The sequence below is a fragment of the Tenrec ecaudatus genome, chromosome 4, assembly GCF_050624435.1.
Source record: "Tenrec ecaudatus isolate mTenEca1 chromosome 4, mTenEca1.hap1, whole genome shotgun sequence".
In the NCBI taxonomy this organism is placed as follows: Eukaryota; Metazoa; Chordata; class Mammalia; order Afrosoricida; family Tenrecidae; genus Tenrec; species Tenrec ecaudatus.
Window position 1 is genome coordinate 121118458 of NC_134533.1, and position 288358 is coordinate 121406815.

At 48.9% G+C, this 288358-nt stretch overlaps 1 protein-coding gene across 2 annotated transcripts; it reads left to right on the forward strand.

Moving 5' to 3' along the window:
* Positions 1–11027: 11027 nt before the first annotated feature.
* On the forward strand, positions 11028–226263 carry SORL1 (sortilin related receptor 1). Of its 2 annotated transcripts, none has more exons than XM_075546728.1 (48): positions 11028–11339; positions 34288–34404; positions 46122–46247; positions 57612–57773; positions 59241–59308; positions 69971–70151; positions 87172–87273; positions 88235–88404; positions 92682–92874; positions 95856–95973; positions 96668–96741; positions 101427–101515; positions 114325–114503; positions 115954–116140; positions 119516–119644; positions 121487–121572; positions 126710–126882; positions 127846–127977; positions 130506–130597; positions 132115–132361; positions 133364–133502; positions 137158–137331; positions 139812–139925; positions 145690–145812; positions 153650–153769; positions 165225–165350; positions 170341–170448; positions 172233–172376; positions 173025–173156; positions 174180–174314; positions 175823–175978; positions 182311–182460; positions 194366–194497; positions 195388–195514; positions 195665–195834; positions 197704–197816; positions 198555–198659; positions 200025–200097; positions 201675–201757; positions 202903–202999; positions 204836–205020; positions 209061–209180; positions 211494–211658; positions 212970–213144; positions 214153–214259; positions 217095–217287; positions 220087–220299; positions 222186–226263. In XM_075546728.1, the coding sequence occupies exons 1-48, from the start codon at positions 11052–11054 to the stop codon at positions 222251–222253; spliced, it is 6660 nt and encodes a 2219-aa protein (XP_075402843.1). In that variant the 5' UTR covers positions 11028–11051; the 3' UTR covers positions 222254–226263. The 2 variants fall into 2 exon arrangements, with proteins under 2 accessions (XP_075402843.1, XP_075402844.1); XM_075546729.1 differs by having other exon boundaries at positions 69971–70145.
* The last annotated feature ends 62095 nt before the right edge of the window (positions 226264–288358 follow it).

The following is a 288358-nucleotide window of genomic DNA, read 5'->3' on the forward strand; positions in this document are numbered from 1 at the left end:
TCTCTGCCACTGCTTCTCACTGACCTGCAGTGTCTCCTGTGTCTCCTGGGCCGGAGAGGATCTTGAAACAGGGATCCCAAGTCCAAAGGAGGCTCTCTGCTCTCGTCTTGTCTTCTTCGTGGAGTAAGGTAACCCCCGTCCACCTGTGAGTTGGTTCACTTTTAGCCGGACCAATTCTTCATTAGAGTTCAAGAACTATACAAGTTTGAGAAGACGACACGTTGGAACTAAGGTGAGCCTGACTAAGCCATTACGTTCAATCACCTCATCTGTATGCAACACTTGGACAAAGAATGAAGAAGAGTGAATGCATTTTAATTATGGTGTGGAATATCAACTATTCCATGGATTTCCGCAAGAATGAACAACTCTCTCTTGGAGTAAGTACGGCCAGAATGTTCCCTAGCAGTGAGGATGGCAGGACTTTGTCTCATACTTTGGACAGGATATCAAGTACCTGGAGATGGACCTCATGCTTGGTAGAGGGTCAGTGCAAAGAAGATCTTCAAAGGGATAGAGTGACAAAGTGACTTCCACAAGGGGCTTAGTGGGAGGTCAGTGCAGGGTTGGGCAGTGTCTCATTCTATCATGCCTGGGGTTGCCATGAGTCCTCTTCCACTAGACTACACCCAACAAGAACAGGAAGACCCATAGGAGGGTGTCACGAACCTTATTTGCATTAGCAAGCTAGCCATTCATTTGAGTGGGCTATAAGAGCTTCATTTGCATAGCCCCACCCAGACATTTGGTGGGAATTACAAGCCCATGGCAAGAAAAGCCACGTTAAAATGATCCATTGCATCACAATGGCTGTACCTAAGGGGGAAACTGTGGCCTGTTGATAACTGAAAGGTTGACAGTTCAACCCCTGGGCTCCCTGCTCCCCAGCACACCAGCATCTCCATGAAGAGAGCCCCTTTCATGACCTCATGATTTTATGTTAGTAATTTGCAGTGATGTAATTTTTAAAATTAATTAAATGCATGCAAAATCAGGTGTTGCCATGACAAGGACAGGAGCCATCCCCCACCATGAGGGATACGGGGTCAGAAAAGGTTAAAGCCCTAGAGACCCCAGAGCCTGACCAGTTGTCTACAGTGGAGACTTACCTGGTGCCTCCTCACCTGGAGGGGAGGCTCTATCCCACCCTACGCCTTTTACAGAGATGCCATCAAGGACATCTCTGAGTGATTGGGACCCACCAGCTGGGAGACGTGAGAAGACAGTCTGGCCTTGGATCTGATTGTAGCGCAGGAAGGAGGAGTGTGTATCCTGTTAGGTGGGGGCCGTGCTGTGCTTTCATCCCCAACAGCGCCCCATGGAGCCATCACGAAGGTGCGGCAAAGGTAACTGCCCTCTCCCACAAGTTGACTGAAGACTCAGGTATCGATAACCCCCTGACAGTTTAGCTAGAACAATGGTTCGGAAAACGGAAAGGCCTTCCTGTCCTTACTGACATCTCATGTTGTAGGGCAGGAGTGCTTGTCCTAATAGGATGCTGCCTGATCCCACGAGTTTGAGGCTTCCTAGACTGGCTGTCAGCACCACCGTACGTGAGCAGACAGCCCAGACCCTGATGACCTTCAAGATCAGCCAGCTTATCAGCCCCTGCAGCTGGAGAGTTGAGGTCAGTGGGGACCCACAGGCCTTCCTGGGGGACAGTCAGGACAGAGCGCCACTGTGCTTGGGACGTCCAGCTCGAAGCAGCCATAAGAAATGACCTTGAGACCAGATATAAGGCATCATGCAAAAAAAAAAAAGATATAAGTGTGTGTATGTATGTGTATTTATGTGTATATGTATATATGTATGTGTATATATATATTATATTAAATGAAGGGGGAAGTGCAGAGTGGAGACCCAAGGCCCAAGTGTCGGCCAATGGAGATCCCCTCATAGAGGGGCTTAGGAGAGGAGATGGGTTAATTAGGGTGTGAGGTAGTATCGATGAAGAACACAGCTTTCCCCCAGATCCTGGATGCTTCCTCCCCCCAACTACCATGATCCGAATTCTACCTTGCAGGGCTGGATAGGACAGAGGCTGTACACTGGTACATATGAGGGCTGGAGGTACAGGGAATCCAGGGTGGATGATACCTTCAGGACCAAGGGTGTGAGGGACGATGCTGGGAGAGTGGAGGGTGAGTGGGTTGGAAAGGGGGAAATGATTACAAGGAGCCACATGTGACCTCTTCCCTGGGAGAGGGACAGCAGAGAAGGGGGGAAGGGAGACCCCGAATAGGACAAGATATGACAAAATAACGATGTATAAATTACCAAGGGCATATGAGGGAGGGGAGAAAGGGGAGGGAGGGGGGGAAAAAAAAGAGGACCTGATGCAAGGGGCTTAAATGGAGAGCAAATGCCTTGAGAATGATTGGGGCAGGGAATGTATGGATGTGCTTTATACAATTGATGTATGTATATGTATGGATTGTGGTAAGAGTTGTTGGAGTCCCTAATAAAATGTAAAAGAAGAAAAAAAAAAAAGAAATGACCTTGAGTCCGCTAATGACTTAGAGCAGTGATGGTCAGGTGGCCTTCCCTGTCCTCGCCATTCCCACTCAGAGACTCTAGTACTAGAAACGGGGAGGAGGCTGTGAGCCTGGTCCCCAGACCTTGCCAAGTTGGGTCTCAGCCAATCAGGGACAACAGCCGTGTTTTGTTTTAAACCCAGCCCTAAGCCCATGACCCTGACAGACATATAAAAGAGCCTGCCAGCTCTAGGACACATTTCACTACTTCAGTCCTTCAGAAGTGCAGCCCCTGTGGGAGCCTGTCCCCAGTGCATCCTGACTTTACTGCTCAATGAACTTGCTGTGCTGCCTCCTCCTGCCTGTCCATTCTGCACTGCACTGTCGCCACGCCAACCACTCCTTGCGAGAGCCATTGCTGCCAGGATCTGCCAAGAAAAGGGGTCACCGTAACATCCATGACGGATGTTTAAAAACCTATGTGGTACATTTATGTACCAGTGGACTCCGAAGGTGGGATAGGTGGAATGTGGCAGGAAAAAAAAGTTGTGTCCTGTCATTTTTTTTTATGGAGTTAAGTTTTAAAGACTGGGGCAGCAAAAGCACAAGTACCTGTTTGTACGCGTGGTCATGGAGGATGTCAAGACCACTCACATATATGGCATTTCACCTCGAAATAACGTAATCACTCTCGCATGATCTAATGTCCAATAACACAAAGAAAAGAGTAACTAGACTAACCAGCCGTCTGTCCCTGTAGCCCAGAGACAAAGGCTTTATTTACGAAAGCTCACCTGTGAGCGCAGCATGCTCCCCGCAGCAATATGGCGCCCGGGCGCTTCCTTCCGTTTCACAAAGCTATGCAAGTCCCTGCCCTGCCTCCAGCATAGACCGTAAGTGGCACAAGAGCAGATCAACAAACTCCAGGTGAGGTAAAGGTAAGATGTATCAGCGGTCACAGAAGGATTAACAGCTCAGGGTCAGTAATCCCCCAAAGGAGGTTGTGGCCGGAGCACTGGCTTCACAGCCAGGCTGACTCACCGGTGCTGACAGGACCCTCGGCCATCTTTCCAGCATCCTCCGGCGTGGACAGTAGGATGCCAATGTTAAGTCTCTCAAGAGCGAGAATTTGAAATCAGTCTTCCTTCCAGAACTGACTGCCGGAGGAGTGAGTTTTGAGGGTGGAGGCAAGACCGTCTTCCCCTCAGCTGTTCACGTAGAGTCAGCAGAAGCGAATTAATCGCAAACAATGCAAGACAAGGGGGAGGAGTCCAGAGACAGAATTGCCATGTCGTGACCCTTAAGGGGACTGCAATTTTAAAAAGAAGGCAAATACCAAAAGAGTTTATCACAACGGGTCGGGGGGACTTCACGACTTGAAGAGAGACATAAACAAAGCATTCCTGGGCATCCAATGTGGTCCTCGGTGAAGAAGTGGCCGCCTCGATTGTGAGAAAACAAGAGACGTGGCAGGGAGGATTGATCCGTCCATCTTGACTGTGCAGGAGCCGGGAAAGAGGGACGTGGGGAGCACAGGTCCCGGCTAGAGCGTACCAAGGAGAGCCCTTGCCATGGTGTCAGTGCTGACTCTTGGAGACACTGTGTGTGTCAGAGCAAGGCTGTGCTCCTTCTGCTTTTCAGTGGGTGATTTCTCAAAAGCAGACCGCCAGGTCTTTCTTCCGATGCAACTCTAGGCGGAACTGCACCGCCAGCCTGCTTCCTGTGCCCCCTTAGCCCCACGCAAGGTCTGGGAGGGTGATGGACCAAAACTAGCTTGAGAAATGATTGTGCTTATGAAAGCCCAGAGAGTACGCGGAGGACTGCTGACATTTACATTTGATTCCAATTTAAATGGCCTTGCGGCCAAGGCTTGCTTTGGCGGTGCTCCTAGCACCCGATGCTTGAAGCCAGGCTATCGGCCATTGTGTAGGCATACCTCATTCTAGTGCTCTATTGGACTTCACAGATAATTAGACAGATGGAAGGCTCGTGGTGACCCTGCACCCGGCAAGGTTGTTGCGACTATTTTCCCAACAGTACGGGTGTGCTCACTTTGGGTCTTGGTGTCACGTGTTAGTCATTCTCACCATATTCCAAACTTCTTTTTGTATGTTATTTTGCACTCAGTGAACTGTTGTATAGTGTAAACAGACTTTTATAGGCACTGGGAAACAAAACAATTCATGTGACTCATTTTATTGAGACATTTGCTTTATTGCCCTGGGTGGTCGGGAACAGAGCCTGCACTATCTCTGAGGCAGGCGTGCACTGGAAAGGGCTGAAGCAGAGGTTCTCAACCTTCCAAATGCGGCACCCCTTTCATACAGTTCTTCATGTTGTGCTGACCCCCAACCATGAAATTATTTTCATTGCTCCTTCATCACTGTCATTTTGCTATGAATCAGGCAACCTCTGTGAAAGGGTCGTTGAACCCCCAAACGGGTTGCGAGCCACAGGTTGAGAACCGCTGGTCTAAAGGGAGAATCGATAAGGCTTCTACAGTTACGTATTCCAGGGTTCTGACTCAAGTTCTTCCCTTGGATGCTGTCTACCCTCCTCCTACTTATCCCGACCTCAGGAGGGAGAGCCCTACTCTATTGCCATCGATCTCACTAACCCTCACTTCCATGAAGTCGAGGCTGCCTCACTGTGACCTTCTAGGACAGGGTAGAACTGCCCCTGTGAGTTTCCAAGGCTGACAGTCTCTACGGGAGTAGACAGCTTCATCTCTCTGGTGGTTTCAGACTGTTCACCTTGTGGGTAACAGCCCAACACGTAACCCACTGTGCCACAGGGCTCCTTACATTCAGGGAGCCGGAGACTACTTCCCTGGGGGGCTTCGTTCTCGTGTCTACACAACTATAAGATAGTTTCAAGGGGTTTTCATTTCACACACTTTGTGGGAGAAGTTTAAATAGCTTCTTGTTTCCGAAGTTCAAGAAGTTGCGTTTCCAAGCAATCACAGGCGAGACTTCTGGTGCCCACCTGGTGGGACAATACTTCGAGGCCAGTCTTTGTAACCAGCGCGCCTTCACGGCTTGAGCCGCGTTTGAGTTAATGCCCTCATTACAACCTGTCTTCTGGAAAAGCACAGGCAACAGGATTTGACTTGGGACCTTCGTACGGTATCAGAATGCCCTGTTGGGCCCAATCGGGCCCCAAAGAGAGTCAGGTGAATGCAAGATCGCATTCGGGCAAGAAGTCGGGGGTGCGGTGGGGTGGGGCAGTATTGGTTCTAGAAGGTTGCGAAATGGTTGGGGACTTGGACAATTTCCTCTTCTCCTTTTGGCTCTGTCTCTCCCTATTCTGCTGAAGATTTGGACACGACTTCCCAAAGGCGGTGTCGGATGTGCAGCAGATGAAATCAGAGAACCTAGGCTGGAATCTGTCAGCCTTTAATCACTGGCTGCAGTTTGGCAGGTCGAGCCATCTGCCTCTCTGAGCCTTGATCCTCAGAATCTGAGGGTGGCGAGGATGCCGGCTTGGGCCGACTTCACAGGGCCGCTGTGAAATGAGAGCAGTTCATGTGGCACCTTGCTGGGCAAATGTAAGTCACTGTCACACCCAGAGCCACTTCCAATGTATTCAGGAGTGAGGATATACGTTATCTTCTCTAGGTTCTGGGTGAATTTGTATTAAAAACCTCATCAACTGCCATGGATTCTGCTTCTAGTAAAGGCATTTGCGACAACAGGGCGCTTATTTGGGGGCAGAAGGGGAGGGTACTTCCATTTTTCCTTCACTTAGGAGCCCTGGGGCTGTAGTGGTCGGGCCTTGGTTGCGGTCCACATGGTTGGCAGTTTGAGACCCTCAGCAGCTCCAGGGTCAGGTTCATTTTCCCCCATTGTCTCTATCAGGAAGCCCTACTGGGGTTGTGGGCTCAGAATCGAGTCAGCGGTTCAAACGCCTGTAAACCTTTCAAGTCTCAGGGGGATGGCTGTGAGTCAGCATGGACGCGATGGCAGTGAGTTTGGTGCAGTTGTGGTTATTGAAGTCAGTGGTAGTTTTTTGGTTCAAATTATGTAGAAGAGAGAATAAAGGTCATCAGTCCAGGTGCTTGGAGATGGGACGGTGGGATGGGGGAAGGGGTGTTCTTTCCGGTTTTAAGGACTAAGGGCCTTAAAGGGATATGGCTTAGGGAGCCAGCTTTGAGAGAAGGAAGTGATGGGGCAGATGGTGGTTAAGAAAAGATCTCCTCCAGGGTGGACGATGCCTTCAGGAATGGGGGTGTGAGGGGCGATGCTGGGAGAGTGTAGGGTGAGTGGGTTGGAAAGGGGGAACTGATTGCAAGGATCCACATGTGACCTCCTCCCTGGGAGGTGGACGGCAGAGAAGGGGGGGGAAGGGAGACTCTGGGTAGGGCAAGATATGACAGAATGACAATCTATGGATTGTCGAGGGATTGTGGGGGAGGGGGGAGTGGGGAGGGAGGGGGAAAAAAAAAGAGGACCTGATGCAGAGGGCTTAAGTGGAAAGCAAATGCATTGAGAGTGATTAGGGCAAAGAATGTATGGATGCGCTTTATACAATTGATGTATGTATATGTATGGACTATGATAAGAGTTGTATGAACCCCTAATAAAATGTTTAAAAAAAAAAAGAAAAGATCTCCCAACTAGTTCCCAACCCTCACCCCCAGGGCAAGAGGTGGAGTTGCCACCCCTCCCTGTTATATAATTATATAAGCACTGCTGAGCACCTTCCAGGTTCTGCGATCATGCTGGGCGTGGACTCTGCAGCCACAATCCAGGCAGATCTGGAAGATAGAGTTAAATAAATAATGGTACAAGCCAGCAAGTGTCAAAGTCTATGGGCACATAGACTTCGGGTCAGGAGGGTATAACCTGAAACCCGAGGCATGATTAGAAGCTGGCCAGGCCATGGCCAGGGAGAAGAGAGAGTAGACAGATTGCAGCAAGTGGGATCAGAGAAAAGTCAAGTTAGGTTTGGGGAGTCCCCCTACTTCTCCTCTTCATGGCAATCCTTGTTGCTCTTTTAATTCTGATTCTAACTGATTAAATATAAGGGACACCATGGCTCTTCCCTAGCTTCTGTTGGATTAGGATGGGCAGCAGGTCAGAGGAGGGCACTTTAGAGTCCAGTCTGGTCCGAGGGTCAAGGCTTTTATATCCAGCTGTGTGTCTATAAATGAGTCCTGGCATAGTGGTTATGTGTTGGGTTGAGTTCAAAACCACCAGCTGAAATGATGATGGCAACATATGTACAAATGTGCTTGATATAATCGATGTATTGATTGTTATAAGAACTGTAACCCCCCCAATAAAATGATTTATTCAAAACAAAAACAAAACCAACAGCTGTTCAGAAAGAGAGAGAGAGAGAGAGAGAGAGAGAGAGAGAGAGAGAGAGAGAGAGAGAGAGAGAGACTTGGAAACTTACAGGGGGCAGTTCCACCCTGTCCTATAGGGGAATTATGAGTTGGCATTGACTTGATGGTGGTGAGGTATTTCCCCTGTCCCCCCCCCCACCCCAAGTGTCTCTATCAGGGAGTCCTGCTGGTGTCATGGGCTAAGAATTGAGCTGTTAACCAAAAGGTCAACAGTTCAAACTCACTAGTCGCTCTGCGGGAGCAAGATGAAGCTGTGTGTTTCTGTACAGTTATCTTGAAGACCCAAAAGGGAAGTTCTACTCTGTCCTGCAGGCTCCCTAGGATTGGACTAGGTTTAACGACAGTGAGTTTGGTTGGAGTATATGTCTCCCAGGGAGCCCTGATGGCACAGTGGGTTACTTGTTGGGCTACTAACTAAAAGGCCAGAGTCTGTTCCCATAAAGATTTACAGTCTTAGAAACCTACAGAGCTGGAGGTTTTGTGTGTCGATCTACTCCATCCTACGGGGTTGCTAGGAGTCTGAATTGACTCCATGACAGGTGTTTTTTTTTTCTCAAGTTAAGGGGTTGAGGGGCATCTGCATCTGTCTGGAAAGTACCATGCATGTTGACCTCATCATGATGGTGGCCAGCCTCAAGAGCAAGGCATGTAAGTTGAAGTGAAGGGGACTGGGGTAGACCCCCTGCTTACACCCCCCACCGCAGCTTTAGTGCTATTGTAGAGGGTGGATAAGGGTCGACTTGTTTACAACTCAGAATGGGCTTGGAAAGGGGAAGCGGCACCCACACAGTTCAGTGACAATCACGGTCCTGCTGACCTTGCCTGTGGCTGTGCTTTGGTGACTTCTGGCCCCCAATCTCATGCTCTGGTGGGGCTTCCAAGACAGTGGGATGTGACTGCTGTTAGCAGCTCGCTCTGTCTTTCACAGATGAAGAACCCCAAACCCAGAGAAGCAAGGCAACTAGGCAAAAATCACACCGCAATGGGCTGAGATCCTCATTCCACAGATGAGAAAACGGAAGCTCAGAGAGATCACTTGGCCAGTTCACCTTGCTAGAAGGTAAAGCTTCCGGGTCAAAATTCAGGGTGTTTTCCAGTATGCCCGATGGTTATGAAGCACACACAAACTTGGGTTTATTGCTTATCTGGGCATGGGTGGAGTATAGATAGCAATTATCAGAAGGGATTTCCAGGGGCTCCCAAGAATTAACCATATCTGAGCATTCTTGCCGGTTCTCCAACATCCAAGTTGCAAATAGAAATTAAGTAGCTAACTCCTTCCAACTAAGCCGTCCATGCAAAGTGCCCTCAAACCTTATCTCCGGCTCCTAACTTAAGGCAGAACAGTGAAAGTTCTCTGTAAGTCTGTGCTGAAAACAACAAATGAGTGAGGTCTGTGGGTTAAAGTCAGCAGCTGTTATACTGGAGAAAGATGTGGCAATCTGTCCCCGTAAAGATTACAACCTTAACAATTCTATGGGGCACTGTCCTGTGAGAAAAAGAATCCAGTCAAAGGCAAGAGTTCCAGTGTGTTCTGACTCCACCCCATTCCCTCCGGGGATGAACTGGGGTGGCCGTATCCTCCTGCTGCTGGTCCATGGAGCCCTCTGGATGACGCACTCACTCACTGTTCTGCATGGGAGATGGTCCAGTGACTCTCCTAGCAAGTGGGCCTTCTGAGAACTTGATGGTTCTGCGGTTATGTAACTAGAGACGGATGGACAGGTGTGCTTTGACTGGCAGAAGAAAAGCAGGGGTGAGGAGAGGACAGGCATTTTTCAGGGTAGGGGTGGGGGTGGGGAGCATGCTAAGTTAGGGAACGTAGGTGTGCTGGCCAGGGGAAGTTGGCTCTGTGAACTACAAGATGCCAGAAGGACCAGGTTTAGGAATCAAGGACTGTGGTTAGTTGGCTGAGGGGCACTTTCTGGGAAACTGGAAAAAGCCCTCCATCCTAAACCATGGTGTTTGAGGCAACTGTGGCAGCAGTGTCTGCTGCGGCTGTCTCTCTCTCTCCTCTTTTCAGTCCTATCAACAAACAGGTGCCGCGTCCCAAGCACAGAAACAAACATAAAACAAAAGAGGGAGGCCTGCAGCTTGACAGGCCTTAGCTGTCCCCGAAAACCTGCCCAAAGGATTTTTGCGGAGTATTCCTCAGCAGTTTCCAGGACTGACGTTTTATCTCCTTTTGGCTCAAACATAGCCTGGATGTTCCGGTTGAATTTAGGACTGATTGAAAGTGTGTCTCTGCCCCCATGGCCCTCCCCAGCTTTGTAGCAAGCCTCCCTCCCCACCTCCCCCGCTGGGTGGAGAACTGACAGCAGTTTGGCCATCTGATCAATAGTCCCGTTTTCTGACCAAGGTGCAGTGGCTCCGTTGGGAGGGTCACAGGCGCGCCAGCGTGCTGAGAGGGAGTTTGGGAAGCAAGGAGGAATTGTGCAGTCCCTCCTGACATCCCGACCCCGCTCTGGCTGCTTCTGTGCAGTGCGTGTTTACTGTGCGTGGGTAGGTAGGGCAGTTTGGGTAGGTCCAGGGTAGTTTTTCGCTGTGCCTCTTTCCGTAAGTTTGGGTGCCCAGGGTAAATGAAACGACACGAGGTTGCCCATGGGGCGGGGGCATCTATCTGGATTCTTACTGGCCCATTGTGCGCGCGGAGGTGAAGTTCTTTCCTCCTTGGGCTCCTGCTTCTCCCTTGGAGGTGGAGTTGGGGCGGCCAGGGGGCAGGGGGAAGGTGGCGGGGTGGCGGGACAGGGGGCTGTGCAGTCGGAAGGATCGACTTGCCACGGTGGCGGACGACCCCTCGACCTGACCCTGCAGGTCGAGGAGGCACCCCCCGCTCCACCCCCCGGGAGAAAGCGCGAGCCCACCCCGACTCCTCGTTCCCGCCGCGGGGCGGGCGCACTGCGCCCCGGGGAAGGGCGCGCGCGCCGCGGCCGCTCTCTGCCTTGACTTCCCCATCCCCGCGGGGGCGGGGCCGCGCGCGCGGAAAGTGCGCGAAGGGGACGCGGCGGCGAGCCTCACACGTGACGGCGCGCGCCGGGCTCCGGGCTGCGGGCTGCGGGGCCGAGCGGCGGCGGCGGGCGCGGCGAGCAGCCGGGGGCAGCGCGGCGGCCTCGAGCCCCGGGAGCGGCGGGCGCGGCGCGCGCGGCCGGGGCCCAGCCCGCGGGCCGGCCTCGCGCTGCACATTCTCTCCTGGCGGCGGCGCCACCTGCAGCCGCGCTCGCCGGAACATGGCGACGGGGAGCAGCAGGAGGGAGCCGCGACTCCCCTTCCTATTCGCCCTGGTCGCGCTGCTGCCCTGCGGGGCTCTCTGCGCAGCGTGGCCGCCCAGAGCGCTCGGCGGCCGCCCGGCCTCGGCCCAGGAGCGGGGCTTCCTCGTGGTGCGGGGCGAGCCGCGCGAGCTGCGGCGCGGGGCGCGCGGGGATGCCGGCGGCGGGCTGAGCCCGGCGGAGGAGCCGCAGCTCCGGAAGAGACGGAGCGCAGCCCAGCAGCCGGAGCTCCTCAAGGTGTACGGCCAGGTGAGCGGCTTGGCCACGCGCCTCCCCTCTCAGCCCGCGCTTCCTCTGCCCCGCATCCATCCTCGGCGGGCGCCTCCCAGGTGCGTGCGGGCACCGCCGGGGACTTCCCGGCTTGCATTTGTTTCTTCCACCCTCCGCCGCCGGGGCACGGCCGTCAGCCCGTGAGTTACCCTGCTCTTACCTTCCTGGCGCTGGTGGCCAACGATGCCAGGTAACTCGGAGCGCAGTGCCTGCAGGCTCCCCCAGGGTGTGCGCAGACCCGCGGAGTCCCCCGACAGGTACCGGAGAGTCGGCTTAGGGGTCGACCTGGAAGAAAGCAGCTCCCTGTAGTGTGGCTTCCGCTGGCAGTGGGGAGCACCCTGCAGTTGCAGCACAATTACGGAGGACAGCAAGAGGAGGGGGATCCCTGTTCACCGGTTCCAGCCACACCAAGTGGACTAGATCTAAAGGCGTATCCACTCTCCTGGCACACAGTAAAAGCAGGAGTGTGTGTGTGTGTGTGTGTGTGTGCGCGCGCGCGCGCGCTCGCGCGCGCCTGTATCTCTCCCCCTTCCCCTCCAAGATTAGGACTTTATTCTGGACGGACGCATCCCCCATAGCACTTGGAAATCTGATGGAGAAGACAGCGAGAATTTGAGGGGCACGGGTACTTATTAACAGGTTTATTTTCATCCAGGCCATGGGTTTCTTAACTCCCAAGGAACATAAATTTCACCTTTATGGCCAGACTTAGTGCTAGGTATTGCAAACGGATTTTTATCTGTGAGCATCCGGCTTAGCAAAATTAATGTGGCTCTTTTATTGGCCCTGGGCTTGGCGTTGACTTGTGATGTAGGAAGAAAAACTAGTGGAGGAGGTAAATAAACATGCCCTTTGCTAGCTTCAAGAGAATTCCCTTTAAAGCCAAACTGGATGGCAGGACCGAGTTCTGTCTGCTTCTTCTCGGTTTTCCCGTAGGCATTTCTTCAGGAAATTTAGAGAGCCACATGTTAAAACCCGAAGCCAGGAAGGACCTTATAAGCCACCTGGTCCGCTTGTGTCATTTTGTTCATATAGAAACCAGTGCTTGCAAAGGAGACGTGATTGTCGCCGTGGTGACTGGCAGGGCTGCCTGCCTCTCAGTATTTGCCTGCAGTCTCTGACCTTTGGGGGATCAGAGAGTCACCCTGTTTCTCTACAGAGTCTAAAATATTTAAGGAAATGTGTCTGGTTCAAAGCCTGGGAGGGGGGAGGCAGTGGGTGAGAGCATTTGTCTGCATCCGCCATCAGCCCCAGGTGCACACGGCAAGAGTGTGCATGTTGGCAGGGGCTGCAGGTCTCTCTGGGGCCAGGGCCTTGTTCCCTTTTCCCCCAGATCCTCCTGTGGCCTCTCTAAAACTTCTTTTTTTTTAAATTGCTAAGAAAACAGCTGGGTCCCGGATCTCTGCAGAGACATCCTGATGCTGTCTTTCCAGTGAGCCCAGCACTGCTGGGGCCTGGACTCAACCTTCTGGGGACTAGGGATGCCAGGAGGGAGAAAGATGAGGATTTCTACTTTCCTAAAGTCTTCTAAGCCTGGGAACTCCCTGGGGCAGTTCTACTCCGTGCTGTAGGGTCGCTATGAGTCGGCATCTAACTCCATGGCAGTGAGGGTTTTTTTGAGTGTCTGTAGGTGGGAGACAGTCCTCCTGGGGCTTATCTCACACTGTTGAAGGAAAAGGAAGTTACTTCCTGGCCGCAGAAGTATGCACCAGCTGCTGTTTCTTCTGCGACTTTGCTTTATGACGGCTTTTGGGGTTTGGGGGTTAGTTAGATATGAGCTCTGCTCTCCGGGAAGAACTTTAAGAACGGGGCCTTTTCAGGTTCCACGGCCGGCTAGCTTGAGTTCGGTCCAGGGGTAGAAGATGGAGAGCTAGCAGTGGAGCTCTTCATAAGGGATTCTACCCAAGGCTGATGCTATGGGGCTGCGTTTTTCTTTTCTGTGGCTGCCCCAGTGGCCAGTGGGCTACGCATTGAGCTTCTAACCACAAGGTCAGCAGTTTGAATCCACCCGCTGCTTCAAGAAAACAAGAGTGGGGTGTCTACTTCCATAAAGATGGACAATTTATAGATCTGTCCTCAGTTCTGCTCTGCCCCATGAGTCAGGATGGACTCAATGGCAGTGAGTATTTTTTGAGTGAGCCTTCCTGAGCTTTTGTTCTGTGCTGCCCAGAGACTAATAAAAAGGGTGCTTGACTTGGCTACCTCGGGTTTGCTTAGACGTGCTTGTCCTGGCTCTGCCGTCCCACACTCGGTAACTACAGGAATCCTTGCCTTGAAGGGGCTCAGGGCGCCCCTCTTGGCTCTCCCATGAACTCACTAGATGGAATGACTGCTAGCAGGGGTGTCTGTTTGCCTGTGTTGTCCCTGGGCAACCTGCTTTGTACGCAGTCTCTGCTGGTTATACATAGCACCCCTTTGCTCACAAGACCATCCCGATGCAGGCTGGAAAGTAGGAGGACTTTCTACTTGCCGCCCTCAGCCAAGCTCTTCTCCACATCCTCTCTCCCCTTTCTCTCTGAAATCTAAACGATATTTCTTAAATCTATTGTAGCTCTACAATGAGTTTAGGGTGCAGATGGGGGGTACGAATAAGCTTTCATCTGTACTTTCAGAAAATTTAAAGAGTTTTTAGGAGGAGGCTAAGAGGCATGTAAATGTCTTGTTACCTAGACCAATACACCAGGCTCACCTCTGCTGACCTCAAGGTCAGCAGTTGGAAACCATCAGTCACTCCCTCCAGGGGAAAAAGACTATGCTTTTTGCTTGAGTTTTTATGATAGAGGAGGATCCCTGGTAGCATAGTTCAGTTACATGTTGGGCTGCTAACAGGAAGGTGGGCAGTTCAAACCCACTAGTTTCACACAGGGAGAAAGATGAGGCTTTCCTATCCCATAACGATTTAAAAGTCCTGGAAGCATAAAGGAGGTAGTTCTAGTCTGCCCGATAGGGCTGCCTGAAGTCAGAATCAACTTTTGGGCATGCTAGTGGAGGGCTTGGGGAGCTGGAGTGATGAGGCAGCCTCCATACTTTCCAGCACCTTGCCTTACACAGGTCAAGTGAGGTCAGGAGGCTGCCTGAGCAGCTAATGTGCTGGTGGGAAGCTGACGTGTCTGATCAGGGAAGCCCTAGAAATGACTTGCCGGCCAGGGCGGGTAGAAAGGAAGACTTTTCTAGGGACATCGCTGCGTCTGAGATAAGGTGCCCTGTCTTGTGTTGGTTCCTTTTCCTGTTTGTTAACTTAAAGAGTAAAATGCTATCCAAGGGTTCATAAAATTTTCATTGGTTGATTAAGCCAAAACAAAAAGTTTTATTGTGAATTAGGCAGGGGTTTATGTTTCTAACAATCAACTTTGTATTCAACAACTTAAAGTACTCGTCAAACCTCCCAGTTGCTTGCCCTGCTTACCACCTCTCTTCTCCTTTGCAGGGTGAGCATCAGTCTACCCTCTAGCTCAGGGGAAAGATGGGCTTTCTACTCCCACAAAAAGTTAAAGTCTTGAAAACCCACAGGGACAGTTCTACCCTGTGTGATAGGGTCGCTGAGTCGGCATTGACTTGGTGGCAGTGGGTTTATCTAGTTACTTTCTAGCTTGTTGCTTTACATCCCATTCCCAACCATCAGCTTTTGCTTTTTTGATATGAAAAAAACCTTTGTCTCGCTCTTCCCCATTCTAACCGTGATCTCATACAATGTTTGACTCCTGTGCAGTTGTGACCAACATCACTCAGCATATTGTCCAAGCTCATCCACGCCGTAAGGTGCTTCACAGCTTCATCGTTACTTAGTGATGCCCAGTATTCTGCCGTGTGTCTGGACCCAAGTTTATCCGTTCCTCCACTGGTGGCCGTGTAGGCCAGTTCCATCGTCTTGCTCTTAGGAACAGTACAGCTGTGATCATGTGTGCATGTATGTCTGTTGGGGCTTTGGCTCTTCTTTTACAGAATTTTATGTCAACCCAAAGACATAGAAAAGTGTAGGGGTGGTGTCCAAGCTGTCAATCAGATCACAGCCTGATGGCGCTTCCTTGTGGGCTTGGCCTTTTCATGAAGAGGGCTGGGAGAACGTCCTCCCCTGCCTTGACTTTCCTGCTTGCTGGACACCGAGAGCTGCCGGAGCCCTGTGCAGTTTCCACTGACCTGACATCCATGTGACTCTGCACTGACCGGCCGGCGATCTTCCTGTGACCTGCAGCACTGTGTGAGGTTGCTTGAGCCTGAAGCGGGACTTAGGAACTCGAGTTGGACTGGGCTGGCATCCTTTCTTGATAGCTAATGACTCCTTGACTTATAGCTCCTTCTTACACTTATAATGAGCATCGCTGTATTTGTTTTTCCAGTCAGTCCGGCCTAACACAGAGTGTATACCAAGCAGAGGGATTGCTGGGTCACACGGAATTTCTAGTCGCAGTTCGAGGCAGCGCCATATTGCTTTCTCCAGCGGTTGCGCATTTTTACAGTACCCAGTGGCTGAGTTTTACACGTGGGTCACTAGAAAGTCCTCCTTCACCTGGCAGCTCCCCTGAAACTAGTTCGGTGTCATAGCGACGCACGCCTCCGCTGATAGCTGGAGGGACAGGAAGCGTTTTGGCAAGGAACGGAGCCCAGCTCTTCCACATGCCTGCTGAGGATTCTGCCACCGAACAGCCAGTGCCCTCGCATGACATCAACTAGATTTGGTTACTTTGACCACATTGATCCTCAGATTCTCTAATGTGCGGGAGACTGATTTTTTTTGGGGGGGCAGGTTAATTTAAAGGCATGTTTGTAATTATAACTAATTAGGGTAATGAAAATAACTGGGCTTGAATATTAAGACTTTCGGCCCAAGTTCAAAGTGGTGAAATTGATTGTCTTCTCAAAAAGTCCGCAAAACGGGGATTGCATTGCATACTACATGGTGGATGGGATTTCTTCCTGATTTCATATCAGGCTACACCTCTGGGCATTGCATTTACACTTGCTTTTTCCTTTATTTAAAATGGTCTTCCCATGCTTTTGGCCTTGCCTGGAAAACCTGTTCCATTTCTCAAAACCCAGAGCCAAAGTTGTCTTGGAATGCCCAGACTTGGTGGGGAAGGGTCCTGTGGAGCCTGGTCGCAGCCCTCACTGCCCGGTGGTATAGTTACTTCTGCGACCTCCTCACCTCACGATTTGCTCCTTGAGGGCATGCATCTAGCTGCTCCTCTGTGGTCCCCTGGTGCGTGGTAGGCCCTTAATGAGCATCCGTGGCCTGACTGCACACCTGCAAGCTGAGAGGCCTGCAGGGTAGGGAGGAGACTGGAGTTATATCAAAGGTATTTATAACAAGACCCATGGTGAACCCACAACTAGGCAGTGAAAATTAATTGGCTTGGTGGTGAGGATGCAAATGGATTGTTAGTGGGTGGTAATTTTGTGTTCTCCTGGAAGTTAGAAGAACTTCTATTGTACAGAATCTTCCCTTTTGGGATGAACACACTGACTTGTGCTAACGTATTGTTTTTGGAGAAAGCCTTTGCAATGAAGAACAAAGCCTAGCGGATTTGCAGGCTTGTTTCCCTCCTAACAGCCTCTCTCTTCACAATTCCTGCATTTTGGAGGCCAGGGAGTTCAGTTTCTCCAGTTGAGCCTGAGAATGAAAATGCCATAGCACAAGGCGCTGAAACAAAGGCGCTCCTTTGGGGTAGACTACTGGTGAGCTTGAGATATCTCTTTCGTAGATTCGTGCACGATGCACTTGCTTGGGAAAGAATTAAGTGACTGATTCTGTAGTTAGGACGTTTGGTCGGTGTCATTCCACAAGACGAGAAGAGAAGGCAAAGCATTGGCTGTGTCAGGGGCTGCGTACGTGGAGAGTGGCTGGGACTGTTGACTTGGCTTCAGAAGGGAACTGACCTTGAACAACTCTTCCTGGTCCCACCTGGCCGCCTCTTGTTGGGCACAGTTCCATGCATCGTTACTGACCGCCCTTTAGTTCATTAGTAGCTTGCTTGCTCCGTTGGGTGGAGACTGGAGGTTTGCAGAGGTGGAAGTAATGAGAGGAAAGGAGACAGAGGACCAAGGAAATGGAGAATTAAGAGGGTGAAGTAAAAGCGAGGGTCGAACGGCCCCTGTGGGTTTCTGAGACTGTTACTCTTTATGGGAGTAGAAAGCTTTGTCTCTCCCGTGGAGCAGTTGGTGATTTTGAACTGTTGACCTCAGGTTTAGCAGCCCAACACATTCCCCACTGTGCCAGGAGGACTGTGAATCATCATATATAAAGTGACTGTTACTCTTTCCTAAGGCCAGGTGAAAGATTATGCATTCTCATTTTTATTTCGAGTGCTACCGAGGGCCAGGAGAGCACCCTTCCAGCTTGGAAGGGTGCTGCAGCCTAGTTATCTGAAGAGCTAGCGCTCTTGATATCAGCATGTAGGGCGGGTGAGTCTCGGGTTGACTTGTATTCTTTTCCAGAATGCCTCTCTTCATAGGCTGTGAAGTGAAATTAGTACTATGCTCAATACGTTGCTTTGACACCCACTGTCCAGGAGACGCACCGAGAACAACTCACATCCCAAAGCAAAGGTGCACGTGTGGGGCATCTTTTCGCGTCAGCTTGCGGCCTCTCCCTCTTCAGCGACGACGCCCATCCTTGTGTTGTCGTTGTTCAGTCCTGGGACAGAGAGAGATGAAGCCAACCGTTGCGCGCCCCATGTAAGGAGGGGATTGCGTCCTAACAAGCTGGAGAGGGCGTAGTCCCCAAGTAATGCATTCACCTCTGCTGTGCCTTTTTTAAGTGTCATTTTACCTTCCGAAATAACTTTGGCTTAGGCCAATATTAAAATGAGGTGGCATTCTTTGAGCGGAAGCCAGGGGATGTAGGAGGCGGCTAGCATTAATGTGCTTGGGGAAAGCCTGCTTGGGGCTGAGAAATTTTAACAGAATAATCCACTTACAGATAATTGAGAGCTGATTACCTGGAAACGGATGAGGGGGCTTCAAAAAGTCAAGAGGACGAATAGAATGGAAAGATAATGGAATGTTTCCACCACCCTTTTGAAGCCCTGCTTGTTACACTTCCCTCCACTGCGTGCTAGTGAGTTGTGCTGGGAAGTCAAGGAGAGACCATTTCGACTTGGGTGCTTGGGGATCCTGGGTGGTGCCAATGGTTAATGCATCAGTATCTAAAGGGGAGGTTGGAGGTTTGAGCCCACTGAGAGGTCGCTTGGAAGAAAGGCCTGGTGATCTTCAGCGAATCAGCCACTGAAAACGTACGGAGCTCAGTTCAGTTGGGACACACGAGGCTTTTCCAGAGTGGGAACTGACTTAACGGCACCTCGCAGAAGAAAGTGTCTCGAGAAGGGGTTTGACTGCAGGAGTGTGAACAAGGGTCCCTGTGGGTCCCGAGGGGTGCCGGCATTCACTGGCAGATGCAGACCCAGTCTAGCCACGTAGACACGGAAATCCATTCCCCTCAGTTTAGAATGAGCCGCAGTTAATTTCGACCTAATGTATTGCCTTATTGACCTGTAAACCTTGGGCCTTCGAAGAAGTGGCAGGGGCCACCTTCTCGTACCGAAGTGGCTGATGGTGCAGAGACTAGCGCAGGCGCAGGAACCCATGAGTGGGTGCTGGTCAAGCCGGCAGGGCCGGGTCCTGGGCTTCTTCCTCAGTTCGGATGAGATTGAACCGCTCCAGAGCATCAGAGGCTTACGGCCCTTGTGAGGCGTGCTCTGTGCATTTGGGGGTAGCTGTCATAAAAATGAGACTTCGTGACCTTCAATGGCCACATATACGGTGGCCGCATACACGGAGAGCAGAACAGTTCCGGTCTTCTTAAGGTTCTGAGCCATCCGCCTCGGATCACCAGTCTCTGTTTTGAGACCTACCTGCCTTTCAGCTGTCAGGTGAGTGCTCGAGGCATCAGAAAATCCTGTTATTCAGAGGGAAGTTGTTGAGTTTGAATGGTGTATTAGTCTGGGTAGTTTGAAGAAACAAATCCACAGAAACTCATGTATAAGAGACAGTTTTATATAAAGGTTAAGTGCACAACAAGAAAACATCCCAACCCAGTCCTGTCCAAGCCCACAAGTCCAACATTAACCCATATGTCTGACACCAGTCCACAAAGTCCTCCTCCATCTCACAAAACACACGCAATGAATCCGACTGCAGGAGGAAAGCCAAAATCAGTGAACATGTGAGCTTCTCAGGGCTGGCAGGGGTCTCCACACGGCTGCTCCAGCACCCAGGGCTGCATCCAGGTAGGTCCATGTGGCTTCTCCTTGGGGATGTCTTGCAGGAAGTGAACTTTGCTAGTTGAAGCAGGGAGCTGGCTAAGGCAGCTGCACTGTGGTCCAACCATCAGAAAGCAAGAGACCTGAGAACTAGAAAGGCGAGGCTCACCGAGCCATGTATCCCTCCGCCCTTCAATTAACCCCACATGTGTTTATCAGCCAGGTTGGCACAATAAACTCTAACTATCTCACATGGTAACACCCATGCCCGCATTACTGCTATCTCCACGTGCTGGAAATTGTATCTTCCTGGCCCCATGGGTTCTCTAACTCCAAGCTGGGCAATAGAATGCTCTGTGATGGTGGAAGGACTGTCCCTCCTGTATTGGAGCCACTTTGTGGCCATTCCGCACAGACAGTGTTTTCTTTGATTTAAGATAATGAATTTACATTCAAGTGTCACATTCAAGTCTTCACAGGCAGTCGGTGGGCGGCCTCCTTTACCCAGTGGTGTCAGATCTCTTCCTCACCAGGGGAGAAGCTGTGGTCCGGGGCTTGTTTGTTTTCATCACAGGAGAGGAGACAAGTTGAGCAAGAGCGGTGGGTGGTCCGGGAAAGCTGGGATCTGGTGGTTACTGACAGCTGGAGGCAGCAGCCTTGCTTTGCTAGATAACACTTCCTGGGGAAACAGGAGTTGAGTGCGCATTTTCAGGAACATCTGAGGTGCTGAAGGCTGCCAGGCCCTCGGTGCGCTCCCTCCCTTCCGACGGCCCGTGCACCAACGGCACGCTTGTGTCTGGGCTCTGCGGAGGTGGCGCACCAGTCCCTGGCCTTCTGTTTGGCAGCGAGAGCTGTGAACAGTGCTCGCACTGTGGGTCCATGCCCCCTGCCCTCTGCTTCCTGTGCCCTTGTTGACTTACCTGTCGGAGATGGGTCTGTCTTTCGCCCTTCCTGCCCTTCAGGCCAACCTGGAGACAACAGCACCGGCACACGGTGTTCATCGCCTAGCTGCCATCCTGAGCCAGCCGGCCTGCTCTTTAACTTAGCATGCCATTGATGTTGCTGCCGCTGCAGGCTTTTGGCTTGGAAAATGGGGACCCTTCACAATGATTTATCTCCAGTTCCCTGAACTAGATTAAAACCACAGCGATGGATTCTCAGAAAGGCAGCCTGATGTGATTATATCCCAAACGTGAGTGGCAGACAAGGACAATGAAAGATGCATGCCTATCAAATGCGTCTTATGCTACGCATGGGCCATTGTGCTGTTTACTTTCTTCTTCTTCTTTTTTTAAATTAACAAGGAAACTGATAATTGCGTCTGGTACTTAGAAAAGAGGCGGGTCGGTTGAGTAGAAATCCTCATCCCGCAAATGACTGCGGATTGAAAGAGGACTGCTCGGTGAAGCCAGCGTGGGTTTTGACCAGTGAGAAGGCCCTGCACTGGGATGTAAGATCCTTGTGTGTGTTGAGTGGAGTGAGCCGAGATCCTAGTGAGTGGAGAGAAAGTGTCATGGTGACGATTTTTGCTCCCAGAAAACTCTGTGGCCAGAAGGGGTGGCCCTTGGTGGAGGAGATGGTTAACACTCTCAACTACTGGCCCAAAGTTGAGGTTCAAGTCTACACAGAGGTGCCTCAGAAGAAAGGCTTGACCCCCTCTATAGAGACAACAACTGAATTAACGGTGCCGTGAGCGCAGGGCCAGGGCGGTTGGGGGGAAATGAGGAGCTTATAATGATGAATACGAGATAGAAAAAAAAAGTTCTGAAAATGGTTTCTGGTGATGATTGTACAATTCTTCTTGATGTGATTGAGCCATTGAATTATATGCCAATAAAAACGGTTAGGGGGGTGGTGGGGAGAAAGAAAGGCTTGGCCATCTAACTTCCAAAACCTAGAATTGAAAAACCTGTTGTGTACAGTTCTACTTTGATGTCCACGGGGTGGGGGGGGAGTGGGGGGCCTCCAGGATTTGGAATGGACTCTGTGGCCATGAGGTAGTGGCGGGGTGCCCTGCTGATCTGGCTGAACTTGTCCCGCCTGGCTTAAAAGCAGTCTCAGGAGAAAGGCTAGCTCAGAGACAGCCTCCAGGGATTGAGACATCCAGTGGGAGCTACCTTCTTAGAGATAAGAAGTTTTGTCTGACATAGTAAAGAATCCTGTTTGTGTATTATCTCCAGGGAGGCATGGGAGACTGGTCCTGGGGTGTGCCTGGGGGCTCCTGGGGGGAAAGGGTGGTCTTGGTCCAGTGGAGGAACATGCTGATGTGCGGGGGTAGGGTGGGGTGGGGTGGGGTGGGGACAGAGTGGAGGTGGGCAGAGTGGCCTGTGAAATGGGGAAGGGTGGGAGGAGGCATGGATACTTTGAATGTGTGCTCAATTATTTGAGTACCATGAGACTGTACTGATGACTCACCTCGTCTGCATATGTTTTGTTCCCTGAAATTTTCTCTGCATAGTAAAATAAAAAAGGGGAAAGAAACCAGTAAATTGCCATTGTTGTTTGATGAATTTGGCAAGGTGGGTGCTGCTTGTGTGGTGATGTTTAGGACTACCACACACACACACAGTCTGGACCAAGATCTTGAATGTTTAGAGGAGAAAAGTCAGAATGATGTGCAAGGTTGAGTAGAGGCAAAGAGCAAAGTAGGGAGTCGGGTTAGCAGAGAGTGCTGCGCTGGTGGTGGGCCTTCTGCCTGCTCCCCATCGCTTGGAAGGTCTCCTGTCCCTGAGCTGTGGGGTCTGATGGGCCCTACCCACTGCGCTAGCCTTGTTCACAGCTTCTCTCGCAGTGTGGTACAGGAGCCACGGATCACACTCGGAAGACTTTGGTTTCCGGGATCTAGTGTTGCCACACTGTTCCTTTGGGGGTGAAGAAAGAGCTAGCAAACTGGATCCTGGGGACTCAGAGTTGTTTCCCTCAGGTCCGTGTGTTCGGCTGTGGAGGGAGGTCTCCCACAGGCTCGTTCATTTTCCAGCTATGCCATTCCTCAGAGTTCCAACCCAGATGAGGTGTTTACATGGAACCATCTGGCGAAGCTGGCTTGTTTTGGCAAAGAGCCATCTGGTAATATTGGAAGATCATGCTTTAGGATTTTCATGCATATGAAATAGGTGTATGTACAACAATCTTATTTGACTTATACCACAGTTCTATAAGATTGGTTGCTCTCATCTTCTACAGGAGTATAAAACCTTGTGGCTCAGAAAACTGAAGTGACTGACTCCGGGCTGTGGGGATGATGGTGAATACCTGTGGTCAGCCCTTGAGTCTTGGTGGGGAGTGAAACATTGTCCAATCCATGCTTGCTACTCTCGTGATGAGTTTGAGATAGACCTGCTGCGACTGAGTTTTACTGGCTGATTTTTTGGAAACAGATCTCCAGGCCTTTCTTCCTAATCCATCTCTGATGGGTGGTGGCGGCACACGAGGCGCAGCGGTTGGAAGATGAGCGTGGAAGATGAGCCCGCCCCTGCTGAGCTCAGCCATTTTCCAATTCCAACCCCACCCTTCTGACTTCTCCCACATTCTTCTTCCATACTTGCCTCTCATCAAGTAAGAGTGTTCGTCGTGCTTTGAGACAGGGCCCCACCTCCTTTTAGCTGCAACGAACTATTCTTCTTCCCCGTGACCCCACTGCACAGAAATACACCCTAGAGAGTGCATATAATTCTACCCTTTCACTGGCTCTTAACATTCTGGTCCCCAGGGTGGCCTTTAGCTTTCTCATGTGACAGGCTCCTTCCCCGTCCTGGCCTGGCTCCACTCTCTCCCCTGGCTCTGTGCCTCTTTTCTGTGCCCAGCTCCCCACCTCTGTCTTATGGCTCCTTTCTCCACATCCCGCTGCTGGCCTAGATAGGTCTTGTCTTCAGTGAGACTGCGCTCTCTCCCATAGGAGCGTGTGTCCTGTCACACAGCCTTACTAACCGGCGGGGTCCCTTGTCTCTTCTGCTAATGTATGAGCCGAGGTCTTAGGGCCTAGGTCAGCCTGCTGTGTCCCTCACACCTGGCATAGCGCCTGCAATAGAATCCCCAAAACAAACACGGACAAACTCACTCCCATCAGGCTGATGCCGACTCATAGCAGCCCTGCAGGACAGGGTTGAACCGCGCCTGGGAGTTTCCCAGACCGTCATTTGCTATGTGAGTAGAAAGCCCCATCTTTCCCCTGCAGTGTAGTAAGTGCTCAGTGTTTATTCACTGGGCCAGGAGAGTCAGGGAAAGTGGGTGGTTCAGGACTGGGCTGAAGAGCTCTTAGAAATAGCTTAAGGCCTCATTTCTTACCTGTTGTTAGGCGCTATTGAGGTAGTGCTGACTCACCTGGAGCACCGCCTGCCTACCCGTCCTGCTTCAGCCTCACAATTGCTATGTTTGAGCCGTTGTTGTTACCCCCCCCACCCCCCCAGTGCATTTCCTTGAAGGGTCTACCTCTTCGTTGCTTCGGGACTTTCCCCACTCTCCACGCCCCTTTCCCCTGATATTTTTGCAATACAGCCCAGCGCTGTCAGACACACCTCAGACTCCTTACGTGTTAGGATTTGAATTCTTGGTTACTAGGTGTTCAGAAACCTTGTACTGTTGCTAGATTTTCCCACAACCCCCCTATTCAGTTATGGTTTGGAGTCACAACCCACAATTTTTAAGGAGCTTCCATCCACTGTACGAACCGCAATGGGCTTCAGAGACTGGTCCGTCCTGATTACATGTCCACGCTGGGAGACGTAGCCTGCATCCTCGAGTCCAGAGCCCATTCTGCTTCTAAGGAGCATTTCCGCGGCAGATTTACTTGGCCTTCTGTCAGTCTGTGGTAAACTTAATATTCTTTTTTTTTTTTTTTAACATTTTATTAGGGGCTCATACAACTCATCACAATCCACACATATACATAAATCAATTGTATAAAGCACATCCGTACATTCTTTGCCCTAATCACTCTCAAAGCATTTGCTCTCCACTTAAGCCCTCTGCATCAGGTCCTCTTTTCTTTACTAACACATTCGTTCTCATGTATCAGTGATTTTCTTCTTCATTGTTCCTCCCTTGTGTGAACATGAGGTGACTAGAAAATACATGATTTGGGTCAGGTGCACCCTTGGCCTTAAATTAGCATCTTTTTTTTTTTTTTTACCCTTTAAAGAGGTCTTGTGTAACGTGTGTGCCCTTGCAGTACGCCCTGTGCTTTCTTGACTGCTGCCTCTCTGGGTGTGGATTGTGGACCCACGTCAAATGATGTCCTTGCCAACACCAGTCTTTTCTTTATGTATCATGGTGCTGCTTCTTGTTTCAGTCGTGAGGATTTTTGTTTTCTTATGTCAAAGAACAATTCATATTGAAGGCTGTAGTCTTTGATCTTCATGAGAAAGTGCTTCCAGCCCTTTCATATCAGCAAGCTAAGTTACATCATCTGCATGCTGAAGGTTGATAATGAGCCTTCTTCCAGTCTTGTTGCCACGTTCTTCTTCGAATGGTCCAGTTTCTCAGGTCATTTGCCCAGCGTGCGGATTGAATGAGTACGGTGAGAGGATAGAACTCTGATTCACACTTGAGGGGGTTAGATAGTTTTATGACAATGCTAGACATCCTGGTAAGGGGTGCAGTCAGCCGTGCCGTCTCCTTGGGGGCAGGGCCTTCTTATCAGGAGGACCCTGGGAATTGTGCTCTCTCTCTCTCTCTCTCTCTCTCACTGACTGATTGCTGCTGGAGCCCTGCAGTGTTTCTACTGACCTTGGATCCACACAACTCTGCGCTCACTGCACCATGATTTTCCTGCATTCTGCATCATGTCTTGTAGCTAAGGGACTTATGGACTTAGTTTGGACTAGGCTGGGATACATTCTTGATATATAATTACTTCTTTATATAAAGCTCTTTCTTATACATATATGAGTGTCACTAGATTTCTTTCTTTTTAAAAAACATCATTTTATTGGGGGCCTGTATGACTCTTATCCCAGTCTATACACACCACGGGATTTATTTCTGTAGTCAACCCTGCTGAATGCAACACCTGCCCTGGTTTTAACCCACACGGACAGAATGCCATTATCCTGTTTGAACAACTGCTTCTCGGGCATGCACGAATTTCCCATGAGCACAGTGAAATGTTCGGAAACGGCCATTCTCACCATGTTCTCTATCACGCTGTGATCCGCACAGGTGAATGTATTTGAATAGTCAATAAAACACAGGTGAACATCTTTTGGGTAGTCTTTGCTTTCAGCCACGATCTATCTCTTATCGGCAGTGATATCCTTCATTCTACAGCCTTTTCTCACCTTCCCCACCGAATTAGCAGATTAACCCACTGCCCCATGCCGTCACGTCTAGAGACCCTATAGGACAGCGAAGAACTGCTCCATAGGGATTCCAGGATGGTAAATGTTTTGGGGAGCAGACAGCCTCCTCTTTCTTCCATGGAGTGACTGATGTGAACCACATGGAATTTGAATCACAGACCATGTAAATAGCAGCCTAATACTTATCGCCCCCCCCCCCCCCCACTCCACCAGGGCTTCGTGTGGTAGTTACATAATCTGTTGTCAATTTGAGAGGACTAAGAGTGAAGGGGTGGAGTCTAGCCTGTCGATCAGGTTATAGCCTATGCAGCCTCTGTGTGAGCATGGCTTTCTCCTGAGGATTCTGGGAACTCCTGTATTTCCTTCCTGGAGGCTGGAGACACTCTCACTTCCTGCGACGAGACACATGGAACTAAGCTTCTAGTGCCCTGAGCTGGAGGAGCCATGTGGAGCCCCTGCCAGTGCTGACATGCTTTCACCATCACTGGGTCCATAAGCCTTCCCACCCACTGGCCTGTGATCGTCTTTCATTCGGTGTCATTGCACGTGTTTCGTGAGTCAGAAGAGGACTTTCTAGATTGGTCTCAGACATATGGGCTAATATTGGACTTATGGACTTGATCTGGACTATACTGGGATGCTTTATGAGTGTTTATGAATGTCTCTAGTCTACCTGGAATAACACAGGCAGTTATTTTCAGAACGAAGAGTTTTCACAGGTTCCTTTGAAGACTGCAAAGTGTGTGGACAAAAGGCAAAGTGTGTGGACAAAAGGCAAAGTGTGTGGACAAGGAACCGGCACAGCAGTTCTTTCCGTCAAAGGTCAATCAAAAAAGAATCTAAGTCTCTGTGAATTGAAATTGTAAACCCAAACCAAAAAAAAAAGCCAAATTCATCGCCATCATGTGGATTTCCACTCACAGTGGCCCTATTGGACAGGGTAGAACTGCCCCTGTGGGTTTTCAAGACTATAACTGTTTACAGAAATAGAAAGCCTCTTCTTTCTCCCAAAGAGTGGCTAGTGGATTTGAACTGCAGACTTTGCAGATCACAGGCCAATGTGTAACTACTATTCCACCAGGACTCCCTATTGTAATTCCATCCAGGGAGGATGGAATTCTCACACATGTGGTAAAGAGACAGGAAAAATGCATAACAGGGAGCTGTTGGTTTCAGTGAAGGAGAATGTAGTTAAATGCTAAGGATTTAGTCCAAGGTCATTATTGGAATTGATGTTTCACCTTAGAGAAGTATGTTCACCATCCCTTTAGTTCCCTGCCTGCACGGTGGGCAGCCTGCACTTCTCTGCATGGTGGTCCCAAGGCTCTGTGGGGAAGCAACCTGCACAAATGCCTGTTTTCGAGGCATGACCTGAGAGGACATGAGCAGGGGCCCGCACCCTGATTTTGCCTCTCCTCCTGAGGTGCTGAGTCCAGGGAGGATATGCGGTTCCTACATCCAGTGAGAACACAAAAGGGGCCCTGGGATGATTTGCATACCTAACCTTTGGGTCTGGCAAAAAGATAGTGTGAGAAAACCTTGTGATTCTTGGACCTTAAGAGCCTGTCTTGGTTTCCTTGGGCCCATCGTGCGGTTCGGAGATTGAGCCCTTAGCCTTTGCCTCCGTCCTCACGACTGAGGGCAGGCATGCTCAATCCTTCACTGTAGAATCTAAAAAATGCTTCTTTGCATTTCACCGTGAGTGAACCAGAAAGGAAACAGCCGGCCGTATTTGTCTTCCTTGAGCTGATTCTGGCAAGAAGCTGTGTGGGAGTAGTGAGCACTACCAGCTGTGGGTGTCTAGGACATCCTGATCTTTAGATACGACCAATTTGAAAAGATAACAGCAGGAAAAATGGAGACCATGTGTGACCCGTTCCATAAGATCTCGTGCCCCCCTCATGAGCCTCGATGTCTGTATAGATGTTGGTGGTTTTATTGTAAATTCGTGTTCAGTTCTGACTTGCAGTACAGATTCCCCTGAGTCTGTACCATAAAGTCCACAGCAAGCCAGTTGCCCTTGAGTGGACTCGTGTGTGTGTGTGTGTGTGTGTGTGTGTGTGTTTGAACTCCTAGAGAGTTTTGAAAGTCTGACCTTTTGCAAGTAGAACACCAGGCCTTGTTTGCAAGGGGCCTGTGGGTGTATTTGAACTGTCAACTTTGAGGTAAGTAGCTATGCAGTTAAAACCATTGTGCCATCCAGGACCCACCCTATGCGCTGTAATAGGCAAGAAACGCGTCAAGACCCTCAAATGGTGCTTGGCAGAGCAGGCCTCACTGTCTACTTAGCGATTAGCAGAGGTCTAGCCCCTCTCCTATTTATGAGCATAAGAACACAGGGCTGGGAGGCTGGGAAGTGGACAGTTCTTCCCTGCCCTCTGAATAATCAGGGGCAGATCATTCAGCCTCTTTTGGCCACCAGTGCCTATGGAGACTCAGAGATAGAATCAGGGTAACTTGGACCTGTTTCAGAGCAACCAAGGGGTGTGGGCAGGTGTAGGTGGTGGCGGTCATTGTGAACGGCGTCCACGCTGTGCTGGGCCAGGAGGCTTGCACTGATGGGGATGCTTTGCAGATGTTGTCCACAGTGCTGGACGGATTGCTCTGGCCAGAGGCCCAGTCCTCAGCCTTCCTCCCCTGTGAGTCATCCTTGCTGCATAGTTCGATTGCATGAAGGTTCTAGATGAGATGCAAGAAGCAGTTCCTCAGAGTGGGGCTGAATCAGCACTGGAGAAACGCACTGTTCTTTATATAGCTCTCCCCACCTTAGTTTATTGAGGAACATAATTTATTAAATTTAATTTATTGAAGAACATAATATTCCCACTTTAAAGTGTACAATTCAGTGGCATTGAGTATATTCACAGTTGCAAACCCACCACCTCTCTATAGACTTCCATCACTTCAAAATCAACCCGTGGACCCTTAAGCAGCCACTCCCCCGTCACTTCTCCCTGCAGCCCCGGATGCCCACAGCCTATCTCCCTTCCACAAACGTAATAATTCTTTCATACAAAGCATAGTCCACGTGGCTGTGCGTGCCTGGCTTCTCTCCATCCCCACGTGTGTGCGGTGCATCCGCTTCCTAGCAGCATCAGGAGGTTCTTGGAGCTTCCCTAGCAACTCAAGGTACCTGAGGCATCGGGGGGGGGGGGCAGTGGGGGGATCCCCCCTCCTGCCACCGAGGAGGACTGGATTCGCTTCCCACCTCGTGTGGAGCCGCGCTTGTCTGTCCCTGGGACTTGCAGGTAGCTATGATGTGGAACAGGTTTCAGTGACTTCAGGACTAAGATGGACTAGGAAGGAAGGCCTGTCCATCTGCTGCTGAGCAATCATTCCGTCCCCACGAACATCCTCAGCTGATGTCGGGCTGGTGCAGGAACAGGGCGCGTTCAGTTCTGCTGTGTGTCGTGTGGCCCAGAGCCAGGGGACCTATGAGAGGTAATAACAAAACAGCAGACAACACTTCTTCCTAAAACAGGAAGAGTGAGTCTCTTCTAGCCGCGTTTGGTCTCACTCACGCCTTAGCAGGTGGACACGGTTCTCACGCCTTAGCAGGAGGGCCCTCGGTGGACAAGGTTCAGCATTTTCCAGAGAAGCTCCATTCAAGACACCTGGAGGGTGTTTTAGAAATACCGATTCCTGGACTCCCGGCAGCAGGATTGGGAGTCAGTAGGTCTGAGGTGGATGCTCCCAGGTGATTCTGATGGGAAACAGACTTGGGAGCCCCTCTGCCAGGTGACCTTTGCGAGGCCCTTCTACCGCCCAGGATCATGTGACCATGAGCCTCGAAGAGGCTGCAGTCCCCCAAAGGTGCTGTTGCCTGCTGGCGTGTGTGGGCTCGGAGACCTTGTGGCATAGGCCCTTTCTCTTGCTTGCTTTTTGAGGGGAGGCCCGAGGCCCCTCCCTGCCCTTTTATTGCTGCAGTTAATCTTGTCCTCCTTTATCCAGCTCAGCTACTGCGACTTCCTATGAGCAAAGGACAGCGGAGGGAGGACTGTTCCCGCCCCAGGGCTGTCCTTATAGCTGGCTGCACATCAAGGTTAAATTACTGGAAAAGCCACCCCCCCCTCCCTCTTCTGGGTTTGTGTCCTGTCACCCTCTGCATGGCTCTTGGTGGAGCTGTCAGTGGACAGGAGTGGCCAGGGAGCCTGGCTGCAGCAGCCGCAGCCCCTAGAGGGCTGGGGGCCAGCAAAGGCTCAGGGGAGAAGGCCAGAGGGAAACCCCTGGGGCTGGGGGAGGAGACAAACATCTCACTGGAAACTGCTGTGAGCCAGGCAGAGGCATGACCCCCTGGGACCTGCAGGCTGCTCCTGATTGGGGGCTGCCTTGAGCTCGGGTCCCTGGAGACTTAGCTGGCAACTGCATCTTTGAGGACTCTTCCTTCTTGCCCTGGCGGTGGTGGCGGTGCGGTCCAGGGGCCGGTGATCGATGGCTAGAGAGAGCCCCTTTCTCTGTGGTCACCAGCCGGCCGGCCTGCCGGCCTGCTTGCTGACCTGCGTCCCCTGGGTGCAGGGACTCCTGTGGCTGGCTTTAGGCTTGTGCTTTGTGGAGGATGGGCACCCGGGCTACTTTGGGGATCCATGGTGACCCACCAGGTGGCTCACTGGGGACCTGGTGACTAGGATGCGCTGAGTGGGAATCTGCCCCCCGCCCGAAAAGCTGGGCTGCTTGTGGTGGGGGTACCTGGGGACCATTTTACAAATAATTTCTTCCAGGGATTTTCACCCCCCTCGCGCGCCCCCCCCGCCCAGTGGGCGGTCCTTTCAGAGTCTGCGGCTGGAAGAAGGACAGCTAATAAAAAATATCATTTAAAAGGATTTAACCAAGCTGGCCTTGCAGGGCTTTCTTTGTTTAACCTACAGAAGGCTCTCTGGCGTTTTGATGCTTGTCGTGTGTGTGTGTGTGTGTGTGTGTGTGTGTGTGTGTGTGTGTGTTCTTGTAAGTCTCTTCTGTCAGTAGAAAGACGCCAGAGAGCTGCGTTCAGGCCTCTCTTTCACTGTGATCGCTGCGAGCTTGGAAGGGGTTCCGAGGCTGCCTGATGGCTGGGTACCTGCCAGACGGGCCAGTTTTGACCGGCAGTCTTTGAGGATCTCCAAGGCGAATGTTGGCACATTGTCCACCCCAGACTCCGGTGAAGTTGGGCAGTTCTTCTAGCTTCCCAATTTTTAATTTTAGTGATACTTTCCCAGCCCTCTCTTCCTCTCTGGCTCCAAGCGGGGTGGTCTCTGGGTGGCACACGAGATTGACTGTGGGTAGCACTCTGGGCTGCTAAGTTGCAGAGTGGGCAGTTCAAACCCACCAGCTGCTCCCAGGGAGGGAGGCAGCCTGTCTGCTCCCGTAAAGATTGACAGCCTCAGAGACTCTAAACAGGGTCTCTGAGGTGGACTGGACTTGCTGACAGTGGGGCTAGGCTTTTTATGATTAACCCAAAGCTTGGAAGTGTGAGTCCACCCAGGAGTGCTACACAGAAGAAAGGCCTGGCAATCCCCTTTCTTCAAGATGACCCCCGTGGAGCGCTTCCACCTGGAAACACAGGAGTCCCCAAGAGACGGAATCAACCCCAAGGGGATGGGGTTGCTTTTGTTTTCTTAGGCTCTGAGGGTGAAGATGTTGTGGGACAGGAAGGCTTGTGCCTCAGCTCCCAGGACATCACTCCTGGTGGGCTTCTGATGGAATGTGTTTGCAGATTCTCCCCAGGAGGCCTTGGCTGGCAGGGGGAGGAGCGGGGAAGGCTGGCTGAGGGCTCCAGAGGCTTCCTTAGCTGCTTCCACCCTGTAACTCGCTGAGCTATTAAATCATTACCACGCTTGCTTGGCCTTATCTATCTGGGGACCAGGAGGGACGTTTTGAAACAATGTATTTCCCCGAAAACTATCAAGGGTCTTTTTGGTTAAAGAGATCTTATTTTCAAATCCTGTGTTTTCCACAAAGATTTCGGTGTCCTGGATCAAATTAGATGCAGGTGCTTGAGACTCAGAGCACAACAGTTTAAGGATTAGCTCCTTTGTCATTCTGGCTGCCAAGGGCTTGGGGGCAGCCGTTTCCCTTCTCCCTGAGTCATCTGGAGTGGGTGGGAAAGTTAGGGTGGGTGGGAGGAGGAATGGGAAGGAGGGGCAGATTTTCTACTGCCCAATCATGATGAGACAGACAGACAGTAAGCGAGCAGGTGAGCCTAGGCTTGCACTTGTATCTGTGCAAGAGGTGAGAGTGGACGTGGACATGGGCCGTGGGGCTGGATTGTGCCAGGGCTAATGGAGCCTCCGCAGCTCGATCATCTTCCTGTACCAGGGTCGCGGTGGCCTGAGGAGGCCGATGGAATCGTCTTCACTCAGACCTTGCTCTGCCAGAGAAAGTGCTCACCCTTGACTCTGGAGGGGGCTGGCTCTGAGTGTGTCACCAGCTTTTCTGAGATTTCAAAAGGTTGGTCAGCACTTCGAGATCCTCACAGGGAGCAGGAAACGTTATGGTCTTGCTAGTCGTGCAGGGGGCATTTCCTGAAGCATCATTTATTTGACATGAAGAACTCTCTCCCGTGGTAGGATTATTTATATCTGTCTTCCATGTTAGGTGTTGACATATCCCTTTGAAAAAGTGGCCATGATTGTTGAGGGTGATTATCAGTTAATAAGGGACCTGCAGGTGTTTGGAAGTAGATCTCTGAGTGTTTTTCCTGCCGTGCCTCTGGGTGGACTCAAACCTGCAACCCTTCGGTCAGAGTCCTGTACGTTAACTGTGTGTGCCACCCAGCTCTCACCGTCACTGAGTCCACGCTGACTCATACCAAACCCCTGTGGGCTTCCGAGTCTGACTGTTAACGGGGATAGAAAGCCCAGCCCTGCTGGTGCTTTCCCACTCTGACCACGCAGACGGAACCCAATGCGTAACCACCACCAACCAGGACGCCTCATGCAGAGGATTGGTATGGGTCAGAGATGACTCGATGGTGCTAAACCACCACAACCACCTCAACAGAATGCAAGCAGCCCTGCTGGCGCGGTGTGAATTGCTCATCCAAGTGCAGGTCGGTGGGCAAACTCAGCAGCCAACTGCAGCGGTCTGCTCGCATAAAGATGCAAAGATTGGCTTGCTTACAGCTTTGAGAGCATTCTGGTGCAACTCTACTCCGCTCTACTGGGTTGCTATGAGTTGGCACCAACTAAAGGGCCATGGATTTAGATTGAGCTATTTAATAGATGAATCCCAGAAGCTCCGTGGCTGAACCCGATAGAAGTAGATCTCCCAGCCTCGCCTCGCGAAGTGTTTTTGGTTAGCGGAGGACCTTTTTCCATCTTGAGGCTCGGTTCTCTCTGGGCCTGTGGACCAGGAAAGAAAACAGGACGGCGTGTGGGATCTGACGGGGGCCAGGACTGGTATTGGCACGATACCAGGATCGATTGCCATGAACTGCAAGGCCCAAGATCAGTCCTCCGTGCAAGGCAGCCTGGGGAGTGGATCCGGTGGGTGGTCCCGGAGCAGAGGAGGCAGGTTTGCAGAAGCAGCTAGTCGAGCTCAGGCAGGGTGAGTGGTCCTTGACAGTGTCCATACCATGACAGCGTAGATGTCAACCAACCCTCTGCTGGCCTTCCTCATGTCTTGGAAACATTTTTTTAAGTCAGATTTGGATTTTTCTGACCTGTGAAATCTAAGAGTCTGGGAAGTAACTGTTAGCAGCAACCGTTAAAAGGGACTTTCTGTTGAGCCCTGCAGAGGGCTTCCTCACTAGAGACATTTCAGAAACAAGACAGCACAGCGCTTCCTCTTGTTCATTAGGGACCAAGGGTGATCGGCATTTGGGACCCAGGAAAGCATCCAATTAGAATAGCTTTGAAGTGCACGTGGTTTTTGAATGAGGGTGACGCTTCATTAAAACCTTAAATGTGTGTGTCACACACATGAAACAAGCATGAGGGTGCTCAGAGATGGCGGGCTTGCAGCAGGCAGAAATAAGCAAATGAATGACTAAACTTCACTGCCATCGATTTGATGCCGACTCACAGTGAGCCTAGGGGACCAGGTAGAACTGCCGCTGGGGGCGTCCGAGACTGTAACTCTTAAAGGGAGTAGAGAGCTTCATCTCTCTATTGAAGCAACTGTTGGCTTCCAACTGCTGACATTGTGATTAGCAGCCCAACGCATTACCGCTATGCCACCAGGGCTTAGCAAACTAAGCAGGCCAGGCAAAGAAGATTTTTGGTGATCCAATCATATCTAGAAGTGTGGAGAACTAGTATTTCTCCCTAGGAAAGTTAAGTCTGGTAGGCTCTTGTTGGCTGGGGGAGAGGGCAGAAGGGCTAGGCCATCCAGGGCCCGCCCTTCAGATCTGAAAGTCTGAGCCATTTCCGAGTGCGAGAGGTGAATGGGTCATGATCCCCTGGAGGCTTTGTGGCCCACACTCACGGTTCTGCATTCCCGTGTTGGTTTGCTCTCTTGCAGGTTAGTCTGAATGATTCCCACAATCAGATGGTGGTGCACTGGGCCGGAGAGAAGAGCAACGTCATCGTGGCCTTAGCTCGGGACAGCCTGGCATTGGCGAGACCCCAGAGCAGTGACGTAAGTAATGCATGGCCCTGGCCATTAACTCGCCCTTTTCTGATCTGCCGGGATGGATGATCACGCCAGAGGCCACAGCGGGTTCATGGAGAGCGGCCGGATGAATTACATGATAGGAGTGCATTGAGAGAAGAATACAGCCCTTGTTTGCTGAGCACAGGGGGCGCTCTCAGGGTTGCGGGCAGATCTGTGCCGGGTGAGATTGATTACGCCTGTGACGTGATAGGGAAGGACCTGGATCATTGTATTTGCTCAGCCAAATGCCAGAAGTGCATTCCTGGACAGAGCAGTGCCAGATGGAATTTAATAGGTTTTCTCATGCGACGATTTCTCCTAACCGGTGCCAGGTGAGTGAGTTGTGGAATCTTTACTTTGTCGTAGTCTTGATTTCTCTACTTGGGTTAAAAAAAAAATCTTCTCAGCCCTATAATCCCTTCCCAGGGGGGATGGACAACAGACAAAGGGGTAAAGGGAGACTTTGGACAGTGTAAGACATGAAAAAAATAATTTATAAATTATCAAGGGTTCATGAGGGAAAGAGGGAGGGGCAGGGAGGGGGCAAATGAGCTGACACGAAGGGCTCAAGTAGAAAGAAAATGCTTTGAAAATGATGATGGCAACAAATGTACAAATGTGCTCGACACAATGGCTGGCTGGCTGGATTGTGATAAGAGTTGTACGAGCCCCCAATACAATGATTTAAAAAAATTTTTTTTAATTACATGTGTCAGGCCGAGGATGACAAACTCTAAAGGCCGGTGAGAAGCCAGGCAAGGCTGTGGAAGGGATGGCAGCCGCCTTGAAGTTACTAACATGCTTTACTTCATGAAGAGAAATGGTCCTTCCTTTGCTTTTTGTCATGTGTGTGGGTCTCCTGGGCCATGCGGCATTTTCTTACTTTTGATCGTGATGCAGGCTCAAGAACTGCTTCACCTCTATCTTAATTTGAAGGTGGTGATTGCCGCCTGGTCTCCGTGTCCGGGAGCTGCAGGAAGCAGGAGGCGGCCACTGTGGAGGACACATGCCCAGCGGTTCCTAGCTCACCTTGCCCTGCAGCAACAAGAGCCCAGGGCTGTCTTGATTGGCTGATCTCTCCAGAGAATTCCACGTGTCTGGATGTTTCTAGGGAACGCTGCTGAGCCCGGAAAGTTGGCCGCCAGTGTATGGTTTTTAATGACACTGTGGGGCCTAAGGAAAACATATGAGCTGGCCCTTGGGCCCCAAGTCTGTGACCTGGCTCCTGACCTTCTCCATGTGGGGAAGAGGATGGGGTCTGGAGTGGCAAGACGGAGGGTGGGAAAGCACGCTGTCTTCCATCTTGGACCTGTGCATTCGGCCAGAGGAGCCCGCCTGAGGACTTGGCTGGCCCATTTGCACACCAGCCTTCGGCATGTGCTTGCAGCTCTCCAGCGCAGCTCTGCTCTCTGTGAGGCCAACTCTGTGTAGCTGCTTGGATGTGTGTGGGCTACGTGAGGGATGCCATCCGGTTTGGCAGATAGCTGTGGCCACAGACCTCACCCCTGAGCTCCTGTGTGCTCTGTCCAGGCCTCCCTAGATACCACCTGCCTTACTTATTAGTGGGGACTTGCTGGGGTAAGTCCAAAAGGGCTCCCAGGCGGAATCCCAACCCAGAGCGATTACAAATGTGGCTGTCGTCAGTGGATAGCTGGAGACAGGTTCTCTCAGTAATGCACTTATTTAGTTTTGGTAGGTTATTTTCATAAAGCTGGTCCGATGCAAATAATGACTTCGGAGAGATCGACTGGGCCAGGTAAATTCCAGGCCGGGGGCGGGGGGGCTCTCAGAAGGCTGTCCTGTTTCTTGCTATTCCATAGATGTTCTCAAAGGACACAGGGCAACCATAGGAGCTTATTGTGGAGATATTTTAAGAAGGAGGCCAGGAAAGTTGTTGTCTCTGTCTATCACAACAATCCACTCACTCATTCTAAGTGGGTACCAAGGGCTGTTCCGTGATAATTTCACCAGGAAACTTCCCCGTCCATCCTCCAGCCCTGACTTTGCCCCTGTACACGTCTAGACTTCAAAACTCAAAGAACATTGGGGAGGAACATGATTCGATCCCCTGGAGAATACGAGGACTTCTGTTGTGACGTGGGTGTAATTCAAAGAGTGAAAAATCCTCTGGGGAAAGTTGGAGAGACGGAAACCGCCTTCAGAGGTGTATAGACCTAGATAGAGGATATGCCAAGAAATAATAGCTCCCAGTTTTGAGTTTTTGCCGAATAAAGCTCTCTGTGATTTTACAGCAAACCGTTTTGACCTGCCCTGTTGAGAAGTTCTGCCTTAGGACTTTTACACATTTAAAAAATTCTTTGCCCAGGTCATATTGTTCTCTGGGAACAGTGATCAAAGACCCTAATGATTATGCTTTAGGTTTGCTTGAGAAACGGGAGCCGAGAGCTACCACTGGACCTGTATGAAGCCACACTGCATGTCGATGGGAGAGTTGACTTAGGATCCAGTCCTTTACCTTCTCTTGGTCTTCTCACCTAGCACAAAGTGTAGACTCTGGATCAATAGCAAGGGTATTTTCTGGGAGCTGCTTAGAAACGCAGACTCTCAGGTCCTGCCTCAGACTTTGGGAATCAGAATCTGCATCTTAACTAGTGTCACGCTGGCTAATTTGTACCCACAGTTAGGGTTGTGTAAAGTTTATATGCATCCTAAAGCCTGCAGAACCCTGGTTGCACTAAAGTGCTTACAACAGTGCCAGATACTGTCTGTCTGAGTGTTTTAGCTCCTTTCTTCGTCCTCTTTGTTATTTTGATTCCGAGGCAAAAATGACTACTGTGCTTGGCTGCTCACTACAAGGTTAGTGGTTCAGATCTCTCCAGAGGTAGTGTTTTGGAAGAATGGTCTGCTGATAACACCTTTTGAAAACCCTGTTTTCAAATCTGATGTATGTTAGTTGTCCACTAAGTTACAACAGATAAATCTCTGTATCTTGATCTGTGTCTGTCTTGACTATCTGTCTGTTGCATTAGAGCTTCAATTCTGAGCACCCCACTTTGCAAAGGGTTATGGGTAACAGTGTAGGGTCCCCAAATAGATGAAGCCTCCACCAAATTATTTCTGATCAGTAACCAATGGTGTAGAGAATCTTGCCCTTAGGTAGAGTCCCTGGAGGATTAGGTTACCTCCCTCCTTCTCAGCCAGCTGCCGGTGGAACAGTCTCTCTCTTAGGGGCTTGACAGGCTGTGTCCTTGGCGGAGGTCACTGTACTGGGGGGTCACCTAGTCATGAGTCATGCCCTGTCAGACTCACCCTGACTGCTTTGGTGTGAAGGCCCTGACCAATCTTATTAGCCCTTTTATATAACAATGCACATGTCCCAGTCGTGGCCCATTCCTGCTTCTGTAGTTGCCCTGTGACTGGGATGCATTGTGAGCGTTCCCTTTATTCCATGTCCTCTTTATCTAATTTTCAGTCGCCATTTTGACCACATGCTCACGACTGCCCTAAAACTCCGTGTCTGTCTCTCTATCTATTGATAATCTATCTGCTAGGGGTACCCCCCAAACAACTGGAATTGCACTGGGCAGAGGGGAGCTTTCGTAGTATGTGCTTTTCCTGCTAGGCGAGCATTGAGCCACTTGCTGTGAGTTAGTGCACCAAGTGGCGTCACCTGGGAAGGATCTCTCTGGTCACAGTGAATTTTTTCATAAAAGTAGTTTTCCTCAAGCTTCTTTTATTTTTTCTTTTGTGAAAGCTGATTTAAGAGAACAGCATGTGGCTGTGAAATTTTGTTTTCCTACTAAGGGCAAAAATGCCGCAGAAACTGTTGTGATGTTGAACACAGCTCACAAGGACAGCGCTATGGGAAAAACTCAAGTGTAGGAGTGGTTTTCTTGTTTCAAAAGAAGTGAAATGTTGATTGATGACAAACCTCCTTCTGACGTCTGTCAACTTCCCGAACGGATGAAAATATCAACTCTGTAGTGCATTTGTAGATCTTTCTACAAGGTCAGACTGTTAATCAAGCTTTCTATTGAGAAATTCTGAAAATTGCATGCTACAGACCAGAGTTGCGGCAGACGGGGTTCTGGTGTAGCCATCTCAGCACACTGGTTTATGGCAAAATATAGCCTGCCTCTCCTGCCCCACACACCTTACTCACCTGACCTCACTCTGTGCGACTTCTTTTTGTTTCCGTGAATGAAGAGCACTATGAAAGGACAGTGATTTGACAATATACACGAGGTAAAGAAAAAAACACGGAGATGCTGTCAGCCATCCGATCAGATGAGTTTGAAAAATGTTTCCAAAAATGGAATCACAGGTTTGACAAATGTATTAAGTGTAATGGGGAGTACTTTGAAGGTGATAAGGTTGTTTTGTAAACAATTTAAATACAGAGGTTTTTTTGGGGGGAAGGGTACCCCCTGGTGTGTCTGTCTATCATCTATCTATCTATCTATCTATCTATCTATCTATCTATCTATCTATCTATCAATCTATCATCTATCAATCATCATCTATCTATCCCTTGTATCTATCTACCTACCTACCTACAATGGAAAGAATTTAAACTTATCTACTTTGGAGGCCTATGTCTATAGGTACGTATTATATAGTTGTCAAGTTTTGGCTGTTCAGTAGCTACATTTCCCTCCAGTTTGTTGTTCTTTAGAGAGTAATATCATTTGAGGTCTGAGAGGACTAGTTGGTACAGAAGATCTGTGTCTGGAAGTGGCAGACACGATGCCTGTAGAAGTACGCGCCGAGTGAGTCCTCAGCTTTCCTGGAAATCCTAGTGGAGTGACTGTGAGTCAGCAGCAAAGTGGGCCATGAGAAAAACACATCGTGGGAACATGATGGATACAGGGGAGTCCACTGGAAGGTTTGCAAAAGTTAAAGTCAGCAGAGGCCAATGCTGTTCTGTACACAGTGCTGCAGGAGTGGGAGTCTAGAGTAGCTTCTTGGATAGACCGACAGGCTGCGCGGGTGTGGGAGAGAGAGTGGGGCTACACCCGCAAATATAGATTGGCTTCAAGGAGGATTTTTGTGCATATGTATTTACCTTTTTGCAAATATATTCATGAATGTTATGGAGCTTACAGGAGAGTTATGAAAACTCTTAACTGTAACTAAACACATTGAGGGATTAAGCCAATGGCATTGGGGGGTCTCAGAGGACCCCAAAGGCCAGTTGGCACAGTGTCCTTTACAGAGACAGTGGTCCACATCCTAGTTTGGTGAGCCATGACCTGGTCTTGAAAGCTCATGAGCAGCCATCTAAGATGCAACTATTGGTCTCGCCCCCTCTGGAGAAACAGAAGAGTGACGAGAGTCAGAAGACACATGGAAACAGCCCCGTGGGCTAATGCACCACACACACATCAGTCTCCTCAACCCCGAGACCAGATGGTACCTCATTCCCACTGCCCACTGCTCTGTACAGGGGCACTTTGGGAGGCCCTGGATAAAGTGCAAGAGTAAGGTGGACCCGAACTCAACACTGTAAAAGAAACCAGGCTTATTGGTTGGCTAGAGACTGGTGGCACCCTCATGACTGTGGCCATGGCCTTCAGGTCTGGAGCTGAATTTGACTCTGTGTTCGAATCATCAGCCACTTCAGAAGGGCAGCCTAACCCAATGAGGCAGCATGGAGAGCCAGGCAAGGAGGAGACACGGGGAGGAAGTGGACTCAGAATGTGTGTGACCTACGGTCTGCCCTGCAAACCTTCCCCTCATTCACAATAAAAGGTTTTGAAAAAGAAACGCGCATGTGTACTGGCAGGGCCAGTGGAGATGCAGTAGGAAAACCATGAGGCTGCCGGCCTGTTTGGCAGGTTTGAACACTGCGAGACCTGTCCTGCCTCCGCAGTGAAGGAAAGTGGCTCACCATGTGCCAGGCTTCTCCATGGCCCTTGCCTTGTGGCGGCTACGGTCTGATTGCATAGAAATCCGAATTAGGAGGGTGGCATAAAGTTATGTTCCTGTTCGGTACCATCGAGTCGGTTCCAATCCATAGCGACCTTGGGCACAACAGAACGAAGCACTGCCTGGCTTTGTGTCATCCCCACCTGTCCTTGCTAGAACGCACTGTTGCAGCCTGTGTCCTCATCTCCTTGGGGGCCTTCCCCTCTCCCGCGGCCCCTCTGCTATGTTGGAGTAGTTCAACTTGGAGAAGGGCAGGGAAGTTGGTGAGCAAGCTTCGATCGCCCTAGAACAGAATGAATCCTTACGTGCTGTTGTCATCTGCTTCCATCGGTCACCTGACCCAAGACGGCCCCATGCACCCAGGAATGAAATGCCTGGGCCTGCACCCACGTGCCCGTGGGCCCAGGGATGAGACTGCTGCGGTCCACTGAGGTTTCTTTGGCTGACTTTTGCACGTGGGCACCAGTACTTTCTTCCTAGGCTATCTTCATGGAGAAGCTGATCAAGCCTGTTGAGCACCAGGCACCGCCAGCCTCTCTTGACTGGTACACTAGCCCCACTGATAGACAGGTGGGTGGCAGGTGCCCAAGTCTACTGGCCGGGAATGAAACCTGAGAAAGCCCATCTACTTCCTCTTAACTTCCATTCAACAGCAGACACAAAGCCATGGGTTTGATTGACAGATTAGAATTCAGGAAGAGCTTTTCGGTAGTGAGTGTTTTTCTTCCCAGGGTGGGATGGCAGACCTAGGCTTGGGAATGAATCTCTGAAAGCCTCTGTTCTTTACTAAGCACCAAGGCGCTTACCATCCCGCTTCCTTCCAGTGCCAGGCCTGTACTCGCTGGGCACAAGTCTCCTCTGTCACAAACAATGAGACTCGAGTGTTTACAGAGAACGCTTTCCTGGCAGGTAACCTCTGAAGAGTGGGCAGGCCGCAGGTCTTGGAATGGGAAAAGTGACACTGGGCTGGCATCAACTTCTCTGAGCCCGGTTTCTTTCTCTCTTAAGTGGAAATAATTATTCACTCAGCCGCTCATGTATGCACTGATTTCACACACCTGGACTTGACTCAGAGAGCCCCGGTGGTGTAGTGGTGGCATGTTGGGCTGCAGCCGCTCTCTGGGGGCTACTCCCAGAAGGGGGGACAGTCTGGGAACCCCACAGGGGCAGCTCTACTCTACCTTAGAGGATTGCTATGAGTCAGGATCCACTTGATAGAAGTGTTTTGTTTTTAACTTGTTGACTTTTGGAATGGCATCTTTATTATAGAGTACCTACTGTGTTCCAGGCAAACCCTGGGAGACAAAGACGCGACTGACTCACTCCTCAAAGTTCAGAGAAAGAACGCGCACAGGAATAAGCTTAGCCATTCTGAAGCCAGACTTTAAGTCTGATTTGTACATGAGTTAGAACAGATGCATACTTTTCTTACTTCGTGACAGTTATCCGTCTTCTATGTCTCTGTATGTCAAAGGAGTCCTCGTGGCATAGTGGTTACATGTTGGGCTGCTAGCTACAAAGATGGCGGTTCAAAGCCACCAGCTGCTCCCCAGGAGAAAGGTGGGGTATCTACTCTCGGTGGGGTATGACAGTCTCGGAAACTCCCAGGGGGCAGTTCCACCTGTTCTATATCATCTCTGTCAGTCAGCATCCATTCAGTGACAGTGAGTTCGGTGCATATAAAACACTTAAGAAAGATCACTACATACGCTAAAACGTCTTAGACATCATAATATGAAAATGAAAACCAAACCCCCCTCACTGCCAGTTGCTTAAAGTAGGCATAGTGTAGTGGGCTACGCACGGAGCTGCTGACCACGTGGTCATTGGTTCCAGCCCACTAGCCACTCTGCAGTAGAAAAACGAGGCCATCTACTCCTGTAAAGACCTTGACAGGTTGGAACGTCAGAGGCCGTTCTGTCCATCCTGCTTTGTTTGCTCCCTGTGAGTTGGAATCGACTTCATGGCAGTGAGGTTCCCCCACTTTAGTTTATGCATCAAAGGAGGTTTGTAAGAACTTTTCTTTCTTAAACATTAATTGATTAATTAATTTCGGAGAGCTTTCCTATTATGTATCCAGGTGACAGATGGTCCGAGAACCAATCTTCCAAGATGCATGTACCTCTCAGACAATGAGCAGACTGGGTACACACGCAAAGGCTTCAACTTGAAATCTCTAGGTGTGTCACCCCCAAGCTGTACCCCAGTCTCCTCCTTTGATGCGGTACCCCCTGGGTCCTTTCAGTGACAACCCGCCCCCCTGTCAGCCAGGGTCGGCCACCTTAGGTGTTTGGTCTGGCACAGAACCTCCATCTTCAATGTGATCTTCCTCAATTAAGGAAAATCACTTGCTGGACTTAAGTTGGCATTCCCTGCTTCATGTACACTTCAGTATTATGTAAATTTGCTCCCGCTTCGGAGCGATTGAACCACCCTACTTGCAAAGAAACGCTTTATCGTAGTCACCTTTGAAACCAAAGAGAAGCTTCGAGACTTTTCTTGCAGTAGCATAAGGCTAAAGGGCGGGCTACACTGATTGGGCCGCCTAACCAATCATCAGTAGCCTTCCTAGTCCAAGAAGGAAGCCACCACATCGCTCCGCGAACATTAGCGCTCGCCTGGGACAGGCCATTTCCCAGCTCCGCTCGTTAGTCTCGCGCTCTCCTTTAAAGTTGTGAGACCGGCCTTCGCCCGATGGCCTTCATCTCTGCCTCCGCTTTCTTCTCTCCACTGGATTTTCTGCTGCGAGCCGTTCTTCTCTGTATCGCTTCCCCAGCACTGTTGCCGATTGACACCCTGGAGGCATGGGGACAGGGGTGGACCAGATACCCATGCAGCGCAGTTTAGTGGCATTGGCGTCCGACTGAAAAGGCGGATGCTGCCCCCTGTCCTGGCAATGACAGACTGCTGAAGCAGTGCATCGACCGCTCACGTGTCACAATGGCGCATGTGACTCTCCTCTTTAGCTCAGATGGCTAATACCGCAGGCCTGAGGGCAGCCGTGCTTAAGTACAAACTGCCATTAAGTCAGGCATTCTTAGCTTGGGAAACTACTGTGTTGGATACTGAAAAGTTCTACCAGAGTGTACACTTCTTACTATCTTTGTCCTCTGAGAAGGTCAACTGGAGGGCACTGTGGTATCACCTAATCTGGTGTCAGTTTAAGGATTAAGAGTATAGGGGTGGAGTCTAGGCTGCCAATCTGGAGAGAGCCAATGAGACTTCTGTGTGGGCACGGACTTCTCCTGAGAATTCTGGGACATCTGGTACGTCCTCCTTGAAGGTAGAAGACACCTCTCTCTGCTACTCCCACACCTCTCTCTGCTACTCCCTGGGAGACATGGCAGCTGACAAGACCTCTGGAACTGGAGAAGCCACATAGAGACCCCTGCCAGCGCTGAGATGCTTACAACGCCACTGGATCCAAAGATTTTCTACGCACTGGCCTGTGACCTTCCTGCATTCTACATCATCGCATGTGTTTCCTGAGTCTGAAGAGGACTTTACAGATTGATGTCGGACGTAGGGACTTGATCTGGACTGGGCTGGGATGTTTTCTCAATGTTCAGTTGCTCTTGTATATAAACCTCTCCGTTATATACATATGCGTGTTTATGAATTTGTTTCTCTCGTCTACCCAGACTCACACAGGCACTATCAACATAGGGGATATTGGAGCTGGTAGAAACCCGAGTTCCCTTTCTGAGAAGCCGTGCGACTTCTAAAAGGGACTCTCTGTCCACAAGGCCCAAGGCGTGGAAGTGAAAGAGTTCGACTTCCACTTCGTAGCCATGCTGGCTGGTCTGGGCCCTCCAACCCGCGGACTCCCTGGTGTGGTTTCTGTGGCAGGCGTTCCTGAACGCTTGGCGGGTGGCTGGACTCACACACACCTCGTTGAAGCTTGTGCCCACGGTAGAGTTTCTGCCACCCTGACCTAGACGAAGGCAGAGGCTCTGTCTTAATCTTCTAACCTTGGCTTCTAATGAGCATCGATGTGTCTTGTGCCCCCCATTTCCTTTGAACGCATGTTGTGCAGTTCATCCTGACGGGGGCGTTCTCCTGCCCGCTTTGATGCCTCGCAGTCCCTTAGTGCCTCCTTTGAAACCCTTCCGGCGTCTTCTTGAGTCAACGGGAGGAATAAGCTTTCTGGTTGTCTAGTGCTTCCCACTCATTTTTGGTACTTGTCAGTTGTCATTAATACTTAGCCCGCTTTTCTTCACTATAAACCATTGGAGAAAATAACTAATAAATTCCTATTCTTAGATTCATCCATAGGCTTCTTAAAATTTTAAAACATTGAGTATATTACACAGGGATTAAAGTCTAGGCACGAAATACCTGCAAAATTCCATTCTGCCATCCATTACCTGCGCGCAGTAGCTTTTGGGAATTGCTGGATTTGGTGGCAGGGCAGCCTGGCCAGAAATGGAGGCTGCTGGGGACTTTCTGTTACTCTGGGTAAGTGCCTGCTCCCCTCAGCATCGGTGATCTTACTTGCCCAGGCTTTGCAGTGATGGGATTTGGATTGAGTTTTAAGGATTGCGTGGGGTTTTTGGGAGTTACCTGGCCTGCTTCAATTGGCGAGCTTGGTACAGTGCCTGCCACATAGATTGCATTTGAGGGGCGGCAGTTCTTGTGCTTGTCACGGTGACCACGGGAGAGCCGCAGCACCAGCCGGGTGGGCTGCTGTACAGAACACGTCACGTATCTTCTGTTGGTCTGTGTGTGGAGTCTGTCCTAAAGCCTCTGGACACACCAGCGCCTCTGCGGAAGGGATTTGGATACCGCTATACGTAATCTCAAGGAGTTCCGACCATGCTGTGGTGTAAGCATTGGGCTGCTAGCCACAGGGTGGTAGCGGTTCAAGCCCAGCAGGCGCTCTGCAGGAGAAAGATGAGGCTGCCTCCTCTCTCGGGAACTATGAGGAGCAATTCTGCTGGGTCTTGTGGGGCCACTTTGAGTTGTAATTGACTCAGTGGCTGTGGGCTTGGTTCTGTTTGCTTTCTTACTCTTTCTTTTTCTTCCCTGGGTCACTTGGTTGAGACCCATGGAGGTGTCATCTATCCCTACCCCCTGCAATGAGGGGGGCTGTGTGCTTGGAGAACAGAAGTCCCCAGCAAAGGGATGAAGAAGTAGATAACTTTTGGGGGGCATTTCAACAGAGAGCAAAACATACTCTCCATTCCTCTCCCTGCAGCCAAGCACATTCTCTCTATCTCTAGATGTCATTTGTGAAACTCTTTACCCTGCCATAGCAAGAAGGTCACCCTGCCATTGCTTCCATCCACTGCCCCCTGCTCCAGGGATTGGCCTGCACTTGGGAGAGAAGCAAAGTATTCCAGGCAGCTGTGGCTGCAGCCCTTTCATGCTTTTTGCTCCCCATTCTGCATGAGGGCAGGCATAGCAATGTCCTGCCTCTCCCTTGGTGGGTTATCTGGAATCTTGGAACATCAAGGACTCCATGGAACTCAAAGGCCCCTGGGTGGTGCAAACGGTCCATGCTCAAGAGCTGATCTAAAGGGTGGCAGTTCAAACCCATCAGCAGCACTGCAGAAGAAAGTCCTGGTGATTGTCAAGATTACAGTTAAGAAAACATGATGGAACTATTCTAAAGTGAGACACATAGGATTGCTATGTCTCAGAGCCAACTTTAAGTCAACTGTGTGTGAGTGTGTATGTTTTAATGGGGAACCATGTTTGAGGATCCAGGGTTTTGGCAGGGGGGGGGTGGCATTTGGCAGTAGAAGCAGAATGAGCGTTTCTGCCTGATTTCTCATACTCCCCCCACCCCCACCCTGTCTTCTGTATTCCAGGTGTACGTGTCTTATGACTACGGAAAATCATTCAAGAAAATCTCGAGGAAGTTAAACTTTGGTGTGGGAAATAGCAGTGGATCTGTGATCACCCAGTTCTACCACAGCCCCTCAGACAACAAGCGGGTAAGGAAGCAGCTTCGGGACTCTCGGGGGTGGGGTGGGGGGGCTGACTTTGGGAGGCTTTCTGCACTGAGTCTCTGTGTGAACGCTGGTGGGGGCGGCTGTGGCTCATCTGGGCCTTGGGACAACTTTCCGTTCTTGCGGGGGCTCAGCATCAGTGGCAGGCCAAGTAATGGCCAGGCGGGGTTTCCAGCACCCAGAGTGGGAGGTGAAGCCCCAGTGTCCAGCCCCTAATCCAGGACAGGTCTCCCAGGGCAGCCACTGACCTCTTGGTCTAATTGCCATTGGTGTGTCTTTGTGCATGAGCGTGTGTTTGTATGTACATGGGTGTGAGCATGAGTGTGTTGTATGTGTACTTAAGTGTGTTTGTATGTGTATGAGTGAGTTGTGTATGTATATCTCTGTGTGTATATGTTTGTATGTCTGAATAAGTGTATTTTGTGTCTGTATGGAAGTATGAGTGAGTATATGTGTTTATGTATGTGCATATGAGTTTATGTGTATATATGTGAATATGAGTGCGTGTGTGTGTTTGTGTATATGCATGAGTGTTTCTGTGGTATATATATGTCAGTACAAATGTGTGCTTGACGTGAGTATGTGTGTGTGCATGTGAATGTCTGTATGCATACACATGAGTGTGTGGTGTATATGTGTGAGTATGATTGTATCCTGCGTCTCTCTGAGTATACATGTGTGCTGTGTGTGTACACAAGAGTATGGACGTGTCTGTGTATGTGAGTCTGGTGTATTTATATGTATGAGTGTGTGCTTTTTTATATGAGTATGTGTGTGAATGAATGAATGTATTTGTGTATGTACAGGTATGGATGCTTGGACGTATGAGTGTGTATGATGTATGACTGTGTGTCTGTGTCTGTATGCTTGTGGGTGTTTAATGTGTCTGTGTATGTGACTATGAGTGTGTCTGGTGTTTGTGTGTGTGTACTTGTACATGTATGCACTCCTCCTCATCCCCATGTCTCTGAACCTGCTCTGGACTAGGAAAGCAACCCCAACAGCAGGTCCCACCGTGCCTCCTGCTTTGCCTTCCCAGCTGGCTGAGCAGGGGCCTGGTTTCTGCAGCGGAAGCTGGCAGTCTGGGTTTCGGGGGAAGCCTTGGTGAAATTGCCCTCAGTCCCAGGGGCCGGGGGGAGGGAGGGCAGGATTCTACACCCTGCACAGGTTTTCCTGCTAGGTAGGCAGGTCAGACCATTCTTCGCGGGCGGTTCTTTGAGTGCTTTCTTCCCTGCTCATGTACTGCCTAGCTTGTCTCCCGAGTTACACGACATCTTAAGGATGCTGACAAACTCCTCGCTGAGGTTAGGTCTCTGCTGCGCATCCCGGAGGAACTGGCTAGAGGGCAAGCTCTGCTGGGCCTGCTGGCCTGGTCCTGGTGCCTCTGGGCTGTTATGCAGGCTGGATTCAGCACATTTAATGAGCGCAATAGCTCGGACACTGGCCAATCAAAGCAGGGATCGTGGGGCCCTTCTGCCCGGCTGGGCCTTAACCCTTTAGTTGCTAGATCAGGAGGAGGCCCTGGGGAAGAGTTCAGACTGTTGGAGCTGTAGGAAGAGGGCACCGATGGGTTTCAGGCCAGGAGTTATTTACCAGCTGGGTTTTAAACGGGAACATCGTGACTTCGTCCACCCATCAAGTACCCTCCCTGTCTAGTGATCGCAAAGTGGAGCAATCATATAGGGGCAAGTTCACCTCTCCAATTCAACTCAGCCCCCACCCACCACCTGCACCAGCTAAAAAGCAAGGATGTGATATTGGAACATTTGCCCGCAGAGACAGCTGTACTGGTGCTCGCTGAGTGCCACCCCTCCACTGCCCTGCTGGGGCTCCCTCGGTCACGTAGCCCCTGCTGCCTGGTGTGTTGTTGCCTCTTCTGGGGATGGACTTTGCTACAGTGTCCAGCTTGCTGGCTGTGCGGCCTCGCCTATAGGTGGCACTGTAAACCTCGCCTGTCAGGAATCAAGTGCCCCATGGGCACTCCCTCAGCCATCGGATTGTTGTTACTATTGGCCGAGACTGTGTTGGTAGCTTGGACGCTGGGTCTTGGAATGACTCTGAGGACCCTCTGGAGTCTTATCTTTTAAAGATCTAACCCCCCATTTCCACCGCTACCTCACCCGCTCCAGCACATGCCCTTCCTGCCAGAGTGCGCAGAGAGTCTACCCAGATTCTGTCTCTCTTCCTGCTTTGGGTGGGGTGTGGCCATCACCCCTCCTGATAGCTGAGATAGAGTGAGAAGTTAGCAGGAAAGATGGCTGGGGACCTGCAGCAAGAGGTTTTGTGCAGGATGTGGATCACGGGCCTGTAGAGCAGCCGGCCTGGAGGGGTCGTGAACGTTGGGGCAGGAAGTAGAACTCGGGGCTGATTGTAGGAGGGGTGATGTAGGTGCTGCCAGGCGAGATGAGAGTAGACGGTGCGCAGTCTCCCCTGCAGAGTGATCCCCAGGAGATGGAGTTGGTGCGATGGAGAGTGAGGGCCATGAAGGGGCTGCTGCCCGGAGAACAGGCTGAGTGAGTTCAGGAAGGCAGCCTTCGCTGCGGTTTCTCAGAGACAGCTGGGGCACCTCTCCAGATTCTCAGGAAGGAAGTGATGACTCGTATCGTGCTGATTGCTCGCGTTACACTTGCCTTGGTCCCCTGGAAGGCATCTGACCCCCCTAGACTTGCCACTTCCTGAGAAGTACCACACAGGTGGGTGGGGTGGGGTGCCAGGCCAGGCAGAGCGCCTGTGGAGGAGGCTGGGTGGGCTGGAGCGCAGGCTGTACAGTGATTGGGTTACGTGCTGCAGTGGTTCTGAAAGGCTGGGGTGTCATGAAAACCCGAGTGAGTGTGTGTGCCTGGGGAGGGAAGGAGCTTCTTAGACAGACAGTTTGGGCCTGGCAGCTAGACTGGAGATGGGACGGAGTGGCGTTTGGGTCTACTTTAGTACTCACCAGTGACCCTCCTTCTCATCCCCTGTGTGCTGGTTCCCAGGACCCATATGCAGCTCTGGCCACTTGAAGGACAACCCCCCCCCCACAGCCCCCCGGCATCAGTCAGGGTCTAAATATGTTGGAGAAAGTCACCCAGGCACCGAATATGCACTGAGGCGTCCCAGCCTCAGCTGAAGCTAGCTGATCTAACTTTCCTGGTGGAAGTTGGTCTTCCGTAAAGCTATTAAGCAAATAAAAAACTTCTCCTTTGTCTCTTTGTTTCCATGTCCTGGAGGTAAATTCCTTCATTTCCATCCCTGCCCTTGCCCCTCTCACGGTGCTCTTGCCAGACCAAGAAAATACAGACTTTTGCTAACAGAGATACATTCTGTAGCTTGATCTCTCTCTGCAGAGGTACTTGTGTTTCTAGAGGAAGCAAAGCTTTAGGCAGAGGCTGAAGCTCTTTGGGAACATCACGTGATTGCTGCCGGGATAGGAGAAGCCAGGGTCCGGGAGCACTCTCCTGGACGCACATGGTTTATGTCCCTAGTTGCGCAAATGGTTAACGTGCTTGGTGGTTCGAGTCCACAAGAGGTATCGCAGAATAAAGACCTGGAGTCCTGTTTGCGAAAAATCAGCGATTGAGACCCGATGGAGCTTTCTTCAGCTCTGCCACATGTCCGAGTCCGTCAGCTCTATGACAGCTGTTTTGTGGTTTTAGGAATCGCCCAGGAGGCGGGCTCTGTGGTCGTCTTGAGTACGTTTGACAGCCAGGTGGTGGTGGGAACATAACCGCAGAGCGGGACCTCCGTGCCTCCCTTCGCTGTGCATATGGGCCTCCGTGGCGTGGAGCACCACGGAGTGATGGGTACCACCCCCAGATAGCTAGTTCCTCGAGACTCAGACAACGTTAGGCCAAGGGTTTGTGGAGTGATGAAGATGGTGTAAGTTAAGCATATATATGTTAATATACTGAGGGCTGGGTGGGGCGGGGGGTAGGGTGGGGAAGGGAGGGAGTGAAGGGGAGCTGATATAAAGTCGTTCAAGAAGAAAAGAAAATGCATTAATGATGAGGGGAGTAACTGTATCATGATACTTGATCCAATGGAACTGTGGTTTGTAATAATAGCTGTAGGAGCGCCCAATAGACTATTTTTTAAAAAATTTGAAAAAGAGTGGGAATGAAGACTTGAGGAGGGACTCGCTGGCTTCATGATGGAGTTTGTGTGCGCGTGGGAGACCAGGGTATGCGTTCCTGACAACGCACCCCCACACGCCCACCACTGGGCTGCCTGCAGGGCTAGCATGTGGCCTGGTGCTGAAGACAGACAGACTAGGAAGAAACACCAGGCCGTCTACTTCGGGAAATTAGCCTCTCTAACCCTTAGGAATCGCACTACAATATTATGTGATACAGTGCTTGCTGATGAGCCCTGAGGTTGGCAGGCCCTCCGCGCCTCAGGGAATAGACTCGCACATCCTGAAGAGCTGGGCCACTCTTTGTTCTCTTGTACAGAAGTCACCGTGACCTAGAGCCTGCAGACAGTAGCTAGCAGCACAGTGTCTGCTGGCAGTGTGCACGAGGGACTGGGAAAGAAAGATGAGCGGGGAGTCTGGTATAAAGGGTACCCTTGTGACGATATAGGTCTGACATCGCTCAGTCGCTCAACCAACACCTGTTGTCACCTTCTACGTATTTCCCACCCTACCAAGTCCCCCGAACACAGGAAAATTAAGAACCAGTGCCTGTCCCCAAGCTACTGACAGCTACATCTATTAGGGCCATGTGCCATGCTGGGAGCCCTAGGGATAAACAGGAAGGTGGGATTTTGAAACTCTTTGGAAAAGAAAATGTAACAGGGAGATTGAAAGCGGGAATGAAAAAAAGGAACTGGATGGGGATTTAAACCAACCCTGGCCGGGAGCAGCTGAACCGAGAGAAAGTGTGGCATGGCCAGAAAGGAGGAAGGGGGAGGGAGAGCTGGGTTTGGGTCGGAAGGGGTCGACGACTGCAGTTTTGGACACGGTGGAACATGTCGGCGCATCAGAGTGGAGAGGCTAGAAGGTGAAGCGGGTAATGGAAGCAGATCCACCGTGAGAAGCCTGGGATGGGCTGCAGGTGGGAGGTCCTGAGTTCTTGTTCCTCAAGGCAGGAGTCAGAGCTGTGTGCGTGGAGAAGCTAACAATAGAGCCAAGGCCGGAAGCCCAACTGCTGCGTCCACTGCAGGGCACCTGAGAGATGGAGACAAAGATCCAGCCAGGGGGACGCAAGACCGAGATGGTCAGAGACGGGTGGATAGAGGCTCCTGTCAGAAGGAAAAGGACGTGAGAATTATGGGGATTTAAGGAGGCGATTAACTGAGGAGATTGAAATTCAGGAGAAATGTAGCTTCTTCATTTGGAGAAGAGAAGCAATAGTTGATAAGCTGTTAAAAAAACAAGCTTCTGGAGCAGGCCTTCAAACTGGTTCATTGTGGTTGATGTGGTGAAACTGGGCCTGAATTTGTAAAACGTGGGAGTCCTGGAATAACCGGAATTGGTGGTGGGGGTGTGTGGAATGGGAGACGTGGAACCAGCATGTGAGCTCTTTCATGATTCTGATGCAGGACATTGGATTATTACCAGGACAGTGGAGCGCCACACTCATTCCACGTGTCGTGTCTGACTCTGTCGATGAAGAAACTTGGTTGCTATGCAACATGCAAATTGCCCTTCTCTTCCTTAATAGGTGAACTAAGTTTCTGGCAAGGTGTTGACCTCTGATTTTGATTGTTCTGGTTATAGAACAGTTCCAGTATGCCCACATTTTACAAATTTGGGTTTGTTCCAGTTTCCTTTCATTGGCCATGAGTGAACTGGGAAGAACTGGGTTGAAGCCCTACTCTTCGACCAGTTCAGACCCCCCAAAAACTCACCACCATCACGTTGATTACAACTCATTACAACCCTATGACATGTAGTAGCGATGTGCTGGACAATTAACTAGTGTGTTTCATTTTCATCATTTGTAAGCGAGAGGGTAACATTTGTACCTCAAACATTGCTTTGCTAAAAGCAAACCATTGCTCTCGAGTCCATTGAGGCTCCTAGTGCCCCCACATGGGGGTTCTGAAACTGGCAGTCTTCTGGGAGCACATACCCTCATCTTTTTCTTTGGAGCTGGCAGCTGGTGGGCTTGCACCACTGACCTTGTGGTTAGCAGCCCAGTGAGTAACACACAGCACTGTGAGGACTAAATTAGGCGAGACAGGCAACCTGCTTACTCAGGGCTTGCCTCCTAGAATGGGATCTCGCACATTTTCAGTTATTGTCATGAGCAATGCTAGGTCCTGGGACTGGGTGTGAGATTTTTTTTTGCTTCTCATATGTGAGACTGGAGGAAGCTATGGAAGAGATTTCTGGAGAAGTCTTTCCAAAATGAGAACCCTCTGTCAATATTGACGCTGGATTGAGGGCACAAAGAAGGGACTGTACTCCAGTACAAGCTGACCCGAATACAGCCGAGGCACCTAATTTTACTATAAAAGCGACATAAAAATGTGCTGAAAACTCAGTTTATACTCGAGTATATACGGTAAGTTATTTCTAAGCCAGCCTTTTCATGCCGCAACTTGCGGTGAGACGCTTTGGGGTCATAGTTGTTTTTCTTATCATTGCATTTGCTGGTAGCAGCATTTGGCTTTCCATATGTTGACATTGACCCTTCCTGATTGATTGCATTTGGCTCCTTCGGTTCAAAGGTCTCCATCTGGGAGAGGCCGCTGCGGAAACACCAGAGGCAAAGAACACGCATATCCGCTCCTGGGGAGGTTAGAGCCTGAATTTGAGAGGAAAGAGGGAGCACAGGCTAAAAAGACTTAAGCACATAGTAAGGGGGTACCCCACAAAAAAGGGAATTTTTTTCAAAGCTACATATTTAAGTTTTTTCCCCCCAAACAATCTTATCACCTTCAAAGTACTCTCCTACACTTATACATTTGTCAAATCTGCGATTCCAGTCTTGGAAGCATTTTTCAAACCCATCTGTTTGGATGGCTGCCAGCACCTCCCTTGTTTTTCCCTCCACTCCTCAGTTGTCACGTTACTGTCCTTTCATCTCCCTCTGCATTCGGGGAAATAAAAAGAAGTTTCACAGAGCGAGGTCAGGTGCGTAAGGCACATGGGGCAACAGAGGCAGGCTATTTTTGCCCCAAGCTGGTGCACTGAGATGGCTGCATGAGCAGGAGCCTTGTCGTGGGGGCAAAACCAGTCCCCCGTCTGCCACAGATCAGACCTTTTTTTTTTATCTTTTTTTTTTATTTTAACAATTTATTGGGGCTCATACAATTCTTTTCACAGTTCATACATATACATACATCAATTGTATAAAGCACATCTGTACAGTCTTTGCCCTAATCATTTTTTCCTCTTTTCTTCTTTTACATTTTATTAGGGACTCATACAACTCTTACCACAATCCATACATATACATACATCAATTGTATAAAGCACATCCATACATTCCCTGCCCCAATCATTCTCAAGGCATTTGCTCTCCACTTAAGCCCCTTGCATCAGGTCCTCTTTTTTTTTCCCCCTCCCTCCCCATTCCCCCCTCCCTCATATGCCCTTGGTAATTTATACATCGTTATTTTGTCATATCTTGCCCTATCCGGAGTCTCCCTTCCCGCCTTTTCTGCTGTCCCTCTCCCAGGGAAGAGGTCACATGTGGATCCTTGTAATCAGTTCCCGCTTTCCAACCCACTCACCCTCCACTCTCCCAGCATCGTCCCTCACACCCTTGGTCCTGAAGGTATCATCCACCCTGGATTCCCTGTACCTCCAACCCTCATATGCACCAGTGTACAGCCTCTGTCCTATCCAGCCCTGCAAGGTAGAATTCGGATCATGGTAGTTGGGGGGAAGAAGTATCCAGGATCTGGGGGAAAGCTGTGTTCTTCATCGATACTACCTCACACCCTAATTAACCCATCTCCTCTGCTAAACCCCTCTATGAGGGGATCTCCATTGGTCGACACTTGGGCCTTGGGTCTCCACTCTGCTTCCACCTTCATTTAATATGATATATATATATACATATATACACATACATATATAAATATACACATATATACACATACATACACACACTTATAACTTTTTTTTTGCATGATGCCTTATACCTGGTCCCTTGGGCACCTCGTGATCGCACTGGCCGATGTGCTTCTTCCATGTGGGCTTATTTGCTTCTGAGCTAGATGGCCGCTTGTTCACCTTCAAGCCTTTAAGACCCCAGACACTATCTCTTTTGATAGCCGGGCACCATCAGCTTTCTTCACCACATTTGCTTATGCACCCATTTGTCTTCAGCGATCCTATCATGGAGGTGTGCAGTCAATGATATGATTTTTTGTTCTTTGATGCCTGGTAACTGATCCCTTTGGGACCACTCGATCACACAGGCTGGTGTGTTCTTCCATGTGGACTTTGTTGCTTCTGAGCTAGATGGCCGCTTGTTTATCTTCAAGCCTTTAAGACCCCAGTCACTATCTCTTTTGATAGCCGGGCACCATCAGCTTTCTTCACCACATTTACTTGTTCACCCACTTTGGCTCCAGCCGTTGTGTTGGGAGAGTGAGCATCATGGAGTTCCAATTTAATAAAAGAAGGTATTCATGCATTGAGGGAGTGTTTGAGTAGAGGCCCAAGGTCCTTCCGCCACCTTAATACTTGACCTATAAATATAGACACATAGATCTATTTCCCCATCCTCCTATATATATTTGCATGTACATGTCTTTGTCTAGACCTCCATGAATGCCCTTTGACTCCTAGCTCTTTCCTCCATCTCCCTTGACTTTCCTCCTGTCCTACTACCATGCTTCATCGCCACCTGGGCTAGAGTATACCTCTTCTCTAAGCAACCTTACCCTTGATCATTTCCCACCAGGCCTGTCACTCCCCCTTCTCTACCATTTGGGGTCCCATGTTTTCCCTTGTCCCTGGGTTTGTTAACACCACTTCCTTACTCCCCCTACCCCCCCACCCCAAGTCCCCCCAGAACTGTCGGTCCCGTTGTTTTTCCTCCAGATAGTTCATCCAGCCTGTCCTATTCAGACAGACCTGTGGAGTCACTAACATGCACGAAAACTAGACAGAGGAAAACAAAGCAACAGTATACAAACAGACAACAAAACAACAAAAACAAACCACTGACAAAGAATAGAACAAAACAGTTCACAAGAGAAAAGCTTGTAGTTAGTTCAGGGATCGTTTGCTGGCCCTTAGGAGCGTTTTCCAGTCCAGTCTGTTGGGGCACCACGCCCTGGCCCCAAAGTCCACTTTCAGCATTCCCTGGGGACCTTGCCACTCCATTCCCTTGCTGTTCCGCTGCACTCCCCCAGTGATTTGGCTCGGTGTGGTGGGATCAGGTCAGGTGCAATTCCCACACTGTGTCTCCGGTGCTGTCCCCTGTATCGCCCTTAGTCACTGAGGGGCATCATGTCTCATAGTGGGGCCAGCCATGTTGTTCTCTCTGTGGACTGGCTGCTCTACTCAGGAACATCATCATCACGGCCTGGTGGGCCAGACTGTGCTCCACTCTCTCCTCCTGCCCCTTCATCTGCTCCCGTGTGCTCTGATCAAATATGTCCATCTCCCAGAGCTGCAGAGTCAATGTCGTCCTTTGGAACAAATTCTTTTCGGGGGAGGGGCAGGAATCCACTTAATTTATGGTGCTGGGGCCAGCCTCCCAGACCTCTCCACCGGTTCCCTCCTCCATGCCGGGATATTGCATTCACACCTTGCGACACTGGGTTGGAGTCTAGATCAGACCTTTTTTACCACGTACTGTTATGCAATCTTTTCAGAACCTCTAAATGGAAAGCTTGATCAACAATCTGACCTGGTGGAATGAACTCCCAATGCACTATGAATCAACATTTTTGGCTGTTAGGGAAGTTGATGGACATACAGAACGATATTTGTCATCAATTGCCATTTCATCCTTTTTGAAACAAGAAAACCACTCATACACTTGAGTTTTTCCCATAGTGGTGTCCGTGGAAGCTGTGGTTAACATAACAACAGTGTTTGCAGTATTTCCTGGAGCAGGAAACAAAATATCACAGCCACATGCTGTTCTCTTAAAGCGGCCACCATCGTGGCCACAGAGAACCTTCCCAGGCAACCCCACTGGGTGTACTGACTCAGAGTGTGTTGCTTGATGTTCCCCCATTGGGAAAAATGCATATTATGCAAACTCCGCTCAGCCCAGTGCAATTCCTTTTATTTTTTTTTGGTTACCCTCTCTTATGAAGGCAACATGTGAACAAGTGTGAAGTATTAGTTCAGGCAGAGGCTGCAAATGCCGAAAAGACTCCAAGCGGAAGACTAATCTGGCTCAGGTGGAATCAATTAGGATTCCTTTATGCTGGTTCTGCGCCTGGCCATTGGTGGGGCCTGGGCGGTGTCCCCTCATTTTCTAGGGTCTGGTTCACAGCTAGCCCCGAGCCTCCCCGGCTCTTCCTCTGAACCTCCCCTCTCTCTGGCGGAGTCGATTTCCCACCCCCAGTGAGAAGGGCACTCCCTTAGTCTGTGTGTTCTTAGGACGGCCAGTCATTTCTCATTTGGTCACATTTCCCCTGAAAGGTAGTTCATGGAGAATATAGCTTTCTCCCCCATTGGATTGCAAATGGATGGAGGGGAAGGTTCCCATCTTGGTCATCCAGTGGTGAACAGTCAACACACACACTTGTGAAATTGAGTTAACCTGAGCCTCCCCTCAGGCACCTGCGGGGTCAGTATGCAGCAGAACTTGTTCAGAGTCACTCCCCCATGCAGGAGCAAAACGAGGCGGCGCCCCTGCTCACCAGCGCCACTTCCTCCTGGACCCAGAGTGCGTGTGCCAGACACAGGGTGGCCTGGTCCCCAGAGCCGCCAGGCCACCTGGCATAAAAGCAAGAAGCTCACTGTCCAGGGAGGATGTGACTAAGGCCTTTTTGGGAACGGCACATCCCAAGCTGCTCAGAGGCTGTGGGACAGACGAGTCCCATCTGTGTACACGCTGTACTCTCGTTGTTGTCTCGGGCCAGCCCATCTGAAGAGCAGGGCTTCTTTGTCCCCGTGGCCAGTAGCGACCCTCTGATTGGAACGGAGTCACGTGCCAGGGAGTAGCATGGCCAGGTCAGTTGGCAGGAACACGCAAAGCTTCTGCGTTCTGTGGTTGAACGCGGCCAGTCTGCGGTGCTGCTCTGGCTGTTCTCTCACTTTGGGGCACAGTTTTGAGCGTGTGTCCCAGTTCCTTTTCACTGCCCGGACCTGAAGAGACACCCACTAGGGAGGCCCCATGGGCCCTTGGCCCCTGTTAGGGTCACTCTGCCCGTTGCTGTCTCTGGTTCGGGGAAGGTGCCCGGTGACTTTGGCCAAGTCCTCTAAGTCATCTGTGTTCTTAACAGTACATCTTTGTGGACGCGTACGCCCAGTACCTTTGGATCACGTTCGACTTCTGCAACACCATCCAAGGCTTTTCCATACCATTCCGAGCAGCTGACCTCCTCCTGCACAGCAAGGCCTCCAACCTTCTCCTGGGATACGACAGGTCTCACCCCAACAAGCAGGTAAGGGCTTGCTGGGACGACACGGAAGTGTGGGGCACCTCTGGTATTCTACTCAGCCTGTGGGGACTGTGTGTGCTGTGAGTGACTTTTCCTCTGTATCTCCCTCCCTCCCTTTGAGACGTAGTCTTTGTAGCTCCTCTGTCACTTACCATGGCGAGGGAAAACATGTGTCCCCTTGGCACGCCAAGCTCATTCCACGCCAGGATCAACACATAGCGGTTGGCAGGCATGTGAGTTAAACATGCTGCCCTTCGAAGGTGCAGGTGTTGGCCCTTGGGATAGACGGAGGCCCCAGCATTTAACGGGTGCAGGGGGTAGAGAAGGTTGGCAGCTGAGCCCCGGAACCTCCTGGTTACGCTCTCTTCTACCTGCCCCATCCTCCACCTTACACACATGGCTCCTGCCTGGATGTGTTTGCCATTAGTACTGACTCGACACTCTGTCTCTGTGAGTGTGTTTGTTTGTGTTCATGCCCTATAAGTGGGTGTGCGTTCTTCATGAATTTAGGCTAGAAGGAAAGGTTAGAGATGGAGAGAGAACCTGAGTAGGGTTTAGACCTGCAGCCTGGAGTTTGCCACGTCAAGGACACTGACCTGGGCCACAGCCGGGAAACCTGCAGGTCCTGTGTGGTTGGATTCAGTTTTTTCTTCTTTGCAGGTTATTTAACCAAAACATGATCTGGTGACCTTTTCCTGCTTTAGGCATAATCTAACCCGGGCTGGGTCATTTTACCAGGGTTGTTGTTCATTGTGGTGGTTCATAGGGGTGGCTGAAGGAAGGAGTTCCGAAGTGATGACAACCATAAACCTGCTAAGCTGTTCACTGAGAGGCTGGAGGGCCCCGTCTACCCAGAGGTGCCTCAGAAGAAAGGCCTGGTGATCTACTTCTGAGCAATCAGCTACTGGGAGCCTGGTGGAGCAGCCTAGAGTAGCACAGGTCTACTTGGACACACAGGGGTCACCACGTCTTAGGATTGACTTGACAGCAACTTCTTGGGGCCAGAGCATCCTCCTGAGGCTGTCTTCAGAGGTCATGGCACTCTGGCAAAGAGGAATGTGCTAATTCCATCTGGCCGTTACCTGCTCGTATTCACATGGGGCCCTTTGGCAGCCTGTTCCTCTGAACTTGGCCCTCTCCATTCCACTTTAATCGCCATGGCTCATTATGCGCCTTTAAGGACACTTTTCCCAGCCAAGGAGTGCCAAGTATAAATCTTTTGTTTTTCACTGTCACTTAAGAGCTAGTGTCCGATAATCCACAGATGAGAGACCAGTCACCTGGGAGCCTTTGCATCTGCGGAGAAGAATGCCACAGCCGAGGCATGGCCCCTCTGCCTGCCTCTGTTTGCGTGTGCAGCCACTGAGCTGGTGTGGTGCTCTTCGGGGCTGTTCATGGGCAGTGTGCCATGCCAGGCAGCTGGCGTTTGGGCGTGCCTCATGTCACTTCTCGTTGCTCTGATCTTTGCAGCTATGGAAATCAGATGATTTTGGCCAGACCTGGATCATGATTCAGGAACATGTGAAGTCATTTGCTTGGTAAGTTGCAACTGTTTCTTTTCTCCAACTCTTGTCTCCTTCTTCACGGACAGACAAACCCTCAGGCTAGGCATTTGGTGTAACAAACGTGTTTCCAGAGCTGGAAGCGGTCAAGTACAATACACTCCCTATGGGGGCTTGAGACTGACTGGCCACTGGTGAGGAGAGTGGTAGACCTTTTAGCCCAATGGGGAACCTTGAAGTTCTTGCATGAATTGAAGTTTCTGAAGACATTAAAAATATATATTACATGGGTTTTTTCTCCATATAACAGTCTTTCATTTGTTTATTCATTTAAAATATAAGTGAACATTTTAATATTTTCCCCTGGTGGTCTAGTGGTTATGTGTTGGGCTGCCAGCCTGGAGACCAGCAGTTTGAAACTACCGGGCACTCCGAGGGAGAAAGATGAAGCTTTCTACTCCTGTAAAGAGTTACTGTCTCAGAAACCCACACGGGCAGTTCTACCCTGTCCTATAGGGTCTCTGTGAGTCTGAATCAACGTGATGGCACTGACTTTGCATTTATTATAAAACATGTTGGCGCTTTAGTGCGTAAGAAGTTGTTGAATCCTGTGTGGATCTACTCGGGGAAGGAGCCCTGGCGGTGATAGACTGGGGTAAGCAGTGGGCAGTTTAAACCCACCCCCCACTGCTGAAGACGGATGAGGCCGCCTGCTCCCGTGAAGATTGATATCCTCAGAAACCCTCTGGGGCAGTTTAACCAAAACACTACCCGCTGACCTTTGCTTGCCTCAAGGAGTAAGCTAACTCTGGCCTGGGTCCGCTCACCAGTGTAGGCCGATCGTGGTGCACTGTGGTCCGAGGAAGGCTCACTGAGTCGGCATCAGTGAGAAAGCTGTGGGGAGTTGCAGGTGAGAGGAGGCAAGGGAAGGAATTCCTGTGCAGAAGTAACGTTCCAAGAAGAAGCGTGGCAGTCCCAGACAGTCCCCTGGAGGAAGTTGCCGTTGGTCAGGACGTACAACAGGTGCGGGGTTCCTGGCATCAGTCCTAGGGAAAGAGAGGCAGAGGCCGAGGAACCCAATGTCAGAGACACGGAGGTGAGATGTGGGGAGAGCAGTTGCGTGTGATTTTTAGACAGTGTTGAGTGGTTTGGAAAGCAAAGTTGGTATCAGAATCTAGAGTGCTTGGTAAGAGGAATTGGACTGAGCGTTGTAGGTTTGATAAGGGGAGTGAGATAAAATAGGGCCGGCCACCCTGGGAAGTGGAGTGGTTTCTGATCCTTCTTTGTTGCAATGATATGGAATATAATTTTGAATATATCAGTTTCTATGGCTCCAGGAAAATCATGAACCTGACTGGCCCCAAGAGAGGGACTGCTGCGTTAGTGAGGGTATCTTACTGTTCACTTGTCCCTTCCACACAGACGACTAGGAGGCATCATGAACTTGATACTTCCACACTGAATGCCTCCGCTGACCCAAACCACCTCCACCCGTCCATAATCTTCCCACTCTTGGTTAACTGAAAGCCCATTTTTCTAGTTGCTTAGGCCATCATTGATCCCACCTTTGTTTCATGCTCTATAATAGTCGACCCAGCAGGTTTGTCCCACCTTCAAAATATATCCAGCATCTACTACTCAGCTACACCTTACTCCAAGCTATCACCCTTACCCCTTAGTCCCCCAGCTGGTCTCTCTGCCTCCACTCTTGTCTTTCTACCGTCCAGTCTCAGAGCATAGCCAGGTCGATCCTGTCTTCGCAGCTCAGAACCACAGATGTACCATTGCTTCTTTGGGGGCACTTCCTATCACGGGGCCTTTCCCTGGTGTGTGCTCACCCCAGATGTACAGTTGATTCTCACGATTACTGGTGCCCAACACTGAATTAGCAAATACTGCACACTCATTATGAAGAGGCTACAAGGTGAGCTTCCTGGGAACCAATACACGCAGCTCATGTTGTGCACAGTGGGTGGCAGGTGTGAACCCAGTGGCTTGGTCGCCACCCTGCACTTGCTCATGAATGGGTGAAAGTACCCCAGAATTGATGTGTAGGTTACAGAGACATTTTGGGAAGTGAGTGAATTTGCAAATAGGGGATCTTCCAATAGTGAAGCTTTCCTGTGCTTCTGATAGAATGGCATGGGGCCGGGCAGCGTTTCAATCTGTTGTCCGGGGATTCGCTGGGTTAGAACCAGCCTCATGGCACAACTGGGTTTTGGAGTGTGTGGGGGGGGGTGGGGGGAGGGGAACACCTAGCTGGTGCTCTGTTGCTAACTCAGAAGTTGGAGTCCACCCGAGGCACCCTGAAAGAAAGCCGGAGGTGTGCTTCTGACCCGCAGCCACTGGCACCCTGTGGGCACAGTTCTCCCACAGGCACGCTTGCCATGAGGCAGAGCGGACTTGTTGCCAGTGGGCAGTCACCTTAGAATCCATGGTCACTGTGCTCCTGACCTCACTGTCAGTGGCTCGTCAGTAGCCCAGAAGCGGCTTACAAGCAAGGGCTTAGTCAGTTTTGTGCACTGACACATCTGTGTGAACGAATCACTGGGTTTGTAACTTTGGTAGCTATTGTGTGCATGTTTCTATCAAACCAACATAGCACAATGGTGCTTCTGTTCACAGCCCATTAATCTGTTAGGTCAGAAAGAGTATTTACTGCAACTCCAAATAGGGGTTTTCTTTTCTTGTTATGAATGTGCTTAAGCATCTCTTCAACGATGGCAGTTATTTCTATGGCGGAGAGCTGCCCCCTAGGACCGTCAGGCCTTTATGAAAGCAGTCTGCCACACCTGTCTCCTGCAGGTACTGCCTAGGTTCAAACCACTGAGCTTTTGGCTAGCGTGCAGGCTTTGAATGTGCCACCAAAGTTCTGTTTATCTGTTTCAAAACCATACCCACGGCCACCAAGTTAATTCTAACACATATAGCCACCCCTACACATGGCTTCTGAGATGGTAAGATTTTAGAGGAGCAGACGGCTCAGTCTCTCTCCTGAAGAGTGCCTGCTGGGGCTGGGTCTGAGTCAAGACCGTGCTGTTAGTAGCCCATCACCTAACCCACAGTGTCTGTTTAGAAAAACCCATGACCCAGGAGTTGATTCTAACCCATGGGGACTTTCCAGTGGATTTTTGAGGCTGTTGGTCTCCATGGCCATAGACAGCCTTGTCTTTTTCCCATGGAGAGGATGGTGGATTTGAACTGCTGTCTTTGAAGTTAGTAGCCCACCACTTTCCTTACCCAGCAGTGCCACCAGGGCAGTACCTGCAGGGTTCCAAAGTGAAGCGACTTTACATTTGGTTGCTTGTGCTGGCACACGTCTGTCTCAGTGCAGACAGGAAGGTGTCTTCGAGGTCAAAGACTGGCCAGTCCCACACAAGACAGTTGCATACTTGGAGGGATTTTCCCTAAGATTCCCCCTAATAGTGAGAGCATGATGTAACCTCTTACGGAATAATGACATCCGTGTGTAGGCTATTGCTTGGCAGCCTGGATGCAGCAGGAAGGAGGAAGCCGGTCCTTATGCCCTAGGCTGGCGAGTGGCGAGACAGCCCGAGAGCTGAGGTGGGACTGATGGCTGTGTTCAGAGATAGAGCGAGGACTGGAATGTCCGAACGAAGGGAGCAAAAACAGGACACGAGTGACAATGAGCAGGCAAGAGTGGGAGGCCAGGGGACTGCAAAGCGCTTGTCAGTGTAGTGGCTTTCAGCAAATCCCCCAACCAAACTCGCTGCCATCGAGTTGATTCCGACTCATAGCAGTCCTGCGGGCAATACAGAGTAGAACTGCCCCGTGGGTTGTCGAGACTACAAATCCTTATGGGAGTAGAAAGCTTCCTTTTCCTCCCATTGAACAGCTGGTGGCTTTGAACTGCTGACCTTGTAGTTAGCAGCCCAACACGGAACCCAGTCAGTCACCAGAAGTCTCGGCTGTTTGAAAGTGGTGGTCTAAATATTGGACCTTTATATGGCTTTCAGGAGTTGAAGCCTCCCACACCCACAGGGGTGGTTTTACCCTGCCCTACAGTCACCATGAATCAGAAGCAACTTGATGCCTGTGAGAGATGGCTTACAGGAATCTTGGGGTGCCGTATCGGGTTAACATGTTTGGGTGCTGACTGAAAAGTTAGAGGTTTGAATCTAGAGGCACCTTGGGGAAAAAAGAGTTGACCACCTACTTAGAAAAATCAGACCGGTGAACAAGCAACCCCAGGCAGAAATCAGCTTGATGCCAACTGGTCACCCAAAAAAAGGATTTTGAGAGGCAGTGCCTGGCTGCTCTTGGTAAGGGAGAATAGGGTTGAAACTGGGTCTCAAAACATCTGAACAAGGTTCCTTCCTTTCCACCATTTAAAAATACCGAGCAGCCTTGTGTGAATTTGCATATCCCCCGGGTTAGAGGAAGTCCTTTAATCAGTACTTCTAATTGTGGCAGCACAGAGAACATGCCACCGCCCACACGCCCCCAGCACGTCGCGGCGATGAAGCGTGCCCGTCTCCTGGCTCCCACTCGGGAACGAGGCGCCGCTTTCTCCACGGCCCGGCGGGCGCTCTCTCTTTGGGGTCCATGCCTCACCTTCTGCCCTTCATTCGCCCATCCTTCTCTGCTTGGTTTGTTTGTTGGAAAAACGGTGCGGACAGGACCTCTTACAAGGCTGCAGCTGCCCCTCCTTGTCCTCATCACTGGGAATGCCATTGCACAGTGGAACTCTGCGAAGCCAGTCCCGGGGCGAGTCTGTCCGCCCCTTCTTGGGCAGTCTGCTCTCCGCGTGCTCGTGGTGCGGCCACCTTCCCTCTTTATTTTCCCAGAGCCCCTTCCCTTGGGGCTCCTGAGGCCGTTTGACCTCGTCCCTCTTCCCTTTAGGTTTGGAGCAGCTCTAGTGTTAGGGTCCACGGGTCCAGCGCAGCTCGGAGCCCTGTGTCCCCCAAGGCTGTTACAGGCGTCCGTGCTCAGGGAGCTGGGACGCGCTGCGAACAGTGTACTACAGCGTCCCAGAAGCACGGTGGCAGCGACAAGAGACAGCTCAAGGCTCTCTCATTGCTCCCAACCAAAGCTCTCTCCTAACTCCGTCTGGGGCCAACGTCACTGGAGAGGCACGGGACTGACCGACTGACCGGTACACTGAAGGGCTCGTGGGGGGAGAAGGAGGTGGGAGGGTCTGTCCCTCCCCTGGCAGTGGAGGCTCAAGGTGACCTCGGAGGACGAGTAGCATTGACATTTAGCAGCCTTTTTTTTTTTTTAAAGCAGTTTTAAGTTTACAGGAAGCTTGTGCAGGAAATGCAGCCATCTGCCCCTGGGTGTGCACCTCTTGCGAAGAGTTGGCATTCCTGTGGCACATTTGTTAGAATTGATGAGCCAACACTGATCCATTATTTTTAACTGGAGATCTTTGTATTCAGTAGAATTATCCTTCCTGCTATGCAGTTTTAGGGGTTTTGACAAGCACTCCCTGTCTTGTGTTGGTGCCAAGTATCACATCCCTAAAAATGCCTCATGCTGCACCTCCCACCCCTTCCTGCCTCTTCCCCGCCCTGAGTGATTCCCCTGAAGGGCCAGAGGCAACCACCGCTGGTTCCTCGGCCTCGGTAGTTTCCAGATGGCAGTGTCCCTGGAATGGGACCGGTGTCTTTCCCTTGGCAGTGTGTGTTCAGTGTGCCTGCAGCGCATCGCGGGGCTGGACAGCTCCTTTCTAACCCTGGCCAGTCCTCCACTGGATGGTGCACCACGGTCCACCTGTCCCATCACCTTAGCTGCTTCCCATTTTTAGCAATAAAATGATGACTAGAATGTATGACCACTATGGAAATCGATCTGACGATATCTAAAACAGATGGAAATTGAGTTACCTTACGACCCAGCAATCCCCCTACTAGGCATATACCCAGAAGAGGCAAGAAACAAACCAGGGCTAGACATCTGTGTTCCAATGTTCGTTGCGGCACAGTTCACAATTGCAAGGAGTTGGAAGCAACTCAAATTTCCATCAACTGACGGTTGGATTATAAAACTGTGGTATATACATACAATGGAGTACTACGCATCACTAAAAAGCAGTGATGAACGTATGAGGCACATAGCAGCATGGGAAGAACTGGAGGAAATCATGCTAAGCAAAGTAAGTCAGGCACAAAAAGACAAGTACAACATGAGCCCGCTGAGGTAAGCATTAAAAAAAAATGCAAAAGGCATAGGGAAAAAGCTACTGTATACAAACATTCTTGGGGTGAGGACCGTGTAGTATGCCAGGGACCAGATCAAATCCAGGGATGCACATGGTAGACAACTTGGGAGGAGGTGGGGAAAGGAAAAAAATAAGGATGAAAATAAGGAAGAAATGGGTAGCTGGGTCATGGGGCGCTAAAACACCCAAAGGGACTGTATTGTTTATATATCCACAGGGAAAGAGGGACCAGACTTCAACCTAGTACCCCAAGATGTGAATGCAACATTCCGGTGTGGAGTAGGGAACCAGTGGAAAGGTCTGGCTGGCCCCACCAAATACTAAGTGGATACCTGTCCCTCTCCCCAGAAGAATTTATTTCAAAGAACAGCACTGAATCTGCAGCTCCAGGAGAGGGACATATATGATCGGAACACATGGGAACAGATGAAGGGGGAGGAGGAGAGAGTAGAGCACGTTCTGGCCCACCAGTCCATGAGGATGATGATACCAATTAGAGCAGCCAGTCCACAGAGAGGACCACATGGCCAGCCCCACTATGAGACATGACCTCCCTCCCTGACCAATGGCCTACGGGGGAGAGCACTGGAGACACAGTGTGGGAATTGCACTTGACTGATCCCACCACACCGAGGCAAAGCACTGGGGGAGTGCAGCAGAACAGCAAGGGAATGGAGCGGCAAGGTCCCCAGGGAATGCTGAGGGTGGACTTTGGGGCCAGGGTGTGGTGCCCCAACAGACTCGACTGGAAAACACTCCTAAAGGCCAGCAAGCGATCCTTGAACTAACTACAAGCTTTTCTTTTTTGTTGTTTTGTTCTTGTCAGTGGTTTGTTGTTGTTTTGTTATATACTGTTGCTTGGTATTGCTCTGTCTTGTTTTTGTGCATGTTATTATCTCCGCAGGTCTGTCTAAATAAGATAGGCTGGATGAACAGAGGAAAAACAACGGGACCGACAGTTCCAGGGGGAAATGGGATAGGGGAGGTGGGGGGTAAGGAAGTAGTGTTAATAAACCAAGGGAAAAGGGAACAACAAGTGATCTAAATTGGTGGTGAGGTGGGTGTGGGAGGCCTGGTAGGGCATGATCAAGGGTAATGTAATGAAGAAGTATTGCTAAAACCCAGGTGGGGACGGAGCATGATAGTGGGACAGGCGGAAAGTCAAGGGAAATAGAGGAAATAGCTGGGAGGCAAAGGGCATTTATAGAGGTCTAGACAAAGACATGTATATATGCAAATATATATATATGAGGATGGGGAAATAGATCTATGTGCCTATATATATAGGTTTAGTATTAAGGTGGCAGAAGGACATTGGGCCTCTACTCAAGTACACCCTCAATGCAAGAATACTTTCTTCTATTAAATTGGCTTTCTATGATGCTCACCCTCCCCACACAACTGCTGAAGACAAAACGGGTGAATAAGCAAATGTGGTGAAGAAAGCTGATGGTGCCCGGCTATCAAAAGATATAGCATCTGGGGTCTTAAAGGCTTGAAGGTAAACAAGCGGTCATCTAACTCAGAAGTAACAAAGCCCACATGGAAAAAGCACACCAGCCTGTGCGATCACGAGGTGTCGAAGTAATGAGGTATAAGACATCATCAGAACAAAAAAAAACTTACCATAGTGAATGAAGGGGGAAGTGCAGAGTGGAGACCCAAAACCCATTTGTCAGCCACTGGAGATCCCTTGCAGAGGGGTCTAGGGAAGGAGGTGAGTCAGTCAGGGTGCGATGTAGCACCGATGAAGAATACAGCTTTTCTCTAGTTCCTAAATGCTTCCTCCCCGCCCCCCATCCCCACTATCATGATCTGAATTCTACCTTGCAAGTCTGCATATTGCAGAGGATGTAGACTGGTGCAGATAGGAGCTGGAGGCACAGGGAATCCAGGGCGGATGATACTTTCAGGACCAGGAGTGTGAGTGGCAATACTGGGAGGGTAGAGGGAGAGTGGATTGGAAAGAGGGAACCGATCACAGGGATCTACATGTGACCTCCTCCCTGGGGGCGGACAACATAAAAGGGGGTGAAAGGAGACATCAGACAGGGCAAGATATGACAAAATAACAATTTATAAATTATCAAGGGCTCATGAGGAAGGGGGGAGCGGGGAGGGAGGGGAAAAAAAAAGAGGACCTGATGCAAAGGGCTTAAGTGGAGAGCAAATGCTTTGAGAATGATGAGGGCAATGAATGTACAGATGTGCTTTATACAATTGATGTACGTATGGATTGTGATGAGAGTTGTATGAGCCCCTAATAAAATGTTAAATAAATGATGACTAAAGGTGCGGTGGACATTTTGGTGCACAGGATGGGATGGATTTGTCCGAGTGTTATCAGAGTGCCTGCCGAAGGATCCCAGTCCATGGTACAGCGTAGAGAAATACACCCAGGGAGAAACGTGCCCTCTGAGTCAGAAGGGTGTTAGGGGAAAACAGCATCTAATATTCCCAAGTGCCCATAGGCGCAGTTGTACGGTGATAATATATAAAGAATGTAGCACAGTCGTAGAGGATAGGAAAGATAGGAGAGAGAATAAAATAAAGGAGTCAGACACATTTTATGGTAGCATGCTCACCTCAGCCCCTCTTGGTGGTCCATGTGGAAGTGGGAGAGAAGAGAGTGAGTCTTTACTATCTTGGGATATTTATAGGTATCCATAGACATGCATATTCTGTAGTTACATATGTCACAAGGTGGGTGGAATCTACAATAGGGTCCCTGAGCTCACAGGTGAGGAAACCTAACACCTGCATTGGGGGAAGGCTTGAGGGGGGCTGGGTGACACAGGGAGAAGAGCTAGCAACAGGATGCCTGCTTCTGTAGGGAGACACAATCAGCCATGTGCTCACTTGAAGGCAGCATAGCTGTTAGGGGATGATATTTAAAGCAGGATAATGTACTTGGACTTTGCCTCTAACTTACCAGAGTGGTAGCTTTCCTACTGTGGAATACCAGCTGTCCAGATCCCCTGTTATCAGTTAGGGAGCAGAGTCCTCGTCATGCTGCCCTCACTGTTAGTTTCCCACAAGGGAGAAAGAGTTCATGCAGGTATCTCTGGGACATGGAAATGCTCTTGTACGGTGACACCAGATTGCACAAATCCTGTGGCTTCCAAAACTTGAAAATCCAAATCCACTGCTATTGAGTCAATTCTGATGCCTAGCGCCCCTGTAGGACAGAGTAGACCTGCCCCCTGTGAGTAGAAAACCTCATCTTTTCCCCACCCCCACCCCCGAGGAGTAGCTCATGGCTTCAAACTGCTGACCTTGTGGTCCACAGCTCAATGCGTAAGTACTCACTGTGCCGCCAGGGCTCCTCAGCATGGACAAAGGACAGGTCCCATTGGAAAAGCTCAACCCAGAGCTGCATGATGTGGTTTTCTGCAGGGCTGTTCCGTCTTAGAGCTCTGGGTTTTCCTGAGATCCGTAGCTTGCGCCAGAAACCCGCTGGAGCCTGAAGCGCAGCCTTGCAAAGGCAGCATGGTGATTTGTTGTGAAACCCTGCACCTTGGGTTTCCTCCGTGCGTTCTTCTCGACCACCGCCAGCACCTGACGGGAACCCAGTATTCTTCCAACACCCACCGTGACACCCAGCACTTGCCCAACAGCCTTTCCTGTCCCCTTCCACCAACCTAGTGGAGCCCTGCTGGCAGACTGGGTTCTGTCTGGTTGGGCTTCTAACTACCAGGTCAGCAGTTCAAATTCACCAGCTGCCCCACTGAAGGATGAGGCTTTGTGTTCCTATAAAGATTTACAGCCTCAGGAACCCAGAAGGGCAGTTCTACTCTGTCCTATAGGATTGCTATGAATTAGTCTATGAGTGAGTTTAGTTTTTGATTTTTCCTAAGCAACTGTAAGAAAAAAACGGAAGCTGTCAGCTCAGGTAAAGATTTACAGCCTTAGAAATCCTGTCTAGGGTTACTATGAGTCATAATCATTTTAATGGCAGTGAGTTTGGTTGACTTTTTGGTATACTAAGCCAAAGGAGCCCCAGTGGTGCTGTAGGTTAGGTGTCGGGCTGCTAACCCTAAGGTTGATGGTTCAAACCCACCACTTGAAAAGGCGAGGGGTCTGCTCCCATGACAGTTTGGAGTCTTCTAAATCCTACATAGGGTCACTGTGCAGAGCCGACCCCATGACAGTGGGGGTTTGGGTTTGTGCCATAGGCTCCCAAAAGTACTTGACCCACAGCCTCCTTTTTAGGGGGGAAAAATTATTCAGCGCACCCCTGGCAATGAAAAACTTTTGTACTATAGTCCACAGTCCAGGATGAAGGGTAGGTATCTGCTTTTGCAGCCCCCTGGATTGTTCCAGCAGCCTTCACGGGGTGGTATTGCTGCTTTTGGGGAACACAGGTTTATACCAAGCTCGGGAGGCATCAAAGGGACCTGCTTAGCCCCCATCTCATTTGTAGGCCCTCCCATTGTGGCCGTACATCTGATTGAAGGTGTGCATGACAAAACTGTCGTGCCTCAAATTTGATAACACCCACTTTTGATGTCTTTCAGGGGAATCGATCCCTATGACAAGCCAAACACCATCTACATCGAAAGGCATGAACCTTCTGGTTACTCCACGGTTTTCCGCAGTACAGACTTCTTCCAGTCCCGGGAAAACCAGGAGGTGATCCTGGAGGAAGTGAGGGACTTCCAGCTTCGGGACAAGTACATGTTTGCTACAAAGGTAGTGGTGAGTTGAACCAACTACGAATACGATGCTTTTGATGGTCTTTTTGGAGTTCGGCATTCTGTGGTGAAATATGTGAGTCTCTGCTAACAGAATTTGATCGACGTGCCTGGGGGAGCTCAGGATTTTGTTGTTTCCCTTTCAATCCCATTGCCCAAATGGTTCGTTGCACATTTATGAACCTGCTCGAAGGACCTGGGAGGCTCTGTGAGGCTGGGGGAGTAGAGAACCCTACATCAACCTTTCCAAGTGAGTTGAGGCATTTGGATTTGGTTGTCCCTGATAGCCAGGAATGCTTGATAAACACATACTTTCTTTTAAATCCTAATTAAAGGAATACAGAAGGGCAAGGGGGAGATCAGGTTGTCGTGCCCCCTCCCACTTTTAATTCCGTTGTTCAATTTCCTTTGAGATTTCTTTGAGATCTGAGGGCATATGTTAATTTCCGAAGCTAATAGGATGTGTAGTCAATGGCTAGCGGGAGTTGATGCTCTCAGAAAGGCAGTAATGGAGCTGCCAGCTGTCAGTAAGTGGCCTTTGGGAAAATCTTGCCCTTCGCTTGATGACTTGGAGCCAGATGCTAAAGTGGAAGGCTTGCTCCTTTAGAACCAGGGCTGATCATGTGGTGGGGCTTGCCTTAGCTCCTCTGTGTAAAGGATAAAACCACCTGTTTAGGAGCCGATTAGGAGCCCTGGTGGCCTAGTAGTAACGAGCTGGGCTGTTAACAGCAACGTCAGCAGTTCAAAACCACCAGCTGCTCCGTGGGAGAAAGACGGGGCTCTCTACTCCCTTAAAGAGTTCCAGCCTCGGAAACAAACAGGTAGTTCTACTCTGTCCTAAGGGGTTTCTCTCAGCTGGCACTGACTTGAAGGCAGTGAGGGAGGAGCAGATTGACTCCCATTCTTTTGGGGGAGGGGAGGCAGAGGACATCACGGGCTTGCTTCTTCAGGGCAGCCGTTTCTTCCCTGACCTAGGTTTGTGACGGTGCCTGCTAACCGAGAGGCTCCTCTGCTTCTGCCGCGGTGAACCTTAGGGGTCGAAGTCATGTGATGTGTTCCTCTGGGTACTTGTGTTTATGGCCAGTAGCAGAGCAGGCAGGAGCAGGCCAGCCCTTTTTGGTTGAATTCTAGGGCAGAGAGATGACCTCTCCCACCAGGGAAAGCAAGGAATAAATGTTAAATGGAAAGAGAGGTGGAGTTGGCTAAAGGCAAGCAAGCTTCCCATTGCGTACTTGGTAAGAAGCTTTGAAAGCACAGCCTGTGGGCACCTCTCAGATCCTTTGCCTCCCTGCCTCCGTAGATGCTGGATTGTGCCCACCTGCCTTCCCTCCTGCATGCACGCCCGCGCAGAACACCCTACGAACAAAGCATGAGTGCACTGGTTACCCCAGAACCTTGTCTCTGGTTCTCCGGATTTCATGGTCTCTCGTACTGTAGTTCTCAGGCTGGGACTTACTCTCATGATTTCAGTTTCTCAATTCTAAGGCACAGTGACTGATGCTCAGGGTGGTTCTACCTCCTGCCTGAGTGGAGTCTGAGACAGTGACTGCTGGACATTTCTTTTACCCTTTGGACTGCGTGTCAGCCCCAACGATGCACGCTGTACCCTAGCAAGAGCCTGTGGTGCCTTTCATTTCCGTCCAACAGCCATGTGTATTGCCCTGACATGGCTGAATTTTGACAAATATGCTCTTTCTTGCTTTTAAACATAATTCTGGTAATTTTGTTGAGTATTTATACAGCAAAACAAAACAGTGATTCGGTAGTTTTTCATGTGCCATTTAGTGACATTAGTTGCATTCTTCAAATTGTGTTAACTCTTCTCGCTCTCTCTTTGAGTTGTTCCTCCCCTTCCGACATAAATTCCCCTGAGGTTCCTGTCAGATCGTTCACGTGATGGTCCTCAGTTTGATGTCTGTAGTTCTGAAAATAGCACAGTGCACCAGAAGGTAAATTTTCACTAAACTAAACTGGTTTTAAGAAGACTTCGGGGATTGTCTTGACTTAAGGTTTAAAGGGCACAGTCTAGGTTCCCAATCCCAGCTGATCATTGGAATCACCTGGGATGTGGTGACTCTGCAGATCCCTGGGCTCCATTTGCAACCTAATGAGTCAGGATCTCTAGGGGAGGAGCCGAGCGATCGATAAGCACACCAGATCCCCAGGCGAGTCCACTGGTAGCCAAGTTTGCAAACTTAGGGATGATAGAATGTTTCCCATTGCTACTAATCATTTGTGTTACTAAAAGAAGATTTCTAAAAATATGGATTGATAAAAAACACACCTGAAAAAAAAAAAAAAGAAACACAACTGGCAAGATATCTCTTTTCATAACCACCAACGTCAAACCCGGTAACTCACCCAATGCTTGACACAGGGCAGACGTACAATGGAGTTGATTGACTGTCATCTCTGCACATCTCATTTAAAAAGCATAGGCTGCCCCCCCCCCCCGGGTGACGAAGAACAGAAACATGGGTGAAGGGAGACAGCAGAAGATATAAGAGATGGAAATATAATAGTAATAATAATTTGTAATTTATCAAGGGTCCATGAGGGTGTGAGGGAGGGAAAAAAGAGGAGCTGATATCAAGGGCTCAAGTAGAAAGAAAATGTTTTGAAAAGGAGGATGGCAACATGGACAAATATGCTTGATACAAGGGATGTATGGGTTGTTATAAGAGCTGTAAGAATCCTAATTAAATGATTTATTAAAAAAGAAGTCTAGGTTGCTGGATTATTTTCAATGGGTGTATAACAGTATTTTCTAGACAGCTCTTTACAGAGAGTTGGCTTATTTATTTATATGTTGGTGATAGCAAAATGGTGGTTGTGTGGTCGGTCCCACCCCCTTCAGTACACAGCGGGGCCACCAGCCTCAAAGGGCAGTCAGCATTAGAGGCCTTCACAGTCAGTGGACTCGTTCAGCCACCACCTGGAAGTGCTTCCAGCATTGTTGTTTCAGGAGCACTTGCTGCCGAATCATCTCAGGGCACTTGGGACAAATGCCGACAGATGGCATCACCTCCACCCCTCAATTTTTTTCTTTAATGGGGACTGGTGGGGTACCTAAGAATCCCATGGATTTGAGAAAGTCTGGCCTGTGTGCAGGCTGTTGTTAGATGCTACGGAATCGGCTCCGACTCATAGCCGCCCACCCCCAACAGAATGAAACGCTGCCGGGCCTGTGCTCTCCTCTCAGCTGCCTGCGCGTCCACTATTGCAGCCACTGCGTCAGTCCCTCACTGCAGGGCTTCCTCTATTTGGCTGGGCTTTCACATCATAGTCACGTAGACTGTTCACGGGTGACTGCTCAAATCTGCTTTGGGAGAGAGGCTGCCCCCTGACTCTGCTGCCCTTCTCTACTAGGGCCCAGTAAGTCACAGGATCACCAAAGCTAGCCCTGCTGGCTTAGCCCTCCCAGGGAGAGTTTTAAGGTTTCCAAATATGACTTGCTATCTGAGGTCTACTGGGGTTTGGGACGTCCCAGATGGATGTTAGTGAATTCAGAACAAAGTAGGAAAGTCAAGGAACAGAATTTTACTTTTTGGGAGGGGGAGGGGAGATTGAAGTAAGAGGCTGCTGCTGCTGCGTTTTGGACCTCTGGTGATTTGGTTTGAACAGTAGCTAGACACTGTGCTTCTTGATGTTTGTTAAAGTCCCCTCATTGCAGCTGCATTCTCGCCCTTTCCTCCGGGCTCCCGCATTTCTGTTCCTCCCTCTGTCCTGCCCTTTCTCTCCTCTGACTGCGGCGCTTTCCCTGCGATTGCTGCCCGCCATGCGACTTGCATGTATGTAGGTTCTGAGGAGCGCATTTCCCTGGGTGTCATGGGTCCCCCTGCAGCCAGCCCTTTCTCCTGTTTGACACAAAGGCGATGCAGTGGGTGGGTTCAGCTGCAGGCTGGAAGAATACAGAAGGGCCATAGTCTCAGAGTCCCATCAGCTTCTGTCAGACCAGAAGGCCTGGCCTTTTTTGGTAATTATTTTGAATCTTGCTCTACATTTTTTTGTAGTGGTAATTTGCTACCATCTAGTTCTCCCCGTCTTAGAGCGGTGGAGGCTGTGGCTCTCATGGTCCTTTGGTCTAATTATTTCCTTAAGTCTTTGACCTCCTTCATTTCTTCCTACTCTGAAAGGGGAGGACCAACCGCCACATCCCATAGGGCCACTTGTACGTTTTAAGACCCCTGTCACTACACGCAAAGCAGGATGTAAAACTTTGATTTTAGTAGACTCTTCTTGCCAGTTGACCTCAATGCCCCTGAGGCTAGAGTTCAAAACTCTCAAACCCAGTAACTCAGTCCTTCAAGGTACTTCGTTTTAGCTAATAAATTTGCATAAAATTTCCCACCGTATGTACTATATTTCTAGATATATAAGAGTATGTAAAAACGTAATTGCTGTAAACCATAGAAAACTATATTAAACAGAAATATCACAATGTAGCTGGTATCTCCATATATAACTTTTCCCTGAAGACGTATATTCTTTTGGGAGCAAAACTAAGTTTGCCGGGCCAGCTCAGGGCTGTACGGTGAGTGGGGAAGTTGTCCAGTGATGTTCATGTCGGACAGCCCCTGCTACTCAAAGAACGAGCCCGTGCTGTGTTTAATCGGAAAACATCCTTAGCATTACTTTGCTGGCCTATTCCGTACCTGTGCAACGCTCAATGTTCATACATGCTCTTCCTAATAAGTTCCCGTGATCATGATTGAACTGTGTCCTCCACGAGACGCAATTGAGATTACCCCTTTGGAATCTGCAAAACGGTCGCCATAACTTCCTGTCCTGACTTCACTGCCTTGAATTTAACTGGCCCAGCAGATCCCCTTTAAAGCCTCTGTTGTATATTGGATCTTTCTTTTTTTAAAGGCTGTAGTTCACAACATTTGTGGGGAGAAAGATGGAATTATCTTGACCCTTAAAGATTTCCAGATTTGGAAACCCTGAGGAATCAGTGGCAGTGGGTGGGTTTTAATGAGACAAAGCCAAATGCACTGCGGAGAATGTGTGTCTGCATACATTTGCTAATCGCAGAGATGTTTAAAAATGTTTAGTTTGGAATCAACCTGTGAATATTTAAATTTCATTTTTATTTCTTTTATTACTCAGTAGTTTTTTTTAGCAGAATGTAGTAGTTTCCATGCCTTTGATTTCCCCCTACTTTTCTGTTCTTGACTTCTAATTTTATAGCATTGGGATCAAGAAGATGCTTTGCATCGTTTATATGCTATTAATTTATTATTGTCTGCTTTCTTGTCTTATATGTGTTCCATTTGTGGCTATTTTTCTCTCTTGGGGGACCTAGTTATAAGTCTTTGGACTCCTTTTCTGATAGATCTGTTACCATTTCTTTCTCTGGGGTTTTTTGAATCTGCATTCTGACCACTTGTTAAATCATCTTGCCTTGTTTCTTTGTTTGCTATGTGTGTTGGTCAGGGTGCACTAGAGAAACAACGCTTGGAAGATGCCTATGTGTATAAGAAAGAGCTTTGTATGTAAAGAGTAATTGTATACTAAGAAAACATCCCAGCCCAGTCCAGATCAAGACCATAAGTCCGATAGTAGCCTGTATGTTTGATACCAGTCCACAAATTCTTTAGACTCACGGAGCCATGCAGTGATGTTGAATTCAGGAAGATCACAGGCCAGTTGGTGGAAAGGCTTGTGGATGCCATGATGGTGGAAGCATCTCAGCGCTGGTGTGGGTTTCCAGGTGGCTCCTCCAGCTCTAGGGCTCTGGTTCCATCAGGGTGTCTCCATGTGGCTCATAGCAGGAAGACAAGCAGAGAGTGTGTGGGCCTGGCCTCCCGTGAGTTATTTATCTCCATCTTGCCTCCAAATGAGGTCATCAAGCTGCGACCTGATTGACAGGCTAGCCTCCACCCCTTCGTGATTGACAGGCGATTATGTAACTGTCACACTATGAATGGTGTGTTGTCCTGGAGACATTTTGGCAGTTACCCTGTGCAGAAGAGAATGCATTGCTACCAGTTGCTGTACCATCCCATGCAACAAACCTAACTCACGGCCATCGAGTCATTTCTGACACATGACAATCCTATGTGATAGGGTAGAAGGCCCCTGTGGGCTTTTGAGTCTGTAACTTTCTACGAGAGTAGAAAGCTTCACCTTTTTCCTGTGAAATAGCTGGTGGTTTCGAACTGCTGACTTTGAGGCTAGCTCTTCAATCAATGTGTAATTACTATGCCACCAGGGCTCCACCATCCCCATGCGTATTTCCAAATGGGACCATTGTGATTCATAGAGTTTTCATCAGCTGGTGTGTGGAAGTCACTTGCCAGGCCTTCTCAGTTCACCTCAGCCCGGAAGCTCCATTGAACTCTGTTCAGCATCATATGGACACACAAGTCTTCATTAACAGATGGTGACTCTGCAGGAGGTGCATTGGCTGGAAATCCCACTCAAGTCTCTTTCATGGAAGGTAGAAAAATTGACCATTGGCCATATGTTTGTTGTTGTTGAATTGATTCTAATTGACAGTGACCTTGTAGGACAGACTAGAACTGCCCCTTACAATTTCCTAGTCAATGTTTATGAGAGTAGACTTCCACATCCTTTCTTGCCCAGTGCCAGTAGTGGGTTCGAACCACTGACGACTTTGGGCTAGCAAGCATGCACTTAGCTATTGTGCTAGCAAGGTGTTGGGTTGGCTGCACTCACTATCCGCTGGTTTCCAGTCCATTCTGACTCAGTGACCCTGTAGGACTGAATAGCACTGCCCTTTGGGTTTCTGAGACTGTACATCTTTGAGGAGGCGGGCAGCCTCGACTTTCTCCCGTGAAGTGTCTGGCGGGTTTGAACTGCTGCCCTTATGGTTAGCAGCCCATGGTGCAGTACTTCTCAACCTTCCTAATGCCGCGAACCCTTTAATACAGTTCCTCATGTTGTGGTCCCCTAACCATAAAATTATTTTCGTTGCTACATCATAACTGTAATTTTGCTACTGTTATGAATCATAAGGTAAATATCTGTTATGCACGATGTATCTTCCTTGTTACAAATTGAACATAATTAAACAAATTAAAGCATAATGATTAATAAAAACAATATGCAATTATATATTGTGAAATATTTATGTATTTTCCAATGGTCTTAGGCGACCCCTGTGAAAGGGTCGTTTGGCTCCCAAAGGGGTCGCCACCCACAGGTTGGGAACCGCTGCCATAATGTAACCCACTAAGTTTCCAGAGCTCCTTGTATTGTTTATACCAAACCCAAAAATCCAAGTCCACATCCATCAGGTTAATTCTAATGTGTGCGATTGTAAATCTTTACAGGGCTCACAGCTTCATCTTTCCCCCTGAGAGTACCGGGTGGGTTTGAGTCACTGGCCTCGTGGTTAGCAGCTCAATTCCTAACCCACTATGCCACCAGCACGCCCCGCTCTCCGCTCGCTGTCAGCTGTCTCAGTGGTTGTACCCTGTCAGGCTGGGTGCTATAGTAAGATATGACGGGCAGTTCAGCTAGCTTGAAGGCTACTGCACTTCTAAGTGAAAGCCCATTTTTAAATTCACACTTCTAACCACGAATTTTACTCTTTCCCTTTTTAAACTTCTTATTTCTGATTTGAGTGCAACTTCACAGAGCAAATTGGTGTTTCATCCCACAGCTCACGCACAGGTCGGTAATTTCGTTACTGAAAATGGATTTCTGATGTTCATTATTCTAGCCAGGGGTCTCAATATTGGATCAGAGAGCAGAAAAATAAACTACCGCAACGTTCTGAGTTTTCTGATGAATTGATCACACTGAAGTGTGAATTCCTGATTAGGGTAGCAGACTCAAACTGAAACTGACGGTTTTTATTATAATGTTATTTGAATAGTTGTAAAATATAGCTAGCCTAATAAGCACCTAATGCTTATAATGTTCATGTTTCACAATAAACCCCAGATAAATCAAAATATTAAAAATAAAACTATAAGGTCAACAAAATTGACTTAATATTAATTCTTTGGGATGGCTGTATGAGGTATCGTTTTGCTACCCTAAAATCTGATCTTTTAAAATGCTCAGCTCACTGGTTTTGAGTCCATTCCCAGAGCTGTGCGGTCATCAGGAGAGCCTAATTTGAGAACGTTTTCATCCCGCTTCGAGAACTGCCTACCCATTATGAATCACTTCCTAATTCCACTTCCCTGTCCCAAATCTGCTTTCTGTCTTTATGAATGGTCCAGTCTAGAGATTTCATCCCAATAGAATCCTGCAGTACATGATCTTTCAAAGCTGGTTTCTTCAATGTCGCAGAATGCTTTAAGATCCCTCCATGTTGTATTGTTGTTGTAGCATATATCTTTACTCGTTTATTTTTAGAACTAGATAGCAGTGCATTGTATGGCTGTTCCTTACTTATCCGTTCCTTAGTTGGTGACCATTGGAGTTACTTCTCCCCCTTTGCTGTTAGAATAATAAACATTCAGAGGCAGATTTCAGTGTGGACGTTTTAATCTTTACAATGGGCTTGAGTGTCCACCCAGGAGTGGGATTGCAGGATCACCTGTGGGTCATGCACATGGCTCGAGTGGCAGTGGTGTGTCTGGAACAAGGCAGGGTTTAACATCCCTGTCAACAGCTGTGCTGCCGAGTCGTGTCCTACCACCAGACTTACTCAAACTGCGTGCTGAGCCAGTGAGCCGCGAGGCGAGCTGCATGAAGAGGAATGTGGCCTGGGGATTAGAGGAAGGCTTATTAACGATCTTGGATATGCAGATGGCACAGCCTTGACCTTGCTCGCTGAAAGTGAGGAGGACTTGAAGCATTGCTGATGGAAATCAAGGATTGCACCCTTTAGTATGGATTGCAACTCAATGTAACAAAGACTGAAATCCTTACAATGGGACCAGTAGGTAATAAGCATGGTGATACATGGAGAAAGGATTGAAATTGTCTAGGATTTTCATCTTGCTTGGATCCACAGTCAATCATGCTCATGGAAGCAGTAGGTAAGGGATCCAAAGAGGAATTGCATTACATAAATGTGCTGGACAAGACCTGTTTGGATTATTGAAAAACAAGGATGTTATTTTGAGGGTTAAGGTGAGCCTGACCCAAGTGTTGGTATTTTCAGTTGCCTCCTATGCATGTGAAAGTTAGGCAGAAGAAGAATCGATACGTTTGGATAGTGGTGCTGGAGAAGAATAGTAAAGGTACCCTGGTCTGCCAAAAGGACAAAAAAATCTTTCCTGGATGAAGTCAGGCCAGAGCGCTCCTTCGAGGCCAGGAGGGCAAGGTTAGTGTGACTTGCTTTGGATGTGTTAGCTGGACCAGTTGCTGGAGAAGGACATTATGTTTAATTAATTGGCGGGCACTGAAGGCCTTCAAGGAGACGGATGGACTCAGTGGCTGCAACAGTGGGCTCAGGCACAGGAATAACTGTGAGGAGGGAGCGGGACCAGGCGGTGTCGCCTTCTGTTGTGCATGTGCTCTCTGTCGGGCAGAACCTCGGAACTGACTGGGGGACGGACGCGACCAACTGCGTAGCAACCAGTTTTGTGTCTGACTTTCTGAGAAGCTGCTGGTTTCCACCGTGGCCGCACCGCTTTATAGTTTCACCTGCGGTGCGTGAGGGTTTTCCATGGCGTTTGTTGTTATTTATGTATTTGATTTTAACCATCTTAATGGGTGTGAAGAGGTATTTAACTGTCGCTTGATTCTGCATTTCCCCGAAGACAAATGACATTAAGCATCTTTTCATTTGCTTGTTTACCTTTGTGTATCTTTTTGGGAAAAATGTCTATTTAAATCCTTTGCCCGCTTTTTAATCGGATTGTCTTAAAATTTTTTTTATTAAATACTTTTATTGGGGCTCTTACATCTCCCATCACAATCCATCCATCCATCCATCCATCCATCCATCCATCCATCCATCCATCCATCCATCCATTGTGTTAAGCACATTTGCACATATGCTGCCATCATCATTTTCAAGCATTCTCTTACCGCTTGAGCCCTGATATCAGCTCCCCAATTCTTCCCCCTCCCTCACCCGCCCTCCCTCACAAACCCTTGATAAGTTATAGATTATTATTTTCATATCTTACATTGTCCTCCGTCGCCCTTCACCCACCTTTCCATTGTTCCCTGGGAGGGGGTTATAGGTTGATCCTTGTGATCCATTCCCTCTTTGTCCGTCCACCTTCCCCTTATACTTCTGGTATCTCTACTCTCCCTGTTGGTCCTGGGGGTTATCTACCCTAGATTCCCCGTGCTGCGGGCTCTTATCTGTGGCAGTGTGCTTGCTCTGGTTGTTTGTCGTTTTATTGTTGAGTTGTAGTTCTTTATATATTCTGGCTATTAAATCCATATCAGATTTATGGTTATCAAATATTTTCTCTCATTCTATAGTTGTCTTTTCACATTCCTGGAAATGTCCTTGCTGAGCAGTTCGTCGTCTTTATGTGTAAGTGCTTATGTTTGGACCCGTCTTTCTTTATCAGTGGGTCCATGTGTCTGTCTTTATGCAGTGTCACACCATTTTTATTAGTGTAGTTAAATAGTAGGCTTTGTCATTGGGAAGTGTGAGTCCCTATCATTCTTCTATTTCAAAAACCTTTGGTGTCTTGGGTTCCTTGCACTCCTAGCTCTGCTTCGGTATCACTTACCAGCTTTTTGCAAATAAAGGAGCAGGATCTGTGCTGAATCTGTAGCTCAGTGTGAGGAGCGGAACATTGTTACAATTACTAACTACAATGAGGAAGGAAAGGCAATACAGAATGGACACATTTGAATTGCGGGATTGACCAAGTGTATTGAGTATACTGTGGGCTGTCAGAATAACGAACAAAGCCGTTTCAGAGGAAATATAGCTTCAATGGCTCTGAGAAGCAGTGAGGGTGAGACCTGGTCTTGTTGATCACTTTGGATACATCATCAGACTAATCACTAAAACAGGACAACATGCTTGGTGAAATAGGGGGTGATTAAACTTAAAGAAATTCTTCCCTGAGATGTAGTCATGGAATTGCTGTAACAAAGGCTCAGAAACACCAATAATTGTGAATACCGCACAGGGCAAGCAGTGATCCCTTCTATTGTACTTGGGTCACCATGAGCCGGCTGCCTAAGAGGCAACTAACACCGGCAATAATACAGTCACCTAAAAAACGTTATTAAGTTTTCTATTCTATGAGCATGGGATGTATATTTACTTATTTAAGTCCTCTTCAACTTCATTCAAGCAGATTGTGTGGTTTTCTGGGTGCAAGCCTGCCACTTGTTTGTTTATTCCTGAGTATTCTTGTACATGCTGCAATAAATGGAATTGTTTTTTAAATTTAAATTTCATATTGGTCATTATTAATATGGAAATGCAGTTGATTTTTATACTTTGGTTTCCTTCTTACGGAAACCTTGAATTCCTTTGTTAGTTCTAATATTCGTGTGTGTGCGTGCAGTCCTTGGGGATTTCTCTATCCCAGTCGTGTCATCTGTAAATAGAGACAGCTGCCCATGATTCATTTTTCCTTTAATTGGCATGGCTAAATATCCCATACAGTATCAAACAGCAGGCTTTCTTGTCTCATTCTTGATCTGAGGAGAAAAGGGCTGAGTCTTTTTTACTATTATATAGGATGTTGGCAGTGAGATTTTGTAGATGGTTCTTTTTAAGTTAAAATGTTTCTTTCTATTTATAGTTTGTTGAATTTTTTCCATGGAAAGGGTCTTAGATATATCAGATGTGTTTTCAGTATCAAGTAATCGTGTAATTTCCCCATGTTCTAATACAGTGTATTCTACTGATTGGTTTTCGGATGTCAAGCCAACCTTGCATTCCTGGGATTGACCTCACTTTGTTCTGGTATTTAATTTCATTTTTATGTGGCTAGATTTGGTTTGCTGTGTTTGCTAGGGAATTTTACATCTGTACTCACGTGGCTACGGTTACATATTGTTCTGTGATCCACATGGTCGGCAGTTCGAAACCACTAGCAGCTCCACAGGAGAAAGTTGTGGCTTTCTATTCCTGTAAACAGTTATAGTCTTGGGAACTCTCAGTGGGTCACTATGAGTCAAAAGGGACTCAGTTGCAGTGAGTGAGTGAGTGAGAGAGTGAGATGGTTCTGTAATCTTCTCTGGTCCCGAGGCTGTGGTTCTCAAGGCTAAAGAAAGGCAGTGCACCTAGATATGTTAAAAGGCGGCTGTTTTTACACAGATTTAACCACACCATGCTCTAGAACAATCACAGATGGTTGCAAGTCTTGAGTTAATTTTCAGAATCTTGAAAAAGCTGATTTTGAGAATTTATGCCAGCATTCGTGTTGCTTTTATACCTGAGCAGATTTTCAAAATTCCTTCCTTTCTTGGTCATTTTGGAAGTGCTTCCCAATTAGTATTGAGTGTTGGAAGCTTTTTGTTATAGAAATTTAAAGCTATAGTATTATTATGATCTTCCCATGTGCTCTCATCCAGCTTTGATATTCAGCTCTCGGCCATACTGTCTCCCCACCTCCCCAATATTTTAAGGCAAATTACGGATGACATATCATTTTATCTATAAATATTTCAGCATAACCATCCTTCACGTGGGCACTCATGGATTTTTTCTGGGCATGGCAGTCATTCGGCACAGGTGCTTCTGTACTTATGTCCCACGACACCAGGTGCCTTGAGATGCTTCAGTTCTCCCAGTGAGGTGACCTTGCTGAAGCCCTGTGCAGCTCTCAGTGGAGAAACTCACTCACTGCCTGTCCTTGGGGCTTGCTGAGCAAGGCAGTGTCACTTACTCAGTTCCATCCTGCCCCTTTCTCCTGGAGTGCTCGTTTCTCTCCACTCCTGGTGCAATCTCAGACATGAATGTTAAGGACCACACTGCACCCGGCATTAATCAGATACTGATAATAGTTTATTTTCCACCATCAAAAATGGAAGTATAAGCTTAAGAAAAAGCTTACTATAAACTCTCAGAGTACATGTCATTGGCAAAATTTAAAGTTTTTAGATATTTCCCAGCTGTTGGTGGTGGGTGTGTCAGCCAAGGGTGTAATTTGACAATGTATATATATATTAAAAATCATATTTTGTTGTTGCTGAGAATACACAGAGCAGGACATACACAAACAAATATCTCAACAGAGGATTTCTTCTAAGAGTTAACCTTATAGGTATCAGAATATGGTTACAGAGAAGATACTAAACATATCCGAGTAGGCTAAAAGAAGCATTGCTTCTTGGAACTACCTACATACCCCTCAGGGTGAAGCAGGAAGGTGTTCCAAGGAGAGAAATTAACTTGTGGCGCAGCTGTAGAACCATGATTGGTTTGTATGGGAAAAATAGAACTGAATCTATCAATTTGGGATTGTGCTAAATTGCTGGTAAAGATTAGTAATAAAAGTGGGTTTTCAAAGAGGAAAGTTTCTTTTTCTTCCATGAAGACAGATGTCTGGAGGTAGCCTAGCTAAAGGTTAGTGTGTGCTGATAATCTGGGCCATTTTGGGATCGAGCCTCCCGTCTTTCTGGTCTACCAGCATAACTAATGGTTTTCATTTTCAAGGTTGCCTTGGCAGTGTCAGCTATTTGCCTTTGTGTCCTTGATGAGATAGGAAGATCAAGAAAAGATACAAGGGCAAAAATAGAACCCTTCCCACCACTGTAGTCTCTCTAAGTCACCATCCCAGAAATCCCACACCACACCTCTCTGTGCATCCGATCGTGAGGCGAGGTATTGGTTACTCCGAGACCACATGTAGCCATAAATATGTAGGGGATCACAGTTTTTTAAAAGGAGTCCTGGTGGCACAGTGGGTTACACGTTAGACTAATAACGGTAAGGTCAGCAGTTTGAATCTCTCAGCCCCGCTCAGAGGGGGAAAGATGAAGCTTTTTGTTCCTGTAAAGATTTACAGTCTGAAACCCACAAGGAAGTTCCACGGGTCACTGTGAGTAAAATCGACTCAAGGGCAGTGATTTATTTATAGTGTTTTACCCCATCGCCGAGGGGCAATTGTGAGAGACAGCCAGGATCGTCTTGCTGAGGAGAGGGAGCTACTGGCTGTCGGGTAGATGCGCGCAGTGCTCCTGGCTGCATGTATGCAGGTGCGTGTTATTGGCGTGGGGATCCGTGACAGGATGCACAGGGGCCTGTTGGTGAACGGGACGAGGAGGGAGGGAGTAGAATGGGAAGAGGGACTTGAGGTTAGGGAGTAAAATAGAGCATTTTACTTTCTTCTGTTTTGTACTATTCCTTTTGTAAAATGAGCATATTTTATGTCGATAATAAACAAACAAACAAACAAACAAACAAACAAGAGTCTAGTCCGACTCCTGTAACTCTGGGAGCAAAAGGCCTCATGTTCCTCCCATGGAGCATTTGGTGGTTTCAACAGACAGACCTTGTCATTAGCAGCCAGTGCGCCCGGCACCCACCACACCCCCAGGGCTCCTCCCATGGCAATAACTATTTTAAAAAGAAAGGGCTATGGGTGACCATGAAGGCCGCACTCTGTTTGCAGGGTGCCCGCATGGTTCCATCCCCCAGCAAGTCCCCTTGACCGTGGACTGGCCTTGTGCATAGCCTTGTGTGGAGGGAGAGACTGCTTGGAAAGCGGGTAATGCAGACTAGTTAGGGTGAACCCGAGCACCTTGCCTTTGTCTCCCCCTTTTACGCATTTTACATTTGTTTTAGCCTTTATTATTCTCTGCTTTCTTTTTGATCAAGGTTTTGGTCTGTTTCATTTTGTTGTTGGTGGAGGCATTTTTTCCCCTTTCTTGATATGTAATCCAGGAGAGGTAACTCTATGGAGACAGTCACTGGACTGACAGGATCTTAGGGTGACGGCAGAAGAGGCTGAGGGGAGGTAAGGCGCTAACAATGAGCACAAGGATGAAGAAGAGATCCTAAGATTGATTGTGGTGATGACAGCAAAATTCTTTTAAATGTTAAACCATTCAATTGCATGCTATATAAAATTATATGTCAATAGAATGTTAAAATTTCTTAAAAAAAAAAAAAAGAATTTGAAGGGACCAGGCAGGCTGCTTCCCTGCAGCCGCGTGCTGGTTCCGTTCCCTGGCTGTCCCTCGTGCACACTCTTGCTGCTTCAGGGCCTGTGCAAGGTGAGAGGCCGTGGGAGGGAGTGCTCTCTAACTGGGGTCCGGGCCACTGAAGCGAGGCAGTGGCAGTGCGGCTGCAGGATCCCCCCTCTTGCTCTGCATTCATGCTGTCCGCTCTGTCCCCCTGCGTAACTTCTTCTGCACCTCCGCTTGGGAAAGCCTGTTGCGCAGCCCCCGAGAGGAGGTGTTTATTCCACACCCAGTTACGGCCCCACGTGATTGTCCGTCGGTCTCCCTTTCCAGTTGTGGTTCTTTCTGCGGCGGTCCTCTAACGTGTGCTTCTGTGCAGTTGTGTTAGGCTCCTTCATGCTTTCGGTGAATCCTACGCATCACCTTGGAATTCACCTGGCGTGACACCCCACTCCCCCCGGGGGGGGGATTTCCTCAAGATTGTATGCAATGTCAGCATTCCCATGGGAACACGGACGGGCAGAAGGGACCGATGTCAGGGATGGTGTTGGAGAAGGGATGTGGACGCGCTGATGCTCATTCACATCCCAGCTCCTGTTTGGAGAGGGAGTCTCCCGTGGGAGGAAGGTGACGTCAGCTATCTCACCCTGGGGAAATGCAACATCAGAGCCTCCCGACTTGTGTGTGTGTGTGGGGGGGGGGCATTAAGACATCATGGGAAGTTGAGAGGAAAATTCTCTATCATCGAGGGACTCTACTTTCCTGATACAAAGGGAATAGACGAAGGGTTTGTTGTTGGTGATGGGACCCCCTAGGGCTTTCCCTAGAACCGTGTGTGCTGTGAATGAATGCGTGAGTACACCAGAACAAGAAAAAAATGAAAGGTGTTAGAGCCCGTCGGTGCCTCTCCACCAATAGCGTGCTATTGCTAACAGTTTGCTTGGTGGCGGGAAAATAAGGCTTGAATTGTCCTATCATTTTGTGTTGTCCAGGATTAGGGATAACTCTCAGGAATTCACCCAAGACGTGAGGTGAGCAGGAGTGAAAGTCCGTGACATGACTTCAGTAGTCTGTAACTTTTTAATTTATTTTTTGGTGTGTTTGCTGTAGGCTTTATCTTGACATCCCTTCTCCATTCCCAGGCCGCCCAAGCAGCAATCATTAGGAACTCCCAATTAGCAACGAGCCAGTCCTGAGAAACGGCTCCTTTCTTAGCTGCAACCATGATTGTAGGTTGTGAAGAACCATTGAGCGCATGCATGAGCACTTCACTGATGTCTGTATAATCGGAGCTCTCCATAAGGATTCACACGTGGATAGGTTGACTTGAACTGATGGTCTAAGCTTTATATATCGTACAACATTGTATTGACTAAGGAGGCCTTTTAGCTTTGCCACACATTAAAACCACGGGGTGGGCTTCTCCTTGTGGCCTAGTAGGGGGGTAGAAAGGAGAAGGGACCATGCTGGGTGTGTATGGGGTGCGGTGCGAGAGGCTGATCTGGCCTCAGGTCTGGTGGAGGTTGTGGGACTTCAGGCTCTTCCTGGGCAGTCTCTCTAACACCATCCTACAGCATTTCTTTCTTTGCTCACTCTGCAGCCTGCCCATCCTCCTCCCCATCCCATTATCTGTCCTGATATCAGGAGCTACCTACTATTTCCTGAAGACCAAACAGTCCTGCTGATGTGTGACTGCTAACCAAAAGGCTGGTGGTTTGAATCCAGCAAAGCTGTGGCAGTCCGCTTCTGTACACATGACAGCCTTGGGAACCCCCGGGTCAGTTCTGCCCTGCCCCATAGGCTTGCTCCCAGTCTGAGTTGACCAGATGGCCATGAGGTTGATGGGTTATTGAAGATCAGGCATCCCAGTGGTGGCCGGCATCTCAGGCTGACACTGCAGAATGGTGAACTTGAAATCCGGTTCTATGGTTTGTGTCCTTAGGAGCCTCAAAGTGGGCTGCCCTTTCCGTTTCTCTTTTCACTTGTTTGGATGGGTTGTAATCTGGCACAATGACCTTTTCTCTTTTTCTCCTTGGCAGCGTCTCTCGGGCAGCCAGCAACAGTCTTCTGTCCAGCTCTGGGTCTCCTTTGGCCGGAAGCCCATGCGAGCAGCCCAGTTTGTCACCAGGCATCCTATTAATGTGAGTGGGCTTAGCCTTGGGGAGGGGGGAGCTGTGTTGCTCCCATGCTGCGATCACAGGGAGGGCTTCCTGCGGATGCACTGCTGGGTGGGCATCTGAGGGCAGGCCCCTGAAAGCAGTCTCTGGATCGGTCTCCAGAAAGAGCTGTCATCTTTTCGTCTGTTTCCCCGCTTTGCTGGCTGGCGTGGATTGGATGGGGTGCCTTTATGCGGAGAGAGTTGGTGCTCTGGATGCAGTCTTTGGGCTCCGTGTGCCAACACGAATGGCCTGGGGAGTCAGGCCCAGCAGCTGCTCCTTAACTAAGTGCCCGTTGTGTAGCTCATGGGTGTTGAGGACCCGAAGGGGACAAGATTTGGGTCCGACATTTTCAAAATGGACAGACTGGATAGCCCGAGACCCAAAGGGAAGAGAGCTACATAAGCAACAACAGGGTGCATTGCAAGCAGCGGACACGGATGGGAAAGATCATCCTGGACCGAGGCTATTGGAGCAATGACGCAGGGAGGACGTAGCGTTTGAAGGCCTGCCGTTTGCCGGTGGTGCCAGTGGAATGTGAAGGACCTGTGAGGACCGAGGACACCCTGGTCATTGGCCGCCTTCTCAGGGTTCCACTTGCTGTGAGGGAGAAACAGCGGAAACCAAGTGCACCTTCATCTCTGTCGGACTCGGCACTGATGAAAAGTGTCTTGAATCAAAGAGGGGGACATTAACACACTCACTAGAGGTCTTAGATCATTATGGAGTTCAGTGACCCCAGTTTACCCACCTGTGGATCTGCTCAGGTTCCTAAAGAGAAGAACCCTTCAAGCCTGTTTGCCAGCCTTGGGGAGCTTCGTGGGGCTGCAGGTCCCCATTCCTCCCTGGGGCCTTAGGTGTCATCGCGTTCGCGTGCAGAGAGCGAACTCCCGGGGCCGACGGGTTTGTGTCTGACTTTCGCCTATTTTGAGTTTTGGGTCCACAGGAATATTACATCGCCGATGCTTCGGAGGACCAGGTGTTCGTGTGTGTCAGCCACAGTAACAACCGCACCAATTTATACATCTCAGAGGCTGAGGGGCTCAAGTTCTCCCTGTCCTTGGAGAACGTGCTGTATTACAGTCCAGGGGGAGCTGGCAGTGACACCTTGGTGAGGTAAGGAGATGACACCCCCCCCCCGACTTTCTGTATGTGTGCCACCAAACCAGCCTTTCCTCTCTCGGCCCACGTCTACACCACTGCACACCTCTAATTCAGTGGCTGCCAACCGCAGCTGCGCCCCCGCCGAACTCACCTGGTGAGCACTCACCTTCCTGGGTGGCACAAATGCTTTGCACCTGCCTGCTAGCCTACTGGTTGTGAGCAGCGTGGACCCACCCCACAGGACTGTGGAGGAAAGGCCTGGCAGAGTGCCTCTGTTAGGACAATGGCGGTGAAAACTGGGTGGCACATTCTACTCTGTACCCTGGGCTTGCCGGGTGTTGGCAGTGCCGTGGTGATAGTGTGTTTTGGTGGTGAGCTTTCAGAAGCCCTTGTATGTGACTCACATGTCCCAGGAATACTGTTGATAGTTTAAGGGTGAAGCCTGGGCATTGGGTTTCAGAAGCCGCCAGTGGGTTCTACGGGGCAGCAGCCAAGGCTGGGAAGTGCTGTTCTGTGTGACGTATAGTGTGCTTGGCACTCTGTTAATCGTGCTCTGGGGCTCCATTTGTTCGGCTGTCTGGCTCTGGCGTGTGAGCCAGTGTGAACGGGAACTGGGAGAGCCCCCTCTACTCTGGGTGAGCTGGTGTGTGCACCTGGGGCCCTGCTTCTAGTGGCTCCGGTGAATTGACAGCATTGCCCACTTTTCCTGGTGAGAAATTGCAAGGTGTTGGTCCTGTAGGGAGACCCCCACCCCCCACCCCCATTATTGATCCTTTGTCACTTCACCTCAGTCTCAAGGACGGGCTTCTCCAGCCACCACAGCCATCACGGGGACTGCTAGGAGGGCTGGGTGCCTTCTAAGGGTCTTTTAAGAGCCCTGACCCCATTGATTCTCAGATGCCATGTGACCTGTCAGACTGTTGTGAGGTGTGCGACTGTGAGGCGGATTACCCTCTGCCCATGGAGCGCGAGGTCTGGGCGCACCGGCTGACTGGTGTGTGTGTGTGTGTGTGCGCACACACGGGGCCCGGGGAGGTCTGGCGTTGGCATTCTTTCAGCCATCAGGTAATTCCTAATCGATGTCGCTACCTGTGCCAGATGGCACTGTAGGTAGATAGCATTGGGTAATGGGTATCCCGTCAAAAAGCCCCACCCGGCTCCTGATCCATGAAACTTCTCCTTAGAAGACTGGCTCTGACAGTAAGGAGAAAGGGCATTCTGAGGGGTTACAAGGGTTTGTTGGGAAGTTATTCTCAAGGCAGGTGCCTGAATTACGTTTGGGAGGGAGCACGCCCAGCAGAGGGACCAGCAAGCAAGGCGAATGGATGGGTCTCTAAGGGTGCGTTTCAGGAGCATTGAGGGAGGAGAAAGGTGGGCCAGAGGCAACATCCAGGAGAGCAGGCCTCCGAGGATAGAAAAGACCTCACTTTTTTCTCCTCAGAGAGATGGGGGATTTGGCCAGTAGATGGGCATCATCTGTTCTTTTTCACGATTTAAAAACCCGTGAATTGCATTATTCAGAGGGACGTACTTGCAACTGAGAGAGATGGCCTTCACCATCACTACAAGCGAGCGGCTGTGTGATTTTTAAAGAAGTTCTCCTTGGTGGCGTGTGTAAGTTAGAGAACTCCAGAGGGTAGGGGTGGAGGTCGGAAGCCCCATTGTGAAGGCCTCTCAGCAGCTCTGGCCAGAGGGTGGGCTCAGGCAGTAGGGTGAGCAATGCTGGAAGTGGTAAGAAGCCGAGTGTATTTTGAGCAGCGAGCCAGCAGGACTTGCTGGTGGGTCGAACAGCAGTGAGAGGGCATGGGAGAAGCAGGAGTCCACGCTTGGCATGTGCAGGGCTCGCCTGGTTGCCTCTGAGTCAGGTTGGGCCGGGGGAGGAGTAAATGATCAGAGTTTGGACTTAGTAAAGCGTGGCAGTCCTTTCCTCATCCGCTGTCACAGGGCACACTGTCCCTGTGGGTTTCCAAGACGACCTCTCCAAGAGAGGAGAGACCCTCATCCTTCTCCCGAGGAGCCAGCAGCGGGTGGTTTCGAAGGGCTGGCAGGTAGGGGGGGCGGGTGCAGCCCAGTGTGCAGCTCACGACACCCTCAGAGCTCCTTGGGTGGGACAGATTGGTTACCGCACTAACTGCCGACTGGAAGGCTGAGACGCATGTCCGTGGAGCACGTGGTCGCAAGTCGGAGTGGACAGCGACTCGTGGCTTCATTAGGTTGTGGAGTGAAGAGCTTTCTGAGTGGTCTCTGAAAGGGACGCACTTCCTGTTTCTCCTCCATCAGAGGAGATGCTGTCTTTGATTCCACTTTTAAAAAGCATTGAAGTCATGGACGCCTATTGCCCCAGGCTTTCACTACCTCTCGTTTTCTCTTGTCATCTTTGAAAGTCTTTCTCCTTTGTGAAGAGAGTCAGGACTGGGCGAGCAGGAGGGAGAGGGAGAGGGAGGGAGAGGCTCTTCTGGAAGCAAGGACTAGCCTCCACCGTGTAGCCATTGGCCATCTCTCGGTGAGCCTGCCGGTCTGGTTACAGATACTCAGCACATAGCCCAGTGAGGGACTGAAAATAGGCTCGCGGGGGGTCGGGGGGGGGGGAGCTAGATCCCTGCCCAACTTTTCTAATTGTTTTCCCTCAGATTTTTATCTCAGCATTGGAAACGTTCACATGTGCACGGCTAAGTGACCTTCTGTCATCTGCTTCTCCATCTCGGTGAAATGGAATAAGGGCGAATTAGCGGATTACATGGGCAGACTGATTGAAAATAGACCTCTGTGCCATTTGAAACGGGGCCGTTCTGTGAACTCCATAGGAAAGCACAGTGCCAAGGAACTAGTTCTAATTTACTTAGAGAACCGGAGAAAGCACTTATAGCGGGGGCGGCCTGGTGTTTGATGATGTGCCAAGTGGCCGTGCTGTGGAAGGCGGGCGTCTGCTGTTGGGCGGGTCGGAGGATCTGATGTGCTGACAGGAGGCCAGGCTTGTGGGAGAAGCCCAGACTGCACGGCCTGGGAAGGACTGGGATGAGGATGTGCATGTAGTGTGCCGGGGAGTCTGTTGAGCAGCCCAGGGAGTCCTGACCGAGGGGACTCTGCGCCGAAGCGAGCTCCAGCTCCAGGTAGTTGGAAGAAGACTTGCAGAGAGTGCAGACCGCAGGAGAGGTCAGGGAGGGAAGTCAAAGAGTGAGCAGAGACCTGGACGCAGCGGAGTGAAGTGTGAGAGGCCAGGCTTCTGCCTGGAAGGGCCAGAGGACTTCAGGAATCTGGCCCGTTTTGACAGTAGGGACCTTAGATCTCCCAGATGTAGGAAAGAAGTTAATAAGACTCCCGGGAATGACTGACTTCCGGATGATAGAATCCAAGTCAGTAGAGTTGAGGCAAGCAAAGAGTGGGGAGATCACAAACCTCGAGCAGATTCTTAAGAAGAAGACCTGAAAGCAATTCGAATAGTCCTAAGGAAACTTCATGCCAGGGAATTTGGTCCACACTCTGGTATTTCAGTTGGGCGTTAGCTCAGCCTCACAGCTCGGAAGCAGGCTCTGCCCCCGTCAGTGCTGCCTTGCCTCCAGGCTGTCGTTGGCGTCGTTCTGTCTGCGGCGGTGGGCCGGTTGTTCTGCTAGAGAGACTTGTCCTGGTGGAGAACAGAGACATCTCTGCTGTCCGCTTTATTGCTGAACCCGTGGACTCAGAACTCCCACAGTAAAGTGCACAGTTCCAGTGCTACAAGCCATTGTGTGTGCGCTCTGCTAACCTTTGTGCAGAGATGCCTTGGCTTTGTGGTGGGTGCAGTACTCTAGAATCACACCAGTCTCCAGAGAGAGACAGCGCCCTAGCACCCCAGGTAACGTCTTTTGTCCCTGCTTCACTGTCACCAGGGAGAATCTTGAGCCTTCCAGAGCAGTCCATGCAGTATGCAGTGTTCCTCTGGGAAGGGATGAACGAGCTTCTCTGGACGTGGTCTTCTGTCTGAAGAGTACTAGGTAGTTCAGGCTATTGGAGCCTAACGCATAGGCGTTTTCCTGTGGATTGGGTTCATTGACCAGGTTCGGCATTATCAGTGCTGGCTTAACTTTCTCTCACTGTCAAGGCTTCCAGGAAGATTTGCAATCATACTTGATAACAGTTATAGAGGTCAACTTTTGTCTATTATATTCATTATCCTAACCTCCCTGGGGTTATTAGTCAGGTAAGCATGTTGGCTCTCAAAACGTTTTTCAAACTTAAAAAAAAAATCAGTTTCAAACAATGCCAACTACTATCAATTCAGATGTATAGTTGTTTACGCTCTCTTCTTGTAGGTACTTTGCCAACGAGCCCTTTGCTGACTTCCACCGCGTGGAAGGGCTACAAGGCGTGTACATTGCCACGCTGATTAACGGCTCGATGAGCGAGGAGAACATGAGATCCGTCATCACTTTCGACAAGGGAGGAACCTGGGAGTTTCTTCAGGCTCCCACTTTCACAGGCTATGGAGAGAAAATCAACTGTGAGGTATGATGTTTGCGTTTGTTTGGGGGGTTAATATCAGGGAAACAGCTGCAGTTGGCAGTGGTCTCCCAGATGTAGAAAATGCAGGAATGGATAGTTTCCCACTTAGTGACACCATATGGGATATTTCTTTTATCTCCTTGTAGTTCCCGAACTCTGGACTAGGCACACCCTGGGGCGCTGTTGTGAAAGTGCAGGGTCAACATGGGATAGTTTAAAATTATGAGGGAAAACAACCTGTTACTCATAAGCGTTGGTCAAAAGACCAAACAGAAGCAAAGCGAAACCCACTCATAGTGACACGTAGGGTTTCTGAGCGTGTACACCTTTACAGGCAGACAGCCTCTTCTTTCCCGAAGCAGCCTGGTGGGTTTGAACCACCAGCCTTGCAGTTAGCCCAGTGCCTAACCCACAGTGCCACCAGGGCTGCTAGCATGCATCGGTTACTTTGTAAATTTCTAGCGCGAGTTAGTTCCCAGTCTTAACCTTAAATCATACTGTCTTTCTTCTGATGACATTGCACCTCTGTGAAGCTGGAGTTTCAGCGATGTGTGGAAAATTAAGCGAGATAGTCAAGGTGAAACAGGAAATGAGGGTGTGTTAGTTAGTCTAGGTAAACCAGGGAAACAAATCCACAAAAACTCATATATGTATGAGAGAGTTTTATGCAAAGGGTAAGTGCACATTCAGAAGGCATCCCAACCCAGCACTGTACAAGCCCACAAGTCCAACATTAGCCCATATGTCTGATACCAATCCACAAAGTCCTCCTCCATCTCACAAAACACACGCGGTGACGCCGACTGCAGGAGGACATCTGAATCAGTGAACGTGTAAGCATCTTACTGCTGGCAGGGGTCTCCACGCGGATGTGGCTTCTCCTCAGAGATGTCTCGCAGGAAGTGATCCTTGTCAGCTGAAGCAGGGAACTGGCTAAGGCAGCTGTACCCTGGTCTAACCATCAGAGAGCAAGAGACCCGAGAACCAGGAAGGCGAGGCTCACCGAGCCATGTATCTCTCGCCCTTCAGTTAATCCCCCGTATGTTTATCAGCTAGGTTGGCACAATAAACCTTAACTATCTCAGAGGGTGAAAGTATTTGATGCGCTGCCACTGTTCTGAGAAGTCGTGAGGTCCCAACAGGTGCACACATCCCATTTGTGGCTATTTAAGAATAAAGTAAAAACGGTACATTTTCTTTCAATTGAAATGCACATCTATATATATTTTTCTAAATGTTACTAAATTGTTGGGGCCTACATGCTTATTTTTTGATCTCTCTCTCTATGTATATATGTATATATATATATATATATATATAAATACATATGTATATATATATATATATATATATATATATATATATATATATATATAGAGAGAGAGAGAGAGAGAGAGAGAGAGAGAGAGAGAGAGAGACTAATTGTAAGAAAATAAATCAGTGTTTAGTGCCCACTTAGGATTTTGGGTAGTGAAACCCAGAATCAGGACAAACCCACCGACACTGAGTGGATCCCAATTCATAGGCACCCATCTGGCAGAGCAGGGCTGTTCTCCAGGGACTGCCCGGCTGTCAGCCTGCAGACACAGCTGCCTGAGTCATGGTGAGGAGCGGTTGGTGGGGTCCCGCTGCTGGCCCCGAGGTGAGCAGCCCAGCATGTAGCCCGGGGTGAGAGGCATGGCTGGACTAAGTCAAAGCCCCGGTTGCTGTGCGGTCAGTTCGGACTGCAGGCCCACGTGCTTTCCAGGGAGACCATGCTCTGTGTGGCCTTCAGGCCTGTCTGTCACCTTTGGAAGTAGATTGCCCAGCAGGCCTTCCTTCAGAGATACCTCTGGGTGAACCCGAACCACCAACTTTTGGTTAACAATTGATGAACGCTTAACTGTTTCACCGCTCAAGGGCTCGTTGAAGAAAAACAAAACCAAACCCACAGCCATGGTGTCCAGGCAGCTCATGGCGATCCGACAGGACAGGGCAAACCTGCTCGTGCGGGCTTCTGAGGCTGACTCTCTACTGGGGTAAGAAGACCCAGGGGTTAGACCTGTTTAACACGGCACCTTCGCAGGCAGAATAAAGTCAGAAAAGGAGAACCGTCTAGTAAGTACTTGAGACCCTCTCAACTTTTCACTTGCCAAACTGTGACGCCAAAGGATGGGCTCTTAACTAGAGAGCTGCTTCTGCGATTGAAATAAGTCTTCCATAGCGAGCCGAGCCCTGACCGTTGCCATCTGCACCATCAGCATCCTCCGTGATTCCTTGTCTAGAAGTCCGTTCATCGTCAGTCGACGGGCACTTTCTGATGAGGAGAACTGGCCCTGCGGGTGGCCAGGTGCGCAGCTCAAGCCTCCGGTGTCGGGCGCCGCCCTGTTGTGTGCGGGCAGACCTCTCCCCCGCCCGTGATTACTTGCCCCTCCGCCCGCTCAGCAGCCCGCTCGGGTACCGCCCCTGGCACCCCGCGTGCTCCCTGTGCAGACGCGTCTCCAGGGCGCCAGCCTTCCCAATGGTGGTGCGTTGCTGGTTGGATGTTGAGACTGTTTGTGTGGGAGCGTCTCAGAGAGATCTTACAACTTTGGGGGCTGGGTTTTTTGCTTCTGGCAGAATTGCTAACCACGTATTTGTACGGACTTAGAAACTAAATGCCAAGAAATCTCATTTCCCTTTCGCCCAGAGGCACTTGAGAGGCCCTTTGGGAGATAAGGGAAGAGTGAAACCTCTCCTGTTTACCTGTGTTGACATTGATTCTAATTGTTCTTTGTTGAGCCTTTCAGAAGGGCTTTTGAAAAATGACTCTGATTTTCCTCCTCTGCGGTTGACCCGGGTGCTGTTTCACAGTATCGTCTCCATCGGGGGCAGTGTGGAGACAGGCCGACCTTGAGTCGGGCTCCCCTCTCCATGTGGAGCAACAGTGTCTGCACCCGGGCCGCCGTGTTCAGAGGCCCCGGGCGCCGCCGTGGCTGTGCTGACGATGTCTCTCTGTTCTGTAGCTTTCCCAGGGCTGTTCCCTCCATTTGGCCCAGCGCCTTAGTCAGCTGCTCAACTTCCAGCTCCGGAGAATGCCCATCCTGTCCAAGGAGTCCGCCCCGGGCCTTCTCATCGCCACTGGTGAGTTAGCTCTGCTGGGTCTCCCTTCAGGAATAGGCTGTTTGGTTTTCGGTGGCCAGATGCAGAGTCACTGCCCACCTCTCCCAGGAACCTGTGTGCAGTTGTCAGACAGGATTTGTTGTGTGTGGCCGGGGTGAGCTGCTGTCCAGCACTCTACCGCCACCCCCACCTTGTGTTGACTCTATGCATATAGGACAAGATGGTGCCCCTGGTTATTGTGGACTAAACTATTATGGCCTCAGGGAAATCCACTGTTGGAAGTTTGGAACTAAATTGCCAGGCCTTTCTTCCTAGTCTGAAGGACCTGGTGAAACCTATTCAGCAGCATAGCCACGCACAAGTCTCCCTGGATGGAGTGGTGGCGGCAGCATAGGCGGGGAATCGAACCTGAGCCTGCTGCTTGGAAAGCAAGGATTCTGCCCCTGAACCACCAATAGTTATTGCATAACCAAGGCAAACCCATGCCCTTGCGTCGATTCCTATGTAAGGTATCTGAGACCGTGATTCTATCCTGGAATAGATAGCCTCATATGCCTCCCAGGGAGCATCTGGTGGATTTGAACTACGGACCTTGCAGTTAGCAGCCCGATGCCTAACCTGCAGCGCCACATGGTACTCTAAGTTTCTAGCTGGACAAGGGGGGTTATCTGACACATTCTTGCCATTGAGAGTAACCATTGTGCTTGTATTTTAGGTTCCGTGGGGAAGAACTTGGCAAGCAAGACCAATGTGTACATCTCTAGCAGTGCTGGCGCCAGGTGGCGAGAGGTCAGTGTGTCTGTCTCCACCCTCCACCCTCTCCCCAGGCCTTGATTGCATGAGCCCATGGCCTGCGACTTGCCGTTTCAGGGACTCAGGTGGCCCCTGGTGAAGAGGCCACTCTTGCCAAGCTTGCCTATAAAGTATTAAGAGTTAGAGCCACGCACAAGAGTCAGCTGCACTGGTTTGTTTCCATGCCTTATAAGGTGGACTCAGGGTGCTGGCAGAAATGTTACTTTCAGTCTCAGACTGCTATTGTTTTTTTTTAAAACCACTGTGCATTTGATGGAAAGATTCAAGATGATGAAAGGTATAAGAACACAGATAATGTGTGTGCTCACATCTTTTACCCCCAGGACCTAGCAAGGACTTGGCAGGAGGGGCTGCTAAATTAGCACTTGCTAGACCTGCCAGCAAGGGCCAGTGGCCTTGAAGTGCTAGCAGAGCCTGGCAGGGTTGTTTTGGCCTAAATGTTACTGAAGTTGCAGTCCTGCCCCTCTGTGTCAGTTACCTAGGCCATTCCAGCTTCTTATGTGCTCCAGGAAAAGACTCATTTTACCCTCAGAAAGGCTCCCCGGGCCCTGATTGCGCCAATTCCAAAGGTCCTGAAACGCTGATGTGGCCCCTGGACATTGAGGAATTCCATAACTTGTAAAAAATGGTTTAAGAACATTTTTTAAGCCAGTCTCCTGAGACGTATTGAAGTCTCCTCATTGAGGGGAGCTCTGGGGTACAAAACACAACAGCCCTTGTCACAAGGGGCTGGTGAGCCCGTGGCGGATGAGCCGCGTGTTGGGTCCGATGTGGCGTCCCCAGCAGGTGGGCTTCTCAGCGAAAGCTCTGCGCGAGGCTGTCCCAATGCTTTGCTTTTGTTTGCTCTTCGTTGTTTACAGAGATGTCCCGTATCATATTACCAGTGCCGTAGGGTTTTCCCTGCAGATTGAAACACGGTGCATGTATGTGCGTGTGCAGGCGCATGAAGCTCTGTGTATTATGATAGAGATGAAGAAAGTCGCTGAAGCCCAGAGAAAGTTAAAAGGTGCGAACCTGGTGGCCACTCCAACGCTTCTGTAAGGGGATCGCATTAAAGGATTCCGCATGGAGTGGGGGAAATGTGGAGCAAAACTCAGCACGATAAAAAGACCAAGCTTCCTGGTTGACGGAGACGGGTGGGCTCCCTAGACTGGTCCTTAGTCATCCTTGAGGCCTGGAACTGAGCTCGCTCCCGTGGCTCAGTTGTCAACCAAACAATGGGCAGGTCTCGAAGGGGAACAGCAGGGTTAGGGAGGACTGGCCACCGTGGAATAATCAACCCTTTAAGACAGAGTTCAGAAGGGTAGGGGAGGAGGGATGAAACACGAAACACCCGGGGGACGTGGGGCATGTGATGCTAATCAGTGACATGGAACAAAATGTGTGTGGATTATCGAATGGAAAACTGATCTGCTCTGTAAACCTCCGTCCAATTCACAAGAAAAGAGTCTCCCCACCCCCCACCCCAAGTACGAACAGATTGGAATTTTCATGCTTTCTCCTTCCTTGGAGCCAATGTTCCTTTAGAAATTGGGTGTCTGCGTCTCTGGATTGGCTGTGGTTTGCTGTACCTTCTGATACTGGTGTCATCTGGGAATTGGCCATCTGCAAGTGATTTCCTTCTGGGTGGAAGCAGCGTCTTGCTCCTCCTCCGATGAGGTGGGGTCCTGGGGGTGGGGTAGGGGTGCGGGGTAACTGCTAGAGCCTCCCTTGTGTGCCTCCACTGCCGCCAAGAAGCAGCCACCACACAAGGCACCTGGAGTTTGGAAGCACTTTGTCAATGTGGGGAAGGTCCTTTTTGTTCTTAGCTTGTTGACAGTTTCTAATCACAATCAGGAACTGGTTTTTGCCAAATGGCATTACAGAACTTATTAAAATGATAATATGGATTTTCTTATCCTGTTAATACAGTGTGTCACAGTACTTGATTTTTGAACATGTGGCATGTACATGTACACACACACACACACACACACACTCACTCATTGCCCTCGAGTTCATTCTGACTCATAGTGACAGAATAAAGCTACATATATACAAACTCCCTGCAATCAAGTCAATTCTGACTTAGTCATATATATATATATATATATACACACATATATATATACATACACACATATATATATATTCAGAGCTTAAAGAAAACTTTTGCTGCTGTGTATATATAGCAAAACAGTTGCCATTTCTCAATAATCTACAAATGTGCAGTTCAGTGACATTAGTTAAATAAATGGTCATCATGTTGTCCCATCATCTCTGTCCATCCTCAGATGATCCACTCACTTTCAACAGAAGCTCAGTCCCCTAAAGCATTGAATCCTCTTTTCTCCTCTTGCACCTGTCCTTGGTAACTATGAATGATTCATGGTACCTATACACTTGCCTGTTCTAGAAATTTCTTATGAGTGGGATCATATAACATTTGCCCTTTTATGACCAACTTATTTTACACAGCATAATGTTGTCAGGGTTCATCCGTCCTGTAGCATGTGTCAGGGCTTCGCTTTTTATTTATGGCTGAATAACACTTTATATTCACTGCACACCACATTTGATTTATCTAGTCACACATCTGTTTGTTGACATTTTGGGTCTTGTGACTAGGGCTGCAGGGAATGTTGATGCACACAAGCACCTTCGGTCCTGCTGTCCTTTCTTCTGGGGCTTAACCTAGCAGCGGGATTGCTGGGTCATTTGATAATTCTGCTTTAACTTTTTGGGGACCTTGCACACTGTTCTCCTCAGCAGTGCATTGTTGTTCCGAACGTCAAACCAGCCTTGAAGTACTAGCATACATTAGTTGGTCTTGATGTAGAGGGGGCGTCAGAAAGTGCACGGGGAAATGAAATGGAAAGAAAAGGGAACTTTTCGAAGCATCCTGGTATTATCCTTTTATATGTAGTTGGGGTTGAGTCCCCGATACCTGCAGGACCTTTGCATTATTCGCGAATGAGAGCTTAGTTTAGGTAATGTTTTTGTAAAGTTTTGGTATTCGGGTTAGGCTGGTGGCAGAGGACAAGTTGAGCAGGGATCTTGCCTCTGTTTTCTAACCCAGTTTGTGTGAGGTTGGTGTTATTCAGTGTAAGGCTGGTGTTGCTATCTTTTCACTAGTGAAGTAATCTGGACTTGCATTTTTTACTTGGGAATTGCTTCGGTGACAGGTAAACTTTGCTGGTTGATATAAAACTGGTCAGGAGTTCTGTCTTGTTGGTTTCAGAAACCCCAGTGTCCCTGTGGTGGTTTGGGGGAGCAGTCTACACGGGGCTGAGCCACCTCCTGACTCCCCTGGGGGGCACCTCTGAAAGAGTTCCTAATCGGCCCATTGTAGGGCAGTTCCTTGTCAGTGGAGGGCTTGTGGCCTTCCAGACAGCCCACACGGAGTTCTGCTTTGTTTTTAGCAAGGCCTCGCTGCCCCTATCCTGTTGGGTATAGACGGACCCTTCACTCAAGCTGTCTGCTTCCCACCATATAGCAAACAGCCTCAGCGGTGTTCGGCCGTGACTGGAAGGGTGTGCAGATGGACCTGACCCGAGCCCCTGGGAGGTCGATGCTGTTTGCTTCAGAGGCTCGAGCTGTACCGTGTCGGCCTTATAAGAGTGCACTCCACTCCATGCACCGTCTGTGGCGAGTCGCAGTAGGCTTGCTCAGGCACTGTTGGGGTGGGAAAGGTGTTGCCACTCTCCAAACAGAGGGGTTTGCCTTGTTGATTTGAGAGCGGATGCTTGGGCTCCCGTCTCTGTATAGGCAAGGGCTTTAGTGATCGGGAAAGCTGACGCTTGTCCTGTGGTCACTTTCCCCGGTCACCGCAGCCGGTGGCCCATGGGGCTGGGTGTGGGGAGGGCAGGAGGTGGGCAAAGCGATTTGTTGTGGATTTGTCAATTTCTTGCCCGTCTGCAGTTTCCCACAGCTGCCCTCTGCCCTCCGATTCAGAGTGCCCCAAAGCTGAGCACCCTATCCTTGCCTTGGGGGGGTCTTGTTCGTGCCACCATCTCCCCAGAATTTAAGGTGAGTTTTTTCATCTGTGCATTTGTGCCCAGTGCGGTTCTTGCCTCAGGGCACAGGGCTGTATTGAAGCCTTGATCTTTGTAGCATCGATCGTTTGGTGATTTGCACCTGGTGGTTGTCTCTTACCTTAAGGATCAGATGGATCTTTATTGTTCATGTTGAGGAACTTTGGGCTGGATCCTGGATCTGGGATGTTGTGTTGTATCGCCTCTGTCTCATGCTACAATCTTCAGAAGAATACTTGAGTCCAGACCATAAGTTTTGTCTTGCCTTCTGTGGATGGTAGTTCAAATCTCACTTCAGCTCTCTAAGCCTTTACTCAATGTTTGCGTTTGTTCCCTGCATGTGTGCTCTGGGGCTTGGCTGAGACCTGTGTGTGTTCATACATATTATTGTTAGGTCTTTCTTGTTGGAGAAATATACCTTGGTCCTTGGCTTTGCTCTAGAAAGAATTCACACCGAAGCCCGGCTTGTGATACAGGAACTTGCTCTGCCTATCCCATGAGATGTGTGGAACAGATGAACGCTCTGTGCATGCACTTAGTTCTGTGACCTGAAAGACTAAATTCCAGTGGCTGGTATTCCTGCTGTGCGCGTGCATGTGCGCAGTGTGCGGGTGTTGGCTTCCACTCACTGTCGGCTCTTCCCATTAGGCGCTCCCTGGACCTCACTACTACACCTGGGGAGATCATGGAGGCATCATCATGGCGATTGCTCAGGGCACCGAGACCAATGAACTGAAGTAAGTGTCCGATTTCCATCCTGCTTTCTGTTATTTCTTTTTGCTGTTCTTGATAATACACACAACAGAACGTGCACCAGTCCCACACATCTGCATGTACCGGTCAGCGACAGTGGTTGCATTGTTCACATTGAGTAGCAGTTCTCCCCCTTCCTTGCCTAGCATACCCTCACCACCCCTGGGGGGCTCTGTCTGCTCTGACTGCTTCGGGCACTTTGTTCCCCAGTAGATAGTTCTTAAAGAGCATGGGCTGAAAGCAGATGTTTGTTACTAGTTAAGCTAAACGACTGTTTGGTGTTAAGATCGGGGGATATTTTTGGCTTGCAGTTTTAGGAGTATCTCAGGACAGTAGTTGGGGCTTCAACTTGCCTTCATAGCGCCGAACAGTCTGCAACCCATGAGAATGTGATGTTTTGCTCTCTGGCTCAGAATTCTTCCATGGAATCTTTGATCAAAACATTCAATAATAGGAGCGGGTGGCAACCTTTGTATTTTAGCACCAAGTTCTTTCACTGCCACTGAGTCAATCCGGAGCCCTCCCTCCCTGTAGGTTTCTGAGACGGTAACTCTTTATGGGAGGAGAAGGCCTCTTCTGTCTCCCAGCACCAAACCAGTTCCCCGGAAATGGAAGTTTCGTGGTATAAGTAGATGTGCTTTCTCTAATGCTTCTCCAATTCCTGTTCCCAACATTATTAGCGTAATTGGTGATCTTAGGGAATTGCTTAAAATGTCCATATCTCTGCAGTAGAAATAGTGACCTGCCCGGCGTTTTTCAGAGGGTTGTTGTGAGCATCAAATGGGATACTTGATCTGATGGATTTGAAAAAAGTTTATTAAGCCAACCTGAATATCAGCGGAGGCACCTACTTTTAGCACAAAAACTGCACTAAAACTGTGCGGAAAAACCTCGGCTTATACACTTGCATATATGGTAATAATGATTAAAAACTTGCACTTTTTCTGTTTTGTGTGTAATACTACACAGAAGCTTACTCTTCGAGCCAACCGCACGACTGCCCTTGGTTTTTCACCTGTCTTTTGCTGTAATACATTTGGGTCGGGAGTTCTCAAAGAGGGTTAGAGCTGGAAGGGACATTTGGAGCTACCTGCTTCCTTTAACAGATGAGCATAATGAGGCCCAGTAATGCTAAGTCCTTCCACCTGGAGTGACAGCAGTCGGACTCGCAGGCAGGGCTGAAGATTAGCGTCAATCCTCTTGGCAATCATCCTGGAAAGCAAAAATGTCTAGAGTTTATAACCTCTACTTTCGTAGCCACTTTTGCCTGAGTTTACTGAATGTTTAATGCTAGGCCAGAGTACCTGGGTAGCACAAGTGGTAAAGCACTTGCATGCTAACTGAGTGGTTCAAGGTTCAAGTCCACCTCAAAGTCCCTTGGAAGAATGGCCTGGTAGTCTAGTTCTGACAGTCGGCTGTGGAAAACTCAATGGAGCAGCGTGCAGCCCTAATACAAGTGGGTTCCCTGTGAGTTGGAACCAACTGAGGACAGACTGGTCCTCACTGCGCCCACCTGCTGGATGGCTGTAGGAGGTGGAGAGGCCTTCTGTAATCCTCTTGTTTATGTAAGGAGCAAGGCCTGCCGTCCTTTGTTCCTTTTAGAAACAGGTCCTGCAGCAAGAAAGAGGTGGGTGGTTTGAAAGAGACGTTCTTAGCAGCGGTTCTGCTCCCTAGAGCTTAATTTGACGCGTGCCAGAAGCCTGGCCTCAGAGAAGCCCAGAGCTGTGCTCTGTGTCCTATCGGCTGCCATGCGGGACAGCCTCTTTCCAGCTCACTCAGCTGGGGCCCTGCTTTTGTGTAGCACTCTGGTCCAGATTCGGAGGCAGCCGATCATTGGGTCGCACAGGCACGGCAGCGTGAATTTCCACTCGGGGTCCCCTGAGTCGGGGACACACTCTGCAGCAGCTAACAACCACTGTGCATGCCAGGTACTAGGTACCTAAAAAGAAATAGGGCATCGTCTTCCGCCCTTCCCCTTCTCCTTAGGAGTGGGTCGCTGGGCCTGGAGGCTTCGGGCCCTAGTTGTGGGGGAAATCAGGGTCAATTGGCATAGTATAGTGCACGGAGACAGTGGTCTGCATCCTACTTTGGTAAGAAGTTGGTGGGCTCTTCAAAGCCTGCAGGCTGCAAAGAAGAAGGAAGAAAATCACAGACTCATGGAGAAATAATGAGTCCGGAGTCTAATGGACCAGAAGGATTGGCTGGTCCCTAGCTGCCACTGGCATCTGCTCTGAAAGGGGTCTCGTGGCGTGGGAGGAAACTGTGGGACAAAGCTCGCCATCATAACAGTGCCCGGGCTGACTGGTTGGATAGAGATCAGAGGAATACCACAGAGTATGGCCGTTAGTCACCTTTCAGGTCTGGAAATACACTTACCTCCATGGCCCAAGAGTTAGCCCAACAATACAAAACAGAACAAAAAACTTAATGCCACCACATCAATTCTGACGCTGTAGGGTTGGGTAGACCTGCCCCTATGGTTTCTGAGCTTGTGACTCTTTGTGAGAATAGAAAGCCTTGGAGCTGACTCACGGCTTAGAACTGCAGACCTTGCAGTTAGCAGCCCCATACATAACCACTACACCACGAGGGCTCCCAGGCCAACATAGGACGGGTTTGCAAGAGCAGCGTGAACACTAGGAAGGTAGAAACACCTCCGAATAACTAAGTGTCTGAAATCAATGAGGCATGTTTGCTGAGGACACATTCAGAAGGCAGTAAGGGGGTAGGAAATTGGAGGAATGGAAAGGGGAAACACGAGAGACAAGTAGAATGATGGGCGGTGCATTGCGGAGATTGCAATAAATGCCAGGAACAAGATGCCTGTGGACTCACCCAATTCCCAATAAAGAGTTACGCAGAAGGAACAAAGAAAGATCCAGACTCCAGTTGTAAGACTGACATGTAAGCAACCCTGTCATTGTGGTAAGCTCCAGGCTAAGCCACCCCTGGCCTTCCCGTCAGTTCTGGCTCTTCTCAACCCTAAGGGACATGCAGACGTGCTCCTCAGGGTTTTCCAGGCTGTAATTTTCAGGGAAGCGGACAGCCGCGGATTCTCGTGCAGAGCAGCTGGTGTGTTGGAGCCACTGACCTCCCAGTTAGCGGTCGAGGCCTTTAACCACTGTGCTGCCTGCCAGGGATTCTCTGTGGGACATTTCTATCAGCGAAATACCGATAGGGACGTGCCTGACTTCCTGGAAATGCGTTTCATTCTTTGTACTGCCTTCTGATTTTAGAAGCGCCTCTCAGTTCTTCTTGCGTAATTCCGCTGCAGGGCACTCTCCCGGTCGAGGTTGGTGTCTTCAATGCAGTCAGCAGGATTCTAGCTCTCTTACACCATCTGTCGGCTCCCGTGGGTGCAGGAAATGCAGGCTCATTGCTGCTCTGGTCGCAGCAAACCAGCCTCCTGAATGTAAACATGCTCCTGGGCACCCGAGGAGCCGCCCGATCATTGAAAAGGATGTGGGGGCTTGCGGAAGCTATCTTGCACCTCGCTTTGTGCAGGTCATTTGGAGGCGTCTGTTTGTAAGGGCCAAATAAAGCGTTTGCACATATGTATCTCAGCGCAGAGCTTCAGTTGACAAGTGCATGCGTCCCAGAGAGCAGTCTGAGCCTAGCCTAAATCTGGGTAAGCTCTTGGCTTTTACTCGGTGTGCCGCTCATAGAGAGAGGGTGTCCGCTTCTCCTGCCCCGCTGACGACCTGGCCTCGTCCCTGTCCACTTCATCAGGAAGAGCAGCAGCAAGTGATACGGCATTTACTAGTTTGTCCCAATCCTCGAACCATAAATGAAATTTCCTGCCATCCCCAGGCCTGAGTAGAGATCCCATTTTGCTATGAAACGGCCTTTCTGTCACTGACCTGAGGCTTTGTGCCCCTTCTAAGTCCAGCCTCCCCAGCCAGTGACCTCCCCCTGTCTTTTGAATCTCCTAGAGTGTCTTGGATGTGAGCTGACTGTTTTTATTAATTACATTCTCAATTCATTTAGAAAGTCTTTGTAGGCCAGTATTTCTACCTACACAGGCTTCCAGGCACTTAGTAAATATTTGATTAATCAATAAAGAGAGCACTTCTCATCTGAGATGGCTTTCTTTTGTAATAGGATTTTTAAACTGGTTTTTAGAAATGGGAGGGAGGTTGTAAAGAACATCATGGAACACAGCTGTGAGGGTGGGCGGGCTCCCGGGAGGTGCTCACGAGCCACCAGAGACTAATCACTCTCCTCCATTTCCGCGGGAGAGGAGACTGCAGTTTTTCTGTCGCTACGGCACAAACTGGCACGGAGGCATGACCTGTTAGAAGTCTGTTACATGCCATTTGTCGTGCAGTTCCTGTGAATCAGAGGCTGGGCAGGGTACACAGGACGCAAAGGCACCGATCAGAAGCCTGGTGGTCTGCAGAAGCGCTGAGCCCACTGGAGGGCGAGGCTGGTAAGGAGATGCTGACCTGGGGCTTATTTAATTTAGGGAGAAACACCTCGTGGAGCTCCATCAGGAACTCTTGTAAGAGATCTCTGGACAAGGGGAGAGTGCAGCGTGTCCGTTTTGGGGTGGGTGTTCTTTAACTTCAGTTGTGTTTTCCTAACCCTTCTGAGGTCTGAGCTGACTGCCCTTTGTTGCTACTTCTGCCTTGACTCTTCACTGGCCTGGTTTCCTTTGCCATTGTTCATTGGCATTGAGACCACTGTTTCGTTGTGTGTCCGATCTGGAAGGAATGCAGGTGAGCCTGGCCTGCATTCCTCCATTCCCTCCCCCAAGCTCTTGGATACCTGCTCCTGGCTGCATAGGAGCTGTGTCTTTGGCTTGCGTATCATCCCGACTCTTCAGGCTGCTGTCCTCTTGCACTCTGACCATCACCGAGCAGACCCCGCACAAGTTCGCTCGCTGGCTGCCTGTGAAGGACGAGATCGATTTCAGTTTGCCTCTCAACATAATGATTTTATTGGTAATTTGCAAAAAGACTTTGGACTTCCTCCAAAACATCTTTCCTTCAAGAGGAGTTCGGATTTCCCCGGGGTTCCCTCTGGGATTCCTGAACAGCCCCTGCAAACCCACACCCGGCGCAGCAGCTGTGTTTTCTGGCCCAAGTTCTGGAAACAGCCCCACGGTTCTAGAATGGAGGGGCGGCGCTGAGACATTCATTTGCTGGCTGTACTTCCTGTCAGGAGCAGACTTTATTGGTGGGCTTGCAGACAGAGCCTCCCTCCCTGCCTCAGCCCTACTCCTCCGGTGACTTTATTCCGCCCCTTGGGGGTTAGGGGGCATGTGTTCTCCGTTACTATCTGATGGTTAGAAAGTGTTGTAGAAAAAAAAAGCAGTGTTGTTTAATGATATTCAAGAAACACTTGTGAAGCCCCTCCTCTGTGGCAGGGGAGGGAAGGGCTGGGCACCCACAGCAGGAAGAGCAGCGGGAGGAGGGCTCTTGATGCTCGTGAATGGCAGTCCACTTGAAAAGACTCACAGGCACAGGTAGTTTGAAATACCTGTATGTAACCATTCCTATGAATTAACAGAAGAAGAAAAAGATGCTTACAGGGTGCTATCTGACATCCTCTCTGAACGTATGTGCACACTTCTAAACATGCAGAAGGACTATTTCTAGATGTTTCCATGAGGGCACTGTCATTTTCCTCAGTGGCTGTTGAGTTGGCTCTGACACATGGGAACCTGTACACAGCAGAATGAAACTTCTCCTGGTTCGAAGCCAGCTTCCCGATCGTTGATGTTTGCCAGTCCATTGTGGTAGCTGCTGCGTGCTTTGAGTCCCCGCCTGTGGGGTTTCGTGGACCAGCTTTCAGAAGTTCATGTACAAGCCCAGGCCTGGGCCTGTCTTACGCGTCTGTCTGGACGCTGTACTGACGCCTCTCCAGTGACCCTGCTGCAATGTGAAATTCCAGTGTCCTAGCTACCCATCAGCCACCACAGACTGGCGCACAGAACGAGGGCCAGATGGTTCTACCTTGGAGGGAGGTGAGAAGGCTTCTGAGAGGAGATGCAACTTGAGCTGTGATTTGAAGGAAGACAAGCAAGGCTGGAATTCCATTCCAGGACTGCAAGGAGTGTGGTCGCAGCCAGCAGCGCGAAAGACTGCGGAACGTGCAGCCCTTCGGTGTTAGTGGAAGGCCACTTGCAAGGTGAGGGGCACGGGCGTGGGGCCAGGCCCCGGAAGACCGTACTTACATGCCATATTACAGAAATTAAACTTTGCATTAGGCACTAGCATTCAGGGCCCATTGAGTGTTTTAAATAGGGGATTGATGTTGTGAGTGTGTTTGCATTGCAGCAAGGTGGGGAGCAGAAATCCAAGGAGCAGAAATACAGCTGGGAGCTCTGTAGGTAAGGCAAGATACTGTGCATGCGGGCGTGAAGTTGGAGACCTGAGGATGTGAGGCTTGCTTTTTGGCTAGGCTGGGCACAGTGGGGGAAGTTGAGCTTTTCCCTTAGAAAAGGAGGAGTGTGCAGAAAGGACCGGACACCAGCTGGCGGATCTTGAGAACTCACATGTCAGTGGCTGGGGGATGTCCAATAGGAGTCTGGACAGATCCCATCATCTAGTTCAACCTTCTCCTGTCTTTTCAGAGACTCTCCCATGTGCCGTTTAGGGTGCACCATCCCCTCGTTTTTTGCTGGCGCCCTTCTGGCGATGGCGGAGGGGAGCGTCTACTTCCTCGCAGCAGAGTGCTGCTCCTGTGTGTTCATCATGAATGCAGTTGTCAGGTGAAAGAGAACCAATTCTCGTCCCTCTGACTGTTCAACAGGCTAAGTTCTACTTCTGGAGGCACACAAAGCAAATCTTCATCTTTACCATGAAAGCCTTTCAGAAATTTGAGGACTACTTCTGTGTCCTCTGAATTGTTCTCTATTCCATTGTCCCCCCAAAACCAAACTCACTGCTTTGAGCGAATTCTGACTCATATGTTCGAGTAGAACTGCCCCATTGGGTTTCTGAGGCTGTAAAACTTTCCCAGAGCAGAAAGCCTCATTTTCCTCTCACTGGGTGTCTGGTGGGTTTGAACCGCCCACCTTGTGGTTAACAACCCACATGTAACCCACTGAGGTCCGAGGATTCCCTTGTTCCATGGTAAACAACCCCATTCCTTGCTCCCCTGCCCTAGGTTCCTGACTCACCACCGTGGAGGCTCTGCTTTAGATACGCCTTTCGATGTGTCAGGTCCTTAACATGAGGGATATGAATTCTCCCTGGCCTAAAGGCGTAGGGCATTGGGATCAATTGCTATAAGATTCTGTGCACTCCATTACTACTTTTAAAATGTTAACGTGGCATGGTGGGTTACAAGTTGGACTGAACCACAAGGTCAGCAGTTTGAAACCACCAGTCACTTGATAGGAAGACGATGAGGCCTTCCTTCTAGTCCCTTAAAGAATTGCAGTCTTGGAAGCCCACAGGGGTACTTCTAGCCTGCCCAGTAGGGTCTCTGTGAGTTGTAATCTACTTGATGGCGTTGAGTTTTGAGGTTGTGTTTGCATTGTTGGAAGCCACTAAATTTGTTTTTAAAAATTGATGTATCATTTAAACCCATTGCCCTCAAGTCACCTCCGACTCATAGCTTCCCTATAGGACAGAGTAGATCTGCCTCCAAAGGCGTCCCTGGGCTGCAGACCCTTACGGAAGCAGATTGCCTCATCGTTCTCCCACAGAGTGGCTGGGAGGTTCAAACTGCGGACGTTCTAGTTAATAGCCAAGTGCTGTAACCACTGAGCTACCAGGAGTGGTGACATACCATGAAACACGCGCATTTTAAACGCACCATAAATCACTTCTGAAGGATGCTGGCCCCTGTTTGCCTTTCCTGTTAATACTGTTCTGTTGGCTGGCCCCCAGCCAGATTTTATCATGATAGAGTTGTTTTGTCCATTTAAAAATTGTTCTTATGTGGAATTCTGCAGTTTTTTTTTAAATTAGGCTTTTCTGGCTCAGTATAATAATTTTTGAGGTTTATTCATGCTCTAAAACATGGATCCGAAGATTCAGCCAGTCTCATTTTCTTGGGGGTACTTGTCAAAAACCAGATGCCCCCATTCTAGATTTGAGCAGATAGTTTCTGAAACTGCATGTGGGACTTTTTAATTCTAAATTTTAGTCATTGTTTGCTTTATTTCGGGGGGCTTACTGTCTTACCTGTATGGTTAGCCCTGCATCCTTTGCCAATCTGATATCGTTAACTGCCATAAACGATGCGCATCAATGACAAATGTGCCGAGCTCTTTGGGTACCGGAGGCCTTATTTGGGGTTGAGATCAAACCATGTTACTGTCACCCCTGGGGTTTGTTTGTTTCAACAACAGTAATTCTTTCCAAACGGCTTGGCCCACAACGGTTTTCATGAACTGAAGAATGTTGGACATCAAGGAATAGCTTGACGTGGGTTAAAGCCACGTTGGTTTCCAGCCTTGACTTCTCCTTCCTTTAAGTGCTCCTGTATCAGCTGTTTTAATAATCCGATCTTGAATCAGTTTTTCCCCTTTGATATGCACTGTTTTATATGAAACTGTTTTTCCCTTTTCAAATCTTCTGGCGCTTTATCTGTGCTCCCTGCCACTTTCAGAGAGGATTGAGATGAAGCCTGTAGTCATCTGTACATCTTTTGGGTCCTTAGAGTGTACTTTGCTCCGTGCTTGTTTCCTTCACCGCGTCTGCGTTTCCTGCCGTGTCCAGTTGGAATCGCGCTTGCATTGATAAAGATAATCGCAGATCGGAAGTTTAGTCGTCCTGCCAGGTTTTCTTTTTGGGGGCATCAGTTACTTTTATCATCAACCTGCCATCTCACCAACCTACCAGTCTACCAATTCTTTTGGAAATTTTAAGCACAAGCCTGGACTCTTTTTGGATTTAGTTGCACTATTCTTAGGCATTGCTGTTGCTCTTCCTTCTTGACCTTGGGGGTTTTTGATACGACTCTCTTCGCACTGAATATGATCTTTACAAATCTGAGCTCATCAAAGGTCATGGTGTCTTGAGTTGGGTGTTTACCGTCCCTAACTCTGGTGAAGTGTTTCTATGGTTAAATTGGAGACCTCTGGTGTAGTGGGGTAAGTGCGGGCCCGCTTACTCAAAGTTGCCTGCAGTTCCAACCCACTAGCTGCTCGGCAGAGGAGGCAGTCTGCTGCTTCAAGAGTTGCAGGCTCCCCAACCCCGGGCAGCACTTGTCCCGTGTCTCCTAGTACCGCTGCCAGCTGGAATGGCTCCCTAGCACCGAGGGGGGGAGTCTGTTACCTGACACTCCCCTTCTTCTTAATTTATTTGGGCTCTGTGGTTATAGTTTGATTTTTATGTGAACATTGTGAATTCCCCTTTCCTAAACTCCAGGCCTCTATATCTCATCTCATGACAAGTAGGAATATGACAGTGACCTCCATTTTCAACTTTTCTTTACTTCTACTTCACCAATATATGTTACCTTCTCAGAGTGAGAATATAGTTCAGAATCGATGTTCGTTGACTGTGACATTTATCGTGACTTGTGACTGCTCTGTCCCCCAGATGCTGATCAAGCGTCATTTTCCATATGAGCCATCTGTTGTCAGACGCACAGCTGTGCTTGGCCTTGGCTATTGGTTGAATTCACTCATTGCTGTCACCTCGTCAGAAACGGGGTGGCTCATTTCATGAGGTTATCTTGGGTTAAATAGCAATAACTGGGCAATGTGTAAAGAGATGCATTTCCAGTATTATCACAGAGCAGATGGAGAGTTCTCTTCGTGTCTGATTAATATGCCAACGCTGCTGGGTTGTTGTGCTCTTTTGCTCCAAAAGTGGTACTAATCCTTTGTCCCATCACACTGCACCAGGAGGAGAACAAATGAGTTAACTTATTCCATCTCTGTTTCATAACACTAAACCAAAACCCCATTCACCGCCACTGAGTCCATTTCAACTCATAGAAATCCTTATAGGACAGAGTAGAACTGCCCTGGTGAGTTTCCAAGACTTTACATCCCCAAGGGCGGAGAAAGCCTCATCTTTGTCTCTAGGAGCAGCTGGTGGTTTCAAACTGTGTATGTCTCTAGGAGCAGCTGGTGGTTTCAAACTGTGTAATGGAACTTAGCCACTTGACTTCCAAAGGCTTGCTAGCCAGGTGAGATGTTCCCTTTGCTGGTTTGTAACTCACTTCTTGATTTAACCCTTAGCCTTCTTGCAGGTTGTTGATTTAAATAATGTCAATATGGGAGAAGATATTTGGAGTTTATGGCATTGTGAAGGACTTATGGTAATTATTAGAGAGAAAAACTAAAACTCAGAAGCATGCGAGGACGAAAGGAATGTAGTTTGATTATTTGGATTTGAGAGAAACTCAGAGCTGGGTGATCCTAAACCAAACCCACTGCCACTGAGTCAATTCTGATTCATAGAGCCTCTGTTTAGAGTTTCGGAGACTGTACATCTTTATGGGAGCAGACAACTTCATCGTTCTCTTTGGAGTGGCTCGTGGGTTTGAACTGCCATCCTTGTGGTTAGCACCCCGATGTCTAAAGAATATTCTACTTGATTAGTTTCTCATGCCAAGCAGCTCACCAGCTGACGGGAAGAGGAAGCACGTCCAGTCTCATCCTCCCCCAACTCCCTTTTCTCTTTCTCCTTCAGTATAAAAGATAGTTTGTGTTTATCAAAATATTGGGTGTTTTTCTTTTTTAATTGGGATCCAGTCTGCCTTGCAGAGCATGTTATTGGGGCGTAGAAAGAAATGTTGGGGTTTTATTTTTACCACTTACTAGTTTTTATTTTTAAGTTGGGAGAATAGCAATATAACCTTCCCTCAAGTCACTAGTTAACATTTTGCCAATTTTATAGTCAGCTATCTACCTATTTATGTTTCCCTGAATTGTTTAAAATGTTACAGATGTCATGCCCTGTACACATGTCTTGCCTATGAATAAGAGCCTTTCTAGACTTAACCACAATGCTATGAATGCACTTAAGACAATGAATATGAAGGCATTACTACTATTTATAAAGTACAGTTTCTCAGTTGTCCCTTACTGTTTATAACAGCTCTCTTCCCACCCCCACTCTGGGATCCAGTCAAAGTGTACACGCTGCAGTCGGCCGTCTCGCCTCTCTCCACTTGCACGCAGTTGGTGCTGGCTCATCAAGGCCCTATACAGGGCTTCCAGGGGCAGACAGCCGCATTTTCTCTGCAGAGTGGCTGGTGGGTTTGAACTGCTGACCTGTGGTTAGCAGCCCAGGGCTTATCCTACAGCCCCTCTACTCTTTTGTCTTTCTCTGTTTGTTTGTTTTTTAACTCTTGTTACGAGAGTAACTGACACATGCGAACATATATCGCTCTTTTCCAGACATTTACTTTCCATTGAGCCCTTGGGATCAGCTCCTCCTTTCCGTCCCGCCCTCCTACCCTCGTGGCTCCCTGATAGATTGTAGATTGTTATTTTCAAATCTTATAGGTTATGCTACGCCTTTGTTTGATTTTCATGGCCTTAAATTTTTTACGAACCCAGGCCACTTGTCGTGTAGAATGTTCCACATTCTGGTTTTAGCCATTTGTATTGAATATTGCACAGATACTGTATTATTATCAGTGCTTAGCTAGGAGGCCCATGATGTCGGCATGTCCCACTGTTGGGGGGATGCTAAGTTTGGCTAAGGATCTTGGCACAGTTGCATCTGCCCCTTTGTGGTAAATAGTTTGTCTGTAGGTCCATAGCTGTAGACCAGCGCCTCTCAAAGTGAGTAATACTGCTCCCCTGGGGAGCAGTACTAGAATGACCCCAAACCCAAATTCATTGCCATGGCGTCAGTGGCAACTCCCAGTGACCCAGTGGGATAGGGTAGAACTGCCCCTGTGAGTTCCCGAGACTGCTCTACTGGAGCAGAAAGCCTAGTCTTTCTCCTGTGCAGCAGCTGGTGGTCTTGAACTGCTGATCTTGTGGTTGGCAGCCCAACATGTAACCACTGTGCCACCAGCGCTCCAGAGAGGCTCCAGGAGGCTGCAAGAGTGGTGCATACCCTTTTCCCAGGATGGTGGGCTGTAGTAGAAATGTTTTAAATTTCCGGGTGGGGGGCGGGGGTGGAACTTAATACATTTGTCTGTTTTCTGAAAAGAGGACTGAAAGCCAAATACATTGGGAGCCGGTGTTTTAGATCATGTGAGAATGTTGGTCCCCAGCATCTTGGATCCAGTGTTGTAGCATCTGATGAGCGGGCTTCTATGATTTCACTAGTGCATCGTGGGCCACAGAAGGGCAGTTTCATTCTCCCTGCTCCCCACTCTTATTAGGTGACATTCCAAGGTCAGTAAAACATTTCCCTCCCCTACCGCTCTCTCTTTAACATCATTCAAGGCCCAGTTTTATTGACACACCGTTCATTAGTTCAGACCTTGAAGAGTGTGCAGTCATTACCACAATCAACTTTACAACATTTTCATCTTTCTTGTGCTCAGCATGATCAGCTTCCCATTTCTCCGCCAACGTTCCCTGCCTTAACCCCAAGACACTCTTCATCCAGTCTCTAGGGATTTACCCGTCCTAGATTTCATATCCAGGAAAACATACAAAACTAAAAAGCAAAACAGCAAAAGCAAAACCCACTAGCAAAATAAATCGGAAAAGAAAGCAGAACACAATGGCATCATCATCCTTTTTTTTATGTTTATATTTCTCCAAGTGTGCCAGTTGGATCGGCGCTCCATCGGCTGGCTCCTGTGTCCCGAGCGCTTCCTTTACTGCTCCCTGCTCCAGCCCAGGCTCAGCCATTTGCCTCAGGACCTGCGCTACCTGGGTGCTGTAACTCACGCCTCCTCTGGTTTCCCCGGGCAGGTACAGCACCAACGAAGGGGAGACCTGGAAAACGTTCCTCTTCTCCGAGAGGCCGGTGTTTGTGTACGGCCTCCTGACCGAGCCTGGGGAGAAGAGCACTGTCTTCACCATTTTTGGCTCCAACAAAGAGAATGTCCACAGCTGGCTCATCCTCCAGGTCAATGCCACCGATGCCTTGGGTAAGCTCTGGCCTCCTTGGCGTTGTGCACATAGATGTTTACAGACTTCCTGTTGTGTGTAGTCACTGGCGGTGGGATCCTGCCTGGCCAGTGGAGGCGCACTTGGGTGCGTCCTCTTACTGGGCCTCTGCTAGTCTTTGCACCTCCACTCCCTGCTGCAGTCCTCGGAACAGGTATGTGTCAATACCTGCCAGCTGAATATGTGAGTGCGCGGAGGGATGTAAGACAGGCCTCCACACCAGCATTCCAAGTTGCCCAGCTCAGTGGGCATCAGCTCTGCACGGCGAAGGCGGGGGCCTCATGATGCTGTCTGGGACCCGTCACTGTCTGCTAATTTAGAACCAGACATATAAGCAACCAGGGAGAAGTGAAACTACTCGGCCCCTACACCCATGTTCCCCTGCCTTCGCTAGCTTCTTAGCCTGGGCTCACAGGACCTGAGCTGCCTGGAAGGCCCCCTGTACCTTCCCCGAGCCCACCCAGTCAGTCTCCGCTCGGTGACATTGTCCCCATGCTTCAGGGTCCAGTGCAGATGCTGGCGATCACAGCTAGAGGATGCTTTGTCTTCGCTCTACTTGCCTCATGCAGATTTTGGAACGCTGCCCTGCCCCGGGTGATGTGTGTGGGTGTGGGTCCCATCCCCCATCAGCGGACTTTACGGTCCTTTCCTGAGGATGTTTCTAGAACACCCGCTAGACATCCTGGTAGTCTTGTGGTCAGGAAGGGTTTGGTAGGTATTTGGAGCAGAGTTGAATTGAAAGCTGCTAGTCATTGGCTCGGGAAGATTTGAACCTGACTGGAGAGAGATGCAAGGTGGACAGAAAGCAGACACAGGGGAGTAATGGGAATTCCTGTGGAAGCTGCGGAGATTTAAATGAATGTGACTTGATAGGAGCGGTCGTGCCAGAGTGCCCGCCTGTCTCTCAGCCTCCGTCGGTGAAGACACTGTGCTGTCAGCACTGAGAGGGTGAACTTCCTAATGGCCCCATAACGCCTTGCCACCTGAGGTGCTCACACTGTCCAAGGGTTGGGGGAGGCGGGGGCAGGCAGGGACAGCATTCTGGAGTGCTGCCGTCTGGCAAGGAGTCGACCTCTCCCCGCTCCCTAAGACAGATCTGCTCTGGGCGCCTGTTTTTAAAGGAAACTACTGATTCCTAAGCCGTCTCAGGCGTCTCGTCTCTGCCGGAAGTTGGCTTACTCCTCAGTCTCTCCGCTGAACCTTGCTGCTAGGTATTTGCATGAGGTCCTCTGGCTGCCCTTGCGCTGCAGGCTGCTCTCCGGGGCTTGGCGTGGCTCCAGGGCGCCCTCTAGCTAGATTAGGTCCATGCCCTCACTGGGCAGCAGCAAGAGGGACGGGGAGTGGGCACTGGGCTGAGCGGGGATGGCAGGACAGGAAGCCTCCAGAGGAAGTCTGCATCTAACCCTTCTCGCCGTGTCCCTGTTTCCTCAGGGGTCCCCTGCACGGAGAACGACTACAAGCTGTGGTCCCCCTCTGACGAGCGAGGCCACGAGTGCTTGCTGGGACACAGGACAGTTTTCAAGCGGAGGATCCCCCATGCCACGTGCTTTAATGGCGAAGACTTCGACAGGCCTGTGGTGGTGTCCAACTGCTCCTGCTCCCGGGAGGACTACGAATGGTTCGTCCTCCTGATGCTCCGGCTGCGTGGGGTCTGCACTGACTGGGGCACGGGCCCTTCCCCAGGGGAGGAGGAGGCATAGCGTTCATAAATACTTAGGACTCGTCGCTTATGAACCAGGAACTGAGGGAGACACTCTCTACGTTGGGTGCCCCACTTAGCTCTTAGATCCTTGCAGTGAGCTGGGGGTGTTGTAATCTGGGGAAGTTGCAGCTGTTTGCGCAGTGGATGCCCTTAAAACTCGTCACCAACTCCTTGATTCTGACTCACAGCCTAGGGCAGCGGTTCTCAACCTGTGGGTCGCGACCCCTTTGGGGGTCGAACAGCCCTTTCACAGGGGTCATCTGGTTCATAGTAGCAAAATTACAGTTATGAAGTAGCAGCACAATTAATTTTGTGGTTGGGGTCATCACAACACAAGGGACTGTATAGGGAGGTTGAGAACCACTGGTCTAGGGCAAGGTAGAACTGCCCTGTGGGGTTTCTAAGACTAAATCTTTTAAAATCATTTTATTAGGGGCACATACGACTCTTATGCACATTTGTACATTCATTGCCCTCATCATTCTCAAACATTTGCTCTCCACTTTAGCGCCTGGCATCAGCTCCTCATTTTTTCCCCTCCCTCCCTCATGAACTCTGGATAATTTATAAATTATTATTTTGTCATGTCTTACACTGTCTGACATCTCCTTTTACCCATTTTTCTGCTGTCCATCCCCCAGGGAGGAGGTTATATGTAGATCCTTATAATCGGTTCCCCCTTTCTACTCGACCTTCCCTCCCCCCTCCTGGTATCGCTACTCTCACCACTGGTCCTGAAGGGATCATCCACCCTGGATTCCCTGTGTTTCCAGTTCCTATCTGTACCAGTGTACATCCTCTGGTCTAGCCGGATTCGTAAGGTAGGATTGGGATCATCATAGTGGGGGCAAGGAAGCATTTAGCAACCAGGGGAAAGTTGCATGTTTCATCATTGTTACACTGCACCCTGACTGGCTCATTCCAAGACTGAATCGTTACGGAAACAGACTGCTTCATCTTTTCCCAGGGAGTGGCTGCCGATTTTGAACTGCCCCCCTTTCAACTGCCCAGTCCTTAACCACGGTGCCGCCAGGGCACCTGAGAGACTCCAGGTGTGTGAAGGCTGCCTTTCTGCAAACCAGCCCTTTGAGTAGCAAGGCTGGAGATCCCACCTGGCTCTGGTTTCCTCAGGCAGCAGTGTGTCCCATGATAACCGTTTCGGTGCCGTACCGGCAAAACCCACAGAGCTGCTTGAGGTCCCAGTGATGACCCTTCAGTGCCCCTCCTGTGTCCTGACTCCCATGTGTCTGTCCCTCCCTCCCAAGCCCGTCTGACTCCCGGAAGCCCACTGGGGCCTGTCCTTGCTATGTGCGGTGAGCCTTGTGGGTTGGGGAGCAGCGAACCACCTGTCCTCCCCTCCACAGCGCTGGGCTGCAGGCCTGGTGAGCGTGTGAGGCACAGATGGCTGGGTGGGTGTCAGGCCATCCTGCTACAGCTGCTCTATGTGAGGCAGCTGCTAGAGGAGCCAGCCGCGTGCGAGTGCTTGGCTTTGGGAAATGTTTGGTGGGGCTGGACTGTGGCAGTGAGAAGGGGAATGGTCCAAAGATGGAACGAGGAGAGAAAAGGCAAACGCAGGACATGTCCAATCGAATCCCTTAGTTCACATTCTGAAGGATACCTGCTGTTTCTGACGACCCTTTGGGGCCACACTGGCACACAGCCCGTTGCTTTGGAGTTGATTTAGACTCAGGGCAGGCCCATGCTTGTCAGGGTAGAACTGTGCCCTAAAGGGCTTTCAGTGGTTGAGTTTTTGGAAGTAGATTGCCAGGCCTTGCTTCCGAAGTACTTTTGGAAGGACTCAAACTGGTGGCCTTTTGGTTCGCGGCAGAATGCATTTACCATGTGCACTAGCATACATTCTGGCGTCCAGGGGCACTCTCTTCCATTTGCAAAGAGGTATGCAAATACGTCTTTGTAGTTCTCGGCATTGCCAGGCAGTGTCACTGGAAACACTTGACTGCAACCCCCAGGAAGCAATGAATTTCATATTGTGACCTCCCCCCCCCCCCCCGGAACATTTTCCAACAGTGTCATGCATTTTGCCACATACTGCTCTGTGGGATGGGGTGGGGAGAGAATCCGGTCAGCTGACTTGCTCAGTCCACTAGACCATTCCCTAAATCTGAAGAATCGTTTAGAAAGGTACTTGCCTAATGGAGGCAAAGCAGTACTGAGCAAATGCCCCACTTCCTGTCCCCCAAAGACTCCAAGCAGCCATTCAGTGCGAATTAACTGATTGAAATAGTGGGACCCATTTCATTCAGGAGAAAAACAGATTTCCTTTGAACAAGCCTCTAAACATTTATTTAATGAGATTATGATGGAAGATATCCAAGCTCCTTTGCCCTATGTCTGTTAATGCTTTTCATATAGTTAACATTTAAAAATCATCACCGGATTGAGTGCAGCAGAGCGAATGCAGCCTTTCCGGGGGTGGAGCGTATCTGTGAGGAAAGTCCTTGGAATGATAGGCTCCAGGGCCTGGCCCTGACCTAAAAAGCATATGGCCCGGTTACCTTGTTCTCGAGTTCTCAGTGGGACTTAGAGAGGCCTGCGTGCAGTGGCAGGTTGCCCTGAGACTAGAGTCGGGCCTCCTGCCTCCTACTTCAGGGCACTGCCTGATGAGCTGTGAGGTTTGGTGGCAACACGGGCTCCAAATCGCAGGTCTTGTGGACAAGCCAGTATGTTCCACAATGCAGACTTCCAAGGTGAATTTCTAGGGTGTGCCTCCTTCATTTTTTTAAAGTTATTTAAAAATGGTCTTTTTTAGTTCTGGTGCCATCAAGAGGGAGGTCTTGTTGAATGCCCTTAGTTCTTTAACTCCGTCACTATTTTAACAACCCTGGGGGATCAAGAGTCTTTGGACAGGAAATCAGATCTAGTAAACACTTAACATTTGTTTTCGGTCTCACGATTGATCATTTTTTGGTCTCTCTGCGGCCACCTGGGTCACTGTGATTCCGTCGTTTCTGACTCGACGGTGACCTTCCGTATACAGAGTATGGCGCTGCCCGGTCCTGGGTCTTCATGTTCCCTGGAGCCCGTTGCAGCTCTTGGGCCAGTCCACCTCACGGAGGGTCCTTCTCCCCCGCCCAGGCCTAGCTGGATCCGATTGTGGCTCTGCTAGAACATGCCCTTTGAAAATGCAGTGCAAAAAGGAATGTTCTATCGGCACATGCTAAGGACATGAAGATGCAGGCAGTGTGCAATGCTGTAAGAGAAAGCCCACGTGCTGGCGCTGGACCGGGTGAAGAACATGAGACTAACTTGACACACTGCATTGCCTTTCAGTGACTTTGGCTTCAAGATGAGCGAAGACTTGTCGTTAGAAGTGTGTGTTCCAGATCCCGAGTTTTCTGGGATGTCCTTTTCTCCTCCCGTGCCTTGTCCCGTGGGCTCTGCGTACAGGAGAACTCGAGGGTGCGTATCTCGGAAGTCCCCAAGTCTCGTGTTTTGCACGCCGTCGTCTGTTATTTTACTCTGTGTTGGTCTCTGCTTTCCTGGTGCTCTGGGAATATCTCTAAACTTGCCTTTAGCATACGTCCTCTATTACCTTGTGAACCCCATTCTACTGAGCAGGTGTAGAGGGGTACCATTGCTGTCGTTAGGTACAGTGCCATCAAGCTGGTTCCAACTCCCCACAACTCTGTGTAGGGTTCCCGAGGCTGCACATCTTCATGGGAGCAGACAGCCTCTTTCCCCTCGGAGTGTTTGTTGGCTTTGAGCTGCCAACCTTGCAGTTATCAGCCCAACACACGCACCAGGGCTCCTGCATTGTTAACAATGTCTTATCATTTATTTTTAAGTGTGTGCTATCTATTTCTGACTTTCATCTTTCCAGAGACCCTTAGTGTGAGCAAGGAGGGAGGCAGGCCAGGCAAACCACCCCTCTCAACACTGGAGTCTGCTGAGGTTACCTAGCTTGCCCAGGACCCCTCTGTACTCCAAAAGAGGTCACCGTCTGGACTTTCTTCCTCAGGATTTTCCCAGGCATCCCGGGAAGTCATAGCCAAGTTGTCCTTGTGCTGTTCACGGCCAGGCTGTTGGTTTCAGGTGACTTGGTGAAACTGCAGCTAGCTGAGACTATGGGATGCTACTGTGTGGGCCAAACCTGATTTTCATAGTTTCGAGGGTCAGTCTCAGTGTCTTATTCCTCCCTTGAATATGCCTTAGTATAGGAGCCCCGGTAGTGTAGTGGTTACACGTTGGGCTGCGATCTGTATGGTCGATAGTTCGAAACCACCAGCAGCTTCTCGGGAGAAAGACGGGGCTTTCTATGCCCATCAACAATGACTGTCTCAGAAACCACAGGGGGCACTAGGAGTCAGCGTTGACGTGGTGGCAGTGAGTGTGGATTTTTTTGGTGTGTGCCTTCTTATACTCAACGATGTACTCTTAGTTTTAAAAGGGAAAGACCTAGTTTTTATCGAGACCGGAGGCTTGTCTTCTAACTGTTGTCCTCAACCACTGTACCTGGAGGGAGAATGGGCCCTCAGTGGGCTGTGATACTGGCAGAGGCTGCTCCATTTGCATGGTCGCTGGGCCCTTTTACTCCACGCCAGCTTGTTGCGGCTTCCGGCCGACCTGGCAGCGCCTCACTGCGTAGCCGATTGCCCCTTTCCAGGCTGAGCTTAGGCCTCCCGTGGCCTTCCTGCTGGGTTTGAGTCGGTCCTTTCTCTTCCCACTCCAGATGCAGTTCAGTTGTTATGAGTCGTTCTGGAAGGCGTCACTGCTCCTGGGCAGGTTGTTGACAGCCGAGTACCGGCCACCTTTAGTACCTGCCGCTGAAGTTGTTTACTGGAGGCAAAGGGATAGTGACTGTCGAGGGCTCTTTAATGACCAGAAAGCGGGGACAGAGAGGGCTGCTCCTGTGGCCAGAGACCAGCGGCCACCCAGCTGGGCTTCCTGCTCTACATTCTGCAGTTCCCAGTTAGCGCCTTTCAAATGCCTTGAGCAACCTTTTGGAATTCCTGTGTTTGCAAACTCTCTTGCCCCTGTTGAGGAAAATTAAAATTGCACATCTGCAAAGTTCTTGGCAACTCTCAGAGTATCTTATCAAAGAGCTATGTTAAAAATTCAGTGCCCCGATTGCGTACACCTGCCCGGTCGAATGGCGCATGGGACCAAGGCAGACCTCTAGTTTGATGCAGACACGAATAGGTGGGATCTACTTCCCACGGTAGGTAGTTAGGTCCCCAGGCGGGGTCCCTTCGAAGAATGAGTGTGCTGTGATGTTTTTGACCTCCTGCCCTTGTGTGACAGTTACCGGAAGATCTCCGGGGATACTTGTAGTGGTGGCGATGTGGAAGCCCGACTGGAGGGAGAGCTGGTCCCCTGCCCACTAGCAGGTAAGAGAGGGTTTCTCTTCCCTTTGACACCTTCACATGCCACCAAAGGAGCATCATGATTGCACCCAACGCCAGGCTGGCGGCTCTTCTACCGTAATGGAACCTTACGGGCATCTCCAAAGCTTGGCATTCAACCAGGCTTTTCTACACCTGTACACCTGCATAGGGATAGAAGAGCTGGACATCAGTTCAGCCATTGTTCACTGAGAAATACTCTCGTGTTTTTCTGCTAGGCGGTGGGACTGAGGGTCGTCTCAAGGCCTGTGACTGTTGCTCAGTCTGCTTGTCAGAGTAGACTGTGAACATGCTTGTGGCTTCTTGGGAAGTAGCTGCGTGATCTCTCTGAATTTTATCATCATCAGAGCAACTGCCGTCTTTTGTGGAAATTTTACAGATTTTAATGTACTTCAGTATTGCATTGCTGACTTCCTACTTTGAACAAACCCAACGAAGCATCAGCTCTAATTTTTTTTAATCAGCTTATTATCAGCTCTTGCTTTTTTTGAAAGCAGCTTATTATCAGTTCTGATTTTCTCTGCCCTGTGAAGAAACATGTTCAGAGTAGAAGGTTAGAAAACTTAATTAAGGTCACATATCTACTCACTGAACAAGTGAAGCGTCAGCTTCTCAGTCTGAGCTTTTAGCTGGACATGATCCAAATGGCAAGTAAGTGTCATTTCCATGACTTCCGACCATCGTGTGCTTGCTAATTAAGGGGGAAAATCCTGGAAGCAGGATTGGTAGAGTGTTTGTAGTGCAGGGAGACCAGAGTCTTCATCAAACATTCAGATGGCTCTGTGGTTGGATGCCCAGTCCAGTCTGTCTTGAAGCCTTCATCAAGCAAAGAAGGCCAGCCTGGCCTTCGGCTACAGCTATGGAAACCCTGCGTGGCCCAGGTCTACCCGGCAGCACCCAAGGACCTGGAAGCAGACAAGGTCGCCAGAAGTCCAAACGCACTAGATGGCCACTGGTCTTTGTCTGTCTGGGTTAGTGTACGCTGACTCCCTGAATGCGTGGAACGAGAGGGGGCAAAACGAACACAACCACAAGAATCTGGGCGCGCAGCGAAGGGATTCGGATTTCATTCTGGGCCTACCTGAAGCATAGCGCCAACCGGAGCCTTTAGCAGTGGGGGTTGGCGTGCCACAGTGCCACAGTGGTGATGTAACACGGTGAGGTATTTCCAACAGAGCCACAAAACTCTGGCAGCTAAACAATGGTTAAGCGCGTAGCATCTTTGTTCATGTAGAGCTCCTGTGTCTGCTCTGCCCGTTCACTCCTGTTCTTGCGCCTCCGTGCAGGTGAGCGCAGAGTGGTGTGAGAAGGTGGTGTCTCCTGGAAGCCCCCGGAAGCGTGGCGGCAGGACAGAGCAGCTCTCTCGCTTACCCACCGCGTGCCAGCCTGCCCTGGTGTTTTTCATACTAAGCTCATTAGTCCTTTAATTTAATCTCCCATCATTACCGTAGTAATTAACATACCTCACTGTGGAGACGTCAAAAGAACGCAGCTTCAGCAGATTCCTACAAATGAGCGAGCAGATACTAGGAGGTAGTCCCCGCAGAAGAGCAGTTACGGACGGATGGATGGGGACCCGGGCTGTAGGGTTTCAGAGATGGCTCTTCGGGGGCTGGAGTGCATAACTTTTGTAATAGCTATTTCTGGAGAAAGCTCAGCTAGGGACAAAAGAGTTTGTTTAAGGAAGTCAAAACTGGCGGGGCTGCTATTTTCTCCTCTGATAAGAGATGGAACAGGAAATGAAGGGGAAAAAGCTCATTTGCAGCCTGGGCCGCCTCCTAAATGTTAAAAATGAAAATTAAAAAAAAGAGCATGGGACAGAAGACTGGGATGCGGCAAGAGAGAAAGCGATGGCTTAGAAGGACTAATGAGAATCATTAGCAACTTGGGATGTGCAGAGGATATGCAGGTGATGCAGCCTTGTTTGCTGAGAGTGAAGAAGACTTGGAGCGCTTGCTGATGGAGATCTCAGACTATAGGCTGCGCCTCCACATACAGAAAATACAAGTCCTCTTCCCTGGGCCAGTAAGCAGCAACATGGCTGCTTTGGGGTACAAAAGAGACACCCATTCCAAACATAGCTTAATAAGAAAACACTTAAGTCTTAAAAGAGACAAAGACACAGACACACCATCTGGGTGAGGGAGGTTAAAATAGGGTGTGTTGAGATACCAAAACAAACAACCAAACACGGCCATTGATTCAAAGCAGACTCGTAGTCGAGTGACCGTGAGTCTACAGGACAGGGTAAAACTGCTCTATAGACAGCAAGTGAGTTTTCAAGACAACACTTGCTTACAGGAGTAGAAAGCCCATGTTTCTCCTGAGGAGCACCTGGTGGTTTCAAACTGCTGACCATGCAGACCGTACCTCAATGCATAACCACCATACCACCAAGGGTCCTTGTTGAAATAAAAAGCTTTAAAAAAGAGCTTGGGTGGGCAACGGCAGCTGTCACAGAAGCCTGGTTGGTGGCAGATCAATACATCGCAGTTACAGGGGGGGCTACAGAAGCAGGAACATGACCACGAGTGGAACACGTACATTGTTAGACAAAAGAACTTACAAGATTGGTCTGGACCCTCCAACCAAGGCATTCACGGCAAGCCTGCTAGGGGACGGACTCATGTGACCCAGCACTGTGACCTCCATCAGGGAGACACCTAGGCAAGCCCCTAAGAGAAAACTGCCCCTCGCAGGGCTGGCCAGGGAAGGGTGGAGCCGAGCTTCGCTCCAAGGTACAGTGCAAGATTGTGAGGGTGAGATTACCTACAGCCTTGCTTAATGATCTGAAAGCATCCAGTGGAGGCTTAGTCTATGAATTATTGATATAATATCTCTTAGAGCTCCCAATAAAATTTTTAAAAAAAGAAAACAAGTAAACAAACAAACCAAAAAAGAGAAAGCGGAGGGTTCCCAGTTATTAAAAGATACAGCGTCTGGGGTCATAAAGGCTTATAGTTAAACAAGCAGCCATCCAGCAGGGAAGAACAAAGCCCACGTAGAAGGAGCACACCAGCCTGTGTGATCATGAGATGTTGACGGGAAGAGGTATCACGTTCAAAAACAAGCAACCAGAGGTGAAAGGCCGTGGATGTGTGGAGATCCAAAATCCATCTGTAAGACAATTGGACAGTCCCTTACAGAAGGGATCCTAAAGCCAGGGTGTGGGATAGCACCGATGAACCACATAACTATCCTCTAGTACTTTAATATTTCCTCCCCTTACTATTATGTTTTTATTTGTTTCGCCTCATTAGTCACGTTAGATTTACGTATGTACACTTGTATATTTAAGATTGTTTGGTAAATGGAAGCCAAGACAGATAACCCTTCAAAAACAGTAACAGGAGTAATGGTTCCCTGAGGCTATGGGAAGAGGGTATGGGAAGAGAGGGGTAGCAGTGGTGACTGGATCACCCCACTTGATTGAACAACAGAATTGTGTGTGAGTGGATACATTGGCTTGTGTAAGATCAGCACAAACAAACAACTATTACAGGGAAAACTATTACAGAGATGAAGCATATGGCTGTCCGACATTAGATAATTACTTGAAGATGCAGGGCCTCATTTTATACATTTTTAAAATGGCAGCATCATCTTTAGTATTTATGTCACAAGAGCCAACCAACACAATGCGGTGGTTAAAATAGACCCTTGAGTCTGCCAAGGATAGATGGCCTGGTTCAAATTGCCACTCATCGGCTGTGTGACCTGGGGTGACTTACTTAACTTTACTGTTTCACTCTTCTTACATGTGATCATTTGTGTTAGGCCAAGTTGACTGGAGAAGCAAATCCAAGAACAATTAGATATATGTAAAAGAAATTTATGTCAAGAAGTAAGCAAACAGCTCAGTCCAGATCAAGTCCTTAAGTCCAATACTAGTCCATAAGACCGATACTAATCCATAAGTCCCTCTCTAGACTCACACAACCACGTGCTGTGCTGCAGAATGCGGGAGGATCACAGGCCGGTGGGTACAAAGTTGTGTGGCTCCAGTGGTGGTGGCCACATCCAGGGCTTGCAGCAAGGAGGGTCAGCCAGCAGGAGAGTGAAGGCAGAGAGAGGGGAGGTTCCCAGGGCCCGCCTTCTGAGAAGGCCACGTCCACAGGAGGTACCATCAGGCTGTGACCTGATGGGCAGGCTAGACCCCAGCCCTACACTTTTATAGCTCAAGTTGACATGAAATTATGTAACTACCACATAGTTTCTACATCTTTTAGTTTTATGTAGATTAAACAATGCCTAGTACATTTTAAGTACATTATTTAAGCCTTTATTAAATATTTTTGGTAGTGTAGTGGTTACATGTTGGGCTGCTCACCACAAGGTCAGCAGTTTGAAACCACCAGTGTCTCTGCAGGAGAAAGATGAGGCTTTCCAATCTCATAGAGTTGTAGTCCAGAACCCCACACGAACAGTCCTGTCCTGCCCTGCGGGAACACTATGACTCGGAATCCACTGGATGGCTGTGAGAGGTTTTGACAGGATCTTTATGAGGGTCTCTGGTGGTGCAATGAGGATCTACATTGGGCTGCTAACCTCAAGGTCAGAAGTTTGAACCCACTAGCCACTCTGTGGGGGGAACATGAGGCTTTTCTGCGGCCGGAAAGATTTATAGCCTTTAAGTCAGAATCAACTTGATTGTAACACATTTTGTAAGTAATCAAGGACAAATGTGGTATTACTGTATTGAAAATCTGATAGGTCAATCTAATGGCCAGATGTCATTTGAGCAATGCTGAATCAGACAACATTATTTAGTGGTTTGGAAGACTGAGTCACAGATCTCCTGGGACTAAAGGTTCTCTAGGCAACAAGAGAGATGGCTGGGTGAGAAGCCCTGAGGTGGGTGAGGACCTGCTGACTGGCATGATTATGTTGACAAGTGTGACTGGGAAGATTTTAGGCCAAGCTCTGCAGTTTAGATGTTGGAGTATGCCTACCGGGCAAGTACAGATAAAACAAGGAAAGTGGAAACCCATACTGGCATGCACGGAAGTGTAAGTCATTTGCTCAAAAAAAAGTTATTCCGTTACACATCTCTGATCAGTCATGCGAGGACTCTGTAAGCACGCCTGGGCCCAACTTACCTTTTGTCCATCTGTCTGCACAGAGGAGACCGAGTTCATGCTGTATGCCATGCGGAAGTCCATCCACCGCTATGACTTAGCCTCAGGCGCTACCAAGGAGTTGCCTCTCACCGGCTTGCGGGCAGTCGTGGCCCTGGACTTTGACTATGAGCACAACTGCTTGTACTGGTCGGACTTGACCTTGGATATGATCCAGGTGAGTCAGCCACCTGTCTGGCCCCAGGGGCGTGCCTTCTGCTCATCCTGGTCTGCGTGTCTGGTGCTGGTAAACACCGTTCAGAATGACCTAAGGAAATGGTTAGCTAGGGGGCTGTAAACCGAGGTTTGTTTGGGGGCTCACTGAGGAAGCTTCTTCCGTTTCTGCCGCCATGTTTTTCTTTCCTCTCCATCGCTGTCCATGTAGTGAGAACAAAGAGAGACTCCAGCCTCTTGTCTTGCTTATTAGGGAGGTGTCACTTTTCCTACTGGGGTAACTAATGGTGACTATTGGTCATCCCCTATTGTACCAGCTGCGTGTTGAGCACCTTCCTTACAAGCTGGTATGGAAACGGGGCTTGACTTAACTGTTTCTTCACCTAATTGTCCTTGTCTCCTTTTTGGAACACTGACAAGTATCAAGAAGTAAGATATAAAGATCTCTGGACAGGCAGCTAGTTATCCATCTGTCCGCTCAAATTCACCAATTTTCAAGGAGAGCTAATTGACATTTATTCATTGCCCTTTAATAAAAGCCACCCAACAGGTTTTATCTAGACTCCTCTCCAAGAGCAGTTGTAGAATGCTTGAACCCGAGGGGGAAGGGCAAGGGCAGGGGTGGCGCTGACCTCTGAAGCAAAGCTGCGTCACCCCCGAGGAAACACGGTATCAGGCAGGAGCGAGAACTGAGCACAGTGACAGTTTGATTTCCATTATTTTACAAGCAACAGACTCGCGTACAGCACCATCATCCCTGGCCCCTTTACGGTGAAGTGGCACAAGCCTGCGTTCACAATGAGAAGAGTGATAGAAATGGGTCAGTCTAGCTTACCACCGGAGACCACCGTTCCCACCTGGAAATTTGCGAGTGTGCGGCAGCTCCTCCTTTGCCCATTCCGCCCGTTCGGAAAGGTCACCCTGATCCCAGTGCTTCATGACTGCGTCATGCTTTTTCTTTCTCCAGCGCCTCTGCTTGAATGGCAGTACGGGCCAAGAGGTGATCATCAATTCCGGCCTGGAGACAGTCGAAGCTTTGGCTTTTGAACCCCTCAGCCAGTTGCTGTACTGGGTGGATGCTGGCTTTCAAAAGATCGAGGTACGTACCTTCCTGTGCTGTCTGTGATGCACTAGAGAGGGGGCCACCTAGCCTTGGAGCCAGCTGTGGCAGAGGCAAGAGCCAATGTGGTCGAAGATTCTGAAAGGCTCAGGGAGGTTCCATAGAATGAGCCGGCTGAGTCTGGCGGGCAAAGGAAGAAGGGGCACCGCCAGAATGATTGCTAACAGCCACAGAGGCCCCAAATGAGAACGGAACGCCCCCATCCATCCACCAGAGATTCCACTTAGATATCGAAAAGCTGGGCCCTCGGCCAGTAGAAGCATAGAATCACAGCAATAATGATAACAATACCATCATAGAATTGATCTAGAATACTACAGTATTATAAGATACATAGTATAGTATTGTATATTAGAGATGCCATGATAATAAGAATGTAATATTGTAATACTGCTGTACTACAGTAGTGCTATTGTAATGTAATACTACTACATAATATTACAGTGTTCTCATCATCAATATTAATGATGGTTGGGACTTACTATGTACCAAACTCCGTTGCAAATCCAGTTGGGTCCGTTTAAAGCAGGGGTTCCCAACCTTCCTCAGGCCAGGGACCTTTAATACAGCTCGTCATGTTGTGGTGGCCCCCTAACCATAACATTATTTTATTGCTACTTCATCACTGTCATTTTGCTACTGTTGTGAATCAGGAGACTCCTCTGAAAGGGTCTTTGGACCCCCAGAGGGGTTGTAGCCCACAGGTTGAGAACCACTGATTGAAAGACTTACCTGCTTCACTCTTGAGAGCAACTCTGTGAGGTGGATGTCGTTTTGTTTTTCCTAGTTCACCCTGACAGAGCTGTTACGTAGTACCCACTTATCCTTTGCATCCCTCATGTTACAGCAGGGAAGTAAACGCCTCCTAAACCTATCCAAAGCGTGCTAAACACTGGCCTGCTAACCACAAGGCCAGCGGTTCAGACCTACCAGCGGTTCTAGGGGAGAAGGACTTAGTCTTACAAACCCAAAGGAGCAGTGGTGCTCTGAGCTACGTGGTTCATTATGAGTTGGAATCCACCTGATGGCATTGGGTTTTAAGCCACCAGATTACTGACCTAGGTAATTAAGGTGACTACTGCGGGCCCTCGGCCAGGCCGGGACACCTCTTTCTCGTGACCTGCCATCCAGCTACTGCAGCCCAGGTGAAGTAGAAAGCACTTAGGAGCCACGAGCCACAGACCGCCGAGAGAAGTTGCTAGATCAAAGGCCCAGTCTTGAGAGAGGGTCCTGGCCTTGGTCTGTCCTGTGCCAGCCAAATGGCATCAGACAAGTTACTTCGTCTGCCCCAGGTTCCTCGGCCTCCTCCCTCAAGTGAAGATTCCTCTGCCGTCTCATTCACTAAGTACCTTTTGAGTGCATGTCATGGGACAGATGTGCTTTCTGGGTTGGGTGACAAAGCAGGAGGCAGGCCAGAAGAGTTCCTCTTCTGTTGGAGGTAGGTTTTATGGGGAAAGCAAACCCACTGCCATCGGTCACTTTTACCTCATCGCCACCTGGCATAGGGACTATAAATCTCTACGGGGCAAACAACCTTCTCTTTCTCTCTCAAAGCGGCTGCTTGGTTTGAACGTCTGACCTTTCGGCTAGTAGCTCAATGCTTAACAGACAGCACCACTAGGGAAGCAGGGCACTAGAGGAATAAACCGGTTCTGCTGATGGTAGTGCAGTACCCACTGAGAATGTGGCAATGCGACCCTGTGATGGCGAGCAGGGACAGCAGTAGAAAGGTGAGGAGAGATTGCTGATCGTGTTCACCCCGTCGAGCTAAGTGAAGGGAAAGGTGCGGCGGCGTGCCTGGGTGTGAGCTGGTGGTCCCGTGGCTGTCAGTTCTCACGGTTCCCTGAGTGTGGCCAGCACTCTGCAGGCGCTAGGAGGATGCAGGCCGAGCTTAACTTTCTGCTTTCTCTCAGATGCGTGCATACAAGGTGCAGCTCGTGCACTGTGTGCAAAATGGTGTCTGACAAGCCAACAACACGAGACAACCCATTGGTCAGAGTGGGTCAGAAAAGTGAGGGGGAGGGCCTGGAGGAAGTCTGGAGGGAAGATAAGATTTGATTAGAGAGATCAGTGTGGGGATAGGCTGTGTGGGTTCGGTGGCGAGAGCAGACAGAGCGAGCACCAGACATGGGCAGCACGGGACCAGCCTCGCTGAGGCTGTGGGAGGTGACAGCGGAGAGATCATGGGGGCCCAGGCTCTGAACTGCACTGGCAGGCTTAGTGTGTGGAGAGCAGAGGGCCATTAGGGGCCTGTTAGCATGAAGTAACCTGGGTGGGGGTAAATAAGTCAACACGTATTAGCACTTACTTAGCGCTAATCATGCCACCAGAGTCCCCATGCCAGACCATGTGAGAATCACTGGAGCCAGAGGAGGGAAGTTCATGGCCAAGTTTCCCAGATGCATCTGGCAGGGGAGCCATGTGGGTCTCTCATGGCAGAGACCTTTGCCTCGTGGCTCTTCTAGGAGCTCAGCTCCATCGTAGTTTTTTCCCTCCCTCTCTGTCAGGTGGCGAATCCAGATGGCAACTTCCGACTCACCATCGTCAATTCCTCTGTGCTCGATCGGCCCAGGGCTCTGGTCCTTGTTCCTTCCGAGGGGTGAGTGTGGCCTTGCAAGGAAATCAACATGGGGTCACAGGCAGCATCAGCCCGTCTCAGGGAAATGGAAAGTGGTGCTCTAGAAACCCCGCTCTCTCACGATTGTGGTTGAAATAATTCAGCTAATGTTTAGAACAAAAGCCCCAAGCCACAGCTCCACCTTTTTGGTCAGCTAACCACCCCACGCTCTGTTCACTAGCCAGCATCGGAGTCGCTTCAAACAGCCAGATGTCTTGCACCTGTGGCGGGTTTCTCTCAAGGAGGTATTGGATTAAGAGTGTTTTCTGGAGACATAGTTAGTCCCTGTTAGGTAGTGTGAGGCTCACGCACAGCATTCTCGCAGTCTCCCAGTAGGTTAAGTCTTCTTTTGCTTACCAGCAGTCAGTGTGCACTTGGGCAATGCATAGATGTTTTTTAATTAGCACACTGACAGAAGGAAATACCACAAAGAGGGAGATTCTTCGTTAGCCTTTCAACCCCAGTCCTCTCTCCCAGCATTTACAATTGAGAGTCAGAGCTGTTATTTAAAGGAAATTATTATTATATAGGTAAGATGGGCACTTTATTAAAAAAACATCAAAAGAGCACTGAGTTTTATGAAATGGAAAATACTTGTTTCTTCCTTTCTCACACGTAAACAACCATCCGTACTCTGATTTCCTAAGGGTAATCAGTGTTTCTTGTGTATCATTTAGTTAAAAAAATTTTTTTTTATTGAACTCAAAAATGTGATTTTCCTTAAAACACACACACACACAAATCGAAACAATAGTATGTTTGTCATTCTACATCTTTTTTTTGCAGATTGTTGCATGCGAGCCAATGTAGATTTTTACACTTCACAGCATTCTATTGAATGTATGATAGTTTATCATTTCTACAAATAAATATTTAGGTTAATACACCCCCACACAAGAGGACTTCAAAAACTTCGTGAAAAAATTCCGTTATCTTTGTATTCCATGAACATGGAACTGTATATAGCTAAGCCTCCTATGGTTCAGTGGGTTGAGTATTGGGCTACCAACTAGAAGGTTGGCTGTTTGAACCCACTAACTACTCCAAAAGAGAAAGATGAGGCAGTCTGCGTCCATACAGATTTACAGCCTCGGAAACCCTATGGAGCAGTTCTTCTCTGCACCGCAGGGTCACTTTGATTAGGAATCAACTCTAATGCAGTGCATTTGGGGTCGATTGATTTGCTTATCTCCAAAAAGTAAATTCCAGAAGAGGGGCTTCTGGATCAGGGAGTTACAAAGCGAGCTCACTGATCCTGCAGGACCGTGCAGAACTGGCCCTGTGAGTTTCCGAGACTTAACTCTTGAAAGCACTAGAAAGCCTCTCCACCAGGGCTGCTGCGCGGAGGGATTAGGTGGTTTCAAATCCTCCAACGGCAGGTTGTAGAGGTGATTCGGAATTGACCGTGCATTGCTCTGGCGAGGCTCCTTACCTCCTGGAGAGGGCCTTTGGGTTCCTGTGGCCCCAGTTCTGATGGGGTGTGTTTCACGACGTTGCAGGGTGATGTTCTGGACTGACTTGGGAGACCTGAGGCCCGGGATTTACCGCAGCAACATGGATGGCTCTGCTGTCCTGCGCCTTGTGTCAGAGGATGTGAAGTGGCCCAATGGCATCTCTGTGGATGACCAGTGGATCTACTGGACTGACGCCTACCTGGACTGCATTGAACGGATCAGCTTCAGTGGCCAGCAGCGCTCGGTAATCCTGGACAACCTCCCACACCCGTACGCCATTGCCGTCTTTAAGGTGAGTGAGTCCTTGGTCACGCGTGTCCCCCATGGCCGGCTGTGCGCGTCCTGGAAGAGCCCACTGAGGTGGAAAAGCTTGCTCTCCCTGGTGTCTCAGAGGTGCTTCTCCAGTGTCTACAAAAGTGGATCATTTCAAGATTTGAAGTCTTTATTGTATTGTTTACGTAACCTGTTTGTCTAATTTGTTCCAGCATACCATTATAAGAATGTTCTAAACAAGGAACTAAACAAGTTAATTGAGATAATTAGGGGAGGCAGGTCCGGCAGAAGTAAGCGGCCCTGATGGCGTAGTGGGCAGCGAGGTGGGCTGCTAACTACGAGGTCAGTAGTTCAAGCTCCCTGGTCCTTGCACAGGGGAAATGGGGCGATCGATTCCTGCAAAGACTCACAGCCTCAGAACCCTGTGTAAGGTGCCTGTGAGTCGGAATTGACTCGGTGACATCCAGTGTAGTTTGCTGGGGTGGGGTGAGGGGTCAGATAGAGGTGTGGGTCAGGTAGAGGTTCGGGGCAAGGGGGAGTCTTCTATCACACTTTCCATCTCAAGGTTGGAAGTGGGGGTTGCTTCCTGTGGAAATTGCCCAGTTGCCCCTCATTATTGGTACCTTGGGTTGGTTTCGTTTTCACTTCCTTCCCTGATGATACCAGATGGGCTCCATCGGTACCACCTTTCACTTCTGTGTTAATTGCCAGTGACAGGTGCGTTCTTACGGCTCCTGGAAGGCAGAGTGTGAACCCAGGGCTTGGGATCTCCAAGGATGTTTATCCGATGGAGTGTCTTTCGGACAGTCCCTCTGGGTTGTTCAGTGGTTGGACTTGGGTGCAATGCCTGGTCCGTGCGTTTAAGTGGAATGCTGATCAGGCCTGTCAGTCAACCAGTTATCAGAGTTGGATGCCCACTACCTGGAGGGACTCTTGTCCTTATTGGGGGCCAAGAGGGAGGGGGTTCAGAAGATAGGACCGCAGAGCTGGACTAAAGAGCAAGCATTCTTGTTGTTTTTAGAACGAGATCTACTGGGACGACTGGTCACAACTCAGCATCTTCCGAGCTTCCAAATACAGCGGGTCCCAGATGGAGATTCTGGCAAACCAGCTCACTGGGCTGATGGACCTGAAGATTTTCTACAAGGGAAAGACCACTGGTGAGGCCGAGTCTCCTCCTCCGTCTCTGCAGCCTTGACCTTGGGGAAGGGGCTGCACAGGGGCAATCACCACACAGAGGAGGCTCTGGCAGCCGGCATTTCTGTTGTCACTACAACATGCACATTATTTAATTTCTTCCTAATGACATCTTAATTTCTTTTCTAATGATACACAAACAGCTGGAAGACAGCATGTATTTGCCTGCCTACAGTGTTGGTGCTTGGCGGACAATTACACCCGCCCCCTGCCCTGGGTCCCTTCGTTGATTGGCGGTGTGGTTCCTGCTGCAGCTGGGAGAGCCCCAGCATGTGGTTAATCCTTGTTTGGCTCCCGTACAGTGCGCGGCACTGGGGCGAGGCTGGGTGCCCACGCAGCTGTTGCTTCCCAACAGGAGTTGGCCCTTGTTCTCCCCGGCGACCTTGAGCGCACTGGGGCTCTGCCTCTGTTGTAACCCAACATGTAGTTATGTGGTGCTTGACTGAACTTCTTCATCCCCTACCGTGAAACTCGAAATCCTAGGGAGGAAGAGATTGTGTCATTTTTGGCTTAAGAATCTCACCAGTGTACTCAGTGAGCACTCAGTGGCTGGGTAGGGAAGTCTCACCTTGCAGGCAGGAGACGCGGGTTTGGTTCCTAGTCAGTGCGCCTCCTACACCGGCACCACCCTTCCTGTCAGTGGCGGCTTGCATGTTGCTATGATACTGAATAAGTGTCAGCAGAGCTTCCAGATTAGGAGAAAGGCTGGCAATGCGCTTTAAAAAGAACCAGAGTCCGACCCTATGGCTTCCCAGTGGTGTGATCTGCAGCCCATCCTGGGGAGTGCAGGACCAGGAAGCAGTCTGCTCCACCGCGAGCCACCCGGCAGCGGCTGGCCGCACTGACGGGAAGCACTCACTCCCACTCCAAGCCCACTGCTGACAAGTCGATTCCAGCGCATCGCAGCCCTGGAGGACCCAGCCGAGCTGCCCAGAGGCTGTCTGTCTACCTTCTCGGATCCAGACGCCACTTCTTTCTCTGAGTGCTTGGTGCGTTTGAACCCCAGAGCTTTGGGTTGGCAGCCCAGTGCCTTATCCACTGTGCCAGCGGGTCCCTCCAAATGAGCACTTAATAGCTGCTCAATGTCTACCTGTTGAAATCAGAAGGGATGGGAGCAAGGGAAGTGGCAAGTGGATGTGCAAAGTAGCTGTCCTGACCATCAGGGAGCTGTTGCTGGGGCGTCCCAGCCTGTTGGGTTTGAAGCCTTCCTCCTTCCTCTGCTTTTCCCTCCTCTCCCAACCACAGGGCTGATCCTGGAGGGGTGGCATTAGGTTCCCCCGCACCCCTACTCCAAGAAGGGCCCTCCTCTCTGCCGGATTAAATCTCACCCTGGGCCTACGGACTCCCTATCCTGTCAAACGGCCAGGATTCCTGCCTGCAGGAGGATATTGATTTTATTTTGTGGTTCTTAGCCAGCCCGTAAATGGAGAACACTAAGGGGGTCAAGTGTCCTCTACAGGTGTGGCTGTCACCACGGTTACAGGTCGGGACCAGCACCTCAGTTATTAATTAGCTTCCTCAGAGTACTCTCGCTAGTAGAGGAGCCGGGCTTTTGTTTCCGTTCTGCCACTAAGTGGGGAAGTCCCAGGTGTGTGCTCTAAATTAGGGAGAGGTAAAGAAACCATGCTCCTTAGCCCCGTGGCGCTGGTCTCAGGGCCTTTTATGACCAATAGCACCCGCTCCTACTGGTCTGCCCTGCTGTCTGGGGGAGGTTTAGCAGCGCTCAGAAGTTACCAGAGTCTCTGGGTTACTGTGCTCAGCTGCTCCAACGTAGAATTGGAGGCTGGAGTCTCCCACGAAGTGCCTTGGAAGTAAGATCTGGCAATCTAGATCTGCTTGTGTGCACACAGGTGCTGGGCAGGTAGTAGCCAGCGGCTTCACAAGCACTGTGCCCAGATCACCCGGCTTGTCCTGATCACGTTTCCAAACAGCTGCGGCCTAGCTACATGCGGTCACCCTGCCCAGGCAGCAGGGCAGGGAGGGGCACTGCAACCTCGCCTGTGTCATGGTTTCCTGGAGTGCTTCCCCTTCGGGCCGCAAACGGTCACTTTCTTATAGCCCCTCGGAGCAGCTCTGGAGCCGGAGGTGGTCCGGGTGGAGGAGGGGTTGGTCTCATGGGAGGTGTGGGCTGGTGGAGGGAGCTCAGATCTCAGGCTGTGCGGGACCAGGCCACACACTCCCTCGTGTCCTCTCTGTGCTCCTTCATCCCTTTGCCTCCGGGCTTCTTCTTTCTTACTCTCCGGTGGTTGTGAGCAGGATAATTCCAGGCCAGGGACTTCCTGCCCATTCAGCCAAGACCAGAAAAGCCGGTTTGTAATCTCGTGGGCAGTTCTGTTCTCCTTAACTCAACGCTTTCACAGTGGTTTTTGGCAGCTGACACTACCTGCGTGCTCTGCACATTGTTACTCGAACCTTCTTTTCTGGATACAAGTGGGCATTGCGAATTCCCAATGTATCTTGACCACCGCTTAGGCCAGTCTTGATCCTTTCTGTTATCTGTTCCTGATAGCTCTCTGGTCTTTGCCATCTTAACCACATGGCCCATTGACCCTGGCTCTTGTTGAGCAAAATTGCGATGTTTCTTTTTGGGCAGCCAGAACGCCCAGAGGGCCTGCCACTCCACCATACACATGTCTCAGCAAGAAGGCACTCGGGTGTGTCTCCGGGAGTCAGCAACCCTCTCTTCCTCAATTAACAAGTCTATAAGCCAGCCTCCTCCCGCAGGCACGCAGCCTCCTTGCTCTGTGGTCTGGAAAGCCCATCATTTGGTCTCTGCTGCTGCCGCCCGTCTCTTGCTCTTCTGATATCGCAGCGATCTTCTGTTTCAGGGAGGTTCACTGCACAGGGACCTTGGGGCCCAACAGACACGTCACTCCTGACTCTTCTCTCGCTGGTAGTGAGATGCCTCCTCCCTGCTTCTAAGGTGACTCATTTTCTACCCGCACGATGGCAATCACTATTCACCTTGGGAGCAATCACTCATAGCTGATTCCTATCAATATCCGCAATAGGTCGTTTGGTTTGGTTGGTGGGAGTAAAAAGGCTAGAAGCGTCATACTGACGGGCTGCATTGCAGCCCTTGCGTAGGTGAGCCCTGTAGGGGTGCACGTGGGCAGAGCACAGCCGTCACCTCCAGGGTTGCCATCTTCTCCTGGCTTCGTTTCACAAATCGACGTTGTCTCCCGAATCTCTGCAGACAGATGTTAGCTTAATTCTCAGGGTTGGTTTTTTATACCTTGAACTGGTGATGGTTTGGCTACATCTGTGACACACAAAACCTTTGACACCCAGGCTGAGTGGCCTTTCCCCTAACTCTAGCTACCTTTCAGAAAGCTTAGTCTCAGCAGCATACTGGTGCTAAATCCCCAGGAGTAGCGTCTGATTTTCCTGGCATGACTGGCGGGTGATCGGACTGAGACCAGGACGCAAGTCTCTGGTGCACCTGTTGGTCAGGCCCTGGCTCAGCGCTCTGAGTACGGGTTCTTAGTGTTCTAGGGGCCTTCCTGAGTGTCATGTTTTCGTGCTGTTAAATGACGAGGTTACATTCAGTGCCTTGTCTTCCCTGTTGGTGCCTCGTGTTATTTGCTAACCTGCGCTGTGTGTCTGTCGTCCCTGCAGGGAGCAATGCCTGTGTGTCCAAGCCTTGCAGCCTGCTCTGCTTGCCCAAGGCTAATCACAGCCGAAGCTGCAGGTGCCCAGAGGGGGTGCCGGGCAAGGTCCTTCCATCTGGGGACCTGCTATGTGACTGCCCCCCGGGCTATCGGCTGGAGAACAGCACCTGTGTCAAAGAAGGTAAGTTCTCTTTTCTTTTTTGGTTCGACCTCCTCTTTCCTCCTTCTTTTCCAGGGCTCCCTGTTCCTTGACCTTTTTAAGCCCAAGAGTCCAAGGTGAAAATAAAATCCACTAGATTCCTTTATGAGAAGCCCTGGTGTATGGTTGGGCAAGCATTGGGTTCCTAACCACGAGATCATTGGCTCAAACCCACCCATCTCCTTGGGAGGAAGATGAGGCTGTCTGCTCCTATAAAGATTTATATCCTCAGAAACCCTATATCGGGCACCGTGAGTCAGAATGGATCCATGGAAGTGGTGGTGGTGGTTTTATGGTTTCAAATTTCAGATTCCTGTACGACGAGGCAGTTGTAGTTCAGTGGTTAGAGTCTTGCCTTCCTGGTTGAAGACCCAGGTTCAAGTCCAGGTCTGTGAGCCTCAAGGGCAGCCAGCACTTGTCTGTCACCAGAGGCTTGTTGCTGGGATGCTGGTTAGGTTACCGCGGAGCTTCGAGATAAGGAAGAGCCCATGATCTAGTGCCTGAATCAGCCAGTGGAAACCTGATGGTCACGGCGGCGGGATCCACATTCGGGCATGGGTTTGGTGCAGGACTGGGCACAACTTTCTTCCATTATCCGGTTGGTGCGCCCGAGTGAAGGGCCAAAAAGAGCAGCAGCGACCAACATCAGATTCCTGTGGGTGGCCGGGTCATTGGGACGTGAGGATTTATCCCGAGCAAGCCTAAGTGGCATAGTCAGAGCTATAGTTTGGTGTCAGCTAGCCCAGACCTCTTTGTTTGTGTCAGCTCTTTGGGCTTGACCTTTCTTTCACTCTTTCCCTCCTTTCGCGCCTCACCCACCCCACACCTATAGTCTTCCCATTGTGCCTGCTTTCTAGACCAGCCTGACTGGAGATGAACTGGTTTTGCTCCACCCCATCTCGCCTAGCATCTCCCACAATACCGCCCCCTCCCCTGGCTGAAATGCCCTGTTGTTTTGAACAATGTTTGCAAAGGGCTTGGACCCGTACAAGTGGAACATTTACTTCCAGGCTAAGACCAAGTGGGCATGCCTACCTCTCCCTTTGGATTTGAATATGAAAATTTGATGAAAGTTTACAGTCGTCCCTCTGAAAAGCTGTTTAATTTTCCTTTTCTTGTTAATACCCTTGTCACTGCCCCGGCTCCCAGGCTCGTATTCCTGTCACTGAGGTGACCTCCTGGGAGGGGCCTTTGCCATGAAGTACCTGGACTGATGGCCAGAAGGCCAGCTTTTGTGTGTCCCCAAATCTTATGTTTTCTTTGAATCATACCCTCCCTTCTCATAGAACCCTTAGTCCAGGCAGCCAAGTGCCCGTCACGATTACAGTCTTTCCTCCAGAAGTACAGATAGAAAAAGAGGAAGAGGAAACTTTGGCTCAGGTTTTGAACATGACTTTGGAAGCTGTGGAGTGCCACAGGCAGAGCCCGTACTCCTTCCCCGAGGAGGGAGGCCTTTCCACGGCTCTCATCACAGCGCCTCTGGCGAGCCAAAGCAGAGACTGGCCGTCCTGGGTCTTTGGCCCACTTTCTGTACAGTGCCCCGCCCCCCACTCTTCCCTCTACTGTGTGATTACTTAGAACTGCTAATTTTAAAGCAGTCACGAGGCAGGAAAACTTCTCAGTATGCAGAGAAAATCTTTGCAACCCAGAGGGTCAGTAAATTAAATGTGTGTGTGTGTGTGTGCATATACATGGAAACCTGTGAAAGCCAGAACCTGCCAGAGAAGGAAAGTGCAGCTATTTTCCTCCCGTTAGGAGAAGCTGTACGACTGCACCCTGCCAAAGGCAGGGCACCTGCGAGACCTGGAACAAGAAGGCAGTCCTATCAGGTTCTAGCGGCTTCCATGGGTGTTACCGTGTGTTGAAGGATTAGGCCTATATTGACTGGATGGCCCACTTCCCTCGAGTTGCTTCCAATGCATAGTGACCCTACAGGACAGAGTAGAACTGCCCCTTTAGACTTCCAAAAACTAAATTTGGTGGAAACAGATAGCCTCAAAGTTCTACAAGAGAGCAACTGCTAGGTTTGGACTACAGACCTAGTGGTTAGCAATTCGTAATTCGTTATGCCAGGCAAGCTCTTTGTATTGGCTCCATTTTCATATGTTTGACTCCCGTGTGGACACTTGCCATTAGAGTTGCCTGTGCAATCAGTATCTTGTCATGTTGATGTAGGGCACCTTTGCCCTCGTGCACCCAGTTGGCATCATCAGCGCCACCCATTGTTTAATCATTGCGCCTGCCTCAGCCTGCCCCTTTCCCCTTGATTTCCACTGAGGGAAGGAAGAAGGAAGCCACTCTCAGATGCTGCTTTCCTGTGCGTGCCCGTGCGCATGGTACCCTCCCTCCCCTTTGCCATCGCAGATGTGTTGTGTGAGGAAACGCAAGGGGGGAAGTGCCCGGCCCAGCAGAGGAGTAATTCTGGTTTCATTTCCTCCCCGCCACCGGCTGCTGATGGCTAGAGAACACCTGTCTACGCAACCAGTACCGCTGCAGCAACGGCAACTGCATCAACAGCATCTGGTGGTGTGACTTCGACAATGACTGTGGAGACATGAGCGATGAGAGGAACTGCCGTGAGTCTCTGGCTGAGCCGCCGCCGGGTGTGGGCGTTCCCTTTCCTCAGCAGGCTGCAGCTCAGGGTGCTGGTCACCAGGGAATGCCGATGGGGCTTGGGGAACCAAGAAAACATGTTTCCATAACCAGTGACACTGTTCTCACTATATGTCACTATCACTATTTTTTAAAGATTAAAAACACTTAAAGTATAAAATACTGATTACAGGAGGTTTCTGAGTAAACACCACATGGCTGAAACAGGGCAGGTTCTGGGCCATGTGGGCTCGTACCTCGGCCCTCACACGGTGTTAAAGTTGATAGCCGTGGGCAGGTCAGCAGATGGATTTCATAGATTCATAAATCTGAGATTCCGCCTTTTCAGAGGTGGCATAGAGGTTTCATGCTGTGCGTTGCTTCAAGCACTTGAGGCAGGCTGAATGCCAGGCTCTGAAGCAAGCGTTGTAGTTGATTATTGATGCCTGGTGTGGCTTAGGGTGTGGCTGGGGGCTGTGCGCCACATGAATGTTATCCTTGCACTGAATTCTTTGGCTTCCTAACTACTCAAGTGGAGCCCCTGGGTGATGCACCTACAACGTTGGGAGTTTGAGTCCATCGGGTTGCCTCAGGGAAAAAGAGAAGTGCTGGTGACCCGCTTTTGAGAAGCAGGCCCATGACAGCCTCGGTGCACAGCACAGTGGGGTTGCCGCAGAGCAGCACTGCTCTCCTTGGAACTGCTGGCGTAGACGGCTGAGGTTAGTGGGAGCTGAAGGCAAACCAAGAGCCTGTTATCGTGGATGCTGCGCTATCCATCTTTCCTTCACTCAAAACTTAAAGGCCTCAGTATCAACTGCTGAGGATGGTGCTTTGCCCTTCGAGTGGGGTGTGTGTGTGTGTACACGTACAGGTGACCAAGGTGGAGACAGGCCCTGACCTTGTGAGGCGGAAGAGTGAGTTGGCAGTTTTCGTAGCCTGATGAATTCTATGCTGGGGTCGGGCTCCCAAGTCACACTTGGGCAGGCATTCCTGGAGCACCCGAGAGAGGCAGGTGAGCCCTCCAGAGGCAGAGGGGGGAAGGGACAAGAATAGGCAAGGGTGCACTGTATGTGAGAGTGTGTGTTTCCTGGACAGGAACCTGAACAAGAATGTGAGTGGGAGCCATGGGGTAAAGCAAGGCTGTGTGGGCAGGACCCAGAGGGGCAAACGTTTGGGGAGTTAGCCAGGAAAAGGGGACTGTATTAGAAAAGCCACTGGATCTTACCAGTTTGGAGACATTGAAGGATACAGTGTTGGCTTTGAGAAGTTAAGCCATGAATGGGTGGGGGGGGGGGATCCTCAACCAGGCAGGGGGCTTCTCTTTCAGTCATTTTACCAGAGCATCAGTCAGAAAGTGTCGTTACCAGAATCCTATTTCATACGCGTTTTGTTTTCCCCAAACAAAATGTGTATAAACATGCCTCTGCTATCAGTGAACAGCTGTAAACAAGTTTTCTCAGTTGCACATTTATCTTAATTCCATTGAAACCCACAGCCATTGAGTCAATTCCAACTCATTGAGTGTTTCAGAGACTGTGACTCTTTAAGAGAGAACTGGCTTCATTTTTCGTTCGTGGAGCAGCTGAAGGGTTTGAATTGCCAACCCAGTTAGGGACCCACTGCCACGCCCAGCACCACCAGAACGCCACCATCTCCTTTCCAAAAACGTAAAGCCCTGCCATGCCCATTGACACTCCTGCTTACCCACAGTGCCACTGGGGCTTCTTTGAACCTCTTGTTCAGTGCCGTCAAATTGGTTCCAACTCATAGGGACTCTGTACAACAGAACCGGACCCTGCCGGTCCTGCGCCGGCCTCACAGCCGCTCCTATGCTTGAGCCAATGGTGGCTTGTAGTTGCCATCAGTCCATCTTGTTAGGGACTTTCCTCTTTTTTGATGACTACCAAGAAAGAGGACCTTCTGGCGGACCGATCTCCCCTGATAATACGCCCAAAGCACACGAGACAAAACCTCACCATCAGTGCCTTTAAGGAGTGTCTGGCTGTCCTTCTTCCAAAGGAGACTTGCTTGTTCTCTTGGTTGTCCTGGGGACTGTCGATGTGCTCTGCCAGTAGCATACTCCAAATGCATTGGGATTTTTTCAATCCTTTTCCAGCGGTTCTCAGCCTTCATAATGCCGTGACCCTTTAGGACAGTTCCTCATGTGGTGATGACCCCAACCATAAAATTATTTTCTTTGATACTTCATAACGGTCATTTTGCTACTGTTATAAATTGGGCGACCCCTGTGAAAGGGTCGTTCGACACTGCCCCACCCCCAAAGGGGTCACGACCTACAGGTTGAGAACCGCTACCTTATTCAATGCATCTGAGGCAGTAGTTCTCAAAGTAATAGCCTTGCTCTCCAACACTTGAAGAAGGTCTGGTGTGGAAGATTTACCCAAGGCATTGTGTCGTTTGCTCTCTTGATTGCTGCTTCCATGAGCATTGATTGGGGAGCCAAACACGACAAAATCCTTGACAACTTGGATCTAGTCTCCATTTATCGTGATGTTAGGTTGAGGATTGGTTTTCTTTACGAAGAATTGTTGTGAAGGATTCTTTACAAGTACTTGTACACGAAGACTTGTAATTCATACAGAAGGCTGTATTCTTTGCTCTTTGTCAGCAAATGCTTCAAGCCCTCCTCACTTTTAGCAACCAAGGTTGTGTATCTGCATATCCCAGGTTGTTAATAAAGTCTCCTCCAATCCTGATGCCACACCGTGCTTCACAGACTCCAGCTTCTGTGATGGTTTGCTCAGCGTAGACCGTGCGTAAGTGTGCTGAGAGCGCACCTCTCCTGGTCCCCTTAGCCTGCTCCCTCAGCTGCCCCTTGATCCATGTGGGGGTTCTCTATGAGCACCAGGAGGTGTTCTGGAACCGCCCTTTCTTCTCGAGGCTGTCCAGAGTGTGTTAGCATCCCTGCACCAGGTTCACGAGCCACTTACCCAGAAAGTAGCTCAGCGGGGTCAGTTCATCAGATGCTCTGGCACTGTTAGCTTGGATGGAGGCTGTTTAACAAGACCTTCCCTTAATCCTGTCCTTTGGCGTCAAGGAGTGCATATCACACAGAGGGAGAAGAGCTGTTACTGAATGGAAATCTTGCAGCAACAGCAAAACCACCCAAAAAACCAAAGCACATACTGCTGAGTGGATTTCAACTCCAGACAAGCCTGTGTGAGTCCGAGTAGGATTGTGGCCAGCTCGGGCCCGTCCCTGGTGTGGTGTAAATGCCAGCTGAGATTGACCTTCCGAGACCCTGACACTAGCTTTCTGCTCTGAGCTCACCACTGACTCCGTTCTGGAAAGTCTGCGTGGCTGAGGTGGGCGAAGTGTAATTCAGGGGCTTTGGAAGCAGTGAGAGAGAACAGAGGTAGCATTTCCTGCCCAGCCGCCCTTACCAAGGAGATCAGCAGCAGGGAGAAGAGCGCTCACTGGGTTGGTGGGGTGCACCCTGGGTGGAGTGGAGCATCCCTTAAGCTGGCAGGACCCAGAAGCAGAGGGGAGAAGAAGGGAGCGATGGTGTCAGCAGATTCCCCTCCCTCACCCCATCGTGAACAGGCTCCTCTGGCTGGGTAGCTGTCAGGCACTGAAGGGTTTGGTGTGAGCCCCGGCAGGCTTGTCGTTTCTGCATTCGCCCCCTTCCTCCCACCCAGACTCGATTACAGGGGCGACATGGAGCCTCAAATAAGAGGTGCTCGGCTGTCAAGCAGCAGGGACATCGCCTGGCTTCTCATCTCGCGCACGCCCACGCCCACGCCCTCCATTCCGTGCTTCTGTTTTGTCACCTCAGCCTCAGCTGTGCAGAGAGCTGCTTTCCTTCCCGCCGACTTGCCTGGCAGGCTTTCCCAGGTGCCGCCCGGGATGGTGCTAAACCCAGGCGTTTTCTCTATCGAAGAGGGAGGAAACCTAATTGTGTGCTCACCCTGGGGCCCGAGGGGCACCTCCGAAGCTGACTGGCCTTCGCTAGGAGCCACTGTGTTTGTAGCATATGCTTTCGGCTCGGCTCCCAGCATTGTCTTCCTGGTTATTGCCACCGGAATGCTGTGATCTTCAGGTGTGGTGGAGGAAACAGAGGGACAGATGGTTAAGTTGGTGAGGGTGAAGTTGTAGGTGGTAGATTCAAAATCTAGACTTGGCCTTTCTGATTGGTTGAAAGCGCTTAGTTCCGTTCTGATTGCCTTATTGAGGAATCAGGCTAAGGGAGGTTAAAATTAATGGCCTCAGAAAGAGACAGCCAGGGTTTAACCTTAGTCTTGACGGCCTGCAGAGCTCTTGCCTTTGCTACAGAAGGGGCCAACACTACTGTTACAGAATGGGAGAAACCTTTATTGAACCAAACTTGCCGAATGTCAAGCTATTGTTTCTCGACATATCCTCCATGTAGGTGTACACCCTTCTGAAGGTTTCTATCTGACCTCTCCTCGAAGAGTTCTGTATGCACTGGGTCCAAATGGCAGTTTGGGCCTCCTTGGATGACTTCACTGTGTTCCTTTGGAATTTTCTCTGCGTTCAAGGAACAAAAAAGTCAGAAAGGTAGACGCGGGAATGCTTATCCATGAGATGCTCATAGGACAGGCTTGCTGCCCCCAAACAGTGAGCAGGGGCGTGGTTGTGATGGGACAGACGTTCCTTGGCACAACTTTTCTCCCCTTCTTCTCAGAGCAGTCTAAAGTTTTCCTCAAATGTCTTCCTAACAAGCCTCTGGGACCATGCTGTGTCTTTCCAGAAAAATCTATCAAAATGATCCCCTTTGAGATTCCACAAAGCAGTTGTCATCCCCTGAGCCAGTCTCTCCTGTGAATTCAACTGCAGCAGCCGATCCTGTGGAGCTCTTATTTCATGAAATGCTTAGTGGACCAGCTCAGTCAATCCAAGGCTCACCCTGTGACAGATTATTGCACGAAACCCTCCCCTTGGCTCTAATCTTGCTCCGAAGACGATGGAAGGGTCAGCACCCCGAGGTGGCAAATTGTCATGCAATGCATGACACCAAAGGCTTGCTGAGCCAACATGTTTGCATCTCATTAAAAATGCCCAACCCTGTGAGGGCCCAGCTTCTTCGCAGAGCTGACAGCCTCAGCTTTCTCGTGCGGAGCAGGTGGTGCCTCTAAACTACCAACCTTTCAGTTAGCAGCCCGATGCTTAGCCCGTCTGCTACCTGGGCTCCTTAAAGGAGACTCGGGCAAATGTATTACTGAGCAAACCTGTCTGCAGCACCTGCTGATCACAGAGGTGTATTCAAATGTGGTTTGTATGGAATGAACCTGCGTGTGTAAGACTTGGCACCCGAGGCGGCCGGCCTTTCTGACTTAATGTCATGGAGACAATGAAGAGCCAGCGTCTTGTGTGAAACTGGGCTCTCCTAATGTCAGTTTTCTCCTTTGGGCTCTATCTGCCGTGCACTTAGGAGGAAACCTTTGTGTTGGCCAACGTTCTGATCTGGAGGGATCGTGGGAGATGGCCCAGCCTATCACTTTCTCTCCCAGCCAGTCAACAATCTCTCACCTGTTCCTTACCCCATGCAGATCTGGAGGCTGTCCAGGGAAAGATAGGCCCCCATCGCCCTGGGTTCTCTGCTTCCAGTTTTCAGGCAGCTCATTTCTACCAGAAGTCTAGATTGAATTTCTGTAGATATAATTACAATCTGTTTCCTTTTGATTTTTCAGCGGGTTCCTAGAGATACACGTGTACTTGGGAAGAGTTTGTTGTAGCTAACTGGTGTGTTCTGTCTCCCATTTTCAGCTACCACAGTTTGTGATCTGGACACCCAGTTCCGGTGCCAGGAATCTGGCACCTGCATTCCGCTCTCCTACAAATGTGACCTGGAGGATGACTGTGGAGACAACAGTGACGAAAGCCACTGTGGTAAGAGGGACGGGCCGTGCATGCTGTTCCAGATGGGGCCACCCACGTGTCCAGTGGGGTTTGCTGTTTGCTACTTTTCAGTTCCTTTGATCCAGAGTAAAGGAGACACTAGATTCACAGGCAGAAAAGATGGCGCAGAGCTTTTTCAGTTCCTGTCACTTATTTAGTATAAAATGAGGAAAAAACCTTCTGTTCCCTCTCAGGGTGATTTCACTAGTCATGGCACTCTGGGGCTAACTGAAAGGACGGAGGTTTGAGCCCACCTGGAGGCAACTTGGAAGAAAGGCCTGGAAATCTACTTCTGTAAAACAGCTGTTGGAAACAGGCCACTCTGACGTGCACAAAGTTGCCATGAGGTGGGGTGCACATGACAATGGTGGCTGGATTTTTTTTAACCTTTCAGAGAAGGAGAAAGATAATATCTAGGAATATGTCCTGGCGGGTTCAGGAGCTTATTATAGGCGGATAGATATGACCTGTACCTCTGAGCGGCTGTGATATTTGCCTCCCAAGAATGCATATCTACTTTCTGATCCGTCTTTAGCCCACCTAATCTTTTAAACCACCATTTGTCTGTACTGTGGACGCTGTGTAGCTGTGATCTTAGAAGCTGTGTCACTGGTGTTTCCAATACCAGCAGAGTCACCCAGTGTGTACAGGTGTCAGGAAGACTTCCAGACTACGGACGGACAGACTGTGGAGACGGACTCGGCTGTCCCCTTTCGAGGAATTCGCCACTGGAACCTTGTGACTGACTAGCAGCTGAACACTCTCAGACACTGAAGGCCCCGTGACTACAAGCAGAGCACTGTCGGGGAGCGCAAGAGGATGCGCCCCTCAGGACAGAAAGCAGTTCAAATACGACTGAGGAAGAGCCGCCCTCTCAAGGGGAAGTTCACCACGATGATGTGAACGCACGAAAAGCCTGGGGACGTAAAGCCTTCAGGGCCTTCAAATTGCTGATGGGGCACGACTCAGAATGAAAAGAAGCAGGTGCAAAACGCCAATAATCAGAATTCTGAACGTATGAAGTTTGAATCTAGGAAAATTGGAAGTCTTCAAAAATGAAATGGAATGCATAAAGATTCATATGCTAGTAGTTAATGAGCTGAAATACATGGCTTTGGCCATTTTGAGTCTTTGCTGGGAATGACACAGTCAAAAGGAATGGCATTGCATTTAGCATTAACAAGGACATTTCAGGATCTGTCTTGACGTGCATCATGGTACCGTGTGTACAGCGAGGTACACAAACAGCAGTGATGTACACGGACTTCTCCAGATGGACTGCACAGAAATCCCATTGAATACATATGTGGGAGGAGGCAAGGGAGAAGCCCAATCTCAGCAGCTAACATGAGGCCAGGCACGGACTTGGAACAGACGATCCGTTACTCACATGTGAGTTCAGGTTGAAGCTGAAGAAAGTTAAAACAAGTCCAAGAGAGCCAAAATGCGACCTTGAGTCTGTCCCACCTGCATTTCAAGAAGAGATTTGATGCATTAGACACTGTGACTGAAGACCTGCTGAGCTGTCGGAGGACATCAATAACATCATTCACGAAAAAGCAAAAGGCCATTACAAAGACAGACGGAAGGAAAAGATCAAAGTAGATGTTAGATGCTGACACTTGATCTTGATTATAGAGTAGCTAAGGCAAATGGAGACATGGTGAAGGTCAGGAACTGAACAGAAATTTTCAAAAGGCAGCTACAGTAGAAAAGTAAAATACTGAAATGTGCTACAACTTAGAGTTAGAAAACCAACAAGGAATTAAACGCTCAGCATATCTTGAACTGAAAGAATTAAAGAAAAAAAATCCATGTCCCAAGTTGCAATATTGAAAGATTCTAAAAAGGATATAATAAATCTGTGAGCAAAATATTGAATAATCCAGGAATCAACAAAATAAGATGGAAAGAATCTATAGAGGACTGTACCCAAAAGACCTAGTCAAGGAAGCAAAGCAGTGGATAGAGGTATAAACAAAGATGTATACATATGTAAATACATTAATCCACCAAAATAGAGGTATTGGCCTATGTAAATATATTTATATGGTAATACACTGAGGTAGTGGACAGACTTTGGGCCTCTGCCCATGCCCTCCTGCAATACAAGAACAGTTTGTTCTAATAAATAGGCAGTCTCAGATGCTCACCCTCCCGACACAATCGCTGAAGATAAAGGAGGTGTATAAGCAAATGTGGTGAAGAAGGCAGATGGGGCCTGGCTATTAAAGATACAGTGTCTGGGGTCTTAAAGGCTTGAAGCTAAACAAGCGGCCATTCAACAGAGAAGCAACAAGTCCACATGGAAGAAGCACATCAGCCAGTGTGATCACGAGGTGTCATCAGGACCGAGGAATAGGCACCAGAAAGACAACAAACAAACAGAAACATATTGTTGAGAACAAGGGGGTTGGAGCAGAGACCCAAAGCCCATCTGTGGACATGGAGCAATCCCCCCATAGAGGGGCTACAGGGAAGGGGTGAACCAACCAGGTGGTATAAAGCACTGATGAAAAGCACAATATTGCTCTAGTTCCTTGAGGCTTCCTCACCCCCAACTATCGTGGCCCCAGTGCTTCTTCTCAATTCAGACTAGACCGGAGCATGTACACAGGTGTAGATAAGAGATGGGGGCTCACAACACACAGAATCCAGGAACAGCAGTGGGAATAGCTATACCAGAAGGGTAGAGAGAAGGGTGGGGGTGGGGTGGGTGAGGAAGGGAGAAGGGCGAACTGATCAGCAACGATCGATACATAACCATAGACCCCTCTCCAGGGGGAAGAACAACAGAAAACATGGGGGAAGGGAGACCACGGTTGGTGTGATATATGAAAATAATAATTTATAATCTTTCAAGGGGTTATGAGGGTAAAGGAGAGGAACTGACAGCAAGGGTTCCATAGAAAGTAAAAGTCTTGAAAGAATGAAGGCAACACATGAACAAACATGTCTGATGTAATCGATGTGTGGATTGTAACAAGAGTTCTAAGAGTCCCCACTAAAATGATCTTTTAATTACCAAAAAAAAAAAGATCTACTCAACATTGCACCATTTTAGGCGGTAGCATCTGAGCAAGAACCAGCGGTGCTGAAGGAAGACGTTCAAGCTGCATGGAAGGTATGAGCCAAAACACGGCTCCAGGAATTGATGGAACGCCAATCAGATGTTTCAACAAGCTCATCAAGTATTGGAAGTACTCACTCGTCTGTGTCAGGAAATTTGGACGACAACTTCTTGGCATTTGTACCCATTCCAAAGAAAAGTGACCCAACAGAATTATCAGATTGTAGAATGATATTATCACATGCAAGTAAACTTTTGTTGAGGATTACCCAACAGCGTTGCAGCAGTCCATTGACGGAGCCATCAGTGGTTCAGGCAGGATTCAGATGAGGACATGTGCATGAGGTTGAGTTCTCTACAAAGCAAAAACCTGTGACAGTTGTAATATAGAAAGAACTTTATATTGAGAAATGGCTTACACAGTTGTAGAAGTAGCTAAGTGCAGTCAGGTTTAAGTCAGGCTTCTGACTCATAAAAGCTGACAAACAGGAGACAGGATGATGCAGCAGGGCTGGCAGGCATACACACTGGTAGATGCAGAGGTAATGAATGTGAAGTCTGCTGAATGAATCCACCTTTGATAGTCAGCTGACACGCCTGGGATCAGCAGGGGACGCGATCGGAGATCGAGGAACTAGAAAACACGATCCAACTCCAGTTGAAGGTGAAGGCCCAAAGAGGATTTGACTCTGCTAGGTCTCTTTCTTATACAAAAGATGCCCCCCCACAACTCTGCCCCTCTGACCTCCCACCCTGCCCCTGCCCCAAGGAGGTATTATCAGACTCGGTCATGATTTATAGGTTGGGTTCCATCCTTATCCTTACCCAGGAGTGCCTAGTTGGCATAATCCCTAACCATCATCACAGCCTGGAACAAGGGCTATCATTAGTTACGTTAGATGGATCTTGGCTAAAAACAGAGTGTTAGGCCAGGTTGCCCAGAGAGAGAAAAATCAGTGACACTCATATATGTGTAAGACAGAGTTTTATATCAAGCTCATATCTGTGTAAGAGCTTTATATCAAGAAGTAATTATGCATCAATAAAACATCCTACCCCAGTTCAACTCAAATCCTTAAGTCTGATACTAGTCCGTAAGTCCATCTTCAGACTCACACAGCCTGAATGAAGCAAAATGTAGGAAGGTCATAGACCAGTGTGAGAAAAGTCTAGTGGATTCCACGGTGGTGGAAGCATTAGGCTCTGCAAGGTCTCAGTGTGGTTCCCAACAGGAAGGTACAAGCAGAAGTGGGGTGGCGGGTGGTGGTGAAGGTTCCCTGGCACCCCCCCTGATGAGAAGGTCATGCCCACAAGGAGGTGCCATCAGGCTGTGACCAGATTGACAGGCTAGACTCCACCCCTACACTTTTAAATCTTCAAGTTGACATTGAAATTATGTAACCACCGCGCAGAGAGTACCAGAAAGACATTTACTGGTGCTTTATGGACTGTGCGAAGACATGGTACTGTGTGGCTGGACAAACCGTGGGAATTCTAGGATATTTCAGTGTGCCCCTGCGGAACTTGTACATGGAGCAAGAGCCAACTGTTTGAACTGAGCAAGGGAACACGGGCTGAAATCGGGAGAGGTCTGCATCAGTGATCTACGCTCAGCATATTCACCGAGCCTGCGTGCTGAGCACATCATCAGAGAAGCTGGAGCCCCTGAAGAAGACCGCGGCATCAGGAAGGCTTATTAACAGCCTGGGATATGCCAGTGCCACACACTCTCGTGTACTAAACGTGAGGAAGACTTCATGATGAAGACCAAGCATTTCAACCCCAAATCCTCACCACCTAACCTCATGATAAATGGAGGAACGATCGACGTGGTCAAAGAGTTCATCTTGCTTGGCTTCACAGTCAGTGCTCAAGGAAGCAGCGATTGAGCTCAAAAGACGCAGAAAACAAAAAGATGCATTGCATTAGGTACATTTCCTGCACAAAATCGTTTTAGAGTATTGAAACGCAAGGATGCTACTTTGAGGACTAAGGTGCACCTTAGCGCTCCATGGTGTTTCCAGTAGCTTCGCATGCATGTGGAAGTTGGATATTGAATAAGGAGGAATGACGAAGAATCTATGCATTTGAATTATGATACTGGTGAAGGATATTGAAAATACCATGCACTGCCAAAAGAACAAACAAAGCTGTCTTGGAAGAAAGACAGCCAGAGTGCTCCTGAGAGGCGAGGATGGTGAGACTTTGTCTCCCGTACTTGGGACATGTCAGGAGAGACCAGACCCTGGAGGAGAAGGGCATCCAACTTGGTATAGAGGGTCAGTGAAAAAGAAGGAGGCTCGTGACAAGATGGAGTGACAGGAGAGGCTGCAACAACGGGCTTACACCTAAGAACAGTTGGGAAGATGGTGCAGGCCTGGACAGTGTTTTGGTTCGTCGTCCATAGGGTAACTATGAGTCAGAAACTGCTGGATGGCCCCCCATGAGCAACAGTTCTTTAAACTGTTTGGGGGCTAGTAGATGGTGCAAATCACCTTTTGATCACGTGTTTTCTGAATGAAATAAATTTAGAACAAGAGTGGTTTGGAATTGTAAGAAATACTAGAGAGTCCTGAGTTCCCCCTACCCCCCTTTTAATTGAGAGTCCTTGCCTGGAGTCCTTAGGGGCATGGAGGGGGCTGACTCAGGGCAGCATGGTTAGTTTGTTGGATAATGGAACTGGAACCCGCTTTCTGATTCCAGGCTCTTTCTGTTACGCAGTATTGCCTTGTCACTTCCGTGGGGGCTCGCTCCCCTGTGTCAGTGGGCTTGCTCCTAGTGCTTAGCTCCTGGTTGCCTAACGAGGAGACATGCAGCACACAGGCACAGAACCCAAGGGCCTGAAGATGGGCAGGCCCGCTGCATGCTGAGCAGACTCAGTGACTCATAGGCCCTGAGATAAGGCAAGTGGGGACTGTCCCTACATATGTTTACATAGTTAGATAATTGGGAATTTGAGAGGATTACCAGTGAAGGGGGTAGAGTCTAGTCTGTCAATTGGGTCCTAGCCAATGAGGCATCTGTGTGGGCATGGCCTTCTCCTGAGAATTCTGGGAAATCTGGCACTTCCTCCTCGCTCTCTGCTCACACCCTGTGAGACATAGCAACTAACAAGACACATGACCCACCCTGATGCAGAGACCCTTGCAACGCTGAGCTGTTTCCAATGACACTGGGTCCAAAGACTTTAGATCCACTGGCCTGTGATCTTCTACATTCGGGATCATTGCATGGGTTTCATGACTCTGAAGAGGACTTTATAAATTGGTATCGAATATATGGGCTAATATCGGACTTATGGACTTGATCTCGACTGGGCTGGAATGTTTTCTCAATGTTCAGTTGCTTTTGTATATAAACCTCTTTATTATACACATATATGTGTCCATGGATTTGTTTCCCTAGTCTATCCAGACTAACACAGCCTGTCCAGGGCCACTTTCAAATGGAGAGTTTCTAGCCCACAGGCATTTTTTTTTGGGGGGGGTGGGAATGACCAACTTTTCCTTTATCTTGGTAAAGTGTGAAGGACATGAAGCTCTGCCCTTGAATTCACAACCATTTCCTTTCATTACAATTTGTACCCTGGCCCGGTATAGGCATCCCGTCTGTGCTGGGCACATTGACCTTTAAACAGTGGTTAGTGCTCACGTCTTTTCATTCATGGCTCATTCCCATCTTGAGGCCCCAGCTAGCCCTTTTTCCTGATTGAGACTACTTCGTTAATCTCCAGGTCACTGCTTCACAAATATCCAAATCACCAGCTTAACCATCAACTGTTGCTTGGGTTGGGCAACTAGGGCAGCCATGGAGGGCCCCATGGAGGTTTTTCCAGTTTTGTTAGCATCTCTCACATTTAACTAAAAAATTCTGTGGTAGCAACAGCCCAAGGGCCTGCGGAAGATGCTGTGAGTACAGGCTCCTTCCAAGACTTGGTGAGGCTGTACTGCTTCATTTGCCCCAGGGCCAAGACAGCACCCCTCCCCCACCCCCTCAGTATCCCTGGAGCTTTGCCCACAGACGCTCCGTCACCTGTGTTTCCTTCTTTCTTTGGGAGCTTACATCAGCCTCCCTTTTCCTGGGCCGAGCGTCTCCTTGTGATCAGCACATCCAGCGCTCTCGCTGTTCCTTTTCAGGAACTGTACCTTAGGCCTCCACAACCTTGCTGTGCCTCCCTGAGGCCATCGCCCTCTAAGGTCATGGCTGTCCAACCTTCTGCGTCCTAACCAATGTGATGATGTTGCTGTTATCTGCCATCGAGCAAGCCACGACTCATGGTGGCCTATTGGCCTGCGATTCCCATAGGGTTCTCATGGGCTGGCTGTTCAGAAGTGGGTCACCGGACCGTTCTTTTTATAGCAGGCGTCATCATGGATAAGACAAGGGGAGGCTTCAAAAAGCTCATGGAACGATACATAGACATTTCCATGGACTTTTGGACGCCCCTTCATATTGCTGGAGTGAGTGTCCTGGGCTCAATTCAGAAAGCTGGCCTTTTCTGGAGACCAGCAGCCATGGGAGCCTAAGGGTGTCCGTAGCTCCAGGAGCCACGAGAATTGTAGCTTTTTTTACCTGTAACCCATTTGGAAACGATTTCAGATCCCTAGTGAAAGGGACCCGAGCTAGCTCATCAATCAGTGCTGGCGTATCTGTCTCTAAGCTTTGTGAGCTCTGATCACTACAGGCAGCAATTCAGAGGTGCCGGGGGCCATTGGCTTGCTGGCTTCTCTAACTCTGTGTTCGTGGTCTCCCCTGCAGAAGCTCACCAGTGCAGGAGCGATGAATACAGTTGCAGCTCTGGCATGTGCATCCGGTCCTCCTGGGTGTGTGACGGGGACAACGACTGCAGGGACTGGTCTGATGAAGCCAACTGCACCGGTCAGTGCCTCCTGACTCACTCCAGTGCATGAGTGTGTATGTGTTTGGTTGGCATTGCAGTCTGAAACCTTCTCTTGGAGAATTGCCTCAGGCCTCAGGAATCATCCACTGTTTCACAAAGAGCTGGTGGGAGGATGCGGGAGCTTGCGCCCGAGGCACTTTGACATGCTGCTTCCTTCATTGAGAAAGTCCTGCCGTGACAATCTGCCAGCTGAACTAAATAGTGTCTCCTGAGTCATATAGTTGATTTACTGACTGGCTCAGGTTCCTTAAGACCAGTAATGAATTCTACACAGACTGGTGCCTGGTCTGAGACCCCACTTGGAGCAGTGCTGAAGCAACAGAGGCGGTGAAAGAGCACTGCTAGTGGATGTAAATGACAGCCAGTGTCCGACTTTTCCTGTTGGATGTAAGTTTGCTCTCGGGCAGGCAACAAGAGGGCCTGCATTTCCCAGTCACTGTTGCCAGATGGCAGAAACCAGGTGGGGCCGAGAGCATCTAAGTTTTCTTTTCACATGCATGGGACAGGAGAACAGGGGATCCTCCCTCCCAGTGCCAGCTTCTCTATCCTTTTGCTCTCACAGGACACACACACACACACACACACATATACACACACATACCAGCTGAGTGAAACCATTTTTTTAGACAGAAACAAATCTCTCTCTCTCTCTCTCTCTCTCTCTCTCTCTCTCTCTCTCTCTCTCTCTCTCTCTCTCTCTCTCTCTCACACACACACACACACACACACACACACACACACCAGCTGAGTGAAACTGTTCTTTTAGACAGACACAAATCTTGGAATGACAAGTACCAGCTAGGAAAACAATGGTTTATTTTAACAAAGATCATATTTTCCCCCAGATCTTCCATTACTTAGAGACCCTAAATCTGGAGGAACCAGGCCAGGTGTGCAGGTCTGGCCCTTAGGGAGGGAGGGAGCCTGGACAGTATCACAGGATAGTCTGTGAGACGAGACGAGGCAAGACAAGTGTAGCTCAGGGTCACAGCTATGGAGGATTACCAGCTAAGTCACACAGAAAGAAAGAATATGATTCTCCTAACTACATTATATTTACATCATAAAAGAATAGCGTATTGGCACCCCACTCCTCATCTTAATCTCTCATATCTCTGAGATCTGTTTTGTTGGAAATATTCATGGCTGATGATCAGTAGGAACTCAGTTATGTGAGAACTTTGCAATGGAGCTTGCACACCCTTAAAGTACTGAGAATTTGAGCTCAAATACAATTCTTCCCTCCGATTATACGATTAATTATCCTCTGACCACACAGGCTGATGGGCTTCTTCCGCGTGGACTTAGCTGACGCTTCACTTAGAGGGCTGCTTGTCTTTGGACACCTGTTTCGGATAGCCAGGCACCGTGTGATTTCTTCACCACACTTGGCTGTGCACTTTTTACATCTTTGGCAATCAGTGCACGAGAGGTTGAGTCTTAAGCAAGGCCACACCATAAGAATGAATTTGGTATTCTTAAGAGCAATACTAACTTAGTCAATGGTCTAGAATGTAAATCCCCATAAGCCCTGTTAGACTGAAGTACCCGAGAGTTCACCTGTGCAGGTGTGAAGCAGACGGCAGGACACCGCTCAAGAAAACAAGCCAAAGGGCAAGACCGTTTGTCGGTGAAATGAAGACATGTCGCAGATAACGAAGAAAGCGGCCAATGTAGTGTAGTCTTCAGTTGTCAGTCACTGGGTAATCTCAGAGCAATACAGATTTAAACCACGTCCACTGACACCAAGGTCCCAGGCCTGGGAACAGTTGTCCATCCACGACAGCATTTCAATTCAAAGTCCAAAGGAGTAGTTCAGTTTCTTCACTCCTGCCTTGCGTGTGCTTGAGACAAAGTCTAGTTCATTCAGTGGGTTCTCAAAATGGGTCTCCTTGACGGGACCTCCGAAAGAAGCTGCAGACCCCCCCCCCCAAAGCACATCCCAGATCCAGGCAGCCGGCCACACGAAGCCGAAAGGCAGGGAATAAATTCCGTCAGAATTGCAGTTAGTAACAATCTGCATGGCGGATTCACTGCTCGGGAGCCTTTCCCAACCAAGGTAAGCATTTCTCTGGAGGCTGGCTGCTGCTTGCCTTTGTTTACTAAGGAAGTGAGCTCATGCTCTTGGAGCTGGCGTTAACCCTTTCCTGTCTGGCCTTGGATTTCTGTCCTGTCACTCAGATGAAGAGCGGCTCGGCCTGACGGGAGGCCCTCTGACCAGTGGGTTCAAGGAGGCACAGACATGGAGTGGCAGGTGGACCGGAAACATGAGATGACACCTCATGACGTTGCTTCAGAGACTGTCCACCTGCCCTAAACTCTAGTGACTAGTCTGAGTGTCCTTTTCTGGAGCCAGTGTCTTCAACCTTCAATGGGGCACCATGCTCTGAGCAACACACTCTGCTGGCTTGCCTGGGCTGTCTTTGGAATTCAAAATGGCTTTCAAGTGACAATTTTTTTGGTATGTTAATATTCAGAGGAAAAACTTAAAGAAAGCTACACAGAACAAACGGTTTACACATGTATTATGTTAACTTCTAAGGTGAAACCAAACAGAGATGCTAACAATAAATATTAGGCTCAGTACCTGGAAGGAGAACAGTAAGTACCACAAAGCACGTGTCTCTCTATTCACAGAGCTCTAACATCAGCTGCCACCCATACGGCTTCAGGTTCTGTGTGAACAAGGCACTTCCAGGAAATGTCACTGTTAGTCTGTTTCACAACCTAGAGCTCTAACTTTACCAACTTCTCTAACCATTATCTGATGAATTTATCAAATCTGCCAATAGAGATTTTTACTCTGCAAACCCTGACATTTTAAACTTTCAAGTTAAACATTCTGAGGAAAGTGAGGAAAAATAGCTAATTACATACGGAGGATACTTTAAAAATGTCCACAATATCTCCACATATAGAACTTAATGAAACATTCCGTCTGGTTAGTAGCTAACTATTCTTGGCAAATTTGGGATCCACTATAATTCTCAATCTTGCCCCCTTCCAGAGTTCCAGAATCCTGATTTAGACTTGCGGGCTCCACCTTAGAATTTGAACCCTGTTGATAAGTCCAGTCGAGTCCATTTTCTACCGGGAATTTTGATTAAGGACCTGAGTGAGTCCACATATCAAAAGTTCATCTGTAAATGACAGAGTCTGATGTGGCCCTGCCACATTAAGTCACAGGAAAACATACATAAATGAATATCGTTTTTAAGACATAAGTGGGGAACCCATACACTAATAGCAAGCAAACAAAGTCAGTTAAGAGAAGGGACCTCTCAAAATGCCACGTTCGAAAGTTTCAAATTAACCAAAGTTCAACTACCAAACTTTTCTGTCGTCATCTCGCGGTTGTATGATTGAGAAGTTGTGGGAATGATCTACTTGCAATCTTTCCCCAACTTCCCCTGGCCAACACGCCTACTAGGACCATTTGAATTTACTATTAGAACATACAGACACCCATGTTGCAGTAGTCTCCAGGGACTCGCAACCTTTTAGATTCCAAGAATAATTTTTTTCTTTATTCTAAGAATAACTTAGCTCACTACCACAGAGGTTTCAGATCTTTTTCGCGCCCCCCGTTTTTCACATCCAGACACAGTTTGCTTTCACTCTCTCTTGAGCTGACTACTTACCCCCAGCTCAGCAGTCACTCTCTCTCACACTCTGGCACAGCCAGACATTCTACTCTAAGACCTGACTACGCTCTTTTTCCTTCTCACACAAAATCCAGACGCTTACCATCACTAATTTTACCTTCCTTCAGCCTCTTAGCCCAGATTATATTAAGTTCCTTCACTGGGGTCTATCACATTAAGTGTTACACTTTACTAATTGAATGTGATACACACATTCCAAACCAAGAAAGACAATCCGGGAACTGTACCAAGTCAAAAGGCAAGTCCCAATTAAGCCTGTAGGCACGCAGATGGGTCCAAAAGAAACAAGCCACCAATCATAACCACACCTTCTTGTAAGACACCCGTAAGATATACTTATTGCGCAGCACCCAGGCAGAACAGCATGCCCAACATTCACGTTACTTGAAGTCTTCTGGACTCCTGGGCGGACTAGTTTCAAAGTGTCCTCCAGGCCAAGCTACAGAAACGCCAGAGTATCAGCCCTGTCTGAGACCACGTGGTTTGGTACATCTAATCCACCCTCCACCTGGAAATCAGATCATTCAGAGATGAGTTAGATTTCTAAACTAGCAATACAACCTTTTCCTTTGTGGCCTGAAATGTAATTATTTGTTAATACTATTAATTAGACTTTCAGTCAGACAGGTACAGGTTTAGTTAGAATTAGCAATGAGTTCTTCAGCCATTGTTCCTGTTTATTTCTTATAATAATTCTTTATAGTTAGGAAAAAGCACTATTTAACAGATGTCTATATGTATATTAATTCTATACCCTTAATTACAGTGAATATTTTAACTGAATGATAATATTAGCAAATCACTTAAAATAGTTTAGTTATTTATGCACTGCCAGACACTGCTGAAATTTAGTTCACTTGATCTTAACTTTTTCCTTTCTATCCAAATTCAGTTTCCTTAGAGTCTCCCAAATTTCTATATTTTGACTTAAAATAAATGTGTTTATTAAATTGATTTTAACTCATAGAGTGATCTCTAGGATAGCGCCAGAATTGCTTCCCAAGGTTTCTGAGGTTGTAAAATTCAAACCAACTATTGGTTGATCTTTCTCTCTCTCTCTCTCTCTCTCTCTCTCTCTCTCTCTCTCTCTCTCTCACACACACACACACACACACACACACACACACACACACACGTTTCTCAGCAACTAAACTTGTAATGGCAGCAGAGAAATCTTTATGCTACAGGTGGAAGGCACAGGGCTAGCCAGTCAGCTAAAGAAACCTGACCCCAAGCTGGTGGCTAATAGTAAACTAGCCCACAGGCAGGTCTCGCTCACAGGGCTGGACCATTAATGAACTGACAGCCCTACAGCCATCGGCCCTCAGATGAAAGATTCTTTTGCCACAGCAGTAGATAAGCCCAGCAAGAAACTAGAATTACTAGCTTCTTTCAGTTCTCAGAGTGACAGACAGAGATGAGATCTTACTGACCGATTCCCATGCACAGAGGAGAGCTCCCAAATTCAGCCCTTCCTTTGGGACAGATGTGGGGCCTTTACCGATACAGAAGCGCACTTACCAGATACAGAGAGTGTACTTACTGAGGAGGGTGGTCAAACTAGATGTTTAGAATCTTGACTCCTGGGTGAAGAAACCTGGGAGTCGGAGGACCAGCAGCCTGAAGAGCAGCCAAGGGTTAAAGGCCTCTTGGCAATCACCAGAGGTGATTGTCCCGGCCTGTTTGGGACAATTTGCAGTGGCCTTCCAGCCAGCAGGAAAAGCTTCCCAACTGGGGTTTCTCAGCTTACCAGAAGGCTTCCACAATTGTCCCTTCATTGTCACCAACATCTTGTAAGGTAGGCTGCAAGAGGGCCCTTAGTGTCTGGTCACCATTGCCAGATTACAGAAACCAGGTCTAGTTGAAAGATTCTAAGTTTATTTTTACATATATGGGAAAGGAGATTGGGGAATCCTGCCCCCAAATGTTGGTCTCTCCCATCTCTTTGTTTGCACAGGATACACACACACACACACACACACACACACACGGTACCCCACCACCCCCAAGCCAGATGTGATGTGAGGGGGATAGTAGTACATTTGGAGTTCATTCTACCAGATCAGACTGTTACTCAAGCTTTCTATTTAGAGATTTTGAAAAGATTGCTTAACTATGTGACAAAAGAGGCCTGATTTGTGGCAGACGGGGGACTGGTTTTGCCACCACGACAATGTACCTGCTTGTGCAACCATCTCAGTGCGCCAGTTTTTGGCAAAAACCAGCATGCCTCTCTTGTCCCACACACCTTACTCACCTGACCTCACTACATGCAACTTCTTTTTGTTTCCACAAATGAAATGGGACATGACAGGACAGTGATTTGATGGACATAGAAAAGGTGAAGAAAAAACTGAGGGAGTCATCTAAACTGTCACCCATCTAAACAGATGAGTTTGAAAAATGTTTACAAGAATGGAACCACAGATTTGACAAGTGTATGAAGTGTAATGGCGATTACTTTGAAGGTGATAAGGTTGTTTTGTACAAAAATTTAAATACATAGTGTTGGGGGGGAATCACAGGTTTTTTTGGGTTCCCCCTTGTACACACACACACACGCCCATGCATACGTGCACTAAGTGAAACAGTTCTTTCAGACAGACACAAATCTTGGTATGACTGGTATCAGCTAGACAGACAAAGGCTGTTTTAACAAACATGTGTGTTCTGAGAGCTTCTATTACTTAGGGAGACAGGTGGGTGTGTGGGTCCTGGCCCTTCATGAGGGAGGCAGGAAGCCTGGACACTACACGGGTTACCGGGTGAGACAGACAGAGAGGTCTAGCTCAGGGTCACAACTATGGAGGATTTCTAGCTAAGTCACATAGAAACAAAGAATATAATGCTTTTTGCTACATTTTTTCCTTTAACTTCCAATTCTTTTAAAAAAATCATTTTATTGGGGGCTCATAGCTCCTATCACAATCCATCCATTGTGTCAAGCACATTTGTGCATTTATTGCCATTATCATTTTCAAAACATTTCTTTCTACTTGAGCCCTTGGTATTATCAGGTCCTCATTTCCTCCCCTCCCACCCTCCCTCGCTCCTTCCCGATCCCTTGATAATTTATAAATGATATTTCCATCATAAAAGAATAGCAGGTTGACTCTTCAAGTTAGTCCCTATGAAATTCGCTTCTGGTTATTATACTATTTTCGTGATCAATGGGTGGGAGCACAGTGTGGAAGGAAAACCTCAGGTTAGCCATTGTATGGCCGATCTGCTTTGACTCCTTAACGCCGTCTCCATTTGGCAATCGGTAAAGCCCGCTTTGCGGTTGTTTGGTGTGGGATGCCGTTTAGTTCCCTTGCCTTATTCCCTCGTCTTCCTAGAATTCCCCAAGGTTTACCACACTGGTGGGCATCGGAGAACTCGAAGCTTGCCAAAGGATTTGTAAAAACGTATTTCATAAAGATAGATCTGCTAAAGATTAATGTTACACAGCTTTTCTATCCCATTGATTTTGGTTTCGAGGTGGCCTTACGAGCCAGCGGACACAAATGCCAGTTACGTATCACACCGCACAGAATGTTTCAGGTCTGTCCCCTTATACACAGCACCCATGTCCTTTCTGACCAAGTCTCAGTATCCGTAACTCTGCTTCTGACCGAGAAAATGCCTCTCTGTCGATGAGCGTGCCCTGCGGAGGCAGGGGAAACGCAGATCCACAGAGAAGCTGATGTTTGAAAATCAGGGGTCTGGGGGACACTCAATTAGAGGGCAGTCCTTGGGAGCTTCACTTACGGCGGTCTGATTGGACATCTCGTTCGCACACCCCTACCGGCCAGGGCTGCATTCCAGCAGCATGTGCCGGGCCTGCAGAATGAAAGAGCAACTTCATGTCTCTGGCTGGCTTGGTTTCTGGCTTCTCCCGGCTGGGCTCCCTGGGGGACGTGCGTTGTCCCCGTTGCTCAACTGCAGCCTTGTTCTCCTGGCTGCTCTCCCAACCTTTTCAAGATGACTCCCCTTCTCCAGCACCCCAAAATAGCCAGAGGTCAGATGTGAGCTCATTAAGATGTGTGACACGACACTCACTTCCTGCCCTCATAAATTAAGCTTTTACCACGAAGCCAAAGAGACTAGGTCAGGGCCAGCTGACCTCACCCTGGCCTCGCTCTTGGCCATCTCTGCACCAGCGTCTCCTCCCCTCCTGCCTGCTTTTGGCTTCCTGGTGGGTTTCCCTTTCCTGTGCCTTTCACCCTCGTGGGTTTTGACGTCGCACATTTTATTGTACTCGGTTTTCTTACAGCTACATCCACAGAACAGCATTCACACCCTTTCACCCAGTTCTCTCCATACGCATGGTTGACTGCTACATCTGTAAGTGATGGGGCTATTCTTGCTGTCTCTATCCAAGTTGCTCTCTTTGTATTTTATGCCTGCGTCTGAGCTCCTTTCTCACACCTACCTTTTTCAGTTCAGTTCCCTTTGAAGGTGGATCTGTCTGCTGTCTAACATCTCCACATCGAGATGCCTTATGTCAAGGACTACATTTGTACTTCCCAGGATGTCTGCATGGGTGCTTCTCAGCTGGGCCCGTTACCTCTCATGTATGCTGGACGCTTCTTTTTTTCAGACTTTCATCATTCACACTCTGTTTAGACGAGCATTTCTTTTCCTGCTTGCACTTTCTCAACCCACGAAATGGGGCAGTCCTTTCCTCTCTATAGTGACTGATCCCTCTGCTCTGTTCCTCTAAGAGTGACCCTGATAGGGTGTGCACTGGGCTGCTAACCACAAGGTTGGCGGTTTAAACCCACTAACCCCTTGGAGGAAGGATGAGAAAGTTGATAGCTCCTCTAAAGATTTACAACCCCGGGGCTTTGATTTCTTCATCTCTGTACTCCTATCTCATGATCCTTCCAAGCTCTAATGGGATAGGGTTTTATAATTTTAAACAATTTTCCAATTTAAACAGGGCAAACCTCAGACGCCAGGAACAAAAGGATTTTTTTTCCCCAAAGAAGATCCCGTGATAGTGACATAAGCTTGCTGGGGAGCCCTAGTGGTAGAATGGTTGCATGTCAGGCTCCAATCTGAAAGGTCAGCAGTTTGAAACCATGAGCTGCTCCTGCAGGAAGATGGGCGTCCTACGCCCATAAGCAGGTACAGTCCTGGGAACCCATAGGGAAGTTCTGCTGGGCCCTGTAGGGTCGACTCGATGGCAGTGGGTTTGGGGTTCTCCCGCCCCCAATACACACTTTTGAATGGGTGCCCCAGTGGACTATCTGCATCCATGTCATCTACATCTTTCTGTGGATCGGTTTGACCCACTGACCTTTCCCTTAGCAGCCAAGTGCTTAACCTATGTCATCCTCATGGCACATGCTCTTGGTCAGAACCCCGGTGCTCCATCACTGTTCACTCACTAGCTCCTCCATCCTTACCCTCACATTATCATGCAAATCATTCTGTTTATTGGCCCAGTTTTTCAGTGTAGATTAAAGTTAATCTCTTCCATCCATGTAATTTTTTAAAATGAAAGAAAATCATGTATTATTTATCAAGCCCTCTGATGCATAGCCAGTAAGCTATTAGGAAGATGAAAACTCCAGATAAGGTGAGTGGTGAAAAGAAAAGGCTCAGAGTTAGGTCTTCCCGCCATGCTTCGGCACTTAGGTGCACTGCACAAACTGGTAAGTCTTTCTCAACTCTGTGTGTGTGTGTGTGTGTGTGTGTGTGTGTTTTGGATTCTGCCTCCCCAGATTGTCATTTAGAAACTCTTAGCATTCTGAGATTTCTTTCAATTAAAACTGAAATGCCCAGGCCCAATAATCGCTAGTGGTTTCGTGTGGCAATTAGTTTAGGTGAGTTTTCTATTTTGTGAGTGTGAGCTAGGGTTTGGTGGAGACTTTTTTAAAAGGCTTTTCAGACTTGTGAAACCAATACATCAGAAGTATTTTGGCTGATGGCTCTTACTTGGGTGAGAGCTCATGTAACATGCATAGCACATTTATTCTTCTTACCAGAGATAAATGCATTTTAAAAAGGTGTTTAATAGATTCTGAGTGCCAAAGATTGCAAACTATCGAAGCTTCCTGTAGTCTTATTTGCATCCTACCAAGAATATTCTGGGTTTTTAGAGAGGAGACAAGACAGGGGTAGTACATAGCTACTTGTTATAAAGTGGTTTGAGAAATCAGGTTCTTTCTGTTTCTAATCATTTCAAAAGTAGTCTTAAATGCAGCAGAAATTTTCGAGGACGTTTAAACCCATTTGCTCCAAACCTTGAGTGGCTTATTCCAAAACCGTCTCCATGGGAGAACGCTGTAGTCTGGACGCGGGAACCTGCTTTTGTTTGTTTGGCCCCAGACGGTCCAGCCTACAGGCAGGCTCACGGGAAGCCCATTTATCTTGATTATATAATTTTATGCTGGTTGTAAACAAGGCCAGTCCTCACTTTTACTCGGCAGAGAGCAGGCCCACACAGCTTTCTGTTTAAGAGGAGGGATGGGAAATCGAAGGGAGAAGGGGCTTCGTGGTGTTGGTTAGATTTGAGGCAGATACTGTGCATTTGAACAGGCCTCCGACCGAGGCTTTGAAATGTTTCTAAATGACTTCCAGGTGACCCCAGCCCTGTGTGCACGCAAGGCTGCTCATGTCTAACAGAGGCTCTGCTCTCCCTCTCCGGGTTGTAACGGATGCCGTGCACGGTTGGCTGAGAGCTGTTACTCTGGAGTGGACCGAGAGGGAGGGAATTCTGGGGCAGGAGCCTGCCCTTTTTGTTTTCTTCTCTCGAAATTGTGTTCTTTCCATCTGCACAGTTATTTAGAGTGATAAAGCCATGGCTGTGCACATCTAGGAAGGATTATTAGAAACCAGTGTGTAGATGAGGAAATTGAGACAGACACACACCCACACCCAGCCCCCTAAATAGTGTCTGAGCTAGCACCAGCACCCAGTCTCCTGGGCCACGTGGCCTTTCCTCGTCTCCCCGACTCTGAAGGAATGAGAAGGTTTATGTGAGGATTAAATAGCAAGATGGAGGGGGACAAGCACAGTGTGCTTGGGAATTGCAAAAGCCCTGGCTTTCTTGCCTGATCATCTATGTGAACATGGGCAAGTCTTGTCATCTCTGAGCCGGCTCCTGCGCCGTAAAAGGGAATTCGTGTTTACTCTGAAATGGCTGGGAAGAGGCCTTTCGCCCCACCGCGGCATGGCTGCAGCAGGTGTGAGCTAGAGGAACGAGTCGGTGCTCCTTCGGAAAGCCTCCTGCTCTCACGGCAGCCTCAGGCCCTACCTGCTGGCCGAGGAGAGTAAGATACTTCAGTTCGTACCTGAGTACCTAGTGGTCGTCCATTGCCATGAGATCGGCTCTGACGGCTGGCGCCGCGGTGTATCACAGAGCCAAACATTGCCTGACCCTGTGCCACCTGCTTGCTCCTTGTCTGCTTGAGTCCACGGTTACAGCTGCCTTTGATTCTGAAGGGCTTCCAGCCTCCGGGGCTGATCTCCCAGCTCGGTGTCAGGTAGAATTCTGTTGTGATCCATAAGGTTTGCATTGGGCAGGAGATGGCCAGGCCTTGCTTTACAGCTTTAATCTAGAAGTGCTGCTGGACCCTGTCCCCCATGGGTGACCCTGCGGGTATTTCCAGCATCACGGCCATCGCTCAAGCCCCCACAGGACAACCAAGCGGTCGGTGGGTGGCGCACGGTATGGCTGAGCAGTTTTCCTTTGCAGCCGGGCCCTGGGGCGGTGGGTGGCTGAGGGGCATGGGGGTGAAGGAGGCATGACCACTTCTTTCTTCTCTCCTGCTTACAGCCATCTCGCATACTTGTGATGCCTCCAACTTCCAGTGTCATAACGGGCACTGCATCCCCCAGCGGTGGGCCTGTGACGGAGACACAGACTGCCAAGACGGCTCTGACGAGGATCCAGTCAACTGTGGTAACTGCAGATGCTTCTGTCCGCCCCAGATTTGCACGGCAGCTCTTGTTCAGGGCAAGAGGCAGCAGACGGACGGGCCAGGGGATGGAATACCGTCCCTTGTAGCCGCACTCCTCAATAATGGATGCACGTCTGTGCTGCACTGCCCTGCCATGCGTGCCGGTGCCGGTGCCGGTGGTGGTGGTTACCATTGGCCCAGAACAGAACGTTACCGGGGCTGTGGGTACCGTGTCAGTCAGTCCCATCGGTGGTCTTCCTGGTCTGTGATGAGCCTCTCCCTCCTCTTTACCAAACATGATGGCCTTTCCTGGTGATTGGTCTTTCTTGATGACATGTCCAAAGCAATTAAGACAGAACCACGCCATCCTGGCTTCTCAAGAGCCTTCACTTTTGTTTCTATGTAACACGTAGGGCTGCATTATATAGTCTTAATTCTCAAGAAAGCTTTTTTTTAAAAAACATTTTATTAGGGGCTCATACAACTCTTATCACATCAATTGTATAAAGCACATCTGTACATTCTTTGCCCTAATCATTTTTTTTACATTTTATTAGGGGCTCATACAACTCTTAATCACAATCCATACATATACATACATCAATTGTATAAAGCACATCCGTACATTCTTTGCCCTAATCATTTTCAAAGCATTTGCTCTCCACTTAAGCCCTTTGCATCAGGTCCTTTTTTTCCCCCTCCTTTCCCTCCCTCCCCGCTTACCCCTCCCTCATGTGCCCTTGATAATTTATAGATTATTATTTTGTTATATCTTGCCCTATCCAGTGTCTCCCTTCACCCCCTTCTCTGTTGTCCGTCCCCCAGGGAGGAGGTCACATATAGATCCTTGTAATCGGTTCCCCCTTTCCAACCCACTCACCCTCTACTCTCCCAGTATCGCCCCTCACACCCCTGGTCCTGAAGGTATCATCCACCCTGGATTCCCTGTGCCTCCAGCCCCCATATGCACCAGTGTACAACCTCTGCCCTATCCAGTCCTGCAAGGTAGAATTCGGATCATGGTAGTTGCGGGGAGGAAGCATCCAGGATCTGGGGGAAAGCTGTGTTCTTCATTGTTGCTACATCGCACCCTGACTGACTCATCTCTTCCCCTAAACCCCTCTGTGAGGGGGTCTCCAGTGGCCGACAAATGGGCTTTGGGTCTCCACTCTGCACTTCCCCCTTCATTCACTATGGTAATTTTGTTTTTGGATGATGCCTTTTACCTGATCCCTTTGACACCTCATGGTCACACAGGCTGGTGTGTTCTTCCATGTGGGCTTTTTTGCTTCTGAGCTAGAAGGCGGCTTGTTCACCTTCAAGCCTTTAAGACCCCAGACACTATCTCTTTTTCAAGAAAGCTTTTTATAACAAGTTTTGCATAACATCTTTGAAGGAAGGAAATGGAAGTCAAGTAATAACAACCAGGCTGCTAACTGGACACAGTCCCCTTCCTCTGCTAGAAATTAGCCAGCAACTCCTGTATAAATAGTATCTTTCAGGACTATAGGAGTCCTGGTGGTGTCATGGTTACGAGTTGGGCTGTGATCCCCAAGGTCCACAGATTGAAACCATCAGATGCTCCGAGGGAGAAAGACAGGCTTTCTACTCCCACAAAGAGTTTCCAAAGTTTCTGTCTGGGAAATTCACAGGAGCAGTCCTGCCCTGTTCTTCAGGGACGGTAGGAGTCCACATGGATGCGGTCGGTGGTAGTGAGTTTGATCTTGGTTTTTGTGACGGAAAGTACTCTGTTATGATCCAACCCTTCTAAGGTGGAAGGTTTGTGGTGTAATTGATTTGTTTTTAATTCTGAGATATTTTTACAATAGAAAAGAAATACTTGCAAGATAGTCACACGAACTAAATATACAAGATCTCTCTTTATACCAAATATTTGTAAGATTCTTTATTCTCATCTCTTTGCCACGCTCTCCACGTGACCATGACATTGTAGTCATTCTCTGAATTTCGTTGTGGGTACTCTACCTGTTGCATCACAAAGTTTGTTTTAGTCATCTTATTGGGGTCTCTTGCAGCTCGTATCACGGTCCATGCATCCATCTGTTGTGCCAAGCACCTTTGCACATATGTTGTTATCATTTCCTTTCTTTCTTAAATACTTTTATTGGGGCTCTTACAACACGTATCACAATCCATCCATCCATCCATTGTGTCACGCACATTTGTACATATGTTACCATCATCCTTTTAAAAAATTTTTAATCATTTTATTGGGAGCTCGTACAACTCTTAGCACAATCCATCCATCCATCCATTGTGTCAAGCACATCTGTACATTTGTTGGTTATCGTCATTTCAAAACATTTTCTTTCTACTTGAGCCCTTGGTATCAGCTCATCTCCCCCTTGCCCCCTCAGGATCCCTTGATCACACACACATATATAATATATAGTATATAATGTATATATAATATATCATAACATGTGTATATATATAATGTCTCACACTGACCACTGTCTCCCTTCACATCAAGATCCCTTGATAACACACACACACACACACACACACACACACATATATAAATGTCTCACACTGACCACTGTCTCCCTTCACATCAGGATCCCTTGATAACACACACACACACACACACACACACACACACACATATAAATGTCTCACACTGACCACTGTCTCCCTTCACCCACTTTGCGCTTGTATCACAGTTTTGAGGAGTGTTGTTCATTGTTGACTTGGAGCCCTGCCCAGTCCCACACCATTCCTGTAATTTTTCTCCTGGCGTGAGCCCCTGTTTGCATCTGCTGTCTCAGTGTGTTTCACTGAGGATGCTCTTCTTTTTGCCTTCCCTTCTCTCAAGCACGCTGTCCGTCCCCAGGGCCTGGTAACGTCCAAATTACTTACGTAAGATGTAGTGTTTCCAGCCGCACTTCTACAGAGAACTGTGGCTGTACTTCTTCCAGACAGACGTGTTTGTTTTCTGACAGCCGATGGCATATTGCATATTCGTTGCCAGCGCCATAATTCAACTATAAACGTTCTCCTGTGGTCTTCCTTCGTCATTACCCAGCTTCTGAATGCACCGGGGCTATTGGAAATACCCTAGCACCTTAGTCTTAAAGTGAGTTCTTTGCTGTCTAACATAGTAGAAAGGTCTTGTGCAGCACACTGCCCCAGTGCAATACATCAGGTTTCTTGACTGCTGCTTTCCTGAGTCTTGATTGTGGGTCCAAGTAAAGTGGTCCCCTGACTCTTGCCGTGGTTTGCCCTGATGCCCAGGTGGGAGGATTATTGCTGCCTTTATGCTGAGGTGTAATCCACACTGAAGCCTGTGGTCAGTAAGTGCTTCAATCCCTCTTTGCTTTCAGCAAACAGGATGTGCCATATCCCAGATGGCTAGGGAGCCGCCTCCAGTGAGACAAAGATCAGGACGCCAGTCCCTAAAGATTAGTCTCCAAGACCCCGGGACAGAGTCTCACTGGGAGGGATTTGCTTAGGCATTTGGGCATTCTGAGCTTTACACGCTTGTGCTGTTGGTATGGTATGGTTTAATACCGTATAGTGTAGCTATTCAAATCTTGGAAGTGCGCTATATCTCATTTCTTTTGAGATCGATCCTGGAATATATTCCCTAATAGGGAATTACTGGGCCTGGGGTCACTTCATTCTTTTGTGGAATCTTCTATTCCACCCAAGTTACACTGTCCACAGGCTAGCCCGTCACTTTATCCTCCCTCCCTGTCTCCCCATTGCCAATCTCCAAGGTCTGTTCCCTTGGAGGGGAAAGTCTTTCACTTGTTTCTGCTTTTTTCCTATAATAGTGATCTCACTTATGACCTTTTGTGATTGGCCTTTCAGAGTCATTTTTTTTTAATGGACGCACTTTGTTTAAAGTAGTTGTACTTTTTTTTTAAGGTGACCATTCACGTGGTTCAGAACAGACAAAGGAATACGCTGTAAAGGTTCTCCCACCCACTTATTTCCCCACTGCCTCCTTCATAGCCAGTCACAGTTGTGTCACTGTCTCTGATTTTGTGCATAAACCGGCCCATTTAAATCTGCTGTGCTGTCTTCCTTTCCCACAAATAATATTGTGTACATTGCTGCAAACCTTTTCTCCTTCTGTAGATCCAGGGCCTGCTTTTTACAAAGAGAACTTTATAGCGCGGTGGGATAACTTTTATAGCATAACTTCTGAAGTAACCCCCATTGGTGGCATGTATGTGGTTTGCAGCATGTTACAATATTGCGATAAATAACCCTGCACTTGCATGCTGTTTTACTTGTTTCATCTGACTACATTTCTCAAAGTGGAATTGCTAGCGCAAAGTATAGACATCTGTCATTTTGATAGCTACAGCCGGATGGGCCAAAGTTGGACAGTGAACAAGTATGACCAAAGCAAAGGATTCATGCGCTGACATTGTGGTGATGCCAAGGCTCCGGGAAGTGCTTTGCACTGCCAGGCGAGCAGACCACCTGCCTTGCAGGACCTACGTACACAAGGAGGGTGTGAGTCCATCTCAAGCCCTCTGGACATGTTGTCAGGAGAGACCAGTCCCTGAAAGGGGACCTCATGTTGGTAAAACCGAAACAGGAAGAGCCTTCACGGGATGGATTGACGTGGTAGGGACAGCCGTGGCTTTGACGTCACAGCCGCCACGAGGCTGCCGCAGGGCAGGCAGGGCTTCATCGTTGTGCAGAGGATCGCTGTGGGTTGGAATCAACTCAGCAGCATTTCATAACAACCACATGGCCAGATTGCCCGGCCTCCAAGTGGCCGGATTTATAACCCACCGGTAATGTGTGTGAGTGCCCTGCCTGTTTCCCTAGTCATTTCTCCCGTTCTTTGCTTGATGTACTTTATTATTGTTTGCTTGTTTGTTTATGAAAGTGTACAGGATGACAGGACAGGCTCCCATTCATCAGTTTCTGCGCAAAATGCGCAGGGACCTTGGTGCCGCGCTTTCGCTTGGGTCAGCATTCCCACGGCTGCTTCTCTGTGCTTGGTTTCAGAGAAGAGGTGCAATGGGTTCCGCTGCACGAATGGCCTTTGCATCCCCTCCAGCAAACATTGCGATGGGGCGCACGACTGCGCCGACCGCTCCGACGAGCAGCACTGTGGTGAGTCCTCCAGCTGCGCCGTCACCGAGTCCTCTCCTCCATACTTCCTGTGGCCCCTGAGCCAGCACGCTTCGAGGCTGGTGACAGAGGCCAGCCTTGGTCTGGGTAAAGGAGGGCAGGCCAAGGGCAGTGGGGGCCGGTGTAGAATTTATTCAGATTTGGGGGAGCATTAACACCCAGTTGCGATGTGCTTCCTGTCTCTGGGTGTTCTTTTGAATTCCACATTTATTCTCCTCGTGTGTGTGTGTCTCATGAAAACTTGGGTAATAATTTTAAGCCCGGTCAACTGTGTTACATATAGTTTGCTTTTTCCTTCTTGTGATAATGGAACTTAACCAGTTAAAAATTCAAGATAAGAAATGCTCAGGATACAGTTCTGGTCAGGAGCAAGTCTCAGCCGTGTTCTCAGCATGCCTCTCTGTGGTCAGCTGCCCGCAGTCATGGCCCTGTGGCCTGTGCCGAGTGGAGGCAGTATTAATGCACACGGTTACCACGCTCAGTAAGTGTCCAGAGTGCGCGTTCCTCCTCTCCTTGGCTGTGTTAGACCTGGAACAGTTGTCTTTGTCACTACCACGCAGGCTTGGCTGCACAATGGAATCCCCTGGTGGCATTTGCAAGCTGCGGGATCCGTCCAACTCCACCCCAGACTCTGATCTAATTAGTCAAAGGAAGCCTGGGTGATGAGTCTCTCTCTCTCGCTCTCTCTCGCTCTCTTTTATCTTAATGTTCCAGGTGACATACAGCCCCAATCGAGAACCAATGTATTAGTGCGAGAGTCGGAAAACCATGCCCTCTGAGCCAACCCTGGCTGCTCCCCTGGTTTTGGTAGGGCTTCCAACTGCTTGCTTGCAGTTCTGCCCCCTGCTGGTAATGTGCATTTCTACCCAGATACACTGATTCAGAATGCACATGTAAGGGGTTCCCTTGGTGACTCTTATGCCGACATCTTAAGAATCTTAAGAATTACCTGGGAATCTCTAAGAGTCACCTGAAGATTTTGGTGAACGCTAGATTCTGATTCAGTATACACTGGATTGGAGGAAGGATGCCAGTTCAGTGTAGAGGATCACACCCACTCCTGGCTTTTGTAAATACAGCTTCATTGAAATCCAGCTCTGCTCATCCATCTGCATTTCGAGTACAGCTGCCTCCATGTTTCACTGGCAGAGCTGAGGAGTTAAGCGTTAGCTAGGCCTGCAGAGCCTAAGCATTTTCTCTGTCTGCCCTTTTTAAAAGAAGTTAGCCAGCTCTCGGGCTATCCAGTCAATACCGTGTGAACCCTGGTTTCTCTGTAGCTTAGGCGTTGGCCTGCTAACAACAAGGTCCACAATTCAAACCCACTGGCCACTGTACTGGAGATAGATGAGGCTGATGCGCCTACCAAGACTGCCAGCCTTGGAAACCCCGTGGAGCAATTCTCCTCTGCCCTAGAGCATTGCCGTGGGACAGGTGGTCTCGGTGGCAGTGGGTTTGGCCTTGTTGGAGCAGTGATGATGAACATCCAGCACTTTGATGTCACATAGCTCAGGATTCCAGCTCGGCTCCACTGGCCCAGCAGTGTGCCCGTGACGTAACTGCTACCTCTGCCAAGCCCCTGTCTCCTCATCTTAAAAACGTAGGCAGCCTGGAGGGTCAGGACTACACTTGACGTCACTCACTCAGCTCGGGCATGGGCCTGCGGAGCGCTCGGTGAATGGTGGGCAGCGATGGTTGGCCTCAGTGGACATTTGTCCGTGGTGAGCGCATCCAGCCATGTGAGTGCTCCTGGCCGCTTCTCCTCACAGAGACCATGCCGGACCTGCTCTGCACCCGCTTCATGGACTTCATGTGCAAGAACCGCCTGCAGTGCCTGTTCCGCTCCATGGTCTGCGATGGGATCATCCACTGCCTCGATGGGTCGGATGAAGACTCGACGTTTGCAGGATGCTGTAAGTGGGGCAGGCGGGCGGGTGGCATCCCGCTCTCAGGGGGATGTCCCGCCATCTAGTTCACAGGTCGTGACAGAGTGTTTGGACTTATATAAAGGGAGTGTGGCGAATGACCAAATCTTTGGCCAGGGGTCCCCCTATCTGAATGTTAGATTAAATAGTAATCACCCCTTCTCCCCGCCCCCAATGCCTCTGCCCACTGCACCTGGCTTGAGGGGCTTACAGAACGTATCGCTGCTTGGCCTGCTCCTATCCTTGCTGTCCTGGGCACGCCCACAATATAAGCGTTCTGAGAGCAGGCACCAGACCACACCAAGCTCGCCGCCCTGAGTCTGTTCCAATCTGTAGGGGCCTCTAGGGTTTCCGAGGCTGAGCATCTCTACAGCGTCCACAGCCTTTACGGGAGCTGGGATGGGCGTGCCCAATGCCAAAGCCACAGTGCCACCAGCCCTGGGCTCTGTCAATAAGTGTTTGTAAAGGGGTGCCCGCTTAAGCTGGCACTTGCCTTTTGCCCTCAGCAAATCCTTACTCGGGGAAAACCTTGCTCTTGGGTGTGGACGCGTGCTGCTCTTCCTTCGTGGTTCAGAGCCGCTCCCCGTGTCAAATCCCGTGTGGGAGCAGCCAGGGTCATGCTTGTTCCTTATGCAGCCCCGGCCCCGGAGTTCCACAAGGTCTGCAATGAATTTGGGTTCCAGTGTGAGAACGGGGTGTGCATCAGCCTGATTTGGAAGTGCGACGGGATGGACGACTGCGGCGACGACTCTGATGAAGCCAACTGTGGTGAGGGCCTGTGAGACTGTGGTCTGCGGGGCCCCCGTGCTCCTGCCCTCCCAGCTGCCGGCAAGCCAAATGTGCCAGCGCGGTGCCCCGTGGGCCAGAGTAGAACTGTGCCCTGGAGGGGTCCCGATGGCCGGTTTTCTGGAAGTAGATCCGTCTCCTGGCTTCCCTCCATGGTGCCCCGGGGTGGACCCCAACCTCCAACCTCTGTTAGCAGCCCAGTGTTAGCCATTCCCGCCCCCCAGGGGCTCTTCCTCCACTGTAGTTGCTGCCAGTCCTCGCGTGGGCACACGTGGCGGTAAGTCTTGCAAGTAGAACCTGCCGCAGTACCTGCTAGGAACACGTGTATCCATCCAATTTCTGTGCCCAATGGGGCAGACCATACTGTGTCTGCGCACTTGCTGGCCCTCGCGTGACCGTAGTCACAGCGTCAGTAAGCACAGCATCTTCCGTCTGGCCAGTCTGCCCATTAACAGCATGCACGGTGAGAGCCACGTCCCGGCGGCTTCCCCGCAGTCTGATGGCTCTGCGAGGCTGCTGGTGGTAGTCATCTCATAACGACGCAGGTGGCAGTTAACATGCCATCCTCCAGGGTGCGACTGCATGTGGACGCCCTGGGTTTCCACATCTTGCCGATTTCCACTGAGCAACCTGGTCTTTGGGACTAGTGAAGGGTGGGAGTGTATGAAAGGGTTATTGTGGGTAAGGCGGAGTGGTAAGAATCGCAGAGGTAGCTCTTAGGCCCCTAAAAGTGACAAGGACCATGACGTCAGAGTGTTACCACCATCCACTTTCCCGGCTCTTCACTGGGAACTGTCAGCACAAAACTCCAGGGAGGCCCAAAGTTTACTTCAGGGAAGCTTACCAGAAGGGGGTTTCTTGCGGTTGTGTGGTGTTGAGTCCAGGATGCTGACTTGTAGAGAAGAAGAGGCTGCCCGGGATGCAGGGGTTGAGGGGGATGGGTCTAGTTGGGGTTTGCCCTTACGTTGTGCAGGCAAATTGACTACGGTGTGATTGACTCCCCAGAAAACCCCACAGAAGCCCCCAACTGCTCCCGCTACTTCCAGTTCCCGTGTGAGAACGGCCACTGCATCCCCACCAGGTGGAAATGTGACCAGGAGAATGACTGTGGGGACTGGTCTGACGAAAAGGATTGTGCAGGTAAGAGGCTGGGGGCCGGGATGACCCCGTAGCCAGGACGCACGGGTGATCCAGTTCTTTTTGTCCGACCCTTTTCATTTCGATCCTCGCTGGGCTTTGAACTGCTTCATTCTGGTTTGCGCCCCTGCTGAGAATTTGCCTTGCCCCCCCCCCCCCCCCCCCCCGTCCCCTCCCCAGGTGTACAAAGTGCCCAGAACCCCTTGGGGGTCTACAAGAATGGCTTGATGATCTTGCTACAATGTAGATTCTGAGGCAGTATATTGGTGGGGGGGGGAGGGCCACATTCTCAGGAAGAGGGTGCTCAAACCTAAACAAACCAGTTTGAGACAGTATGGACCCGGGTTGTCAGAGCTTGGCTTATTCCTCAGCTCTTGGTGGAGGAAACCTCTGACCTCTTTTCTAAGTCCCTTCGGCTGTGCAAACCGGCGCCATGGGTTTCCCCTTTTCCCCGGATGATTCATCCCCTGTTGTGAGATCTTGTTGCAAATTCTCGGCCGGGGCTTGATCTAGAATCATGCCATTCTAGCTCTCCACAGCCTAGCAATCAGATGACGGCCTGCAAATGAGCAGCTCCCACATCTCAGGGAAGCTGGTTAGAATCACAGCATGGCCGTCCGCCCAGACCTGAGTCAGACTCCGCCTTATCACGAGGCCCCCTGGCAATGGCTATGCAGCCGTACAGCTAGGAAGCCCTGCTGTGGAATGCATGCCCATGCTTTCCTTCCAGTCTGCTCTGGACGCCAGGTCTGCAGGTGGCTGCAATGGACTTAACCAGAAGAAACGATGGGCCTCAGGAGAAAGTCTCCCAGACACCTTTCAGGACCAGACTCCAAAAGCACAGAGATCTAAATGTTGACTCAAAGTATCATAAATAGGGAAATGAGGGCCACCTAGTCCAAAGCCTCAGGACAAACGACCTTTAAATGGGCTGGGTGCCTCCCTGGCTTATTACTAGACACTGTGCAGTCACTTCTGACTCACAGCAGCCCCGTAAAACACTTCCCGTTGCTGCACCTTCCACATGGTTGTTATTATGTTTCATCCCATAGTTGAAGCCACTGTGCCAGTCTAGCTCATTGAGGGTTGCCCTGGGGTTTGGTGACCCTTTCCTAAGCCTGATGTCCTTTTCTGTGGTCTGGTCCCTCCTGATAACATGTCCAGAGAATCCGAGCCTAAGCCTTACTAGCCTCGATTCAGGCTATATTTGTTCCAGAGCAGATTTGCTCGTTCTTCTAGCAGTTCATGGCGTATTCAGTGTTCTTTGCCAGTGCAATTCAGAGGCATGACTTCTTTGGTCTTGTGGTTCCTTGTCTACCTTTCCCATGCATATGAGGCCCCTGGAAAGACCATGACTGAGTCCTGAAAGTGACATCTGTGTACTTTAACACTTTGATCTTTGTCAAATGCAGCCCAAACTGAGATATCTGCCGTGTGTGTGGGACTTGATCTCAGGATCAAGCTACCTGTAACACTTTGTCTTTGGGATTCTTTGTTCTGTGTTTTTCTAGGTTCACATGTTCTCCCCTCCCCGACTCCCGGGCCCTCCACATGCCTGCCCAACTACTACCGCTGCAGCAGTGGGACGTGCGTGATGGACAGCTGGGTGTGTGACGGGTACCGAGACTGTGCAGACGGCTCAGATGAGGAGGGCTGCCCCTCTCCTGGTGAGTCCTGGCGCAGGGCATGTGCTGCTGGTGGGGACCTTCCCTGTGCTCTGCATCTGTGCACAGGAGCTCTGGACCTCCGTGCTCTGAAGCAGCTACTGTTCACCAACCGGACCTCCAGGGCAGGGATACGCAGGGGCTTCTCGCTGGATTCCAGAGGCATGGGCTGCCTCCGTTGGCCTGCCTCAGCTTGTGTAATTGCCCTCCGGATTTCCTGTAGGACAAACTCAGCTACCCTGCTCTTCACCCTGACTGCGACTGCTACACTTATGCTTTCTCCCTCCCAAGAAGTTACATTGGAATTAGAGAGAGGTTTTGTGTGCTTTAAACTCTCAGGGCAGCTGAGCCCAGTCTTCCTGATTGGTCATTGTCTGGCTCACCTAAGTGCAGGGTGAGCGCTGCCATCTAGTGGCTGAACAGAGAAAGGCAGCCGAAGGCGGGCAGGCCGTATTGCCAAAGGCCCAGGTAGACCTAGAGACCCATTCAGTTCACACCTGTAGCTGTTGACAGAAAGGAGGTGAGGATGCCGGATCATTTTCTAAGTAGGAGTCTACTCTGAACTCGGTGATAGTAAGAGAGTAGACAGTTGTTTTCCATGGTAATCCTTTTCCTAGTATACTTCCAGGTCAACAGTTTTCTCCTTGAAGACGAATTCTAGCCCACTATTTCCCAACTGACGATCCTTGGTTTCCTCTTGTCTAAGAGATCAAGCTTTGATCCGTGAGGTCTGTTCTCAGGCCCCGTGTGAGCCAGTGCTCCCTGTCACCATGGTTTCTTACGTCGGCCAAACCTGCTCTTCTGCCTGTGCGCCCCAGCAGGGCGTTTGGTGAAATTCACCACTCATTGAAGCAAACAAACGTTTCAATATTTCTCAAAGTATGAAGTCACTGGGTTGTTTTTCAAAACCAGATTACCAGAATTTCTGGGTGGAGCTTTAACCGACTCCCATAACTCATTGACCTCTTTGGGGCTTCGTAGAACTCCCCTTTGTTCTTTTTATCCACTCTCAGTTGCCATATTAGTACCCCTTGCCGAGCAACTCCAACTCAAGGCCACCCCATGTGTGTCAGAATCCAACGTTTCCCCATAGGCTTTCCATGATCAGTTTTTGTAGAAATAGGTTTGACCTTTCTTCCAAAGTGTTTTTTGGTTAGTAACCAAGTACATTCAGTATCTGAAGCTCCCTTGAACTCCACTTTGCTATATTGTTTTAGGCTCTAGTTACTTCAGGGCGTGATGGGCTATGGAATGACATCATATAAAGAAAGCAAAACACAGGACAGAAAGAAACGACCAAACAGAATTAAAAACCAAAAACCGGCTCTGTCTTGGGGACAGAACAGCCAGCATGCTCCTTAGAAGCGTGGTTGGTGAGACTTCATCTCATGTGCTTTGAGCACATTATCAGCTCGGCCGTCCCAGGACGGTCTCCTACATCTTGCTTGGTGTAGCAGAAGGGAAGTGTAAAAGAAGGCCTTGATGGAACGATTGATCCTGTGAGGGCGACGACTGGTTCACACAGAACAACAGTGGTGAGGAGGGTGCAGGAGCCGGCAGGGTTTCTTTCTGCTGGACACAGGGCTGCAATGAGGGACCCCTAGATGGCACCTAAAGGGGCAACTATTTTACTGATCCCCCATCAATGCTTATGGAAGCACTCGTGAAGAAATCAAAGGATATAAATGTGTATGGATACATCCTCTGTCTCCTTAGTGATTGTGTGGATCTTGAGCTTTGAGGTCATGTTACTTGTCACTTTTGAGGTCCTCACTGTCCCTGCCACCATGATAAGCAGATATTAAGTGCCCGGACATTAAAGTGCTTCTCAAATTAAAATTAGTTGTAAAATAAAACATAACTTTTGCCTTCTTTTCCCCCAAAAGTTTACCTGTGACTTAGTAACATGATTATCCTTCTCTCAAGTTCTCCTCTGGTTACAGGGACTCCTCCCTGGGCACTCACGGTCGATTACATTCTGACGAACCCAGCGAGCAGCTATGTTCAAGCAAACCCCTCTGATACGTTCCATTCAGCTTTTGTGCTCTCTGCTTTGTGTGCAGTATGGATAGGAATGAAAACTGCATGTTGTCTCGAGCTGTTGGATTTCTTCAGTATACGCAGTTCCTAAATAGTCACTTTGCTTCATCCTCCTTTTTTGACTTATTTTCTAATAAACCACATAACTCACCATTGCATGGTGAATCTCTCCCCAGCCTTTAAACCCTCTGATGGCACCCTTGTGACCCAGAGTAGTGCCCTGGTGTCTCTTAGCTTAGCCCTCTGGCTTCTCAGTATGAATGTCCACGGTCGCTGTGGTTGGGTGATGCATCCGCCCAGGGTTTCTCGTGGAGATCGTCCTTCTACGCCACTTGAAGTCCCTTCGCTGGGCTAGCTACCCTCTTTGCCTGCTGCCTGACCATTTCCTTGGACTTCCCAGGAATTCTCTCGCCTTTCTCCTGATTGAGATTCTTTGTTTCTTGCATCTTAACACCGGTTTCCTGGCCTTTGCTGCCTTGCACCTGGTGCATGCTGGTCCTGCAAGATGCCGCTTCACTGCGTCCTAAGGACTTGTGTCTTCTGTTGAGCTGGTACAGGAGGGCTCCTCTTGCCTTGAGGTTTCCTCTCTTTTGGTTTCAGCCCACATTTTGGGAGAACATATTTCCCAGAAAGTTCCTTAGAAAGAGTAGTGGAAATTTCATCTTTGAGATCTGGTTTGTCTGAAGGTGTGTCAATGGTGCCTTCTAACTTGGTCAACAGTGTGACTGGGTTTGGAATTTTAGGTTGTAAATGATCTTCTTTGACAATTTTGAAAGCATCATTCCAAACTGTCATCATGAAATTTTGGGAAATCTGAAAGCAGTTTGATTTTGATCTTTTGAACATAGTCAATCTATTTCTCTGGAAATTTGTAGAATCTTCCCTTTAGCTCGCTTGTTTGGAACTTTTATAGCGATAAGCTTTAGTGTGGATCGGTTTCTATCCAAAGAGGTGATACCAGTGGGCTCTTTTATTCTGGAAATGCATGTGTTTCAGTTCTATAAGTTGGTGTTTTTAAAAAAATAATTTTATTTGGGGCTCGTACAACTCTTATCACAGTGAGTTTTTAAAAATATTTCATGGATGATTCTCCAGTTTACTTTTTCTTTTTGATATTTTTGTCATTTGTATACTAAACCTCTAATCTTTCATTTTCATTTTATTGTATCACTTTAGCATGTCTTTCTGAGTCTCACTGAATTCTTATCTTCCCATTGACATGTCATCTCTTATGGTTCCAAGTTCCAAAGATTATTTTTTGGTATTCAGAATGACCATTTTTTAATATTCTTTCCATTCCTTTCAATTACTCATATTGCTTCGGGTTGAAATGGAAGAACATGTTTAGCAAACAAGTCCACGGGAGCCAAAACCTGGTCTTGAGCTTAACCCCACCTGAATTTCCAGCACATCTCAGTAGTAGGCCTGACACACTGGAGACGAGGTACAGAGGCCTGACAAGCTGTGGGGGCACGAAGACCGTCCACACGAAGAGAGCAAAAGGCTATTAAAAAGACAGGAAGGAAAGTAAAAAGCGAAGTGGGTGTCAGAAGAGACTCTGAAACCTGATTTTGTTTGTAGATTTGCTAAAGCTTATGGAAGAAATGGTGATGTACAAGAGTTGCACAACATGTTCTAAGGCAGCTTAAGAAGAAAAAAATAAAAGTATCAGAATGAAATGTGCAAAGGCTTGGAGTTAGACAAAGACAAAGGACATCATGCCTGGTCACATGGGGGCGTAGAAAAAGCGAGAGCTCCTCCATGGATGGGCTGACACAGGAGCAGCAGCGGTGGGCATGGGGCTGGAGCCGGCAGGGTTCCATTATGTCACCAGGAGCGGGGACCGACTTCCGAGACCTGTCAGCAACAGCAGCTTCTGTGCTGGAGAAATACGCAGCGGATTCTCGATCACAGCGGCGGTTAGGGGCGCTGACCTTCTGCACCGTCAAACATTTACCTTAACCAACGCAGATATAAACTGCATTGGCCCACTCACATGTGGGGTTTTGGTTTCCTTCCTGTTTTTATTGTGGTGAGCTCAGGCCACGTGTCTGCTGAAAACACCACGTATCTGCCAGTCCTCTACCTTTGAGCAGTTTGTCTCTCGGTTAACTGCTAGCTCTCTCTCTTCCACCGCGCCCCCCCCCGCCCCCACTGCAGGGAACTGCTCCCTCTGAGATGATTAACATCAGACAGTGATTCCAAGCGGATTTTCGGATACTCACACTTGAGTTCATTGCAATAGCAACAGGGGGAAAAAAAATCCCGTTTTTGTGTAAGTGCGTCTGCAGTTCCAACCTGCGCCGTTCAGTAGGTGGCCCGATCCCCCCTCTCTGTACTTGACAATGAGGCGAGCAGATCATCAGTTTCCTTTCAACTGCCCTACACGCTTCGTTTTATCTTGTTTGTTCATAGCAAGCAAGGTAATGCCACGGGCTAGCATTACTTATCCCGTCTTTCCCCGTGTTCCCGGTTTCCAGTCCCCGTCTTTCCGAACCCCTCTGAATAGTGTCCTTGGTAAACGCCACCCTTTTGATTTCGAGTGGCTGATTCTTGTACTGTGGGTCCTTTCTCTCTGTCTTACTGTTTTCCCAATAGACCTGTCTGTTGTTTGGCTGAAAGTTGAGCCAATGAGGTGCGTTCCTTTCCAGGTCTAAAGGCTGACTAAGAGCCACAGTCTCTGCGGTTCTTTTCGTCTCTATCTGAGCAGAAGGCGTGATTGTCTGCATGGTTGGAGTTTGGTTCTAAGCTTTTCTTCTGCTCTCTCTGGGACCTTGTCGAGCACCCCATTTCAGAGCAGGTGGTCCTGGTAGCTGAGCACCATCAAGTTCTTCCGGCCTCTTGTATACTTCCCTCGCTTGTGAGCATAAAAGGATTCATTTGTTTCTGGTTTCTTCTTACAAAGTCTCTTTTTCCTCTAAGTTTCCTTTTTTAAAAAATGTCTGTTTGGAGTCTACCTTTCATACCCGAGGTTTTTCCCAGGATCATCCTGAACGACTGCTTGTGTTCAAGGGGAGCAGGCCCGAAACACTGGGAAGGCATCCGCAACACACGATGAGGGTTTTCCACTTCTGTGTTTCACGGCTGAGCGGTTCCCTGGGGAACTCTTGATCTTGGCAGTTTTATCTCTGAAGCTGGTCCATTTCCCCAGAGAAGATTCTGTGATCTTCTGTCTGGAAAGTCAAGGTCTCGTTGCTAGGGTTCTCCAGTCAAGAAGACTTGAGGTCTTCGCATCCCGTAGGCATGATCTGTTCCTCCCTTTATTTTGGCCCTTCTCCAAATAGTTCTCCAGTCTCCTCTTGGGGCGACAGAGGGGCAGGCGTCTCGTGGTTCTTGGAGGGGACGGGGATGTAAGGAACGTCACTGCTTCTAAAGAGAGCTGCTTCCACTTCGCTCTCAGTGTGCCCTCCTGCAGGAGCGTGTGCTACACACCCGGTGGCTCTCAGCTCTGTGCCCCGTGTGTAGGGCAGCACGTGCTTTCTCGGGCCGCCTTTGCCACGTAGCACTTGTGCCTTTGCTTCTCAGCTGTGACGTGGCATTGCTGCTGTGTCTGTTCCTGCGTGCCCTCTCCGTGTGAGTTTCCCTGCAGAAGCACCCCCTGCCCTGTGGTTCTGGTGGGCTGGGGACAGGGCAGAATTGAATGTGGCATCCAGGATGCTGTCTATTCTCAGCACTCTTGCTGATCTTCCGGTTGGTCCCCACTGTGATTCCTGCAGCGCCTTATTTTATTTATTTGTTCATTTCTAAACTTTCCAGTTTTATTTAGAAAAACTTCACCTACCATGCAATTCGATGTTTAACTCTATTAAAGAGTTGTGCAATCGACACTACAGTTTTAGAATATCTTCTTCATTCTTGCACTCATTACTATTACGTCCCCATTTCTCCCCAGACTTCCTTGCCAAAACCCTGTGGAACTATTCATGTAGTTACTGTCTTGATGGATTGACCAATCCTGGATTTCATGTAAAGAAAATCATAGACCCTCATCCCCACCCACAAAAAAAGACTCACCACCACCAACAAAATGAAACACAGAAAACCTTAATCTTAAACAAAGCAGAAAGTAATACAAAGTGGAACAAAGTAAAAATCAGTCAAAAAGGAAAACAAGCAATGCTCTGAGGGCCAGGGCAAGGCTGTTCGTATCCGTGGGCAGTGGTCCGAGGGAGCACCAGGGAGGCCCAGGACACGGGAGGACGCTCCTGCAGTGCCTCGCCTACCTACCCCTTGGTTGCTGCTAGCCATCACCATCAGTGCTGAGAAGTAACGTTTTGAAGTCTCTTCTTTTCTAGCAAATGTCACTGCCACCTCCACTACCACCCAGCTTGGGCGATGTGACCGATTTGAGTTTGAGTGCCGGCTGCCAAAGAAGTGTATCCCCAACTGGAAGCGCTGCGACGGCCACCGAGACTGCCAGGATGGCCAGGATGAGGCCAATTGCCGTGAGTAGCCAAAGCGCAGTTTCTCCCCGGGGCAGACCCCGGAGCCTTGCCAGGGTCCCATCACGGATGCCCTGGCGTGTCAGTCTGTCTGTGGACATAGAATCATGCTTTATTATAGTCTTCTCTTCCCTGCACCCCATATCCTGCCATCGTCACGTGCCTTAATAGAAATTGACTGGAGGTTAAAAACTGGGAGCATTTTTAGCTGAAACACTTCTCTGAGAATGTCTGAGAAAAAATATCTTAATGTGTTATAAAACTACCTGCAGGTAAAAACTTAAACTTCTGTGTAGTCAGCGCGTAGTAGGCCTGGTTGGAAGGGTTGCCTCCAGCAAGCCATTAAGTAAGTTCAGCCGCAGCCACTGGCGGATAATGACGTGACCGTGTGAGCCCACTGTGAGAGGTTGCATCCTCAAAGCACACAGACCCCAGCACCTGCTCTTAAGGTCTGGGCTGCAAAGGAAGTTCCTTGGAGTGGGAATGTGGTCCAGTGTGATGGAGGGGGCCTCGGGCTTTTGTTGTTTTTACTGTTTCCATCGAATTGAATGGAGGCTCACAGAGCAACTCAGGTGTCCATTCAGTAGTTGGTCCACGTTTGTTTCGCCTCGTTGATTGTAATCCCCACAACGTAACATCACTTAACCTCCTTCTTCTCGGTACTTCATGTTTCCATTTCTCCCTTGCCTACTGCCTTCTGAACTCGGTCCTTGGGCAAAGTCTGCTCATTTGATCTCAAGGCCTGTGCACCGTTATAGTGGTATGTTCGCCTTTCACTTGTAGACTTATTTTTTGGGCTTCAGTCCGAACCAGGGAGGTGAGTTCAGCCCCAGCCGGATGGCTGGGACTAAGGGCTGCAGCTCAGCCGGTCTGGTCTTCTTTGCGGATTCCCCCTGTCTCTCCCACTCTCTCCAGGACCTTCTAGAGCAGCAGTGCTCCACCTTCCTCAGGCCGCCCCCCTTTCCTACAGCTCCGCACAGGGTGGCCACCCCCAACCATAACATTATTTCCTTTGCTACTTCACCACTGTCATTTTGCTACTGTTGTGAATCAGGCGACCCCTGGGAAAGGGTCGTTCGACCCCCCCCCCGCCCCAAAAGGGTCGTGACCCACAGGTTGAGAACCACTGTTCTGTTGTGACAAGCACAATCTCGTTTTTCTGGTTTAAGGGAAGTGGCGGCGAAGGTCTACATGGACTTTGGACTGATTGGTTCCATGCATTTTTGATGTTCTTTATGCGTGTTTACTCTGGAAGACCACCTAGCGGGCTGCTCACAAGCTCTTAAGACCGTCGATGCTCCTCAGTAAAACGTAGAGCATTGTGCGGGTGGACTGCCTTATGCTGGTTGGCCTTGGTAGACACGGCTTTTCCAGGCTGACAGGGATCGCTTACACTCAGCTCAGAGGGATGTGCTACTGAACGACTCACGCGCAGTATGGAGGAAGAGCAGGTGGCCGTAGGTTAGAACACAGAAATAAGGGCCTGTATCTGACCCCCATACAGGTGAGGCAGAAATTGTTCGTCTTCATTGTTGCCTGAGGTCATGGCTGCTCTGCGAATGTATCCGACCACCGCCTGCCTCTGAGAGCAGACTGCTACTGTTGCGGGGCTCCCTGCTTGGCAGCTCTCCCCACTACCCAGTCACCTGCTGCTTGTGGCTGCTGGTTTGTTCAGCCCTGGTAAGACAGCCAGCAGACATTCTGGCCAGCTACATGGCCTTTCTTGCCAAGGATGCTCCTCTCGTGCGTGTTTGGTTTCTGTCCTGGTGGATGTGGAAGAGAGTCACAGGTCCTTTTACCTCTGCCCTAAAACCCCAACAGGAGCGCCGGCTGAGTCCTTCTGTGATCCCATCCTGTTCTCACTTGTTTCTCTTAAAATAAAGACCCTCAAACACATGGGAGACTGAGCCTCAAGTGGAGCCCTACCCCTTAAATGTTTACAATTCCTCTGATTCGGTAGTTAAGAAATTTCTCTGATTTAGGAGGGTCACATGATACGTGTGTTGTAAAAATACTTAAATCTGGGTACTTAGCCTCAGAACAGCTGAATCTGACACAGTGGGTAGTGCTTCAGAATCTATGCTTTTAATCAGGATCGGACAGGCTGGAGGGCATGGTGATCTGTTTCACCCAGTGAGACTCAGGAGGAAGTGCAGAGACAAAATTGGCTGGCCCTTCTTAGTCTAGAGCGCTGTTTGCTACAGGGTCCCACCTGGGATCTCTCTGGAAAGATATGGTAAAGAGGAATGGTAGGCAGATGGCCAGTAATGGGATGTGGCAGGCACACAACTCCTCCTCCTCGTGCGCAGTCCCTGGATAGTATTCCATTGTATGTGTGTGCCACATTTTGTTTATTCAACCGGTGGAGGGCACTTAGGGTGCGCCACCTTGGGACTGTTGTGAATAATGCTGCAGTGCGCATGGGTGTGCGTTTGTCGATTTGTATCACTGCTTACATCGCTAGAATACAGACCCCGAGTGGGATGCTGGATCAAATGATATTTCCATTTGTAGCTTTTTGAAGAAGCACCCTCCCATTTCCCCTAACGACCGTGCCATTTTACACCCCTCTAAAGTGTCTCAGCGTTCCAGCCACCCCACAAGCCCATGAGCATTTGCTGTTTCGAAGCTCAGTGCCATTTTTGCACAGGTGAGATGGTATCACATCGTGTCTTGAGCTATACTGTGTCTCAGGGTACCTTGGAGGGAATGTAAATACCACCTGTGCTGGGTGAATGCTGAACCTGCCAGCTGAGGAGGGTGTGTTCCTCCGGGTAGACTAGAGAAACAAATCCACAGACGCTCATATATATGAGAGTATCATATAAAAGGTACGTGTACGTTAAGAAGGCATCCCAACTCAGTCCAGTCCAAGCCCATAAGTCCGACATTAGCTCATATGTCCGGCACGGATCTACAAAGTCCTCAAATTTGCAAAACATACGCAATAACGCCGACTGCAGGAGGAAAAGTGAGCATGTAAGCATCTCAGCACTGGCAGGAGTCTCCATGCGGCTTCTCCAACACCCAGGGCTTCATCAGGCTAGGTCCATGTGGCTTCTACTCAGGGAGAAGGATGCCAAACAGGAAGTGACCCTTACCAGCTGAAGCAGGAAACTAGCTGAGGCAGCCACACATTGGTCCGATCATCAAAGAGCAAGAGACAAGAGAACAAGAAAGGTGAGGCTGTCTGGATCCTTCAATCAGTCTCACATGTGTGTATTGTCCAGGTTGGCACAATAAACCTGAACTATCACAGAAGGGAACTGAAGATAAAGGTTTGCAGCCTTTCAAAGGGTGGGGCCAGGGAAGATCAAAGAGTTGGTTACCTGTTGACATAAAAGTGGAAGGGAAGCATCCTGGTAGAAATGTAACCGACAGTCACTGTGGGAGGCGTTTCCTTTTTTCGGTTTATAGCACCAGCCGTCCTTCTTCGTGAGCTCCACTTACCTCTTTAATGAGCCTTTGACAGTCTGCATACCTCCATGTTCTTTATACTGATCTCTATGGTCACGGGCTTTTAATGGCAAATCTCATTAGCTCCTTTAGGTAGTGGGATGCTTTGAGTTGTGAGAAAAATAATCCTGAGCCTCTCCTTCACATGAGATGAAATCCACTGGCTTCAGAATGGGCACGTTGCTCCGGTATGTACTTTGGCCATAGTGCTCCAGGGGCCCCTCGACATCCAGCCCTCCTCAGAGCTCCTTCATGAGAGGAGGCCCTTCTGGTTTGGTTTTGACTAACTTGTGCTCTTAGGTGGGCGTGGACAAAAAGACTAGAAAGGCAGAATTGTTAAGGCGTATTTTAAAGAATAGAGGCCGACAGGAGAGCCCTAGAGGGGCGTGCAGTAAGCAGTATTTGTAAGGCCATTGTCTGAGTCAAGAATCGTTATGTGTTTATTGAGGCATAGTTTCTGGTTGGAGTATCTGAGCAGCCAGGTGGTTCTTACAGGCTCTCTCCTGGCCTCTTTCTCGGTGGGTGTGTACATGACACTGGACCAACATGGAGCCTGGAAATTCGAAATGGAGTCCATAGCAGGGGCGCCTGGGGCATGTAACGTAGCTCGTTGGGGCATGCACACACTCCTTTATCCTTCGTTTGGACCCAGGTGAATGCTAGACCCATTAGGTTTGCGGTCACGCAGCAGTTACACGCATCCTTGCTGTGCGTGCCTCACAACATTTGAACGCAGGCTTTGAGGAGGAAGACGTCTGCGATCTGAAAGAGCCGAGACAGACACCTGACAGGTTTCACAGGTAACTGTCTTGCTCCTGTCCATGCCTGCTGTACTCCCCTCCGCACCTGTGGTTTCTCCAGAGATGCCTGCTTCCTGGGTTAGGTCCATATTTACAGCTGTTGTTTTCTCTGCATCCCGATGCCACCAGGCTGACGTTAGGACAATTGTGAAGTTGCTACCTATTGGCATCTTTTCTAGAAAGGGGCTTTGACTTTCCACTTCCTCCATGTTCTGGCTAAGGGGATTCTGTTGTTTGTTTTGTTGGCTTAGGTTTCAGTTTCGGGAAGTCGTACACGGCTCTCGTCCTGCTGACCCTGGCTATCCAGAATCCTAAATTGAACCGTTTCGGATGCTTTTTCTATGGGCTCCTTTCCCACCTGTGCTGCACGCACCTGGAAGTCAGAAACCAGAAGGGCTTGGGTAAAGCTGTATCCCTTGACGTTTGTGGTTGAGTAATTAAGTCAAGGAACCAAATCCATTCAGATGTGAGAAGTAACTTTTCTTCTCTTGGTTAATAGCCTCTCTTCTTACATGCTCCTGCTAGAAATGGCTCCCATTGTCTCCCCTTTCCCCTTGCTTGAGGACCCTCACCCCCGGACCCCATAATACTGCTCATTGATGTCAGTAATGGTTTTGTCTTGCACCGTGACTGTGTGACCTCTGCAGATGGACTTTGTCTTCGATATCATTAATTCTTCGATTGTGCCCACTTATTGTAAAGTCTTCATGGTTTAGAGCGGGGTGCTAAAGTCTTCGGTAAGCCTCTCTAGCTTTGTGTCTTTCCCTGTTATTATGCCTGCCTGCTCTCTTCCTTCGTCTGACCATGGCTTAGGTGTTCATAATTACTCTCCTTCCTGCAGGTCAGGTGGCCATTTCCTAGTAGTTTCTACTTTTTTGTTTTTCTTGTTAAAATATCCTCAGATGCTTTTTTTGTAAATCATTTTATTGGGGGCTCCTACAACAATTATCAGAATCCATATATCCATCTATTGTGTCAAGCACATTTGTACGTTTGTTGCCATCATCATTCCCAAATCATTTTCTTTCTACTTGAGCCCTTCGTATCGACTCCTCATTTTTGTCCCTCCCTCTCTCACCCTCCCTCCCTCATGAACCCTTAATAATTTATAAATTATTATTATTTTGTCATGTCTTACACTGACCAATGTCTCCCTTCACTCACTTTTCTGTTATTCGGCCCCCTGGGAGGGGGTTATAGTAGATCATTGTGATCGATTCCCCCTTTCTCTTCCCACCTTCCCCTTACCTTCCTAGTATCGCCACTCTCATCAGTCCTGAGGGTTTTATCTGTCCTGGATTCCATGGGTTTCCAGCTCTTATCTGTACCCATGTAAATGCTCTGGTCTAGCCAGGTTTGTATGGTTGAATTGGGATCATGATAATGGGGGGTGTAGGGGTGGAGAAAGCATTAAAGAAGTAGAGGAAAGTTGTTTATGTCATCGGTGCTGTACTGCACCCCAACTGACTCGTCTCTTCCTTGTGACCCTTCTGTAAGGGGATGTGGAGTTGTCTATAAATGGGCTTTGAGTCTCCACTCCACACTGCCCCTCTTTCACATTCATATGATTTTTTTTTGTTCTGGGTCTTGGCTGCCTGATACCTGATCTTGTCATCACCTCATGATTACATAGGCTGATGTGCTTCTTCCTTGTGGGCTTTGTTGCCTCTCAGCTAGATGGCCACTTGTTTATCTTCAAGTCTTTAAGACCCCAGATTTTATATATTTTGATAGCCGGGCACCATCAGCTTTCTTCACCACATTTGGTTATGCACCAGCTTTGTTTTCAGTGATCTTGTCGGGAAGGTGAGCATCATGGAATGCCAGTTTAATAGAACAACGTGCTCTTGCATTGAGGGAGTAGAGGCCCAATGTCCATGTGCTACCTCAATACTAAACCTATAAGTATGTGCACATAGATCTATTTCCCCATCATCATATATAATTATATTTACATATGTACTTGCCTGTATTTAGGCCTCTGTATATGCCCTTTGCCACCTAGTTCTTTCCTCTATTTACTTTTACTTTCCTCTTGTCCCACTATCATGTTCAGCCTTCATTTGCATTTCAGTAATTCCTCTCGGCTACATTGCCCTTGTTCAACCTCTACTAGGCCTCCTACACCTCCTCGCCATCTAGACCATTTGTTGTTCCCTTGTCCCTGGGTTTGTTAACACCCACTTCCTTTCCCTCACCTCCCTCTCTCCCATGTCCCTTTGAAACCGGTCCCGTTGTTTTCTCCTCCAGATTATTTATCCTGCCAATCTTATCTAGATAGACATGCAGAAACAATAATAAGCACAAAAACAAGACAGAGCAAAACCAAACAACAAAAGAAAACGAACAAAACACCAACAGCAAAAAAGAAAAGTCTATAAATAGTTCCAGGTCTGTTTGTTGATCTTTAGGAGTGTTTTCCAGTCCAGTCTGATGGGGTGCTACACCTGGCTCCAAAGTCTATCTTTGTTATTCCCCAGGGACTTCATTGCTTTGCTCCCCTTGCTGCTCTGTTGCACACCCTTATTATTTTGCCCTGGTGTGGTGGAGTCAGATTGGGCACAATTCCCTCACTGTGTCTCCAGTGTTGTCCCCCATCGTGCTATGGGTCAGTAAGGGATGCCGCGTCTTGCGGTGGGGCCAGCCCTATGGTCCTCTCTGTGCTCTGAGCAGGAATATCGTCCTTGGGACTTGGTGGGCCAGAATGTGTTCCACTCTCTCTTCTTCCTTCTTCGTTTCCTCACATGCCTTTTAAATGGCCCTGCTCTGTCTACAATGTCTCCAGTGATGGGGATGAAAACCTGGCAGGCACCCTGCCATGTCTGCAAGGAAGACAAATCCAGTCAGATGGCTTCTGTTCTAGGTGAAGTGATCGGGGTTCCCAGAGGGTTCACTTGTGAATGGGCTTTACTTTACTCTGCCATTCCAAGGCAGCTAATAGATATATTCCATTTCACTCTCATGACAGCCTTATGATTTTGATACTCTCTCCATTGTAGACAGGACGTTACGGCTCACTAAGGAAAGGGAGTCTATTTTGTAGGTTTCCTTGAAGAGTTGTGCCCTTTTCTTATCAGAGTAGAGGACACCGAAGTCAGCAGAGAAACGAAGGGGCCGTGGTGGCACACTGGGTTAAAAGCATTGGGCTGCTAACTGCAAGGTCAGTGGTTCAAACTCACCAGCCGCTCCATAGTAGATGGGGCCTTCTGCTCTGATGAAGATTTACCATCTTAGAAACCTAAAGTGGCAGTTCTACTCCCTCCTGTAGGATCCCTCTGATTTGGAATTGGCTCCATGGGAAGTGAGGGTTAGTTGGGGACATTGTGAAGTGTGGAGTCCCTAGATGATGCACATAGTTAACCTGGCTCTTGCCCGCTCCCCGAAAGGTCGGAGAGTTGAGTTCACTCCGAAGTAGCTCCGAAGAAAGTCCTTGAGATTGATTTCCCCCGAAGCCAGTCCTGGAAAACTGTGGGGCACAGTTCTGCTCAGACACACACATTCCCTCTCTGTCACTCTGCATCTCCCTCCCTCTCCCTCTTCTTTTCCCTCCTGTTCTCTCACTTGCCCTCTCGAGTCAGGATCCACTTGAAGAAGCCAACTAGAACTGGCAGTGACCGCTGTAATAATGGGGGGATTTGACCCCCAAACAATAGTGGGAGCATTTGAGCCAAATACTCGGCCACTCAGTAAGATGAACAAAGAGGAAATGAGCATTGTCACCAATAGGACCTCCCTGCAGGGCAGTATTAACTCACTAATTAGTATTCTTTAAATCCATCTGTGTTCATCTGGGTTGATTGGAGAAACAAATTCATAGACACTCATGTGTGTATAAGAAAGAGCTTTATATAAAGAGTAATTGTTTATTAAGAAAACATCCCAGCCCAGATCAAGTCCATAAGTGTGATATTAGCCCATATGTCCCATACCAAGCTATAAATTCCTCTTTAGACTCATGCAGCCTTGCAATGATGCCGAATGCAGGAAGATCACAGGCCAGTGGGTGGAAAGTCTTGTGGATCCAGTGGCAGTGGAAGCATCTCAGCACTGTCAGGGGTCTCCAGGTGACTCCTCCAGATCCAGGGCTCTGGCTCCATCACCGTAGCTTCATGTGGCTTGTCACCAAGGGGAATGTGTTTCCCACCTCCAGGGAGAAAGACAGGAGTTCCCTGAGTCCTCAGGAGAAGGCCATGCCCACACAGAGGCACCTTTGGCTATGACCTGATTGACAGGCTAGACTCCACCCCTTCCCTCAAGTTGCCCATAGATTAAATAACTGCCACACCCTCTCTGCAACCTGTTTCAAATTTATCTCATTCACAGGGATGTTGCTGGGTTAAGGGTCTTAAAATCAAGATGTACTGTAACCACAATTTCCCTCAATCCATTAATTTGATAATCCAATAATTTGATAACCCCATGAAAAAAGGAAATGAGATGAATGTGTCAGGATTCTGTCCCCGAGGGCCACCACATCCTGTTCTGTGCCCCATTAATCATCTGTTTAATAATCATGTGAAACGTTTTTCCCATAGATTAATGGCAAGCATTCCCCAGTTTCTAAGGCCCATGTTGTCCTTTTTTGAACTATGGAGCGATGGCTATAAAGGCATCTTGTTGACAGAAACCTAGATGAAGCCATCTGGTTTTGACTCAGCTGATGTTTGCTCATGCTTCACCACATTTTCGCCTCTGTGGTGGGAAGCCTAGGACTTTTAAGAAGAACTCCCTCTGAGCAGAAAGGTTCTCCCTGACTAGCCCAGGAGTTGGCAAACTTTTGAGACAGAGAGCCAATTCTGTTCTTCCCAACTATTTAACAATTATTTGAGAGTCATGTTTTTATAATATATTTCTGCAAGCAAACAAATGAAAGCACCATTTTTATAAATGTAGGTATGGTAGCTTTGTTTTCATTTCAGCTTTGCTGTTCTCAAGCCGCAGCGTGCCGCCCCCTGGGCAAGGCGACGTAGGATGGCAGCAGCCGTCCCTGCACTCTCATCCCCTCTCTCTCTGGTCACTCCCTGAAATGGACATGTGCCCATTAGCGTATTTCCTGAATACACAGCAGGAAGACCCCTTGCTTTTACCCCTCACCACCTTCGTGACTTGCAGAAGAGTACCTGACTCAGTGGGGCAGCTCCGTGTCTTCAAGGCCATTCATTCTGACTGCCAGTGATTCCATGAGACTGAGCGGAATGCCCCAGAGGGTTGTCAAGCCTGCCTTCTCTGTAGGAGCAGGCCCACGGGTCTTGCCTCCCTGGGGAAGTTGGTGGATTCGAACTGCCATAGTGTTGGTGCTTAAGTATTGTGTCACCGGAGCTGCTCTGAGTCATAATCAGTAAACCCTCCCTAGATGTGTGATGGTTTCAGTGGTCAGCTTCCAGCACTCCTGCCCTATTGACCCTCAGACCTTTCTCTAGTGCCTTAGTGTATTTGTAGAAGCATCCCTGGTGGCCCAAGGGTTGGGCATTCCAATGCTAACTGAAGGATCCGATTCATACCCACCAACAGCTCTGCGGGAGAAGAGCCTGGAGGTAAGCTCGCACAAACATGAAAGCCTAGGAAATCCTATGGGGCTGTTCCCCCCTGTCACGTAGAGTTCATGGCACATAACAGCAGCACACTCGTGTCTGTGATACACCCTCTCACCCAGATCCCCAACGTCAGCATCTAGTTACACAAACAAAGCAAAGCCAGTGGCCCCACGTGTGTCTGTGACATTCATTCTGGCCCACCCTTGTCGTGGTTCCGTGTGGAAGAAGAGGTTGCCTGGTTCTGTGCCATGCTCCCCGTAGGTGGGGTTTGAGCCCATTGTTGTTGGCACCCTGTCAGTTGATCTCATCGCTGGCCTTCTTTTTCACTGATGCTGTTTTATCAACCATGATATCCCGAGTAAGTGAACAAGGCAGCTTTGCCATCCTCGCTCCTCAGAGAGTGCTCCAGTTACTTCTGATAGCATAGCCAAGTATGTGCACTGAAGTCTCACCATAGTTGCTCGAGAGGATTCAGGCTGCACTTCTTCCAACACAGCTCTGTTGACTCATCTGGCAGTTTATGGGACTGTCAACACCCCTGTTGTTGTTGTTTGGTACTGTTAAGTCCATTCCGACCCCACGCAACCCTGTGTACAACAGTGGGACACTGCCAGGTCCTGTGCCACCCTCACAATTGTCCTGGGTGTGAGCACACGCTTGCAGCCACTGTGCCAATTCACCTCACCGAGGACCGCTCTCGTTCCACTGCGCCTCCATGTTCGCAAGCATGGGTCTGGTTCTCCAGCCAGCATGTCCAAAGCAGGTGAGACGAAATCTTACCACCCTGGCCTCTGAGGCATAGTGCTTCTTCATGACAGATCTGTTTATTCTTTTGGAAGTCCATGGTACTTTTGGCATTCTTGGCCAACAACAGTTCAAATGCATCGAGTTTTCTTTGATTTTCCGTACACCGTCGCCTGCATCTGAGGCGAGGGAAATACCGTGGCTTGGATCAGGCAGTGCTCAGTCCTCAAAGTCATGGCCTTGCTTCGGAGCACTCTAAAGAAGTCTTGTGCTGCACACTTCCCTAATGCAGGGTGTCATTGGAGCTCAGGGCTCCTGCTTCCATGAGCATCGATTGCGGATCCAAGCAAAACAAAATTCTTTACAACTTCAACCCTTTCTCCTTTGATCATAGATAAATGTTGGCCTAGTTGTGAGGATTTTGGTTTTCTTTACATTGAGTTGTAATTCGTAATGAAGGCTTTCGATCCTTGATCTTCATCAGCAAGTGCTTCAAATCCTCCTCACTTTCAGCCAGCAAGGTTGTGTCGTCTGTATACTGCAGGTGGTTAATAAGCCTGCCCCTTGATCCATGTACAGGTTCCTCTTGAGCACGTTAAAATCCTTTGGAATTCCCATTCTCAAGGATATCCATGTTTGTTGTATTCGTTTTGATCTACACAGTCAAAGGCTGTGTTAGTCCGAGTAGACTAGAGAAGCAAATTCATGGGCACTGATAGAAAGAGGTTTAGATACAAGAGCAGTTGAATATTGAGAAAACATCCTAGCCCAGTCCAGATCAAGTCCTTACGTCTGATATGAGCCCATATGTCTGATGCCAAGTTAGCAAGTCCTCTTCAAATTCAAGAAAACACGTGCAATGATGCTGAATGCAGGCAAGTGGGTGCAAAGTATTGGGATTCAGTGGTGGTAGAAGCATCTCAGCGCTGTCAGGGGGTCTCCACATGGCTCCTTCAGCTCTGTGGCTTTAGCGTAGCTCCATGTGTCTTGTCCGCAGGAATGTCTCCCAAGGAGTGAGTGTGTGCCCTGCCTCCAGAGAGCTATGTATCTCCTTAGCGCCTCTAAATGAGGTCATCAAGGTGCTACCTGATTGACAGGCTTAACTCCACCCCTTCACTCTTAAGTCTCAAATTGACAGCAGACGATGTAACTACCACACGAGCCGATCCTTGGGGACATTCAGCAGTGTGCTAGTGCTGAATGTGAGCCTGAGTTTGCTTGACTCCCAAGCTCCCTCTCTTCCCGCAGCAGATTCTAGTTGTTGCTGTTGAACGTTCCCAGCATGCAGGGCTTGCTCCCAAATTGTATGGGTGTACCAGCTCCGGCTGCGCACTCGACCTTGGGACTCAGCACTGTGCACCATTTGTGTTTCAGCCACACGCAGTACGCTGAGCTGTATGAGCGGGGAGTTCAGGTGTGAGGACGGCGAGACCTGCATTGTGCTGGCGGAGCACTGTGACGGCTTTCTGGACTGCTCAGACGGCAGCGACGAGAGGGCCTGCAGTGGTGGGTACTGGCTGGACTGTCACCCAGCTCCTCCGGGGACTGTTTGAAGCCCCCTGGGTGGGCCCCTCGCTAGAACTCGTCTTCTCAGCTTTTCCTGCCTCTGAAAACGAGACCGGCTCTTGCACAGCTGGAGCGTGTCATTGGAAGTCAGGGTTGGTCCAACGCTGCCCTAATTCCCTGCTAGCCTCTGAAGACAGACCTGCGGTCTGCCTCGGGAAGCTGCAGCCTGGAAGCCTGGTCTGTAGAGCTCCTCTGACCCCTAGGGGTTGCTTGGAGTCAACTGAAAGGATGGCAACTGGCCAGCATCATCCTGAGAGCGGAATGCTGGGCTCGACTTTGTGTCAGGTGCCCTTCCCACCATAAGCCAATGCCCACGGCTCGCACACAGCCTGCAGCTTTCTGGAGGGTTAGCTCAGCCCTGCTGTCCAGAGCATGTTTCAAAAGGGCCTTGTCCTTGCCACCTGGGTCATTTCCTGCCGAGAAGCAAGCTCAGAATGATACAGGCTGGGTGAAATAAAAGGAAAAAGTGGAGTGAAAATCTTGAAAGAAGTTTTTAAAAGTTCGTGGGAAAATGCTATTCTATTTTAATCCCCCTTCCCACAGTTTTTAAGAAGTGCCTCCCATTGATTGGGACTCCATTGGCAATGACCATGGCCTCTTAGCATCTTGGGCACAGTGAACCTCAGAGGTGCGCCGGGCATCTGGCGCCCCGTGTATGTCACAGAGGAGATCGTGGGGCAGGGGAGGGAGCACTGGGAAGACTTGGAGCTCTAACCCACGGGATAAACATTTGCTTAAAGAAGGGGTCCCTTTGGTGGGGGGGGGGGGCTCTTTGGAATCCATGTATTTGTGACGGAGCTGTCTTTTGCTTTTCCCCTCTCTACCTCCAGATAACTTAACTGTGTACAAAGTGCAGAATCTCCAGTGGACAGCTGACTTCTCCGGGGACATCACTCTGACCTGGATGCGGCCCAAAAGAATGCCTTCTGCTTCTTGTGTCTATAACGTCTACTACAGGTGGGCCTTGTCAGTGCCACGGCCGAAGACAGCGGCCTGGTCACTGCCTCCAGATGACCCATCACAACCTCTTGTGCAGTCAGTGTGGCTCTCTAGTGAGCCAGGCAGCTCCGTCACCCTGCTGACGCTCTCATTTTGTCTCTTGGCCAGGGTGGTTGGAGAGAGCGTCTGGAAGGCTCTGGAGACCCACAGCAACAAAACAAGCATGGTATTAAAGGTCTTGAAGCCAGACACCACCTATCAGGTTAAAGTGCAGGTCCAGTGCCTAAACAAGATGCACAACACCAATGACTTTGTGAATCTGAGGACTCCCGAAGGACGTAAGTGCCCTTGTGAGCGTGTGGCCTGTACATGACCCTAAGTGGGCGGCAGCGATCTTCCAGAGGGTGCTCGGGAGCATGCACACAGAGTCGCTTGCACGCATCTCTGCTTAGCTTCCTGTGCTTGCCTGAGTTGTTGAACGATTGGCTTTGTGTTGAATCAGATCTTGCTCCTGTATCAGTTTGTGATTGTGTGGTGGCTGTGTGTTGCTGGGATGCTGACAGTCATGTGCATGGCAGCATGGTCACCCAGGAGGGCTTAGTTTCAGCCGAGCATCCAGACCAAGGAGAGTCTGCTTTTGAAAATTCTCTAGTGAAAACTATGCGTCACAGAATACTGTCCAAGCCCTCACCTGGCTTGCTGTGCTGCATGGCGCCACGGGAGGACTGATGGCCGGAGGAGCACACCGCGTTTGGTAAAGTGGGAGAGCGGTGAAGGCGAGGGAGGCCGTGCGGGAGCTGGACGGCACAGTGGATTCAGCTGTACCAGACATCATAGAGACGGCGCCAAGCCAGGCCAGGCCTTCTGGAGTGGTGCACACGGGCGTGCCTGGAGTTGGAGAGCTGCCTCGACAGTCAACAGCCAGTCAGATGAACAGCCAGCAATCGTGTGTCCCTTGTCAAGAAAGAAACCCAAACGCATGTGCTTTAGAGCAGTTGTTGTTGGGTGGATATGTGCTCGTTTCAGGGATGTGTTCCCATGACCTGGCATATTTTATGAACTCCTCATTTGCAACTGCCCCCCAAATCCACAGAGATCTCTGAAATAACCCCAGTCTCGGTTTTCACTCCACGGATGTTAACTACGCACACACACTCTTGACCAGGCTTGATGCTAAATGTAAAAGCTTCATAGATGAATAAGACACTGTCCCTGCCCTTGCAATCCGTACGGGTCACGAATTGTGGATGCAGATTCTTCTTCTGTGGGTTATCCAATTGGAGAAACACTCCACAGTCAAAAGGAAGTCTGACTGGAAAGCATTGTGGAGTTTCCCCTGGCTCTGCAGGCAGCCACAGAGAAGACCCGGAAGTGTCTTGAGCGCATGTCAGCGTGTCAGGTATCCGTGCTGAAGGTGATCCATCCCTTTGTAGTCGTGCCCATGGTTCTCTCTCGCTGTATGAGGACTTGAGTAGCAGGTGCTGTTCTTAACAGACAGACCCCAGAATTGAAGGCCCAAGAGCAATGATGATTCTGCCTGCCCAAGCAATTCCATCCTGCACCCCTTGTGAGCCACAAACTGACATCAAAGTAGACTCAACTAAGGTCAGCTGAGACTCCTGGTGACCTTGCGTGCCGTGAAACACAATGTTGTCCGGCCCTGTGTCATCCTCCTCGCCAAGTTCACCTCTGTGGCTGCGTGCCAGTCCATCTCACTGCTGGTCTCCCTCCCTCGCTCGAACTGGCCCTTTGCTTCATGGAGCACAGTGTTGCCCCCCAGCAGTTGATTGTTCCTGAGGATGGGCCCAAAGTAAGCAAGCCAGGCAGTGTCCTGTGTGATCTCTAAGTGGATACTTTTCAGAAGCAGATTGCCAAACTGTTCTTCTAGTGCGTTAGTCTCCACTGACAGCCGCCCTCCACGGGGCCCTCTGCTGGCATTTGCAATCCCAGTTGTCTAGCTTCCAGTGTTGCAGCCAGTCAAACCACCGGTCTTGATGAGCTGTCTGGCAGTGGGTGGGACAGTGCACCCCTGTATTCTGGAGGAAGAAGAAGGGTTTTCGCGTCAATGTGAAGGACAAGTTGATGACCTTTTCTAGTGCAGTGGGTGGGTCTGAAGGCTTCTTTTTTTCCCCTTGTTTAAGACTCAGGGGAATTGCTAGTGATTGAGTACGCAGGTGGGTTTTAATCCCCAAATGCCTCTTTCCTAGTGCCAGAGGCCCCTCGGAACCTGCAGCTGTCACTCTACAGTGAGGCGGAAGGTGTGATTGTGGGTCACTGGACGCCTCCTGCCCACCCCCGTGGCCTTATCCGAGAGTACATTGTAAGTGTCTTCCGTGGCTGGCCGTGTGGGTTGGAGAAGAGGAGATATTTGACTTTAGAGAAAAGTTTACTCTGTGTGACCTGGCAGCTCACCACTGAGCGGATACAATGCTGCGGACACCCTGTGGATACATTGTATCCATATTGGTTACAATGGCCTCATTCATTAGAACAGCTCCTGCCCACCTTCCTCTGTATCCTCCTCTCTTCCCATAGTCTCCTAAGGTAACCGGATACCCCAGACATCTGTTTGCCTTTTTTAAAAAGTTAAATTTTGTTGTACTATGAGAGGCTTCAAAAAGTTCATAGAAAAATAAAATTATGAAAGAGTGGAATGTTCCCATCAGCTTTCTGAATCCCCCTTGCAATGTATGTCTGTACCTTTACACACACACACACACACCATTTGCCATGTTCATATGTGTGTTTCAGTAACACTGCTTTCAGTGTGTTGTAGTAACATCACCCCTTTTTCTAAAACTCCTGCATCACCCCAAATTGCAACTCAAGACCCTTCAGCAATAACTCCCGTGCCCCAACCCCTGCGGAGTGACCACTCATTTACCTTAGTCTCTAGTCACTGCCCAAGTCTACCTGCTCTTGATAAGTGGGAGCCTGCAGCAGCCATCCTGGTGTGACTGACTTGTTTCTAAGGCGCATTCGTGTGTGAGTACTTTGCCTCTGTGTGGCTGAAGCACGCCTGCAGACCACCCCTGACAGGCCTGTCTTCTCCCTCCAGGTGGAATACAGCAGGAGTGGTTCCAAGGTCTGGGCTTCCCAGAGGGCAGCGAGCAACAGCACAGAAATAAAAGACTTGCTGGTCAACACCCTCTACACCGTCAGGGTAAGTGCCGACGCCCCTTTCAGTTAGCTGGGCAGTGGTGGGCCACCCGTGTCTGAGAATGTAGGCGGTCCAGTTTCGTGGTCTGCAAAATCCTCAGCCCCTCCCCCTGGAGCTCCCCCTCCACTCCCCCCAGTCTCGCTAGTGGAGGCCGCAGAGAATTCAAAAGGAACTCTCCGCATATAGCTGAGAGCTTAACAGAAGGCAGCTTGTGCCGCTTTCCTCCCCCCCGATCCTCCGCTTGCTGTGCTTTCGACCTTTTGTACTTGTGCACCGCATCTCCAACTCATCTTCAGCAGCAGGCGATGCACAGCGCTAACACGTGCCTGGTGAACGGATACCATGCGGAATGTGTTTGTTGCTACCATTGCACGCACAAATCAGGGACTCCTTCAATGCTGCTAATTTCACAGTGCGCTTTTTTGGCATGCCCTTCCTTTTGGAGCCCTGGCGGTGCAGGTTGGCCACTGTACTGCTAAGGGTGGTCAGCACAGTGACCTTTGGAGGAAGATGTGGCTGCCTGCGTCTGTGAAGCCACGGCCACCCTGTGGGACAGTTCTCTGCTCTGTAGGATTGCTATAGCTCAGAATTGGCTCGACGACATTCGTATTTTAGAGCAGTTTGGGGCTTACAGAAAACACAGGAGTAGAGGGATTGCCCCACTGTGGACACGCTGCTCTTGCTTTCCTGTGCTACATTGTGTGACGGTTGGTGTGCCAGCACAGGTCCCATGACGGGCACTCACGTGCATGGGTTGCATTGGGATCAACTCTGCTGTGTATCCCAAGAGCTCCTGCAGGTGCATCGTGGTGTTTTCACCTTTATGGTAGCTTGCAGAAGAGTTTCCCAACATCCCACAGACCTTTTGCATGCATGCGTGTGTATTTATGTGTATATAGAGACACACTAGGATCCCTTGTAGGAGTTGGGCTGCTAACCACAAGGTCAGTGGTTCAAACCCACCAGCTACTCCATGGGAGAAAGATGAGGCTGCCTGCTCATGTAAGATTTGACAACCTCATAGGGCACCATGAGCCATAATCAATTAGATGACCATAGACACACACACGCATACACGCCCCATATGCGTGCATTTATATGTGTCTGTATAGGTGTACTCCCACCCTTGCTGCCCAGAAAAGGCCTTGCCATCCTTCAGTCAGTAGCTGTTCCATTACTGAGCACTGCCCTACTTCCCTTTGCCAGGCCCCTCTCATTCCCATTGTCAAGGCCGCTGCCCGCCCTGGGCCACCCCGTGCATCGTTGGCCAGGCTCACTGCCGAGGCCTCCCCCGTGTAGTCATTCGGAGTGCTTGCTGTATGGTGAATTGCCTTGATTTCACACTAATTCACACTCTGCTCTGAAAAGGTGGCTGCGGTGACTAGTCGTGGAATAGGAAACTGGAGCGACTCTAAATCCATTACCACCACGAAAGGAAAAGGTAAACACTCCCAGTGTCTACAGCGTTGGAGAAGGTGGAAACCCTTTGGAGATAACTTTGAGTCAGGTCTGGAGAGTAGAGATGCCTAGGTTGGAACACCCCCACCCCCGCTGAGAGACACGGTTCTAGTGCATTTGCTGTGCTTTGGAGACACTGAATATCTTCCTCAACTAGAAATGGACCATTTCTTTTCATGCAAGTATGCAGAGTACCCCCAAAGGTCATTCCCCCTGACCCCTTGCTCACAGGAGGGACAGCATTCACTGTACCCCACACAGGAGCCTGCTTGGCTCCGTGAAGATGGTTCTTCACATGCTCACCTGAGCTGTTTTAAGTTAGCGGACGCTGTTCTTCCACAGATGCTGAGAAACTGTGTAGATGGATGTTTCTAGCACTGGAGCTGATAGTACTAGTAACTGCTTGTTTGCCAGGGCAAGCACTTTGGAGTGTGCACATGGCTTGCCAGAGAAACAATTTGTCTGTCTGTCCATCTTTCAAGATACTGCTTTACTTTCAGGAATTGGCCTACACTATTGTAGTGCTGGCACGAATAAAGCCCTTAGATGAGCCAAGCCAGGGTCCCAGTGAGCCAGTGTCTACAGTCTGCAGGCCAGGTGGGCAGTCTCTTGCAAGCCGGCAAGGGAGCTGGTTTCCAAGCTTGAGGCCCACTTCTCTTCTCCTTGGCCCCTCCTTGCCACTGTGGCAGTCTGGCCACACCAAAATTGGCAGTGCCTTCCCAGGCTTTTCTCTCTGGCTTTTCATCCTGGCCCCACACCTCTGTTGGCGTTCAGATCTCTCTGAGAAAGCGGATTGCTATTGACTCTTTAATCTGTCATGTCAGGTGGGTTTATTATCCGGGGACAGGAGGAAAGGAACGTGGAATGAGCAGTTGGCATTTTACACGCGTTATTTTACTTCGTTTTCCCAGCTCCGTGAGGCGTGCTCTCCCATAGGGAATCAGCCCAACAGAGGTGACTTTGGTTTGGGTTTTGTGAGGTCGCCGGGTGGGGCAACTTGCCCCGGCTTATATCCCGGCCGGATGTCCGAACCAAATGTGAACTGAGTGTGTCGGACACCGTGTTCCTCCCCAACAAACTCCAGTCCACATTTCTGTTCTGACATCCGGCCAGGATATCACAAGTCAGCAGTTTGAAACCACCAGTCGCTCCTTGGGAGAAAGAGGCTTTCTACTCCATAAAGCGTTACAGTCTCAGAAACACACAAAGTCAGGTTTACCTGAATCAAATTGGTGGCAAGGAGATGCAAACATTTATGGTTAGTGACATGATTGACACTCCTGCCAGTCTGCCAGACCCACGGTGAGCCCTGCTGCTTGGTGGAGCAGGGCTGTTGAGAGCATGACTCATGGAACTTTCTGCCCAGACTAGTTGCCGGGAAAGCAAGCAAGCAAACCTGTGTCTGACAATCTACCTTCAAACAAACAACAGTGGTAAAAAGAGATCCAAGAGAATCCAAAGAAATCCCTTTCTTCCCCCAGCTGAAAGATGGCTTTGTCTATTGAGTTGCGATCTCCTTCCTCACTCACGGGCTGCTCTTTCTGATACCTTTGTTTCCAGTGATCCCACCACCAGATATCCACATTGACAGCTACGGAGAAAATTCGCTGAGCTTTACCCTCACCATGGAGAGTGACATCAAGGTAATGCTAAGGCTCCCAGGAGTGGCTGGGCAGGACTTTCCTTTGTCTGGGAACTGGGACAGCTGGACAATCCAGAGATTAAGGGAAAGGGATGACTGGCTGGGAGGGAAGCTCCAACACCATAAGGAGTCACGTTCTCCCCCATGAAGAACAACTTGAGTCTTCCTATGTAATTATTCTGCCTCAACCTGGTGCCTTTTTTTTCTTCCTTAAACCCTGCAATTAAATCGTTCACAGCTACAGTGCAAATAAGGAGTTGGCATTAACAGAGTATGTCTGCCCTGTAATTTTCAGCTTTATTGGATTTCCTGGTGCTTAAGCGCTAATGCAGAGGTTCCCACAGAGAAGAGCAGCTTTCTTGTGAGCTGCTCCGGTGCTTGGAAAGATGCTTGGAAACGTATCCCCTTTAGGTCCCCCTCTTCCAGAACCGCACCTCCACCCCCCACCCCCGTGGCCCACCTGCATTGCCCACTTCACCTTGGTTATCAGAGCTCATGCAGTTTCTGACCGCCTCCCTCCGCCGCCCTCACATGTTCTTTCTCGACTGCCCATGCCACCCCCCCCCCCCCCCGCCACATCCCTGACGTCCATCCAGTTGCAGTCAGACACACAACCCTTCGGACCATGTACTTACTTGGTGTCTGAAGCCTCGGGCTTCACGGAGGGTCAGTGCAGTTTGGAAAAGGAAGTGTATCCTGTTGTATGGCTGTGTTTTCTCCTGCCCAACAGTGGGCACTAACCAGTCCCCTTGGTGCCACCTTCCCGGCTTGGCCCTGACTACTGGAAAAGCTGAAGCGAGATTGACTTCTCTTTCCCAGCCCAATGATCTGCTCGTTGTTTCCCTTTCCACCTCTATCAGCTGATTCTTCATTGTTTTATTGAATATGGACTTTACATCACAAATGGTCTTGCCTTTGTTTTGAGGAGTAGGTGGCATGTAGCTAAACAGTATTATTATGTCGAGATAGTTTCTGATAGTACAAATGTGACTATCAATAGAACAATCAATACAAACAGCCCCATCGTGATAGGAGACAACAGAGTTGGGGCGAGGGCTGGGGGACTGGTTTCAGTCCTGCACTGCCTGTCCAGGTGTTTCCTAGATGTGTTGCTAGTCCCATAACACGCGTCTTGGTCGTTGGCAGGTGAATGGCTACGTGGTAAACCTTTTCTGGGCCTTTGACACCCACAAACAAGAGAAGAGAACCTTGAACTTCCGCGGGAGTAGCTTGTCACACAAAGGTAACACTGGGGTGCTGGTCAGTGTGCTAACAGGGTGGTGATGGCAGCAGAGTCCCTGGCTGGTCATGGTTAGTCCCTGGCTGGTCATGGTTAGTCCCTGGCTGGTCATGGTTAGTCCCTGGCTGGTCATGGTTAGTCCCTGAGTGGTCATGGTTAGTCCCTGGCTGGTCATGGTTAGTCCCTGGCTGGTCATGGTTAGTCCTTGAGTGGTCATGGTTAGTCCCTGGCTGGTCATGGTTAGTCCTTAAGTGGTCATGGTTAGTCCCTGGGTGGTCATGGTTAGTCCCTGGGTGGTCATGGTTAGTCCCTGGGTGGTCATGGTTAGTCCTTGAGTGGTCATGGTTAGTCCTTGGGTGGTCATGGTTAGTTCCTGGCTGGTCATGGTTAGTCCCTGGCTGGTCATGGCTAGTCCTTGGGTGGTGGGGCAAATGGTTAGTACATGTTGCTAATAACTGAAAGGTTGGCAGTTTGGGGTCACTTAGATGTACTTCAGTAGAAATGTCTGTCAATCTACTGCTAAAAAAAACCTAGTCCTTGGAAGCCTGTGAAGCCCGATTCTGCTTCCCAACACACTGGGGGTGCTGGTGGCAGGAGTTGGGGTCAAAGGAATGTCAGTTGGATTTTACCTTCGCTGATGGAGCGGATCTTATGCATTGGGGCAACCTTTAGGTAGAGGGACACCGTCACAGCTGCTTAAGGCCGCTTCTAAACAGATGCCTCTGCAAGTCAGAGGGGTGAAGGAGGAAAAACTGGCAGATGAGCTGCCCTCAGATGTTCTGAGGGTCCCCAAGGAAAGCAGGCCTAGACTGAGTTACCTGCCTGTCTTCTCTGGCTGAGTGTGCTCCTGCATTGGCTAATACATCGTGTGTAACTGGTATCCAGTGAATATCATTGAATATCCATTCACAAACAAACCAAGGAAGGATAGTCCAGCCCTTACATCGCTGAAAAGACTGAGTGAGCCCCAGGTAAAACAATCAAATCCGAAAATGTGTTCAAGGTAGCATTTGCATGTATTTCAAAGACCAAGAGTTCAGTGGCAGATAGACTGCCTCTGCTATTGAGAGTGCCCTGGACTTTCCTGCCTGTAGCAATATTTCCCTCCCAGCTATATTTCCCTTTAGGTCTGGGTGTACCATCATAAAACTGAATGTGCAAGTGTTCGCTGCTGTCTCTCTTCAAACCGAGAATCTGCTCGGTGAAATAGCGTGCCCAGGAAGGCACACCAGTAAAATGGAACATCGCGCCTCTACTGTGTGCATGCTGTTTATATTGCTGTGTGGCTTTATATAACCATAATACTAACTCTGCTATGGGGCACATTATACAGCTTTTGCCACTTGACCCTCTGCTATTTAAAAAAAACAAAACTCCCCTCATTACAAAAGGAGCACATGTTTATTACTGAAAAAAAAAGCAAAGATACCTAAAGTATATATGAAGAAAACAAACAAAAGTCTAATTTCATACCCCACAGAGGAGACATCACTTTACATTTTTGATCCAGGCAAAGGTCATTCATGTCTTGTTTTCAGTGGCTGTTTCCTTTGAATTGACCTCTCTGTATGTCTTCATGGAAAATTGAAGACTGTCATTTATGGTTTTGTAGTTTGCCTCTCTCCTTTAATATAAAAGTGGAAATTTCCGGTAGCATTCAGCAGTTTTCTAACACACCACGTAGGGTGCATGGCATGCCTACATGCAGTTGAATTCGTGGTCGCTGCTCAGTTGAGAGATTACGCTTTGCTCTGGGATGAGGTGTGCGTGTCAGTGACGCGGAGTCTTGACTCACCGTGTCAGCTTAGTCGCGTCATCCTCTTGTCCATGTGTTCACAGTTGGCAATCTGACAGCTCACACCTCCTATGAGATTTCTGCGTGGGCCAGGACTGACCTGGGTGACAGTCCTTTGGCATTTGAGCACGTCATGACCAAAGGGACCCGACCACTGGCTCCTATCCTCAAAGCCAAGGCCATCAACCAGACAGCCGTGGAATGTACCTGGACTGGCCCCAGGAATGTGGTGAGTTGGCCAGGATGACCAGCTCAGCCTGGCCTCTTCTCCAATGCTGGTCCCCTGGAAAGGCTCTGAGCTTTCTCCTCCTCTGCTGCCCACTCCTTTCCTCTCCTCTCAGTCAGTTCTGGGGTCCCTTATAAAGGAATTAGGACATCTCAGCTCCACCATCACTTTCCACGCCCTGGCCGGGGATTGCTGTTTAATAGACCTTGAGGGTAGAGGGGGTGGCATACTCCTATGCTTGGGAACTGACGGTGGGACCTGGGCCTGATGAGAAGTCATCGGCACTGAGAATAGGTACTGCTAAGGAGTCCCAAAATACGTGGCCTTAGCTTCCACAGCCCCTTTTCGCCTGTGTGACTGCCCCCTGGTGGCCTTCAATGGCCAACTCCTCCATGCATGCTCACACATTTATTCCACTCGCCACATGTTTGGTTTGTATACGGCTCTTTATTTTCTTTTGTTTTTATATACTTAACGATTAGTTTAGTGGTTCCTTTTGATTCTTTCCCTTCCCAGCCCTCCCCAAGGCGTGCCTTTCTGTACTTTTATGTCTGCCTTTCTGATGTTCTCGGGCCAGTCCATTCCCTGCTCTGATCTCGCGTCCTTGCCCATGCTGCGTTTTCCTCCCTAGACTTCCCCCCGGCAGTCAAATCCTGCTCTTTTCCTGTATGAGCTCATGAAATATTTTTAGTCTGTGCCACTCGGCACAGTCCCTTGTGTGGTGGTTGTTAGGTGCCATCCGCCTGTTCCGACCCAGAGCGACCCTGTGCACCAGGACGTCAGGGTCCTGAGCCGGCCTCACTGACAGTGGCTATGTGCGAGCCCGTGGTGGCAAGCACTGTGCCAGCCCCCTTCCTTGAGGGCCTTCCTCTTTGTCACTGCCCTTCCGTTTCACCAAGCGTGGGACATGTCCTTAGTCTGGGGAATAAGGTCTTGCCATCCTTGATTCTAAGGACCATTCCAACCGTGCTTCTCCCCACACGGCCTGTTTTCATTGCTCCGGCAGGTCACGGCACACTTCCTTCATTCAGCAGTCCCAGGCCTGGGCGCTTTGTTCTTGGTCATTCCTTGTGAGGCAGTTACAAATATCGTGGCGTAGAGTTTGGCGCTCCTGAATCCTGAGAATGGCATCCTTGCTCTTCAACGGTTTCAAGAGGTCTGTACATAAACTTGCCCAAAGCATTATGTCACTTGATTTCTTGACTGCTGTTTTGTGGAGCATTGATTGGATCTAAGCAAGATGAAACCCGTGACAACTTCCAGCTCTCCTGCATTTATCATGATGTTACCTATTGGTGTAGCTGTGAGGACTTTGGTCTTCTTCACAGTGAGTTGCAATCCATAAAGGCTGACTCCGAGAGACCCCCGTGGGTGTCTGAGACTAATGGCTGACAGGAGTAGAATGACCAGTCTTTCTCCAGTGGAGCTGCTGGCGGTCTCGAGAATCACTCAACATTCCCTTGCTCTATTCGAACAGCTGGTCTATGACTGTTCTGGAATATTCCCATTCTTCTCATTGCTATACAGAGTTTGTCATCATCCACACCGTTGCATGCCTTTGCATAATCAATAAGGCACAAATAAACATCTTTGTGGTGTCCTCTGCTTCGAGCTACGGTCCTGCTGATGTCAGCAGTCGGTGATGTCCCTTGTTCCACAGTCTTTTCCAACTCTGGCCTGAATTTCTGACAGCTCCTTGTACCGCTGCAACTGTTGTTGGTGACTGTCAGCGACGCTGTGTGTGCATGTGATATTAGTGATACTGTTCTATAATAGTCCCTTGCTGTTGGGTCACCTTTCTGTGGAATGCGTACACATGTGTCTCTTCTAGTCAGTTGGCCAGCTCGGTGTCTTCCAGACTTGGTGACATAGGCCAGTGAGTCCGCTGCATGCCTCGTCAGCGTGTTTTAGCATGTGTCGTGATGCTCCATCTGTACCAGAAGAATTGTCTTTTCCTTCAGTTCTTGATCATATGCCACCTCTTCAAAAGGTTGAGTGTCAACCCCTTCTTTTGGGTACAGTGACCCTGTGTATGCCTCTCATCCTCGCTTGCCCGTAAAATCTCTCATTGTTGCAACTCAGGCTTTCATTTCTCATTGAGTTCTTTCAGCCTGAGATATACTGATATTCCTGTTTCGTTTTCTACCGCCAGGTCTTCACACATTTCATGATAGCCCTTTGCCTTGTTGAGCTCCCCACGGAAATGTTCTGTTCAGCTCTTGGGCGTCGACTTTCCTTCCATTGGCTTAGCAGCTGGAGGGGCAAGAGGACCTGGTTCCAGAGTTGCATCTGACCTTTACTTTGCTCTCTTCAGATGTGATGTTCTTCATGTCATCCCACGGCTCAGCAGCTGAGGATTCTGTCATTGGTGTTCGATGAGTCACATTGACTCTTGGACTGTTCTCGAAGTTCAGGCGGGATATACTCAAGGCTGTATTTTGGCCCTTGTGGGCTTGTTTTAATTGTCAAAACTCTGACCTTTCGACTAGCAGACCAATGCTTAACCCATGACCACGACCCCACCTGGCCCTGGCCTCCTGTGGCCTCCTGTTCCTTTTAAACTCCCATCTGAGCTGCTTATCTTTGACTCCACCTTACAAAGAAAACCTCCTTTTTTTTTAAACCATTTTATTGGGGGCTCATACAACTCTTATCACAATCCATACATGCATCCATGTGTCAAGCACATTTGTACATTTGTTGCCATCATCATTCTCAAAACATTTTCTTTCTACTTGAGCTTTTGGTATCAGCTCCTCATTTTTCCCCTCCCTCCCCACCACCTTCTCCCTCATAAGCCCTTGATAGTTTATAAATTATTATTTTGTCATGTCTTACATGTCGCCCTTCACCCACTTTTCTTTCTGTCACCTTCTCCCATCTGCTGTAAGTTCACTCATCTCCCACTCTCCTGTTTTCAACTCCTCTGAGTCAGGTTCACTTGAGAAGGACTGCATGTAACTGAGGAAGCTAAAGTCACACTAACTATAAACAATGTGTTTCTCTCTTGATTGAAGAAGTTCGGAGGTCAGCATCCAAGGTGTTCGGGATTAATCCTAAAATTGTGTCTCACCAAAATCTGTGTTGTGGATCTTAAACCCGGGTGGGTGCTTATCGTCCCATTTGGGAATGTGCTCTTTGTCGTGTTAATGAGAGTCTGTTAGCACAGGGTGTCTAGTACATTCTTGTGTGTGATATCAAGGAGAAGAGACTAGCAAGGGAAAGAAGCAAAGGCGAGGGGAAGAAAGATGCTGGACCACGTGAAGTTCACCCAGGAGCAGAAGACAAGGGTCCTCCTCTCGGGGCGACGGTGAGAAGGGCTTTTGGTCCCTTCATCTGTGTGTGCTCCAGCCTTCTACGTGGGGTGTGTGTTGCAGGAGCGCTGGGTAACTGAGCCTCTGGGCAGCAGCAGCAGCAGCAGCACGTTTGATGCAGGACTCCCGCCCTGCCCTCTGCAGCGTGTGATGCTCCTCCTGGTTTAGAAGGCACCACTGCCACTCTCCTCTCCAGGCAGCAAGAAGGAGGGGAGGAAAAGGGAGAAGGGCGTGTTAGTCTTTGAATGAGCCTTCATGACGGTCTCACCTGACCCTCTGTCTACATACATTGACTTAATCACATGGCTCCTGCTGGCTTCCAGGGAGGTGGGGAATGGTGTCTTCTCTCCAGGTGGAAATTCACTAGAAATCAGGGCCCTACTAAAGGAGTGAAGGAAGTTGGCTGGGCAACTGGTGGTGTCCACCCCAAACTTGAACTTCCTTCATCCACACCCTTTGTGAGCGCTTCACGGTCATTTGATGAGCTGTCTCAATCTGGCCTTATCTTTCTTTATTATGCTGTCTCCCAGCCTTTCCTCCTCATCTCAAGACTGGGCTGTCTGAGGACAGTGACCTTCTCATAGTTACCTCTGTAGGTGCCAACACAGCGCCTACACGAGGCACCGCCTCTGCAGAGGCCCGTGGCGACAAGACTGAAGTTGTTCCCAGAGCCTTTGTTTCCAGAGTCCCAGGGAGCTGACGTCTTTCTCCATTCTCCGCGCTCCCCAGGTTTACGGCATCTTCTTCGCCACATCCTTCCTCGATCTGTACTGCAACCCACAGAGCTTGACGACCTCAGTCCACAACAAGACAGTCATTGTTGGTCGGGACGAACAGTATTTGTTTCTGGTAAGCTCCCTGCCCTGCTGCTCACTTGTTTTAAAGCGGTGGTTCTCAACCTGTGGGTCGCGACCCCTTTGGGTGGTCGAATGACCCTTTCACAGGGTCGCCCAATTCATAGCAGTAGCAAAATGATAGTGATGAAGTAACAACAAAAATAATTTTATGGTTGGGGTCCCCAGCACATGAGGAACTGTATGAAAGGGTCGCGGCATGAGGAAGGGTGAGAACCACTGTTTTGAAGGATGCTCGCAGTCCTGGCTGCCTGAACTCGGACCCAGAACCCGGGGGCCTGAAAGCCTGGATTTCAGGGCCACCACTTGACCGACTTTAGCTCTCTTTGAAGTATTGATGAGCTGGTGAATGATCCGAGGAGCACATTCCTCAAACGCTTTCCTCGGATTCTTTCTGCAGAGCTCTTTCTGTACTGTTTCTACATGTGTGTAAACTATATGTGACGAGATGTTGGTGCGGTAGTACTTGTGATGGCCAGAGATGGGAAATAAACGTTAACAGGACGAGGTAAAGGTGGCATGGCTTGGCCAAGCAAGGGACTACTTGAGAACCAGCCCAAAGCAATTCAGTCCTAAAGGTACTAACGAATACGGAGAATTCCCTAAGCTGTTGTGTTAAGTGAAAGGATCCAAGGGCATAATCGTGTGGCTAGTTTTCTTCCTTTGTGAAGAGAAAAATGAAAAGGCGGCTACACAGAGGGCTCGTCCAAGGGAAGTCAGCAAGCGCTGCAGCTAGGGCTCAGTACCTACGTGCTCAGGTGTATTCCCTCTCCGCACCGCAGACCCCCCAAAACAGAGTATTTAACCTTGCCCCTGTGTGATTCCTGCGTGACTGCAGACAGGTCCTCTCAGGAATACGTTTGTCTCAGTCTTACTAGAGGGCCTTTCAAAAAGATGTGTTTGAGGTCATGGCTAACAGCAACCTTTTAAGAAAAATCAAGTGAGCACATTCTCAAATCCTTGAAGATTTCCAGCAAGTTTACAGCAGTGTTGCCCCATGTGAAACAAGTTCTTAGGCAGATCAAGTGTTTTAAGGGAGGTCGGGAAGACTTTGAAGATGAGCCAAGAGTGGGGAAACTGTCAAACTCAACCAACGAAGAGACTGACTGAAGACAGGTGGAGAAGACTGAAGCGGAAATCTCCGTGGTCTGGCCATGGCCGTTTTAAGTGAGTATCTTGCTCAGCAGGCTTTTGGCTCGGTGGGTGCCGCAAGCGTTCCGTGAGGGTCAGCCAGCGCAAAGAGCTGACCATTCCAGTCGTCTTAAGGAAGACCAAAGCTAGTGAAGCTCATTTTATGGGATGAGCTGTAGCCCAGGATGAGCCTGGTCTACCTTAATGAGAGCAACAGCTTCCTTCCATGGAGAGCCAGGCCAACGGATAGAAGACAGGGCCAGCTCAGAGGATTCTCTCCCTCCTACTCACAGTGACCCTGTAGGACAAGGAGGAACTGCCCTTGTAGGTCCTGAGACCGTAACTCCTTATGGGAGTAGAAAGCCTCATCATTTTCCTGAGGAGTGACTGGTGGTTTTGAACTGCTAACCTCATGATTGGGAGCCCAACATGTAATCACTCAGCTGGCAGGGCTCCCCCAAGGATGATAGCAACAGTTTTGGTAGATTCCAAATGGAGATCAAATGTGATAGATTTCCTCAGAAGACACAGGGCGATCACAGGAGCTTCTTACAAGAAGTCTTCAGAAAATGAAAAAGATGCCCTTGTGAGGAAAAGGGCAGCAAAGCCGCACCAAGGAAGCTGGTTTATTTTTCTTCCTGACAACGCGCCTTAAGTGCATTCTGAAATGGGAGCCGGGCCTCTCCTAGGAGCAGTCTCTCTCGGCGGGGAAGAGTTAGGAAGATGCAAACACCACCTTCTCACGTTCCATACATGGAAGATGGGTCCCGAAACAATGGCGTCACAGGTTTGCTTTGGTGCTTCATAAAGGTTTCTGTGATTTGATGGCAATACTTTTCTTTACTTCCCTCATATGTGTATGCACTTAAACACACACATGTATGTCCATTTACACACATGCATATATGCATGCTGTTGTACACGCATTCATTGCGTAAGTGTGTGTACCCACTCATAGCTGGGCCTCTGTATGCACAGAACATTTCTGCGAGGAAGCCTGTGGTAAGTAAGTGAATTGGAGACTAGAGTAGGTAGGGGACGATGTTACAATTTTCTCTCTTTTTGTACTGATGTTTTACTGTGTGCAGTTGTCGCTCTTTGAATGAAGGGCCGTCTAGTAGAGATTGTCTCAGGCCTCAGACCGTGCTTATGTCTTGCGTATGTGCTTGGGCCTTAGGTCCGAGTGGTGGTGCCCTACCAGGGGCCGTCATCCGACTACGTTGTGGTAAAGATGATCCCGGACAGCAGGCTCCCACCCCGTCACCTGCATGTGGTGCACACAGGCAAGACCTCAGCTGTCATCAAATGGGAGTCCCCATACGACTCTCCCGACCAGGACTTGGTGAGCCGCCTGGCGTCCGGGAGCCTTCCTTATTCGCGGGATGGGTGGAGGGATGCAATAACGGGCAAGACATGCCAGCCTCGTGGTTGGTGCACCTACCCAGTTCTCTCCGGCTTCACAACTGACCGCCTGCTGTGGGGCCGACCCCGACTCTTGGCCACCGTCGACAGATCGGTAAAACGGTACACCGTAGAGATTCCCGGGCTGGCTTTGGTTTTTTTTTCAGGAATTGCTCGGGCAGCCTTTCTCCCACGGCCCCTCTGGGTGGTGTGGGCCCGCGGGCGTTCTTCTCAGGTGGCACGGCTTCATTATGCCTCGGTGCCTTCCGGGGCTGGCCCTCCTTCCTTGCTGTTTCTCACCTCTCCTCCCTGACCTTCTAAAGCAAGGGCCAGCAAACCAGGAACCGTGGGCCAAATACAGCCCGTTACCTTTTTTTTTCATTCTTCCTGTGAGTTCATTCTTACTGGAAGCCGGGCATGGCCATTTGTCTGCTTTTATGCTACGGGCGAAGAGTTGAGCAGTTTTGGTGAAGACCATCTGGCAAACATGGCCTGAATTATTTACTGAAAGGCCCCTTTCGGAAAAAGTTGGCTGGTCCTACTCAAAAGGATCGGAGGATGGTTCTTTCTTTCTGTCGCTTTTGGCTGCTTTTCCTCCGCCCCATGGGGTGGTTGGTTTTCACACGGGTTTACCCTGGTCAGTGGTACACTTCCTCTTGGCCCCCAACTTCTTCGTGGTGAGGAATTCTGCGGCCTTCTCTGTTTCTTGATTTCCCCCCACCTGTCTACGTGAGAATCCACGCACGGTTTTCTGATCTTCTAGAGCTAGGACTTAACACTTCCGCTCATTACCGCTTGATGGACAGTGTCCTCCCAAACGACTGCGGTGACGGGGTGATTGGAGTCGAATCCTGAATCTGGGCTTTTTTCTTGCCTGCCCCAACCCAACCACGAGCGCCATCATAAGTGTGGATGGCTCGAGAGTTGTCGTCATAAACAAAAATTGAAGTGATAACTCTGTGCACTTCTGCAAAGGAGCACTTGTTCCAAGGTGTGGCTTGCCTGGTCCACATATTTGCCAAAGGGCGAGGTCAGACTGGAGCTCACGGTCACGTGGCTATGGGCCACGTGCCCCACTGTGGGACTAGAAAGAGGGAAAGCACGTCAGGTTCCACATATTTGCCAAAGGGCAAGGTCAGACCGGGGCTCACGGTCACGTGGCTGTGGGTCACGTGCCCCACTGTGGGACTAGAAAGAGGGAAAGCACGTCAGGTTCGGCCTACCACTGATACGGTGCTTCTTCTTGCTTTAGTTTTATGCAATTGCCGTGAAAGATCTCATAAGAAAGACGGACAAGAGCTACAAAGTCAAGTCCCGCAACAGTACGGTGGAGTACACCATTAACAGGTTGGAGCCTGGAGGGAAGTACCATGTTATTGTCCAACTGGGGAACATGAGCAAAGACTCCAGTGTAAAAATCACCACAGGTAAGCGCAGGAAGGCTCAAGAGGGGCCCTTTGTCTCTGGGACAGCTCAGGGGCAAGAGGGGCAACCAGGCTCTGGGCTGCAGCGTGGTGTCCAGGCCGCCGTGGGGTGGGCATGGCCGGCGCTTCCCAAGTTCTCTGGCTCCTCATGCTTGTCTCCTCTAGTCATTTTCTAGTTTGCTAGAGGAGACAAGGAGGAAAGCCCAGGACAGTCAGAAGATTCAACTGAACGCGTGCCGCTCATTGCCTCTGGGGACTGGGTCTGAAGTGTCTGTGGGGTCCTGTGGCGATCTGAATTGTGTCCGTGGAGAGGGACCTGTGACTGGACAGTGGATTTGAGGGCTGGCTCAGCAGCCAGCTCACGTTCAGTGTGCACCGAACACTCCCAGTTCCTCGGACGGCAGCAGCAGGCAGTGTTGGCGATTTCAGCCATGGAAGCTGTGCCCTTAACAGCTGGCCGCGTGAGCGGAGTTCCTGGCCATCCTCAGCGCTCAGGCCCGTGCTCCATCTTCCTGCAGCACCGATCCCTCTGAGGCTCCTCCATCTCTGTGGACAGGGCTGAGGAGGACAGGAAGGTGGCTGGGGGCTGGAGCAGACATTCAGGTGGACGCAAGCCTGCCACAGCAGAGATACCTGGAACCACTGTCCCAGGCCTCCAGCCTCCCTCCCCTGTTGCTCCTAGACATTCTAGGACCGTAGGCTGCCCGGCTGAGCACGCTCCACTGGCTTGGTTAACGGCGTCAATGACCAGGACAAAGCAGGTGCCCAGTAAGCCATATCTGCTTTGTGCTAGATTCCATACTGGGGCTTCAAAAAGTTCATGGAAAAATGCCCTAGCTTTTCATTCCACTTTTCCACGAATTCTTGAAGCCCCCTCATACTCACCAGGATGCGGCTGGCATGTGTTTTGTGGCTTGGTTTTCGGTAACTCAGCCCTGCGAGGTGGATGTGACTGGTGGAGGTTTACAAGGGTCTCTGCTAACTGCTACCTTTTCACCTTTGAATTTGCAGCTTCACTATCGGCACCGGATGCCTTAAAAATCATAACAGAAAACGACCACGTTCTTCTGTTTTGGAAAAGTCTCGCTTTAAAAGAGAAGCTTTTTAATGAAAGCAGGGTAAGTTCCTCCCTCATTTCCCACGACTTGGGAAAACAGATCGAAATGTGACTTTAGCGGTATGCCCATTAACAGCATGCTGGCTTACAAAGAGTTAAAAAAAAGCAATAGGATCAGAAAGTGAGCCTGACAGTTAAAGACCCCTCCCAGCACACACCCCCACGAGATTGCTAATGAGTGGAATGTTTACACTGTCAGTAAAGATGCGCATCTCTACACCGAGCACTTTTTAATATTATATTTATTTGTATTTTCTTCCCCTGAAAGAAAGGGAAATGGGGTTGAGGAGGAACCCCAACCATGATTCTTGAAGCTGGGGCTTTGGGCTGGGGCTCCAAATCATCCTCAGCAAGAACCCCACCCTCCGCAGCCCTCCCGGGGCCCAGCTGCAGCTCCAGTCTCGGGGAGTTTGCTTGTCATTTCAAAGAAATGGGTGGGGAGCAAAGACTGGAAGATATTCGGGGGCAGAAGAAAACCACCTGTTTGTTGTTTTACTTGTTAAAGCCACTCACACCCAAGTCCTATATTCACAATAGGAGAGAGGGGAAGGGCAGCAGAGGCCGTGGGGGTAGATTTGCCACTTGAGTGAAATTGGCTTTGCCGGATCAACCAGAATCAAGCCAAACCCACTGCCATCAAGTCAGTGCTGACTGGTAGCAACTCCCCCATGGGTTTCCAAGACTGTAACTATTTAGTAGAGTAGAAAGCAATGTCAACAATGCTCCCTTAGAGCAGCTGGTGGTTTCAAACTGTCGACCGTGCAGATCGCAGCCCAACACATAACCACTACGCCACTAGGGCTCCTGATTACCATCAAGACAGTAGCTAAGTAAAAACCTAGTGAATTAACTATGGCCACCTGGAGGTATGACCCATGACCAGTTGTTGTCAAGTTGAACGGGCCCCATGTAGAAGCATGGGATTTTGGCTGATTTTTCCGGGAAGATCACCAGGTCTTTCTTTGGAGGCACCTCTTGGGTACACTTGCACCTTCAACCTGTTGGTTAGAAACTGAGCGCATTAACCTTTTGCATTACTTAGGGACTCTACTGGTGGCAAACTGCCCAAGTATCTAAATAGTCACCAAAAGCAGAGCTAAAGTGTCATGTGAATATTCTCACAACTCTGAGGATTCTCTCCACCTTCACAGCCACAGTTTAAAGAGTGCTTTCAAATCCATTGAGAGCATGACTACCCTTCATTTTGAAAATGCTACAGGCGGTAATGTAAGACAATTCAGCAGAGAGTAAGAGAAGAAACCATTCCATCTCATTAGTCATTTTCATACCAAAGAGTGTTTTCATTTACACTGCAAAGGCTTGGGATAGAAGACTTTTACCAGTTCTGGTTTTCTTTGGCAAAACTAGCCAAATCTGGGTTCAGATCAGCACTGCAGAGCGTGCTCGGGCTCTGCAGTGCGTCTGCGGTGGAGTGGCGGCTCTGAGGACTCGGGGCGCATAAAGCATCCATGTGCAGAGCTGCACCCTCAACACTCGCACACGAAACGGAACCACCGAAATGCCCCGGAGGACGGGCATGGAAATGAATTGCGAGTGCTCCATGTTTGTGACATTCGCAGTTTCTTCTTCCTGCCTTTGTGTGTTTTGTATTGGTCTGCCCTCAGTCGATACTAGGCCAAACATAATGCGGACTGGTTTATAAAGCACCCAGCGGACTGGGATTCCAGGCAGGTGGTATTGGAGGCCTAGGTAGGCAGCCATTTGACCTAAGGGGCCCTTTCTGGGTGGCGGAAGCCTGGGATTTAGGTTGGGCTTGCAGGTCGGTGTTCCATCCCTAAGGAGGAGTCCTAGCATGAGCAGAGATTAGCCATCTTTCCTCATCCTGGCTTGATTGTGGGTTCAGAGAATAGAGCAGGTTCGTGCAATGGGGTTAAGGTGACGAAGGCTGTCAGTGGGCCCCAGATGTGACGTGACGTCTTGTGTACATGTGCCAGGGGTTGGTAGCTGCACCACTGGCATATTGGAAACTAGCAGACAACTACAGTAACCGGTGCTGATCCAAACCAGCATCCTGGGTCGGGGCTGTCCCCAGAGTGACTTATCTTCCTGATTCCTCCCCTCCAGTGACTCACCACCCATCTGTCTCAGTGGAGGTGTAGCTTGTTGCTCTGATACTCAACAGGTTTCAGCAGAGCCTCTAGAGTGAGAGACTAGGAAGAAAGGCCTGGTGGTCTACTTCTGAAAAACCAGCCCACAGCCACTCTATGGATTAGAATGGTCTGCCCACAGCTGGTCTTGAAGGTGGTACAGGACTGGTCAGTACACCTTTGCAATGGGGGTGGGTGGTTGCCATGAATTGGAGACCAACTCAGTGGCAGCTAATGGCGACAATCCAGCTTGAACCTACCTGTAACTTTGTGTGTGTGTGCCAGAGTATTTGCTAAAATGACTTTTTAAATATACTTTTCATTTTTACTATTCAGCTCCTAAGTGGGTATGGCCATTATTTCAGACATTGAGGATGGAAAAATTCCAAGGAGCTGAATTTTCCATATCTAAATTGGATTGTAACAGGAACTAGTAGGAACCCCAGAGTGCTTTGGTTTGCTCGGTGGTTTGTGGTTGCTGGCGGCTGTCCACTCAGCCCGCTCAGCCCCTCTCCATTGGTAGCTTTGAGTTCGTGGCTGCGGCCACGTTATCAAACCGTCTCCTTGAGAGTTTCCGCTTCCTCGTGGACCCTCCACTTGACAAAGCACCTTAGCATCCATCAAACCTTGCTCAGGGAGGCCAGGCACATACAGGCGCATCAGCAGTGACAGGGCCAAGCTCCTTACTCAGCTCAGCGTCCTGAGCCTCTCCCTGTGTCTGTTTGCAGGGCTACCAGGTACACATGTTTGATAGTGCCATGAACCTCTCCGCTTACCTTGGAAACACCACGGACAATTTCTTTAAAATCTCCAATCTGAAGATGGGTCATAACTATACTTTCACTGTCCAAGCAAGATGCCTCTTCGGCAGCCAGCTCTGTGGGGAGCCTGCTGTCCTGCTCTATGATGACTTGGGAACTGGTGAGTATCTTTCTTCAGCTTTGGGGGGCATCGCAGGGGGGCATGTAGCTTGATGAACACGTGTCTCCCCCAAACACATTCAAATAGAAAACCATTTGGAAACCCTTTTAATCGATTACCGATTGGTTTGATTAAAACCAATACTGATTGCTGAGCCAGGCATGGTAAGTGGAGCTGGGATTACAAAGGCACCGTACCCTGACTATAAAGCAGTGCCATGGGGGGCTGGGGGGAGAGGCAAGGCTCGAACAGATGAGTAGGTCTCCTCCCCTGCCTGGTAGCTCAGAGCCCCTTTCTATCGGCCTCAGATCAAGGCCTGAATTGGCCTGGGATCTGTATCTTGCAGACGGTCAGTGATTTGGGTTGTGGGTTGGGACCACGGTGTTTCTGCAGTTCTCTCATCCCAGCTTGGCCAGGCTTTCAATAACCCTCCTGCCACAGGGCCCTTCGTTCTCTTGACGGCACGCCACAGAACCGGGCAGGTAGGCGGTTCATCTGGGAGTTGAATGCTTCATTTCATGATGCTTCCCAAGGCGTATCCTCGGGGAGTCAACCTGCAAAGGGGCAAGACTGCAAACCGCAGCCCCTTGGAGAGCCCCGGGCTCTGCGAGTGTCTTAGAGACTCTGAGACCAAAATTCTCGTCACGCCCTTGTTCCCCGTAAACCCGTGCTGCCCTGTGGAGACCGATGCCTGGTGGCCCCAGGTGTGCAGACTAGAACTGCTCTCCTTCGGCTTTTCAGAGGGAAGTCACCAGACTTTTCTTCCAGTTGTCCTCTGGGTGGGTTTGAACAGTCGACCTGTTGGTTAGTAATCAAACCCATAACCTTTTGTACCATTCAGGGGTTACAGTACCTAAATAGAGTCCCCTTTTTAAGCAAGAGCAGTTGGCAGCCTGTGAAGCAGACTCTGGGACCAGTTGACAGCCATCTTCATCTAACCGTTATTGTCTCGGATAGGCCTCTAGACCCGTGTCTTGTCCTTGGTGTACTCATTCCTCTTGTGGTGGGCGGAGGAGCTCACTAAATCACCCACCAAGATGGTTCCCTTGTTGCTGCTTCAGCCTAGAGCCAAACCAAAGCCAAACTCACTGCCACTGAGTGCAGGGTGACTCTATGGGCGGGGTAGAACTGCCCCTGTGAGTTTGAGACTGTACCTGTTTATGGGAGTAGAAAGCCCCTTCTTCCTACTGAGGAGCACCTGGTGGTTTTGAACTATTGACCTTGTGGCTCGCAGCCCAACCCATAGCCACTGCGCCACCAGGACTGCTGAAGCAGGCCCCTTGCATTCCCACTGCTGAGTAACGGAAGGCTGGGGCTAAGTATTAAGTTAGATTTTGCCCGAGGTGGGATCTCGCTTCATTCTTCTGTTGGAATTTAAACAAGTAAATGCAAATAAAGAAATGGCTATCAAACTATTTGATTGCCCTCAACAGGAGCGGCTGCTCTCTTGCCTTGGTCTTTACAAGTTCTTACCTGGGGAGGGAGGGGCTGCCTGCCTGGAGACAACCTCATGGAATCTTAAAGAACATTCAGCAACAACAGCACTGCCAGGGAGTCAGTTGCAGCTCACAGTGACCCTGGCCCAGCATTTCCAAGGCTAGATCTTTATGGTGGTGGATTGCTTCATCGCTCTCTCCCAGGGTGTTGAGTGGGTTAGACCTGCTTACCGGGCAGTTAGCGGCCCAGTGCTCAGCACAGGACACCAACCAGACTCCTTCACGGAGCCCTCGACCCAGGAAGGTGTGGTCCGGCCTCAGTCAAGAACTGCCCCGGGCTTTCCTTTGTCCCCGCCTCAGCCTCAGCCTCTTTGCAGGCTTTTTCTGACAGCAGAAGTCTCTCTCTGTGATCTCCTTGTGGTCCCTGCGATCCACAGGCTCAGCCATGTGAAGCCGCCAGCTCTTCTGAGGGGCTGAAAGACTGGGCTTTCTACTCGGGGTAAACATTACAGCCTTGGAAACCCACAGGGGGTCGCTGTGAGTCAGCACTGACTTGACTCGGGGTTGGCCCCCAAACCAACAGGGTGTGACATGGCTCTACAGCCTCTGTGGCACAAATCAATCCCTAAATAGGGGCTCCATCGAGACAAGGGTACAGGGCGGGCTGCTGTGGGCATTAAGAGGGTTGGCAAAGCGCTTTGAAAATGCTGTGTGCACAGAAAAGGCCCGTCTCTCTCTCCCTTGTTTAAGTTAAAAGATAAAACCCCATGAGCTGTTAAGGCAGTTTTCTAGTAAAGGAGGCTCGTCTCACTTAATGGAGCTTCAGGTAATTGCAGTTCCGAGTGACTTTGGTGCCAAGTAGGGGAGAATAATTGCAACCCCGTTAATTAGTGGTCGGATTTCACATCCTCTTAGGCAAGGCAAGCAAGTGGGCTTCAGTAATCATGCTAATGAAATCGATGCCGATACCCCCACAAAGGTCGCCCTTCCAGAGATTATCTGGATAACGCACAGGCAGCGATGTGGAGTCTAATGTCATTACCGTGTTGGCACACGGCAGTGCCCGTGGCGTGCAGCCTCCGCATGGACAGAGAACACATTCCAGACAGCGACTCGCGCGTGCCAGGGCAGAAGCGCACTCCTCCGGGATTTCAGGGACTGGGGTCTCAGAAGCAGACCACCAGGCCTTTCTTCTGAGTCATCTCAGGGACCCGTTTAATTAACTGCCCAGCATGCCAATTATCAGTCCCACCTGGGGAGTCAGCCTAGGTAGCTGTGGCGCATGCGTGCTGTGTGGTGGGCGGGGCGCTTGGTTCAGCGTCCTAAGGCCAGGAGCTGATTGGTTCAAGTCTTGCCTTGGCAGGTGCAGACCCGGCCGCATTTCAGGCTGCCAGATCTACGGACGTGGCTGCAGTGGTAGTGCCCATCTTGTTCCTGATCCTGCTGAGCCTGGGCGTCGGGTTTGCCATCCTCTACACAAAGCATCGGAGGCTACAGAGCAGCTTCACCGCTTTTGCCAACAGCCACTACAGCTCCAGGCTGGGCTCAGCCATCTTCTCCTCCGGGGATGACCTGGGTCAGTGGGGCTGGGGAAGTTGGCTCTGGCTCCCAGGGGGAAACCACACGAAGGCAGGGACTAGACTAGGAAGCCCCGACCTTCCACCAGTGACCCTACGGCTTTGGGGAAATCTAGGAGGAGCTCTCAGCTGTGAGCTTTCCCCAAATTAAGATACCAACAGTCTCTTGGACAGTGTCTTAGCCACCTACTGCAGCCATCACAAAGAGCACAGAATGGGTGGCTTTCCAGAGCAGACAGCCTCACCGGTCCAGGACCCTCCACATCCAGACATCAGTTCAGGGGGAGGATCCTTTCTTGCAGGAGGCCTGGGTGTCTGTGAGCTTTCCTGCACTTGAAGGCGTGTTCCACCTGGTCTTTCACCGTGTGTGTGTGTGTGTGTGTGTGTGTGTGTGTGTCTCTCTCTCTCTCTCTCTTTCTCTGCCAGTCATCCATTTTGTAAGACACTGCTCAGAGTGATCCACCCTCCTCAAGCCTGACCCAGAAACATCAAAGAGGAGAACCCCTATTTCCTATCTCATGGGGTCACAAATTCAATCCATAGCATACAGGGAGCAATTTTATGGAAGAACTGGTAGGAGCTTCCCTTGTACAGGAAGATTCGCCAGGGGAATCCTGAGTTAGAATCCTCTGGAAGTGCTGGAAGGTTCCAAGATCTCCATCTTGCTCTTGTCCTGTGCAGACCCCGCACCTCTCTGGGGGTCCTGAGGTTGTGTGTTATCTGGACAGACCCTGTGTGGTGGCGTGGAGAGGTGCTCCACAGGGTTCCCTGTTCGGACGCCACAGGGCAGCTGGTGGGTTTGAACTGCTGACCTTTGGGTCAGCAGCTCAGTGCTTACCACTGTGCCACCTGGACTCCTGAAGGTCCTGGGTCAGAGAAAAAGTCTTGCTCTCCCAGTCTCCTCCTATCAAAGGATGCCCTTTCCGTCTTGCTTTCCTTCCTTGCAGTCTCCCCAAGCATTCTTTCTTTATGTCAGCAGCGTGTCGCTTGGGAAGAAGGAAGTCGTCTTCTCAGCAATATCTGAATATTCAGACTGTGGTTAAACACTTTTCATAAAATGGGCACCTTAAAGGCTTCTTCCTAAGCTCAGCATGAGTTCACATGTTCTTGTTTCAATGGAACTCGTTGCAATGACTGTTTCTTTTGTTCATAAAGACGTATCTGCCTTCCCGTGGACTGATCATGGCTGTCTGCTCTGCTCCCTTTCCTCTTTGTTTTCCTTCCTCCCTTCCTTCCTTCCTTCCTTCCTTCCTTCCTTCCTTCCTTCCTTCCTTCCTTCCTTCCTTCCTAAGCAAGCGCCTGGGCTGGCAGGAGCTGGGCTGTGGAGTACTGGTTACTTCTCTGTAGGGACACCCTGTAGCAATCGCTGAACATGGATTTCCACCCAGTTTCACAGCATGATCCCAGGGGCCCTGGGTCCAGGAACCACTAGCCAGGGAAGCTGTCCCCCAAAAGCTTTCCCTCCAAGATCCCTTTTCTAAGACAGGTGTGGATTCAAAGGGGAAGCAGTCAGTGAAGTCAACCGTGTGAATGTAAGGTGTGGGTCACCCAAACAGGAGAACCCAAACCAAGTTTAGCTTGTGGGGTAGGTGCCTGAGATTCTTCTTCCTGAAAGACATGCTTCCCTTCTTTGGCTACCAGAAGAACCAGGTTGGCCACTCATTGATGGGGGGTGGGGGGGAGAAGAGGGCCCGAGAGTAGTGGAGGGTAGCTGGGCCAGGCTTCACAATAGATAGTCAGGCTTAGCTATCTGTGTCATTGACATTTCTCCTTGAGAGCTGAGATGAAGGGGTTGGGGCGGGTGGGGAAGGGGGACAGATGGGTGGGTGGGGTGCCTGGCGAATATGGATTGGAACTCACCTCAACATGACTGTTTTGCCTTTAGGAGAGGATGATGAAGATGCTCCTATGATAACTGGATTTTCGGATGACGTCCCCATGGTGATAGCCTGAAAGACCTTCCTCCTTAGAAACCAAATGGTGTAAATGTTTTATTTGATATAGTTGATGGTTTATTTTAAAAGAGGCACTTTGAGTTGCAATATGTTATTTTTATATGGGCCACAAACAAAACAAAACAAAAACCCATAAAACCGAACAATGACAAAAAAAAGATGCAAATAAATAAACTTTGTAGGTAATCAACTGTGAACTTCAAACCAGGTTGATTTTAGTAACCAAATTGCTTTGCTTTGTCATTAATGTCGTCTTACAGGGCTGTGCTGGGCATGCTGTTAAGTCTGTGAGGTCATTTTGGTTCAGTGAATTGGCCTTTTTTATTTTTCTAAGACACAGAAATGTATTAAATAAAATCTTCAAGAGGGACTGATGGACAGGATCTCTCTCCTTGAAGGTGTGATCAGATTGTACATTTTGTTTGGATTTAGTTTCTACTGGAAGGGTTTGGGTATGCTGTGGGGGGAGGCTCCTTTGTATTACTGTGTTAATTTGGGGGACTCTGTTTAAAGCCAGCTGTCAGCAGTATCTGACACTGCTCATGGGACGAGCCTCTCGCCCGAGGGAGGGGAGGGGTCCTCAAAAGTTGCCATTCCAGAGCAGGCCACTTTTATTCACTTCCATGTCACAGGATGGTGTCCGATAGGGAGGAGACATCAGGGAGCCATTGCTCGATTCCAGCTCCACTGAGCGGCAGCCTGGGAAGCCCTGCAAGCCAGCAGCTTCCTTTCCCCCTATTAATTGGTGACTCTCAGTGTCTGTGCAAGATGTAGCGTTGGAAGCTAGGAGATGCTACCATCGATTAAGCCACACCGGTGTCTAATTGTCGCTGCAGAACACTTGTCTGCGGAAGGAGTTGCAGATCTGTGTGACTCACAGATACACTGGCAAGCATAGTTCCTACGTTTTCCACTTTAGATTCTTTGTTAATATGAATTTGCCACTGAGGAATCTCGAATGTGAAATTTTGTATGTGTGTTGTGGTTGCCACTTCCTGTCCTGGAACCCATGCTGATCGCTGCACTTGTTTGGAATTGGGTCAGTGCCTTCTTTCCCAAGCCTTGTTTTTGCTTTTTTTTCTTCCACCTTCCCTGCGCCTACCTCCACCCGTCTGAAGAGAAAGTGCCGCTCACTGTCACAGAACTAGAAGAACTCGACACAGTTGAACCCACTGAATTCAGTTAACCATCGCGGCGGCGGCTGTGCTTTCTCTTCTCCCTTTCAGATGCCACCCTAGGTTCGCATCCTGGCCGGTTGGAGCTTAGAGGGACCCGCTGTGGCCAGCACCTGCCCTTCATAAAGACACAGCGCTGGGCCGGTGTTGTGATTGACTGTGCCTCTCCCGAAACACCTCCCGGCTGGGACGCAGGGAGCTCTGGGAATGTTCCAAAGCCACACCTCTCAATAAGTACCCTTTATATGCAAACCTTGTGAACCCGCCTACCCTTAGATGCAGACGCAGTGCATCACCTTCTCAAGTATTTGGTGTCTTTAAACCAAAAAGATCATTCTTGGGTGATATCATAGTTGTGTTCCTCATAAGAATTGTTTAGAGGTAGGAGGGGAGAGCTAATTACGTTTTTGAGGCATTTTTGCGTGTGTGTGTGTGTGCGCGTGGGACATTTTATTTATTTAATTTTCAATGAGTACTATTTAAACTATCAACATTTAGTATGTCATGTGGATAGGGCTCTCTCTCTCCCTCTCTCTTTCTCCGAATGCAGCCTCGTGGTGGTCACGGGGAGCCTGCTTCCAGCACAGTTCCTCTTCCTCCCCATCTCTCTCCTTTGGAAAATATGTTTAAAGACTGGAAGTTCCTTGGCTTTATCTTGACTTGTCTAAGAGTTCACTGTAAGACTCAAGCCCTGGGCACACTCGCCTGCCCCAACCCTGCCTTCATATGTTCTTTCAATAGCTGAAAGGTGAAATCGTCTGGTGGAGGGCAAGGCATCTCATGCAACCATTCTGTTTCTTCCTTTTCAGCCAACTTTTGGATGGCATTTGTCAAAACTGGTGTAAAAGGCTGGGAGGCGTTGCGATTCTTCCACAGGTGAGCTGGGAGCAGAGCCGTCTCCAGCTGCCGACACCAGCTCCAGTTACCAGTGCCTCCCAAAGCTTTGGGCTCCGTCCCGTGTCTCCCGGCCAGCGCCTCTCCCCTTGGAAAATGCCACTGTGCTGTTTGAGAAAAAGCAGCCTTTTAGGGCTAGAATATTTTAGATACACAGAAGAGCTAAGTTCCTGCAGACTCGATAGATGCAGCTATGTGTAAATTGTATATTTTTTAATGAACTTTTGGAAGCACGCACTCTTTCCCCCTTCTGTTGTCGTGCTGTGGGGTGGTGATGGAGAGTAGAGGTGCTGTCTGTAGCGTCCCCGAGTTGGCGTGAAAATAATGGTAGGGAAGGAAAAGGAGAAAAATATTCAGCCTTCGGAGGGGACCAAATCATTGCCTACACTGTGACCAGCCGGAGCTCCTCGTGGTTTATGAAGAAGGGACTTGGAGATGCCACCGCTGAAGGGCTCACTGCCTCCCAGGGTACCTGAGCGTATCTGACGCCCCATCCACACGGACCCCGTGGCCACTCCAAGGCCACAGGAGTGACACAAGTGGGGAACCTGTGTATGAGCTTTCTCTGGAAGCTGATGCATCTCCTTTACGTAGTATTGCTGCCCCTCGAGCTTTGTGTGAAACCAGGTGTCAAGGCTAAAATGAACGAGTAGCGTTCTCCAGAAGATTCCAGGGCGGCTGCACAGACCTGCTTGCAGCCCGGGGAGGAGCGCCTGCAGCGACCAGCTGCCCTGTCGAGCTGGAGAATCCGTTCTGATGCTGGGTAACAAGTTGACGCATCTTCGCTTGGGACAGGGGCATGGTGTCTGGGGCCCAGTTCCATCTCTGGTAGCATCAGGTACGGGCGTTTGGATGGAACAGCCGTCGAGCCTGCAAGGTGCACTCTCTCCCTGCCCAGCACGTGTGGCCCATAGGTTCAGATCTGCTGGACAGTTTAGTACTGCAGCGTTTCCTCAAAGCAACAGGCATTTTGAGGACGCCTGGGGATGGCTTGGAGCGGCCTAGTAGAGATAAACGCCTGCTTATCCTTTGGGGAGTCCTGCCTGCAGATCCACTCAGTAGTCCCTCAGGTCGTTAGACTGTCTGTCCAGAACCTCCTCAAGGGAGGGGAGGGCTCGCCATCCTTCCTGCCAGCTTTGCTCAGTCACTTACATGGGAAGGGGTGGGGAGGAAAACCCGAGAACGGTTTCCCTCGTGTTGGTAGAGACTTGGGGATCCCTGATGGGGAGATGGCGGCCTCTAGCCAAACTGGGCACCACGCCCATATTGCTGTTAGGGATTGACTTTCAACCCGCAGAACTTCACTTCCTCACTTACGTGGGGGCTGTGTCTTGGCTTTCCCATGATGTTATTTTTTTTTAACTGGAGTGTGTGCTGCCTTTCAGGTACAATTTTTTGTGTAAGAAAAGCCAGTGCATTACGTTTATATAGACTACTTTCTATGCAAGACTGATGTGGACTAGCTAGCTAGAGGGTTGTGTCGTTGGGGACAGGGACACTGTGTTATTCAGAAGCGGCTCCACCGCTGGTCATGGCTTGAGGGGAGGATGGGTTTTCCATATGCTTCTGCCCACTACTAACATTGAGCAGCCATATTCCAAATGGAATCACCACAGCCAAGGACCCGAGAGTGGTAATGTATTCGTTTCAATGGAAGCTGCATGAGTGCCGATGCGGACCATTTTTCTCGGATATTCCATGTCACTGCTCATCAGAAGACTCTCGTTAGGAATTATTAGAAACGAGGCAAAATCGAAAGTCTTTGCCACAAAACACAGGCCTACTCTGCTCTTGTTTAAAATGAATCACTGTATACTTCTCTCCAAAGTGAAATTGGGTATTTTTCATTTTGATTGCCTTGATAAGTTTCCAGATCACTGATTTCTGCTGAAGATTTTACTATATTGTTGCAAAATTTAAGATGATTTTTTTTGGTCTCAATGTCAACCTTTTTCACTAAATAAAAAATTTAACTGGTTCAAGAAAACCTCTATTTACGAATCTGCTCTCTCGGTGTCTTGTGTCGTTCTTTTGAGTGCAGTAAGGCTGGGGGGTGCGGTCTCTGAGCACCGTGTGGCTGGTCTGACTTACAAGATGCCTACTTTGCAGATGAGAGAGCACTGACATGGAGCGGGTCTGTGATGAACAAGCTGGTCCCAGGTCGGGCATCGGTGAAGCACACAGTGCCCTCTTTGTGTTGGCTGCGGAGTGGGGAGCGGTTGGCTGTTGCTCTGAAGTAAATGGAATTCTTCCACAGGGGCGGGGAATGAACTGGCTCCTTTAAAGCTGTAGCTATTTGCTGAAAGAGAATTTGTAAAGAAGGCAGTTTTCAAATCTAAGAGAAGAAAAAACAGTGGGAGACATGTGGTAGAGCGTTCAGGAGGTCTCCGCAGATTGCCAGGGTGGGGGGAGGCGTCAGGGGGTGCTGGCTTATTGACATTAACAGGTATTCGCTGCTGCCCTTGTTTAGATAGACCAGAATAAAACTCAGAAGTATCATCCTCCCCTTTTATAGATGTTTAAAGTCGGGGAGAGGGGCAGAGGGTAAATAATTTGTATGGAGAACCCCAGGCGATAAAACAAGCCTGCAGGTATGTATGCTTTGTTACCAGAAATCTCAACAGCACGTTGGTAGTGCTGACCTTCAGTCCTGTGTCACACTGTCTCGTGTGCCCAGTGTGAGAAAGAGGCACAGTGCAGCACATTGCTGCCAGCTGAGAGTGAGCACCTATGGGTGCTAGGCCTCCTGGGCAAACGTGCCTGCGCTGGACCTGCCAACAAGGAACCCGTGGCCATGGCCGTGACCTTGGAGCTCCGCGTGTGTCAGTGCTGAACTTTGCTCCACAGGGTTGTCAGTTGACCCAAATTCCAACTTTTAGTAAAAACTGTGCTACAAACGGACCAGCTGTGGCCCAGGTATAGGTTCATCTCTCACAGGCAAACACTGGCCAAGCTCCGGAGAGGTGTGCCGCCCCTTAATGTCCATGTCACTTAGAATGTTGCCCCAGGAAACCAGTCACGACAAGAGCTGCTCGGGGCGCATGGACAGGGAGCAGCTGCCCACTGAGAGGTGAATGGCCTGGCAGGCCAGAACACATCTGCCCGTCCGAACCGAGGACTGATTCCTTGGGTGTCCATGCGTTCCCGATTCACGTTCCAACACCGAAAATTTCCAGAATTGAACATGTTTTTTCCATGAGAAATAATGGAAAATTGGTACTGAGGCCCACAAATTACACTTATAAATTCACTATGGAAGCTCTTAGCCTCGCATAGCGCTGTCTTGGATATGCAATCGCCATCGACGTTTCTGATTTATCCAAATTAACCGTGACTTTTTAGCCTCTGATGGTCTCAGTTCTTTGTTTCATGGTTAACAATTTCACACATTAGTGCCTTTAATCACATTCGTCCCGTCCCCCCAAATGTTGATATTGTCCACGTAGCCATGTTCAGCCGCAACGTCAGACAAGCGGTGACCTGATTCGGGTTTCACAATGACTTCTTTCGTGAACCCTGTCGTGGTTCTCAGTTCTCGAAGCGTCCCTGGTGGCATCAGTACCTTTCTTATGTGTCACCGCTGCCACCTGGGCTTCCAACTGGGAAGAGGAACTCAACCCAACACAATTTCTTGGAATCTCTGACATAAAGAAAAGGATTCCAACACAGAAAGTAGTTCGCTCAATGAGAATAACAGCTCTCTCTCTCTCTCTCTCTCTCTCTCTCTCTCTCTCTCTCTCTCTCTCTCTCTGCCAAATAAACCACAAGATCAGCAGTTCAAACTCACAGTTTGAGTTAAGGCTGGCTGTGAGGCTGAGGAGTCTGGATGAATCCCTGGTGATGGGTTTGGGGGGGGGGGGGGCTTCTCCACTGCCCCAACAACACAAGCCCACCGCCCTCAAGTCCACGATCTCGTCGGTCAGTGTTCAGCAGACTAAACATGTGGGGGTGTTTAGTTCAAAGGGTGAAGCTGCAATGTAGGTTATCTTGTCTGCCTGGAGCATTATGCTCTTACCACACTGGTGTGGATCAGGAGCCTCCGTGGGCAGGAAGTGTGGCAATGGGGTGGAGACCTGCAGAAGGTAGTGTAAGCACGTATCCCTGCAGTGTACTAGGGGATGGTTACATTTTAAATACATGTGTGAGGAAAAGTCCCCGTTGGGTGAGCTGGAGTCGCTGCTTTCAGATGAACGGGGAGTGATTGGTGGAGGAGGAGCCTGGGGGAAGGAGTGGGCTGCTACTGCAAGGTCCACAGTTTGAAATCCCCAGACGCTCCGAAGGAGAAAGATGGGGTTTTCTACTCTCATCAAGACCCACAGGGGCAGTTCTACCCTGTTCTGTAGGGTCACCCCCTCGGAATTGACTTGAGCTTTTCAGCAGCGGCGCAGTCAGGATTCGAACGCAGACCCAGTGCATCCTTCCGTGTGTGCTCTTTGTCCCCGTGCTGTTTCACCGCTGAGCCATGGGCAGCTTGTACCTCTGACACACAGTTTCAGGAATCGGGGGGCACAGGCACTACAGTTTTTAAAGGATTGGAAATAAAGTTCTACATAAAGGGATACATTTCTTGGCAAACTCATTGATGCGGAACACAGCATTCCCTAATGATTCCGCATCAACAAAGCCATTTTTTTAAATTGGGAAATGGTTTTTACTAGGAATCCAGCTAGTAAGGAGAAAAGTTAGATTCTATCCAGACCCTTTGTGTCTTGGGGAAAGGGTGTTCGGGGCACACTATTTACTGTGAGCCCACGCCGAGGCGCACTATTGCACGCGTTCCCTCAGGGCAATGCGTGGGCTAGCGGAAGTCTGCCAGGCTCCCCTCAAAAGGAGGTGACTGCCATTCTCCCGTCCCACTCTAACTGGCACTGATGCCAGCACCCCGTATCCTTTTATGAAGATGATGTGTAAGATAATTTGAGTCTAACATTTTCCAGAAGAACAATGATGGCATGCTTTTTAAAATGTTAATGTTATCATTGTAGGGTAACCCTATGTGATGGCAAAATGACAGTTTCCCCATTAAATAATGTTTGGGAATATTTGTGTATAAACTGACGTTTCATGCTTAAAATTCAACATCAGCAAACAGTGCAGAAGGAGAAAAAGACTCGAATTTAAATGTAAATCAGACTTTTGTGGAATTTGCCCTTGGGCTGTACCCCAGTCCATAAAGATTTTGCGATTGATCAGATGAAGAGGTTTTTAACTAAAGCTGATTCTCCAACCCCTACAGCAGCAGCAGCAGAACCTACTGGACTGGAGCAAGCCCTACGTGGTGCGGAGTCTACGTGGTGCGGAGCCTACGTGGTGCGGAGCCTACGTGGTGCGGAGCTGCACGTGGGTGTGCGTGCAGGCGTGTCTCACGAAACTTCGTAGGCCATACACGACACTCACGCACACCTAGCTCCTGACACATGGACCTTTGGAGCCACCCAGCTGGACATTTCTCACCGAGAAGCTCACCCTCTGAGGCGCAAGCCGCAGCCCCCTCGAGGTATGTCAATGGAATGTGTTTGAGGCCATGCACCGGAAGCGAGCCATTTGGAGCAATGGCAGCCCCTTAGGAATGAGCTAGACGAGCAAATGTGTGATCACGGTGTGCCTGCTACGACCCTGAGCCAGTGGGACTTCGCTCGGAACAAAGCTGATGTCATGGAAGCGGGATTGGCAACCAGCCACCAGCTATGCTGTCAGGTTCCACGCTGATGAAGATGATAGTGGATGCACCCAAGTCACCAGCCCCAAGGGGCATTTCACTGCACTCAGCATGTTTGCTGCTCAGAAGATGTGGGGAACAGCTAGCGATGCACCCCACCAAAGAGAGAGAGCGCCACTTAGTTTTCAGATGGAGCCTATTTGGCACACAAGGAACCTGACAGAGAAGGAGGCCTCTGAACTCTCGGGAAGAGAAGAGAGGGCTCCACAGTTTGCTAAAGGCATAGCAAGGAGGAAGAAGAGAGAGTCCTGAGGGTTGGAGTAGTTCTTGGAGGAATTAAAGATGAATGAGCCAATGTTTAGACTAGCAGGTATTTATGTATTTATTTCACAAATACTTATTTTTTCCTCTGTGCCATGTCCTGTATTAGCTGCCAGGGATACAAGTGCAATTTGGACTTGATTCCTGCCCTCCCAGTCAACGCAGAGTAAGCCTCAGGGCTGTGAGGCCACTGGGTCCAGTCAACATGTAGCTCATTTAAATGATTTTGCAAAAGTGGGGACGGGCTAGAGGTGATAGGTGACTTACTGCAGGTCTCATTAAGATGAAAACCCCAACATGAAGCTAATCACCTGGTGTCCCATGATTACATTAATGGTGGGAGAAGACTCCACCACCACCTCCTGTCTGATTGTCCAACTTCAGTAGATTGCATGTTGCTAGGATGCTGGGGCCCTGGTGGTGTACAGAGTCGGTGGTTCAGACCCACCCGCCCCTGAGGGAGAGAGGTGAACTGCTCTCAGAGTAGGAGTCAGAGGGCAGTGAGTTTCTGCTGCAAGAAGCAAAGTGTAAGAAAGGTGTCATCCAGGAAAGTGGGCGGAGACATTGGACAGTGTAAGACATGACAAAATAATAATAATTTATGAACTATCAAGGGTTCATGAGGGAGGGGAAAATGAGCTCATTTAGGGCTCAAAAATGAGGGTTCAAATAGAAAGAAAATGTTCTGAGAATGATGTTGGCAACAAATGTACAAATGTCTTGACACAATGGATGGATGAATGGATAGATGAATGGATTGTGATAAGAGTTGCACGAGCCCCAATAAAATGAGATAAAAAGAAAGGTGTTAGGGTGATATCTGCCTCCCTCTGATGTCACAATGAGGTAGGAAAGTCACACTCCACATCATCTCAAGGCTGATACCTATGAGGCTGGTACCGAGATCAGATATGCCTCCACTCCACAACCTTCTTAGCAATTCTGACACCAGCCATTCCTCCCGAGGCACTCTGCTGAGTTCAACAATTCACTGCAGTGACCAGAGGGAACACGGGCCAATGTTCACAATTGTGGGTCTTACTAGGGAACTTAACAGGTTACAATTCATGATTAGAAAAGTTTAGGGTACAGTTCTTTGGTCTTGGACAGTCTCTTCTCTTCCATGCCCATAGACAGGCCACTCTCTAGTCTTTTTCCCTTCGCCTGGTCTCTACCTGACTTGGGCAATGTTATAAAGCTTTTAACACTGCCAATAAGTGCCAAGGGTCCTCCCACTATATCATAATAAGCCTCAGCCAGAAGACCCTTAGCCTTAGCTCCATGGATCAGCAAACCTAGCTTCCCTGGTCAAGTACCTGGGACACCCCACTCTTCATGTGAGCCCCCTCAGTTTTACTTGCTTTTTGGACCAGGAATCCCACTCCTGTGCCTCATGTTCTTGGTTCTGTTTCTGCTCCTTCTCTGGTGTCACAATCCTGGACAGAGGAGGTTCTGCAAGTGGGACTCTCAGGGTCCAAAAGAACCCTTGCCTCTTGGCTCTTCTTTTGTGATAGTAGAGATACCTACCCCCGTTCTGCCTCTGAGAGAGCTCATTGTACACCCAGCAGGATGGCCAAGTTATCCCAATCAGTAAGAGTCCCAGACTTTGAGACCACCATTAACCCTGTTTACAACCACTCCAACTTAGCCATGCAATCCCACCAGCATCTCTCCCTATCTTCTCTTTTCCACACATATGAGCAAACGAGGAAATACATCCAGAGCCACGTCCATCACTACAGCACACTGTGCCACCAGTATTTCAAGTCCCAGAAGTCTCCGTGGTAGACGTTTCAGTGGAGCTTCCAGGCTAAGACAGACTAGGAAGGAAGGCCTGGTGGATCCCAACCATCATTGTGCTACACAGGATAGGAAGATAAGCCGTCTAGGTTGGAAGAGTCAGAGTACACAGTGGCTTCCACACGTCTGCGAGGGTGAAGATGGTGCAGCACCAGACAATCTTTCACTCTGCTGTGCAAGGGCCTCGGGAGTCAGAGCCAGCTCTATGGCCACTAGTTACAGGAGGTTCCGACTTGATTTCCAGCCTAAGCCACATCCACCAACTCACCCTCACCGAGAAGCTCTAGTTCAGGGTGGAAGAGTGTGTGCCACCACTCAGCTTTTATTAAGTGAACTCCGTGTGTGTGTGTGTGTGTGTGTGTGTGTGTGTGTGTGTGTTTCAGATGGAAGGAAACATGAACGAAAGAATCCCAGCACCCAATATTATCTTATCCGTGTGGTCCCTGCCTGACAACATATTCAAGTTATGAGGAACCACCCTTAAGAGGATCCGTTGTTGGTATATTTTGTGTGTCTTGTGCATCTTATTACCAGTGTTATGCTAGAAGTTCAACGATGCGTCACATCATTGGCTGATACCATTCTCAGATGTTTGCTTGTACATCTTTCATGTTATGATCTACTGTTCAGAACCCTGTCATATGAACTTGGTTTTCTAAACTAATCCAAGGGCTTCAGGTGCTTGCAACATGGACCTCCGACCCTGATTGTCTTGCTAAAGTCAGGAGATCTGGAAAGCAGTGAGAGATTACTAATATATATATATATATATATAACACAAATATATATATGTATATACACAAAGGGTCAATTCATAATCGTTCAAAAGTGGAGTTATCTGCCCAATTGACAAATACCAGTGGACATCATCCAACCTCTCCTCATTGCCAGAGAACATTTTTATGATATGTGTATGTATTTATATCTGTAAGTTTATAGGTAACGTTTCCAAATTCCCAAGGCACATAGATTGGATCCACAAAGACACTGCCAATGAGAGACCATCAAAAGGAAGCACAGGGATTCCTTGGCTTTTCAATAAGCTCCGGGCTCTAACTTCCCACTACTTGTCAACAGCAAAGCCACCCCCCCAAAAAAAAACAAAACAAAAAAAACCACAAACAAAACCCTGCTTGTTGTTTGTAACTTTGCTCAGTCGTCAACTTGAAAACCCAACTTGAAACAAACCCGTACGGCGAGAGTCCTGCGGGTGTCGCGTCTCAGCTCGTGCTCCCGGGGGTGCCCCTTCAGTCTAAGCATCACTCTCTCTCTCGCTCAGACAGCGTAGGGTGTGTGTTCGTGTCAGTGACCTTTTTGTGCCCACAGCCATGGCGCCAAAGAAAGGTCGTGACACCAGCAGCCATGCTCAGAGGGAGCGCGCTGAGAACCATGGCAGAGTTAAAGAGAGAAAGAAATTGTGAAATTGGAATCAGGTTGCTGATTTGGCAGGTGAATACAACAAGGCTTGGTTGATGTTATTAACATTTTGGGGGGGGGCTGGGGTGGTGGTGGAAATGTGATTAAAGCCGTTTATCAAAAGGTGTGGAACCATTAACCACAAAATGAAGAACCTAGGCCAATGAAGAGGTTGAAAGGTCGCAGTTCATTTGGAAAAACCAGAAACAAGTCGATGGCCATAGGGTGTCCAAGGGTCTCATGTGAGGACGCTAACAGCCTCCACAGTGCGTTTCCGGGCGTCATTTTCAGGCCTCAGAACCAGTGATTTGGTTTTCCCTTATTTCTTGTGGGGAAAACATGTTCAGTTCTCCGAATGGTGTTCGGGACGCGGATTGGGAATGAACTGAGTTGGACAACCAGAGTCTCTGTATCTACCCTACCTGAGATTGTTTGAGGGTGGAGTCACCAAAATGAAGCCCCTGTAAAAATCGGGGTCACCTCTGTTTTTAGCATTGGCCTGCTCCTTCATACTGGCCAATGGAAGCTGACCGGAATGGCCTCACGGACACCTATGGAAGCAGGAAATCTGTGTATGCATTTACAGCACACACACAGAGAACAGACTTTGAAAGAACCCAGCTCTTGGACGTCCCCAGAACTTCTCAGCTTCCTTTCTTCAGCCTAGATCACGGGACACAAATAAGACTTGCATCTTACCCCGTTCCTCCTGCGGTCTACAGCGCCATTCACACTGACAGGAGCCTCACAACGTAAACGAAACAAGTTGCTTCTGCTTCATCCTGTGAACCCGCTCCCTTCCTGTGTCTTTCTGACAGTTTTAGAAATACCAGTACAAACAGCTATATCACAACACCCAGCACGTTGTTGATGTGAGCATACCGTTATTCCCCAAGTATGGGGTCTGGGGGCTGTCCCTGAACACGTCGCTTGCCAACTTCGATAACCAGGGTCACAGCGAGATGGAAAGCGAGAAATGCAACCTCAAGTCCAGGCTAGCCCCTTGCCATGAGTCCGTTTTTAAAATCAGTTTATCTTGAACAATTCCACAGGCATGCACATGGTTCGTCATACGTTTCAGCACATTGATCACCTTCCTGGGGCTGCATAGCCATCACCCAGGACAGTCCTGCTTCCCTGCACTCCTCAGCTCTGTCTTCTGCCAGCCTCCTCTGTCACGCCCCCTTGAATCTATTCATCCAGCTGTTGTGTCTATAGGTGCCAAGGGTCACTTTCAGAGGCCCTGGGCTTAGTAAGCAGTTCATGTTCAGCTGATAACAGAATTCTATCCAGAAGCACCTTGGAAGAAAGACCTGGCAATCTACTTCCCAAAATGCCAGCTACTGAAAAGTCCATGGAGCACAGATCTGCCCTGATACAGAAGTACAACTTGCCAGAATCTACTGGGTGGTCACTGATTTCTTCCGCATTGTTTCCTTCTTCTTTCTGCTAGTCTTCCAGGTTGGGCTGTGTGAAGGAATGGCACACTCTTAGACACAATGGGCCTGCACAAGGTGGGATACAGAAAAGTTTCCCCCCAGGTTGTCACCTGCTTGCCACCTCACTGTGTAGTCAGCTGCTTAGAGGCATTCTCCCTGGGGGCATTCAGCCATAGAGAGCAACCAGACCCTATTGTCTGTCCCACCTTGGGTGGGACTCACTCCCTGCTGATAAGGATCAGGGATTGCTTCCCTGCAGGAGAGCTCAGAATAAATTAAGCCAGCTCAAGGAGGAACAAAGGTTAGGCTGCCATCTTGAATCTAGGATCTGCCCATCTTATCACATGTGTACCCCTAATCTCTCCCCTTCCTATTGTCTGTATACCCCTCAATTGTCCTCCTCTCATGGCTTGTATTGCCTATGATACAACCCCTTCCTGTGACCTATGTGGTTACCTGTAATCAGGGGGGCTTGCACACCCCTAAGTGTTTATCAGCCTTGGTGAGATATATTTCTCCTCCTCCCTCTCTCAGTGAGGACCTGTCTGCTGAGTTCATGGCCGTCTGGAGGTGAGCGTACTACCATGAAATGTGTCTGACTTTTTAATTTTATCTTCTCTTCTACCTTTCCTATTCTCTATGACTCTATTAGGACCCTTATATATTATAACTGTACAATTAAGCCTAAGGACCCCATGATATTGTTAGAAGTTGGTTTCCTCTAACACACAAGGATCGTGGAAAATTTCATTATCTTTGAATTCCATTTTCTCCACGCTTTCTGCAACCCCATGGTATGTTGTTCTGAGAAAGATGTGGGCCATTAGTGGAACAAGTCGCCCTGAGGGTTAACTAGAAAACGATCCTGATTGTTAAGTAGCCTCAATCCTTGGCTATTGGGATCCTTTGTGGGGAAATTGGTTTTTCTTCTTATGTCGTAAAATTTCCCATAAATGCTTATTTGGATGGCCATCTTTGGTCACAGAATAGGTTGTAGTTGGGCTAAAAACCACAAGATCTGCAGTCCAATATCACCGGCCACTCCACGAGAGGAAAGGAGGCTTTGTACCCCCGCAAAGGTGTCTGGGAAAGCCAGAGGGGCAGTTCTATGTACCCCACCCTAGAGGGTCGCTATGAGGGAGAATTGTCTCCACAGCAGTGATTGAGTGTTTATTTATTTTGTATCACCCACCATTATGTCACTGCTCTACTTTTAAGGTTGTTTTGGACATGCTTGCTGGGTGGATGACTGGATGAATGGATAATAACATCACCTATCTATTAAGGACTGATGTTGTACCAAGCATGTCATTGAGTGTTAAACTCTTGTGGGGTACAGACTCTTAACCAGTTTCCATAGTCTACTCTGACCCATGGTGCCTCCTCTGTGAGTGGAACCGTGCTTCATCGGTGTTTCAATGGCCCATTTGTTTCTAAATAGGCCACCAAGTCTTTCTTCCATGGCACGTCAGGTGGAGTTGAACCTCCAACTTTTAGGTGAGCACGACCCAGGAACTCTAAACAGAAGCAATTGTTGTAGTAGTAAGGCGCTGTTGGGTTGATCCCAACACATAGGGCTCCCACTCCTAGTGTAGATGGCACGGAGTGGCCCTGGACCCCACGCCCCCCTCAGCTGATGCAGCTCCAGATCTCTTGTGAGGGTCTCGTGTGGTCACTAGTGTCCTCACTTTACTTCAGAGAAGAGGAAGCTGGTTTGGGGTGGTGGTTTTTAAAAAATATATAGGGCCTTCCAAAACCAAACCAAACACAAGTTTTCATTGTGGTTTGAGTGCCAATGAACGGAGCAAATTGGCTTCTAGCCAACAATTCATATACATATTGTTCCCGGTTCCTACGATGGAACAGCGCTCTCCCACTTCCTCTCCTGGTTTACTGCCTCCATTCATCCTTCTCTCTCATCCGCACCTTGCCGTCTGAGCCTTATCCCTGAGCAACGTCTGCCCCTTTACTCTCATCTAATAGATTGTTCCAAGGCGTGCCAACCTCCCCACTGCAGCTGCTCACCTGGGAGGCCTTTCAATTGTTGGCCGAAAAGTTGAGCTATGGATGCGGGGGTGTATCAGTATGGGCTGACTAGAGAAAACAAATCCAGAGATGCTCATAGATGTGAAAGAAAGCATTTTATATCAAAGTATATGAAGAAAATATCCTGACCTAGTTCCAATCAAATCCGTAAGTCTGATATTAGCCCATATGTCAGACACCAGTCTATAAATTCATCTTCAGACTCACACAACACATGAAATAATGCTGAATGCAGGAGGATCACAGGCTAGTGGGTGGAAAGTCTTGTGGATCCAGTGGTGGTGGAAGCACCTCAGCACTGGCATGGGTCTCCACGTGGCTCCTCCAGCTCCAGGACTCTGGCTGTGTGTTAGTCTAGGTAGACTAGAGAAACAAATCCATGGCCACACATATGTGTATAAGAAAGAGATTATATACAAGAGCAACTGAACATGGAAAAACCATCCTAGCCCAGTCCAGGTCAAGTCCATAAGTACAATATTAGCCCATATGTCTGATACCAATCTATAAAGTCCTCTTCAGACTCATGAAATGAAACACATGCAATGACATTGAATGTAGAAGATCTCAGGCCAGTGGGTAGAAAGTCCTTGGATCCAGTGGCATTGTAAGCATCTCAGAGCTGGCAGGGGTCTCTGCATCAGGGTGGGTCCATGTGTCTTGTCAGCTGTTAAGTCTCCCAGGGTATGAGCCGAGAGTCTCCCACCTCCAAGGAGGAAGTACCGGATTTCCCAGAATTCTCAGGAGAAGGCCTCATTGGTTATGAGCTGATTGACAAGCTAGACTCCACCCCTACACTCTTAATCCTCAAATTGACAAACGATTATATGTCTACCTCAGGCTGGGATCAGCGTGGTTCCATGTGTCTTGTCAGCAGGAAGATGAAGCAGAGAGTGTGAGTCCCACCTCCAGGGAGGAATGCAGCAGTTCCCAGAATCCTCAGGAGAAGGCCATGCCCAGACAGAGGCATGATTGGCAGGCTAGACTCCACCCCTTCACTCAAGTTGCCAGGAGATTATGTAACTACCACAGTGAACTAAGTTCTAGGCTTGAAGGTTGATGACAGAATAGCGTCTTCCAGGGTTCCAAGAGTCTCTTTTTGACCAGTAGTGTTGGTCTTTTTTAATGATTTTGAGGTTTGTTCCACAATTCTCCTCCCTCTAACCATTATTAGGCTCCCTTTCAGAGTGGTCAGCCAGGGTAGCAGTAGCCAGGCGCCATATAGCTCTGCTCTTCAGTTCATGGAAACTAGTGCTCCTATGGCCCACTCGTCCTGCGGGCTAACTGTTTCCATGCGTTTTCTATGTTCTTCACTTTCTTTGGCGCAGACAGAGACTGACGGTTGCATCTCGGATGGCTATTTGAAAGCGTTTAAGACCGCAGTCATGAATCACCAAAGGAGGGTGTCGAACACGGTGTTTGGGGACTGTGTATATCAATTGACCCGGATGTCCTCCAGACTCTGGTTCTGAGGCTCGGGGCTCTCAGACAGGCCAGGGATGGCTCCCTGTAGCCTGTCCTCATTAGCCATCTCTCCCCGTTACCTTGGTACAGACAGACCTTCTACTCACACCACTCACCCGTCTCAGACTGCTGTTACCTTCTTCAGCTGCATCCTTTACTCATACCTAAGTTTGCTGCTTCTGACGTGCAAATGAGCCACCAGCTACCAGGGTTATTAATTTTACGTGTCAGTTTGGTAAAGGCTCAGGGGCCCGGTTGTTGGGCCAGACACCAGTCTGCCTGTTTGTATGAAAGCAGTTTGTTGGTGTGGTTGACATTTATGCTAAGTTGACTTTAAGTTAAACAGATTAAAAACCCTTCCAAAGGTGGGCCTCATCTATTCAGATGAAGGTCTTAGGAACAAAAGTGGTGATTCCTCCAAAGAAGGGCTGCAGAGTGTGACTGAGAAAGTCCTGCTGAGTGTCTAGCCTGTGGCCTGTCCCTACTAAGTTTGTATTTTCTAGCCCCACAGTCACGTATCACATGAGCCGACTTTAAAAAATAGCTCAATGTATGTATGTATTATTCTCCATCCATCTGATTGCTTCCGTTTATCTGGAGAACCTGACCAAGATCCGATACGCCCAGCTCCCTGGCCATCAAGCATAAAGGGGTTTGATTTGTGGTGGCTGCCTGATTAGCAACAAGGGGATACCACAGTGAGCACATCCTCCCACCACCACCACTCCACCCCGTGGTGGCAGAGAGGTCCGGGGGCAGTTAGTTTATTGTGCCAACCTGGCGATAAACACATGCGGGGTTAATTGAAGGGCGGAGGGATAAATGGTTCGGTGAGCCTCGCATTTCTAGTTCTCGGGTCTCTTGCTTTGTGATGGTCAGACCGGGGTGCAGCTGCCTTAGCCAGTTCCTGCTTCAGCTGGCAAGGCTCACTTCCTGCAAGGTATGCCTGAGAAGAAGCTTCATGGACCTACCCTGATGCAGCCTTGGGTGGTGGAGCAGCCGTGTGGACCCCTGCCAGCGCTGAGATGCTCACACGTTCACTGACTCGACTTTCTTCCTGCAGTGAGTGTCATTGCGTGTGTTTTGTGAGATGGAGGAGGACTTTGTGGATTGGTGTCGGACATATGGGTTAATGTTGGACTTGTGAGCTTGGGCAGCACTGTGTTGGGATGTTTTCTTGATGTGAACTTAACCTTTACATAAAACTCTCTCTTATACATGAGTTTCTGTGGATATGTTTCTCTAAAGTACCCAGACTAACACAGGCCCCGTTCTGTTCCTCAAGCGTGGGGCCTGGAGGCACTGCTGGCTCCCCCCGACCCGAGGGAATGCTCCCAGGAGTTCCTCTTGCTCTTCTAAGACTCCTCCAGTAACCCTCTCCTCGGTATCTTGCTGGGGGCTGAGGGCTGGTGTAAACTGACCAAGTGGAGATGGCCAGGGATGGGATGCGGACAGACTGGGGTAGAGCCTAGCAGTGTGGTGGTCCTCCTACGGGGCCATCGGCTCGAGGAGGGCTAAGGCAGAAAATGGAAGGGATTTTGCAGGGTCGTGTGCCATTGTCTGCCCCTAATGCACCCAGTGCTAAGGGTCATGTCTGGAAATCAAAGATCCTAGAACTTTACATCGGCTTTTGTCTTTCATTTTCATTGTATGCCACGAGAAACGGAGGCCAGCCTACCTGCCATCACCTGTGAATCCATGGCAGAGTGAGAACCCACGAGTAGAGAACCAAGAATACCCTCCAATGTCTGAGGGAAGAGCGTTCGAGCAACGTCGCGGTGTTCAGAAAAGACGGAGGGCCTTCATCTTCAGGAGAGGGCCCTCGAGCGTCCCATCCAGAGACGGACACGTGGAGTGGGTCATGTTGCTTACGGAGGACAACCTTCCCCAGCTACATGCCACAGATGCAGTTCTGTCAATCTGTTTTTGTAAATTCAATAGAACCTGAAGGAAATTAGGGGGAGGTGTCATTTTAATGCGGTTCAAAAAAATAATGTTATTTTTTTTCTTTAATCAAGTGAAGGACTCTTTTGTGATGCAAATAATGTATCTGCTCTGAAAGCGGAGTCGCTGTTTTGCTTTTAAAAAAAAAGTAAGACACACCTCTGTGGGCAGATTGCAATGCTTTGTTTGGGGCGTTTTTTTAAATGTAGGCAGGCATCCATCTGTCTGTCCCCTGCCTTTGTTGTAACCACTTGCTTTGATGGTCTTTGTTTCTGTCAGGTCTTATTTTGGCCACTGGAGGGCCCTCCAGCTAGAGAAAGACTGGAGCGTGCCCAACGGGATTGGAGCCCAGACTCCGACTCTGGCTCCCACCCTGGCTACTGGGAGGGGAGGCAACGTTTCTCGCAAATCGGATTTCACTGGGGAGAGTAGCAATAGCAGTGCTGTTTCTTTTATTTAGGAATTTAAGCATAAAAGGAGCCTCTATTTAAAAGAGCAGCTTTTGGATTATGGTCTATTTGGAGCTGGAAAGGAGGTGCTAATCTTGTCTGTGGAGAGTGATCTTGCAGAATTCAGTGCCGCTCAGGAGAGGGAGGCGCCCGCGAACAAAGGTTATTCTCCGTGCGAAGCGCCAGCACACCAGCACGCTGCGTGGGGAAGTCAGAGTCTCAGGAGGAATGGGTCCTCCGAGCCCACGTGGGGAAACCGTCGGGAAGGTGGGCATCCTAAACCCAGGGAAGCGTGGAATCGCCAATAGTTTTTTCCGTGGCCTTGTTTTTGGCGTGTGCCTGTAGTTTCTCTCCACTATGGTTTGAACTCAGTTCAGAGATTTTCGTTGGCCGATTGCTGTCAGAATATTCTGAGGTCTGACAGTCAAGCTGCCAGAGAAGCATAAAAACAAAACAAAAACCCCATCTCCAGCCTGCGTCGCAGACCCGAGGCAAAACCAGGGTGAAATGAGAAAAGAGAGCAAGACAATAGTTCAAATACAGCTTGGTCAGTGACCAGGTTCCCTCAGGGATAGGTACATAGAAGAAAGAAAGAGTATGGAAGCGCTCCTGTTTCAGACCCACCCAAAAACAGGGTTGAAGTACAGGCTGCCATTTTACGGTCTTACGGCCTGACACAAAATTAAACCTGAGACTGACCTTTACCTGGTTTCCCTGGACTCAGTGTCCTGGCACCAGAGCGCCAGATGACAGACAGACCCCAAATTAAAACCAAACTCACTGCCGTTGAGATGATTCTAACTCACGGCCGCCCTAGAAGACAGGATAGAACTGCCCCGTGGGTTTGTTATAGATTATAACTCTTTCCTAGAGTAGAAAGCCTCCTCCTTCTGGTGGTTTTGACCTGCTATTGACCTTGAGGTCAGCATTCCAATGTGTAACCACTGAGCCACCAGGCCTCCGGACAATGGAAGAACCTGACTCTTACGGAAGCAGACGTGACCAGTGAGGATGGTGTATGGTGACTTCAGTGATGGTTGGCCTGGTCCTCATACTGTTTATCTAGCTGTAAAGTGGAGACAAGAAATGCTGGTGGTGCTCTGGGTTGGGCATTGAACAGCTAAACATAAGGTCTATGGTTCAAACCCAGCAATCACTAGGAGAAAGATGAGGCTGTCTGCTTGCTTCTGGAAAGATTTATCATCTCAGATACCCTAGGCTAGGGTCAATAACAGTCGGAATCAACTCAATGGCACTGGGTTTGGATCTTTTGGGTTTAAATGGTAATCAGACGCTCAGACCCCGGCAGAGGATGACTCTTTCTATCTTTATTTGGGGGTAAAATGAGGCAGGGGAAGATATAGGCCCTAAGACAGAATTGATTTCCTTTTGTTTGGGAAGTTCCTTGGCAGTGTGGACAAAAGTCAGCCGACTGAGCAACTTCAGTCCAGCCCAGGCCCTCCTCGGGGAACCTCTGTGTGGGTGGCCGATGGCGGACGGCATGCTCAGCAGATGAGAACAACCGCTCACTCAAATCTCACTGCCATGCAGTCCCTTCTGACTCACAGCGACCCTTACAGGACAAGCTAGAACTACCCTGTATTTCTGAGACAACTCTCTATGGAAGGAGAAAACCTTGTCTTTCTCCTGAAGCGTGGCTGGTGGTTCCGGACTGCTGACCATGAGGTTAGCTGCCCGTCGCTTCACCACTACGTTTGCCAATGGGGCTCCTTAATAGTCACTGGTAGCTGCTGTTTAGGAGGCTCTCCCTACCTGGCCACCTGGCCACCTGGCCACCTGGTCACCCCATGGGATTGGGGGGCAGACCCCTGGTCAGCTTTCATTGGCTGATTTTCAGAAGTAGTTCACCAGACCTTTGATGTCTTAGTCCATCTTAGTCAGGAAGCTCGAATGAACCAAGTCAGCACCACAGTGGCACCCGAGTCTCCGCTGACGGATGGGTGGGAGCTGTGTGGGGTGAGCCGGAAGTGAGCCCCGGCTCTTCCTCCAGGCAGGTGAGAACTGGACCCCTTCATGAGACCTGCAGTCCTCGTCGTGTTCATGGGACGCAAGTTTGTTCTCCTTCTGGTGAGCCCTTCACTTCCCGAGGCATGCCGAGAAGCACTGTTCTTGCGCTCGCCCCTCAGGAGCTTGACTTGGGGAGCTGTCTGAGCATGGAGTGCTGCTCTCCCCGGATTTCTGACGAGGGCAGTAGGGTGCACCCAATGTGGACCAGTCTAGAGGGCCCTGCAGCAGTGACATCTGCTGCCCCCAAGTCCCCAGGAACTTCAGAGGGGAGAGATTTACATTGAAGGCTGCAGCTTTGGCGATCACGGCCGATGTAGGTTGATTGAAACCAGGCCTGAAGGGGGCTCAGATAATATGATTGATGACCCAAGTCAGCCATTTCAGAATTGCCCCCAAATGTGGAGAGCAGGTAAATTCAGGGTCTGGAATCCTCTCCCTGCCTCTGTACTGTAGCTGTCAGTGTCTGGAACATTCCCTTGTCACGAAACATGCATTTTTCCTCTGACATATTTGTATTGTTTCTTAAACGGTATGACAAGTCATTGCATTGAGTGAGTGCCGGGCAGCAAGCTGGCAGGCAGTAAAGATTTGCCAAGCACGGCAAAGAAGGCCGCGGCGTGGCCGTCAGTATGGCTGACTCAGCGCCAGTCCTCAGCGCTCCATTCACGGGCGGCTGGGTGGAGATCACGTTAGAGGGTCGGTCAAGTGTTGGTCTGCCAACCCTGGAACCTACTCGCGCGGGTGTGTGGAGTAAACGCCACTGTGGAGGGGGATGTGCGGCCGGGAGTTTTCATTTTAGAGACCGCTTGTTCTTTTGTTCTGGTAGGTTTCTGCCAGAAGGAACTGCAGATTTTATTGTCTGCAAACCACCAACAAGCGAGTCCCCCGCCCCCAACCCCACCTTTACCTTCTTCCTTCCCAACTGGGGAATTCATTTACTGTTCCTCTTCTTCCTCCTGGGCCCTAGGGCCGTCTCCCGGGATACGTTCTTAGTTGTGGTCACTCTGAGACAATATGGAAGTGCACAGTGTCCACGGCACTCTCAGGGTTGTCCCAGAAGGAGAGTGGTCGCCTGGGCACAGACCCCCACCTGTAGCGGTCCCCTTGCCTGGGTGACCGGTAGGAACCTGCATTGTGCTCAGGGTGCATGCATTTCCACAGCCGTCTCAGCAGGTGGCGCGCGCGAGCAAAGCCGCTCCTTCCCTCCCCCACCCATCCCCGCCGCCGGGCCTGGCTGGGCTAAAGCAAAACCAGATGTTCTCATCACTGCAGGACCTGGCATGTGACTTGCAGTTCAGCAATGTGCCGACATAACCCAGGGTTGTGCGTTGCCTTCATCCCTCGCAACAATAAAAAATTCGTAACTTAAATGAACCTTCTTGCTAAGTGAGCCACGGACACACGATCTGTTTAATCCAAGAGGCACGTGTTTAATGGAGCTCCAAGTGCACGTGCCTTTGTGGCCAGCCCGGCTCTCGAAATGGGAGGGCGTTTTATTTTTTGCCCCAGAGGAGAGCCAGGGTGTGCAGACTAGCTATCTTTACACCGAGGGCTGGACAGTGTTGCGAGCCTTTAAAATAGACGCGGGCTCCTGACCTTGGCTGCCGACCACGTCTGCGTGGGAGCCGGCGGGTTGGGAACAAAACAGGAAGGTGGAAGCGGCTGCCCCGCCACCCGCACCCACGGTAGGTGGCAGCATTGGCCCGAGCCGCCCTCTGCCATGGCCGGCCCCAAAGCGGGGCCCTTGTACATTCGGTGGCCTCAAAATTATTCGTTCCAGATGAGTTCTTGCAATTGTAAGACTTGGTCAAACCCAATCTGCCCGATTGCGTCAGCGCACGTTCAAATGCAGCCGTCTGAAGTCTGACGGGACATCAGAGGCATGTTACAGGGGGTGTCAACATTCCTTGCTCTTTGAAAGGAGGAAAAAAAACGAGGGTGATTTATCCCAAAACCAAAGCAGGGTGAGCAGGCATGGGCCTGGGGTGCCCAAGGGGGAGCTGCGACCGGGGGAGACTCCGCGTAACAATGGAACTTTGTCCGCTCGCCTGCGACAGTGCGCGGGATTTATTTGTTGAACTAGGAAGGGACCTCTGTGTTCTTTGAAGGGGCGAGCAAATAAGCAAAACTGGTGGGCATTTGGTTCTCTTAAGAGAAGAGGCCTTCAAGTCACGGAGGCTGCTGCCACCCGGATTGTCAGACACAAAACACACACGGCCGGGCCGCGGCTGGGCCCTGCTTAACCCTGGGCTCGGCGCCTGGGAAAGGGGGCCGGGAGGAGGGGCACCCTATTTTAGCAGGCGGCTTTTATGCCTGCGCCGGATCGCAAGGCCAGGGATGCAGCCTGGGTTTCCTGAGGACACGGCGCGAGGCCCCGAAGGACTCCAAGGGACACGTGTGGCAGGCAGGCTCTCCTGCAGGCCGCTGGCCAGGGGACCAGAGCCGGCTAGAGTCCACAAGAGTCTTGTAAACAACCTTGCTTCAGTCAGCCACCGCAGCAGCCTGCACCCTGTGGCGTGGGGGGCACCCCACCAAGGACCCACTGGGCTCCTTCAGCCTCTCTCAGCGGGCAGTCCCTTCCAGCTGGGGGCAGGCAGTGAAATCATACAACATAACACACAGCACACACACAACACAGCACACACAACACAGCACACACAACATAACACACATCACACACACAACACAGCAAAACAACATAACACACATCACACACACAACATAGCAACACAACATAACACACAGCACACACAACATAACACACAGCACACACACAACACAGCACACACAACATAACACACAGCACACACAACACAGCACACACAACATAACACACATCACACACACAACACAGCACACACAACATAACACACATCACACACACAACACAGCAAAACAACATAACACACAGCACACACACAACACAGCAACACAACATAACACAGCACAGCGTATACAATACAGCACACATGCACACACAGCACACATGCACACACAGCACACACGCACACAAAGCATCAGGCAAGAAAAGGCAGGGGCCTGGCCGTAGCTGGCTGAAATAACCTCCTGTGCCCAGACAGGCAGAGAGGTCCCTTCCCCCTGCTGCGCCCCCCCCCCCCTTGCCCGCTTTGAATGCGTGCTCAGAAGCTTCAAGCATCCCTCTCCAGCGTGCGGGCAGCCTCCTGGCAGCCAGCTCTCGGCGTCTGCCGTGTCGCTGCAGGCCTCCGGCTCGACACGGTGCTGATCAAAAGCCGCACCCGTCTGGCAGATGCTGGCGGCCAGGCCTGCGTGTCCCAGCTAGTGGGGGGCTCTGGCGTCCGTGGGGCTAGTCGGCTGAGCGGACATCTTGCTGGGCCGGGCCCCGCGGCCTGGAGGGGCCTCCACAAGCCGACCCCTGGCCTGCAGGATGCAGGCATCCTGCGGTTTTCTCCGGGCGCTGCGGAAAAGGACGTGTTTCCACAGGTGGCTGGGAAAGTGCCGGGGGTCTGATGGTCCGTGCCGGAGCCTCCCCTCCCCTGGGAGGTGCCCGGCCAGGGGAAATGAGCGCGTGAGGAAGACCACAGTGCAATGCTCACGAGCCCCGTGTGCCAGGCATGAGCCCTTGAGCGGCCATGCTAACATGCGGGCTGCAGTCTGCATCGTCGGCAGTTCGAAGCCGCCAGCAGCTCTGGGGGCTTGACGCTCCCATAAAGCTATTGGCTTGGAAACCCAGCATTGACTCGATGGCAGTGAATGTGGTTTTTATGCTCGGATGAGTTGGGACATTGGAGTTTTCCTTCCCCATCACATTTCCTTAACGTGGCCCAAGTCTCCACAGAGAGGGAAGTGGCTCACTGAAGGTCACGAGAGAGTAAGACTGGAATGTCTGCAGAGGGCCCTTGACTTCTTCAGGGAGGACTGACGCCGCCCCCCTCCCACCCCTGCCCTGGCCGCCCCACTCGCCTCCTCTTCCTCGCCCACCAGCCCCTTTCAACGCACCGCTGCCGCAAACCACAGCACTGTGCTGACGGTGTCTGTGAGACACTGTGGATATCTTACATTCCCAACCTTGTGCTGCTCTGAATAAACACTGCTCCTCTGCTAGAAATGAGAATTCCCTTTTATTCTGACCCTTTATTTAACATTTAAGCGAGGGCAAGTAAAAAATATTGATACACATTCAGAGAAACCTTTATTGAACAAAAATATCAAAATGTGAAGCCATTGTTTCCTGACATAAGTTTCCATGTAGGTGTGTACGCTTTGGAAGGTGGCTTTTACATCTCTCTGGCCCCACTTGCTGATGCAGACCAAGGACTGCAGCCTTCAGTGTGGATTGCAACTCTTTGTAAAGAAGACCCAGATCCTGACGCCTGGACCATCTGAACACCTGGAGAAAAGACTGAAGATCCTCAAAGATTTCATCTTGCTTGGATCCACTATCAATCCTCTTGGAAACAGTAGCCAAGAGCTCCAACGACACGTTGCAGTAGGTAAATCTGATGCACCAGTCCTTCTTGAAGTGTTAAAGAGCTGCTTTGGACGAAGGCGTGCCTGACCAAGCCATGGCATTTTCAAAGGCCTCGTGTGCACGTGACAGTTGGGCGGTGACTAAGGAAGGCCTGGTCAGTGCATTGAACCATGGTACTGGTGAAGAATCCCGAAAGGCCCCTGACGGGCAGAAGACCAAAGCAATCTGTCGTGGAAGTACAACCCGATGCTCCTCAGAGGCAAGGATGGCGAGACTTCTTCATCTCATGTGCTTTGGACATCTTGCCAAGAGAGAGCCGTCCCTGGAGGACATCCTGCTTGGTAAAGTAGAGGGCGGCGAAAAAGAGGAGGACCCTTGACAGGTTGGATGGACACAGTGGGTGTCGCGATAGGCTGAAACACAGAGCAATGATGAGGATGGTGCCGGCCTGGGCGGTGTTTCATCCTGTCGTACACAGGGTTGCTTGGAGTCGGGACCCACTTGATGTCAAACAACAACCCTTCCCAGAAGCGTTCTGCACTCCTCTGCCTGCACCGCCTCCAAATGGAAGCTTGGGCTTCAACGGACCCAAATTGTATTCTTTTAAATGGCCTTTGCGTTATGGGACAAAAAAGAAATCTGAAGGAGCGAGATCAGGAATTTAAAGTGAACGAAGCCAGGTTTCCCACAGAGTTCCCATAGGGCAGCCCTTGCTACACCCAGATGCATTCTTGTGACGAAAGAAAAAAACATTCCCCCTCAGTGCAACCTTTTGGCTATTCCCTCACCACACAATCTTCAATTTTCTTAAAACTTCTTCTTAATAAGCCCCCATGGTCATCCTGTGTTCTTTAAGAAAATATACCAAGGTTACTCTTTGGAATCCCCCAAAACGGTTGCCACCACCTTCTGAGCTGATCGCTCAGCCTTGAGTTTAACACCCCAGCAGAGCTCCTTGGCAGAGGTCCTGATTGAACTTATTTTTGAAAATACCTAATGGACGAAGACAGGTGTATTTCTGAGATTACCTGCATATAAGCATCCACTAATTGCAAGGGCATGTTTAATCACATTTCATTTGAAATACTTAAATGTTTTCATGTATGTTCTAGGTCCCTAATAATGTTTTTTTTTTCTTGCTCTGGTATTTCTAAGAGGGATTCAGACCTGCAGATGTTCACCATTGGTGATAACTACTGGGTGTTTGTTTGTGTGGATAAGGCAAGGGGGCCCTAACGTCCCATAAGGGGCTCGGGGAAAGTGGATGACAAAGACTAAATAAGTAGATACTGCAATGTTTCAGTCATCTTTGAATTCCTCGGGACTTAGTATCCTGCCCGGTGCTTAGTAGGTGCTCTGTAAATACTCACTGAAGGAACGGACAGAGAGAGAAATGTATTTCCATTCACCCCCATTTCCTTTTCTGCAGCATTCGTCTCTTGATTTGAATGCATAATTGCAAATTGACAATTTGCTTAGAAACCAACAGGCGTAATAGGTCACAGCGAGTTGGTCTTATTGAAGCTCCATCTCGGCATTTATTTGTATTCATGTGAGCTGTAAGTTTGGCTCCCTAAGACAGTCGTGTTGATCCTAAGCCTGTAGTGTCGCTCCTTGGAGAAGCTGCTTTCGCGATGCATGCAGGAGAGCAGCTGTGTCTTTGGAATCACAATGGGATTTCTCACCATATCCATACAGAGGTGGGAAAAAGCCATAAACTCTGGTAATCTTACAAGAGGTCCCTTTCATTGGGAGTCTTCGTCTATGTAGCAAACACCAATTCAATCACACGACGACTCCAAGAGTCATAGCCCAGTCCAGTCTGTATGGAGAATTACATTTTTTAATAACGATAAATGTTTCATGAAACCATTATTATAAGGGGGGAAAAAAAGAAACGAAGAGTGGTTTTACATTCTTGTCATGTCTGCTGAGCATGGCTCTTTCACCTCTGTTTCACACACTGGTCAATTGTGTTCCAAGAAATGAATTCAGAACACACAGTCGTTTGCATGAAGACTTCAGGCCGGGAACCATGGGGCCTATTCTCATGGCTAACTAACCCCCACTAGTCCATAGTACAGAGCGGGCGTGGCTGTGTTGGGTTAGGGCTTTGTCCTGGCAGTGTTTCTTTGATTTCTGTTTTTGAACTATTCTCTCGGTCCTTGCCCCAGCCTATCCCTAGACCCTCACCTTTGAAAGGTAAGGAATGAATATCTGGTTCTTTTATAATCCAAGGCCAAGCTGGCCTTGCATGTGGCATGTTTGTAGAATGAAAGGGCAGCTTACACTGCATGTAGGAAAATTGGAAGGGGCCCCGGGGCCAGGGTCCACTAACAAAGAAGGGACTCTTGGCCACCAGGTTGGGTATAGGGACTCTGATCCTTGATAGAACCATCTTCTCATCTCTTTATTCCATCTCATTAAACCAGAAACCCTAAGACCCTTCCCCACAAAACAACATCTTTGACCAAAGGACCACATAGCACACCTTTAAACTAACTAACCCACGGCTAATTGATAGTGACCTTGTAGGACAGGGTAGAGCTGTTCCCGTGAGTGTCAGACTGTGAATGTTTGCAGGAGTAGAAAGCCCTGTCTTTCTGCCAGCACACCTCTAGCTGACTGCTAGTCACCGAGTTCCAGTCTTTACAGAATTCCTCTGATGAAGCCCGATGGAATGGAATTCAGTGGTGCTTGGTTGGACGACCATTAAGAAAGCATTAGCTGCCATGGGGTGGTGATGAGTGAGGCAGCAATCTTTTCCTCGCGGGTCAGCTCTGTCCCCGACATCTTGTCAAACCATGGGACTTCGCTCACCCTCAGATTCAATTTGGGAAATTGGGTGTAGAGAAAGGAGATTACAGGAAACAGGACTCTGGCTGGAGATCATATTTAATGGAGAGTCTTAGATGAAAGGTCCTATGAAATAGAATCGCCTGCTTATATGTTTGCTTTTTCAAGGCCCGTTCACGTAGCAACTTTCTCTCTAAATTCTGAAACAGCCCTCCATGGGCTTGCCATTCAGAAGACAGGTGATGAGGCCCCCCCATGGTCTCCTTTCATCATTTGGGGTCACTCTGCTGTCTTTGACTTTGGTGCCGAGCGCCCACGGCCATCAGAAGAGAAAGTCAGACCAGGGGCGTCCTTAAGCTATATGGACTTGGGTAAAGACCCACTTAAAGAGAGATGGCAATCCCCGGGTAGTGCAGTGAGTCCATACCCTCGCAAGTTCATGCTGAGGTACCTTAGAAGAAAGGTCTGGGGAAGCTACTTCCCAAAGTCAGGGATCAAACCCCTCCAGAGTACAGTTCTTTTCCGAGAGCTTTCTCCAAGATCCAGAATTGACTTGATGGGTGCTGACAAGGACTTCCATATGGCCAGGAGAATGGCAGGTAAACTTGACCTTTGGCAGATGAGTGCCCCTCCCACCCCCACCCCACCCCTGCCCAGATGGGGGAGAGATACATTTGAAATCAACTTTGTGTGCTAGAGTTATTTCTTGCAATTGACTCACTGCGACTCCAAATGTTGCCGTGTCCTCTGCGCTGGGAGGGGATGCCCTTGCAAGTCACTTCTTCCCTCCATTGAGTAATTAATTCATTGAGAACCTATTTAATAAATGTCGGTCAGGTGTCCAGCACAATGCTCCATGCTAGTGGTAAGGGGGCACCTCCACCCTCAAGCGCTGGAGATGTCACGTACTTGTTATCCACAAGTTCCTTGATGTGTCTAATCCTCTATACCTGTTAATCAGGAATATGTATACTATTTTGTGGCATGGTGGCATAGTGGGTACATTAGGCTGTGATTCACAAGGTCAGCAGTTCAAAACCACCAGCCCCCCCACAAGACAGGGCTTTCTGCACCTGTAAAGAGTTACAGTCTTGGAAGCCCACAGAGGGCAGTTCTACCCTGCCCTATAGGGTCGCTGTGAGTTGGCATCGACTCAATGACAGTGATTTTGTTTGTGGCATTTTGGTGAAGGATAAATGCAATCTGTTTGTACCCCGTGGCACTTGGCAAAAAGTAATAAATTTAAAAAATTGACAAGAAGATGATTCTGACTCATGACAACCCCAGGGGTGTCTGAGTCTAACTGTGCTTCAGTTGGGATGACTGTTTTTTCACAAGGTGGATCCTTTCTTCCGAGCTGCCTCTGGGTATCTTCAACCTCCATCTGGTGAGTTAGCAGCTGAGTCAGCATCTCACCCTGGTAACCACTCACATCCACCAGGAGCGCAAACCACCCCAAGCAGATCGATAACATAGCAAATCACCCCAAACAGTCACCTCACAGATTCCATGTGCTGCCGAGTGGACCTGAGCCCCAGGGGACATTCATGTCTGTGACCTTTCAGAAACAGATCAATGCTCAATAGTATAGGTTGCCCTCTCACGGAATTTTCTCATTACACAACGGCCTAGTACCAACAGCTCCCTCCATGGAAGGGGTTAAAGATTACGTGATGACCCACGTGTGATCTCTTAATGACCGCCATAATGAGAGGCTATTGTTATACAGTCACCCTCAAAGAGCTTCCAGTCCTACTCGGAAGCCCTGACACATGCCTCTGCAGCACCGGAAGCACACGGCACATGTCTAAGTCCCCTGGTGCCCTCTAACATGACCGATCGGAGCTGTCTTTCATCTTCAGCATGAGAATGGGGCAATACACGATGCTCCCCGGCAACTGGGCAGTGGCTCGATGCTTTTTGAATGGTGTCAAATAATCTTCCGGCTGACACAGCCACACGAAGGCAGCGAGCCCTGTTTCCTGTGCTCTTTTCCCGCCACGTGGGGTCCCACGCAGCCCCACTGCGATCTTTCCCTCCTCGCCAGGCTGAGTGGTCTCACGTTTCCGCAAGTCTATCTTGTTCTCCCCCTCTTCTGCATCTGTGCTGGACGCTGGACGTAGAGCACTACGTCTGCCTGTCCACACCTGTCTGTAGGTTTTCTCTAAATTCTTGGAGCCCTCATGAAACCACACAGAGCACTGTGCATGGTATATGTTTAACAGATGTGCATTGGGTGAATCATTAATTTTCATTTCCATATTATATTCAAAAGGCCTTAATTAAAGGCTTAACTGCTCAGGGCATTGTGTCAGGTGCCCTACTGAGATAATTACATGAAGTACCCCTGTCCCTAAGTAGCTTAGCATCTAACACTGTGAAATAGATGTAAACACTCATTTGCAGCAGCCAATAGCTTGGCTTCTTAATCTGAACTCTATTTGCTAACTCCTTCCCTTCCTGGGCGATGAAAGTACCAAAATGGCCTAGGTGCACATGGATATTTTCTGGGGAAAGTATCGTGTACACTTTTGTGCGATTCTCCGAGGGACCCTCTCAGTCATGTGTTGATTTAAAGTACTTCCGTCCACCTCAGCTAACTCAGGCTGAGAGAGCCTCACGGAAGGCAAGCAGAACAGAGGACTCAGAGGAGTGAGGAAATAATCAGCAAAGTCAAAACTAATTCCTCTCAACTACGTGGGCTCTATTAAAGGAGCCCTGGTTGTGTACTGGTTACACATTGGACCGCTAACTGCAAGGTCCGCAGTTCGAAACCACCAGCTGCTCCTCAGGAGAAAGACGGGGCTTTCTACTCCCTTAAAGATGTACAGTCTTGGAAACCTCAGGGACCAGTTCTACCTTGTCTTACAGGGCCCCATGGAGTCACTCTGAGTCAGTATTGACTCGAAGGCAGTGAGTTCTGAGTTGAGTGTATGGAAGAGGACCATTTAGGAACATTTTAAGGGACAGAGAGAAGTGGAGAACATTAAGGATTCCAGAAAGGTTCAGAGGGAGAAATGGAAGAAGAGAAGAAGGAAGTCTGGAGCAAACACATCCGAGGAGATCAAAGGCCTGAGCCTGGGAGACATTGGGAAGTGTGGGGTTATCCAGGTATCTGATGAAGGGACAGCTCGGCTCCGGACTTGCTCATCACTCAGTCTCTCTCAGTCCTGGACACACGTGGAACCATTTCCGAATACCTCCGCCTCTATCTAGAAGTGGCTTCTTCCTCCACGAGCCTCAGTTTTCTAGAGATGACATATAGCCAACTGTCCTTTATGGGGCTGTTACCTTTATGGAGGGAGCTCCACACGGCTAAGCTCAGGGATTCTGGCAGGAGCCCAGACAGGGCCATTCCAATTGGGAAATACAACTTAGGGGGTTGCTGCAGAGGTTTGGACCAGAAAAGTTGGGATCATAATAGAATACCCCCCAAACAATAATGGGATTTGGGGAAGAGATGGTGAGAAGCAGATGGATTCTTAATATTACTGTGAACTTACTGATGGATTGACTAGAAGACATGAGAGTAGGGACAGAAGCAGAGACGCCTCTTGGGTTTTCTAGCTGAATCTGGATACTACCATGTACTGAGGTAGTGATGAGTTGGTGGAAGGAGGTGGGAGCAGGCCTGGAGAAGTGTGAAATCAATAACGCAACATCCTAAGCTTAGGGTGTCTACTTAGCAAGTAACCATAGGTGCTGGCAAACAGTTGACTACATGAAATCAAGCTCAAGGGAGAAGTCTGGTCTGGAGACAGCACTTTGGGATGTCTGGTGCATAGGTAAGACCATTGAGTTGGCTATTAGCCAAGGGAAGGGAAGCCCTGGAAACGAGCCCTGGCCCGTTCTGAAATGGAGAGAGATGGAGAAGGAAGAGCAACAGAGGAGACTGAGATGGAGTAGCCATTGGGTTGGGAGGAAAGCCCCCTGGATTAAGAGGACGAGTACCGTGCACTGGAAACTCAGAGCAGACAGTGAGAAGGGAGCAGTGGGTAGCGGGATGAAATGTCAACCCCGGGAACTGTGTCACCATGGTGTTCTTGTTTACTGACCTGTCTCCCCAATTAAGTTGAATGCCTCGAGGGCAGGAACTAGCTCTTACTTGCCCCAGAATTTCCAGAGCATGGCACGGTGTGTGCGGGGCATATAATAAGCACTTGCTAGTTGTCTGATGAATTTCCCAGGCAGGAGAGTAAAGTGCCCCCAGAGCAGACGTTCCCGAGGCTGCGATCTGCACTGTTCCCGAGAGTTGGGGGCCCAAGGGTGCACATCAGTGGGTGTGGTCTGGTGTGTCGCCATACAGCAGGGGGCAGGAACGCTTCATTGCCGTGTCAAAGAACTGGAGCTCTGGGCAGGGTACTTAACCAGCAATGTCATTTGTGCACAAGGGCACTTGGCTGGGGAGCAAGTGCACTTCCACCTCCACCATCTGCTCACCTCATTCCCAGCCCACTGGCTTCAGTGTCGCTTACCTCTTAATTACTGGCCTTGGCTCGCACCTGGCTCCAGAGACCAGCTTTGCTTCCCTGTTGCGTGTTTGAGCAGTGGCCGGATGAAGCCCGTATCTTCGGGCTATGCTTTCCTTGGGTTGACTTCAGCCAGCCCTTCGGCTCTGGCATGGCCCTGCATTTGCCCATTTAGTGGTGCAGAGCAGCCTGACGTCTTGATGGTCCTGAAATCTCTGAGCCAGTTCTGTCCACTCAGGGGAAATGCCCCAAAGGACAAATGGGCACTTAGAGGTTCTGAGGTTGGCTGGCCCAGGATCAAACCAATCAAGAGGCAGTTGGGAGATGCCAAGGGACCTTTGGCATTCTCTGCTATTGGCATGCTTTTCCAAGCCGGGGGGATGGTAATGGTCTGAATCCTGGATGCTCAGTTAAAGGTTCTGACATTCGAGTTTAGTTAGTGCATCTCACCCAGATGACGTCCTTGAACTTGACTGGCTCTGCATCTCAGGAAGTCCAGCCTTTCCCCCGCTTTCTTTCTTTTTTTCTGGAAGGGTGAGGATGCAGTAGTCTTGGGAATATCTCTTCTTGATTTGGAGTGCGGCCCCAGAGCAGAGCATGCTCCCAGCTGAGCTGCCCAAGCTCACCGCCTCTGAACTGAGGTTCGCTCTTCAACTCTCCTCAGTTGAGAAGTTGCGCAGTTTCGCCTTCTCCTTTTGCATCGAGGTGGTTTGATCCTACAGGTATTTCAAGGTTGGTCCCGTGTGGCAGCATTCCATGACTCTGACAATGAAGGGGAGCACAAGGCCAGGATTTCTGAGTGTCATATTATCTTTGGGAAATAGTGTCAGAGTCTCATCTCATCCGATACACTTCAAAGTCCTGGGGAGAGGACTTGCCCCCCGGCACATTTATGCAAGCATCCAAGAGGATGCTCACTGCCATCGAGTGCTTGCTGACTTTCTGCGGTTCCCTGTGGGTTTCTGAGACTGTAACCGTTTACGGGAGTAGAAAGCCCAGTCTTTCTCCTGCGGAGCTGCTGGGGGTCTCACACTGGTGATCATGCAGCCCAGTGCTTAACCACTACCCCACCAGGGCATGGGAGCATTCAAGAGAAGAAGGACTTTTACTAGAAGCTACAAGGTCAATGTCAACATCTAGGTCTTTTTATTTCCCAGCAGTTTTTCAGGGTATCTCATTTCATCTCCATGACAACAATGTTGACACATTGCTGGTTCCGTGGTAGAATTCTCACCCGTCAGCCTAGAGACCTGGATCTCGGTTGGCAGCCAGCACCATCTGCCAGTGGAGGCTCACCTGTCACTATGAGGCTGAATAGGTATCAGCAGAGCTTCTAGATTAAGGCAGGTGAGGAAGGAAAGCATGGGGTCCTCCCTCTGAACAATCAGCCATTGAAAACTCTTACGGTACATGGAGCTGATGTTCATGGCAGTGGAACAATTTGGAAATGACATCAATGATTGTTTTACAACATGAAGAGTACCATCAATGGCACCAAAGGAGACGTGTAGAAGTTGTGGGATTGGAGAATGCTTTGTTGTGTATATTTTTGCCACAATTAGAAAAAAAGGCACAAATAACAATGAGTACAAGGGAGAAGAATAAGAACTAGAATTCAATGAGGTGATAATTGTACAACTCTTCTTGAGATGACTGAATTATTGAATTGTATGACATGTGGATAAAGTGCCAATAACACTGTTTTAAAAAATGAAATCTTACGGTTGACGATGATCTGATCATGAAGATGGTACCGGATTGCATGGCAGTTTGTTTCAATGTGTCACCCACCAGTCAGGGCAAAAACAATCGACTGAGGCTAACAGCAAATAAATCTTATGGAGTCTTTTAGAGTGCACCCCACAAACAAACAAACACCCGAACTCACTGCCATGTAATCAATCCTAACTCCTCACAACCCTATGGAGGGTCTAACTGCCCTGGGAGTTTCTGAGCCTGTAACTGTGAATGGGAGTACAAAACCCTATCTTTTCCTCCAAGAAGTGGCTGGTGGTTTCAAACCATGGACCTTGAAGATTACAGCCCAATGTGTAACCACTATGCTGCCAGGATTCCTTTTAGGAGGACAAAAGAGGACCCCAAATTTCAAATATAATTTAAGGAGAGCCAATTTGTTCTCCTTATGTTTGTTAAGTTTGAAACAGCAAAAGCCAAGACAAAGACAGAGACACATCACGTCAGGGGTGAGAGAGGCCATCAGCATGACTTCACAATGGAGGCTGAAGGTTCTCAGAGAACCAGAGGCCTAAGTGGGACACAGGTGGACAAAGAAGCTGTCATAGAAATAGGATGGTCGAGACTTCAACCCAGTGTCGCAAGGTGTGAATGCAATATCCCGGCGTGGAGGAGGGAACCGGTGGAGAGGTCTGGGAGGCTGACCCCAGCACCATAAATTAAGTGGATTCCTGCCCCTCCCCCAAAAAGAATTTGTTCCAAAGGACAACATTGACTCTGCAGCTATGGGAGATGGACATATTTGATCAGAGCACACGGGAGCATATGAAGGGGCAGGAGGAGAGAGTGGAGCACAGCCTGGCCCACCAGGCCATGATGATGATGTTCCTGAGTAGAGCAGCCAGTCCACAGAGAGAACAACATGGCTGGCCCCACTATGAGACATGATGCCCCTCAGTGACTAAGGGCGATACAGGGGACAGCACCGGAGACACAGTGTGGGAATTGCACCTGACCTGATCCCACCACACCGAGGCAAATCACTGGGGGAGTGCAGCGGAACAGCAAGGGAATGGAGTGGCAAGGTCCCCAGGGAATGCTGAAAGTGGACTTTGGGGCCAGGGCGTGGTGCCCCAACAGACTGGACTGGAAAACACTCCTAAGGGCCAGCAAACGATCCCTGAACTAACTACAAGCTTTTCTCTTGTGAACTGTTTTGTTCTGTTCTTTTTCAGTGGTTTGTTTTTGTTGTTTTGTTGTCTGGTTGTATACTGTTGCTTTGTGTTCCTCTGTCTAGTTTTCGTGCATGTTAGTGACTCCACAGGTCTGTCTGAATAGGACAGGCTGGATGAACTATCTGGATGAAAAACAACGGGACCGACAGTTCCGGGGGGACTTGGGGTGGGGGGGTAGGGCGGGTAAGGAAGTGGTGTTAACAAACCCAGGGATAAGGGAAAAACATGGGACCCCAAATGGTAGAGAAGGGGGAGTGGCAGGCCTGGTGGGAAATGATCAAGGGTAAGGTTGCTTAGAGAAGAGGTATACTCTAGCCCAGGTGGCGATGAAGCATGGTAGTAGGGCAGGAGGAAGGTCAAGGGAGATGGAGGAAAGAGCTAGGAGTCAAAGGGCATTCATGGAGGTCTAGACAAAGACATGTACATGCAAATATATATAGGAGGATGGGGAAATAGATCTATGTGTCTATATTTATAGGTCAAGTATTAAGGTGGCGGAAGGACCTTGGGCCTCTACTCAAACACTCCCTCAATGCATGAATACCTTCTTTTATTAAATTGGAACTCTATGATGCTCACTCTCCCGACACAACGGCTGGAGCCAAAGTGGGTGAACAAGTAAATGTGGTGAAGAAAGCTGATGGTGCCCGGCTATCATAAGAGATAGTGACTGGGGTCTTAAAGGCTTGAAGATAAACAAGCGGCCATCTAGCTCAGAAGCAACAAAGTCTACATGGAAGAACACACCAGCCTGTGTGATCGAGTGGTCCCAAAGGGATCAGTTACCAGGCATCAAAGAACAAAAAATCATATCATTGACTGCATACCTCCATGATAGGATCGCTGAAGACAAATGGGTGCATAAGCAAATGTGGTGAAGAAAGCTGATGGTGCCCGGCTATCAAAAGAGATAGTGTCTGGGGTCTTAAAGGCTTGAAGGTGAACAAGCGGCCATCTAGCTCAGAAGCAAATAAGCCCACATGGAAGAAGCACACCGGCCAGTGCGATCACGAGGTGCCAAGGGACCAGGTATAAGGCATCATGCAAAAAAAAAACAACAACGATATAAGTGTGTGTATATATGTGTGTATATGTATATGTATATATATATACCATATTAAATGAAGGGGGAAGTGCAGAGTGGAGACCCAAGGCCCAAGTGTCGGCCAATGGAGATCCCCACATAGAGGGGTTTAGGAGAGGAGATGGGTTAATTAGGGTGCGAGGTAGTACCGATGAAGAACACAGCTTTCCCCCAGATCCTGGATGCTTCCTCCCCCCAACTACCATGATCCGAATTCTACCTTGCAGGGCTGGATAGGACAGAGGCTGTACACTGGTACATATGAGGGTTGGAGGTACAGGGAATCCAGGGTGGATGATACCTTCAGGACCAAGGGTGTGAGGGACGATGCTGGGAGAGTGGAGGGTGAGTGGGTTGGAAAGGGGGAACTGATTACAAGGATCCACATGTGACCTCTTCCCTGGGAGAGGGACAGCAGAGAAGGGGGGAAGGGAGACTCCGGATAGGGCAAGATATGACAAAATAACGAGGTATAAATTACCAAGGGCATATGAGGGAGGGGGGAATGGGGAGGGAGTGGGGGGGAAAAGAGGACCTGATGCAAGGGGCTTAAGTGGAGAGCAAATGCCTTGAGAATGATTGGGGCAGGGAATGTATGGATGTGCTTTATACAATTGATGTATGTATATGTATGGAGTGTGGTAAGAGTTGTATGAGTCCCTAATAAAATGTAAAAGAAGAAAAGAGGAAAAAATGATTAGGGCAAAGACTGTACAGATGTGCTTTATACAATTGATGTATGTATATGTATGAACTGTGAAAAGAATTGTATGAGCCCCAATAAATTGTTAAAATAAAAAAAATTTAAAAAAAAAGAAATAGGATGGTCGGCAGATCGATGCATCACCGTTGCAGTTGGGACTTAGAGCTGTGGACGGGATCATGACTGGGAAGCGTGCATTATTGTGGTAGTAGACAAGGGCTTACAAGGTTGGTTCAGCAAGTCCCTAAAGCAGACGCCCCACTCTGGGTAGGTAGTAGCATGGAGGTAATCCACTTTCTAATGATAACTCATCTGTCTGGGAAGAAGTAAGGCTAGAGTGATCCTCAGAGGCAAGGATGGCAAGACTTCCTCTTACATACAGGTTGTCAGGAGAGATCAGCCCCTGACAAAGGGCATCATGCTTGCTAAGTGGAGGGGCAATGAAAAAGAGGAAGGTCCTCAATGAACTGGAGTGACACCATGGCTGCAGCAATTGGTCCAAGCACAGGAACAATTGTGCAGATGGTGCAGGACCAGGCAGTGTTTCGTTCTGTTGTGCCTAAGGTTGCTATGGGTCAGAAGTGACCCGATGACACCTGAAAACAACAACAATGCACTCTGCCTGATGGCCAGGCTGTTTAAATTCGTGGTTAATGGAGAAGGAATTCGATGGAGGTATAATCCACGGAGGGACTCTGTCAATAGATTTGGGGCTTTCACTGCCCCATAGTCTTCTGCAAATGGGGCGCTGACGGTTGAAGCTCTAATACAGAGGGAAGGAAAGAGAGAGCAATCTACTCATTCCACCCTTTTTGAAGAAACCTGTAGTATATATGGGATTAATTAGTTATCCACTTGGCCATTCTGGGACTTGAACCTGTGTCTTCAGATTTGAAATACACCAAGAGATTCTTTGAAGACAGGAGGTGTTTCACATAATATCTGGTGATCTGGGATGAAGAGGGAAGAAAACAAGACAGGGTACAGAAGTTCTCTGATCTCTGGAAACACATCCAGAGAAGGTTGTCAGGAGTGTGTGCTGCACACAATCACTTGGCGTCCATGGGGAGGGAAGCTCTGCCATCGTGCAAATGGATTTCTTGGTTCTGTGACCTTTAAGGTTTCCAAACAAGAGAGAAGGAAGGAAAAGGCACCTTGCTTTTTACCTCTCCACCTGAGTAACAGCTCCTCCTCTGCCCACACAACTAAAGCAAGTCCCATGCCCCCAAGATCAAGCGAGGAAGGCTAAATAAGGGAGAGCACATGAAATAGGGGATGAGCCCTAACTAGTTCTGCTTCAGGCAGGGAATGGATTCAAAGATCAGTGTGCCTCCTGCTTAAAGTTATGATTCAAAGTTGATGGCTCTGGGTGTTGTCAGGGCGATGCTGATAAAGGGTTGTCGAAGTTCATGGGAGGACTGAACCCAGGGCGGGATTTTGGAGGTTATGTCGTTAGAGTGGTTGGTTCAAGGACCGGCAAGTTTCGATAGTCTTTGTGAACATAGGCACATCGGTGGAAACACAACAAAGAAACAGTGAAGAACTTTGTTTGCCGGAAAGTAGGATTTGAGATGAGAAGCAACCATAGTAAAGACATTAACAAAAAATAACGGGCATCCCGGAGCAGGAGTGAAGCGCTCAGCAGCTATCTGGAGGATAGGCACTTTGAATCCACCGGGGTTCTGTGGGAGAAAGAGCTGGTGATCTGTTGCTGTGGAAAACTGCACGGGGCAGTTCTCCTCTGTCACCAAGGGCCATTGTGAGTCAAAAATCAACTCGACGGCACCAAAGAACAGTTGAGTTGCTCAGCAGATGTCTGACCTGAGTAACGTCTGCATCTCATTAGTCTTTTGTGGAAACGGAGGCTCAGAGCAAGGAAGTAACTTGTTCAAGGCCACACCAGTAAGTGGCAGACTTGGGATTCTCACGCAGGCAGTCTGGCTCCAACCACTGACTGGGGACTAGGGTCACATTCCGGAGGGCTAGTTGCTATCAACTGTGTTGAGTCACCTCTGACTCAGGCAATCTTGGGGACTGCAGAAGGACAAAGTGCTCATAGGTACAGTTGAGCTCCTGGTTGAGGTTACTCCTTCAGTTCACTTCAGTGAGGCTTTCCTCATGTACATCAGTCCTCCCAGCATGATGCTCTTTTCGAGTGATAGGTCTTTACCGAGATGATGACACTTTCCAAAGGAAGGGCCCACCCTTGGAAGGATCATCCTGGGTCTATGTCTTCTAAGACTGATTTGCTTATTTTTTAGGCAGAATATCCAGCTTTCTTCACCAACACCAGAACTCGCATGGTTCAATTCTTGTTTCTCTTTGTCCAACCTTGCCTGCTTATGAGGCAACTAAAATGACTGAGATCTTGCCCAGCCACGGACTGCTCCTGGGCATTGCCTCTGAAGCTGGAGGTGCAATGGAAGCTTCAAGGCAGGGGGAGTAACGTGCCCAGGTCTGCAGTGACAGCATGATGGTTCTGAGTGTGAATGGTCCCAGGGAAGTGGACAGATGTCTTTGTGGCGAAGAGGGCAGGAAGCAGGCTCTTGGAGAAGGGAAAGTTCAGGCTAATCAGAGAGAAACATGGTAGACGCAGCAAGCAGGGCGAGAGCTGAGCAGGGATTTCTCTCTCCGTAGGGGTGAACCTGGTGTGCTCAGGAGACAGCTGCATTTATCTGACTGATGTGGGAGTAATTTCAAAGGGTGGGGACAGATGAAGCTGAGCACCAAGGTGAGAAATGTAAAAATCCAGCCAAGGAGTTAGACTTGATTTAGTAGGACGGAAAGAAGCCCTTGATTGCTTTGAAGACAAGGCAAAGGAATGTGTGAAGATTTGGCCTTCACTGTCCCCCATCTGACTGCAGTCAGGCCCCAGCACACCTGGCATTTCAAAGCCTGGGGCATTTCCAAAGTCAGCCCTGCCCTCTCCCCTCCCGTCCCTCCCCCACCAAGAAAAGGCACATTGCCATTCTTTCAAAAGAGTTCCTCTGTTCTATAAGCAATAAAATAATAGAAGTCAGGTTTCTTTTTGTTTTTTAATTTTACAAGAGCCATTACAAAGGTGTGAAATATTAGACACTTTTGCATCTGTGAATAAGATTGTAGGCTAAAACGTGTGAGTTCTCCTCTCAGCTAATGAACCAGAATATGGTTTTAATTTTTGAACTGCAAAAATGTTCTGCCTCTTTTCTTTTTTTCTTTTGGTCGTCCCCACAGAAGACTTCATATTTTAATAATTCAGTGCGGCTTAATTACTTTAATTAGTCACCTTCTTTTCAGAGATGTCAGCGGGCTTCATTACATTCTTGTTACTGTAGGTAAGGAATTTAAAGCATATATACTTAACAGAATAGGCGAACTCTTTCCGGAGGTCTGCAATGTATCTTCCTTTCCGTTAGAGAACTTTGTCAGGTCTGGTGGGTTTGGTCAGGCCCTTGACACCCATCATCTTCAGCCACAGGCCCTCCATGGCACTGCTTCACAAAACCATCTCAGGCCATTCTGGGCCGCAAAAATAACTGCTGGGCGGGCGGGGGGCGGGGGGGGGTGAGGGGGGGAGCAGAGACAAACTAAAATACCATTTAGAGCACATCAATATTTTTGCATCTTTCTGAGTCATGATGAATATACTGTGGATGACAATAGCTTTTATTGTACAATCAATGTAATTTGCTGCCCTTGCAGGAAAGCATACATAATTAGCTTAGAATTCATGCACTGGCAATGAACTTGTGCTCAGATCTAAAGTTAGTTCATGGGTGAACGAAGGCGCCTCCCAAACTGTTCCGAGTGTGGCGCAGGGTGGGATGAGGGTGCCCATTCCTGACCTGGATCGACAAGGGGTCAATCTTAATTTTCTGAGCCGTTGGGAATTGTTTGCACAAAGGAATGCATTTTTGTGTGTGAAATATATAGATATGAAACAAATCATTTGCCTTGCCAACATTTTTCGTGTGTATGAAATGTAACATTAGTTATGTTTACCATACTGCTTGACTGCTAATATTGTCTCTTACAAGATATTCTCAGTACCCTTAACAGAAGCTCAGCCTCCTCTAAGCAGTGGGCCGGCCTTAGCCCTACTGTTCTGCTCCACGCTGGTAACCATTAATAAACTTTGGAGAATGACAATACTTTTACACGCAGTTAATAATAATTAAATTAGATACTCACAGGCTTGCAGTTAGAGCTCGATCTTGAATATAATTTATGCTGTTTAAATGACAGACTGCTTAATTGGCCCCATCGTGTATGTGTGTGTGTGTGTGTGTGTAAATTTTACTTTATTGGGGGCTCTTACAGCTCTTTTTTAAAAACCATTTTATTGGGGGCTTGTACAACTCTTATCAAAATCCGTCCATCCATCCATTGTGTCAAGCACATTTGTACATTTGTTGCCCTCATCATTCTCAAAACATTTGCTTTCTATTTGAGCCCTTGGTATCAGCTCCTCATTTTTCCCCTCCCTCCCTGTCCCTCCTTCCCTCCCGAACCCTAGATAGTTTATAAATTATTGTTGTTTTTTCCATGTCTTACACTGTCTGATGTTTCCCTTCACCCACTTTTCTGTTGTCTGTCCCCCAGGGAGGGGATTACATGTAGATCCTTGTAATTGGTTTCCCTTTTCTACCCCACCTTCCTTCTACCCTCCTAGTATCACTACTCTTGCCACTGGTCCTGAAGGGATCATCTGTCCTGGATTCCCTGTGTTTCCAGTTCCTATCTGTACCAGTGTACATCCTCTGGTCTAGCCGGATTTGGTCCAAGAAAGAGAGCACTCAGGTCTTATAATACTCACTCATTTTCCTCGCACATGTAAAAACTCAAAACCAAATTCACTGCCATTGAGTCAATTCTGACTCATATTCTCCCATTCGAGGCAGGATAGAAGTGCCCCAGTGGGTTTCTAAGACTTTTAACTCTTTACGGGAGTAGAAACCCCCATCTATGTCCAGAGAAGCAGCTGAAGGTTTTGAACTATTGACCTTGCAGTAGCAGCCCAACAAGTAACCACTATGCTACCAGGGCTTCAGCAGCACAAGTAAAAGCCTAGTTCTTGAATGGCTTCAGACACAAGGAGAGAGACACCAGACTGCTTTCCTGCTGGCTACGCGTGCACCCTTCAGGCTGGCTGCAGCTCTCCTTCCCGTGCATGGCTCAGTCCCTGGAGCTCCAGGGGTAGCAGTCTAGGGTTTTATGAGAATTGAGAACAAAGTGAGGTTTGAGTGGAGAAACCTTGCCTGAATGCCTCTCTCAATATTCCTGATGAAAGGCTGCAAGGTTGAAATCCTTTATGTTGAAATGCTGACTGCCTGCAATCAGATTTGCTCTACACCGACTTTGACTTTGAACTGAGGCACACACTGCTTGTCACCCGAAGGGTGCAGTTAGGTAGTCTAAGGCTGCCGGAGGAGTTGTGATTTCTATCAGTGGTCAAGGGGGGACGTGAGCAGAGCGTGGGATTCATTTGGCTGAAAGAACAAACAAGGCCTATTCAAAAAGCTCCCTGTCCTTTAAAAAATAAATATAGAGCTCCATCCTCTCATTTTCTGGCCCTGTCCCACCTTCCAATGCCTCCAAATCTCCAACCACCTAAGAAGCCACCGATATCAGCAAGGAGGACATCAATAATTTGATCAGCCTCTGCCAGGGAGTGTGGTTGAAACCCTCCCCCTCCGTCGGAGTCTCCTAAAAATTTCTATTGCAATCGGAGATGGTAATTGGTTGAAACTGCCTGTGGTTTTAGGAAGTGCTCTGATTACAAGGAGAAATCCTTTTATGTCGCTGGATTCCAGCCACAAAACTCTCTGAAGTTAGAACTGGGACTGAGGTTGAACCCCTCCGGGGTGTAAATAAACTAGCTAGGTCTATAACGTCAATTTACAACACGGGGTTTCAAGTCGCCCAGCCCAAACCCTGGCCTTGTCCTAAGGCAAGGGCACGGGTTACATTGGAGCCAGGCATTGGAGCCAGGCTGTGTGAAAGTGATTGTCCAGTCCACACAATCAATGGAGGAAAACGAGGGTGGGCTGAGGCAGGGTGGAGGCTTGAGGGGTCCAGGGCTACTTCTCCTGCGCAAGGAACCCAGCAATTCAGGATGATTGGCACATGGAACTGTGGGCTTTGTTAGCCTGGAGGCGGAGACAAATGGCTTAAGTAGGTGAATGTTTAATAGCCTTGGTCTGGAAACTCCAACATTCTCTGCTGCGTAGTCTGTACTCATGGATGTTAGCAGAACGTGGGTGTTTGCTGGGCCAGGTCTCCTGGTGACCTACTGAATCGGCCAGGTAGCCCACTAGGAGAGAGATGGCTCCAGGGCCTAGGGTCTAGGGCGGGGCCGACCCCTCTTTGATGTACACAGAGCTCCTTCATGAGTGTTGGAAACGCTTGATTGGGGTTCACCTAATGGGGATCTAGAGACGACAGGAGGCGCGGGAGTCTCTCCACCCGTATTCCACCTCCCTGCCTCCAGCGCAAGCCTAATTGCATTCTGAACGGTGGGTGTGTGGCAGCAGGGTAAGGGTGTGAAATGTGCCCAGCCTCGTTTGCATACTGCTCCAGACTGTCAGTGACAGGGGGCTGCTATTAAGTGGAACCCAGGATAGTTGGAACAAAGCGGCCTCTTTAGTGCTTTCTTCTGCATTAGTCTATGAGACACCACTGCCCACCTACACCTTAAAAAAATAAGACTCCACCCCCCCCATAAATTTACAGTGCTGCACTTTAACATGGCAAGCACAAATAATAGTCTAGCCAGACGGTCCTTTTTTTTTTTTTTTTTGGTGGTACTTCGCTCCCCCCCCCCCGCCCCCCCATCCCCTTCATGTCCATTGGCTCCTGCAAAGTCCCTGAGAACCAATTGGATTTGTCTTCTTCATTCATGTCCTAGCAACAAGCCCTGTTCCAATCTTTCTCTGCCAAACTAACACCTGAAAAATTACATCATGAATAATGGCAAAAGCAGCAAGGGCCAGGGAAGGACTTTTTTTTTTTTCATCTGTCTGCTGCAGAGTTCATTTAAGGTGTTTTAGTCTCGACTCTTAAAGCGACAATGTCCTAGATTTTTGCTGATCTTTTCCAGCGACATCAGCTAACATATTAAAATTCAAAAGGAGTAGTAATAGAATTTAGCAAAAGGTCTTTTCATGCAAGGGGGTGGGAGCATTTTGTTAATTGTGTTCTCTAAACATTCCTTTTAACGGTATTCCTGCACGGGATCCCGGAGGGGAGAAATGGATTGTTCATATCGTATATTCTTTGGAAAAGGATTACAAGGACCAAACCTCACAAGCTGCCCACCCACTCTCCCGTACAAAGACGGAGGAGCCCCTCTGTTGTCCGCCCCCTCCGTGGACTGTACCCACTCGCACTTAGAACCCGACCCCATTCTGTTTAAGAGGGTCCTGGCATTGTGTTGTGAGTGTGTAAAAGGTGAGGGGTTTTTCCCTGCAAGGATACAGGATGGGGTGCCATGAGCACGTATGTGTGTGCGCGCCTGTGTGGGACTGAAAGCTGCAGACAGGCAGTTGGGGAAACGCAAGAACAATGAGATCCAGATGACCAGGGAGGGCGGGCGGGTGGTAGGGAAATCAAGAGAGGGAGGTGAGGTGATGGGGGCTGAGAGGCAGAAAGGGGGCCAGCGAGGGGGAGGCACAGACTTGATCTCTCCAAATGTGCAAGGCTTTGTAATAAAAACGTCCACCCTTCCATGCATTTTTCAAGACCAGGCGCTGATTTGCTGCTTCCGGTTTCCCCCACCCCACCCAGCCTGGTGCAGACAGTGAGCATAGACTCAGACACAAAGAACCGCAGGCTTGCACAGGGAGAGGGGGAAAGGACGGTGGCCAGCACCTGCTGGACATCTACTTGCACGTCCCCAGCCGACCAGCACCCCCTACCTGAGGCCTCCCACCCTCAGGCCTAGGCCCAGAGCCCAGACATTTGGGTTTCCTGGAAGCATTTGTGGGGTGCTGGTGGCATGAACTGGGGAAGGAGCCCAGGGCACCTTAAGGTTGTCCGGCTGCCTGGCTCTGGAGGCAGAAAACATGCCTTTCGTGTCTTGCTCCAAGGCAGGCGGGGTTTTCCGGCTTGCTTCCGCCATTGCCTTGGCAGCGGGTGGTTCAAGGCACTGGCAGGCAATTTGTCTTGGTGCTTGTGAAACTGTGTGACTATATAAGGCTGGCGAAGGAAAGAGAATCCCTCCAACCTGAGGGGTGGGCAAGTGAAGGAGGGATGGGAATAGATGCGGGGCGGGGGGGGGGGAGGGGAGGAGGCCACTCTAGGGACTGAGCTTACTTCTGCACAAGTTGAAAGGATAATCCTCTTGATGCAGAGGCTCTGTGACCAGCGACGGATGTCTGAGAAATGATAAAGAAGGACGATGCGTATAGGCCTGCAGGAACAGACTTGGCTATGGCCTTCTTCTCCGGCTGTAGAGGCTCGGCTGGTCCAGCCTAGGTCAGGAAGGTATCCAAAGTCTCAGTTATCTTTAGTGAATACCATATGGTACAGAGAATTTGGATGCCATGTCTGAAGGCGGAATTTGTGAGAACTAGCTCACCAGGCCTGCAAGGCCAATGGAGATGGAAGAACCCTGGACTCTGAGCCAGGATATCTTGTGTCAGCAGGACAATCTGCAGAGAATTGTTTGCACCACACTACCATTCCCTCTCCTCCTTGCTACTTTTATAATGAATCCACGAGATAATTCAGGTAAAGCGCTTAGAACAGCGCTTCACATGTACAGTTGCCTCCACCAGGAGTGCTTATCAACACTACTCTCCCACTGGCCTTCTCCCCATGTCTGGACCAGGAGTTGGAAGGGACTCTGTTCACTTGAATTGGTCTCTTCCCTTCTTTGGCTTCCGTGGAATAACAGTTTTTCTGTGTTTCTTCCCACCTCCTTTGATCCTTCTCAGTAACTTGGTGGTCCCTACTTCTGACCAGGCCTTGACAGTGATTTCCCCTGTGGGTTGGTTTTCCTCTGGGTTCTGTCCTGGCATCACACTCTGCTTCGGTGATCCCATCTTCCCAAAGATTGTGCTGATCTCTTCTGTCCTGGTGACTGCATATCTATCTATGCTCCGGTCCAGATCTCTCCTACTTTAGGATGGTGTGTTTAATAATCCAGACTTCTCCAGAACATGGACTGTTGTGGACTGGATTGTGTCGCCCCCACATATGTGTCTCATATCCTAGCTCCTATACTTGTGGATAGATCAAGAGATCGAAAGATGTGTTGCATTAATTACTTAATGCTGCACAAATCTGCTGCCCAAGACCTCTTTAGTGTGTTGAAAAGTAAAGCTGTTGCTTTGAGGACTAAGGCACACCTAACCCAAGCCATGGTATTTTCCATTGCTTCGTATGCATGGGGAAGTTAGATATTGATGAAGGAAGATCAAAGAAAGATTCACGCATGTGACATGTGGTGCTGGAGAAGAACATTGAAAGTACTGAGGACTGCTGAAAGGATAAACAAATCTCTCTTGGAGAAGTATGGCCACAGTGCTCTGTAGAGGCAAGGATGGTAAGACTTAGTCTGACATGCCTTGGTCATATTGTCAGGAGAGGCCAGTTATTGGAGAAGGACATTGTGCTTCGTAAAGTGGAAGGTCAGCAAACAAGAGGTAGGCCCTCAATGAGGTGGAGTGACATGGTGACTGTAGCAATGGGCTTCGGTATAGGAATGACGGTGAGGATGGCTCAGGATTGAGCTGTGCTTCCTTCTGTTGTGCACAGGGTCAATGTGTCTTGGAACTGACTCGTGGTGCCCAACAAACACCTGCCTGTGGTTTAGAGGAGCTTTAGTGGCACACTTGTTAGTAGCCAGCAGATCCAATTCATCAGCTGGTCCACGGGAGAAAGCTATGATAGTAAAGATTCATAGCTTTAATGTACAGTCTTATGTAGAGACCTACATAAATGGAAGAGTATTATTATGTTCATGGATAGGAAGACATAACACTGTGAAAATGTCAAACCTACCCAAAGTGATACATAACTACAACACAATCCCTACCCAGCTCCCAGCATTGCTCTTCAAAGACGTGGAAAACTATTCAAAGAAATGAAAAAACTTATCACTAACTTTACATCAAAGGAAAAAGACCCAGAATCACCAAAGTACCACTAAAGAAGAAGAAGAAAGTAAGAAAAAAAACATTCTATACATTTACAGTTCTGAAAAGAGTGTGGCGCCCGTACAACAAGGGACACATATGGACAATGGATCAATGGAACAGAAGAGCAAACTCAGGAATAAATTCATCCACCAACAACTAATTTTCAGCAAAAGTTGAACATATTAGATGGGGAAGAGTAGTCTCTTCAACAAGCAATGTTGGCACAACTGTACTTTCATTTGCAAAAAAAAAAAAAAAAGAATCAGGATTCATACTTCACTCTCTCTATATAAAAAAAAATGAAGATGGATTAAAGGCCTGAATGTAACCCCAGAACTATAAAGATCATCAACAACAATGTAAGGACAAATGTCGGGGTGGCGGGGCAGGAGCTGATTCATGACACAAACAGACTACAAACATTATGAAAAGTATACGCACAACAGAAGACAGACTTTATGAATAAGAGCTCCTGAAAATAAGATGTTTATGTGCATCTAAAGACTTAACCAAAGGAGAAAAAAGAAGACCCACAGACTGAGAGACATAAGTTTTGCAATGACTCACCTCTAAAATATATACAAAACAACATCACGCTAGCAAGAAAAAGTTTCAAACTTCCTGAACTGTGGGAAATGGACTTCTGTGCACAAAAGCCACCCAGGTGTGGTCTTTATGTTACAGCAGCACTCGAGAACGAGGGCAGGGACCTTCAGACACTTTAGGTTCCATGTACTCCTCATCTTCACCCTCACATTCCTTCTTTCCTGTTGAATAATTATCTCTGTAAAAGGGAGTTCCATCCGGAGTTGTCCAAGGCAGAAACCTCGATCCTTCATTCTTGACCCCTTGTCTCCCTCCTCCCTTGTGCTCAATCATTGCAAACAACCCATTTTACCTCATAACCATCTTTCAAGTTCAGCCACTTTTTGTCTACCCCACTGCTACCATCCCCGTTCAGGTCGCCAATCCCTCCCCACTCTTGCAATATTCTTCTCCTAACTGGCTTCCTGGAACCCCTCTGGGCTTACTGCCACCCAAGCCTTAGCTCAGTGCCCCGGCTCGGAACCCTCCGTTGGCTTCACATTGCTCTCATGACTTTGGCATTCCTTCCTGCCCATTCCTGCTTTAACTTGCTTCAGTTCACCTTTTTTCTTGGGGTCCCAGCCACACTGCTTTCCCTTAGTTCCTCAAAATAGTTCTCTTTTCTACCAAAGACAGTATCAATGCAAAATACAACCTTTCAGTTAGGTACCTCTTACGCACTCATCTTTGAACTCCTGACTGGGTGGTCCCTTTTTCAAGGAGGCTCTGCTGATAGGCTACATCCTTTTTGATATGGTCCCACAGAAATACTCAGCTTATTTCAGTATGACATTGTAGTTACTGCTTATTTGATTAGAGTATAGTATGCCTCCCCCATAAGTATTGCCATGAGAACAGAGACCTATTGATTGATTGATTGATGGATTGTCTACAATTGTAGCCTTAGAAACCTCTGGATGAAGCAAATGGTGTCGTGCTTGGCTGTTACACAAAAAGTGGCTGATTGCAATCCACCCAGAGGCCCCACAGAAGAAATGTCTGCTCGTGTCTTCTGAAAGGTCCCAGTCACTTAACACCCTATGCGTTTTCTACTTTGAACCTATGTGGTTGCCCTGAACTGCAGTTGACTTGATGACAATTGATTTGGTTTTTTGGTAATTACAGCCCTCAATGTCAAAACATCATGGAGGCTTGGAAAATGTCGGTTGACTAAACACAAGAAATTCTCCCAAATATATGCCGCCAACAAACTAGATAAACATGGCTTCTTGTTATATAAAAATGTAGACTAGGGAAAGGTCATAAGCAATGCTGTATATTCTTAATATAATTTATACAATTTAAAAAACTCTTCGAGTCAACATTGCTTAGGCATAATTTACTGAATTCGAGGAGCCCTGGTGGTGTAGGAGTTACTCGCTGGGCTACTAACCATGGAGTCAAAAGTTCAACGACACCAGCTGCTCCTCAGGAGAAAGATGAGGTTTTCTACTCCCGTAAAGAGTTAGTCTGAGATACTGTTCGTCTGATCCCACTCTGTTCTGTGGGATCACTGTGCGTCAAAATTGACTTTATGGCGGTGGTTGTTGTTGTTTTTTTAACATACGTATGACGTGTATATATAATTTTATTAGAAACTTTCAAGTATTTTTCTATTGTGCTTGTCTTATTTCATACTTCATATAGTCATGTATGAGAATTTCAGCTGATCTACATACTTTCAGATGCCAGTTGTTACGTGTGGTGGGACAATTCTTATTTCCAGGGTGATTAGTGATGTTGGACTTCTTGACTGTGCTTACTTATTGCTCATGATGTTAAGACACATCATGGGGGATTACTAGATCTCAACTACAAAACCACGGAGAATCCTGGCCCAGCCACACTGATATAAAACCCACTCTCACAGATGTAAAAACTGCCGCTTAGTGTGGTGTAAATCTAAGAACATACAGTTCTTTGGGAATTTTTAGGTAAGGGTTAGGGAGATGAAATACAACTTTAGAAATGGCAGCTTCACACTTTGATACTTTTGGTTAATAAAAGCTTCTGTAGTTTTGTACCAGTACTTTTGGACTTACCCTTATGTGTGCATACATATTATATGTGTATGTACATGAAATAAAACATATTTATAACTTCATCTATATAAGATTATATCAGAATACATATATATCTGTGTAATCTAATTCAGAACTTGTATTAAGAATATATTCAGAACTTTTACAATTTGGTAATAAGAAATAGATACTGATGACCCTTTTTAAAAATAATACAGAAGATGTGAACACACCCCACACAACTGGAATTTTATGAATAGCTTAGGACTAGCAGTGGACTGTTGTCTGACGTAGCTCAGAGGAGGAGTCCCTCAAGTTGGAAGACACTAGAAACACAAGTGGGGAAGAGCTTCCCCCTCAGCATAGCCACCTTGATGGATGGATGGAGCAAAGCCGTGAGGACCTTCATTTGCTGATACAGCATGCCTCAACATAAGAAGAAACAGCAGGGTCAAAAAAATTGAACAACAGTAGTATTAATTAGACTCTCTTGCAAACAGATAGATATTATCCTATCGTAGACAGTTTTGAACTTCAGAACAGATCTTGAAATGTTCGCTTAAACAATGTCTGCAACATCCTTCCTCTTTAATTTGGCATTCCTGGCACCGTAGATTGGATGATTGCTTGGTTCATAGGGACCAGTACCAATCTATTTCAGCTCCCTAAGGCCAGACTATTGATTTCATTTCTATGCCTTCCAATTTTCCTAGATTCGTACTTTTTACATTGCATGTTTGGGTTGTTAATAGATGCTTGCAGCTGTTTCTTCTCTGAGACACACGTCTTCCAACCTGAGGGACTCAGCGTTTGGGTTACCTCAGACAATGTTCCACTGCTGCTCATAATATTTTCAGGGCCCCCCTTTTTTCAGATGAAGGATGTCTTCCTTACTAGTCTGTTTTACACTGGAAGCGCCACTGAAAATTCTCATCCATGGGTGCCCCAGTAGCGTTTTGAAATAGTGGAGGCATGGCTTTTAGCACCACAGCAGCCTGCAAGCCACAATAGTACAAAAAGCTGACATATGAGTGGTGTACTTAAAAAAACTCATTTTACTGGGGGCTCATACACCTCTTATCACAATCCATACATGCATCCATTGTGTGAAGCACATTTGTGCATTTGTGTGAAGCACATTTGTGCATTTGTTGGCATCATCATTCTCAAAACATTTTCTTTCTACTTGAACCCTTGGTATCACCTCCTCATATTTTCCTCCTCTCCCTCCCATATCCTCCTTCCTCCACGAACCCTTGATAATTTATAAATTATTATTTTTGTCATATGCTTACATTGATTGATGTCTCCCTTCACCCCCTTTTCTGTTGTCTGTCCCCCAGGGAGGGGGTTATATGTAGATCATTGTGATAGGTTCCCCCGTTCTCCTCCACTATCCCTTTCCTCTCCTGTTATCACTACTCTCATTATTGGTCCTGAGGGGTTTATCTGTCCTGGATTCCCTGTGTTGCAAGCTCTTATCTGTACCAGTGTGCATGCTCTGGTCTAGTCGGATTTGTAAGGTAAAATTTGATAGTGGGGTGGGGGGGCAGGGAAGCATTAAAGAACTAGAGGTAAGTTGTATGTTTCATCAGTGCTATACTGCACCCTGACTGACTCTCATTCCCTTGTGACCCTTCTATAAAGGGATGTACACTTGTTCACAGAAGGGCTTTGGGTCTCCACACTGTACTCCCCATTCATTCACATTGATATGATTCTTTGTTCTGGGTCTTTGATGCCTGATATCTGATCCCATTGACGCCTCATGATCACACAGGCTGGTGTGCTTCTTCTATGTGGACTTTCTTGCTTCTCAGCTAGATGGCCGCTTGTTTACCTTCAAGCCTTTAAGAACCCAAATACTGTTTCGTTTGATAGACAGGCACCATCAGCTTTCTTCACCACATTTGCTGTGCACCCATTTTGTCTTTGAGTAGTGTACTTTTTAAAACTTTGTGTAATTCTTGGTTGCCGATTTTTGTTGTTGTTCAGGGATTTTATGTGTGCCACCCCGTATATTAAATCTGCCTTGCCTGGTTCCTACTGAAAAGTTAGAGCTTAGTTGTGATGATTCTCCATTGTAGATACATATTTTGTCTTTTCCCAAAGAGGTCTGAAAAATTTTAATTGTCTTTGGTTTTGAAGTTGGTTAAGGCATGTATTGACTATTTTCTTTTGGGATCTTTCCTATTTGAGGGTTGAATGGCTTCTTGAATGGCTATCTTCTTACATTTTATGATTTTAGAGAATTTTTCTGCCAATAAATGTATGACAGCCTTTTCTATGCTATTTTATTGTGTGTGTCTTCCTGTTTTGGTATTTCAATCCCATATCGGTTATTCCTCTTGATTCTGTCCCACGTAATTACGAGGCTTTCTTCATTCTTCCTCATTATTTTTTCCCTGACATTTCCTCTAACACTGGTATTTAGGTCGAGCCGTTGAGGGTGGCCTGGCCGGTGTTGACTGCTCTCTGTTATCAGTGAAGATGTGCATGAGCACGAAGTGGCCCTTACTCAGTGTGTGGGGTGGCGGCTGGGACAGATGTGGCTAGGTAGTATTAAGGGATTTATACACTAAGGGATTTTTCTTCTATTGTGCTAGCTGTGTCTTCTTCTGTATTTCTGCTTTTTGCTTTCTGTGTTGTTTTCTTTTAAAGTTTAACATTAATCTTCTGGATGTCTATTTGCTGGGTTTTTTTTGGAATTTAATTTGTTAATTTTCTCTGTATTGCTTTCCTAAATTCTAGAGTTTTGACTGTGTCTCCCTTGATTTTTTAGAAAATCATTTTATTGGTGGCTCATACAACTCTTATCACAATCCATAATACATCAATTGTGTAAAGCACATTTGTACATTCATTGCCCTCATCATTCTCAAAATATTTTCTCTCCACTTAAACCCTTGGCATCTGCTTCTCATTTTTCCCCCTGCCTCCCCACCCCCCTCCCTCATGAACACTTGATAATTTATAAATTATTATTTTGTCATATCTTATACTGTCCAACGTCTCCCTTCACCCACTTTTCTGTTGTCCATCCCCTAGGGTGGAGGTTATATGTAGATCCTTGTAATCGGTTCTCTCTTTCCAATCCACCCTCTCTCCACCCTCCCGGTATTGCCACTCTCACCACTGGTCCTGAAGGGATCATCTACCCTGAATTCCCTCTAATTTCAGTTCCTATCTGTATCAGTGTACATCCTCTGGTGTAGTCAGATTTGTAAGATAGAATAGGGATCATGATAGTGGTGGGGAGGAAGCATTTAGGAACTAGATCTCTTTTTTATTTTTAAAGGATCCTAAATATAATTATTTTAAATTCATTACAGATAGTTCCATTATAATTTCTTTCTCAGAAAAGTTTTCGACCTTGTATTCTGCTCATGGACTTAACCCACCGGGCTCTGTTGAATTGTCTTTTGTCTCCAAGCTAGGATGATGTTCCTGTATTTATTTAATGTTGGGTTTGTTTCACCCTGGCTTTTGGTTCTGCTTTGTTTTGATATATCTAGGGGCCAGGTGGAGTATTAGTTTAACAGTCCTGAATTGCTCCCTCCCTGTCCCATGGTGGGTGTAGTAACAAAGAGAGTGTGGGTGTGAGTCTGCTATTTATGTGAAGTGGCTGAGGGCAGACTGGGCATGTGTTGACTGCTCTCTGACATCAGCAATCATGTGCATGAGCAGGTAGTGGCACTTACTCAGTGGGTGGGGTGGCAGCTGGGACAGATGTGGTTGGGTAGTATGGACATGATTGCTGCCTCTTGTCATATGGTGCAAAATAAAGAAACAAATAGAAGGAAGAGGGCAAAAGAGAACTGGGGAGAAGAGGGGGAGGGGAAGGTCAGAAAGCAATGGGCACAGTTGTGCACTTCGACCATGGAGACAGTGGGCACACAGCACCTGGTCTACAGGAGAAGGTGCTGATGATTGTGGAGGCTTCAGGCATGTGGTGCATGACCTCTGTGACTGCTGGGACAATGGGGATTCACTGCTTGATCTGTGTTCATGTGTCACAGACCCCTGAGAAATGTGCAGTGGGGTACAATGGAATTGGGAGGCAGGCTTGGAAGAACCCTGGATGGGGGTGGGGGTGGGTGGCAGCCCTGTCTACCAAGTGACCATCCTTCTGGCCCCTTATTGTGAGCTTTAAAAGGGGAAGATCACACTTCTTCAGTCAACAATCATTGATGTGGGTGCTGGTGCAATTCTGGACAAAGGCAGGCAGGCAGTTATCTGGTTCTTACCCTGATTCTATGCCACCCCTGTTGCATGGTGTCAGGGTGGGGGGAAAAGGGGGTCAGGGGAGAGAACTTTCAGTCATCATCCCGCAGATGTTTCCCATCACTTGAGTCCCCAGCCTGAGCAACCAATGGCCACTGCTGCTGAGTAATTCTGTTCCTAGTGACTCTCGCCCTCCCTGCTTTGTGGGCACTGGAGTCTCTTGAGTTCTTGCCCACTTTTCTTCACTTCCCTTTCTTAAGGCTCGCTGGTGTTTCACTCACCACGTTTCACTCTGCATTTGTCCACAGTGTGCCCCTGAAGCATTTGGGAAGCTTCACAAAGCATTTCATGAAATTGCTTTCCTGGGTTCCTCCCCTTCGTTTGCATGAGTCAAAATGGCCAGAGTCTCTCAAGGCCCTGCTCCATGTCACTCCTGTGCACAGCTTTTGGTCAGTTTCTTCTTCCAGTTGGTGTTTGATCAAGTTCTTTGTTTGAAACTCAGGGTTCCAGATTATCATCTGCATCGATTTTACCCTGCTTCTAAGGCCTTTACTGTCGCGGGGTGATATTTTACTAGTTTGACATGTTAGCTTTAAGTAAACCGCAGGAATTCATTTCTCTTTAGAGTCAAGTATAGTCCATGTACATATACTTAATTTTGTTTAGCACTCATATGTTGATGGACATTTAAGTCATCTCCAAATGTGTCTCATATATGAAGGGTTGCAGTGAACATGAATATACACATATTTGCTTATATTTCAATATTAGTTCTTCTGAGTATATATTCAGGAGTAAAAATTGCTAGGTCATAAGTCATTCTGTGCTTACATTTTTTTGGGAAACCACCATTCTGTTTTCCACAGTGTGGAACCATTTTCCCTACTAACCAAAAAGGGACGAAGGTTTCAATTACTCCTCATCTGTCGGGAGCCATGAGGCCCGGCCATTGTCTTGATCTTTATTGCCTGAGCTCTGTAACTTTCCACAGGAACTGTTTTTTCTGCTGCGGTCATTGTTCTCAGAGAAACACCTGCGGCTTGCTTCCCCCATTTATTGTTCTCAGGGAAGCACCTGCGGCTTGTTTCCCCTTTCCCTGGCCTATATAAGCTGTAGCCATTTACTCAATTATCGAGACGATCAGATTGCTGTCTTGTCTCCATTTCTCGTGTCTCTTGTCCCTCCAATTCCCACTCTCTCCTCCAGGGTCCGCGTTGAAGTTCCTGCGGGTTGGGACATCTGGCGCCCAATGTGGGTTCTGGATACTAGGGATACCGTGAGGAAGAAGGCGCCAAAGGAGGCCTGAGAATAAAAGTGAAAGAAAAATCCTTTGGCTGCAGCGGGAGCCTGCCGTGCCGAGACTGAAGGTGAGTAAAAGCGCCTGAAAATAGGACAAGAATTAAGCCAGCATCAGATTTATGTTAAACAGTTGAAAGAGGCTTTAAAGACACTAGGAGTAAAGGTTAAAAGTTGTGATTTATTTAAATTTTTTGACTCTATAAAAGATACTTGTCCTTGGTTTCTGCAGGAAGGGATAATTGATATAAAAAGAATGGAGAAGGATTGGCAGTGCTTTGGAGCATTATTTTGAGGTCTTTGGACCGGAAAGAATTCCTGTTACAGCTTTTTCTTATTGGAATTTAATTAAAGATTTGATAGAAAGGAGAGTTGTCCGCAAATAACGGCGGCCATCGCCCAGACGGAAGAAATATTAAAAGTCAGTTCTAAAACAGATTTCAGAGTCTCCACCAGAGAAGGAGATTGACATTATATCCCTAGAAAGTGATGAAGAGGGGGCCAAGGGTCCTCTTATAATAGAGGAACTTAAAGGAAAAATTAGCTTAAAGAACAGATAAAACTAGAAGAGTTACATCAGTCTTTGATTACCTGGTTGCAGACATTGAGATCTGAGAGTCAAAGGGTGTCAGAACCAGAAAAAGGGACGGAAACATCTCCCTACAAAGAAAATGCCTGCAAAAAGAGAGGAGGGGGATTTCTCTCTTGTACATGCTCTTCCAGTTACCGAGACCATAGACAAGCAGGGGGAGCCTGTCCGAAATTATGTTGGGCTCAAATTTGCCCTCATAAAGGAATTAAAGGCTGTTTCTCAAAATGGGGCTACCTCTCCATACAGCTTAGTCCTTTTAGATTCTTTGGCTGAACGGGCTTTTACCCTATCTCTCACCACTTTTGGGCCCCTTGGTTGGCCTATTACTCTTGCTCTCACCTGTGGTGTTTACAAGCTCATGGCATTTATCAAGCAACAGATTGAGGCCATCCAGGCAAAGCCTATACAGGTCCATTACCACCGCCTTGAGATGTGCGAACAGGGTGGCTCATACGAGTAGTTATGATAAGACCCCCTGCCCTTGTGTGCTGAACTGGACAGTCAATGACGGGTAAGATCGGCACAAGACATACCAACCTAAGACAGACATTGGTTTGCTCTTATTTTATGAAAGCATTCCATTGATCAATGACGGGTAAGGATGACTCTTGATGCCTGACAACCTAAGACAGACGCAGTTCCCGAAGGGATCTCTCTTGGCTTTACAAAATAAAAAAGGGGGACCTGTCGGGAGCCATGAGGCTCGGCCATAACCTTGCCTGTCTGAAACCATGAGGCCCAGCCATTGTCTTGATCTTTATTGCCTGAGCTCTGTAACTTTCCACAGGAATTGTTTTTCTGCTGCGGTCATTCTTCTCAGGGAAACACCTGTGGCTTGTTTCCCCCATTTATTGTTCTCAGGGAAACACCTGCAGCTTGTTTCCTTTTCCCTGGCTTATATAAGCTGTAGCCATTTACTCAATAAACAAGACGATCAGACTGCTGTCTTGTCTCCATTTCTCGTGTCTCTTATCCCCCCAATTCCCACTCCCTCCTCCAGGGTCTGCGTTGAAGTTCCCATGGGTCGGGACACTCATCCTCACCAACATGCTGTTTTCTGGGTTTTTATTCATTTTCTCATTTTGGTTTTAATCATAGTCAACTTGGTGGAGGAGAGGCGACATCTTGTTGTGGTTTTGATTGGTGTTTCCCTCCGAGGAGTGATGTTCATCCTCTTCTATGCTTGTTGGTCATTAGTATTCCTTCTTTGATGTGACTATTGAAGTTGTTGATAGGTATTGGGTTGTATGTATTTGGATTGTTTGTCTTTTTTCTTCAGTTGTAGGATCTCTTCATATACTATATAAAATACCCCCAAATTTCTCTTCATATGGAGGTTATCTCTTCATTTTACCGTTAAAGTCTTTGATAGACAAAAGCTTTTTCCTTAAAATTAAATTCAGTTTTCTATTTAAAAAAAAAAATTGCCCCTCATGCTAGCAATGTCACACAGCAGAATTCACTTCATTGTTAAAAAGTATATTCCGAAGAAATACTCCTATATTTTCATCTAAGAGTTTGTAGTTTTCATTCTTACATTTAGGCCCTTGGCCCGTTTTAACTTAATTTTGTGTATGGTATGGAATATAGGCCCAGCTTCATTATTTTGTATATGAAATGTAGTCATCCAACCACCATTTATTAAAGAGACTGCTCTTAGCCTGACAAATAGGCAGAGACCATTGTCATCTTGATTATGCTGGATCAACCTTGATACTTGGCCAGCTGAGCTCCTTACAGACAGGACCTGAATATGTCCTGGGAACAAGTATCTCTGTCTTTTTTGTTAAATCATTTTATTGGGGGCTCATACAATTCTTATCACAATCCATACATCCATCCATTGTATCAAGCACATATGTACATTTGTTGCCATCATTCTCAAAACATTTGTCTTCGACTTGAGCCCTTAATACCTGCTGCTCATTTCCCCCCTCCCTCCCCACTCCTCCTTACCTCATAAACCCATCATAATTCATAAATTATTATTTTATCATATTTTACACTGTCCGACGTCTCTCCCTACCTTCTTGTCTGCTGTCCATCCCCTAGGGAGGAGGTTATACGTAGATTCTTGTAATCAGTTCCCCCTTTCTACCCCACATTCCTCCCACCCTCCAGGCATCTCTTATTGGCTCCATGGCAGCAATTTCTTCCCTGGATTTTTGAATATTGTTTGGGGGTCTGTCCCTTCTTACACATTATTGGTATTTTTGTCTGTATACTACTATATTTTTAGCCTTACCACCTTAGCGTGATTTTGTTTTGTGTTATTTTCTGTTGGTGTGTTTTTCTGGGTAGAATAGAGAAACAAATCCATGGACACACTTATGTGTACAAGAAAGAATTATATACAAGAGCAATTTAACATTGAGAAAACATCCCAGCCCAGTCCAGATCAAGTCCAATATTAGCCCATATGTCTGATATCAATCTGTAAGGTCCTCTTCAGACTCATGAAACACATGCAATGATGCCGAATGTGGTACGATGACAGGCCAGTGGGTGGGAAATCTTTGAACCCAGTGGCGTTGTTAGCATCTCAGTGCTGGCAGGGATCTCTATGTGGCTTCTCCAGCTTCAGACATCTAGTTGCATCAGGCTAGGTTCATGTATCTTGTCAGCTGCTTTGTCTCCCACCTCCAAGGAGGAAAATACCAGATTTCCCAGAATCCTCAGGATAATGACATGCCCACACAGAAGCCTCATTGGCTATGATTCGATTGACAGACTAGACTCCACTCCTTCACTCATAATCCTTTAATTGACAAACAATTATATATCTGCCACAGTTGGGTCTCCCAGCAGTGAGGCACAGGAGGAGTGGATGCATAATGAGAATAACTGATACAGCCCCTGTAGAGAATGTGGGGGCAGTGGGGGAGGGGCTGGATGATGGGGGAGGGCAAGGGGATCTCAGGAGTGGTTGGTGAAGATGGGAGGAGGGGGCGGATCACTAGATGGATAGTGACTGCATAACTTGTCTAGGACACAATTTAACAATGGGAGGGGGAGTGTTCTGAAACTATTGACGTAGGGGTGATTGCACAATACTCCTTTATATGATTGAATGATTGAACAACTGAGCTATACAATATGTAAATCAGTTGCCAATAAAACTGTTGGAGGGGGGGAGACAGTTTTTCCTCATTCAATGTATTTAGCATTCTTGTTGAAAATCTACTGGCCATAGATGCGTGGGTTTATTGACAGGCTCTCGCTCTAGTCCATTGCTCTGTCCTGATGCCAGCATCACACTGTGTTGATTACAGTGCATTTTGAAATTAGGTGGCATGGGTCCTCAACCCTTATTTTTCTTTTTCAAGATTTCTTGAGCTATTTGGGAATTTTCGTAGTTTCATGTAAATTTTAGGAGTGATCTTTACGTTTCTGCAAAGGTTATTGGAATTTTGATAGGGATTTTTTTTTGAATCTGCTCATATTGATAGCTCTGGCTAGTATTGACATCTTAACATATCGAGTCTTCCAAGCCACAAACACAGAATGCCTTTCCATTCAGCTCTTCTTTAATTTCTTTCAGTAATGTTTTCCCTCTCTTAGTTAATTTATTCCTAGTATTTTATTCTTTTGTATGCCATTGTAAACTAAATTGTTTCCCCAATTTCCCTTTCAGCATGCTCACTGCTGATGTGCAGGCACCTGACTGGGTTTTTGTGTTGATGCTGTCGCTTACCATTTGGGTAAATTCATTTATTAGCTCTAATTGCTTTCTTGTGAATTCTTTAGGTTTTTCTAAAAATACCTAATATCATGGCAACTGTTAAAAATGATTGGTTCACTCCTTCCCTTCAAGTTGGGATGCCTTTTATTCATTTTCTTGCTAAATCACTCTATGATTTCCAGTATTATGCTAACGTGTGAGATTGTTATTCAGGTGAAATTACTTAGTCTTCACTGAGTATAATACTAGCTGTGGACTTCTAAATTCTTTAAGAACTACCACTTATCAGACTGAGGAATTTTTCTTCTGCCCTAGATAGTTGAGCACTTTCCATCATGAAAGGTTGTTGAGTTTGTAAGGGCCTTCTATGCATCTATTGAGATGACCATGTGCCTCTCCCTCCATCCTGCCCCCTTCTCTTAATGTGGTATATTACACTGATTTCTTTCCCAATGTTGAACCATCCAGTAACATGTAGCCCTCTGAGTTCCTCTACTCAAGGTCATCCCTGGGCGCAACGGGCTCTTTTCCATAGAGGGTGGTTGGAATGTGACCCTCTTCCAGGAGGAGAAATTGTTTAACTTATGGAGTCAGGCATTGTTCTTTGCCTAGCTCCTAAGATTTGATTTCTAAGCATAGGTATCTTTGTACCTGATGGAAGACTGAAGGGTAACATTATGCAGATTTCCAGAGATGCTTTCTAATGTTGATCTCTCGTTTGTAGTATTCTGTACCCTGAGTTCCAACTCTCTTAGCATCCTCAGACTCTGGTCTACTTCCTGAACTCAGGAAGTCTTCTGTGTTTTGCTTATACTCTTCTTTATGTACTACCAGTATGGCCTTAAAAATGCTTCTAGATAGGATGTCTAGCCTAACTTATGACTCAGCTCCTTCCATCTAATTTTTCAAGATTTATAAGCCAGAACTGTCTTTTTTTTGATATCTAAAAATGATAGTCTCATTTATATTGCCCATTTTTTTCTAGATATTTGTCCACAAGAGAGCAAACCTGGTACCAGTTACCCATCCATGGCTCTTAGCTTACATAGCATAATTCTTATTTCATGTATGTATGTGTGTGTGTATATATATATAAATGTTTTATTCGGAGCTCATACAACTCTTACATACATCAATTGTGTAAAGCACATCTGTACATTCATTGCCCTCATCATTTTAAAAGCATTTGCTGTCCATTTAAGCCCTTGGCATCAGATCCTCTTTTTTTCCCCTCCTTTCCTGCTCCCCCTCCCAAATGAGCCCTTGGTAATTTATAAATTATTATTTTGTCATATCTTTCCCTGTACAACGTCTCCCTTCACCCACTTTTCTGTTGTCTGTCCCCCAGGGAGGACGTCACATGTAGATCCTTGTAAGCAGTTCCCTCTTTCCAACCTGCTCTTTCTCTACCTTCCCAGGATCGCCACTCACACCCCTGGTCCTGAAAGTATCATCTGCCATGAATTCCCTGTGCCTCCAGCTCCTATCTGCACCAGTGTACAACCTCTGGTCTAGCCAGATTTGCAAGGTAGAATTCAGATCATGATAGAGGGGGTGGGGGGGGGGAGTGGAGGAAGCATTTAGGAACTAGAGGAAAGCTGTATTCTTCATCGATGCTACATCGCACCCTGACTGACTCATCTCCTCCCCTGGACCCCTCTGCAAGGGGATCTCCAGTGGCTGAGAAATGAGCTTTGGGTCTCCACTCTGCACTCCCCCCTTCATTCACTATGGTAAGAATTTTGTTCTGATGATGCCTTTTACCTGATCCCTTCGACACCTCGTGATCACACAGGCTGGTGTGCTTCTTCCATGTGGGCTTTGTTGCTTCTGAGCTAGATGGCCGCTTGTTTACCTTCAAGCCTTTAAGACCCCAGACACTATATCTTTTGATAGCCAGGCACCATCAGCTTTCTTCACCACATTTGCTTATTCACCCGCTTTGTCTTCAGCGGTTGTGTCGGGAGGGTGAGTATCATAGAATGCCAATTTAATATAAGAAAGTATTCTTGCATTGAGGTAGTACTTGAATGGAGGCCCAATGTCCTTCTGCTACCTTAATACTTAACCTATAAATATAGGCACGTAGATCTATTTCCCCATCATCATATATATTTGCATATGTACATGTCTTTGTCTAGGCCTCTACAAATGCCCTTTGTCTCTCAGCTCCTCTTTCCTCTATTTCCCTTGACTCTTTCCTCTTGTCCCACTATCATGCTCCGTCCCCACCTGGGTTTCAGCAATACCTCTTCATTACACTACCCTTGATCATGCCCTACCAGGTTTCCCACACCTATCTCACCACCAATTTGGATCACTTGTTGTTCCCTTGTCCCTGGGTTTGTTAATACCACTTCCTTACCCCCACCTTCCCCTATCCTATTTCCCCCCAGAACTGTTGGTCCCATTGTTTTCTCCTCCAGATTGTTCATCTAGCCTATCTTATTTAGACAGATCTGTGGAGATAATAACATGCACACAAAAAAGGCAGAGCAAAACCAAGCAACAATATACAATAATATTTTTAATGATTATCTCTGAAGAAATCTCCAAATAGTATGAAGCCTTATATAAATTAAGATACACTAGCTATGGATGATCACATCAACTTACCTGTCTAATAACCATTTCCTAAAAGGAAACATGATTAATGTATGTGACTTAAATATAATGAATTTATGCTAACTTATAGGACTCACATCTTTGTCCTCATAAGAATAATATGCTTGCCATTAAGAAGCTTCAAAAATGTGAGATTTATGAAACTATTTGTCTCTCCTGACACAATAATCTTCATCAACACTATATTGAAGGATTTACAGAGCGCTGTGTTTTGTTGTTGTTAGCTGGCATGGAGTAGGCTCAGAATCATAGCGACTCTCTGACCAACAGAATGAAACATGGCCTGGTTCTTAGCCAGCCTGGAAACCCCTCTTACGCAACATCTCAGAGTGCTTATTATGTGCCAAGCAGCATGCCAAGTATCTGTTGATACGGACTAACTTTTTGAATTATCGCAACATTATGAATGATGTTATTTTTTATGCCCATTTAATAGATAAAAGAATTGACATTCAGAGATACAAAATCACATGTCCAAGGATACACAAGTAGAAAATATTGGAGCTGATGTTTGGTTCAAGGCAGTTTGATCAGAAATTATGGATTGAACCACTGGGCCGTAGCCTTCCTTTTCTCAATCTGAATGATTTCTCAACATTTATAGTATGATAAAATGTTTATATTCTAAATACAGCCTAAAGTACCCAAGGGGTGCCAAATAAGGGCTATGATTCGGGACCTTCATTGGGTATTAGACTCTTCCCCTCTGTTTAAGTCGTGTAACCTCTGTCTACCCTTCAGGGATTCCAGGAAAATGGAACAAAATGAGAAACAGCACAGGGTATGACACTGCAGCGCTCACTGCTTCAAATGGAATAAGGCATTCCCTAGCAGCCTAACCTGGACGATGAGAGTAGAAGCATTTTAGATACATAAGGCACTAGCAATGCAATGATCACGTGCACTTAAAGGTCATAGACAAATGTGGTACAACAATGACTGTACCATCTGCCCGAATTTAATTACTGCTTTTCCCATGCAGATGAAGTGTTTAACTCTAACCCAGAGCACTGCTGTTCGTGGTTCAGGGATAGAGAATTTTTCAACAAACAGGACAGTTGAGAAAGACTCCAGGACCATAGCCTGGGAGAAGTGGTCCAGGGCACCTGGGGGAAGGACAGTCATCGCAGCCTGGCTATCTATTTAAAGAGGAGTAAACATTTAATTCACAATATTAAGAGAGGGAGGAGGGAAGAAAACAGATGACACTGGGGGGTCAGAGCTCTTATCTACCTATGGGGAGGGCATTGTTGATGTTTCCACAGGAAAGGGAGAGAGAGAACACACCTTATTCATGGGCAACAACCCTTGAGAGCAATGTACCTTCCCGGAGAAGTTCATTAATGGGACTGTATACCAGGCCCCAGCTCAAGTTATGACGTCCCCCTCCCGAGATGACAGCGACAGAAAGGGCAGTACTGAAGATAACAGTGTGGGGAGTGAGGCCGGTCTAACTATCCCCACAAAGGTGCAAACCAAGAGGGGAGTACAACAGATCAGCAATGGGAACAAATCCATGAAGTCACTGAGGAATCCCTAAAGTAGACTTCTGACTCGGGACGGTGCTTGGCATCTCATCTGAGCTGTTTGGGGGATAATCACAAAGGTCAGCAGTTAGACCTGGAACTATTTATATGTTTTGTTTTTAATGTCTATATAAGATGGATAGGATGATCTGAAGGAGGTAGCAACAAGACTAATGGTTCAGGGAGGGGTCTGGTGTGTCAGAGTAGTGGGGAGGACAGGATAGGAAAGGAGGAGATTGGGGAAGGAGAGTGATGAACCAATGTGTCAGGGACAGGGGAATAGTAAGGGATCTGAAATCGATGGCAAGGAGGGTATAGTGTTCCTGGTGATGTTTGATCAATTGAGATGTACCTGAGAGGAATTACTGAGAGGTGAATGATGGGTGAACATGATAGTAGGGCAGGAGGAAAGAAAAAAATAGAGGAAACAGTAAGGAAGTAAAAATTATATATAGGTAGCCACATACATATGTAAATATATAAAGATAGGTATGTGTATATGCATATATATGTAAATACAATAAAGAAGCAGATAGACTCTAGGCCTCTATTTAAATCCTACTTCAGTAATAGAACAGTTCGTTCTAATAATGCGGCAATGTATGATACTCACCTTTCTGAGACGATCACTGAAGGCAAAATGGGAGCACGAGCAAATGTGAAGAAAGCTGATGGTGCCCGGATATTAAAAGATAAAGGCTTGAAGTCAAACAAGTGGTCATCTAGCAGGGAAGCAACAAAGCCTACATGGAAGAAGCATGCCAGCCTGTGTAATCATGAGGTGTTGACGAGAATAGGTATCAGAAGCTCAAAAGCAAGTAATCAAATTAATGTGAAGGAGTATAGGCAAAGTGGAGAGCCCAAACCCCACCTGTAAGGTAATTGGACAATCGCTCACAGAAGGGACCATACAACCAGGCTGCAGTAGGGCACTGATGAAACATACAACTATCTTCTAGTTCTTTAAAAGTTCCTTCTCCCACTATTATGGCCTCACTAACCTTGCTATGCCTGTATATGTGCATTAGTACAATTAACATCTTATGCATGAAATCCAAGCTAGACAACCCCCTTAGAAACAGTAATGGGAGTAATGATTCCCTGAGGGTCGTGGAACAGAGACAGGAAAGGGGGACGAGGGGATCAGTTGCAACAATGACTGCATAGCCCCACTCAAGGGGAACAGAAGTTAGAATTTTAGATGATGGATACATTGGAAAGTGTTAGTTATGGCAAAACAATGACAAAATATATAGATTTGGGGTTCATGGGGTGGTAGGGTGGGGAGGGAGGAGATAAAGGGGAGTCGATAAGGAGTTCAAGAAAAAATGTATTGAAAATGATGGCAGCAATTGTACAATTATGCTTGCTCTACTGGAACTGTGCATTGTACTCATATCTGTAAGACCTCTTAATGAAATGCTTAAATAAAAACAAAAGTTGGAGAGGGCAGTCCGGGCAAGTAGAGCAATAAGAACAATTACCCAGAAGCAGAAGCACAAACAGACCACATTCTCTTGGATTTGACCTTTTTTAAAAATGTGAGACAGTTAAATATATAACAGGATAGTTATATCACACACACTCACAGAACTTCAAAAGGTGTGCAGCTCCCTCATATAGTCTGTCTATACACACACACAAGCACACAACTTCCAAAAATGGGCAGCTCCCTCAGATAGTCTACACACTCGCGCGCACTCGCGCGCGCACTCGCGCGCACGCGCACACGCGCACACGCGCACACACTCACACTCACACTCACACACACACACACTCACACACACACTCACACACTCTCACACACACACACACACACACACACTCTCACACACACACTCTCACACACACACTCTCACACACACACTCTCACACACACACTCTCACACACACACTCACACACAACTTCCAAAAGTGGGCAGCTCCCTCAGATAGTCTATCTAGCTACACAGACTATTCAAACAGGTTTAAGTCATAATTTTTTTTCCAGAAAGTTTATAATAGAACTGATTAGATCAGGTATGATCATGGAAAAGGAAATATTGCTCTTATAAGGCAAAAGCCTGATAAATATCTGTAGAATGAGTGACAAATAGATGTCAGTGTGCTAAATGGCAAATGACTACGGCCAGGAAGAGGACGGGAAGAGGTGCTCATTTGGGGGGTAGCACTTAGGCGACTCCACGAAGGAGAGGAGGGGCTTGACTCGGACTTTGGAGGGCAAGAATTTACATAACTAGACAAATGGAAGGTATCCCCCAGAAAGCACAGAATAGCGTGTGCAGAGACAAGGAGAGGACGGGCAGGTCCCGAGGCAGAGCAGGATGAATACAGCCACGAGGGCATACCATAAACTGGGCA

Bases quoted from the DNA above. Each gene is read 5' to 3' on its own strand.
- SORL1 (XM_075546728.1), top strand. From the start codon at position 11,052: ATGGCGACGGGGAGCAGCAGGAGGGAGCCGCGACTCCCCTTCCTATTC. The intron at 194,498-195,387 runs GTGGGTACTGGC...CTCTACCTCCAG, and splicing joins CGACGAGAGGGCCTGCAGTG to ATAACTTAACTGTGTACAAA. The intron at 195,515-195,664 runs GTGGGCCTTGTC...TCTCTTGGCCAG, and splicing joins GTCTATAACGTCTACTACAG to GGTGGTTGGAGAGAGCGTCT.